We start from the raw sequence: 234,591 nt of genomic DNA, 5'->3' as shown, positions 1-234,591 counted from the left end.
TACCAGTGTGTGATATGTAGAGACCTGTGTGGAAAGCCCAACTCATGCCACTGCTGACTGTGTGGGATACCGCACAAAGCAGTTGTCTGAATCGGCTGCCTGCCAGCATCTGGAATCTTAGGAGCAGGGAGGGTGGGAATTCGACTGAGGCTAGAACTGTATTCTTGATAAACATGCACGGAGGTGCCATTAATCACCTTTCAAGCTGCCCAGACAGCTTGTTGCATGTTGGCAAGCACATGAGCACCTTCAAGCCAACCAAGCATGGTATGATGTGGTTTAAACTCATTCCAATTACTGTCTAATATTTGCAAAATACATTTTTCACACCTTGTGAGTGTAATGTAAGAGAACTAATCTTCCTTGATGAAATACCTGCCTCAGCCACAGCAAAGAACAACAACTGCTCAGCTGCGTGGTGGCTTTGTTGAGGCGAGGATACCTTGGGGAATAGGCAGCTACAGGCAGCACTGGAAGAAGAAGAGGCCTCGGCACCTTCAGATCTCTGCAGAGGCACTGCTTCTTGCTTCACGGAGCGTGAATGCTCTGTATGGTCACTACATGGGGTGTGCTTGGTAAGCCTGTGGTGGTTAATGTTCTGCCAAGGGGTGGGAACCCCTCTGGGTCAGTCCAAGAATCTGTCTGTCCCTGTTTCTAACGCAGCCACCCCTTGGGAGCCACAAGCAGGAGGGCATGAAAGATGCTGAGCTCTAGCGCCTCTGAACACGTGTCCTGCTCTGGCTGGATCAGGCTTGGCGTTAGGCTAACCTAAGGGGCCACCCGAAAGCAAGTCAATGAACAGGCAATGGTCAAAGCACAGTTTCGCCAGGCAAGAGGGGGAGTTCCAGGAGAGAGGCCTGAGGAGCAGCCAAGGTCCAAACACAGGTAAGCAGTCAGATACAATACAAGGTCCAAGAGGCAGAGTCAAACAGTCCAAGGTCACTAGCATGAAGGTTCAGTCACACAGCAAGGTCAGAGATATAAGGCACTAGAGCTGGTAGAAGACATTGTCTCCAGCAAATACTGAAGCCTTATATTGCCAGAACTTCCTGAGCCCCACCCAGGGCTCAGCTGCAGTTTGTTACAGGCCCTCTGGTAAAAGTCCTACTCACAAGCAGGCCGTGCTCCTGAGGATGCCTTTATTCTTGAGGAGTCCTTTTTTGCAAGCGGGCACCTGCAGTCACTGGCATTCTCAGGAGGCTGGGCAATGGCTCAGAACCCCCTCTGACTCGGAAGCAAAGTGCTCCCCCTTTTGAGGGGGAAGATCTGCAGCCACCTCTCCCGAGGGCCCGGGAGCATCTTGGTCAGCCCCAGGGCCCCCTGAAGCATCTTGTGCCCCGGGGATGTGGGTTGTCATGTCATGTGAACTGGCCCACTTAGGGCGCAACCCTATGCAGGTAGGCGGCCACCTCCGAACTCACCTATCCAACGTAGGGCAGGAGAAGCATGGAGGGGATTGTTCCCTCTACGCTTCTCCTGCCCTGCATTTTCAGCTAGACATTGGATGTGTCGTGCAGGCATTTCTGCCCTCCCCGCCCCAGAAGACCCCCCGGGAACGCCCCCATTTTGGCCGCTCCGCGCTCCTCTTGCGAGCGCGGAGCACAGGGCTGTTCTGCACTGCTTGCAAGGCAGCGTGGAAGTGGCGGAAGGTTGGTTCTCTGGGAACCGACCTTGGAGCGCAGGCTCTGAGGTTGGTTCCCAGAAAAGCAGATATCCTATGGCTGTCTAGCTGCTGACTAGTGGCCATAGGATTGCTCCCTCCATTGCTTTGATAATGTACAGGAGAGTAAATACAAAACAGAACCTATTATTTTGAGAAAGAGAAAGAGAAGGTGGTGAAAGTAGAATAAAGTCCTTGTTCATTTTCAGGTGAATATGACAGATGGAGCCACACCAACAAAACAGCTGCTGCCCAAAGAAATGACATGAGATTGATGTGTGTTCAACAGCGCAGATGGCCCAAATGTTTAAAAGGGCAGAAGTGCTTGATGAGAGTATCCCACTGGATCATTTTCTAATTGGAAGGCTTATAAAATTATGGATGGTTTTGAGACAAAATATAATCTCAGGACCACCCAGTTAAGCTGATTAGCAGAATGTTCAGGACTAGCAGAAAAACAGTAGTTCTTCACACAAAGCATAATTAATTGCTGGACTTCACTGCCACCAGAGACAGCCATGACTTTTCACTTAGGCAGCTTTCAGAAAGCACTGGAGGATAGCTAACTGGGCCCTCCATGTACAGAGGCAGTAAACAGGTCATAGGAACCTTCCCCTCAATAGAGCCCAGCCCAATACATCCGAGTCCCCTACACTACATTGTTTCCAAACTCCACTCCTCCCAGGCACACCCACCAGTTTTGATACTGCTCTTTAGAATGGGCCCCAACTAGTCACTGGGTGATCATTTAGCTAAACAGCTGCTCTTATTCCCAGCCTTGCTTTGAATTCCACCTAATAAACAACAAAGCAACAACAGTACCTGAATAAATTAATCGCAAGTTAAGACAGCTGCATAACCCCAAATGTGAACATTGCCAAAGCCTGGGCATAAAATTTCAAAACAATACTTGGCCCTGATCTGGTACCTTGCAAGCATCAATTAATTAATCCTTTAATATACACCCTTCTGAAGCAGGTGTGCAAATACTGTGCTTGTTTCATGGGTGCTGCAAATTGAAAAAGATGTTGAAGTGTCTTGCTCCCAGCCACTCTGATTCCACGGAAGAGGAGTAATCAAGATCCGTCATCAAGATAGATAGTCTTTTCCTATCTCATAGGAACTGTCAAGTATACAATAAACAAGACGCTGGCCAAATGCAGTGGCTGCAAGGGGGGGGGGGTTGCTTCTTACATGCTTATGCCATAGGCCAATTCACGCAAGCTGTTCTTAATCTGATGAGGAACAGGGAACTGGGGGGATGTTAATGCTTTGAGCCCCGTCTCATGCTCAGCCTCTATAAATGTGTAAATAAACCTGACATCATAGAAACGTCACATGTCTCCAGTGACCCTCATCTAAGGAAACTGAATCCTGGGTAGGCGCCAGAGCCCAGGAAACGTCTCGCTGCTCAGAAGGGGGGCGGGGGGCGCAAGAATAGTTTAGCCAGCGGTGAGCCCTAACGAAGAGTGAGGAAGTGGGTCCACGTAAGCCGCACGGGCAAGGAGCGGAGCTGCGTCCACGTCACAGGCTTGCCACTGGCTCCTCCGCACCTGCACTGTGGCTGCCTCTGCCTTACCTCCGTGGAGCAGGCACCGCCAGGCCAGGAGTGGCCGAGGGGGCTGCAAGGTGCTCCGTGGCTGCCAGTGCTCAGCTCCGCTCTACCTCTTTGAAGTGGGGTGGTGGTGGTGGGGCTCTCTGCACCTCCTCCTCCCTGCCTCCCACTGTTGCATGGCCAGGCATTCCACAGCCGGCACACAGATGAGCAGGCAGCTGTCTTTCTCTTTCGCTCCTCACCCTGCACAATGGTTGTGTGAGCATCCCCTTGAGAATCTTCTGTGAGGGGTAGAGACTCCTAAGATGCCACCGCTATTCTGTAAACCAAATATTTGATTGAAAAATACCATCAAATGAGATACAATGTATGTTTTTTTGCCTTTGTTTACAAGAACAGTATTGAAGGATTTCAAGTTGCTGGCCTGACGAGGGAGATCACACCACAGGGAGAATGAAGTGCCCTTTCTGGACAAGCACAGGAAGCTTCTCCTCCACAGGAAGTGGGCCCATTGTCGCTTGAACAAGTGGTGAAACTTACATTAAAAACAGCAAAAGGCAGGAACAACAGAAACCAGAAAATGCTTGCATTAATGCACCCCAAAGTATATTGATTAAAGATGTTAATATCTTGCTTTTATGGCCTACGTCCACACCGGCTTATACTAGAGAAAAAATAATTAAACATACAGACAGAATGCACAAAAATCGCCACCCAGGATTAAATTACCAGTACAAGCTTATGTCTGTTCTCTCAGAAGTAAGTCCCAGTGAGTTAAATGGGGCTCACTCCCAGCTAAGTGTGCCTAAGTCTGCAATCCTAGGCATACCGTGGGACTTACTTCCAAGTAGACATGCATAGGCTTGTACTACACAGGGATGAAGGACACCGGCAACAGAAACTCAACTCTCCAGACTGGCATTGCAAAGTAGAAGCTCCCAGTTCTCACTTGTGTGGGTGCTGGATCAAATAGACTTGCTGTTTCCTGCCATTGACTAATGCATGGCATATTGCAAAAGCACAAATTAACACTCGAATAACACCTGCCTTGTATTTCCTAATCTCCTTGAGGAGGACATGATCCCACAACATTTGAAGCTGCTGCAGCTGAGATGTTAGCAGAAGTAAAATAGCCGATTTCCCTTGAAAGTCTACCGTAGGGTTTTTAAGGAACATATCGCTTTGAGCTGCTGGAGAGGGCCTTCCATTTGGGAAACTGAAACAATGGCATCATTTTTCATGGTATTTATTGAATAAAGTAAGACAAAAATTAACATAATATGAACATTTTAATATAGTATAAAAATAAACTAAAGAAAACCTGTAATATATGTACATATTAATTAATTAAATTAAAAGCTTAACAAAAGAGATAATATAAGAATGGGATCATTCATAACACAGAGGAAAAATATGGTTCTATGCTGTCTTTAAATCTATTGTTCCAGAAATTAACAAAAACTAACTTTCTGTAAACCTATCTGTATGAAATCCAAAATAGCTTCTTATAAACAGGTTAATTTTGTTAGTAAGGCTGCTTCCTAAATCTTCTTAAGACAATCTGAGATTGGTGGAATAAGTGTTGTTTTCCAACACAACACATATTCTTTCAGCTACAAATAAACTAAGGATTAATGATAAATCTCCTAGTTCTACTTCTTCTTTTAGATAACCCAAATATAATTATTTTAGTCGATAGCTGATATCCCATAATGTAGTATATTACAGACAGGATATCTTTCCAATATTCATTAATTTTGGAAGAAAGCCAAAGGATGTGTAAAAAAAAAAATGGCATGAGAAGATTGACAGATGTCAATCTGTCAATCACAGATGTCTGGTACATGTATCAGTTTTGGGAGAGTTAAATATTACTGATAAATTGTTGATATTTACTTCCACACCCATTATCTTACTGATTACAGTTCAGGGCCTGATCCCATTTTTTTTTTAAGAGAAGGGTTTTTGATCAAAATTTAATAATAAATTATAAACTTTCCTAATGATACTACACAAAGGAGATCCTGTTATCCATTTTTCAGATTTTAACTTTACACGTGTTAGAGGGGAACTCTTTGGTTTCTAGTCAGTGTCTGAGGGGCCATATGATACTGGGGACTTTCTCCTCTGAGACCATAGACCTTCCTCCATGGCGGCTCTCCTCCCGAAGTCTGAGCTCCAACCTCAGAATGAGGATGGAGAGGGAGGCGGTGTGCCAGTGGGCAGGGCAGGGCAGGGCAGGGCAAGGAGGGGAGAAGACATGACTCCACTGGATTCAAAGGGCTTGTAGTCTCAGTCACTGCCCTGGCGCTCCTCCTGCCCTGTCAGCAGCAGCCTGGCAGGGCACTGGATTCTTAGAACGGCCTTCTGTCATTTGGGCAGCAATCTTGTAGGACCATGCCCTTAGTATATTTGACTAGGAGTTGCATTATAATGTGTCTGACTTGAACAAACTGAAATATGGGTGGCCTGAAGCCTTCCAGGTTAAACCTCAAATTCTTCGTATGAAATAACATGGTCATCAACCACTAGATCGTGCTGTAGCTAAGGATGCAATCCTCTTTGGATTGCAGAAGGTCAGTGGTAAACCCCATTGAGCTTCTGAGCAGACAGACATATGATTATAAGGCAAATGTTTGTGTTTTCATGTAATAAGAGCACCCAAATTAATCAGTAAACCTTTCCTTTGCTCATTATGAAATACTGATGTCAATGGGGATAAACCTGGACTGAAGTATCATTTATATGTTGAGCAAATAATTAAAGTCGTTCAGCAAGGCAATCCTTCAGATGGCGTCAGAGTGCTCCAAGGTCAGAGGACCTGATGCACCCAACACCCTGATGGTCTCCTACTGGCAGAGTAGAGCAGGAGGAGCAGAATTTGCCACTCTTCCTCCTGTGTATTTATTTTCAAAATGAGGCATGAATTTAAGCCAGCTCCAGGCTCAGTCTAAGTTTTTGATCCAGTTGGGAGCGTGATTGCGGGTTGGGGGGGCTTTCAATCCTGCTGATCCAGAGCCTCCCTGCTCCACCCACAACACACCCCCGATCGTCCGCCTTTCCCCCTCTCCAACACTGGAGATGCGAGGCGTGTGGATCTTTCTGTAGTGGAGGCAGATCCAAGATCTGAACTCCTCCTCTGAGATTGGAGCTCTGTTTCTGGTATCAGAAGCTGATTTCCAGCCTGTCCTATGGCCCCTGAGATGCTGTCTCAAGGACCTAGGATTGCAGCCTTAATTAATGTCAGGATCTTTGAGACTTTCTTTAGAACTCATTTTTTAAAAACCATAATATATCAATTAAAATCATATCGACATGTTATTGTACTGGTTTCATTATTTTATCTGGTTGATACCACTCATACAAATAGGTCAATTTAACCATATCATAATATTGAGAAATATTTAGGAATCCAATACTTCCTCTTTTACTTCCTTGACAGAGCAATCTAGCAGTGACTCATGTGGGCTTGTTTAAAGTTCAAAATCATCTTTTCCCATTTATTAATAATAAAGGAATCCACTATTAATGAGATATTAAGAAATAATGGGATATTAAGAAACAGAATGTTCAGCAGAAATAGAATTTTAACCATTACTATTCTACTATTCAAGAGAGACCAAAGTTTGACCAGACTACTACGTCTTCTCTGCTGAGTTGTATGATTTTATAAGATCATATTCTGTAAGTGATTTTAAATTTTGTTGGATTCAAACACCCACATTAGTATGTCTTTCCATGGAATTACACTCAAATTTGCTGGGTGGTTCTTAAGATCATCACTCATATTAAAAGCAATCCGTTCCAATTCACTAAGATTCACCTTACATCCTATCAGACTAAGAGCACAATCCTACACATGTTTAGAGAGAAAAGCCTGTATGGCTGGCTGGGGAATGTTGGGAGTTGTAGAACTTTTTATGTCTAAACATGCATAGGATTGAGCCCTAAATTGATCTAGAAAAGTTTATCGGTTCAGAAAAAGATTGTTCCAGCGAGTAAAAGTCAAAGCAATATCTTCTATATATAACACAGTTTTGAATACTGCAGATTCAATCCTAACACCTGACATTACCTCATTTGGTCTAATAACAACAGCCAGTGGCTCTCAGAAAAGAGTAACAAGGGTGACGTAGAGTGTAGTGGGCTACACCAGGAGAAAGAGTATAGTGAGTTTTCACGGTCATGTTCTGCACAGTGTATTGAGCGCATAGAGACCTGTGTTAATCTAGAACAGAGAGCAGCTTTTAGATGATGACGTAGGCTGCCTCACGTGGGAAAGCTGATACCAGGCAAGGCCAGTTTTGCAGATGGAGCTGTTTGATTCTTGCCAGGTCGCTCTGGTCCCTCTCAGATAAGAGTGTTACGTCTCCATGAAGAGCTGGGAAGCTTCTGAGCCCAGATTGGAATGTCGGGGCCTCTTTCCCTTGAAGGAGGTAATTTATTGCCTTGGCTGTGATGCTGTATGCATCCACTAAGACATGGAAGAAAAGGTATATCAGCATTATACCCTAAGGTATATCAGCATTTATAAAAGGTATATCAGGTATACCTTTATATCAGGTATACCTTTTATATATCCACTAAGTCATGGAAGAAAGGGTATATCAGCATTGTTTAAGGCATGCCAAGTTGGCCTCACTTCAGGGGGCAATATGCACTGCCAGCCTGAAGAATCCTGTGGCTCAAGGGACAGCTTTTGTCCATTGTCCCCCCCCCCCCCCCAATAAATGCCCAGTTATGGCAGTTTGCTTAGCGGCAAAGAGCTATGCGCTTTCTTTGCATATTTATTCTGTATCCATTTTCTATCAATAAACTGTCATCCTTTTGCACAAGGGGCTTCATTTCATCTTAGTATTCAGAAGAATCAGTGATTTTGGCTAGGACCTGGCAGTATCAGGCCCCCGATCAATACATAGACAACCCTGCCTTGTACCGCTCTGTAATGAGAACCGAGATGATAAAGAATTACCTACAAAGACCCATACTGATGGATTACTGTACATCAAAAAAACTCATTATTTAAACTGCCCTCCCAAGTTACATTTTTCAAGCACTTAATGTAACCCCATTCAACAAGTTCAAAGGTTTTTCTGCATCTAAAAATATCATTGAACGCTGTTGCTGTTTTAAAATTACTTCCATTCAATCAATCATTTGATATCTGATAAGATTTTCCTATTTTTGATAAAGACAGTTTGATCTGATATAAGGTTGTTTAGGTGTCATACAATTGATTACAAAAATTTTAAGGTTTTGATTAAGTAATTATATAGGACAGCTAGAACCAGGCAATGAATGATACTCAATTCCTGGTGGTGCTCAATTCCTACTTTGGCTCAGTCTTCTCCTGAAAGAGGGTCTATGACCCCCCTGGCAAAGGCGAGGTACAGGCTGAAGGGGCAGGATTGCAGCTTGAGAGCGATAGGCATATGGTCGAGGAACACCTAATTACTTTGAATGAGTTCAAATCTCCAGGGCCAGATGAACTGCATCCTAGAGTAATAAAGGAACTGGCAGAGGAGCTCACAGAACCGCTGTCTGTTCTCTTTGAGAAATCATGGAGGACGGGGGAAGTGCCAGATGACTGGAGGAGGGCTAATGTTGTCCCTATCTTCACCTTTTCTTTTTAATCTCTATGCTGAAATGATCATGAAGAAGTTAGAGCTCGAAGAAACAGAAATCGGGGTAAAGGTTGGCAGAAGGATTATAAATAATCTTTGTTATGCTGATGACACAACTCTCCTCTCAGAAACCAAAGAAGGTCTGGAATATATGATCAAGAAAATCAAAGAAGAGAGTGAGAAGTTTGGCCTCTCCTTCAACATCAGAAAGATCAAGCTCATGTCCACTGCGAAGAATGGAAATATCAGCATCGTAGTTGATGGTGAAGAGTTTGAATGTGTAGAAGAATTTATTTTCTTAGGATCACAGATCAATCATAGCGGTGAATGCAGCCCAGAAATAAAATGTCAAATTGCACTGGGTCGCACCACAATGATGAGCATGAACTGAATATGGAAAAACAAGGACATCAGCTTGACAACTAAATGCAGATTAGTTTGTACCACCGTGTTTCCCATAGTTACTTATGTATGCGAAAGTTGGACAACGAAGAAACAAGACAGAAAGAGAATTGATGTATTCAAGCTGTGGTGTTGGAGAAGGCTCCTGTGCATTTCTTGGACAGCTAAGATAACAAATAAGCAAGTACTGGAATGTATAAACCCAGATATGTCACTGGATGGAAAAATCATGAAACTGTGACTGACTTATTTTGGCCATGTTATGCGGAGGAACTCACTAGAAAAGGCAATTATGCTCGGATTGGTTAGCGGCAAAAGGAAACCTGGCCGCCAAAGAACAAGATGGCTAGATACCATCAAAATTGATACCAACCAGAGCATGGAACAGCTCAAAGAAATAGTACAAGATTGGGATACATGGAGACAGATGATCCATAGAATTGCCAAAAGTCAGACACGACTGAATGGATAATATCATCATCATCTTCAAAAAGGGCAAAGAGGAGGAACCTGGGAACTACAGACCAGTCAGTCTGACCTCTATCCCTGGGACAATTCTGGAGCAGATGATAAAGTACCTTGAAAACAATGCCGTGATTACTCGAAGCCAACATGGATTTGTCAAGAACAAATCCTGCCAGACGAATCTGATCTCATTTTTTGATCAGGTCACCTCCCTTGTGGACTGTGGGAATGCTGTGGGCATCATATACCTCGACTTCAGCAAAGCTTTCGACAAAGTGCCCCACGATATCCCGATTAGCAAACTAGCTCAAAGTGGGCAAGATGAAACAGCTATCAGGTGGATCCACAGTTGGCTACAGAATCGGACTCAAAGAGTGCTTATCAATGGGATCTTCTCAAACTGGGGAGAGGTAACGAGCGGGGTACCGCATGGCTCAGTCCTGGGCCCGGTGCTCTTCAACATTTTTATTAATGACTTGGAGGAGGATGTGCAGGGAATGCTTATCAGATTTGCAGATGACACAAAATCAGGCGGGATAGCTAATACCCTGGAAGATGGAAACAGAATTCAAAGTGATCGTGATAGGCTGGAGTGCTGGGCAGAAAACAACAGAATGACATTTAATAGGGATAAATGCCAAGTTCTGCACCTAGGAAAAAGAAACCAAATGCACAGTTACAGGATGGGTGATGTCAGGGGTGTTTCTGAGCGCAGGGAGTGGGAGAGTAGTTCAGATTCTGAAGCAGAACCGCCAGACATGGGGGAAGTATTTTCCCAGGCTAGTCCAGACATGGCTAGGCAGGCTCCTCAGGTTTCAAAGGTCCAGCTGCAGGAGGAGGGTCCCTCTTCACACGCACCCCATGAGAGATAGCCAACAGGGAGAAGCAGGGTTTGGGGAATCTGAATTAATATATGGCAAAGACGCAGAGCAAAGAGGGAGAAGGCCAGGGCAGAACTTAGACGGTCTGCCCGATTGGCCTTGCATGAACAGCTGCGCCTAAAGAGAGAGAGAGAGATTTCCCCCCACTCCTTAAGTTAAGCTAGTGAGACTGCTTTCCTTTCAAATGGCCAGCAACTTTTGCAGATATCTTTTGAACCCCTGAAGGCATTTCCTTGTAGACTGAGAGTCACTGAGAATTTGCATCTGTATGACCCTTTGAAGAAATGGATTAAAAGCCATAGATTGAAGCCTCTTGTCTGTGTTTGATTTGGTGTTTGAAGTTCAGCGGGGGCAAAAGGAATCCTGACAGGTGATACTTGGCTCAACAATATTACAAGCGAGAAGGATCTTGGAATTGTTGTAGATCACAAGCTGAATATGAGCCAAAAATGCGATTTTGCTGCAAAAAGGCAAATGCTATTTTGGGCTGCATTAATAGAAGCATAGCTTCCAAAAAACATGAAGCACTAGTTCCCCTCTACTCAGCACTGGTTAGGCCTCATCTGGAGTACTGTGTCCACTTCTGACACTTTAGACTGGAGAGGATTCGGAGGAGGGCAACGAAGACGATCAGGAGACTGGAAACAAAGCCCTATGAGGAGAGACTGAAAGAACTGGGCCTGTTTAGCCTTGAGAAGACTGAGGGGAGATAGGATAGCGCTCTTCAAGTACTTGAAAGGTTGTCACAGAGAGGAAGGCCAGGATCTCTTCTCGATCATCCCAGAGTGCAGGACACGGAATAATGGGCTCAAATCACAGGAAGCCAGATTCCGGCTGAACATCAGGAGGAACTTCCTGACTGTGAGAGCAATATGACAATGGAACCAATGACCTAGGGAGGCGGTGGGCTCTCCCACACTGGAGGCATTCAAGATGAGGCTGGACAGCCATCTGTCGGGGATGCTCTGACTTGGATTCCTGCATTGAGCAAGGGGTTGGACTTGATGGTCTTATAGGCCCCTTCCAACCCTACTATTCTATGATTCTATGACTTTGCTTCTGTCCAAGGTTTAGGCAGACTTTTAATTGCAATTGAATATTTGATGGTGTGGGTTTAACAACATAATAAGAATTTGTTCTAAATAAAATTCAGGTGGAAAACCCATCAACCTCTAGGGACTAATTCCTTTCTAAACTGTTAATAGTCGATAATATATCCAAATCTGCTTGCTTAAATTTCAACACTTCAAACCCAGATTTTAAAATGTTTATAGAATAGGTATGATTTGAGAGGAAATTGCTTGTATTATCTTAGCTTCATTGCATATAACAGGAGGAATTTTTTTCCTGCTGAAAATTAGCTTAGAAGTCTTGTTTATAAATTCAAACCCTTTTTGTTTTAAAAAAGTAGTAGCCTTCTCCAATGTGTATGCTTGTTTCATTTCCAATTGTCCTTAAGCAAAATAGTTTTGTTCATAGATCCCCTTCTCCTGAACTTGCTTATGAATATGCTCCAAATCTGATATCTGGTTGATTAACTATAATTCCCCGTTTAAATGTTTTGTAGTGTTCTGAGGCCTTTTTCATAATAAAAATACCTCTCAGATGTGCTTTTGCTGTATGCCACATAAGCCAAACTGAAGTGTTATTGTCTAATGGCAGTGCCTTAACTCTTGTTATGAATGTGATTTTTTAGAAGCAATATGTCAGTAATACAACTATGTATTGAACTTAAACCCTTTTGAGATTATAATACTTGTCTTCCTATATTGCTGTATGTTTTGTTATATATATATATATATATATATATATATATATAAAAAAATAGTGTTCTACCATAACTTTTTATATGCATGCTTTCTGATTTATTTCTATTTGGAGGGCGGGGGTGTCAATTTTTTGGTGTCATTGGCCTTGTTGCCCTCATGACATTTTGTTATCCTAAGTGGCTGCACTGCAAAAGCCGAGATGCCCTCAGAGACCGCCTTTGTGATTCCACCAACAGTTGCTGTACACACACTCTGAACTGTAAGGTGAGGGAGCCATCCAGAAGAAGGGCCTGAGGGTGGTCCAGGGTGAAGCAGAAGGTGCCAAGGAGAGGAGCACGGGGCCATTGTGGGCCCAGAGTAGGGCGAATGCATAGCATGGGCAGGAATTACAAGTGAGAACAAGACAGGAGGAGGATGGGTACAGAACATACGGGAGAAGCCAAGCAAGGGCAGAAGGAGGAATTATAGAAAGACAACATAGAAAGAGGAAGGGGAAAGAGCTAGAGAGTGCAGTGGGTCTCCAGTCCTGGTGCTGGAGTAGGGAAGCCAAGACTAGCTGAGCCCAGGGAAGTATCCAAAGGGTGCAGGAACAGAAGTTGGAAGCCCAGCTAAAGCAAAATGATGCTGAATGGCAAACAGGGCAACAGTGCAGTGTAAGGGCAGGGTTCTTCTGAGCCTTAAGCAGCAGGAGGGGCAACGGGGACAAGGGTTAATATGAACCTGGCATGTGTTAAACCACAATAAACCCAGTTTTTATTTGAAGTACATGTCCTTCAGTGTTATACTGACTGAGGTCTCTCCCTAATATAGAACCTTTTGATGTGGAGTTGCCACCAGCTAGTCTGGAGGCAGCACAAACCCAGATGTTCAGTCCAGGGAGTTTTACTTTGCACATCTTTTATTGCAAAGAATTGGCCTTCCCGGATCAGAGCAATTGCATAGAAGCACAGTGAGAAAGGCAAACCCAGATGCTGTCTGAGGTGGGGAGGGGGAATATTTCCAAAAGTAATTAGCTTCTTTGTTTTAGATTTAGAGTGTTAGAAAGGTAACCAAGTTCCCTGAAGCTATTAAACCCAAACCTTCAGACTCTGGGGGTCTGGCATTGCTCTTTCTGGGCAAACCTGTTTTTAATCACTTCAAAGTGCTTTTCATGCATTTGGGGCAGCTCATAACATATGAGGTGCTAGATGAACACATGAAGCACTGGTAAAGCACACCAGGTTGTAATCTATTAGCCATTACACAAAGCAGCCTTTGGGTTTTATTAACTATTGAAATATACTGAAAACTGCTAAATATTACCATGTAAATCTCAAAGATTAATTTTACTATGGGGTAATGTTTAGCAAAGCTGGGTAGGAGCGGTTGACTGGTTATATATATAGGAAGTCTTGGATTAATTGAAAACAGTCTAAAGAGGTTTTTGGACACCCAGTTGGTTGGAGACAGAGGTCATTAGATTTATGTATGGTGCTCCATTACGTATTTCTAATCATCATTGTTTTTTCCACTTTTACTATCCATGTCACATAAAGCCAGAACACAGAAATATATAAATCAGCAAAATTACAGACCAATAAAGAAAACTGTCCACATCAATAAAAAATCAAGTTCCAAAGTGTAGTTCTTGCCTCCCTTTCTGTTTCCTCCTAGGATCTGTCCCACTGCTTCAGAAACTGAGGTGCAGGCAGGAGGTGGAAGGATACAAGGAGCTGGATGTCCCATGTGCACATCAGGCAAATGTGAATGGATGATTTTTGAGCTCGGATAACTAGATGCGCTCAAGGGGCAGGAATTGGCGCAGGCGGCTTCATTTTGATTTCTCCCCCAGAAGATACAGTCACTTAACTGCCAACAATATAGGTGCTGAGAAGGATGTTGAGCCCAACATACATTATTTTTTAAGGCTCATAGAGTTCAACAAGAGTCACAGAACTGGCATGTGGAAGTTTGAGAGCCCAGGGTGTTGTTCTGAAGATGCAAGTGGTCTTTTCAGGAAGATTAAAGTGGGAAACCAAGATTCAGAAGAACATTTTGGTTCTTGGGGAAAACAACTCACCTCCTATTTCTATGGAACCAAAAGATGCGTTGTTTCCTTTCATTTTTTTGCAGTGAGGGCCAACGTTTCTCCTTTTCTTTGAAGAGTGCAGTTTTTCATCTCAGCATTTGGATGTCCACCCACAGTGTTTTCGAACCTCTGAATTCTGGAGAAGCAAATCCCAAACAGGCTTTCATCTGGGTCATACAGAGCCCAGCTGCATTTCGCTCCTAGAACTGAGTGTTCTTCATAAGACGGTGAAGTCCCCCCATGCAAATTTCTAAAAAGCTATTTCTACGCAACATCCGCATAGCCTAATTCATTTCAATCTCCGCAGTGTTAAGCACTCTGTCACCTAGCGTTGACGACTTTCGAGAACGTGGTCCGGCTGGTTTACTGACTGTGGATCTTCCCTCGGGGGCCCGGCCTGTCGCGGCTTGGGGATTAGAACCACGCGGCTCGCTGCCCCCAAGAACGGCACTTCCCGGCCATTCCGCGTCAGCCCCAAAGCGGCCTCCCGGCCCGATGGCCCGGCCAAGCGGCGCGCGGGGCCTCCGCTCGGCTGCAGCGCAGGGCTGTCCCTGCGCGGAGGGCCCCGTGCACGCAGTGGGCTCCAGGTGCGCTCGTGGCCGCACGGCCCCTTCGGCAGAGGCGCCGGGCGGGTCCGCCGAGAGGCGCGCGAGGTCCGCCGCGCAGCCCCCGCGCCTGCTTGCGCCGCCCTGCGCGCCCGCCCGCCCAGCCGCCCGCTCTCTCCGCCGCCCGCGCCGGCCGCCCTGACCTGCGCGAGGAGCTGCGCGGCCTGCGGCGGAGAAGGCCCCGCGGGCCCTCTGGACGGGCTCTTCGCGGAAACTCTGGGCATTGCGCGGAGCAGCCCGCGCAGGCGCGCGCCATCGGAGGCCCCGTCCGGTGCTTGAGCGGTCTCATGACTCCTTTCCTCCGGCAGACTGACACCCCCCCCCCTTCGGAGAAGGAGACGCCGCCGTGACGGGTCCGAAAGCGAGCCCGCTTGTGTGGGGGCAGCCGGGCATCACTCTGCTGGACAGCCCTCGCAGAGCAGCAAGGGGCTGCCCGCTCCGGTTGCAGCACTCCGCCCGAAGCACGCGGGAGCCCCTTCGCTGCGGTCCTCCTTTGGTTCAGCTCTCGATGGCCCCGGGCTGCTCTTCACATGCCTGCCTGGACGTGCGGCCTTACTTCTCTGAGGATCAGGGAGCTGACCTTGGGCTGCATTGGCTGACACCCCCAAACGCGGTGGGGACCAAGAAGGCATGTTTCCTCCCTGCTCACCTGGCGCGCCTGCCACGCTCCCAGCATCACTGGGCGGCCCCCTGGGAATGTAACATCCGAAGGTGCATAAAATCCATTAAATCTGCGTCAAGACCATGTAATGGATTCCTGGAGGTTATCTGTATTATCAGCAACACAGTCCCAGCGTTGTTCACAACATACATTGGATTTTGTATGCATGAAGGGCTACGCAGACATCGCACCCGGCCCCGAGGGGACGTCTGGTGAGTTGGAGGCAAGGCAGCTATACCTGTTGGCTGCAGACAGAAAGGCTGTCATTCCCCACCATACATGCAGGGAAGATCCAGGGACAGGTATCATCCAGTCTGGCCCTTTACAGGTTAAGACTATTGTGGAACACTACAGGCACCCATAATTTAGCTGGGGTGGGGCTACGGGACAATGGGGGAGGTGGAGTTTAGGACTGAATTAGCTGTTCCGCTTACATTCTGGTATGGTGCTAATTGCATACAAATGAGTGGGTGCAGGCAAACGTAACGGTACATGCTCCCCCTCCCCCCCCATTTCAGGTAATGCCAGTAGGCCCCCACCCTGAGAGTATAATTTTCCTACTTAGTTTGAGGGCACCAAGAGCCACTTTTACACATTTTTATAATCCTGAAGCAGAGGCGGCGTTACTCTTTCTTAAACCAAGAAATAGAAACATGCTTCATGCCGCCAGTCATTTATCATAATTTGCCATTCATTTGATGGTGTGTCATTTTCTCTTTGGCTCGCCAGCTGTGGAGGTTCCCTTCTAAACACTTTCCCTTTAAAACAGGCCCACACCTGTTGAACTGCACCTAGGCAGAGACACTGTGGGATGAATGGCAGGACTTGCATTAGAATGGCGAAGAGGTTGACTGCTGGCTACCAAATCAGTGAGCCCAGTGCTAGTCCGTTTTGACTCCTGAATCAAAGCTCTGCTGAACCAGCTGGTTACTCCTAGTTGGTGTTCTGCCTGGGTGGGAGGAGAACAGGGCTCTGCCCGCTGTAGCAAGGCACTGGCCTCCTTGTGGAATACTACCAGGCTCTCATTCCCTCTTGGCTGTTGACAAAGGCTTCCATTGACACATTGTCATAAGGCTATAGGGTGCTGCTGTGCACCAAGTTCATTAGTTTATCTCGCTGAGTATTGCCAAGTCTGTCCTTGGGCTGCGGAAAGAGGATTTTGAGATGACCTGTTTGGGATAAAAAAAGCATGTCCTATTGAAGGGTGTGGACAACTGGAGGAATTTTTGGTTATCACCGCAAGAATCGCAGGATCTCACCTTGGCAACCTCAATCAGAGCTGAACAAAAAGTGTTTTCCCCAAGGTCTTTGAATTTCTTCAGACAGTAACTTGATAAAGACTCAACACAGTCAAAACAGAATTTTGCCAGTACTTCATAGTTATTGGTGTCTGAGACATGAGTTTCTGTTACGTATTTTCACCTATGTATTGACATATTGATACAGTATTTGTAATGTGTATTTCACTTTCATATTACATATGTTTCGATATATTGAGTGGAGAAAGCAAACATATTGTATATGTATACTGGGTCTTTGTTTTGGAGGGATTGTTTCTGAGAAGACCAATGTTGTGTTTTGGAACTGGACTGCAACTTCCAGCATTTCCAGCCACGACGGCCAATAACCAACAGCTGGCTGGGGGATGCTGGGAGTTGTAGTCCCAACACATCCAGATGGCACTCTACACTACAGGGAAGGCTGCTCTGCACTTACTGGCAGGAGCTCTCTGAGGTTTCAGGAAGGCGTCTTTCCAGGGATTGAACGTGGGACCTTTTGAATGGAAAGCAGGGGCTCTGCTCCTGAGTCACAATGGTGTTGTTCATTGCTCGGCTCCTGAATAGGGATGGATGGACTCGCTTGTGCCTGGCTCGCAGGGGCCCTGGAGGGCTCGGCTAGCAGTCCGAGAGCCCCGCAGCTCCTGCTCCTTGAGGCAAGCCACCATTTTCACACAAGGTGGTAGCTCACATCGAGGAGCGGGTGGCTGTGGGGGTGCCCATCACCGCTGCTGCCACTGTAGCAAGGGGCGGGGAGGAGTGGAGCTTCCTTCTGCCCCTCTCGTCCCTGCTACAGCGGCAGCGAGAGGCTGGTAGCTTTATGCAAGTCTGTTACAGTTAAAGTGATTGGCCTGTCCGCACTGTGGCTGCCACTGTAGCTGGGGGGGGGAGATGAGAGGAGCTCCCTTTTGCCCCTCTCCCCCTGCTACAGTGGCTCACTGAGGGAGGGGGTGCCCGTGCACTTCCCTGGCGCAGCACACGCCGAGTCGATCAAGCGCTGGGGGCCATGGACTGGTGTCCAGGGGGCCAAGCTGGCGATTTCTCGCTAGGCTTCAAGCCCCAACCAGATCCCCGTGCCATCCCTAGTACTGAAGGCCTACAGGGCCAGCTTCATGGCTTGGAGTCCCAGCCAGATTATGCTCCACTAAGACTCTTCCCAAAGCGAACTCGTGTGTGCCAGCTGATCTCTAAGGTGAGCTCCCCAGCCAAGCAAACCATGATGGATCTGGAACACTGGCTGGCTGGCTGGCTCTGCGAAGCTCTTTCCCTTCACCAGTCTGAGTGGAGTTAGTCAGCAGGCCAACAATCAATGAACACAAGAGGAGACTCTCCATATATTTGAGAAGGTATCTTATTTGTTGTAAAAACAGAAGTACCTTCTGCAGTGGTCAAGCATGGCAACGTGGCCAGTGAACCAAAGTCCTGACACGATACTAGGGCCAACAAAGATCAGCTAATGTGATCTCTTGACTACTGGTGGTGTCTTGGCTTGCCTCAGCCGCTTTCTGGGGTCTGTTCAGGCCCATCTATCATCACACTGTTTACATGTTTCTTGCCACCTTTCCAGGCCTGAAATCCATGCGCAGAGAACCGCAAATGCTTCAAGGAAATCAGGCCCTCTTCAGAGGGCCAATAAAAGGCACCTCCATGATAAACACACACTATCGCAGGGGCGGGGAACTTCTTTCAGCCCGTGTGCCAAACTCAAATTCAGAGAGGTTCTTGGGGGGGGGCACCTTTCAGTGGTGGGTGGGGTCAGAGGCCAAAGGGGCAGGGTCAAAATACAAAAAATACCAAGAGTATTGTAGCTTCAAGCCCTTCCTGACAGTAATTAAGCTTTGGGACAGGCACAGCAGCCTTTTAGGATGGGGAAAAACCGTGCAAAAACTGTAATCTGTGGCTGGGGTAAAGGGGAAATGGCCATCTGGGGAACCTGAGAGGGCCGGTATTGGGACCCCAGGAGGACCAGATTTGATCTCCTTTCCTGCAGCTCCCCACCCTTGACCTACTGAATCGGTTCAGGAAGAAAACATTGGCCTTTGCACCAGCTGTATTCACATTAATACATACCAGGCAGGTGGCTTTCGCATTTGGTTGCGTGTGCTACTAAAGTCAGCCAGGAAATTAGTCAAGGGCAAGGTGACAAGAAAACCACCCTGCATGCTCTACAACTGGGTTGGCTGGCCAGTTTGTTCTGTAACATAGGTGGCAATCACTGATTTGGGCTGCAATCCTATACAAGCTTACCTGGGAGGGAATCCCATCAAACACAATGGAACCTACCTCTAACTAGACAGATAGATAAGGATGACACTGCATGTGTTCAAAAGATCTTGATGACTCCTGAAACTAGGAACAAGTGGACTGCAGGCCACAAAACATATCCCGTAATAAATGTGCTGGTCTTGTAAGATTTTTGTGAACTGCCCAGAGAGCTTCGACTATTGGGTGGTATAGAAATGTAATAAATTAAAAATGCCCCTGTGATGAATCTGCAATTCATGACTGAATCAGTTAATTATACTGCTCAATAGATTTATTCTTTGTTTTTTGAAACAGAATCCACACTTGTTTAACAGATTGCACAGTAAAAATAAGTACAAGAGAGTCAAGCAAAGAATCACACATCAAGTATCATCTTACTGGTAATACTTATAAAGATACAAATTTATGATATTCCATCGATTCATCCATCCTCTCAGCGCTGGAGAGGTTGACAAATACAGATTTTTATTAAAGTCCACTCATTTTAGATTCCCTTCATTTTCTAGCAACTGCTGCTTAAGGCCCAGAATGTCTAGGTTACTGCCACATCTTCCTGGATGAGAAATGTGTGAATAGAAGACCCCCGTAGATCATGCTGGGGATACATCATCTTTGATAATTCTTCAGGTGTGGAGACCGAGTGTCAGGGTGGGGGGTGGACAGAGAATGCCTTCAAGGTCCTTCTCTGTCTGAAAGCATGACTGCTTCTGGAAGTGAAAAGCCGGGAGGGGACCCTACTGTGGCTGCCTTCACAGCTGGGGGGCACATGAGGAGGAATTCAGAAGTCAAGCAACAAATGAACAGGGGGCCTCGCGACTTAAGGAGATATTCAAGGAGGGGTTGAGACCAAGTTGAAGAAGAAGTACCGTGATACGAGAGAAGGCTGAGGTCTTGTGGGTGAGGATCTGCAGGCTGGATTGTCAGAGGGATTACAGAGAATGGATTCACGGGGGAGCAAGACACGCGTGCGGATGACATGCCCTAGCTGTGTGTGCTAGGGCATTGCCTCTAAAGCGAGGAGCTTCCCTCATCCAATGCATCATTGCCTGGATGACCGTGAGGCCAGGCACTGCAGCAGATGGGCACAAAGCCCGGGTGTTGATATCAAGGGCTTCATTAAAGAAATACCATTTTAGAGAACTGAGAGCACCAGACAGCGAATTGCCACAGGTCACCCAATATTTCCAAGGCTGAACAAGGAGCCGACCCTGATCTTGTGATCCCAGCTCCAGCTACGCTTTCTACAGGGCTACGCTAACGTCATGCTTCAGTTCTGCTACCTCCTTCCTCGGAACCGGACAGAATTGAGCTCGAGGGGATTTACCGCGAAGTAGGTCTGCATACTGTTGTGGTCTTAAAACCCTCCCTTTAAGATCCCTATTCGAAGCGCACAGTCAGCTGATTACTTGGCAGTCAGAAAATTTTAAGTTTTGGGTGATGAACGAATTTCTGAGGGGATTGCAATAACCCAAGTATTTATCTGAACGCCTCCTTTCTCTAGGCAACAACTTCCAGAGGGGGCAGCATGTTTACTCAGAAGCAAGCCCCACTGACTTCAGCAGGCCTTGCTGCCCACGTGGACCGGTGCAGCTTCCCGGCTGAGGCAGCTGCGATGCCATGCGCGCTTTCCCGGGGGCGAGCCGCGCTGAGTTCTGCCAGGCAGCGCGATCGCGGGCACACCTGCTCAGAGGCAATAAATGAACACACGTCCAACGGGGCTCGCTCACTGGCGTAACCGGGGCAGGCTTCCAGCCGAAGTCTTTTGCTTCGGGGGAGGAAGGCGGGCAGGCGGCGGCTCCCCCCCGGGGCCCGCAACTGGGCTCTGGCGGGCATCACTCGGTCGAGAGAGGCGGGGCAGCGCCGCCCACAGGTCGCAGCCGCTCGCCGGCCCCTGGCCCTCCAGCCCGGGGTCGCCTCGCCGCCGGGGACTGCGGCGGCGGCGGCGGGCGGGCGGGCGCCGCGGACCAGGCCGCCCCCCGCGGCTCCCGGGCGGCCAGTGGCGAGGCAGCCCCCGGCGGGACAGGCGCTCCGGGCAGAGCTGCGGCCGCTCCGGGGCTCCCGAGCGCGGCGGGGCGCGCGAGTCCGCTCCTCCCGCTCCAGGCGAGCGGCCGCCGGGACGCGAGTCGCGCCGGCGCCCCCCGCCGCACGGCCGCGGCAGGCTGCTCGAGCGGGAGGAGCCCCGCGCGCTCGCGACGCCGCCGGCCGCGCAGGCGGAGAGCCGCGCCCGCCTCGCCAGCGCGCGGCTGCGGCGCCCGCGTGGCTTTGACGGACAGCGCCCGAGCCGGAGCGGCAGCCGGCGGCCGCGCGGGCCAATGGGCGGCGAGGAGGGGAGCCGCTCTCTCCCGATTGGCCGAGGCCCGGCCCCCGCGCGTGCGGCCGCCTCGCCCGGCCGGGCCCCACGTGGGGCAGGAGGCGCGGGGCGCGGCCTCTTCTCGTGACGTCGGCGAGGGGAGCCATTTTGTGCCCGATGGGCGCCTCCGCCCGAGCTCGCGGCTGCGCTCTGGTCGCGGGGCGGAGGCCGCGTCCGCGGGGCCGCAACCGCGGGCCGCTGCCTCGCGCGCCCCTTGGCTCGGCCCGCTCCGCGGCCAGGCTCCCGCGGAAGCCCGCTGCGCGCCTCAGGCCGCAAGCCGAGGCGCCTTGGCGGCGGAGGGGCTTCGCGAGCCGAGGGCCGCCGGGGCCCAGCCGCGGGAGGCCGCGTTGCTTGGCCTGCGGGTCCCGCCCCGGGGCCCAAGCCGCGCGCCGCCGTCGCCAGAAGCACGCCTGCCTTGGCCGCGGCAGGCGCGCGGGGGGCGGCCCGGGAGGCCCTCCCGCGTCACGGCATCGTGAGCCGCTGAGGGGCTCCTTCTGTTCAGCGGCACGCGCGTGTCGCCAGTAAACGGAGTCGCCCGATCCAGGGCCGCGGCGCGGCTAGGCCCGTTTCGAGGGCGGGCTGTCGCTGGCTCGCCCGAGAAGTAACGCTCGGGCCGCAGCTGAGCCGGCAGGCGGTGCGCGCCGCCTTAGGATGGCATCTGCGCCGTGGCCCGCTCGTGGCGCCGCGCTGGGGAGGCGGCGCTCGCCTCTGCTCCGGGGGACGCGCGGATCCCTCGCTGACGGGCCCCGGCCTGGCGCGCCGCCCGCAGGGTTGCCACGTCTCGCCCTGAAATCCCCCTCCTTCGGCACCCCCTCCCCAAGCTCCTCCCCCGGGGGCCAACCGCGCTGGCTCCCTCCTGTCGGGGGATGGCGCAAAGCTGCGCGTGATCCGGCGTTGCGCCCGAGCCAGGGTGTAGCGCGGCCGCCTCCCGGGGGGCTCTGGGCAGCCCGCGGCCCGCCTCAGCCCGGAGGAAGGCGGCGCCTCGCTCTTCGGCCCCGCCTCGCTGGTGCCGAGGCCTGCCGGAGGGCACTTTGCGCGGCGGGGGAGCGCAATGAGATGCAAATCGGTGCAGCCGGGTGTGCCGCTTTAATGAAATTACCCTTGTTCTCCCGCAAAGCTGCTCAGCCTCAGGCGCTTCGCAGCAAATGGAGAGCGGGGGCCGGCCGGGGCCGTTGGCGTGAAACCGCGGGGCGCACCTCCCCACCCCCCGTCGCGCTGCTGGAGACATCAAAGGCAGGGGAGGGGCGAGGCGCCCCCCCGGAATCCCCCCACCGCCTGCGCGGGCGGGGCCCGGCCCTTCTCTCGGGTTCGTTCTCTTCGGCCCCTGCCAACCATTTTATCGGCCCTAAATCTTCCGAAGTGAAAACATTAAAGTGACAAAAGCGATTGTTTGTTTTATAGCTTCTAATTGGGCTGCTTTGCAGATCTAATGAGATTAGGAGGAACGACTCGTTCACACGGGCTGCAGAAACGACCTGAGCGCTTGTCGCCGGCCCCGCCGGGCACAGCCGCCTTGGAGCCAAGCGCGGGCGCAAGCCCCGCCGCGGCCTCTCCGCGGACGTCGCCGCCCCCGTCTGGACACCCGGAACCCGGCGAGGCCACAGACGCCCCAAGCAGGCTTCCCGGGAGCGGGCCCGCTGCCAGGCGAGGCCTGACCTCCCAGGCAACGGGTTTGGGGGCGCTGCGGCGGCCTGCCCGTGCGCGCGCTAATGCTAGGGGGCCGGGCCTCGCACGCGGCACGCCCGCCCAAGCAAGCCCGCGTAGGGGCGGCTGCCAGAGGCTGAGCGCGGGGGCCGCCTGGCAAGGCCGCAGAGGCCAGTCGCCCTTCTCGGGCCACTCCGTGGGCAGCCCTGGGACCGCCCCGAGAACGCTGCGGAGGCCGCGCCACCCGGGCGCGCGCGCAGCCCCCGTCGCGCTACGCGCAATGCATCTGCACCGCGCGCGCGCCCTCCGGGGCTTCAGCGCCTCTTCCGCTTTCGAGGCGCCTCGACGGCTCCCGCCCCGCCGGCCCCGGGAAGCGGGCCAAGCGCTGTCGCAACGTCCACCCATGTGGCTGAAACGGGGCCCGCCCCGCCAGGAGGCGCGTGACCCGCGGAGGACGGGCGCCCGGGTGCCGAGGGCGGCGCGCCGGCGGGGAAGTCCGCTCCCTCCCGCACGTGGCGAGGGGCTTGCGCTCGCCCGCCTCCCCCGGGCCGCCGCCACGCGCTCGGCGGCCGCGGCCGCCGCCCCCCCGGAAGACGCGGCCCCGCCGGCGCGGCGCAACGCAACGGCACGCCAGCGCCCGGGCCATCGCGGCGCCCCCTCCTGCCCGGGCCGAGGGCGCGCGCTGCGCCGGGGCTTCCTGCGGCGCGCCCCGCGCGCCCCGGCCCCGCTCGGACGCCAGGCAGCGGCGCGACGCTCCCTCCCCTCCCCTCGGCCCGGCCTCCAATCAGCACGCCGACGGCTCGGGCCCCCACGTGGGCGCCCGCGCCGCGATTGGCGCAGAGCCGCGACGACGCGCCGCCCCGCCCCGCCCCGCTCTCCCTCTCGCCGCTCTTTCCTTTTCCTCCGCCGCCTGCGCTGCTCGGCCCTGCCCGGTCGGAGCGCGGCGCGGCGCGGCGCGGCGCTCCCGTGTGGCGGCGGCTTCGCCTTCTGCGGGCGGCGGCGCAGGGCCGGGCCGGAGCACAGGGCGGCGGCCTCGGCCTGTGCCGGCGCCGTCCAGGATTTCGCCTCGCGCGGAGGAGCGGCGCCCGGAGCGGGGCGGCGGCGGGGCCGGCCTCGGCGACCCCGTCTGGACCCGGCGCGCCTCTTGCGGCGGCGAGGGCCGTGGGCAGGCTCCTTGGCTCGCCCCGGCGCGGGGGAGCGGATGCCCGCCTGCTGCGGGAGCGGCCGCCGCCTCGGTGGAGTTACTGCGGAGGAGGGGAGCCGGCCGCCCGCCCGCCCCGGCTTTGTTTTTCCGGCTTTTCCGGCTCGCTCGGAGAAGGGCGAGGAGAGCAGCAGCCCGCCGCGTCGGACGCGCTGCGGCCGCCGGGGAGGGGCGAGGGCAGGAGGGCCCCTCGGGGAGGCCCCCGCCCAGCTGCCCTCCTGGATCTGCACAGCCGCCGCCTGCGGAGACGATCCGGGTCGAGAGGACGCGGCGCGTGCGGGCGCGTAACGTCTCTTCGGCGTTCCTGGCCGGCGGGGGGCCGCGCCCGGGCCTGGGCAGCCCCTTCCGGAGCCCGCGGGGGTAGGATGCCCGGGAGCGGCGGCTCCATCTTGCCCGCCGCCCGCCGCCCGGGAGAAGCCCGGCCGCTGCTGCCGCTGCGCCCGAAGGAGGCGCGCCAGGCTCCTGGCGGCGGCGGCGGCGGCGGCGCTTGCTGAAGCGCCTCGGCTCGCCTCCTTTGTCCCGGCCGCGGAGGACGCCTCCCCGCCTCGCTCCGGCCGCCGCGGGGCTGGCCATGTATCCCCAAGGGCGGCACCCGGTGAGTGGGCCTCGCGGGCGGCGCGTGGTGGCGCGGGAACTCCTCGGCCTCTCCCGGCCGTCGGTGCGGCCGGTCGGCCGCGCGTGAACGGGGCCGCGCCGCTCGGTGCGCGCGGAGGGCTTTGCTCCCGGGGCCCTTGGGGCAAGGGGCTCGTCGTGGCCCCGTCTCCCCCCGAAGACCCTCCAGTGTCCTCGCAGCTGCCCCCTTCCCGGTCCTGCGCCCCAGTCAGCTAAACTGCGTCAGGGGTGGGGGTAGGTGTCCGCCCCCCCGTCGCCGATTCAGGTCGTTGGTTGGTTTTGCGAAGGCGTTTGTGCCTTTGCAGAAACTTTACGGCGGGGGGGGGGTTGATTGCGTCTTATGTGTGCTTGTTAATTGCGCACTCCCCCTTCACCCTTTTAATGAGCGGCGTCTGGAGGGCAATAGGGGTCAGAGGATCTGGATCTCAACCGCCCCCCCCATACATTTTTCATTGAAAGCTATTTGGGGGGAGGCTGTTAGAGAGCTAAAGCTGCGGTGAAGTTCATGATATGTGTTGCCCTTTCTGTGGTGTCCAGAGCCTCAGTTTCTCTGAGGAGGCTGGGATTTGGGGAAGGTGAACATTTCTTTTGTGCAAGTCCTGTGTTTCTGTGGGAGGCATTTTCAAGGGCCTGCCATGGGAGTGTCGGGGAGGGCTTGGAGGGCTTCTGGCGGCCTGCCCAGAGGCTTATCAATAACCATATTTTCTTTGGGGCTTTTACAGGCACCCCACCAGCCTGGCCAGCCAGGCTTCAAATTCACAGTTGCAGAGTCCTGTGACAGGATTAAGGACGAGTTCCAGTTTCTGCAGGCTCAGTACCACAGGTAAGCCTCTCTGGCTCCTTCCCTTCCCCAGACCCATGAAGGTGAGCCACTTAAGGGCAACAGAATCTGAAGTGTAAATGAAACAAAGCAGTCCAGAGCCTTTAGAAGTCATTCTGAGGGGCTCCTCTGTTTTATTTCTTCCCTATTGTCAATTTGGAGGGCTCCCACTCCAAAGCTGGGCTCTCCAGAAGGGACTTTTGCAGTGCCTTCTGCTTGGAGCTCCATTATTTTCTTTCAAACTGTTTCTTCCTAGTAGCTCATCCATTAGGGGAAAAGGCACCCTCCCTCACACATACTTGTTTGCTGACCTGTCTAGATTGCAAGCAGAATTCTAAGGGCACTGTTAAACGTGTTCAGGTTTCTTACAGGGCAGTCCTATCCATGTTTTCTTGGCAGCAAGTCCCATTTATTTTAATGAGATTTACTTCTGGGTAAAAGTGCTTGGGATTGAACCTTCAGTAGATGTGCCAAATGCTGCATGCTCATGCACAAAATTGTCATGTTGCCTCTGGATTATAATCTGTATGCTTTCCAGGCATTTTATTAGGGTTTGCTAAAATCCAAAGGGAAGGGATTCTCTCTCACCCCAGCCACCAGGGCAACTCTCTTGCTTTTACCTTGCTAACGTAAAAAGAAGAGTGTCTAGGCAGGTAGCATTTGGAGGTTCTTTAAAGGAACCTCCGAGAGTTTGTTTTTACTGCACTACAGGAAAAACCCAAGCATATTGTTTCAAGTACTCACTTCATATGTGAATCATATGTCAGCAGGGGCTGCCTCTTAATGGAGGATAGATCTGTTTTTTAAAAAAACAAGTGTTCCAAATCTTAAGTGAATGAACAAATCCCACTGTTTGGCTATATTGGTAGGTTGTGATTCAGAAGCTACAGAAATTTGGATGACTCTTCGAATGTTTTTGAAAATCTAGCAAATGTCTCTTCTTTCCTAACAAAGTTTTAGTCTGAGCTGTGGTTCATTAGGCACACTTTCAGGCACACTTAGCCTCTGAACCCATTTTGAATCCCAGGGCTCATCTGTGTGAAGGATTAAGTGCCTTTGAGCATGTACAGAATGCCTTCCCCTTTTCCTTAGCGCAACTAGTTTATGTGCATGTGGAACTGAGGGGGAAGAAAAAGCTTCCAGGTCAAAACGTTCGACTTTCAGACACACTTTTCTCCCTCCCTAATCACTAATGAGCAATGTCTGTGCTTCTGGGATGTGTGAAATATTACGTATTCATCGATAACTTTCTTTTTTAGTCTTAAAGTGGAGTACGATAAGCTTGCAAATGAAAAGACAGAAATGCAGCGCCACTACGTTATGGTAAGAGATTCCTTCCTCCATCTTCATGGAGCTTGCCTGTAGCGTTAAGATGTAATGGAGCCTCAAAGGGGGCCAGAATTTGCTCTGGAGGAGGGGGAGGGCTCCAGGCGTGGAGGCACTGCCTGCCTGTAATGGGTGAGCTTGTTCAGCCAGTATGGAAACATCTTGTGAATTTTGAAAGCCTACAGCGAATTTCCATGTTTTATGTGCCCAATTTGCATGAATGTGGTGGGGTGCCTGCCAGCAGCTGCCGTTCTGCTCTGATCTTTGTAGCTTTGTCATTTGGGTGCTCTCATTCTTAGGGAATAAAGTTAGCAGGCTTGGGTGGTTCTGAAAATTCCCCTCTCGCCAACTTAGTCCTTGAGGCCGGTTTGGGTGACCCTTGAGCTTTGGTTATTGCTAACCAAGGTCCAAAATCCTGACACCCTGGAGGAAACTTTAGTGAGTTTGTGATTCAAAACTTGTTGCAAGATGGTAGTATGTGAACCTGGTGCTTTCAGAGTTGATACAGCCAGTCAGGGCCAGATTAAAGGACTGGCTGGGGGGAGCTATATGAAATTGTGTTTTAAGGCTTTCAGCCCGAACCACTTGGCAACCCACTTCTCTCAATTTCTGTGTGCTCAGGTGGGTGCAGGTAAATGCCTTCCTGCATCTGTTTAGATCCCCCCTTACCCATCCATTCCACCATGTCCTTTGGTTTTTCTGAAGTTCAGAGCCCTTTCTGTTCTCCACCTGGACAAGCTGCCAATATGTCAGATTTTTCTACGTTTGGAAAAATGTCCACTGCTTCCATGTGTACATAAGTGAACAACTGCTGTGTTTATAACCTTTTTTTTTATATGTATACTTTGTTTTTACAAAGCCCTTGGTGGGTGCACGCTTGGGTTGCGCTTCTCTTTCTTGGGAGTCTCCCAGAAAAATTACAGCACAAGAAATGGTCCTGGTTTGGCTGGCAGCCCTGCTGTAGACAGTTTAGCGTCACCAGTGGGAATTAAGTCCCAGCGGTTGTGTAAATGCTTAATCACTGTGGTATGTGGTCAGTTGCCTTTGCTCGGGGAAGGCCTTTCCCCCTACATCACCACAGCAGTCATTGCTGTTGCTAATAATCCTTGTGGTTGTGGCAGTTTGGTAACTGCTCTGGGCAGAGGTTAATAGCTCTGGTGGTCCTGGCTGTGAGAGAACTGCTTCAGAAAATGGTCAGGTGCATGAAGCCTAAATGGATTTAAACACTTCTTTATGCAGGAAAAGTGGTGATATGTTGGCTTCTCATGGCTACAGCAGGGTATAATCATCCCCCTTTGCACTTGTGCCTCCTAAATATTTGAGTTGGGCCTGAGGGTAGCTAAGATGGGCCGCCTTATCCTGCCAGAGGAGTTTGGGGGCTGTTGCCTGTGGAGAATGCACTGTGCCGTTTTGCCCCCCAATTTTTGTAGACCTCTTGGAACTCCAAGGGGTCTACAAAAATTGGGGGCAAAAACTGCTGGTGGCTAGAGTTGGCTCAGGTAGGATGCCCCTCACTGGTGTTCCTGAATTACTCTTAAGGTCACCCTCTTCTTGGGTTTGCCACCCAGGGCTGCAGGAGTATCCTTAGTGTGGATCCAGGCACATCTCTTTTTCTTAGCTCAGTTCTCCCAGAGGTGGTTCTCCTAGATTGCACACACGTGTGTGTGTGGGACTGGAAAACGTGTGATAGCATGCATGCTCCTTCATGAAAAAAAATTCCTTCCACATAGAAAAAGAGCATGACAGAGAGCAGGTTCTAGCTTAGTCTTGTGCTTGACATGCCGGTTTTCTATGTGGAGGGATTTGTGTGTTTTTTGTATGGAGGAGCATACCATCCACTGCCCCCCCCATCTGCACTGTAAAGTGGTCTAGCCCAGACACAGGTTTATTTCCTCAAGTGAGGATGAGGCCTCTGAGTGTTCCTTTTCCTGTCTTGTGCATGTCATATTATAGATTGAACTGCCCCTAATAAATTGGCCCTCAGCTTGCTTGTATATGAAAGGGATGCTCTGTGCATTAGTTGTAGCCAGTCTGACCCCCCCTTGCGCACATGACCTGAGTAGCACACACACTGCAAACGTACTTGCCACAGCAGCAATAATGCAGCGTGGCATGTATGTGGCGGTTTTCCTGGGTGTTGTAATCCTCATAGTAACCTGGGAAGGCAGGTCAGTCGTATTCTCCCTGTATTGCAGATGGTGGGGGCTGTGGCTCAGAGAGAGGAGCTTGTCCACAGCCACACTGTGAATTTCTGGCTGAGGTGCCTGGTGCCACCCTCTGGCTCCCAGGGCATGTTTTTGGCCACCACGTGATGCGAATCATGTTCTGTCTTGTCCATCCGTCTAGCGCATTCAGTGCTGTGTCTGCTTAGCATTTTACCCCCCTGAGCAATGGTGTTGAGCGTGGTGCATAAAAGAGCTGCTTGAGATGTTTCCACGAGTCTATGTGGGTGCTTCCACTTGCAGAAGCCAGAATAGAGTATCAGAGTATTGTCATGTTGCTAAAGGTCTGTGAAGCAGGGCAAACACTTGGTGGCTTCAGTGACTGACAGCCGTTTCTTTGGCTAATACGAAGCTATAATAAACCCAAGTTTGTTCTGCACGAACTTCAAGTTCAGACATCATGGTGGGCGTGCTTGCTTGCTTCCAAATGTTCCTAGCTTGATTAATGAAGAGATTTTCCCTGCTTTTTTTTCCAGTACTATGAAATGTCTTACGGTTTAAACATCGAAATGCACAAGCAGGTGAGTGACTTTAAGTAGAATATGTGCCTCTCTGTCTCATTCCTCTCTGGCTACTCTAAAATGAGGCTTAAAGAATTGGCTGTAATAGATAGAATGAAGCAGTTGCCAGGGAGAATTTTGTGAGGATGTGGGACGCACCGGATATTTTGTCCCCTTGGACTGAATTCAGCATGACTTACGGATGCTAAAAGACGCACAGGGCGGCGGAGTTTGTTTGGCAATGTAAATAACCTCATTTCATTTTTTTATTTTGTTTTACTCTCACTCTGCCGGCACTTGGCTTTTGAGGCACTGGATGTTTGGCTTTTGATTGACGGCTTGAGTTTTGTGGTCACTACTTTTCACCAGAATGGTATTATTCTCTCTGTCTACTCTGCTGTCCTACATCTTACATGGCCAGGGATCCTTCCCCTTCTCTAGCCAGGTTGTGCTTTTCTCTTCTGCTGCACCGCATGTGGCTCATGACTTGGTTTTTATGACTGGAAAAATCCCAGGTACGTGGAAGTTATATGCTGGCATCTAGAAACATGCCATGGGTAAAGCAGCTGGGTTTGGTTAGGCATGGAGGACCCAAGTAAGGCCATCCGTGCTTGGGATAGGGTTGGCCTGCCAGTCAGTTGACTGGTTTGATGTTGTCACTTGACTGCCAGTTATTTGATCACAGTCAAATATGCTGGGAAGATTGGCCCATTGCCTCCCGAGGGCAAAAGGCTTTAAAGATTTTTTTTTTAAATTTCATTTAAAATAAACACATCAAATGGTAACTGTTGAGTGGCCCTGGTGTACTAAGGTAAAAGCCAAAGAGAAGAACAGTTAAATGAATCAGTCACCTTTATACAAACCTTATTGAACATTGCTTAATATTATAATAATTCAGTACAGTTTTTTAGAGTTAATGTCATTTTTCACAATAACAGTTAAGTAATTAGCAGAAGTATCAAGCCTTTGATGTTTAAAGTCTCTTTTGCTCTAATGAAGTTAATGGAATGCTCTAAAAATATTTGACTGGTCAAGTGCCCTATGCTAGCACTGCCAACATTCTTTAGAAGTGAGGGGGGCAGGACTTGTGTTCTCAGTATGTGATGGAGGGAGGTGAGTGTGATCCTTACTTTCTAAAAAGTGAAGTGCCAGAGGCCACTTTTGCTTGTCTTCATTCCCCGCCCCTGCCCCCTGCTCAATTTTTATTCATGGAAGGACACAGTTTATTAGTGGTGATTGAAAAGCACTCTGTAGGTACTCAGTGGTGCATCTTCGTTATGTAATACTACCTATCTTGTTTTGTTAAGAGAAGGGGTGGCTGAAAGAAGACAGGTAGGCAACCAAGAGTGGGCAGCACCTCTCCACGATTGTATATTTACTGGTGTGCCTGGACATTTGGAGCACTCTTTCAGCCCCCTGCAGGGAAGCGTGTCAGATATGTCTTCCATCTCTGCGAGATTCTGTCCTCTTCAGGATCCAAAGCATGCCATCCTAATGAGATGCCTCTCCTTTCCCAAGAGGAGCTTGTGAAGAGTTAACTCTCTCCCCTGCTCTTCCAGGTTGATAGCATCTAATGACTGTTGCAACACCATCTGTTTGTCTGGTGAAGAGGCAACTTCTGTCTTACTCTAATAGACCCCCCCCCCCCCAAGGGCAAAACAAGCAGAGCTGTTTTGAGAGTGGGATTTGCTTCCTTGATAAGCTTAAGGCCTAAGGAGCCTAGTGCTTAGGCACATGATGGTAAAACTTCAGGGAATGAAGTTATTGAGATCAGGCCTGATGAGCTGTGTTGTTTTCTTTTTTAAAAAGTGGTTCTCCACATGGCCTTTTGCAAAAACTTACCTTTAAGATGGAAATTGTAGCATTGCAAGGGGAGAGCCTCCCCCCCCCCACACACACTCTTGAGTTGTTGTCACATGAGCAAATCTTGTTAGACAGAAGGGAAAGTGTGAAGATGCCCCCAGAAGGCGTGTAGATGCATTTATCACGGAGCATAATTTCCCTTCAGTTTTTACTGACTTGACCATAGTCTCCATAAATAATCCTCCAAGCAGTCGCACCTTGCATAAGAATTAAGTCTCTTGGTCATGTGAAATGCCCCCTCTTTCATGCCCCAGTGCTGGGCCTTTGTTGCTGTCCTCCTCCAGAACAAAGCTGTATCCTCACAGCCAAATGGGCTCTATAATTTGATTTAATGGCCTGTTTTCATTTGCTGGTTTATATCTGAGTTGTAAATTAACTGCCACATTTTAGCGCCTTGGGTAGGTGGAAGGGCCTGTTGTGGCGAAGACACAAAAAAGAGACTCTTCAAACTCTGCAATTTGGTTAGGGGGAACAGGGTGGTGGTGGATTTTCTCCCCCGCCACCGCCCCTTCTGATTTAAGCAAACCTCTCTGCTTGGGTTTCTTTGGGAGACAGGCTCCCTTTGATGTGATCCCTTGCGGACAATTACAGGAATGGTAGATCTGTATCTGGGAGCCGGGTAGACAGTTTCATAGGTTGCTTGAGTGTGTTGGTTTTCTATTTTTGATAAGAGATAGCATTTTTGAGGCTTATTAAATGAAATAAAACGAGCTGCCTTGATTTCAGGAGAGTAAAGCCTGAACCTATAATTTGTCTTTGTTTTGTCTTGCCTCCTCCTGAGGACTGCATTGGGATTTGTTGAGCGAGCAAATGCGCACAGCCTAGAGCGCTTCTCTCTCTTGCCTGCAGGCCTGCCCATTCGTCTGATATGACTGCCTGGTGCCTTTGGCTTTGGGGGATTGGACTGGATTTGAAGGCAGCTGTCTGGGGTGACAGCAGAAAGGGGAGTGAGGCAGGCAGTGACTGGCTTGCTTGGCCTGGGGTGGGGCTTCTTGGAGCCCAGTTCAGAGGGTGTTTGGATGCAGTGGGGGAGAGGGTAAAGGGAAGACCATTTGGTTATCTTGAGAGGTTCAGAGAGGGTTAAAAACAGAGCTTCATCCAGTCTTCTTTTCTTTTTAAATGTGGTTTGTCTTGAATATAAGAAACATATAGTTCTTGGAACGCATTAGAAATATTTAACAGTTCTGAAATCTCCCAAAGTTCACAAATGTATTTGTACTAATAGAAAGACAATCCAACCTTGCAGCACCACGATATGCATGTTTACTTGGGAGTAAGCCTACTGTATTAGCCCGTGTGTTTAGGGCTGCACTCTCAGGAGAGCTGAGTGCTGGTCACCCCACCCCCTTCCTGTCCTGTTTGTTGCTTCCCCTTGTACAGATTACAGCCAGTGAAATGGGGGCACATTAGTCTGGAGCATATTTACTTACCACTGCCAGCTTTAGTTGAACTTATGCTGTGAGTAGTTACCAGCAGGAGAGCACTTTTAATTGAATGCCTGGTTCCAAGGTCATGATGGTTTTGATCTTTGAAGACCCAACCTGTTTGTGGCCAGTGGATCCTTTGGGGAGGGGAGTTCCCCCTGGTATTAACATATTTGGGGGGAGCCCTGCTACAAGTCCCCTTCTGGGCAGGCTGGCACCCACCAGGCATGGGTCCTTCAAAAGTTTACGTCCCCTCTTGTGTGGAATGCTCTTCCCCTCGAAGCCTAGGGGAAGACTCTTTGCTGACTCTTTTGAAAGCAGCCATTTGTTTCAGGGGACTTTGGGGGAATGATTTTAGCACTGCTTGCTGTATGTTTTAAAGACTTTAATGTGGCTTGGTGTTCTGTTTTTTTGTTATTTGGAAACTACTTCGGGGGTCCATGTTAGAGTGGGAAGGCCCAGTCGTCAGTCACTGATTCAAAAATCTAATTGAACAGCTGTGAATGTTTTCAGGCATCCCATTAAAGCTATCAGTGTGCGGCTACACTTGTCTCCCTAATCTCATCCCTTCCTAGTATGTAGTGGTGGCTCAGGATGTTCTTTTAATGGGACGATAATGCAAGGGTTTGCTCATCACCAAAGGATTCTTGCCCGTGGTTCATTGAGTGCCTTGGCCATTCCCTCAGGATTACAGCTGAGAGAGAGCAGAAGCAGCTTGACAATCTGAAGCACACCTCAGAACTCTTTGGACGATCTGAACTAGGCATCCATAAACTATTTGTATGCATGGAGACATGCGAGTGCGTGTGTGTTTCCTACTGTGCCAAAACCTGACATTATTATATACAGTTTGAAGGGCTGCAGATAGCTGGGAGTCTTGTGTCATTAAATTGGGTGTATCTGACAGCAGCCTTGGGTGCAGTTTGTCTGAGCAAAGCCAGTGGAGTGCCATTGATGAAGACTTACTACTATGTTTTCTTTTACAAAAAGGAAAGAACGCATAATCCATATGAGGAAGGCTGGATGTGTTCGTCCCGCCATCGTAGACGCACAAATAAGTGCCACTTTGCACCTGACGTTCTTAAGCAAGTTCAGGGAGGAAATGGCTACTGCCCGTATAGGTTTGTTTGTTTGTTTATTCATTAGATTTCTTAATAGTCCATCTGGCCGGTCACCTGGCCACTCTGGGCAATGTATAACAGCGTAATTTAAAACAGCAAAATTACAAATTAAAACATCATTTAAAAATACCCTAACCCACCCCAAATGCCTGCCTGAGCAACCAAGTTTTCAGTGCGTGGCAGAAGCTCATTAAAGAAGAGGCATGGCGGAGTTCTCTAAGGAGGAAATCCCACAGAGTGAGGGCCACCACAGAGAAGGCACTGTCCCTCGTCCTCACCAGCCTAGCTGTTCTGGCTGATAAGACAGAGAGCAGGCCATCCGAGGCTGATCTTGTTGAATGTAACTTCCACTTTCAGGGGCAATACATGCTGCTGAGCATCAGCTGCTCAGGGGGCAAACCATGGAGGAAGACTGTTGCTGCCATGGCCTGCTTCTGGGCTTCCAGGAAGCAGCATCCGAGTAGCCGCTGTGGGAAACAGGAGGCAGGGCTCAATGGAGCCACTTTGGTCTGGTCCAGCAGGAGTCTTTTTAATGCCCTTCTGTGTCCCTTCTGAGCTGTCCCCCTAAGATGTTTCAGCCGTATGTCCAGTTGGTGTAAAGTGTCAGTGTGAGCAGCAGCCATCTGCATCCTACAGAATCCTTTGTCAAATATCCGCTATTGGCTGCCACACACGCCTGTGCGTGCTCTGTGCGCTCAGCAGCACACCCTTCTTTGCCTCGGTGTATTGTGTGCCCTGGGCTGGGGAAGGGCAGCGTCCTCTGTCCCCATCTAGCTGTCAAGGACTAAGGGCTGCTGGGCTGTGTGGCTTTGTGATGTGTGTTGTAAGTCGCTTTGAGGATCATTCTGTCAGAGGCAGGATATACACAGTGGCAGCTCCAGGTTTTGGAGGGCCCTTGAGCAAGACACTCTGAGGGGCCCCTCGGAGAGTCTGCCTTTTCACCGGCTCCTCTCACACCTCCTCCTCCTCCTCACGGCTCCCGCTTGCTTGCTTGGCAGGCAGAGAGCCAGGCACCAAGATGGCAGAGCATCTGCTGCCCTCCCCCCGCCGCCACCATTACGGTCTGGGCCAGAGTGAGCGAGAGGTGAACAAGCAGGCTGCAGCGGAAGAGGAGGAGCGGAAGAGGAGGAGCGGCTCTCGCAGCGGGGCCCTCCCAGGGTGTCGCCTCATGGGACTCCACCCATTTTATGGGACTCCACCCAGTGTGACAGCAGCGTGAAAATGAGGACAACAAAAACGGGGGCAGGTGCTGCTGTTGCGGCTGAGTTGCCTCAGTTTAAGAGTTAGTTGACTGCCTTTCACTACTTGTGAATTGTGGGAGGGAGAAAAGAGAGGGCTTTTCCTTTTCTTTTTTCCTTATTTAGCAGCTGGGTGGGAATAACTGTTCAGACAAGCTGCCTATTTAAATTTGGGAGCTGGTTGAAGAAACCCAGCCAAGTAGAGCTAAATTGAAGCTAAACGGCAAGGCAGTCTGGATGAAAAGTCCTCACCCCATTCCTTCTCTCCCCCTTGCCAAGATTTTCAACAAGTAAATCCCAGCCACTAATTGTGGTGTGAATCCTGCGAGCCTTTGAGTGAGGTTCTGAACAAACAAACTTCTCAGGTGACCGCTTTAGCTTTATCTGCACACAATCGAGGAGGAGACGAGCGCTTGAATAATTCATGCTGTTTCGTGCCCTCCAGACTAGCTTGCGGGAGCCAAGCAGCCGCAGCCGCCTTCGTTGATGGATGTTGGTCTTTGAGTGTAAAAAACAAAGAGTCGATGTCTTAGGGGGAGGGCTGGCCTGTCTTTGGGCCTTCTGGGGCCTTCGATTTCTGGCAAATAGTTAGACATTAGATGAAACACATGTTTTTCCTTAGGGCGTGGCCAGACAGTTGAAGGATGTCCTTAAAGAACATACCAAAAAACAAAGTTAGCTGTGCTGGCCATAAGAAAAATTCCAGAATCCATACTAGTATGATAGCTTTGTTGGGCCACCCAGAACGTCACCAAAAAGGTGCAAGCTTTCGAGATTTCCAGATCTTTTCACCAGGCAAGATGTTACAAAAACTGGGGTGGGTGTGGGTGGGCTGATGATGTTGAAGTCTACGCTCTATGTGGGGCTGCCTTTGAAGATGGTTTGGAAGCTGCAGCTTGTGCAAAATGTGGCAGCCAGACTGATAATGGGGACCAGAACGTCCAGACATATAAGACCCACTTTCACTGGCTGCTTGTATGCTTCTAAGCCCAATTCCAAGTGCTGGTTTTGACCTATAAAGCCCTACACGGCTCGGGACCACAGTACCTGTTGGGACACCACTCCAGCATGAACCGACCCATACACTACGCTCTGCATCTAAGGCTCTCCTTTGAGAGCCTCCACCGAGGGAGGCTCGCAGGGTGGCAACAAGGGAGAGGGCTTTCTCAGTGGTGGCTCCCCATTTGTGGAATAATCTCTGTGACAAGGCCTGCCTGGTGCCGACATTGTCATCTTTTCGGTGCGAGGTTAAAACTGCCCTCTTCTCTCAGGCATTTGTCAGCGTATAACGAGTCTCTCGATTGTCTCTGGCCGATTGTTTTAGATACATGTTGTTGTGTGTGTGTTATTTGTTCTGTGTCTTTACGTGAATGGTTTCATATTTTATATAATATATTTTAATGATTTTTAATTTTTGTGAACCACCCAGAGGGCTTCAGCTATGGGGAGGTATAGAAATATAAGGAATGAGTGAAGTCATGGTGTCTGTTTGATCAGTCTTGAGATGGAAGGCGGGAGGAGGAGTCTGGGCATTCAAGTAAGGCTCTGGTTTCAGGTTTCACCTAGATGGTGGTGGGTGGCTTTAGTTTTCTCCTGAAGAGTGCTGGGACGTAGAAAGGAAGGAAGGTTCGCTTTTAGGAAATACAACATCTTAGGGCTGTTTCCATCCTGGACGAAGCGCACAGACTCCTGTATTGGTGGGAAACAGAGCAACTTGGCAAGCTTTATATTAACAAAACTGATGGTTGGAGATGCTGTGCTAGGTTTAAAAAGCCAATAGGAGCCAAGTTGGGTAGCTTTACCTAGTAGAAGTCCCAGCTTCAGGTAGTATAAAATCCTCTTCATCTAGTGTAGCTTTCTGCTGTAGAACTGCTAAATTTCATATTCTCCCACTCACCAAAAGCAGCAGCAGCAGCCTTGTTGGCCATAAAAAACAATCTGAAATCCATATTAGTGTAATAGTAGTAGTACTTTTTTAAGTGTCTGTGTTTTAAAATCGCACTTTTCCATGTTTTACTGCTTGGATATTTATCTTAAAGGCAGCCTAAAAATCATTTAAAAGAAACATCACTCTTTTAAAAACTATTTTAAATGATTGTTGCTGCTTTTAAATTATTTTAAGGTGTTTCATCATTGGTTTTATCGTACTTATTTTTTATTATGTGTGTCAACCTGAAAGCTTTGGCTATAGGGCGACTCATAAATTGAGTGAATGAATAAATCATACCTTTATTGGCCCACCAGATGTTCACAAAAATGTGCAAGCTTTTGAAATCTTGGGAGATCTTCATCAGGGAGGATGTTACAAAAAGCAAGGGGGTGGGGTTTCCAAAAAGACTTAAAGTACAATTAAATTAAAGCACAACGTAAAGACTTAAAGCACAATTTCAAAAAATGGGTTATGCTGTCGATGAGTAACCCTAGTGTAGTTCCATGGGCGTGTGTGCACATTGCAAACACGGCTCAGCATAAGCCTACCAGTCAAGGGTGCTCTTATGGGCGCTTCCTGGGCCTCCTTGGCTGTATTACTGCTTGTTCCAGAGAATTTTGGCTCTTGGATCCCAGGGCTTTTAAGAACATAAGAGCCCTGCTGAACCAGACAAAGGGTCCATCTAGTCCAGAATTCTGTTCACACAGCAGTCAACTAGCTGCCTGTGGGAGACCCGCAAGTAGGACATGAGTGCAATAGTGCTCTTTGATTCGTGTTCCCCAGCAACTAGTATGTGGAGGCATATTGCCTCTGATACTGAAGGCAGCATATAACTATTGTGACTGGTAGCTACTGATAGCTTTCTCTTCCATGAATTTGTCTTATCCTTTTTTATTTATGAAGGCCAGGTTGATGGCCATCACCATATCTTGTGGTAGCATTCATTCATTTTATTCATTTATGTCATTTATATTCTCCCTAATAGCCAAAGCTCTCTGGGTTGTTTACAAAAATACTTAATAAAAACATAATATAAAATCTTTAACATACACACATTTAGTAACAATTTAAGCCAGGTAAAACAGTTAAAATAAAAAAGAGGGACCTGATAACAACTGACATTGAAAGCCCCATCAGATATGTCGTCAATGCCTGGGAGTAGAGGACACTCTTAACCTGGCACTGAAAAGATGACAATGTTGATGCCAGGTGGAGCTCAGCAGGGAGAGCATTCTACAATTGGGAGGCCACCCCAAGCTTCCCTTGGAAGCGGCACTTGGAGGAAGACATTGTGCCACTGAGGCCACATGAGCGTCAAGTGACAATGATTATTCCAAGAGAACCCCCAAGCTACGAATCCGCTGCTTTAGAGGGAGTGCAACCTCATCCGGAACAGGATGAACACCCATCTGTCCAATCAGAAAAAACACCCACTAACAGAATCTCAGTCTTGTCTGGATTTGACTTCGGTTTATTGGCCCTCATCCATTCCGTTGTCGCAGACAGGCACTGATCTACCACAGCCTCACCTGATGAGGATGAAAAGGAGTAGAGCTGCATGTCATCAGTGTCCTGATGGCAGTGCAGTCAAAACTCTGGATGACCCCGCTCAGCCGTTTCATGTAGATGCTAAATAGCATGGGGGACAGAACTGACCCCTGCAGAACCCATACTGGAGAATCCACAAAGCTGAACTATATCCCACAAGCACCATCTTCTGGAGACAGTCATCCAAACAGGAGTGAAATCACTGCAGAGCAGAGCCCCCCACTCCCAGCTCAGACAGCCACCCTAGAAGGATATCGTGGCTGATAGTTTTGAAAGCTGTCGAGAGATCAAGGAGTATCAACAGGGTCACATTTCCCCTGTCTTTCTCTTGACATAGGTCAGCATAAAGGGGCAGCCAAGGCCTTTTCCGTGCCGACACCCAGCCAGTACCCTGATTGAAATGGATCCAGATAATCCATAGTTTCACTACGCATTGCATGAAGAAGTCCTTCCTTTTACCTGTCCTGAATCTCCCACATTTAGCTTCCTTGGATGACCCCATTGGGTTCCAGTATTATGAGAGAGGGAGAAAAATGTCTCATCCAATTTCTTCACACCATGCATAATTTTGCACACCTCTATCATGTTTCCCCTTACTTGCCTTTTTTTCTAGGCTAAACAGCCCCAGACCTTGTGTACTGTTTAGTACTTCTCTCTTTAAGTTGGAGATAATTGTGAAATTGGACTAATAAACATCTTTATAATATATGTCTATAATATCATATGGGAAGAAAGATACGATTGGCCTGGTTTTGTCTGAGCCCAAAGAAATGTAAATTGTCATAGACCACTATCATTCCTTACTGGATTGAAGGTATCTGAGTGAAAGCGATATGAGAAGAGGACATCAGCTAGGAGTTTCATGCTAAGATGGCATCTTAAGTTTTTGACCACAAAATAGAATATTGCAAGCTTCCATAATCTTCAATATTGTTATTTTTAATGGTATTTTAGGATCGCATTTGATGTACTCAGAGCAGCTTTTATACAAATACAACTGTAGAAGAGCAGGATATGATGTGGTCATTTGAGTAGCCTGCCTTAAAGTTTTTGAACGGATGGGGAGTTTTCTTAGTGACTGCATGTACGTGGAGCATGATAGTCGGCATAGTGGTGAATGTGGACAATTGGATACCTGGGGCTCAATGGTTGGTTGTTGCAAGCTACGTTGTGGTCATTAAAATATCTCATGAAGCTTCTTAGTTAAAAAGCAGCTGTATATGACTGTAGGATTATGCCTGCGGCCAGATTAAGGGCAAAACACAGGGATGGGAGAGTGCATCTTAGATCTGGATCCCTTCATGATAGTAACCTGTTCTGCCTTGAGGTTCCAAGAATGCTGTTGGTGGGTGGGTTGGGGCATGGTCATATACGCCCAGGCTAGCGTGCCTCTTGAGAAATATGGCAGGAATCTGCCAAGTACTGGAGATACCCAAGTTGTGGAAGGCCAGCTGAACTCCGTGGCTGGGGGTAGAACTCCTGCACTTGCACCCCTCCCCGCCCCATATCCGTGGAAGCTCCTGGCTTGATGGTCTTATTTGTGTCTCATAAATCAACCTTATTTGCCTTGTCCTGTTGGTAAATCCATAATAACCAGTTGTGCCCACACACCCCTCCCTGAATTTAATTCTCATCATCAGCGCTCTCCGTTCTTGCTAATAACGATTTGCAGCCGCAAATAGCTTTCAACATGCCATGGAGAGTCTGGCTGAAGAGAGCACTTGAGCAAGTGCTAGACAGCTGGAAGTGCCCCTAATTGCCTCCCCGAGTGAGAACTGCCGATGCTCAAGGACCTTATTTTCATCTGCTTAGAGAGACAATATTCTGCTTTCAACAGCGGCTGGGATTGTCGATGGCCTTGCTCCCCCGCCCCCAGACCTGTTGGGAAAGGAGGTGGCATGCCACAGGAGCAGCAGCAGCACCGAGATCTTTCCTGGATAAGAATATTCAAGTCTCCAAATTAACGTCAACAGTCTTCCAAGGGGAGTGGCGGATGGGTGTTCTGCTTCTCCTCTGGCAGGCCTGCACCACTGCTGGCCCACCAAGCAGAGCGGCCTACGGGTGGCTCAGTGCACCCAGAGGGAGGGAGTGATGGCTGGGGCTGGGACTGGTGGGGCAGCATTTGGCGGAGTGGCCTGCATGTCCGTACAGGCCAAGATCGGAGCAGTGGGCTTGGGTGGCAGGGACGTGGATGTACGCTTCAGACACGGGGATGGGGACGATCCGTGGAACTGACTGCTCGGGGAAGGGCCATGGGATCCCTCTCCTTGGAGTACTTCAAGGCAGGGTTGGATAAGCACTGCTCTGAGGTTGGTATCCTGAACGGTGGCCACGCTGGCTGAGGCTGATGGAGTTGTAGTCCACCCATCACATCTGGAGGGCACCAGGCTGGGGAAGGCTGCTGTACTTCACGGGTAGCATGTGCAGTATCTGTTTTTCTTTAAACTTAGAGGATGCCAGAGTGAGCTTGGAAAGATCCTTCCTTAAGAGTTTGCTTTTACCGTGGGTATCTTGGTCTCAAAACTCAGATAAAGTTCTAAGCCTGCAAATGCTGCTGGGCTCTCCTGTAAGCCTGGCCGTGACAGTGTTGGGGACCCCGGCAGACCGGATGGCTTGAGATTCCTGGCCCTTCAGAGCAAAGCAGTCCCAATGGCTGGAAACACGCAGGCCTGCTTAGTTGCTCTGTGCATTTTGGAGCAGCAGCTGTTGGCTAACTTCCTCTGTTGGTGTGTTGTGTCTCTCTACATGATGTCCGTTCCCTATTTCCTTGCAGTGAATTAAAGTGCTTGGGGGAAGCATGCTGCCCAATTATTTCCGGCCAGGAGCGCAAGAACAGTCACAGTCTCTTAGGCGGCCTGCTGGCTCCAACATCTCTGGAGCTGAGAGCAGGGGAAGATGATGGGGCCCCAGAGCAGCATCTCCTCCCTCCAGGTTCCTTCTTTGAGGGGGCACAGGCCGCTGCCCTCCCTGCCCCCTCCCAGGCTCAAGTCTCTCTGCGGGTTTTAATTCCGACACCCCCTGGGAGAAAACACAGCTTCAGAAAGAAGCCTGCCTGCTGATATGGTTGGCGCAGAACTGCCGGTATGGACATACCACTTTCTGGGTCGGCTCCACTTGATGCCCCACTGGAGCATCTCTGGCTGTCCTGTGCTGCCTCCGCCGCCCCTTCCTCTCCCTCCTCCTTCCCAGCCTTGTATCTCATGTGTGGCTTTTATCCAGTGTTAATTTGTGGAGCTGATCTGATTGGCGGCCCCAGCATTCAGCCTAATGACCCGGCTTGGCACCGGTAATATGATTTTTGCAGTTAGTTGCAGTCAGGCAAAGGAGCCATTTGCATAATGTTCTAATGGGGATTAGGTGGTTGGGGTTGCTGTGGAAACTGGAGGTTGATGAATTGAGTTCGGTTGGTGGCTCTTGGGGTGGGAGGTGTTGCGGGGGGGGGCCGTTGCTGTGATGAATGGGGTAATGTTACTGGGAAGGTGCTTTGCCTGAGACCCCCCTCTGCTCCTTTTGAGACAGACAGACCTTCATTAAAGCTTAACCAAAGACAAGTGAGAATTCTTAATTTTTCCTTTCCCAAACCTATTAAAGCAAACAAATATTTTTAAGTGGGTGATTGAATTGGGTGCAAAAAGAAGCAGACCTTTGGTGCAGCTCAGTGTTTTGTAAGGCAAAACTTTAGTTTGATTTTTTTCCTCTTCCTCCTCCCCACAAAAAAGAAAGAGAGCACCATGAAAGTTGCCTCTGAAATTCTTGCCAAAAATAGTGCTCAGGTCTTTGTAGGAGATGGGGTGTTTGTGCTGGGTGCTGCTTGTGCAGGACCACTGCTTTCTGTTCTTAGGCTGCCTCTGAAGTTAACTTTTGCATTGTGAGTTTTAATGCTGTTTTGTTGATTTGTTATCGATCATGGGCTGCTGGGGGGGGGGGGCACTGAATGCTGGGGCAGGACTGCCTGGGAAAGGATTCCGTCCTAGGGACAGAGGCCCAGCCCAGGCAGTTGCCCATAGGTGCCTTGCTTCTCTTGCCCCTCCAAACAGCTTTGGTGCCTCACCCCAGAGCAGGGTTTTTCCCCCCTGGAAGGGGGTGGGCATGGTAGACTACCACTGGGGCAAACTCTTCTTCTACTTGCCTGCTTGCTTTTTTAGTACTTGTTTCTGAAATCCAGTTGGGATCCTAAAGCATTTGAAAAAAGCAGTATAGACACAATGTCAGGTTCCCTACTGAAAGCAGACATCAATAAAACAAGCTTTTGGAAAGTTTTCTTGAGACAAGTCCACAGATGCAAAACTGCTTCATAGCTGAACTTACTGGGGTCAGAAGGGGATTGCATATCAAATTTCATGGAATCCCTGTCATTTTCTCTCCATCCCCATTTGCTGTAAAGGTTCCCATGCACCCCATAGTTACCCCTTTGCTGTAATTCCAGTAGAAGGCAGGGGATTCTTTGGCTGAAGGGGCCAGCTGGCCTCCTCCTCCAACCCAGTTTTGAGCCTGGGGTAGCAGGCATTCACCACTGGCCTAGCTCACCACGCTGCAGCGATAGGCTTTTCTGCAGCCAGTGCTGTTTCTCTGCAAAAGGAAGCCCACTGGAGGAAGGAACAGCCATTTCTGGTACATGCCTTGTGCTCCCTGTGTCTTTTCTTGTCCAAAGGAGAAGAGACAGACCGTTTGAGTTTTTTATTGGAAGAGCAACTGTTTGCAAGAATGGGGGAGCTTGTGGCTGTGGGGAGAAAAGCTTCTTGGGCTGTGGGGAGAAAAGCTTCTTGGGCTGTTTGAGCTTCTTTTATTTTTTGCTTTATTGATAACAAGCCACTCTGAATTATCAAAAGGAATTTTGGAGCGTTTGATCCCATTCCAGTGTTCACATTTCACCAGCCTTCATTGTTAGCCTTGTTTCTGGATTCCTTGCCTGATGATCAGACCTTGTTTAAGTTGGAACTCAAACTGTTTTAACAGCTGCCCTGGCCCAAGAGAGGCTGTGTATTAACCCCTCGAACACAGAGACTCCCTCTGCTCTGTGGCTCAGGATTCTGCATTAGGAAAACCCAGATTCTGTGTCTGTGTCTTGCATGCGTTTACCCATGAGGGGCTGGGTGAAGCACTGGAGTCTCAGCACCCAGGGTGCTGGAATTCCAAGCCCTGTGGTTTCACCAGGCATTAGCCACACGCTTCCAAGGTTATCTGTGGGTCCAGAAGGATTAGAAATTTGTGGGCAGGGAGGTTGTCTTTTACACGAAGTGGCCATTTTCAGGATACTGAATTTGAATTTGTGTGCGTGTTCCCTGCACAATGGCATCAAACATAAACATACATGATGAGTATTGCAGTGTGAACATGCTCTAGCCTCGTACGGTCTCCTCTTGACAGGCAGTGACTCCCCACTGCTCCTTGAGGGCCTCTAACTGGAAATCCTGAGGATTGTGCACTACCATTGAGCTCTGGACCTTCCACAGAGTTTTTTGCAAGCTACCACAGTGACCTAGTTCGGATGATCCGACAGCCTACTACTGTGGGTTAATTACCCCTCTCATAATCCTAAAACAGACACTGGGTCATGTGAGGGTTGTTTAACCCTCAAATAACCCCTGCTGGCTGGGTTCAGATGACAGGACATGACACGGCAGCCCCTGGCCAGGGTTGCATGTTTGTAATGGTGGCCCACACATGCCGCCGCTCCTCATGGGTAGAATGGCCCATGATGGGCTGTCATGTTGTGCAAACTGGCCCAATCTCTTCCCATTTTCTGTGGGGCTTGTGTAGGGTAGACGGCCATATTCCACCCATTTAAAAAGAGGGCCATGGAGAACTGCCTGCTGGCCCTGAACTGTTGCATTGCTGTTTCCGTTTCAGCACCAGAGACTGTCCTGCCCATGCATTGATGCTGCTAGCAAAAGTGCACACAAGGGCCCCCAGCGGCTTCCATACCATCATTGACCTTTTGCTGGTGGCATCTGCAGTTGCTGACAGGCAACCAGGTTCCTGGGCCAGGGAAGACTGCCCATTTTGTTCCGTTCTGGGTCACTGGAACCTTTCCTAATTACTTAGTAGCAGCGAGAAGGATGGCTGCATTCTGTTACAGTGGCTGCAGAGCCTCCACCAAAGCTGCTTCCAAAGTTTGGTTTTTTACCATATATTAGGATACCCGAGTGTCAATAAATGGACACGCTTCTCTCTCCCTTCTAGACGGAGATCGCTAAAAGACTGAACACGATTTTAGCCCAGATCATGCCTTTTCTGTCACAAGAGGTAAGAAACTGTTTGGATGCGGAGTGACTGTTTGCAGCAGCAGAAGCGTAAGCCAGATGTGGAATTGCCTCCGAAGAACGTAAAGGCCCTGCAGCAGAGCCAGGCCAAAGGTCCACCCAGTCCAGCCTCCTGTCTCCCAGAGTGGCCCACCTGGGACGCCCACGTGCAGGACACAGAGGCAGCCGCCTTCTGCTATGGCAGCTCCCTGGGGGCTGGGGACTCTGGCCTTCTGCCTCTGGCCCAGGAGGCCCTGGAGCCATTGGCAGACATCTTCTCCGGCATGCGCACGCCCAGCTCCCTTTCAAAGCCATCCAGACTGGTGGGCCATCGCTACATCCTGTGGTAGCGAATTCCATTCTTTGACTGTGCACTGTACTTGCCTTTATCTCCTGCCCTGTTTTATATGCCTCTGCCATGCCCCCTGCCTTAGTTACCTTTCCCCTAAACTAAGTGGCCCCAGACGTGGTGGCCTCTCCTCATGGGGGAGCGGCTCTAGCCCCCTGAGCATTTCGGTTGCCCCTTCCATTCAGCGATTTTTCCCTTTGAAGTGGCGTGGCCAGACCCGCACAGTGTTCCACGTGTGGCTGCACCGTAGGTTCGTATAAGGGCATTGCAGCATTGCCTGGTGGTATGTCTACCTGCTGCAGTTCAAATGGCAGTGTAGCTCCAGTGTACATTCAGTCTCCACAGCCTGGTTCAATTGGATGTTTTATGCCTGCTGTGTTTAAAAACCTAGAGGTTGCACCCATCCTCCCGTAAAATCCGTGGGCACGCTCACTTGGCGTTAATTGCCTTCGCTGCTCACCAGCTGCCTCATCTGCCTAGTCTCCGTCAGGGCTCATGTTGGGGAGTTTTCCCAAGAGCTACTTGTTCGTCCAGGTATGTTTGTAGATAACTTTCATTCTTCCTCTCTCAAAGGCTGTCCTCTCTTTCATTTTAAAGACCTGGTTGCAGGGGAGAACTGGCTTGAGGCAGTGATGGTGTCAGAGTTATTTTTCTTCCTTGCTAAGTGGTGGATCATTTATGCCTCATTGTTTTGCTTCGGTGCTATCCTTGTCTGCTCCTATTGGAGCCAGCAAATGCTTCCCACAGGTTCCCTAGGAGCTGAGCATACACCCTGAGGGCTTGTTCATGCAATATTGTAGTGAAATCCTTTGGGGACCCATGGGTGCTCTGCTTTCTATGGGATTTCAGAGTAATGCTTCTCCAATGTTTGTCCCTGTACTGTTTTCCCCCCTTAGGGACTTGTGTTCACCTGAGACCTGCCCGTTGTATGCCAATATCCTTGCAGCAGCTGCTTGGGTGATTGAATAGCCCTGGTTACTTTTTCTAAGCTACCTTGGTGACATCAGAGAATGGCCTGTTGGGTTCCCCTCCTGCCCCTGGGGCAAATGGAAAAATACATTGTGTCCATCAATAGAAGAACATAAGAGATCTTCTAAGGGAAAGATACCAAGAGACAAGAAAGAACTTAAATGTCTAAGCAAGTTCTTAAGATGCAATTGCTGATCTGTCAAGCACTGTTAATTTCTCTCTGCCTTGGTGGGCCCCTAGGGACACACATTGGCCACAAACTTCATCTGGCTTTAAACGGGCCTAATGATCGTGGCTTCCCAGCAAGAGGCTCTGGGAATTGCCATATTGGGAGTGTGCTGAGAATGTATTATTCGAATTATCTAGGGTTCCCTGCGGGGTTGCAGTTCCCCACATTCTTTTGGGCAGGAGCCATGGCAGCGGAATTGTTGGCCTGCCCGTGGAAGACAGAAGCTGTACCTCGCTCTTTGTGTCTCTCTCCGCAGCACCAGCAGCAAGTGGCGCAGGCGGTGGAGCGCGCCAAGCAAGTCACGATGACAGAGCTGAACGCCATCATCGGGGTACGTGGAGTTCCCAGTCTGCCTCTCGCCGTGTGTATACCCCTTTATTCCTATCATTTACCATAAGCAGAGACAGCCCTGCCCTGCACTGGCTTCTGAGAAGGGCAGCGCTTGCAAACCCACCACGAATGAAAACTGGCATTTTCTCTCGTCACGTGCTGCTGCGTCTCGAGAGAGAGCTGGGGACCAAATGCCTCGTTTGCATTTCCCAGAGCGCTGTGGCGGAGCGCTTCTGTCCTTCATTCATGATTTCGAGCAGCCTTCCTCAACCCGGTGCCCTCCAGATGTTTTGGACTGCGACTCCCAGTGTTCTTAACCATTGGCCATGCTGGCCATGGCTGATGGGCGCGAAGTCCAAAACATCTGGAAGTCACTAGCTGGAGGAAGGCTGGCTTAGATTCCGGTTTTGGGGGGGCCTCCATGAATGTTGATCCCTGACTAGCATAAAAAGAGATACTGTTCAGCTCCTCTTTGACACCCAAACTTTTAAAAAACCAGACTTCTAAAATTTATTTACAAAATTTATAAACTGATCTACATCTAAAACAGTTTCCTGAGTGGTCAGCAGTAAAAGTGGGGGAAACCAAAATACCAAAAAAAATCATACCCAGTTACAGAAATGAAACTGGCTGCTCATTCAGGAAAAGCTTGCTAAAAATGGCTTTAGCAGATGCCAGAAACAACTACTATTGGTGCCTGCCTGACGGCATCACCTGGCAGGGAGTTCCACAGACAGGGAGCCAGGAGACCAAAGGCTGTGCTCTGAGCAGAATCTGAATGGGCTGCAGATCCATCCGGAAGCACCAGGAGCGCCTCAAGTGATGCCCTCAGTGACCTGGCAGGTTGCTAAGGGAGAGGGCGCGCTCTCGGGTATCCTGGTCGCGAGTTGTTTAGGGCTTTATACACCAATAACAAAGGGTTAAACCTGGCCCAGTAGCAAAGAGGCAGCCTGTGCAGTTCCCTCAGTAGAGGAGTTACATGCTGAAAGGGAGCAGCTCCTGACAACAGCTGGGCTTGTGCACTGTGCGCAAGCTGCAGCTTCCAGACCAGCCCCACGTAGAGCACATTGCAGCAATCCAGGCTTGAGGGTACCAGCACCTGTTCCACCATGGCCAGGCGATCCCTCTCCAGGAGAGCCCGTAGCTGGCAGATGAGTTGAAGCTGGCAGAAGGCTCTCTGAGCCGCTGCGGCCACTGGGCCTCCAGCAGCAGAGGCGGATCCAAGAGTAACCCCATACGTTGGGCCTGCTCTTTCTGAGGGGGTGCAGGCAATGAGCCTGTCTCTCAGACTCAGAACTGCTCACTCCCAGGGCCTCCATCTTGCCAGGATTCAGCTTCAGTTTGTTGGAAGCTGGAAGGGCGCTCATGGGCATTCGGTCCTGCCTTCCCCAAGCTGATGCCCTGCAGATGTTTTGGACTTCAGCCCCAGTCAGCGTGGCCAATGGTCAGGAAAGCTGGGGCTTGGTGGGCGCCAGGTTGGGGAGGCTGATCTGGTCCAGCCCCATGCTGCTAATGTGGGCAGCCCCCTGTGCCAGCATTTCCAGGAGGTGGCCAGGCAGCCTCTCAGGAAGGCGAGTGCAGCCCCTTTGGAGGCAGCCTTGTGTGATGGCCTGCGCAGGGCTGCATCTCCCTGTTTCCAAGACAGGCATCAGGCTCCAGCTCGTCAGGCGAATCCCTTCAGTGGGATCACATCAGCCTTTTTTCCATAGTGGAACTCAAGGCAGCATACATAGAATTCCCTGGTGGCCTCCCATCCAGGCACAGAGCGGACCTATTCTACTCAGCTTCAGCAAGATGGTTGTTAGCGTGTACCTTCAGGCCATGGCTCTTTTGAGCTCTTTCTCTGAGTCACCATTAACTTCGCTACCAGGAACTGTCCCCTCTTGTGTTGACCGGCGGTTCTAAACCCTTATCCGGACTAGCAGCAGCTCTCTAGAGTTTCAGGAAGAAAGGGGCTTCTGCAACAGCACTGGCAAAAGAACTGGAGGCAGCATAGAGCCCTAATTGAAAACTGCCCATGAGTTGGTTTTCCAGGCAGCTGCCTTGTGGGCTTGGTTGCCACTGGACTGGACTGTGAGCCATTTTGGAAGTGTTGTTTGTCAGATTCATAGAAGCTGTGTGTTGGGAGACAAGAGGAAACCTCTCTCTCTCTTTCCAGCTGATGGTATTGATGCTGCACCCAAATTGAGGTGGGGGAGATGTTACATGACCTAGCAAGGCAAGGGTTGTTCCTTAGCTACCAGCTCTCAAGTCATTTAGCCATGACTTGCTGGCTGGCCTAGCATAAGTTGCTTTCTCTGCCTCTGTTCCCTGTCTGTCTAACCGAGATCTGCCCACAAAGCATTGTTGTGGGGATTAATGGAACATACTCAAAGCACGTTTGAAGTCTGAATTTTAATTAATCATTTGCTTGCTTAGGTTAAGCCTCCAGCATTTGCTCCTTAGCAGGGATGCAGCTTGAGAAGTTTTGTTTAACATTCTTGATAGACGTGAGCATCTTGGTATACTGCTCTCCTTCTCTCCCTAATTAAAAATTGGTCTTCGATCGCCAGCCCTCCTTCCGGCCTTGCTGAGGTCGGGTCTGTCTCTGTTTAACAGTAGTAGTGAAACGTACTGTAGAATGGGGTGATTTGGTGTTCCCTTGAACTGGCGCGCTCCAGTGGATGTTGCAGAGCTCAGGGGTCCTAACTAGACTTCATTGCCTGCTGGAGATGAGTCAGATCAGCCAGCTCAATTTTAGCTATTTGCCACTTCTGAACTGATCAGGATGCTCCCAACCAAATGCTTGGCTATTTGATAAACGCCATCCCAATCACGTTTATGCCGAGTGGTAAGGACAGTGAGGGTCCTGTTGGTTAAGCAATAGCCTTTCCTGGCTATTAGTTTTAACTCCACATATATTAGCTTGAATCAGTGCATCAATAATAAAAGTTCTTGCTGCTTGAGGTCTTCTGTTGTTACTTGGTAATGTTATTTTTGCAATATCCTTTCTGGAATGATCTTGTGCTTCTATGGCAGCTTTTGTTTGTTTAAAAGACTGTAATGCTGTTTTTTGGTTGTGCTTGTAGTATTTGGAGTTCTCCATGCATGTTTTCTAACATGCTTGCTTGTAAAAATGAAGATATGTTATTCCTTAAGTCAAAAAGCAGCCTTGCGATGACGGCCCATTTTCTTTTCTTTGTCTGTGCGTGCACACACACAGCACAGCTTTTGACAGGGATGGGCACCGCCTCTTAATAATGTCTTTGTCACCCAGGCGTTGTCAGTCTCTCTCTCCAGCTGGTTTGGGTACCCCATGTAAATAAGGGTTTACAACCGTGCCACACAAGATTTTGCTCTTCATACGGCTCTTTCTGGGACTGGGTTTTGGAGCTGGGTAACTTTAATGTGCAGATCAAAGCTTTTGTGCCTTGCCATTACTACAGACGAAGGAATGTAGCAACATATGGAAACACTTTGACTGTGCCTGGTTTTTTGGGGGGGCGGCAGTCCCCCAGCCCTCATTATGCTTTGCAGTTAGCATGACTGAACTGGCCTCCTGACACCTCACACCCTATTCATGTGGAGAGGTCCTTCAGTTTAATGTAGGCTTGATGTGCACTGCCCATCCACTATAGAGAAGAGGGAGCTTCTTAAAGTGGAGCTTCTTCTCTTGATGTCAAAAGGTTACCTGAGTGGGGCCAACACCGCCTGTAGAGCCCTGCTCCCTTTCCATAAAGAAAGCCTAGGAGAACCAAGAGGAGACTGGAGGCCCGAGGCCGTCTGTGCCAGGTCCCGTTTGGGGAGCAGGACAGCAGTAGGGGGAGAAGTGCTCCCCCAGACTGCTCTGGACAAGGCTTCATTTCCCTGGCACTGAGTGCAAGAGCGACTGTTTGGAGACTGGGGGCCCTTTGGGAGCATTGCCTTCAGCTCTGTGCCAGAGTGTACAGCCAGGAGCGTGGGAAGCCTCCCCTGAGAAGCAGGTGCCTTTTCCTCACAGGGCACGCCTGTGGTCGCTGCAGGAAGTCAGCAGTGTGGAGGGTGCCCGCTGCACTGTCCAGCTGCTTGGCCAGAGAGGAGAGCAGCATGGTTCGCAACAAGCTTCCTCCGCACCTTGCATGGTCCATGTGCAGGTGACCACTGGACCTCTGCTCTGTAGCATGCCAGGCGAGTCACTGGCTGCTTCTCATCTTGTCATTGACTTCTGTTCTGAAGCATTCTTGGCTGGTGAGCTTTTGCGGCCTAAAGGGCTTCCGCTGCAAGTGGATCATGTGTGAGACAGAGGGGGGAGATGTTCTGCCTTGATGGGCTCATTTTTCAGTACCACATCAAAGGTCTAATACTGGCATTCCATGAAGGTAAATGAGAGCCAGCCTGCGGCCCCAGTTGCTTCCTGGATGAGATGGCGTACAGCCCCACCCCACCCCTCCCGGCTTAATATCATGGCCCACCTGGCAAATTTTCACAAAGCGGCCATGATGGGGCTCCTGTGGATGGGCTCTGGCACAGGAAAAGCTTCTATGGACGGAAAGGAAATCCAGTCTCAGTTGACTCTGTTTTTGAATTTACCAAGGAGGAAACCAAGAAATGTATGTTGCTGAAGTGTTAGCAGGAAATCCCATGGAGAGGAGAGAAAGCCTGCCTGCCCCTCTCTGGACATTCTCTGCATGAACCTGAATCCTAAATGTGTCTGTAGCTTGAATAAATTCTGCGAATCACACACACTTGATTGTTTTGTGTAATATCTAAGAACTCCACAGAGCAACCATGCTTCTGAAATTTCACCAATCATATTGCCTAGACATTTTCATACTAGTCTTTGCAGCCATGAGGACCAGCAGCTTGCTTTGTAAAAAGAATCTGATAAGTCTCAGCATACCAAATTTTGATTGTGAGCCTACAGCAGCAGAAAGCAGCATACAACCCCTCTGATGTTACCCATCTTAGATCCAGGTCCCATTCTCTCTCTCCCTCCCTGTTGGCCATTCAGGCTATTATCATAGCAGAGTGGTGGGGGAAATTTTATTTTCTCTCCATAGAGATGAAACAGTGTAGCTGGGGGTGACCCCCCCCCCCCCCGTCCGTTGTGCAATCATTATTCTGCTTCACCTGGTGCTGTCTCAATGGTGTTGACTTCCTGGTCACAGTTGGCTCCCCCCCACCCCTCTCCACAATGTGGTGTACATGCAGTTCTTTTTTTTTTTTTTTTTGTCAGGGCATTGCATGGGGGACGGGGACGGGACAGTGCCTATGTTTACGAAGGAATTGCGTTTCTTGTTCTCAGTTGTTTTGAGAAATAGAACTCCAGTTGAAAGAATGGGGTTTGCCAGGCAGCGGAGCTGCTCAAACCTGCTCCACAAAAGCCCCCTTTGGGAGGGAGCTGTTGATCCAGTGTGCTGTGTTTGTCAGATTACACATATTCCCTGCTTAAAATGGGAAAACGCGACTCTAAAATGCATCCTCCATGTTCTGGTTTTATGATGTGTCAGTTGTGAAGGTGGTGGGAGAGGGTGGAGAGGCAGAAAGCAAGAGAGAGAAATCCCAAGTATTCCTTTCAAAAATAAGATGCCCTTGGGGAGAAAAGAGCTGTGAAGTTTGAAGTGCAGTGGGCCACTTTTGAGAATCAAAACCTCTTGGAAGATTTTCTTCACCTGTGGGTGACTTTTGCGCTGCTGTATTTCTCCCTTTATTCCCCTCCTGCAACATCTAGGAAAGGATGCCTTCCCCACGCTGTGTATTGAAAGGAAAAAGCCAGTGAAGAGCAATCCAGGCAGTAGAATCATCGCTTCCAAATCCCGGGAAGTACTAGTCCCCCTCTACTCAGCACTGGTCAGGCCTCATCTGGAGTACTGTGTCCAGTTCTGGGCACCGCACTTTAAGAAGGATGCAGACAAGCTGGAGAGGGTTCAGGGGAGGGCAACAAAGATGATCAGGGGACTGGAAACAAAGCCCTATGAAGAGAGTCTGAAATAACTGGGCCTGTTTAGCCTTGACAAGAGAAGACTGAGGGGAGATAGGATAGTGCTCTTCCAGTACTTGAAAGGTTGTCCCAGCGAGGAAGGCCAGCATCTCTTCTTGATCATCCCAGAGTGCAGGACATGGAATAATGGGCTCCAGTTACAGGAAGCCAGGAATAATGGGCTCCAGTTACAGGAAGCCAGGTTCCGGCTGAACATCAGGAAAAACTTCCTGACTGTTAGAGCAATATGACAATGGAACCAATTACCCAGGGAGGTGGTGGGCTCTCTCACACTGCAGTCATTCAAGACGAGGCTGGACAGCCATCTGTCGGGGATGCTCTGACCTGGATTCCTGCACTGAGCAGGGGGTTGGACTCGATGGCCTTGTAGGCCCCTTCCAACCCTAGTATTCTATGGTTCTATGAACCCTGGAGGCAAAATATCCCAGCCGTGAACTAGATTACCTTCTGGTGCCCCATCCCATCCCTGAGGTTCAGCGTCATTAGGGTCATGCAGCCAGGGCACGTCTCCCCCACCGCCATACACCCGTCTTGCTCCAAGCCTTTGTGAAACTGAGCCCTGGATGCAGTTTGTAGCTCTGGAAATGATTGGAAGACTTGCCTAAATTTAATGCAAGTGGTGAACCATTAAGTCAGTTAACAAAGCCATGAATGAAACAGGATGTACATAATCCAATTAAACCCGCTCTACATACCAAGATATTCCTCTGCCAGGCTTCCTGTATGTCCTTGTCACCTCCTCTCTTAACAGTATCTGTGGCATCTCAATTGCCTCACCTTTATCCTGGGAAAAGTGTTTCCCTCACAGTGACTACTAAATTTCGAACAGGTTGCTGTGAGACAGCAGTCCCCCCAGGTGGAGGCAGTGGGGTAGGGCTCTGCAAGATGTCCATTTGTGGGGCGCGCCATTTATTGTCTCTCTAACTGAGCATCCTTGTTCTGCTCAAAGCTGCATCTGGGCTGCTGTGGCCAGGTTTGAGTGTGACGTTTTAAGGAGAACATTGACAAACAGGAGCATGCCCTGAGGATGGTGAGGGGGTTCCACCATTCCATGAGGAGCAATATAAAGAGCTGGGCATCTTTCGTCTGGAGAAAGGAAGGTTAAAGGGAGACATGATAGTGGTCTTGGAATACCTGAAGGGCTGTCACCCAGAAGATGGAGTGGACGTGTTCTCTGCTGCTCCAGAGGGTAGGATTGGAACCATTGGGTGGAAATTGCAAAGACATTGATTTCAGCTAAACATTGAACAGAAACATCTTAATTTTTGACAGTTGTTTGAAAAGCGCCTGATTTCTGACAGCCGTTTGACAGTGGCACGGCTGGCCTGGAGGGCTGGGCTCTCCTTGGCAGAAGGTACTTAAGCAGAGGGTGGGCTGCTATAGCTGCACCCCGTGGGTCAGGGCCTGCTGCCTGGACTAGATTGTCGGGTGGGCAGCTTTTGGGGGTCCCCACCATCACTGAATTTGCTGCTGAAATGTGGTGGTGCAGTGCCAAACAAGGAGCAATTTGCTTTAAAGCACAGTGTGTGGGGAGTGCGCGCCTTTTGGGGAGCAGAGTTGTGCCTCTGGGGGACTTCTGGGACCGTGATCCTGCTTCCAAACTAGGCCTTGCTCCCCGCGCAACTTGTTTGAAAGCCAAGTTGCTGTTTTGTTTTTGTTTGCTCTCCCGCAGCAGCAGCAAATGCAGTGGGTCAGGTGGGGGGGGCACCCAAAAGGCCGGGGGGGGGTGCTCTTCAGCCCCCACCTTTCTTCCTTGTCGAGTCTGTGAGCCTGTGGTATTCTGTGCAAGGTAACTGATCCCTTTTAAGTGATCTTGCGTAATCTGCTGAGATGAACTTGGGAGCAAAGGGATGCCAAAGGTCTCTATTTCACGCAGCCGCCATGGTATCCGTTGCATATTTACTCCATGTTTCTGAAAAGTGTGTGCTCGTTTTAATTTAGCGTGTACACTACGGGCTACTGATGGGCATGGGCAAATGCACAAGATCACACCTGTCTGCATCATTATACGCTGAAGTGGATTCAAACCATGTACACACAAACTCCCCCCCCCCCTTCTGCAAAACATGCACCGAAAACGGAGGCATGTCCCGTGTCACCACCCTGCTTGAGAGTCCCAGAGAGCGGCCAGGGGAGCGAGGGGACAAATGGGCCTTAAGTACATTCCCTCCATGGCTAGTCAGCGGCCATTTCCTTTGCGAGGACTGACCAGGCCTCAGGCCTTTCAGGTCATGGTTGAACTGCAGGAACTGATCAGTGCTGAGTATATTAATGCCGAGCGTGCTTGCAGGCCTTTAGCTGGTGTGCTAATAGCTTCTCTGCTTTTGCAGGTCTGGAAGAAGGAGACCTCCACTGCCACCCTCCCCTCCCCTGATGTAGCTAGCAGCAAATGAAGGCTACTCTGCATGCAGCTCTGGAAAGCTGGGAGCTGCCCTTTTTCTCTGCTGGGCATTGGCCAAGCTGCAGTGGTGATGACGTCTGGCCTCTTGGCAGCCCTTCCATACTGACCCACCATGCCTCCTCTTTGGAGTCGTCCTTTGCGCTTGGCCAAGGCCCAGAGGCAAAACTGCATCAGAGTCGTGTTGGGTGACCTTTGCTCTCTGCGCTTTGAAGAAAGAGACTCTGGACAAGTGCAGAGGCACAAGCCTGGCTTTTTAATTATTTCAGGCATATCACAGCTAAGCCCAGGCTGCTCCTGGCTAAAATCTAGCTCCTGGGTGTGTAGAGGTGTTAAACCCCCCCCCCCTTCTTCCGCCCAGTTCGAATTATGATGTTACGTTAACTTAGCTGGGAGAGCTGCCCTACACACCGCAGAGGGAAGTATGCAAGAAAATAAATTTAAAATGAACAGATTATTGTTATTCTTCATTAACAATGATCACCACTTTTAAAGCACTCTGGCAAAGGGTGAATGCTGTCAGAAGAGCCGCCTTAAATTTTGCCCTTGTTTTAGACAGGAAGGTTTGTAAATAGCCTCCATTCTATTTATTACATCCTGTCTCTTGGGACACAGATCCTTCCAAGCTGGCTCAAAACAGAACAGCAATAAATACAGTTAAAACAAACTTGAATCCTCCAGCAGTAAAATATGCCAAGACTGAGGAATATTTGCTACAGTAATCCTTTGAGAAGCCATTGTGTAGTTAGCGGAGGGTGTGCAGTAGCGTTCAGGCATTCTCCTCCACAGGTACAGGAATGTGTTGGGGGAGGCCTGGCTGTGCTTGCCGATTCCTTCCCTGACGTCATGCATGCTGCTGGCCTCGGCCCCTCGCACCTGCCTGTTCAGCATGATGTCTCCCTATGTGCCGTTGCACCTGTGTGGGCTTCCATGCATTTGGGAACTGCCTGATTCCTGACGCCTGCGTGGGTTCAGCTGTACACTCACAGGCTCCCCTTTGCGGATGGCAGGGCCAGGGCTGGTGGGAGCAGCAGGCATGGCCCCGCTCCCTCCTTGTGTGTACGTGCATGTGTAGAGGCTGAGAAAGAGGAGAATGTGTGAAATGATGTCCAGGTGGCAAAGGGATGCAGACATTCCTGACTGGGTGGCAGGGCATGTTTTCTGTGGAACAAGCCACAAATCGAAACCTTTATCCTTGTGCTTTAAAATGAGGCTAGGAAAAAACCCAGGAGTGTTGGGAATCCCCTCCGCTTAAACTACCCGGTTGAGAGAAAAATTAAGGTAGTGAGAAGGATGGGAGGAAGTTCACAATTGTTTTCAGTTAGCACAAAGAGATAAGGAGAACTGGGTGGATTTCATATAATCCCTGCACATGCAGAATGAAAATACATGTGGATGTGTTCAACTTGTGGTACTTACACTGGTTGCAAGCTTCCATCCTACAGATTTTTCAGCTGTTCTTCAGTACGAGTTCTGAGTAATTCTGGGGAAAGCCTGTTTTGCATGTTGCCGCCTTTATGACTGACCTACTTTGGGCACCCCACGCTTGAAGAGCAGACATACTGGCTGAATAGCTTCTATTTTATCCTTCATATACATGATAACTCCTCCCCCAGGCTGAAAGCCTTTCTCCCCCACTCCTACACATCTGCTTGCCTTAGCCTAACGATTCATTTTAGGTGGAAGACAGTGGATTCCCTGTGCCTGAAGGCGGATTTCACTAAAGCTGAAACAAACTCTTGTCCAAAGTCTTAAATTCAGCTCAGTTTCAGAACTTGAAATCTCACATTCCAAATTTGAGAACATTGACATTTTTGAAGTACTGTTGGCAAAGCTTAAGGCAATAATGTTAGTTCTTAACTTATCAAGGTTAATACCGTCGCACAATTTTTCTTTTAGCCCCCTCTAAATGTAATTGTACTCGGAATTGTGGGTGTTAGTTAAGTTACTTCTTACAAATGTGTATTTTTGACGCAAACGAGTTATTACTTTGAATTGTCTCTTGTTCCTGCAGCCCAGTCTCCTTTCATCTCCAGATTTCCTTCCCCCGCTTCCTCCTAGTGTAATTTGACCGTATGAGTTTTTGTGCAATGCTCCCAGTCTCCCTGTAGCCACTCACCCTTGGCTCTATTGCAGCAGCAGCAGCTCCAGGCCCAGCACCTCTCCCATGCCTCTCATGGGCCCCCGGTCCAGCTGCCGCCTCACCCATCCGGGCTGCCGCCACCTGGGATCCCGCCAGTCACGGGAAGCAGCTCTGGGCTCTTGGCCCTTGGGGCCCTTGGCAGCCAAGCCCACTTGACTGTGAAAGACGAGAAGAACCACCACGACTTGGACCACCGGGGTGAGGAAATGCCAGCAAATCTTTCAACTCCCATTTCTTACCTCATTGGCATCTAAGACCTTCTGTATGTGTGTGTGGTGTGTGATTTTATTTTAGAAATATTCCAGAAAACTCTTAGAAGGGGGAGCATTGGTTTAGATGTGTGATTCCCCACATTTTCTCATCTTAATATGTTCCCAGACTGGTGGAATTCCACCCACCTGTGGATCTCAGCCCCTAAGGAAAGTGGCTTTTGTGCCATATTCCGCTGATAGAAAATAGTACATTATGTGGCCTGAGGAGTTCTCTGGCGGTCTCTGTTAAGACCAACAAGAAGGAGAAGCTGGTCTCTCTCTTCTCTTAGATTTGGACAGAAATGTGTAAACAGTTTTGCATTTCTGCTCTTTTTCCTCTTTGTGTTTCTGTTCATTTTTCCTTGTGGTGCAGCTTGCTTTGCTGTGCAGTTGTTTGGCAAAAACAGAGAGCTGCTGTCTGTGCCAAGATTCCTTCCGGAGAACAAAAGATGAAAAGGGCAACGGGGCTTTTGTCAAGCCAAGCCAGAAATCCCCTACGTGCAGAGAAACAGCTAGATTGATGCTCTATCTTAAGATTTTCTCTCTCTTGTTTACTCCCCCGTCCCCACCCATTTCCGTTTTGTCTTCCCCCCTAACGTGGGTGCCACCTCCTCTGCGACTTGGGCTTCGTTCCTGAAAGATCGCGACTCCAGCGCAGTAAGTCATGTTTTTGTTCCCTTTGACTCCGCTGTGCTCATTTTTCATGTTTGATTGTTTGACTCTTCTTTGTCTTGCAAAGCCAACTCCTGCGTTCCAACTCTCCTTTACCAGACAAAGTCATGTTTCCAAACTTAGAAACAAAAACCAGCGCACGTTTTGCTTGGATCCAGTTTGGTTTAGGGTGACCGACCCCTCTGCTCCTTTTCGCCAATTGGCTGGTTTTGGAAATCTGACTCTATTGCTCAGGCTTTGTGAATGAGAGTGGCTGAGTCTGAACAAATAACTGGGAGTAAGGAGAGAAATCCTCCAGCAATTAGGAAAGCTATTTCATTCCCGGTAGCTGGCCTATTATCTTGGGTCAACTAATCTTTTGGGATGACTTGGTTTATTGCATTGTGTGGAGCAGGGCTGGAAGGCTGGCCGTTTGCTCGCTGTGTCCCGCATGGCGGGTGTGGGGCCCCAGTGGCTCTCCCCTCCCCTGCCCGACACCCTTCTGTGTGCTGATGAGCGCTGTGCGTTCCTGCCTGGGCTTGGCTGCCTTTGAGAGCGCTCAGGCTTTCAGCAGTGAGAGCAGGAACAACAGGTGTGATCGCCCTCTTTAAAACGAGGGAGGGGTTGACCGTGTGTGTGTGTGGTGGTCCCTGCCTCGGCCATTGTTAACAACCCTGTCTCGCAGGAGCTTGCTTCGGCGCTGGCTGTGTTTGAAGGAGGAAACGATACAAAGCCACCGTGGGACCTCCTTTTTCTGCCTGTCTCCTGTCACCCAGGCACTGCACAAAGCAAGGCAACTGGGCTTTTTGAGAGCCAGATGCAGCGCAGGACTGTGCCATCTTGGCAGATGTGGGGGGAGGCTTCGCCATCCCTCTCCTTGAGTGCACTCACGAGGGGGGCTAGTGGAGAGCGAGAAATGCTGCAGGCGCCTGGAGGATGCTTCCTTTTTGCGAAGGTGGGGGCGGGGGGAGCCGCCGCTGCCTCCTATCATCACCCAGCCTCTCTCTGGATGGCTTCTTTCACATTTCCTAACTCAGCTGCAGCAGCACATTTATTTATTTATTTTAGAAGTAGAGGCGTTTATTGGAGGCCTGCCTGAATCAGTGCCTCAAAAGGCCTGACGTGGTTCTTTGGGAGCCGCAAACCATCTTAGCATGACTGACTGAGAAGAAAGGGGGGTGGGGATAGCCGGAGTGGCTTATTGGGAATGCAGGGGAAACATGAACTGCCAGACATCTCCTATTCAGACAAGAAAGAAAGGGAGGCCAAAGGGGGCTTAGAATAGCTTTTCCCTAGCAGAGGGATTTGGGAGGCGTTGGTGGACAGAGGGGCTGACGGGGGATGAGGGTTCCATTCTGTGGAGAAACAAAGTACCAGCAATTTTGGCTGGAGCAAGCAGAAGCGAATAGACTGGCAGCTACATGAGAGCCCCTCTCTGGGTAACATGTAACTGGGGTAGAGTTGAATCCTGGTACTCTTCCATCCCACAGTGGCACGCTGAGTTTCCTTTATTTGGCTTTGCACTGGGAAGTCCTAGATCTGGAAAGGGGGACTTATAAATCAAAGCAGCGGGCGTGTTCCTTGCTTTGGGGCTCGCGTGCGCAGCTGTCATACTCGTGTGTGCAAAATGTGCCCCCAAGTTAGCTGAGTACTTGTGCGGTCAGCAGCTGGACTTGGGAGCCCTGCACAGCCTTGGGTGGGACGTCTCTTTCTCCCCCTCCCCAACCCCATCTGTGTGAGCAGAACAGTAGATCTTAGAGGCATGTAAAATATGAATCCTTCATCAGGTGCTTTATGGTTGCTGAAAGCGTGTTCCTCAGTTTTTCCTCTGCCATTGACCCGTGGTCTATCGAGACTCCTTTCGATTGGCTTGTTGTGATAATACATTGGATTGACTGCCCTTCCACATTTTGCTGTATTTCTGCTCAAGGGCTACATTTGTTTGGCATCTGTCCCGGTGTTTAAAAGCAAACAGTAAATTGCAATCACCCCCTGCTAGAACCATAGATTGCAGAGTGTGGGAGGAAAGGGGGATCCCAGCCCCCTGGCCTGGAGTAGGACACCCACTGTCCTACAACACCCCAAAGAGATGTTTGTTTCACATTGCACAGAAGCCCTGCAAGAAGTAGTCCATAATGGCTACAGGCAGCCATTATGGACTACTGACGTTTTCCCCAAATCTGTGTCCTTGCATTGTAAGCTCAGGACTGCTCTTTGTCCTGCTCAAAGGGGAAGACTTTTTTCCTTTCCTTCCTCTGACACCCATTCCTATATTTGTAGCATATTACTTTGTCCCTCTTCTCCCCACTCCAGCATCATCTCTTAAAGATCCAACCATTACCGTTGCTGAATTGCCTCTAGCGCTGCTTAGAGGAAGATGTAAACCACTTACTTTTACACGTAGCTATAATTGCAGCCCCAGCATGCTTGCTTGTAGATTAGATCAGAGCACAGTTTCCATAAACCATAAATGTAACACAGTGACAATCCAGACGAAACCGGCATCAAACTGTAACCCTCACATGGCAGCCCAGACTATCCAGCCAGTGTAAAAACTGCAGTGAGCACAACAATTTCCACTTCGCAGAAAATAAATGCTTTATTTTCTGGCGGCTCCAATCGACTCCCATAGGAAATGGTTTGGGGACAGAGATGTAAAGGCCGCATCTGCCTTTCAGTAGATTACCCGAGGAGCAAAGTCTTGTCCAAAGCCTGTGGGTGACAGGAGAGCGAGGTCGCTTTGCTCAGAACTAATGGCCTTTGCTCCGGCGGCACAGAGTTGCCCTGCAGGAAACCACTTCCGCTCTGTCGTTCCTGAATCATTTTTTTAATCATGTTTAACGTGAAAAGCACAATAAAGGCCTCCCTTCCTTTGTTCTTGTTGCCCCCCTGCAACAGAGGCCCTTGTTGCGTTTACAGCAGGGATGGGGAACCTGTGTGAAGATCGGCTGGGCACTGAGCTGCCCCTCGCCTTTCCCGGTCTGGGGGAGGAGTGTGGGTGAAGGAAAAGGCTGTCAATGGCTACTAGTCACAACGACTGCATGTGACCTCCAGTACGGAGGCAGCATGCCTCTCCATGCCAGCTGCAGGGAGCACGAGTGGGAGCGTGCTCTTGCGCTCACGCTTGTGGGCTTTCTGTTGGGGCAGCTGGTTGGCCACTGTGGGAAAAGAATGCTGGACTCGAGTGGCCACCGGTCTGGCCCAGCGTGACTGGTGATCTTACGCGTGGAACGTGTGAATACGCGTGCGTGTTGTGACTGGGTCTGGGTCTGGGCAAGCCCATGGGGCGTGCAGGCCAGCAGGAAGTGGGGCTGCTCACAGCTAGCATGTGGCCCCTGGCGTGCCTGCCCAGAGCCTATTCAGCCCTTGGGCTGAAATGGTTCCCCACTCCTGGCTTACGGTGTCCCATTTACAGCAAGAGAATGTGCCCATGGGAGTCCAGGGCTAAGCAGACTCTGAACCCAGGCCCTGTGAGATGCAGGTTGTGACGCTCCTGCCCTGGGTTCAACCTTCTGCAGCTTCCCCCTGACGAAACGGAGAAGAAAGACCTCCCCCTCGGGACATCTGCCAGTCATCCTCACTGACACACATGGCTCCGACCCCTTTTACTCTCCAGGTTAAAGAGACACCCAATATGTCTAATTTGTTCCTTCCGCCCAATACAGGAAAAGTAACAAGGAAATATGTTTCTCTAATGGTAGTGTATTAAGACAAACGGTGGGATTTTGTAGTTAAAAACAAACAAAAATGTATTTAATACAAGAAGAGTTATATGTTTTTATTATTCAATCTGTGCTTGGTCCTAGCCTACCTCTTCTACCCCTCCTAAATCCTGTTCCCAAACCCCACTCAAGTAGATGTAGCTTCCTCGATCCCTAAGGCCCTATCTGACTTCTAGGGGTCAGTTCATTCCTTTTATACCCTCAGAATTCTCCCACACACACCAGCCCCTCCCTCCCTCCCTCCGGCTCCGTTAACCCCATCTTACCTGGTCACATTTAATAATGCAAATACATACAGTACAGGCATATATTACAAAGGCCATCCCTTATTTTTCCTTCCCACCCTGCCCATTTTTCTTTAGTTGCATTGGCAGTTTGCAAACACAGCACTTTCCCCCCAAACACCCCCCTTTTTGCTGTTCCAGAATAATTCCATCTCCCCATCAGAGAGTTTGAGAGCCACTGAGAAGCACAGGAGCGCCACAGACTATAGCATCGACTCCAAGAAACGGAAGGCAGAGGAGAAAGACAGCATGAGCCGATATGTAAGTCTGCGGGCACCAAGCGCGCTTAGCCTGACCTGGCTGGAGTGTTTTGACAACCGAGCTGAGGGAAATGGGCAAGAATGCGCTCAGATTCCTAGTTACAGCTTACAGCTCAGTTTTAAAAGGTTGAATCAGAGTTCCAGCCCACAGCTCTGGTTTTGGCAGCAGATGGGAAGTGAGTCTTGCAACTTGCTAGAAGTTTCAAATTAAGCCTTGATGGTTTTAAATTTGGGTAATCAGATACCAGCTGTAGGCAAAACTTTGTTTCATCACAGCTGGAAAAGAGGCATACAGCTGGCCTGTAGATTGAGGGAATGACCTTAGGGTGCAGCCAAAGCCCTAGGGAGAATTATCCTTGCCCTTGTGGGGTTGTGCGAGGTCGTGCTTTCTCTTTCGCAGAGTAATGGCTTCTTTTTTCAGGACAGTGATGGTGACAAGAGCGACGACCTGGTGGTGGATGTCTCCAATGAGGTAGGCTTGGCTGTTGCTTTGGCCCTCTGTCACACCTGGTCATTTCACCAATTCCCCCCTGCCCAATCCAAAAGACCCACATTTGATAGCTTTGTTACATTTGCCGTACATAAAGCAGATTTGCCTGGTTTCCTTCATTTGCACAGTCTGCAACATGTGAGATTTTCTCTTAGAGCGTTTGGCTTCCCTTTATGCTGAAGTTGTATTCTTTGGGTGGAAGTCATGACCTTGCCTTGTCTGCGTTTGGGTAGTGGTTTGCAATCCCCTCCTCTCCCATTTGGTGGAGATCCTGGAGTGACACTTCCTTCTGTTCCCAAGGATCCTGCTACTCCTCGGGTGAGCCCTGCTCATTCACCTCCTGAGAACGGGCTAGACAAAGCCCGGGGCCTGAAGAAGGATGGTCCAAACAGCCCTGCCTCCGTCGCCTCGTCCAGCAGCACTCCCTCATCCAAGACTAAAGACCTTGTGCATGTAAGTGTTGGCTGTCTGGACTGCCACATGATGGCAGAAGCTGCCCTCCTACTTTGGGAACACTTGCTGGAGGCAAGCAATCTTGGGGGTTGTTTTGGAAGGTGACCCCCTGGCAGAACAGGAGGCAGCCTCCTGAGGAAATGTGGGTGATCACAGCTAATGTGGGTGATGCCTTAGACCTATCCCAGTGGTGGTGAAGGGGCTGGCTGCTTTCGCCTGGCACACCATTGGCCCAGAAAGACCTCTTTGCCCAGAGCCAGCTCTAAGTTGCCACTCTGGGTCTTCCTTCCCGGTCTGTGTATTCCGAAGAGGGGGACTCTCTAGCTTTGGGGTCATGGGTGGAGGTGTTGAGCACAGAACCCACATCCAAAGGGAGAAGCTTTGCTGATTGGAATTAGCTTTGTATTTGGCAATTCTTTGGCATTTGAGAGAGCCAAAACAAACATGTTCACATTTTCCTCAATCCTCATTTTAAATATGGGTTATTTGACATTTGTGATTTGTTCACGTGACTCATAGAATCTCCTTTTAGTGGTGCTAAATATGGAAAGAATCCTTGTCAGCAAAAATTTAAAACTTTTAGTAGTTTTTGAACCTTCTAAAATGTTACGCAGAGGCAGATCTCATAACTTTATTCCTGTGATGGGAAGCTCCCAGTTGATTTTGTTCCTAATATACCCCCAGTGTAATGGCACTTGAGAACTGCCAAACCATCTCCCAAATCTTGTTTTGCACCAGAACGATAAATCCTCCACCCCAGGGCTAAAATCCAACACACCCACACCACGGAACGATGCACCCACACCTGGGACAAGTACGACCCCAGGCCTTCGGCCAATGCCTGGCAAGCCATCGGGAATGGATCCCTTGGGTATGTTGCTCCCTTTGCAGAGATGCTCTGCTTCCGGCTTCTGCATTTGCCATTTCCGGGGAACTAAGCCAAGTTGTGCCTGCTGCTCACATCAGAGGCTCGGCCAAGGGAGAAATTCCTTTGTGTGCATCGTGCTCTCGGAGCCTGGGTAGAGTGTGGGAGCAGCCCAGCTTCTCCAACCCACCTTGCGCCCCCTCCTTGTGAGAGTCTGTCGCAGTCAGTTGTCTTGCGCAACGCGATGTCATCTCTCCCATTTTGTTTTCTTCCTTCCTTCATCTTCTCTCCCAGCATCTGCACTGAGGACCCCAATCTCAATAGCTGGCTCTTATGCCACCCCCTTTGCTATGATGGGGCACCACGAAATGAATGGCTCCCTCACCAGCCCTGGGGGCTACCCGAGTCTGCACAACATCCCGCCACAGATGACTGCTGCCGCCGCCGCCGCTGCCGCTGCCGCCTACGGCCGGTCTCCCATGGTGAGCTTTGGAGCTGTACGTAGACCTTTTAGCTCCTCTTGTGGTGGTGGTGGTGGGGGGGGGGAATGGGGTGTGTGCACAGGTCCGATCCCTTCGTATTCTGGAGGCATCTGTGTGGTGGGTGTGGGAGGAAGAATGAATGTTTTGACAACCTGGAGTACCTCCCCGATGGAGCTGCTCTTGAAAAGAGAGCTTTCTGGGCTCCCGTGACTATTTGGGAAGGCTGACGTGGAACCTCTCTAGTCCCTGAGCAGGCTGTTTGCAGGCTGATCCTTCGGGACTGGTCTCGAGGGGCAGCTTGGTTCAGGCATGCCTCCCGTCCTGCTCAGAGGGCAGCTTGGAGCTCATGAGGATAAAGTCCCCCCTATATGCTGGCATGGCAGGAGAGGGGCAGTCATTCCATTGCCTGCAGCCCCTCCAGATGTAGGAGCCACTGCACAGATCTCTCCCCATCTCTCCGCAGCTCTGCTGCAGAACTGGGGGACGTCCCCACGAACTCACCCATGCTACATCCTGCTCCTGCAGTGGTGGACACACCTCGCCCGCCAGCCCTACCCATTCACCCCCACGTAAGAGGCCGGAAGACAAAACCTCTGAACAAGGGAACAGCGTGTCTAGTGTGTCACTAGTCTTGTACATCACTAGTAAGATGTAAAAAGTTAAGAACTACCTCCCCAGATGCTTCTAATTCAGGCCTGTTTCCAGGGGAGCAGGAGGGGGTGGAGGTCAAAAGATCTGGCAACCCAGCGTAGGGAACCACAAGCCTCTCAGACAATGTCTTTAGCACCCGTAGATGCAGAGCATCCTCCCAGACAGGGTGCAATGACCAGGTAGGGGAGATGGTAAGCATGTCAGAGCTGGCCCACCATGACAGCTTCCCAAAGCCTCCATGGCTACACAAGAAGGAGATGGGCCCCATCTAAGCTCCCAAGAAGCAGCCTCCAGTGCAGCATGTGTGTGGCTCAGTGCTGGCAGAGAAACAAGGGCCCGCTTTGGGCAAGTCCCGCAAAGAGCCCTTCAGGATGCTCTGTCTAGCAGCCTGAAGCCGAACACTGTGCATCAGGGGTGGGGACCCTGTGGTCCTCCAGATGTTGCTGGCCTCCTGACCATTGGCCATGCTAGCTGAGGCTGATGGGAGTTGTAGTCCAACAACATCTGGAGGGCCACAGGGTCCCCGCCCCTACGTGGACAGGTTTCAGCCATAGCTAAAATAAAGTAAGTGATCCAAGGTCTCCCTCTCTGGGTAGCCATCCACAGGTTTCTGAGAGAACGGCTTTCTCCGTCTTGGAAATGGTGCTTCTGAAAGCCCTTGCCTGGCCTCTGTTTGAGTGAGCCACGGGCCGCTGTGTTGCTGAGGGTTCTAGTCCTGAAGGGCCACGTTCCTTGTGACGGCTCTGTTGGCTCAGTGTTGCAACCTGGGGCTCTGCCTGAACATCACGAGTTGGGCGTCTTTCCCCAGGGTGCGGCTGCTCTGTGGCTGGGGCCACCCTTTCTTCCAAACCTCATCTCTGTGTTTCGAGAGCTCAGGAGTGCCTGCTTTGGTCCTTGCTCCCGCTTGGTGCTGGGCAAAGAGTGCCACAGCAGCCCACTTCTGGGCAAGAGCTCCACCGGAGATGGGCAGGCTGCTTAGTGCATCCCTTCACCAGACGATATAAATTGACTCCTTTGGAAGATGCAGCCTCAAAGTGGCCTTGCCCCCTGCAGAGGGAGCTGGCCGCAGGGGACAGTTTGCCCTGAGCTTCTGCCCTGGGACGTCCTGCTCTTGATGTCCCTGTGCCAGCCGCCCTCCTCCCTCGAGGGGAGAAACAGACACCCTCTACTTTGCTGTGAACTACTCAAGGCAAGGAGGGTAGCTGTTCTTCTCTCTGCCAGCTCCTTGTGAGGGCGCTGATCCATCCTTCCTAACCACGAGTAAGGAGACTTGTTTCAGGGAACTGAAGGGGGAGGTGACCTCTCTCCCTCCTGTCCTCCCTTCATCTTAACACATGCTGAACTCTGTGTGTGGGCTGCTTCCTCATGCCAGGGGATGGGAGACGTCAAGCCAGTTCTTCACCTTAATGGTGGCATGCAAGTTCTGTTTCTGTTACCTGCCAGCTGGTTTAGCCTCCTGGTTTAGCCTCTGCTCGTAGTTCTGGCTAGTTCTTCCACATTGCTTTGTGCTACATTGGACTGAAGTGTGTTGGGGCTGAAGGGAAAGGCTCCCTTCTCCAGAGTTAATAACTGGAGACTGCCTTCTCAACCATGAAGGGGGGCTCTTTCCCCTTGCTAGGTTTTCCATCAAGGAAAAACAGACATTCATAGGTAAATACAGAATTGCCATTTCAATCGACAAACATGTTGTGGGCTAGGTTTTGCTAGAGCACGTGAATTGTCTTTGTTTCTGCTTAGCTGCTGGTGCCTGAAGGTTTTGCTTGCATCTGGTTTCCAGGTTGGTTTTGACCCCCATCCACCGATGAGGGCCCCTGTCCTGCCCAGCAGTCTGGCGTCCATTCCCGGTGGCAAGCCGTAAGTCACACCCTTGACCTTCTCCCACAAAGCTTTCAGTTCACACTTCTAAGAGCCTCCCAATCTTAAATGATGTGCAGCAGAAAGAGGAGGTGGTAGAATCTGTGGTGTCATACTGGTCTAAAAACGGTTGCAAGTGCAGCAAAGTTTCCCAGTTGCAGAGAATTCATTGGAAGACGTGCTCGTGGTTTCCAAGATCAGAATAAACCTTGCCACTCAAAATGTGACATGCCATCTCCTGCACATCCTGTGGCTGAGAATCCGTCCTGTGCCAGAAGATGGTCAGGATGGTACTCCAGATGGAACTGAAGGGTTGTGGCAGAGTAATGTGCATTGTGTGATGTCCTGGGTTTTTCAATTCCTGGCAGCAATTGAAGGCTTTGGCAAGAAAGACTTCTGCCACGAGGGGCAGACTGCACCAGCCGAGGAGATGCTTGGGTTTTGTTTTGGGGTCAAGCGGTTCCTTTTGTCCTTGCATTCTGTGCCCACCAATCCTCGTGCCCTTCTCTGTCCTAGAGCATACTCGTTTCATGTCAGCGCTGATGGGCAGATGCAGCCAGTCCCATTTCCTCACGATGCCCTTGCTGGTCCCGGCATTCCCCGGCATGCCCGTCAGATCAACACCTTGAGCCATGGTGAAGTGGTGTGTGCTGTGACCATTAGCAACCCAACCAGGCATGTGTACACTGGGGGCAAAGGATGTGTGAAAATCTGGGATATCAGCCAACCAGGCACTAAGAGTCCCATCTCACAGCTGGATTGCTTGGTAAGCAAGAGAACGGTGGGTTATCTTACCCCTCTTCTGAAATCCAGGGAACGTCTTGCTTTTTGTGGCTTTGTCCATGCCAGAGAATGACATCCACAGTTGACCATTCCTTACTATGAACAGTTATTTCTGTTTAACAGCCAGCCGTTTTGAGCTTAACTTGGATTCACTGCTCACTTTTAACTCTTCTCCAAAAGGCACATTATTACCCTTTCTCAGCCATCTTGCAGTGTAGGTTAAGCTGAGAAACGGTATTCTTGTTAATCTAGGATTTGAACTAGGGGGTCCCATCCAAATCACAATCCCCTTGCCACTGCTTTCTATAGAACCTGACAACAAGACACTCCAAAGGTATGCCCATGCAAGGGTGCGGTGAGGGGTAAGCCCGCTGTACTTCTGCTCATCCAGAGCTTTCTACTCTGGACAACTTTTGCAAGCAGAAATTATCCACGTCCGCTTGGAATTGTTAGGTGTTCAGTGTCCCAGGGCTGGATGCTGTGGGCTTGATTGGTTGGAATGAGGGGTGTGGCTGACTTGCTCATGCTGGGCTTTCCTGCCTCCAGAACAGGGACAACTATATCCGCTCCTGCAAGCTCCTCCCCGACGGGCGCACGCTGATCGTGGGCGGGGAGGCGAGCACGCTCACCATCTGGGACCTAGCCTCCCCCACCCCAAGGATCAAGGCCGAGCTGACTTCCTCCGCCCCTGCCTGCTATGCCCTGGCCATTAGCCCAGATGCCAAGGTCTGCTTCTCCTGTTGCAGTGATGGCAACATTGCCGTCTGGGATCTCCACAACCAAACACTGGTCAGGTGAGCTCGGCCAGAGTTGGAATCCGGGGGCAGGAAGGTTTTTCTGACAGTGTTCAGATATTTTAAGACAATCGTGGGTGGAAGGAGATTGTTCACTAATGACAGTGGAAGAAGCACCAACCAAGTGACAGGGAGGCTTCACGTCCATCAGGCAAAAAGGTGTGAGAACAGAAGTGTTCTCATGCTGAGGAACAGGTGTGCCACTCCTGCTCCCTGTTCCTCAGTTATCCTCTGCTTATCTTTGTCTGAATGAGGACACAGAGCCGTTGTTCTCAGACTTCCTTAGTAGCATTGCCAGGGCGTTTGGCTTGCCATTGGCCCTCACGCACTCAGCTCAGAGTTCCTTTTCTGCAGCGTTCTTGGATGGAGATCTCCTTAGCAGCAGCATTCCTGTTATTAAGCTCCTCGTAATTAACTGGAAGCAAGAGAAAAGGATCCAGACAGGAGATGGTTAAATCCCCCTCCCTCTGCTTCGGTCTCTCTTTCAGGCAATTCCAGGGCCACACAGATGGCGCCAGCTGCATAGATATATCCCACGACGGCACCAAACTCTGGACTGGTGGCTTGGACAACACGGTGCGCTCCTGGGACCTCCGGGAAGGAAGGCAGCTCCAGCAGCACGACTTCACCTCCCAGGTAAGTCCTGGCCCTGCCTTGGCATTGGCCCCCACGCAGCCCTCTCTCTGCCCCTGCTCAGCCAAGCCTCCCTCACCAGCTGACCCCAAGGGCCTCCTTGAGAAGTGCCTCTGGGCGGAGGAGAAGCACGCAGAACCAGCCAGAAGCATCTGATGTCCGCTAGCAACAGGGCCAGAGCCCTCCCTGATGCTTTGGGAACAGCCTCCAGTGATGCAGGTGTCAGGCTGAGCAGTCGACGCAGCCGGAATCGTGGAAGCGATGGAGTCTCTCTGCGCCAACGGAGGCCAGGAGGTGCTTTGGTCCAGCCACATAAACGGTCCAGGGAGCTGGAAGATGCTCCCCCTTCGGCTGTGCTTCATTCTGTAGCTGAGGAACAGGAGCAGCCGCATCCCCATTCTTGTGCCTTCTCGTCTGATTGGGCTCCGAGCACCAGTTACCTGGTGAGGGTTGGCTTGGAGCACAGCGCAGCAAACCCAGCAGGACACGGAGGTTTTGAGCGGCTGGTTCTGTACCCAGCGCTGCCGGGATTTACACTGGCCAAACCCTGAAGGTGTCTGAGATGTGCCTTGGGGGACTCTACTGGAATGTGGAAATCTGTCTCAGGCAGCCTTCCCTAACTTGCTGCCCTTCACGTGTGTTGGGGAGGCTGGTCCAAGACAGAGGCAATAGTTTGGTCCTGAGGAAACAGCAAGCTGGAGTCCGGCTGTCTCCCCCCTGTGCCCCAGAGGAGCGGCCCGCTTGCAGCTGGGCTGTGTTGGAAGCCTCCACAACAGAACTGGGCGGAGGAAAGTCAGCTGCACTGCTTGCCAGTGGTGTGGCAGACCCCTTGCTGGTGGTGTGGAGCTTGCTTCCTCCAGTCGCCCATCTCCTGCAGTGGCTGCTGCTGCTCACTCGTGGTGCAATGGAGCTTTAAGGCTGCGCGTGCGCGTTTGCTTCCGAGCAGAGCTGGGCATGGGGAGCCGCCTGGCTGCCTCCTGGACACACATCGCATGCGCATCTGCTCTCCTTTCTTCTTCATAGATCTTCTCGCTGGGCTACTGCCCGACAGGCGAATGGCTGGCAGTGGGCATGGAGAGCAGCAATGTGGAGGTGTTGCACCACACCAAGACGGATAAGTACCAGCTGCACCTTCACGAGAGCTGTGTCCTGTCCCTGAAGTTTGCCTACTGTGGTGAGTCACTCAGGCCATATAGCCTCTTTCTTGGGAAGGGTCCCTCATCCCAGGCCTGGCCAGCTGGAGGTCCTGGATTCCGTCTGTGGCATCACCGGTTCAAAGGGTCTTGGGGAGCAGGGTTGGGAAAAGTCTCCTTGCTACCTGAGATCCTGGAGACCTTCTCCCACTTTAAGCAGACAGTAGTGGGCTAGAAGGACCAGTGAGGGGGCTGCTGAATTGAATAATCCTGCCTGCTCAATGTCAAAGGCGATGCTCATTGCCACACTGCATCTACGAAGTCTCCTCTGCCCGCTTCCCCAGTGGGGAAGAATCCTGGCTGGGAATAGGGAAATATCTCCCCCGCCCCCCCAGTAGGAGTTCTTGATCTGATGGAGTTGGTTGTTGCCGTTGCAAGTTTGATCGCATTTAGGGCTAGATTTTCTGGTTAACCCTTTAAAAAGCCCCTTAGGTTCATTGCTGGATTCTGCCGCACTGTTGGCCTGGCCTTGCTCCTGATTTGGGGAAACTCAGCTTCTGCTTTGTGCCTGCAGGGAAGTGGTTTGTGAGCACCGGGAAAGACAACCTCCTCAACGCCTGGAGGACCCCTTATGGAGCAAGCATATTCCAGGTACAAATTGAAGCAGAGGGTGGGGCGTCATTGGTGGAGGGAATGGACTCCACAGCGCCACGTGGTGAGAAGCTCTGAGCAGCCCATAATTTGCACAGCTGTCACAGGCCCATGCGCAAAAGAAACCCCAGCCATGGCAGTGTTTTCAAAGCCTAGGCTGAGCAAAGCATGAACAAAGTGCCTTTCCCTCACTAATGAGTAGCCAGATCAGGGCTGTGTGACCATCCACGGCAGACTGGAGGAGGAAAAGGTCAGCCAGAGGGAGTCTGCAGGGGGAGATAAAGGGCTGCTGCAGAGGCCAGCGGTCGTTGGGAAAGGGGCTGGAAGGCACCATTGCCTGGCTTTTTGACCGTGGCGCTGGCTGTCCTGGTGAGCCTTGCAGGTTGCAGGGGGAGGATTGAGAGAACAGAGGCTACTGCTGGGATCCACTGCAGCATCAACAGGGTGCTTGTTGTTGTTGTTCAGTTGTTCAGTCGTGTCCGACTCTTTGTGACCCCATGGACCATAGCACGCCAGACCTTCCTGTCCTCCGCTCACTCCCAGAGCATGCTCAAGTTCATATTCATTGCTTCGGTGATGCTATCTGGCCATCTCATCTTCTGCCGTCCCCTTCTCCTTTTGCTTTCAATCTTTCCCAGCATCAGGGTCTTTTCCAGGGAGTTTTCTCTTTGCATTAGGTGGCCAAAATATTTGAGCTTCAGCTTCAGTATCTGTCCTTCCAATGAGCAGTCAGGGTTGATTTCCTTTAGGATTGACTGATTTGACCTCCTTGCAGTCCAGGGGACTCATAAGAGTCATATCCAGCACCACAGTTCGTAAGCATTCAGCCTTCCTTATAGTCCAGCTCTCACAGCCATACATTACTACTGGGAAAACCATAGCTTTGATTATACGGACCTTTGTCGGTAAGGTGATGTCTCTGCTTCTTACTATGCTGTCTAGGTTTGCCACAGCTTTCCTCCCAAGGAGGAAGCGTCTTTTAATTTCATGGCTACAGTCACCGTCTGCGGTGATCTTGGAGCCCAAGGAAATAAAATCTGTCACTGCTTCCATTTCTTCCCCTTCTATATGCCCGGAAGTGATGGGGCCAGATGCCATGATCTTCGTTTTTCTGATGTTGAGTTTCAAACCAGCTTTTGCACTCTCCTCTTTCACCCTCAACAAGAGGCTCTTTAGATCCTCTCCACTTTCTGCCATTAGGGTGGTATCATCTGCATATCTGAGGTTGTTGATAATTCTCCCGGCATTCTTAATTCCGACCTGTGATTCATCCAACCCGGCGTTTCTCATGTTGTACTCTGCATATAAGTTACATAAGCAGGGCGACAATATGCAGCCTTGTCGTACTCCTTTCCCAATATGAACCACTCGGTTGTTCCATGTCCGGTTCTTACTGTTGCTTCTTGACCCTCGTACAGGTTTCTCAGGAGACAGGTAAGGTGGTCTGGTACTCCCATCTCTTTAAGAATTTGCCAAAGTTTGTTGTGATCCACATGATCAAAGGCTTTAGCATAGTCAATGAAGCAGAAATAGACACTTTTCTGGAATTCTCTTGCTTTCTCCATGATGCAGCGAACGTTGGCGATTTGATCTCGAGTTCCTCTGCCTCTTCGAAACCCAGCTTGTATTTCCGGTAGTTCTCGGTTCACATACTTCTGAAGCCTAGCTTGTAGGATTGTGAGCATAACCTTGCTGGCATGTGAAATGAGCACAGTTGTACGGTAGTTTGAACACTCTTTGGCGTTGCCCTTCTTTGGAATTGGAATGTAAACTGACCTTTTCCAGTCTTGTGGCCACTGTTGAGTGTTCCAAATTTGCTGGCATATTGAGTGCAGCACTTTAACAGCATCATCTTTTAGGATTTTAAATAGCTCAGCTGGAATACTGTAATCTCTGCTAGCTTTGTTGTTAGTAATGCTTCCTAAGGCCCACTTGACTTCACTCTCTAGGATGTCCGGCTCAAGTTCAGTGACCGCACTATCATGGCTTTCAGGGACATTAAGATCTTTCCTGTATAGTTCTTCTATGTCTTCTTTCCACCTCTTCTTAATCTCATCTGCTTCTGTTAGGTCCCTGCCTTCTTTGTCCTTTATCACGCCCGTCTTTGCACAAAATGTTCCCTTGAGATCTCCGATTTTCTTGAAGAGATCTCTAGTCTTTCCCATTCTGTTGTTTTCCTCGATTGCTTTGCATTGTTCATTTAAGAAGGCCTTCTTGTCTCTCCTTGCTATTCTCTGGAACTCTGCATTCAGTTGGATATATCTTCCCCTTTCTCCCTTGCTTTTCGCTTCCCTTCTTTCCTCAGCTACTTGTAAAGCCTCCTCAGACAGCCACTTAGCTTTCTTGCATTTCTTTTTCTTTGGGATGGATTGAGTTGCTGCCTCCTGAACAATGTTACGGACCTGCGTCCATAGTTCCTCAGGCACTCTGTCTATCAGGTCTAATCCCTGAAATCTATTCCTCACCTCCACTGTATATTCATAAGGGATATGATTTAGGTCATACCTGAATGGTTTAGTGGTTTTCCCTACGTTCTTCAATTTAAGCCGAAATTTTGCAAGAAGCAGCTCATGATCTGAGCCACAGTCAGCTCCAGGTCTTGTTTTTACTGACCGTATAGAGCTTCTCCATCTTTGGCTGCAAAGGACATAATCAATCTGATTTCGATATTGACCATCTGGTGATGTCCATGTTCGCCTCTTGTGCTGTTGGAAAAGAGTGTTTGCTGTGATCAGCGTGTTCTCTTGGCAAAACTCTATTAGCCTTTGTCCTGCTTCATTTTGTACACCAAGGCTATACTTGCCTGTTATCCCAGCTATTCCTTGACTTCTTACTGTAGCATTCCAATCCCCTATGATGAAAAGGACATCTTTTTTTGGTGTTAATTCTAGAGGGTGTTGTTCTTCATAGAACCGATCAACCTCAGCTTCTTCAGCCTCAGCGGTTGGGGCATAGACTTGAATTACTGTGATGTTGAATGGTTTGCCTTGGATTCGTACTGAGATCATTCTGTCATTTTTGAGATTGTACCCCAGTGCTGCTTTTCCCACCCTTTTGTTGACTATGAGTGCTCCTCCATTTCTTCTAAGGGATTCTTGCCCACAGTAGTAGATATAATGGTCACCGGAATTAAATTTGCCCATGCTTGTCCATCGTAGTTCGCTGATTCCCAAGATATCGATGTTCAATCTTGCCATCTTATGTTTGACCACCTCCAGCTTACCTTGATTCATTGATCTGACATTCCAGGTTCCTAAACAATATTGTTCTTTACAGCATTGGACTTTCTTTTCACCACCAGACACATCCACAGCTGAGTGTCCTTTCGGCTTTGGCCCAGCCACTTCACTCTTTCTGGCGCTACTTGGAAATTCCCTCTGCTCTTCCCCAATAGTATATTGGACACCTTCCGACCTGAGGGGCTCATCTTCCGGTGTCATCTCTTTTAGCCTTGTGATACGTTCCATGGGGTTTTCTTGGCAAGAATACTGGAGTGGGTTGCCATTTCCTTCTCCAGTGGACCACATTTTGTCAGAACTCTCCACCATGACCTGTCCGTCTTGGGTGGCCCTGCACGGCGTTTTTTATGGCTTCAGTGAGTTATGCAAGCCCCTTCACCACAACAAGGCAGTGGTCCATGAAGGGGCAACAGGGTGCAGTTGTTGCTTAATTGATTAGCATTGTCTTTGTATGTGGCACTTCCCAGAGTGACGTAGCACCTTTCCTCTCCCTTATGTTCAGGAAAACCTATTCCATTGGAAGCGCGTGCGCGTGCATGTTTTGCCATGTTTCTGGTATATGCTCACTATGTACCTGTATTCCCTTTTAGCACAGATACCTTGGTAGAAAAAGAAAAGAAAGAAAGATTGTTGCTGAAATGGATAAAAGTAAAACTGCATTTTCCTTTTCCCCCCTGCCCAGTCAAAAGAATCTTCCTCCGTCTTAAGCTGCGACATCTCTGCAGACGACAAATACATTGTGACAGGCTCTGGTGACAAGAAGGCCACTGTCTATGAGGTGATCTATTGAGCCAGGGGCTCCTGCAGGGCCACTGCGCGCCAAAGAGGCCGTGGCCTGCCAAGTCGATCGATGCCAAGACTCCGGCACGTGGACACGAAATGGAGATTAGCTGAGTATTCCTGTCATGCTCTCTGTGGATTTACGCAGCCTGTATGGATCTTCCATCATGATCTTGGAATAACTCTGGTGGAGTGAGACCTTAGAACTGGGTCCAGCTGTGAGGGTTTTTTAAGGGTCTTCTGAGGCCTAGCCGGCTTGCGTTTTTCCTGGATTTTCACTTCTTGGTTCTCATGCCTGTGACTGGGAGGCTAACGTCACAGATTTTCTTTCAGCAGAGACGTGTGGTTCTTGTCTCTCCATAAGACTTGTGGGAAATGTAAATAGTGGATGAGTCTAATACGGTGGGGGACCCCTTCTGGTACCCTGTGCCAGCTGTGTATTTTTCTTCTTCTTTGGCCTGCTGTAACTGTATTCCACTTGGGTTTGGGCTTTGTTCTGGTGGTGGCCGTCATTCCCCCCCTCAACCCCTCCACACATTCATTTGGAGATACTCTACGGACCCACAACATGTGTCTAGCTGGGGCAAAGCTGTCCTCTGTGGAACCATTTCTACTGTTGTACATGTGAATCATCCGTTGTGTTGTTCTGAGACTTGAGCACTGTATGGACTGGATTTTGGATTGTGGTTGGACATCCAGCTGCTGATGGCAGCATCAACAGAACAGTTGCGCTCTCCTGTGGGTTTTTTAAGCACTGGTGCATTTGGAGCAAGCGCAGCGTCTGCCTCCAAGTGGGCTTTGATCTCGCCCGTCACAACCTCCAGGCCTAAATGCTGAGGAGGGGTTTTCAAGAAAGCAACGTTTAAACAATATGCTCAGGGAGCCAAGAAAAAGATAATAGCAACTTGTGTGGGATTTTTTTTTATTCCAATGAAAGTAAAGTAATAGAGAGGATAACGTTTAAATACAGGTGTGTGTTTTTTAAAGTTTTACTAACTAACATGTTTTCTGTATGGTGGGGGCTGGGGCGGTGTACAGTGGGGGGTTTGTGGCTTTGGCAATCTTCTCTCTTTCAGCCTGTTGGCTCAAGCAAAAGTTGAGGGGGGAGGGGAGGGTGTCCCATCTTCTGGCATTTTTGTACTAAAGGGGAAAATAAAATTTAAACACGGGAAATCTACATATTTGTGTAGTAGAAGATCTTACCCTGTAATGTAGCATATGGAAGAGAATTTTTATACCACATTTTTATGGATTATTTTTTAATTTTTGATTTTGATCTGGTAAAAAAAAAAAAGTAACTATGGCTTAAAGGTGAAAACCTACCTGTTTTTATTAAAGGCCATGTCAGTGCATAAAGGGAGATGGAGTGAAGAACTTCTTTTCCTGTCTGTGTGTTTTGGTTTTGGAGTTACTGAGTTCCAGTTAGGAATTGGGATGGAGCAGAAAGGAAACTCTTTGAGCTGATGGTGGGGCAGAAATCGATGGAGTGTGTTTTGAGTGTAAATGGAACCCTCGGGTATGTCCAAGGGGGCTGCTTCGACATAGACGCTCATTTTGCTGCCCCTTCCCAGTTGGTGCTGTACATGCGGAGAGCAGTTACTCTCCGCATGTACAGTTAGCAGTCCCTGGATTCCTCTCCACTGTTCCCTGCTCCATGGAAGCGAATGGAGACTTTGCTCCATTAATTTACTGGCTGAAATTGGAGAAACAGTAGTGTGTGTGTATGGGGGTCTTCCTTCCCTACCCTGAAGGTCCTGGGGTGAGCAGGGGGGTTGTGTGTTGAGCCCTTGAAATTCCACCGCCTCAGGCATCCCCTGGACTGCCAGTTGGGTTAAGCTCTGTGGGAACTTCCTGTCTCAGAAGCCAAGCTCCAAGTGTGTCTTGTCTTGTCTGCCCAGTGGGTGTCACCCACCAGGGAACTTAACTCAGTCTAGAGGTTTGTGCAGAGGGCCACATTTCCGGAAGCCCCCAAACACCTGGAGTTGCCACCAGTTGCGTGAGCCTGTCTGCTAGTTTCAGTGGGGAGACAGGATCCCCTGGTGTGGGTGGACTCCCCTCCTCATTAAAGTGAGTAGGTGGCCTGAATGCCCTGTAGCCCCCATGATGGGGCTTCACAGCGGTGCACAGATGTCCACAGCATTGTCCTGTAAGCGAAGAGACGTGACACAGGTGTGGGTGTGTTCACAAGTGCAGCTGTGGCTCACCTACAAAAATAAAAGAGGACCCATGGAAATGGTGACCCCCATTCATGTGTTTTGAAACCAAGAACCGCACTTCCATATTTGTCCAGTTTTATAGATGCTGCAATCTGCAGCATTACAATAGTGTGTGTGTTGTTGGGGACAGAACTTCTCTTTTCATCCCAGCAACCAAACGTGGATCACTAAACTATGTTCTAGTTGCAGAATCTTCATTGGCCTTTTTAATGGATATAATCCAGAAAAGGAGCAACTTTTTGTCTTAGACTGAGCTTGCATTTTTTAAAAATTGTTGCCATGCAAAGAAGCCTCTTAATGGAGAATTTGGAAATGGGGCAGTTTGAGAGACGTACTCCACCAGTTCAGGATTCCATACCACTCCCCTGCACGCGCACTGCCATGGATTCAATGGATGTGTGTGGCGAATGGCCATCCACATCTACGCAGGTGGTAACTCTGGGCTAATCAGAGCCCTTGATGGTGTGGCACGGCGCACATCTTCCCTTACACAGCGATAGGTGCATAGGCCCTTTTACTCTCATGTCAAACCCGTGGGTGCGGGTGCATGCCCCTGTTGTGAATTGAGCCCTAGCCCTTCTGCCTGGCTTGTGATACGTTTGCCACCAGCCTCCCTGGCACATTGCCTCCGCTTCCCAAGCCAGCTTCCCATAGGAGAGGGAGAGCAGGCAGCAGGGAGGGCTCTCTAGCAAGGGGAGAGACCTTGTTGGGCTCGTCCTGCTCAGGAGTGCCATTTGCTGCTGGAGTGCCTAGAAATTGCATCTCCGGATGTCTCTCATAGCAACTCTTGCACTTCTGGGAATAGCCTCGCCTCCCTCCGCAGAATTTTCCCTGCTGCTGGTTCCCCTGACTCGGGAGTTCACAGGGCTGGGCGAAACATTTCGACCCCACCGCAGTCCTCAGTCTGCCTTAGGGAGGGTGATGGGCTCCAGATCTTGAGGGTGGGCATCAGGGAACAAGCTCTTCTCTTTTTTGGGTGAGGGGATTGAAAAATGAAAATGAACTGCCGAGCTCAGTTCCTAATCGAAGGGAGCAGAGTTTGTCCATCGGTGGTTCCCGCTTGATGACGCTGCAGCGGCGTGGCTCTTTTGCTTGGTGTTTTCTCTGTGCCGTTTTTCTTCTTGTCCGTAGACAGGCGGGCATTGGGGTGGGGTCTTTAGCCATGTCACATGGCTGGTGAGTGGCACAGCACTAGCACGTGTGCCAAGAATCCCCACAAATCCCACACCAGCCGTCTAGGGTAGGAAAACTGAGCTACGCACTCCTCATGCCTTCTTGGCACCTGCCACTGCCTCCACCGCAGAGCTCACCTCGTGTAGGGTCCATGTGGAATCTCCCCACTCGCTGGCATCTGCCTGGGAGTTGTCTGCTGGCTGTGGCCAGCCCTCTCTTGCCAGCCCCAAGCCCATCTCCCCTCCTTCCTTCAGCCTTGCAGCTCAAGTGATGGAGGCAGCGAGGGATCCCCAACTCTCCCTGCCCCCCGGAAAGTGCAAAGCAGGAATGCAACCCAGAAATTAGGCAAATCCATTAAAGCAAAGGGCAAGGATAGGTTAGGGGATGAGAAAGTAGTGGGAATGCCCAATAAAACCAAGACATAAATTCTATACAGAAATCCTGGTCTGTCTAAGGTCATGCTGAGGAAGCAAGTAACTTAGATCAGGGTCCCTCCTGGTACTTAAGAGCATCATGGTGGATGGAGAGGATCAAAGAGAGGACAACAATAAATGTAATAAACATACTGAAAATGGGTGCTGAGCCATGGTTTATGCCGTTTGGTGAGCAGGGACTTTGAAACCTGTCATTAAGTAGCCAGTGACTGTCATGGCACATACTGTGGTGAAAAAAAGTTTATGAACCCCTTACAATCGTCACATATCTCCAGCCTCATCCTTTTCCAACATTTATTTATCCACAACTGATTCAACATTCAATATCCATGTGTGAAAAAAAATTGTGAACCTTTACATTCAGCACCTGGTGGCCCCTCCTTGAGCAGCAATGAGTTCAAGTAAGCGTCTCCTGTAATGGTTGGTCAGTCTCATCGGTTTTGAGGAATTTGGGCCCATTCCTCCTCACAGAACTGCTTCAACTCGGTGACATTTGAGGGCTTCCTTGCACGAACAGCTCGCTTTACGTCCTGCTACAACATTTTGATGGGGTTTAGGTCCAGACTTTGACTAGGCCATTCTAAAATACGGGATTTCTTCTTTGCAGCCATTCTTTTGCAGATCTGCCTGTATGTTTAGGATCATTGTCTTGTTGTATGACCCACTTTTGGTTCAGCTTCAGCTCTTGGATGGATGGCCTGACATTCTCCTCTAGAATCTTCTGATACACTGCAGAATTCATGGCAAGCCATCCAGGTCCTGAGGCAGCAAAGCAGACCCAAACCATCACATTCCCACCAACATGCTTGACAGTTGGGATGAAGTTCTTCTGTTCGACCTCAGTGTTTGTTTTTTGCCAAACAATATTTCTCACTGTGGCCAAAAAGTTCTACCTTTGACTTGACTGTCCAGAGAACATTGTTCTGGAAGTCTTGGGGATCATCTATGTGATCTTTAGCGCACTTCACTTGGGCAACAGTAATCTTTTTAGACCACACTGGTTTCCTCCTGGCTATCCTCCCATGAACACCATTCTTTTTTTTATCGTTGAGTCATGAACACCCACATTAGCCAAGGCGAGAGTGGCCTATGGGATGTTATTTGGGGGTTCTTTTTGACTTCCTGGATGATGTGCCAGTTTGTTCTTGGACAGATTTTTGTAGGAAGGTCACTCCTGGGTAGAGTGACTGTGGACTTGAACCATCTCCATTTGCAGACTATCTGTCTGACAGTGGATTGGTGGAGCCCCAAATCCTTAGAAATGGGTTTGTAATCCTTTCTAGACTGATGAGCAGCAATATCTGGTTTTCTGAGGTCCTCAGAGATGTCTTTTGATCGTGGCACGATCTGTTTCCACACAACTGTATGGTGAAGACCAAACGCACAAAGTTTCTGATCCTTTTATAGGGTGGAGCCTCCCAAACTCACCCCTGAAGATCTGCCTAATTACTTAAACTCCTGATTCTAATTATTACCTGTAGCTAAGCTGATGCAACTAGGGGTTCACTTTTTCACATACCCCGACTCTTAAGTACTCGTTGTTTGCCTAATTTATGCAATGTTTTATTTCATAAGATATGGAACTGGTTAATATAAACCCTATTGGATATTTAGAAAAGGGCTCGTTTTGATTCACGAAGGCCATCATGGTAAAACTATGAATTTTCTGTAATTATCATTGGGGTTCACACTTTTTTCCTTGCCTCTGCAGCTGGGATGCAAGTCATGTACACAGGTTGCCCAAGAAAGTGGCAGTTAGTCTGGTGGAGGGGAGCACGCCAAGGCCTGGAGGACAGCTGCTGACAAGCCACCCAATGTACGGCTCAAGGGGCCTGGCGGCTGCCCCATAGCACCTCCTCCCCACGGTTACCCCTTTGCACATTTGTGCTCTTCCTCCCTCCTCCGCCGCCTCAACGCCGTCCTCTCTTCAACTGTGCGCCACAATAAGTAGCAGAATATGTACAGCTGTTAAAATAGTAACTGCTGGATGGTGTAAATAAAAAGTGTGGGGGGGAGAAATTAAAAATGTAAGCTTATTGCGGCATGTTCAGTTGATCTCAAAATGGCAGACCCTTGTCAGCCACAGAGCACTTTCCTTTTAGTGGGGACATGTGTGCCGTCCTACAGGGGGTTTGCCAGTGATATATTGAGCATGACAGAGCCTGCTGTGAGGGAGAAAGAAAAGAGCTGGAGCAGCAGTCTGAATTTGCAGTAGACGTACTGCAGTAGATGGTTAAGGACCCATTTCAGCCAGCTTTTAAGTGGAGCGGAGCCAGGTGTGGGCACAGGGGGCCATCCTAAGGTGGACATCCCCACTCATAAAGCACCAAAGAGTCTTACCATCAAGGAACAGAGATGGATTTGCATTAGATCTAGTGGACTGGGAATGGCGGACTTCTCGTTTGTCGTTTGCCAGCTACCTGCAATTCTTGCCCTTTATGGGTTGATTCATCTGAGCTATAACCTTTCCAAAAGGTGCTGAGCAGGCAGCAGAGTGCTGAATTTATGGCTCATCTAAATCCATCTTCCATTTGCTGCTGTTTCAAAGGCCTCGCAGCCCATGTCCCTTGTGCCCTATTACAGCTTTTGAGAACTCAGACTCTCTCCTTTTATTTGAGTACTTTGAAGGATCATCAGGGATGCTTTTAGCTCCTTTAGATGCACTATGTGTGTGTGGCTGGGGTGGGGGGTGATGCAACTCTAAAATAATATGGGATGGGACAAAGTGTGGTTGTACTTGCTAGTTAGAGAATGGCTGGTTTGCGAGTGCGTGGGCACAGGATGAACGGGTCTCGGGCGTTTCAGCACTTCTCTTGGAAGCAATTCACAAGATCATCTCTTTTTTTTAACGAACTGAATCAGAGGTAAGAAAGAATCAGGGTTTCTAAACAACATTTTCTTATCGTAAGCCATCTTCCTCATTAGGACTAGAAGGTTGCCAGCCTGGTTTAAACTGGAAGAGCTAGTGATTTGCTGCCAATAAACGAACGCTGCTCTTCAGCCACCGTGAAGAGCAATATATCCCTGTTGGTCAGGAAGCTGTCATCAGAGGGATTCCGGCACTCTGCGAATCTACCTGCTTAGCTTGGCTGCCTTCTGCTAGCCAAGGGCAGCAGCTCAGGGGCCCCTCGGCCCTCCGTGCTGCTGCTGCCTTCCTGCTAGGACCTCTGCCTGTTCACTCCCAAAGATGTCCCCCAGCTTTGCTCAGCTTTTCAGTTTTATTCTCCAGCCCTATGGGCTAGAAACTTATTTTGAAAAAAAGAGAAACAACAGTCCCACTCTATGCAGGCAGGGGAGATGGCTGAGTTTCTGCTGCATTACATCCAAATCTAAAATGAGGGCTCTCTTGGTCCATTCGGGTTCTGGAGAGATGAGCCAAGAGCAATTCCAATGGCGCCCTCATCGAGGGAGCTTGGCCAGTATAGAAATGGAATGAATACATGAAGACTGGGATGTAATGCAGCAGAAACCCAGCCTTCTCCCCTGCCTGCTTGGATATTTGGCTGGTTGCCTATCATGAGAGAATTACCATGCAGAGAAGCTCCACGTGCCCTTTAATGCCCCCCTTTTACCCACCATGTGCTGACTTGCAACAGCAGCAGCACCAGGCTGCCGCCTCTCCCTCCGCCGCAGCTCCTCGAACAGATGGCAGGAGGCAGCTTGGAGAATGCCATCAGCTGCGGTTATCTCTAGCTGATGACATGGAGTGTAAAATTTTGTTGGCCTCCCCCCTCCCTTCATCTGTTCCGCTGCTGTATCCCACCAGTTTTAATTACTATAATTGAGTTATAATGAACGATTGTGCGTTGCCATTGTAGCAATGGCAGGGGAAATGTCTCTGTGTTGCACACGCCATCTAACAAACTTCCAGTTGAAGGTTGCCAGCACTTCGCCATGACGGTGCTCAAAGGGCGCTTGTGGCGGGGGTCTGGGTGAGGTGCCTGTCCCTCCCAGGGAGGAGAAGCACTTTGTTCTCCCAGGGAGGAGAAGCACTTTGTTGAATTCCTGGGATGGGAAACGGTGGAAAGGAGCATGTATCGTTGCTAACTTGGCACAATCTCTGACTCACTTATGTGTCTTTTTGACCCAGGTCTGAGCGCACCAGTGGGGCCAGGGGTCAGTTTTCGCTGGTTCAAAACCTTTCACAACCTGCTGCATATGAACTTTATCCGTCTTGACCCTGGGAGCAATTCCATGTGTGGCTAGTTCCCCCCGCCCTTCAGTCCTAGAAGCACTATGGCAGCCTTTCCCAGCCTAGTGCCCTCCAGATGTTCTGGACTGCAGGTCCCAGCATTCTTGGCCATGCTGGCTGGGGCTGATGGGAGTTGTAGTCAAAACATCTGGGGGGTGCCAGGTTGGGGAAGGCAGCACTATGGCTGACTTGCATGACCCTGGGATAGTGAGGGCTGCTTTTTTTTGGCTAGGTCCTGCATCACTCTGAAGCATCTTCTGTAGGAGAGAAATGCACAGGAAATAAGACTCCCCTGCCCACAGTCAGAACCATGTGGTACGGATTTTCCTGGACTGCACCTCTGTGGGATACAAGTGCGTAGGAGTTGCCTGTATGAACAAACCATTAAAAAAAAATCCCATTAACAATTCAGAGATAAAGATCCACCCTGACTTTACCTTGACATGCTCTTTCTAAAAGTTCAGGGAGGTCCTCTGTTGAAATGAAGCATGCAGCACTCTCACAGCCTGAAATGGTGCAGTCCAGGAAAATGGTACCACTTGATTCGGAAGAATGTATTTTACTTTACTTTGAAATGCTCTTCAGTTATACCACACCTAGGTCAGCTAGCAAATCAAAACCCATTGCAATATAAAATCAGTTAACAGCCACCATAAAATAGGGCAGTAAAAGCAGAAGCATGAAGTTACAGTCACAGATGAGAACCATTTCAACCAAGATTCAGAAAGGCCTGGGGAAACTAGAGCGCCCTTGTCTTGTGCCAAAAAGACATCAGAGTTGGCACCAGGTGAGCCTCTCTAAGGAAAGCATTCTAGAGGTGGGGCACCACAGCTGGGAGAGGAGGCCCTCTCCCTGGAAGCTGCCCATCTCATGTCAGCTGGCAGGGGTACCTGGAGGACGCTCCCCAGTAGAGACCTCAGTTCGGGCTCTCGAACATGGTGCCCGTGGGCACTATTGTGCCTGCTGTGAACCCCTTTCCACCTGTCAGGCCCCCTGCCCCTCCTCTGATTGTCATTTAAAAAGATCTTTGCATTGTTTTCTCCCTGGGAGCTGCAAAGTGAAGTGCTGGCATCCAGCGCCATACTTTATTTCCAAGAATGTCTATGGCAAACGGGGAGGGGGGTGTCTGGGGGAGGGGGAGACGTAAGGGCTGTGCTGTGTATTTTACCCGTGTGTGTGTGTTAACTGGCTTTGTTTTGGCATGGTGTGTGTGATGCCTGGGGGTGGGGGGGGGGAGAGTTTGTCTCTCTCTGAGCATCAGTTTGTGGTCTGTGAAATGGACATTTCGTTGTGCGTTGTGGGAGCAAATAGGTGATTTGGCTTTTGGAGCTCAGTCCCCACTCTGCCTTGTACTCAGTTTCGTGAGTGAACAGACATGACTTTAAATCTGTGTCTAGGAGCTACATCTTTTTTTCATTTTTACTGTAGCTGCAAGGAGCCCAGTCCAGCTCGGAAAGGCGGCCCCCTCCCATGCTAGAGTCCTGATCTGAATTGGGGTCCCTGAGCCTACTCTAGAGTAAAAATTAAAAAAAGATATAGCTGCTAGACACAGTTTTAAAGGCATGTCTGTTTTGACTCTTGGTGAGTTTACTTGTCTCTGAGTCACGGTTTGCCTTCTGTAAAATGGGTGTTGATGTAGAAAACCGGGTCCAAAAGTGTGGTTTTGTGTTGTGGATCCCAGACCCCACCTCTGCCTTGTACTTTGGTTCTTGGTCATATTACTTTTCTTTTACCAATTTGCCTTCTGGGTGTCTCACCCACCATGGCAGTCATTTTGTGAATGGGCAAGTTCTTCTATGGTAGCCGTTTTGTGAGAGTGCCTACAAAACACTAAACATTCCCAATGCACCCACCAACGTAAAAAAGGTTGGAGGCCCCTGCCTCAGCCAGTATATGGGCAGCTTCACGTACCACTTGGTGGTACTCACTTGGTACTCACTAGGTGGTGATTCTTCAGCTACCTGTGCCTGGTGCCATATAGGCCTTTCAAGGTAAGCATCAGCACTTTGAATAAGCTTGGAAATGGACCAGCAGCCTGAGAAGCGGTTCTAAAATCAGCAAGAAAGGGTCCTGTTGGCTGGTCCTGGTTAGAAGCCTTAGCTCTGCTATATTTTGGATTAATGGCAGTCTCTGAACAATAGGCAGCCGAGGGTGGCCAAGGTGTGGACGAGCGTGAGCCAGAGCAAAGGGAACTGCGGGCAGAGGGCAAGAAGCCTTGGTGGGGCCAGGCTAGTGGGGGCAACGAGGACACCAAAGGGCGAACCAAGAGGAAAGCGGATGGGGAAAGGGGCGATTCTGTGGTCCCAGGATATAGGGGAGAAGGTTGCAGGTGGTTAGGGGAGATGGAAGAGAAAGGTGGGGAAGGAAAAAGCAGCGTGGTTTAGGGAGAGCTAGGAAAGGAGAGAAATGGGGCCCCACCTGGGAATGGGATCTGAGGGGCACAGAGGCAGCCACATGCCGGGCTCAGGGGAGGAGCCAGAGGTGGCGGCAGAAGCCCCAACCAGGGTGGGGAGAGGCACTCCTGGACTGGAGAAGTCCGGCACCACCAAACCCGGGGTCCCTGGGACCATGCAGGAAAATGGGGAGCCAGCCTGGGGGGCGCAGGCGGCCACCGGGCCTGTTGCTGCCTCTCGGCCCAGTGAATCCAGTTCCTGCATTGAGCAGGGGGTTGGACTCGATGGCCTTGTAGGCCCCTTCCAGCCCTACTATTCTATGATTCTATGATTCTATGAATAGATGCCTGCATTGTAAGCCCTGACTCTGGCCTCTCTGTGAGAGATGGAACCTGTGAGACACTCAGATGCGGAGCTACCCCCAGCGAGCCCCCAGCTTTTTGTCTGTGGCTCTTGCTCCTTCCTGAAGTCTGAAGCAGCTGTGAGGCCGCAGAAAACCATAGGGACCACAAAAGCCACACAACACATCTCTGGGCGGCCGCTTCAGTTTTGAGAGCGCCAGTCGTGTGCCCTGGAAGGAATGCAAAACAGTGATGTTGGGGAAGAGCAATTTGCACCTTATTAGGGGAAAATAGGCTGGCCAGTTTATGCCCATTTTGACATCAAAAGTTTGAAAAGCATTCTGAGAGGGGAGAGAATTAATCTGTTAATTTTCCTCAAAAGAAAGTAAATGTTAGGAAAAATAAAATCTTTCCCACAACCCTGTTGTGTTAACATTTCCACACAAAAACGTCCCAGTATTCTTTTCTGCTTCTTACTGGTTAAAAAAAGAATTTTGTTTTTCAAATCTTTAATGGACAGCTTTCAGATGGGGGTAGGGGGAGGACATCCAGGCGAATCCACCCCCCTTAAAACAACTTTTAAAGAAGTGGATGAGGGCCCCTGCTTCAGCCCAGGCCAAAATACTGACTGACAGCTTGTTTCCAGAGGAGCAGCAAAAGGACGGACAAATACTTTGCAGTGGCACTTGGGATAAAAAGTAGAAGTCCAAGTCTGACCTAGGACAGTGGCTGGCCTTTTTAGCTCCTTGTACTGAAGAAATAATTCAATGTTCTGTGTTCTTTGGGGCTTTTAGAGTGGTCAAGAGAATTAATCTGAGAATTCTTCAGAGAGAATTAAGAATATGTCTTCTACCCTAAAAATGAAGTAGGCTAGAAACTGAAATAAAATAACTATCTCCACCACTGGCTCATCAGAAATAAATACGTTTCCAAACAAAAAGTGGATTCTTGATTAGAGCCCAAGGATGGTGAAGTGTACGTGTGTGTGTGTGTGTGTGTGTGTGTGTATCCAACACACCTCCTGCAGCTGAAATGACATGTTGTATACATTGAACATTTGACCACATTTTCAAAATTGGACTCTAAAACCCCAGATTTCAAAGTTTTGAGTTTTTAAAATTGGATTTTATGATTCCTGGGAACTTGTCTTCCTGCTGATAAACCTTACATCAATATGGTTGTATTGTATTAGTAGCTTGTCAAACTCAGTATTTGCACCATTTTCCTAAAAAGTCAACTCCGAGTCCTGCAGCATTCTTAATTATGCAGGTTACAAAGTTTGAACTAGAAGTATACAAACTGAATGTTTTGCAAGCAACTTCCATGAAGTTGTTTCTGTTCTAGTGCTTGCCAGTACATCATGGACACTGCAAAAGCAAGTCTCTTAAGTTACTGCCACCCTTGCTGGATCAGTGAGCCTGGCTGTGCTTGGATTATTTATAACCTCCTCCTGATTATGGAGAAGGCACTGACTTGCTTTCAACTTGGTCTCTGGCAGGATGAGGAATTTAAAAAGTCAATATGTTTCTAAAAACACAGGGCTTCAAAGAAAGATAAAGATCAAAGCCGGAGAAGGTCAAAGCAGAAAATGTAATATCTCGAGCAAGATAAAAGCAGAAGAGAAATACAGGCCTCCTCCTGAGACTGTCTGCAAAAGGTAAAGCAACAGGCAACTGGCCAGTCCTTGGGGGTGGGTGTTTGGTGCTGCAGGAGGATGAGGAAGGGGTCAGGCTGGCAAAGGACTGGGAGCTGGAAGGAAGATGACACACTGCTGAAGGCAAGGCTAAGTAAACTGGGCTTCCTTGAGCCTGGCCTTGGGAAAGTTTAGTCCAGAATGCTTGAATCATCAACAGATATATGTTGATGCCAGTTCCGAAAATTCTGTGACATGCTCATCACACTGGAACATGACTGAGAAATGTTACTGCACTGCACTGCACTGGTTGGAGGGAGGACACGGCGGTGGGCGGGAAGTGATGAGTGGGGACGTCTGCAGCTCTGCTCTCCATTCCCCCTCTTTCCTTCCCTTCCCCCAGGAGAATGCCTTTCTATGAGTAGGGCAATTCTATAATGTTTCCCAGGATGACTATGTGGCAAAGGCTTTTGCTTCTGAACTGGGAGCCTGCGTTGGTGGACTGAGCCCTCTCATGGCCCTGCAGGTCTAGACTTACCAGTGGTTCTGGTGCCCAGGAGCTCTTCATCTGCCAAGTATCCTGGATAAATGTTTCATCTCCCCGAGAGATGGCTGGGAAGCCCCAAGTGCACCTAAGTGAATGGGGAAGAGATTGGAGTTACCAGTGGACAAGCACATTCCTGGTTAGACTATATTTTGCTTCCTGAATTAGCAGATGACTCCTACCTACCCCTCGCCCCGCTCCTGGAACTCACCGTCCTTCCCCTTTGGACATAGTTTTGGCAAATTGCTCAACCCAAGGGTGGCAACACCGGAACATATTTTCAGCTTATAGAGGGGTCCCCCAACCCAACTGGTTTTCCTCTAAGCATTTTTGTCAATTTTGAATGGCATCATGGAAGAACAGGAGCAAATTTTGCATACCTTTAAAATCATAGAATCATAGAATAGTAGGGTTGGAAGGGGCCTATAAGACCATTGAGTCCAACCCCCTGCTCAGTGCAAGAATCCATGTCAGAGCATCCCTGACAAGTGGCTGTCCAGCTTCATCTTGAATGCCTCCAATGTGGGAGAGCACATGTGAAAACAATTCACACGTGGATAATTTTATATCAAGGGTTTTCCACGACAGCATTCTGAGCAGATGAGGATGTGTTGGCCAAGGAAGGTCATGTGTTGAAAGATCAGTGCTATGGTTTAACCAAAGGAAAATGGATCTGAGTGGGGCAATCCTATTGTTGTGTTGGAGTGTTCCAGGGTTGGAGCACTCCAACATTTCCTAAGCCCTCCTGGGCTTGCCAGCAGGCCCAGATGGAAGTGAGGGAGGAGCAGTGTTCAGCACTCTCCTGCCGCCTTTCACCATTTCCCTTCCAAGCAAAAGGAGGGAGATTATTACACCAGCCCTGGGAAACCGTTCCTTGTGTTGGGGGCATGATGAGAGACTGGGAGGGCTCTGGATCCTTCACATCCAGAGCCTGCCCCACTCCACCTACACCACACACCCCCATCCTCCTCCTCTGATGTTGGAGCAGGAATGGCTGTTAAAAGATCCATGGGAACTGGGGCAGGGGATATGAGATTGGATCTCTTCCTCTGAAGTCTGAACTCTGTCTCCAGTCTCAAAGGGGGAAATCCAGTCTCTCTTATGGCCCTTGGGAATACTCCTTCCTGTCCTAGACTATGGCTTTGTTCTTATGGATGGGGTTTAAATCTGTGTTTGGACTGCACCACTTTAGACTTCAAGAGGAGAGGATGGGGATAGAGAACCCTATTTCTCTAATCTCTCACTTTCTGTATGCAGGGATTGTTTGAATGAAGAACTTGAAAGCTTGCACACTCCTTTGTGTCATTTTGGTTGGTCATAATAAAGGCATTACCCAACTGTGGATTTTGGATTTTTTTCCCCTTCGTGGACTTATGTGGCTATCTTGGTTTTTTTATGTGCCTTGGAGAATATTGTATTTAGCTGTTCAGAAGGAGAAATCTAGCACCAGAGGAAGGTAATTTTCTACCACCTGAAGAAGGACTTAACCCTCTGAGGGTTGGAGTTGATACTACTACACAATTTGGCTTCAAATGACTTTTTAAATATAGTACACCATCTGAAATTAATCTCTGGCTTTGCTAACAAAAAGACTGTCTTGCTGCTTTCTCTGCTTCTCCTCTCTGCCTAACCAGGAACCCAGGTGTTCACTTAAGGCGACAGACAGATCTGGGTACCAGCCTCATCAGAACCAAATTTTACTTTATCCCTCTGGTCCCGATGGTGCTATGTTTTGAGTTGAGTTTATACTGCAGCACAGCCTACCTTGAGATGCGGAAGGGCAAAGGCCCTGTGAAAAGTGCCTCTCATCTCTACAGTTCCATTTTGTCCATTTCCAGGACACCTAAGGCCATTAATTTTGCAGCTTGATACTCATTGTTAGGGATGCTCCTTCACAGCTCTGTTTGCTTAGGTTTTCGTGCTACTGTGACACCATAAATCCTCTCACCCATCCAGGGGAAATGATGTGCATTTGGTACTTAACATTGCTACCAGTTCCCCTTTAATAACTAGGCAATTCTCCAAAGCAGTAATCCGTGTGTGCCACCCATGCAGGCATTCCTGGCAACGCTGCAGCCCGTGTGCCCTTCAGCTGATGTGTGAAAAGACCTTGCAGGTGGCAGGCACCCTTTTACCCCGGCCCTTTACTTCTTTGTGGTCTCTGTGGCTCACACATATGAGTTATGTGCCTGTGCAGAACAGTCATTCAGAACATTCTAGAGCTGAACAGAGTTTAGGTGGGGGTCCTGTCCACCCCCCTCCACACACGTCTGGGAGCAGTTCTCGCCTGCCTCTCAGTTCATTTTTTTCTGTCACAGTGACTGGTAGCATTTGGAACGTTCTCATGCCTTACAGCTTCCTGTGAAAATTTGTCTACATCCCCTCCTGGGACACTGGACCGAGTTCTATTTCTTCCTCCTCTTTTCCTTTCTCTCCTGTCTTCTCTGAGTCTTCATCCTTTCTTTCTTCCCCTTTCTGCCCCCTTTCTTTAAGGGGGCATGGCCTCCAGGGCCCTCTTTAAAAAGTGCACCCGCTGTGGCAGGAAAATACTGTTCACCAACGGACACTCCAATTGCCTCCTCTGCGTTGGAGAGGCATAATGAATGGATTCTTGCACCCACTGCCAGGCTTCCACTAAACAGGCCGGGAGGAATAGCATGGCTTGCCTCCATGCCCTCTGGTGGGAGCAGGCCCTCAAAGCAATGGATTTGGCAGTGCAAAACTGGTCTCTTCACACGGCATTGTCCTCCATCTGCAAAAAGCCCACACCAACTATATCTCAGCACACTACAGCACCCCCCATGATGGAAGGGGCTGTAGAGCATTCCTTCCTCGTGTCAAGTGTATCAGCCCTCTCTCTGGCCTTGGCCTTGGCCATGTCTACAGAGCAACAGTCAGCCTTGACACAGCAAATTGGGCCTGAGACCGACAGTCAAGACCAAAAAGGTCAAATCGACCAAGTCCTGAAACAAGTGCCCTGCAAATCCTTGGGGGCCAGGACCAAAGAACAAAAAGAAAAAGACAGCAGGCAGAATCAAATCCGACAATGAGCCGATCGTTATTTGTGCTGTTAAGCAGAACCACCACTTCACAGCTTCCTCAGCTCGAATCACTGACACTGATAAGCAAACTATGCAAAAACGGCCCTACAGGACCATAACTCCTTGGATGACATAGAATGCATCAGCTCTGTTTCAGAAGGCAATTCAGTGGGGTGGTTCTCCCTGGAACCTTTTCAACCCACCCCAAGAAGCCACTCTCCGATGCCTTCTCCCCATCAATCTCATTCTCACAGAGAGAGATCACCAAGATAGCGGAAGTTGTCCCTGGCATTCTCTGCCTCCTCCGGCAGTTACCCTCAGCACCATCATAACATACTATGGAATGACTGGAGACACCACTACTATGCCAGGTTACCCCCTATTATTACAACAACCGATCACCACCACACTGGCATACTCTTCTAGGTGGCACCATAATTATAGAAACAGGGACACACACTGTTACTATCTCAGCAATTGATACTCTCGCTTCCCCTACAGCAACAAGTCAGAAGTGGCCATTAAATCTCACACAGTACCAAAGCCTCCTGAATCCCGTGTGCCACCCAAAACCACTGTACCCTAGCCTGACAAGTCTATCCCTAGCACGGTGCCCCACCACCCCCACCCAGTTTCTCTCAGGATTTGATCCTTCTGAAACTTCTGGAAACCTCTTCTGATACTTGGGCACAGCCACTTGAACCCGCTCCACCTCAACCACCAACAGCAACTCCACAAGTTACTCAGCAGTTACCTATTAGCAAGCTATGTCCCCATGATTGCTTCTCAAAGCAGGACGATTTGCTTCGGTTTGTAATCCTCTTTATCCACAGTACCTTCCACATCCTCAAAAACCCCTCTCACCATCTGATGATGACACCCAGCCTTATGTGGAGCAAATACTACAAATGGCAAAAACATTGAACTTACATTAAAGCATTTCCAGCCTGGTCATGGACCTAATGTTTCAGCGGGTACAGCCACATCTGGCTCCTCCGGTCACTATTCCCATGCTCCCCACGCTCCCACTCGTCATAAAACAGTAATGGACTAAGCCCTCTACCATGCCTCCTACATCAGGGAAGATAGAGATTCTATATAGAGTACAGGAAGATGATTACCCCTCATTTTCAAACATCCCACACTGAATGCCATAATCATGGAAGCATCCCAAATCTAAACAAAAGCCACACTCTGCACCTGTCGACTTGGAGGGGAGAAAGTTGGATTCAGTGGGATGTAGAATATATTCTACAGCAACTCTAGCACTTTGCATAGCCAACGTCAAGACCTGCATGGCAGCCTACCAACAATTCCTATGGGAAAAAGCAGTGACCTGCTTTGACCACCTCCCAGAGGATGTAAAATACTTGGCCATGATTTTTCAAGCCAAAGCTCACAGGCTTGTCAACCAGTAAATAAATACAGCCCACCATATGCCTGACTGTGGCTCCAAGGCCATGGCAGCTGCAATATTCCTAAAATGTCATGCCTGGCTTAGAAGAGTGGGACTTAACCAGGAGGTGAGATCCAGAGTGGAGAATCTTCCATTGGACAGAAAAGGGCTTTTCAGCTCATCTACAACAAGACCTTGGACCACATCCATAAAATGAAAACATCTGCCTGAAAAATGGGAATGGGATCTCAGTCCTCCTCGACTTCCACCAAGCGCCCCAGACCTTACTGGCAGCATCAAGGCCTGACTGACCAGGCTAAGTGTTGTCTTTGATTCTGGTGGGTGAGCCCGACTATCGTCTCAGCCCCTTTCTGACAGGCTCGGACCATTCTCCCCACATGAGAAGCCGTTACAATGGACACCTGGGTACTTTCCATTATAGCCCAGGGTTATTCTACGGAGTTCAAAGAACCTCCCCCACAGGGATGTTCCTCTCCAGCCCGCCCACGCAAGTACTCCAAGAAGAAATCGCTATGCTTTTGGAAAAGGGGGCCATAGAGAAAATCACTCCCAACCTCACTGGTTTCTTCTCAAGATACTTCACAGTTTTCAAAAAGGATGGCAGTATTTGGCCTATCCTTGATCTCCAAGACTTGAAGAGTTATATCTATCCAAAGAAGTTCAAGATGACTATACTCCTCCATCCTTCCCCCTCTCCATCATGGCGACTGGTTTGCCACACTAGACCTACACGACACTTACTTTCTTATTTTCATCCACCCGGTGTTCCTCAGGTTTGTCCTAGGCAACAAGCTCTTCCAACTCGAAGTCTTCCCTTTTGGGCTGGCTACAGTACCAAATGTTTTCACGAAGTGCATGAGACTAGTAGCAGTACAGCTTTGTCTACAGGGGATAGTCATCTTCCGTTACATAGACGACTGGCTCTTCGTTGCTTCTTCATTTCATCATCTCCAGACTAATGTCACCATAGCCTTGGGTGTTCTCAAGTCTGTGGGGTTGCAAGTCAATGCAAAAAAGTCCTGCCTTGTCCCCTGTCAAATACGACTATTCATAACGGCACTCCTGGGCACTACACATGCCCACACCTACTTCCCCATGGACAGAATAGACATGTTGAGATGCCTTGCAAGAGTTGTCAGAATCCACCCTCGATCCCAAGCGGTGATCATACAACATCTTCTGGGACTCATGGCTGCAATCATAGCCATCACCCCATTGGCGCGCCTCCGGATGAGGCCACTACAGTCATGGTTTCTCTAGAATTTCTAGAGAAACCATGCTCCTTAACCTGGCAGACCATCCCAGCAAATCTCTCTGTGGGGCTCAGCTTCCAACACCCCCGCCTTTCACTAACTTCATCACAGATGCTTCTTTCTCTGACTGGGGGCCCCACTGCGGTTCCCTCAAGGTTTGGGGCCACTGGTCATGCAAAGAACAAACTCTCCATATAAACCATCTAGAGGTCCTTGCAGTTGCAAAGGCCTTCAGCCAATCATCACTGGGCATTCAAACCAGGTCTCTACAGACAACACTATCGTTGTGTTTTATGTCAACAAACAATGGGGAACAAAGTCTGTACCGCTCTTATGGTCCATCCTGGACTTCTGTGATTGGTGTGTAGCTCGCCACATCACTCCTCTTGTTATCCTCCTGGCAGGCACATCAAACACATAGGCAGACTCACTCAGCAGATCAGGGACTACCCCTCATGAATGGGGCCTTTCCCCAATGGTCACATAGCACCTCTTCAAAATGTGGGGCAAGCCAACCATAGTACTTTTCACTACAAGCCCAAACTCTACATGCAACACTTTCTGCAGCAAGGCAGGTCATGATCTGGACTCTCTGGGTGATGCCTTTCTCCTCAGCTGGAGGCACACACACCCTTTCCTCTAATCACTCAAGTCATAAACAAAATAGAGGAAGACACTGTCCACTGCATCCTGATAACCCCATGGTGGCCACAACAGCCGTGGTTTGCAACACTGCTTCTGCTATCCAACTGTAAATTCATCTGCCTTCCCCAGAGACGAGATCTCCTCACCATAAACTCAGGCACCCCAGCCTTGAGATCCTCCATCTCACAGCCTGGAAGTTGGGAATCCCCATTAATTCTCAGATATTGGAGGTAATGACTGTTTCTCATAAGCCCTCCATTTGATCCTCATACACTGCAAAATGGAAGACCTTGTTGGCCTTTATCACATCAACAGGCCAGAACCTGAAATCTTGCGACCTTTCTCACATCCCCTAATTCCTTCTCTCTTGCAAAGCTAGAGGTCTAGCAATGTAGTTTCTCAAGGTCTACCGCACAACAGTATCAGCCAATCACGACAGTATCAAGACAAATCAAAGGCCCCTCCCTCTACTCACACGTCACTCCCAGAGGTAGAGCGTTTCCTCAAGGGACTCTCTAATCTCAATCCACCAGTCACCCTGCCAGTCTTGACGTGGAGCCTATCGGCGGTGCTGGAGCAATTGACAACAAAACCTTCTGAACTATGACATATGCCTATGACATATCTACAGCTCCTGACTATGAAAGTTGCCTTCCTCGTGGCCATGGCTCGTAGAGCGAGTGAACCGTGCTATCTCTGCCACGATCATCCAATTCTAATTAGTACACCCAGTAGTTTTACACCTGGACTGCTCCTTTCTCCCTAAAGTGGTATCACAGTTTCACTTGGTGCAGGACATTATATTGCTTATGTTTCTTCCCACCTGGAGGTCAGACTTCACTCTCCACACGCAAGAAGGGCACTTCTGTTCCACTGACAGCAAACTGCCCCATTTCAAGCCTCCTCACCTATTCATCTGTAATTTGAGACTGAGGAAAGGACACCATCTCCTTGCAGCACTTCACCAAATCAGTGGTGTCGTCCATGTCTGTAGCCATTTCCCTAGAGTTGCAGCTTCGGATGAGATGATGAGCCTCCCTGCCCCCAATAATAAGTCAGAAAGTGGGTCCAGTGACAAAAGCCCACAATTAGAGGTGACACTTTTGCTGGTATTGTGTTACTCCCTTGTTGGCTTCTTGCTTTATAATGTTGCTCATGCATGTGAGACAGCTTCAGCAACTTGGTTAGCAAGGCGGCATTAGGCGTGCTATAAATCAGCTGTTCAGGACCATGACGGCAATGGGTGCACTGGCTGAATTTCAGCCTGGTGGCTGGCCATTAAAGGCAAAGCATCCCTGCCAGGGGGAAAGGGGGCAGTCTGGCCCCTGCATGCCAAGCATGCATCTCAGATGCCATCACGCCTTCGCAAGTTTGTTTACAGCATCCTAACACTGCTCTTCACTGACCTGCCCCAGCCCCAGACTTTGGAAAACCACTAGTGAGCAAATAGAACCAACGGGGAAGGGAAGGCTTGAGAAACTGGTCAAAGAGATGTAGGCTCTGGATCAGTCATGTGGCTTGTGGGGTCTGTATTTGGCTGGCAGAACACCTGTTGCATGTTAATTTATGGCTGTTTCACCTAAGGTATTTGAAGGGGTGGGGGAGATAAGGCTAAATTGCCTCTGTCTCTGAGATGTGCCCTTCCCAAAGGGAGCAGCAGGTTGACATTTAGCCAGGGACACTCGGAGTTTAGCCAGGAACACCATTTCCATCTGGCATGGGCTAAAGGATGCACAGCGAAGTCTGGGGGCTTGCATTTTGGAACTGTTCAAGTTTAAATTGTATGGGAAAGTAGTGCACTTTCTAAGTACGACAACTTCTTTTTTTGTACTCATTACCCACCAAAAGGGTTGAGGATTATGGAAGATGCAGAAATGAAATGTTTTCTCCTTTTGTAATACTAGAACTTGCAGTCACCCTGTGAAATTGATTGGCAATAGGTTCAAGGAAGGCAAAAAGAAGAGAGTACTGTTTCACACAAAACATAATTAACTTACTGAATTTGTTGCCAGGAGAGAGGCAGTAGCTCAGTGGGGGAGCCCCTGCTTTGCATGCAGAAGGCCCCAGGTTTGATCCCTGGCCGCATCTCCAGGTAGGGCTAGGAAAACTCCTGCCTGAAATCCTAGAGAGCCACTGCTGCTAGTCAGTGCCAACAATACTAGATGGACCAAGGGTCTGACTCGGTATAAGGCAGCTTCCTGTGTTCAAATGCGGTGATGGGTAGTACCTTAGATAGCTTTTTTTTTTTTAAGACAAGTTTACACAAGTTCATGGAGGTTAAGTTTGTCAAGAACTATTAGCCCTGATAGTTAATGTTCAGAGGCAGTCATATGTACCTGAGTAGGAGATCCTGGTGTGGAGACCAGCAACAGGAGATGACCAGTCTCTGGAGGACTGCTCCAAGGAGCATCCCCTGGCTTCAGTTGAAAAATCAATGGTTGGCCCAGGGCAGGGCCCTAAGGTGTGTTGTGCAGCAGTCTTGCTGAAGGTCTGGTCAGTGTGTCCATAGAACTACCTTGAGCATCCTAGAAGAATAAAAATAGATGGGCCTGGGTCTGAATTGTCTGATCCAGCTAGGGATGGTGGAGAATTCCGCCATGGACTCCAGTGAGGCTGGATTCTTTAGAATCCGGCCCCCCAGAGCCCGTGGCAGAACAGACTGCTCCCCCCCGCCACCCTGCAAAGTCCCCACGGACCGGATCCTACCTGCCTCCAGCGGGTCCGGATCCAGCTGCTGCAGTCTCCTGCTCCGGTGTGCAGCTGCGAATGGCGTCCTGCGTAGGGGACGCCATTTGCATCCCCCCTGTAGCCATGATAGGCTACGTAAATATTTATGTAGCCTATCACGGCAAAGAGCAGGGACGCAAATGGAGTAGCGGACGCCATTTGCGTCCCTGGTCTTTGCCATGATAGGCTACGTAAGTATTTGTCAAGGGCTCCTTGGAGGCCTCTCTCAGTCTAATCCAGTAGCCAAGTCCAGACACAGACAAAGGGATTCCTTTCAAAGCTTTATTCTTCTTTTACAACTTAACAATTATACCGTTTGCAACTAGATCTGAGCAGCACAGTACCTATGCCCTACGTTGGAACAGTTGGTCCCCGTTTGAAAGGGAATTACTGGCAGACCCCTGAACTTAAGGACTAGGGAGAGTCCCTCCCCTTTTCCCTTGGATCCTCTGGGCGCAGCCGTTGTTTGCGCGCCAACCGGGCACTGCGCCTCCTTTCCGCGCCCTCCATCTGGTGCCGCTCTCTGCGTCTGCGTCGCGCGTCCACCAAGTCTGCTATCCGCGCTCTGTCACTCCCTGGACTGCTATCTAAGCTAGGAATGCTGGTGGGAGGAATCTCCGACAGCTGTTGGCCCTGGGAAAGAGGAGCGCGCTCCCCTCCCAGGAGCAACTGCTCTTCCTCAGAATCCTACTCTGGGATTCCATGGGCTCAGTGTCCACCCTGACAGTATTTACGTAGCCTATCACGGCCACAGGGGGGATGCAAATGGCGTCCCCTACGCAGGACACCATTTGCTGCCGCAGCAGCCCAGCAGCGAACAGAGGTCTGGTTGCGGATGGGCCCGGCCGGTGGCTCCGTGGAGTTGCTGCGGAGTCGCCGCAGAGTGGCGCCGGCCAGGGAGGATTCCGGGGGGGAGGAACGGATCACCTCCCCCCCGGCGGACCCCCCACGGACACAGGTAAGTGGGGTTTCGTACACCCCTAGATTCAGCAAAGCAATTTGTATGATCTCCCTAGCCATGATAGCTAAATGGAACCCCCATGTTCAGAGACAGTGTATCTTTGAAGACCAGATGCTAGAGTAATTGTGTGACAAGCTGTGAGGGAAAGGGTAAGGGATAAACAGAGTTCCTCACAGCGTTCACAGAAAAGCCCAAGTTGCATTCATTCTCTGCTTCTTGGCCTAATCAAAACTGTTCTGGGAGGGAGTGCCATGGCAGAGTGAACACTGTGCCTGGGTGTGTTGGCCCATTAGGAGAAGGCCAAAGGAGCACTAGGGCAAGACTTGGGGTGGGGCGGGCCTCAGGCGAAAGGTCATGAGGCAGTGAGCAAGCTTTCAAGCTCTCAGCGCTTCATCAGGCTGGATGTTAAGCAAAATAAGAAAGGAAAAATGAGGAGGAGCAGATGCCTCCCCTAGCAGCAGCCTCTTGCTACCTCCAGACTGACTTATGGTCAAGCCCACTCCGGTGGTACCTAGCGAGGTGTGCCTTAACTGTAACCCTAACCTCAAGTTGAGGATGGAGGGACAGGGTGAAAGCTTCACCTTGAAGCAAAAGCCGAGTGTACTCAAACGCGTACCCTGGATTTTAGGAAAGCTGATTTTAATAAACTCAGAACAATGATCAGTAAGGTCCCATGGCAAGCAATGCTAGCGAGAAAAGGAGTCCAAGATGGGTGGGAACTTTTAAAAAAGGAAATTCTCAAGGCACAATCACAAACAATTCCAACAAGAAGAAAAGGTGGAAGACAACAGAAGAAGCCAATGTGGCTTCACAAAAAGCTTAGGGATGACCTGAAAACAAAAAAGGACACATATAGGAAGTGGAAAGAAGGCCAAGTAACAAAGGAAGAGTACAGGCAGGTAGCACAGAATTGCAGGGATGGCGTCAGGAAGGCTAAAGCGGAGAACGAGGTGAGGTTAGCGAGGGATGCTAAAAACAACAAAAAGGCTTTCTTCAGCTACGTGCATAGTAAAAGGCAGAGGAAAGAAATGGTTGTTCAGCTATTAAATAAGGATGGCAAAATGATAACAGAGGACAAAGAAAAGGCAGAGGTGCTCAATTCCTACTTTGGCTCAGTCTTCTCCCAAAAGAGGGTCTATGACCCCCCTGGCAAAGGCGAAGTACAGGCTGAAGGGGCAGGATTGCAGCTTGAGATCGACAGGCATATGGTCAAGGAACACCTCATTACTTTGAATGAGTTCAAATCTCCAGGGCCAGATGAACTGCATCCTAGAGTCATAAAGGAACTGGCAGAAGAACTCTCAGAACCGCTGTCTATTCTCTTTGAGAAATCATGGAGGACCGGGGAAGTGCCAGATGACTGGAGGAGGGCTAACGTTGTCCCTATCTTCAAAAAGGGTAAAAAGGAGGAACCTGGGAACTACAGACCAGTCAGTCTGACATCAATCCCTGGGAAAATTCTGGAGCAGATCATAAAGCAATCCATCTGTAAGCACTTTGACAACAATGCCGTGATTACTCGAAGCCAACATGGATTTGTCAAAAACAAGTCCTGCCAGACAAATCTGATCTCATTTTTTGATCAAGTCACCTCCCTTGTAGACCGTGGGAATGCTGTAGACATCATATACCTTGACTTCAGCAAAGCTTTCGACAAAGTGCCCCATGATATCCTGATGAGCAAACTTGCTCGAAGTGGGCTAGATGAAACAACGATCCGGTGGATCCACAGTTGGCTACAGAATCGGACTCAAAGAGTACTTATCAATGGGACCTTCTCAAGCTGGGGAGAGGTAACGAGTGGGGTACCGCAGGGCTCAGTCCTGGGCCCAGTGCTCTTCAACATTTTTATTAATGACTTGGAGGAGGAGGTGCAGGGAATGCTGATCAAATTTGCAGATGACACAAAATTGGGAGGGATAGCTAATACTTTGGAAGACAGAAACAAAATTCAAAGTGATCTGGATAGACTGGAGTGCTAGGCAGAAAACAACAGAATGACATTTAATAGGGACAAATGCCAAGTTCTGCACCTAGGAAAAAGAAACCAAATGCACAGTTAGAAGATGGGGGATACGTGGCTCAACCACACTACGAGCGAGAAGGATCTTGGAATTGTTGTCGATCACAAGCTGAATATGAGCCAACAATGTGATGTGGCTGCAAAAAAGGCAAATGCTATTTTGGGCTGCATTCATAGAAGCATCGCTTCCAAATCCCGGGAAGTACTAGTTCCCCTCTACTCAGCACTGGTTAGGCCTCATCTGGAGTACTGTGTCCAGTTCTGGGCACCACACTTTAAGAAGGATGCAGACAAGCTGGAGAGGGTTCAAAGGAGGGCAACAAAGATGATCAGGGGACTGGAAACAAAGCCCTATGAAGAGAGACTGAAAGAACTGGGCATGTTTAGCCTTGAGAAGAGAAGACTGAGGGGAGATATGATAGCACTCTTCAAGTACTTGAAAGGTTGTCACAGAGAAGAAGGCCAGGATCTCTTCTTGATCATCCCAGAGTGCAGGACACGGAATAATGGGCTCAAGTTACAGGAAGCCAGATTCCGACTGAACATCAGGAAAAACTTCCTGAGTGTCAGAGCAATACGGCAATGGAACCAATTACCTGGGGAGGTGGTGGGCTCTCCCACACTGGAGGCCTTTAAGACGAGGCTGGACAGCCATTTGTCAGGGATGCTCTGACTTGGATTCCTGCATTGAGCAGGGGGTTGGACTCGATGGCCTTGTAGGCCCCTTCCAACCCTACTATTCTATGATTCTATGTCTGTTGAAAAACCGGTGGCCCCCCCCCCCCCAAGAGGAGGAGGGTGTGTGTTTAATTCCTAAGAGTTTTCACAAACTCTCCTTCAGCAAATGGTGTCAGGGAGAGATGGCAAATTCAAACCACAAAATATTTGTGGGTGCCGCCTAATCAGTCAAAGAAGGCCCTTATTCCAGGCTTTCTGGAGGTGTTTTGTTTTGGCCTCCTGTTCAAGTAGGGAAGTGGCTCATGGATTCTCACAGGGTTTGCCCCAAGCAGCTTGGGGAAGGGAGAGAATGGGTCCTCCTTGGGCCTCGGGCCTCGAAGCACACCATTTCCTCGTGAGATGCAGCGTGTATTTGATGAACTGCTCTGCATGCGCGAATTGGGCCTGAGAAAAGGGGAGGCAGCCATTGTGGCTGGCTGGCTGCCTCCCTCCTTCACCGGTCCCACACAGGCTTCTTGAGGAGAATTGCCCGCTTCTCATCCAGCAAGCTACCTGCATTGCTGGCCAATGGAGGAAGGGTGGCTGGCTGGATTGAAGCTCTTAGCTGAGCCCTTCATTGTCAGCCCCTGAAATGGTTAGGAATCAGCCATTTAATGGGAACAAAAGAAATTAATTGGTGGTTTAGGCCTAATGAAACTGCTGTGCAAATTAACAGGCCTCATCAGCAGAAACAAACAGACTCCTTACATGAATTGCTAGGGCGCATTGAACTGACTAAAGCTTTTGCCAGAATGATAAATAGCAGGTCAGAAGAGACCATCTGTGCTTTTTTTCCCCTGGGGAGAGGTGGTGAGGAATGAGGCTTAGTGTCGAGGGGGGGAAAGAGATTGCAATAAAAGCATAAATTCTCTGTTTTATTCATCGTGGCTCTGCTTGACACCACGATCTTACCACGGAGATAAAGGAGGAACCCTCTTCCATTTGCATCTGAAAAGACCTGGGCCGTGGTCTGTACACTTGAGAAGCCAGAAGAGTTCTGATTTCAGGGGATGTTTAGCCCCTATTCAGGCTCTCACAAAGCCAAGGCCCCTGAAAGCCAGCGGTTGGCCTGCCAGCTTATAGAGCAGACAGAAGCAGCCTAGAGCTGCCATGGGGCTCATTTGTTCCCTCTGTTTACTTAAGATGCTCTCCAATTCCCACTGTGGATTCTGATTTCAAGGCTTGCTTTGCTTATGCTCATGTGCGGGGGTGGGCGGTGGGGAGAGAAGAAAGAACCCGTCTGATCTTTTAATAATCAAAGTAATTAGAATAATCCTTTCAGGGCTGAATGGGGGATTATTTCTTCATGTCACTGGAGTTTCATCCTCAGTTTGGCCTCATAAAATGTGGAAAAAGCACTTCAAAAGCAACCATTGCACTTGCCCAGCCTTTTAATACCCTCAGATATTTTCCACCACATGACTTGCCACAGGCAAGGCTTTTGCGGCATGTCTCTCTGCGCGTGTGCTGGGCTTCTCGGGGAGACTTCTCAGCTCTCCCGACCTTTTGCCGCTCGTCTGAGGGTGGTGGTCAAAGAAACAGGGAGGCTGGAAGGTAGTTGGCTGCTGTGGGTTTGGCTGTATTGGCCAAATGAGGAGGCCTTTGGTGAAGGCCAGGGCCTTCGTGGGGCTAATTGTAGGTGATGATTGGCATCAGCCGGGCGATTGTAAAACACTCCACTCTCTGTAGGGAGCAGTCATTACAATGAAGGATTAAGAGGTCCTAAACTTTGCTTGTATTTTGCCTTGTGTGAGTGTGAGTGTGTGTGTGTGTGTGTGTGTGTGGGGGACTAGTGAAGGGCAAAGGATTCTTAGCCTTGCCAGAGGAAAAGGATTGCTGACACTGCTTATGATAGTAACGTAAATAAGCGAAACTCACTGAGGTCTGCGCGGACCTTTCATCTGGGGTTTAGTCAAAGCGCTAAACAGATCCTTCTCCTTTTAAAAAGTGACACACACAGGACCTGGTTTCGTTAGCTGCTCTCTTTGAGCTGAGGCGCCTGTCTGATGAGGCTGTAGTGGAGGCTGTGTGAAGGGTGGGGGGGTGGAGATGGAAAAGAAGGTCTCTTTCCAGCAAGATTTTAAAAAGAATGGACACACTGTGTGGTTTGCGCACTACCTTTAATTGCACCAACCGGCCATTAACGGGATAGCTTTAAAGGTAGTCTTAGGCTTCATCCAAAATCCAGGGGGAGAAATCCAAGGACTGCCTTGCATCTTTCTTGATGTAATTACAAACAAGGTGGCCAGATAACTCCCTGTATGGTTTCAGGACTTGCTTATGGGTGAAATAGGGCTGCTGAGCCATCTTCATAGTTGCAGTGGCATTTTAGTTTGGATTCCAATTTCTGCTAATTCATGGGGCTTACGCCATGAGGTGGCCTGGGATTAAACACGGTACCTCAGTGTGCGGAGGCGCATTCTTCTGCATGCAGAAAGTCCTGGCTCAGTTTCTGGCATCTCCGGGTAGGGCTGGGAAAGACTCCTGTCAGAGACCCTGGAGACCTACGGCCACTCAGCATAGACCAGAAGTGGTCTAATTATGGCCTGCAGCCTAATTTCAAAAGCCCTCTGTAAGCTATAAGTTCAAAGAGTAATCTGCCCATCCCCTGGGGGTGGGGGCAGAGAGAGAGAAGGGGCAGCCCCACCCACTTGCAGCCCCCAACAACTCTCCCCTGAGGGAACACGGCCCTCAGCAGAAAAAAGGTTCCCCGTCTCTGTTGTAGACAATACTGAACTAGATGGGCTGACTCAGGCTCCATGTGTTCCCCATCTTTCAGCCTATTTCACAGGGTGATTGTGAGGCCAAAATGCTGCTCTGAGTTCCATAGAGAGAGGACAGGGTACATGTTGAGCTTGGCAGTTATTCCAGAAGAATGTGGAGTAACATTCACTCTTGTGTGTAAGAGAAAAAAGGGAAAAGAAAGCCTAGAGTTCATTTCCTCCCTCTTAGTTAAAGCGAGTGGTTTTGCAGTCTGTTGTGAGAGTCGCTGTCTCCTATCAGTGGGAAAATGATAAGACAGAAAATGAACAAAGCGTGTAATATGTTGTGCCAAATGACTAACGGGAACACAATCCCTGCTAAATGCCGTCTAGTGGTTTGTTGATGGTGTCTCTGTTCCTCATTAGCCAAAGCCCTTGTCCTTGACTCTGGCTGGCCTGTCACTGGGAGACAGAATCCCATAGCAATCCATTTGGCCAACATATTGGCCCAGTAATCCATAAATATTGATTTGTTGTTTGCAGAGTAATTTAAATGTCAGTTATAAACCCAGAGCAGATCTGTATCAACAATAAAACTGCAGAGAAGGAATAGCTCCCAAGAGATGGTGGTGGGGATTTAAGTTTAAAAAGGGAAACATGAGGAGTGGTGGGCGGGGGGGAATCCTTCAAGTAATTGTTGTAGGGCGGAGGAGCCTTCAGTTTAAAACCAATAGGTTTTGTGGAGCTCTCCAAACCCAGCAAGTATTCTTGGTTTGGGGAATCTGACCTGTATGCAAAGCATTTACCCAGTTCAGAACACTCTTGGGACAGGATGGCTGGGTCTCTCTTTCCCACTCACAGAAACATGAGGGGGGCAGACAGGTGGCGTGGAGGCACATGGTCGGGCACAGAAGGAATTCTAGGTAAGAGCAGCCATTTCCCAAGACTCCTGCTGCAGGGAGGAAATGGTAGCAGGCTCATCTGAGGTGTGCAATCCCCCCCCCCCCTGTGTCTTAGACTACTATTACATCATCCTCATTGCTTTATACCTAGGCAGGCCACGACTCCGCCTAGCTCAGTACTGTCTATGCTGGCGCAGTGGCTCTCACGCTTTTGGGTAGGAGGCCTTTTTCAGCCCTGCCTGGAGCAAAGCCACGGCTCAGCGGTGGAGCAGATGCTTTGCAGGCAGGACATCCCTGATTCAATCCCAGGCTGCTCTAGGCTGGGAGAGGCAGCTTTCTGGAACCCTGAGGAGCTGCTGCCAGTTAGCTGCTAACTAGTGCCTCCTATTAGGACCCCTCATAGGCTTCTTCTCTAAGTGTGAATCTCAAACCCTTGTTCCAAGGAGGACTTTATTTCTTTTCTGCAGCTGTCCTCCCAAGAGAGCTGTCTGTTTGGATGGTGCAAAAACAAGGCCCTCCTTCCAAGAGGCCAAAGTGGCTTATGTGTGGGGCTCTCATCCAGGCACTGATCAGGCCCCCACTGCCTTGGCTTCATCATCATCACTGTAGGATCAGGCGCTCCCAGGCTGGGGCATCGTAGCTGCTGGCATTTTCATCTTTGTTGGCCTAGAAAGAGATGGGGAGCAGAGAGTGGTTTCAGATCATAAGGAATGTGAGTGGGGGGAGAGGTGGGCCAGAGCTGACATCAGCACGTGGCATGGATCAGGCACTCTTTTCATGTCTTTAGGGCATGGGGCTGAGAGGAGAAGTGCTGGGTCAGGTGGCTGCACTACTGTCTTCATTCACTCGCACCCCACCCCCCGGTTTCTGGGCGCACCTCCCCCCCATGCAGCATCCCTCTATCCAGCACAGCACCTCGTCTTCTCAGCCCTGGCAGCAGGTGGCACTGGGAGGGGCACTGCCCCCTGGGCTGGAAGAGCGGTCCCTTGCTGCTGCCACATGCGATTGCAGGGTCAGCACAGAGGCATGAAGGCATCTTGTGCATCTCATCACAGAGGCAGCCTGTCTGAGACGCATGGGAAACAAGATGTGAGAGGCGTTTCATTCTTCCCACGTCCTTTGCACTCTGTGCTGCCTGTAACCCTCCTCGGCCATTTTCTACCTGTAGGAGGCAGCAGTAGGACTGTGCTGCCACTCCCGGCGCATGACGCTGGCTGGCCCCACCCTCTGGATTCTGTATCATAAGCAGGTGCTTATGGATAGGCTTCCAAGCAACTGGACCTCCACGCCATCTGGATTGCTCGCACATTGGCCTTCCCAGTGCAGACATCTCCGCCAACAGGTGGATGTCCATGGGGCTGGGTAGCACATTGCATAGCAGCATTATTCATGTAATTTCATTATTAAAGATTTAATTTGTTCATTATTCATTTGTCAGAATTACATTTGTTTCATTACTGATTTGGAACTAGTTCATCTAGATCCTCATTTGTTTTTGTTTGCCACTGATTCCAATAAATTCAGCTAGTCTTCTGCTGCCTTTAACATAGGCACTTTCCATCCATTTAGAACAATATTCTGTGCTATTCCTTCAAGGCATCAAACCTGCCAAATTTTAGACAGAGTGGGGAAAGGGTCCCTCTTTTAGAAGCAATTTAAAATCGCACATCCCATAAGCATCCCATTGCTTTAAATGGTGGATGCAATTCGTCTTTTCCCACTTGTCCTGTGTTTTCCATCCAACTTGCATGACATTTTCAGGTATTTACTACCCCCTCCAAAAGGATCAGATCTGGCAAATTTCAAATTGACAGGACAAAGAGTCCCCATTTTATAGGTAATGTCACACAGCCACAAGATAGAACTATAGAGTGGCACAACAGAGACGTGATCAGGTGGGCAGATGGATGCTTGTGTGGCAGAATGGAGGAACTGGGCAGAAGACTAGATGTAGGTGACAGACCGATCTGCTGGGGCGCACACAATAAATAGCAAAGAAAACACACATTTATGGACTTCCTCTCCTTGTTTGCCATTACTACTGTGATTGAAGGGCTTCAGGTGTGGTGATGTGGACATCACTGTCTCTCCCTGCCACCCACCCCCCTAACCTTCCTATAGCCTGTACAGCCTGTTCCAGGGCCTCAGTTCTAATGAATGAGTCATTCGTTTGAATTGCCGTATGTTTTTACCATTACAATTAATGACACAAATGAGGATCATTTGTTTTGTTGTCCATTCTTTTCTAAAATGAATGTATACCTCTATCCAAAGTTATGGGCTAGGAACACTGAAGTACGTGACCTCTGTGAGTTTTGCATGTTAAGCAGATTTCCATAAATCTGCATATGTCACCTTCTGCCTGTCATGGATGTTCTTTCACTCCATTTTGGAACAGGAGTACCCCTCAAGAGGAGAAATTATCGAGGTACTGCTCTCTGGAAGAAGTGGGGTGCGCCCACCATTCTCCCACAATGCCTTTGAGCTTCCCTGCCAAAATGAGGAGGGAGGTGCTCTTGAGGGCACTGGTGGGGGGGGGGGGTTGGCCAGCTTGGAGGTTTGAAAATGCTCCACTCGGCTACCCTTTAGCAATGGCCATGATTCAAGTTCATGCACAGGTGGCCCCACCACCACATTTGCTGCCCTGGTTCCTAGATTTAAGCAGTGCGAAAAGACGTGATGATAAATGCATAGGGTGAAAGCTAAGACATGCCCCTGAATATAGACGGCATCACCCACAAACTCTGAATGTGATTAACTTGCGTGCTTAATGCAGCTTGCATTTTAAAAAAGCAAACGGACCCCAAGCAAACCGAAGCTCAGCCACAGGCAGGCCAGCGGCCAGCCAGGCCCCTTGCCTCCCGCTCCTTTGTTGTGAGGGCACCCAGAGGTCGGGCTGCCCTGGCCAGCACGCTTTGCTTTGATCAGCTGCTGCTGCTGCTGCTGCTGCAGCAGCCTTTGGCTCAAGGCAAGCAAAACAATGGGAGCGGAGCTGGAAATGCTGGAAGGGCAGCCGGGCCGGGCAGCGGGAGCCAAGTTCCCAACACGGCAGCTCTGCAACACGTGGAAACCAAAGTTAATGGCTGGGCCAATGGCCCAGATTCTGGCATGCAATGCATAGGTTTGCAGCACGTGTCTGGTTTGCTGGGCCAGGGCCATGAGTGCCGCCTAGGCGTAGGAGGTCCGGGGTGAGGAGAGGCTTTAGCTTGCAGGGAGAGGCTTGCTTTGCACGCACAGGATCCTCAGCTCAACCACTGACCTCGCCAGTGGAAACAAAAGGTTTAGGTGGGGGGGCTCTTTCTACCCAAGACCTTCAGAGCTGCTGCCAGTCAGAGGATGCAATACTGGGCAACAACAGTAGAATGACTGAGTTGGAAGGTACTTTGGAGGCCATCTAGTCCAGCTCCCTGCTCAAAGTAGCATGCCGAGAGGTGGCCAGCCAGCCTCTGCTTGGACCAGTGTCCGGCCTGCTGTAAGGCAGCTTCCTGTGTTCCAAGCAGGTTAAATTGGAATAATTGGAGTGGTCTGTTTGTATTTTCAAAAAGTGTGGGGTACTTTGCCAAAGACTAGAATCATGGAGGGCAAGGAAGGCATGAGCTGGCGGCCGAGGCAGTGCTGGCTCCAGCTTTTGGTGGGCCCCTGGGCAGTCTACCGGCTCCCCAGCATTGCTGTCAGCTGTTGCGCCTCCACCCTCCATGTTACCACCTGCTTGCTTGCCAGGCAGAGAGGCAACGAGGAAGGGTGTCTACTGCCCCCTTGTCTGGGCCAGGGCAAGAGCAGGTGAGCAAGTAGTTCTCAGGGCTCTTGTCAGGGGGCCTCCTGTTGCGGGTGGACCCTCAGCAGGGGCCCAACTGTACCAACCCTTGGCATCAGCCCTAGGTGGAAACAAGGCAGAACCAGGAGCTGTGGCCACTCCAGCAGCTCTATGGGCTCCCCTCTGTCCCTGGTTCTCTGCCAAAGTCCCATTGCAAAGTCAGCCTTCGATATACATGGAAAGGTGCGCTGCCTGCCTACGTATTTCCAAGCTTTTCTCATGCTCATGAAGGCTAGGAATTGTCATCTTATGGTGACGTTTCCCTGCAGCTACTGCATAATTCTGATTGTAAGCCAAGGGCATTTTGTTTGAAGGCAAACCAACAAGATCTCTTGGTATATATCCCTGCTGCGTAATAATCTTTCCATGAAGAGTGTATGCTGGGAACAATAAGAAATACGCGCTCACGCACACACACACACACACACACCCTGCTAGGCTTATCCACCCCTCCCAGGCTGTTGAGTAAAGAACAAGCTTCCCAGGCAGGAGCTGGCAAAGCCCTTTGGAGTGATTACAGGGGTGATGCTGGTGGTATTGTGTTCATTAATTTATTGCAGTCAGAGGACCTGTTCTATGAATGAAGGATTATGAATAATCTTCTGATTTTTTTAATATATACATATAGATTTACAGGAGGGCAAAGCTGGACCAAAAAAAATAATCCCTTAAAATTAAATATAATAAAATCTTTGGCTGCCTTGCAAAGTTATCCACCTGAGTTTTGGATCTTGGCAACATCATGCCACCAAGGGCTGGTTTTTAAAAATGATGATCCTCATGAAAAGCCTCTTTGTAAATTTCACCACAGAGAGCTTGGGGGAAGGGAGGGGAAAGGATAGGGGCTGAATAGTAACAATCCTGATTTACAGCGCAAAAGGTAGTTCCAAACAGCGTCTAGTTTTCCAGAGAGCCAGAAGAATATACAGCAAAAGGGTTGGATTGAGGGAACTACACTGCCTTTTTCACAGCAGCCGCACACGGGGTTGACATGTTCATCGAGCTGTCCGCCACAGCCCCAAGATCAGTCAGTCACTGCTAGCTTAGATCCCATCAGTTTATATCTGAAGTTGAGATTTTTTTGCCCCAGCATGCATCACTTTACACTTGCTTACAGTGAACTACATTTGCCATTAAGATGCCCATTCTCCCAGTTTGGAGAGATCTATGGATGTACGGAAGTTCCGCCACGGATCTCGGGGGGGCCGAATGCCAGCGCATTCAGCCCCCCGAAATCGGTGGCGGAATGGCCTGCCCCCCGCCCCCCCGGGACGAGACTTACCTTGGGTGGATTTTCCTGGCGGTGGCGGCTCCGGTGGCAGTTCGGCAGCGGCAGCCAGTCTTCTGACCGGCTGCCGCCGCCGCCATTTCCAGTTAAAAACAAAACAAAACGTGATAAGCTATGTAAAGACTTATGTAGCCTATCACGGCTAGGTTTTTTAAAAAAATGTGATAGGCTACGTAAATGTTTACGTAGCCTATCACAGCTGACTTAAAAAAACACAAAAAACGCGCGTATGCAAATGGCGGCGGCCATGGCCGCCGCCATTTGCGTTCCTTATTTTGCCACGTCTTAGTCTACGTAAACATTTACGTAGACTAAGACGGCGAAAATAAGGGGAACGCAAATAGCGTAGACGCTATGCTATTTGCGTTCCCCTTATTTTCGCCGTCTTAGTCTACGTAAATGTTTACGTAGACTAAGACATGCCAAAATAAGGAACGCAAATGGCGGCGCCCATGGCCGCAGCCATTTGCGTACGCGCGTTTTTTGTGTTTTTTTTTAAGTCAGCCGTGATAGGCTACGTAAACAGTTACGTAGCCTATCACGGCTGACTGCAGGGACGCAAACGGCGGCGGCTATGGCCGCCGCCATTTGGGTCCCTGCTAGCCAGCGGACGGATGTCCGGCTGCTGGCAGAGCTGGCCGGCGGCTCCACAGAATCACTGCGGAACACAGCCCCGGCCAGGATTCGGGGGGGGGGGACGGAGCGCCTCCCCCCCGTCCAGGATTCCGGGGGGAGGGACAGAGCGCCTCCCCCCCCCACCATCAGCATAATCCGCGAAAGGTAAGTGATTTTCGTACATCCCTACAGAGATCCTTTTGGAGCTCTTCACAATTCCTTTTTGTTTTAACCACCCTAAATAATTTGGTGTCATCCGCAAACTTGGATCACTTCATAAATGATCTGGAATTAGGAGTGAGCAGTGAACAGGTTGAAAAGCATTGGTCCCAATACAGATCCCTGTGGGACCCCACTATTCCCTCCATTGGGAGAATTTACCATTTATTCCTACTCTCTGCTTTCTGTTCTTTAACGAGTTACTGATCCATAAGAGGACCTCTCACTCCATGACTACTAAATTTGCTCAGGAGTCTTTGGTGAGGGACTTTGTTAAAGCCTTTTGGAAGTCCAAGTAAACAATGTCTACTGGATCACCCCTGTCTATATGTCTATTGATACTCTCAAAGAACTCTAAAAGGTTAGTGAGACAGAACTTACCTTTGTGGAAGCCATGTTGATTCTTTTTCAGCAGGGCTTGTCCTTCTGTATGCTTACTAATTTTATCTTAAATAATTCTTTCAATCAATTTACCCAGAACAGACATTAAGCTAATTGGCCTGTAATTTCCCGGATCCTCCCTGGATCCCTATTCAAAAATTGGTGTTACATTGCCCACTCTCCAGTTCTCTCTTACAGAGGCTGATCTTAGGGACATGTTACGTATTTGTTGTTAGATGATCAGCAATTTGATATTTGAGTTCTTTAAAAATCCTTCCTTTTTGTTGCCTGGTTGCAGCATCTTGGATGTAGCCACCAGGAGACTAAGGGGTCAACATTCCATTGGAAGTGGACCCACAGCAGGCTGGTTCTTTCATTAAAGACACAGGATGACTCAACCTTGGGAAAGATGTCCAAACATCATACCAAGAGGTGCAGTACAAGTGCCTGGACTCAGCCAGAGCCACCCATTTCAAAACTCACTTTGGCCAACTAAGTGTTGGCAGAAAGTCAGGTATACCTCTTGCCAGTTCCAGTGAGATATCTGGGCTTCCCCACACCCCCACCTGCACAAGACCCACAATTTATCCTATGTGTTTGAACAGTAACCTGAAAAGCGGCCCTCCTCTTCCTTGCAATTGCTGCCTCCAAAAATGACACACTGGTCTGGCGAACGAACCCTCGTCCTCTTGGGCTGTGGCTGAGGCCCAAGGAGCTCCTGTCCCTCTTGCCTCCACTAGCATTCTCCTTCCGTTTCCCCTCTCCCAGCTCAGAACCCTCAGGGTCACCTCGAAGCAGCCAAGACTTCCTGCTGCTCAGCCTGAACATAGTGAGGCTCATGCTAGAGCTCACTCACGCTTTCCTGCCCATGTCATCCATTTGGCCTCCATGACCTGGAAATCACTTTAGCAGGGGTGCTTCCAGATGGAGCTGTTTTGCATTTTCTTAATGGATTTTCTGCGGTAAGAAAGAAGACGGAAGAAGTGGTGGAAATAGGAAGGTGGTAGGAGACAGGAAGGTCTGCACCCGCCCCCAGTAATGTTCTGTGAATGTGGGAGGGTGGTACCATGATAAAAGCCTTTTCTGGAGCTGCCCCAAGACAAACGTGTCATGAAATATGGCACACCTACTGCAACAGCACCTGTGCTCACTACACTTCATTGCTGCAGGAAAAGGAGTACTTCTGCATAGCGTGCATAGTCAAACTGTGGAATTTGCTACCACAAGAGGTGGTCAGGGCTACCAACTCCAATAGCTTTAGAAGGCGATTAGGCAAATTCATGGCAGATAAAGCTTCCAAATGCTACTAGTCCTGATGGTGATACGCTGCCTCCAGGATCAGAGGCAGGATGTGTCTCAGTGTCAGCAGGAGGGTGCTATTGTGCTCAGGCCCTGTTTGTGGGCTTCCAGTAGGTAGCTGACCACTGTGGGGACAGAATGCTGGTGTGATCCAGTGCACCTCCCTTTATGTTCTTATCTGCTGGTCTAATTGATTTGTTACAGAACTCCTTTTAGCTATAGCAATTTATCTGGAAAACATTTGTATTGATAATGAATCCACCATGAATTCTATTTACTTTGTTACAGAAGGGCAGACTTAAGGTGAAGGTTCCCCCATCCCCTCTATGTGCTGGAAGAATGAATGTCTCGCCTACAAGCAAGTGCAGTGCTCTTTGGGGGTGGTACCAAATTCTTTCCAAGTTCAGAGCAAGAACATTGCGTCACAGGAACTGATCCCTAGTTAATTTTCACATTTAATGCAGCACACCTAAAATGAGATCTGTTTGTGGTGGATTAGAAAACTTGGAGAGGCATGAGCTGCTAATACTTCTAGTTCTCAGAGCTATCATTCACTGCCCCAAAATAGAGCACAAGGTTGTTGTTGTTTTTAATTTGAAAAAGAGACAAAAAGAAAGTGAAGACAGAACACCTCAAGATCCTTAGACGCAGCAGAGTTCATGACAGCAGTTTCAGAGCTCCTCCTTGCTCTCTCTTGCGCCAATTTTCTCTGGTCTCCAGCACCATGTCTGTGAAGCGGCCAGTTGTCGAAGGCCCTAATTTGTTAAAAGCATGAATGTGGGGTGTTGATCTAGAGCCCAGATGTAATTAAAGTTTTTGAGCAGTTGCTTGCGTAACACTGAGTGCAAACGGACATCCACTGACTTCTCGCTGCTGGTTGCAATTTTCTCCCCCATAAGCTTCAGCATGTCAGCCAATTTGGTAGGAAAACAGAAAAGCACACACATTAACAATAAAAAGTGGGGGGTTCTTTTTTTCTTTTTTAAAAGAAAGTGTTGTGTGACTGCATTTGGAAACTGTATCCTCCAGAACAAGATGAAGAAACAAAATTTTCCACTCCCAACCCCCGCTTGCCCCTCTAATCTCTGCTGGAAAATCTGATTTAGGATGTAATTTGCATAGCATGTCTCATGATTTCATTTAATCTGCACAATCCTCTTACACAGCACAACAGCAGAAGTTATAACAGGGAATGTGGCTGTTCAGGACCTCCAAATCCATCCGCCAGTCTATCTAGTTAGACCAATAACTGCAGACTCCTTTTATATAACTCTTCACAATTGTCAATAGATTTCACTACCTTCATCTCATATCGCAGCACTTAGAGTAATAGTAAGATGTCCCAGCTGAAGAGTAGTTCAGGTGAGAAAGAATATTGTTGAATTCTGGTAATTAAAACATTTTTTGTAGATTGTATCTAAAATCAACCTACAGTCTGAACAGAACACTTGTTTGTTTTTTCTCTTGATGGTAGTGAGCTAGAAACTTGGTTAGTTTCACTAGCGTTTCCTGTTGTACAGTGGTAGGGGCTACATTTTAAAAGGGCATCGAGTTGTTTGGTCTCCTGTTCTGAGTAGAGTTGCCCAGTTTTCTTACTGTGTAATCCCATAAATTTACTAAGGTAAGTCATAGAATCATAAAATAGTAGGGTTGGAAGGGGCCTACAAGATCATCGAGTCCAACCCCCTGCTTAATGCAGGAATCCAAGTCAGAGCATCCCTGACAGGTGGCTGTCCAGCCTCGTCTTCAACGCCTCCAGTGTGGGAGAGCCCACCACCTCCCTAGAGAATTGGTTCCATTGTCGTATTGCTCTGACAGTCAGGAAGTTTTTCCTGATGTTCAGCTGGAATCTGGCTTCCTGTCACTTGAGCCCATTATTCCGTGTCCTGCACTCTGGGATGATGGAGAAGAGATCCAGGCCTTCCTCTCTGGGACAACCTTTCAGGTACTGGAAGATCGCTACCCTATCTCCCCTCAGTCTTCTCAAGGCTAAAAATGCCCAGTTCTTTCAGTCTCTCTTCATAGGGCTTTGTTTCCAGTCCCCTGATCATCTTCACTGCCCTCCTCTGAACCCTCTCCAGCTTGTCTGCATCCTTCTTAAAGTGCGGTGTCCAGAACTGGACACAGTACTCCAGATGAGGCCTGACCAGTGCTGAGTAGAGGGGAACTAGTACTTCCCGGGATTTGGAAGCTATGCTTCTATTAATGCAGGCCAAAAGAGCATTTGCCTTTTTTGCAGCCACATCACATAGTTGGCTCATATTCAGCTTGTAATCTACAACAATTCCACGTTGAGCCACGTATCCCCCATCTTGTAACTGTGCGTTCTTTTTCCTAGGTGCAGAACTTGGCATTTCTCCCTATTAAATGTCATTCTGTTGTTTTCTGCCCAGCTCTCCAGTCTATCAAGATCACTCTGAATTTTGTTTCTGTCTTCCAGGGTATTAGCTATCCTGCCCAATTTTGTATCATCTGCAAATTTGATCAGCATTCCCTGAACCTCCTCCTCCAAGTCATTAATACAAATGTTGAAGAACATTTGGCCCAGGACTGAGCCCTGCGGTACCCCGCTTGTTACCTCCCCCCCCCCGTTTGAAAAGGTCCCATTGATAAGGACTCTTTGAGTCCAATTCTGTAGCCAACTGTGGATCCACTGGATCGTTGTTTCATCTAGCCCACTTTGAACTAGTTTGCTCATCAGGATATCATGGGGCACTTTGTCCAAAGCTTTGCTGAAGTCGAGGTATATGATGTCCACAGCATTCCCACAGTCCACAAGGGAGGTGACTTGATAAAAAAATGAGATCAGATTCGTCTGTCAGGATTTGTTCTTGACAAATCCATGTTGGCTTTGCGTAATCACGGCATTGTTTTCAAGGTGCTTACAGATGGATTGCTTTCTCATCTGCTCCAGAATTTTCCCAGGGATTGATGTCAGACTGACTGGTCTGTAGTTCCCAGGTTCCTCCTTTTTACCCTTTTTGAAGATAGGGACAACATTAGCCCTCCTCCAGTCATCTGGCACTTCACCCGTCCTCCATGATTTCTCAAAGACAATAGACAGCAGTTCTGAGAGTTCTTCTGCCAGTTTCTTCATTACTCTAGAATGCATTTCATCTGGCCCTGGAGATTTGAACTCATTCAAAGTCATTAGGTGTTCCTTGACCATATGCCTATCGATCTCAAGCTGCAATCCTGCCCCTTCAGCCTGTACTTCGCCTTTGCCAGGGGGGTGATAGACCCTCTTTTGGGAGAAGACTGAGCCAAAGTAGGGATTGAGCACCTCTGCCTTTTCTTTGTCCTCTGTTATCATTTTGCCATCCTTATTTAATAGCTGAACCACCGTTTCTTTCTTCTGTCTTTTACTTTGCACGTAGCTGAAGAAAGCCTCTTTGTTGCTTTTAGCCTCCCTCGCTAACTTCAGCTCATTCTCAGCTGTAGCCTTCCTGACGCCATCCCTGCAATTCTGTGCTACCTGCCTGTACTCTTCCTTTGTTGCTTGGCCTTCCTTCCACTTCCTATATGTATGAGGTTGCAGCCTTAGTTAACATTTGACTTGAAAATCAGAATTTCAGTGGCTCCCTAAAAATCGTATTTTAAATTTGGGATTTTCATCATTTCAAATGTTGACATTTCAGATTCCAAATGCTGCAAATTTGCCAAGCTTATGCTGGTCCCACCAAGGGTTCTTGAGTTTGCTATGACAGACCTTGGCATTTTTAGTCAGATCTACTTGCAAATGGCAAGAACCTTTCTGAGGTTGGTGGTAGTTTAAACATTTTCTCTACTGCTACAAGTGAAAGGATCAGGTCAGGCATCTGCATTACTTTAGGTGAGAGGCCTCCAACTTTTGGGGGCTTATTTGGAAATTTGAGAAAGTGTCGTGGGCACCACTACAATATGGCTGCTATGGAGAGACTGCCTAGTCACAGTGGAAAAGTAACTTGCACAAAAAACTGAGTATAAGGCAGAGGGATGGGTTTGACCCAAATACCAAACCACATATTTCCCTGACAAAAGCACAAGGAAATGCCCATTTTACAGAAGGGAAACTGTGCTCATAGAAATGCCCCCCCCCAAACACACACACACACCCTGCAGCCCCCGCCCCTGTTTCAAAGTAGGTGGAATCACGCCACAGATTCAAACAGACTCTGCTTCCAAAGAAACAAGTTTTGTTTGAAGAAAGACTCCTCTACAGAGCTCTCCCTGGCTGCAGCCTCTCTCTCCTCAGGCCCGAAGCAGTGGGGGTTGCCCTCAACTGCTTCATGGCATCCACTAGGAAGCACAGCCCATCCAGGACAAATCCATCCGACCTTTCACGTTGTGACACCCCCACAAAAACCCAGGCAACGCTCACGCCAACCCCCAGCGCACCCCAGCGCACCCGTCTGTCCTTGCTGCCTCTTGAGCTCACCATGCAGCGGCGGGGGCCCTTTTCTCCTCCCCCATCAATGGGGGCTTTGGCTGGCTGGGCGTGCCAAGGAAGCAAGCACCTGCCTCTGCCGGCCCGCCGTTTCCCTCTCCCGCGCTGGGAATGCCTTGGGCCTAGAGGCCCTCTGCGGAAAAGCAGGGAAGGGGGTGCAGTGGCTGGAGGCCAGTGCTTTGCTTTCCAGCACCAACCAAAGTAAGTATATATTTTAAAAAACAGAAATGTGGGAGGAGCCAGGGACCTTGGCAGGAGGGTGGCCAGGTGTCCTACTTTACAGAGGGCACTCCTCTGTTTTGGAGAGCTGGCAGAGAACTGTCCTCTATTGGAAATTGTCCTCTGTTTGATGGGCTGCCCAGGCAAAGTGAGATGTCTTGTATTTCTATTTAAATAATAGCTAATGTTTCTAAATTTGTTCATATAGAGTTATACATTTGCAGATGTCACGCAAATTGGTGTTCTCTTTTTTGGTGAGGCATCAGTGGCCACCTCTGCTTGGCAGGTGCCCAGGGGGGTGCCCAGGGCGCCACATAGGGTACCCCAAGTTTAGGTGGACCTTCTGTGAGGTAGGAAGAGTAACTGCCTGAAGAGTCTCTGATGGCTGACTCCAGCCCAATATCCTGTCCATGTCCCTTGGGGAGGAAAGTAGCCAGGCCTATTTTCCTGTTTCAGCAGAGTCTTCAGATAGGATTTCTCTTGGCTGTAGGGAGTGGGACCCAAAGGAACCTCCTGGTAGCCCTCCAAGGCACTTACAAGTGGGGGTAGCCATGGTGATCCGTAAGAGAAAACTAGAAAATCTAGTTGGGCAACACATTTTTTTTTTAAGGAAAGCCCCTTTCATTTGGTGTCCCATTGTCCATCTTGAGACTGGGTCTAAATGCAGACTTCATGCCTACAATATCTAACCTAATTTTTGTACTTTTCTTGTTTCCCCTCTTACCCCTGCTCCCTGCTTTTTGTACCATCCAGCCTGGTGAAGAATTCTGGAGAAGTTGAAAGCTTGCTCGCTATGTTGTATTGCTTTGGTTGGTCCTAATAAGGTATTGCCCCTTTATGTATTCTGGAGTTTTTTGTAGCCCTGCTAAACATCTTCTGTAGTTACAAAGGAACACTGTTACTCTTGGGAGCCCATCTCCAGACTGATAAACTGCCCGGTGCCTCATGGAGAGTGGATTTTTCCCTATTAATTCTTAATGGTCAATGGGCTTCCCTGCTTTTATTTAAAGAAGTAAAGAAAAGCAAGCAAGCAAAATACTTTCTAAATGATTGTTGTGATCAAATAATTCTTCCAAATACTACAAAATATTCACATCCCTACTTCAGTATCCTTTATCCTTTAAGGTTCTTTATAATTCTATAAACAGGATTTCTAAATCCTCACCAAAGCAGAGTGGGCTCTGCTGTTCTGGGCTTCTTTTCTAATGTACACTTCTATTAAGCTGTGGTAGTTTACAGCTCTTTAATCTTTTTGAACACATGTTGAGAAGAATAAAAGCAATTTTGTTTAGGAAACTGAAGGCCATGTTCAGCTAGAAAGAAGCTTTTTCTATAATCTCGCCATTCCCCTGGTACCCCAGTTGCTTTCTGGAACCAGCTATGCAAAGGCTAAACTGGAAAGCAAGACATCACCAGGATGGCTCTCCTCTGTTCCTCTTTTTTCCTTCTCTCTGGTAGGGACAAATGAGAAAAACAACCTAATTTTGTCTTCTCTGCCCTTAATCTGCACACTTCTGCACTTTCTGTCTTCTTTGAAAATAATCTCAGATCTCATCTTCTTTGAGATCAAAGCTAATCTGGATGCAATTCCCCTACCTCACCTTCTGCCCATGCCAACCTATAAATGCAGATTAAAGTGTTATATAAATGTAATTTACTAATTAATCATGGTTAGATCCAGCTGCTGCATTTTTGTAGCAAGGCAAATGTGCTTAAAGATAAGGCATTAACGCGTAGTGGGCAGGGATCTGACAGAAGAGCCATGCTTGCATTTTAATTCTCTGTGCTGTCCCTTTAGTTCAACTAAAGGGATGGTACACTAATTTCACATAGTGAATTCATCCTTGGAATGGGTCCCCAGTCATACAGCTCAAGTACCCAGAGGAACAAAGATGGGAGCAGGAGAAGGGAACTGTTGCAGACAGACAGACCGGGGCAAAAGCAAATCTTCTCAGGCAACCATCCAGCTAGAGGCTGGACAGGGACATTGCTGCTGCTCCCTGAGCAGAGATGCTCTTTGCAACCAGGAGCCAGTCTTCACAGAAACGCACAGAGAAGCGTTTTCAGCTTTTTCCGCTTTTTACTGAAACTGGCTTTGGTCCGTCAATGGCACATGAAGCAAGAAAAGCCGAGTATGCACTGCCTAAAACTCAGCCTTTTTTGCTTTGTGTGCCGATCACGGGCCAAAGCCAATTTCATCATGAAAAACATCATCAACCCCATGGGAGCCACTCAGCGAAAGAGAGAGGCTTGTTCCTGTCGCTCCTTTGTGCTCAGGGAAGTTTACCGGAAGTGCTGAATTAAGCCCCTGCAGTTAAGCCCCACACCTCTCCCTTCTCATCCAACATTGGGGTGAATCCCCATCCTGTATCCTCGAGAAAAAGCAAACCCTGGTTCATCCTTCCCAGTCCCAATTCCAAATACGATAGTTACCTGGGAGTAAGTCCCACTGCCCCCTGTGACATTTGCTTCCAAGTCAACATCCACTCGGAAAGACGGGATCCAGCCAAATTTTATAAATCCCCTGCTTGAGACTACACGGGAGCAAGATTTACATCTTACTGGGGGGGAGTGAAACTTACTCCTGAGTAAATATGCACAGAAAGGGGGAGTGGCTTCACAGAGACTTCTTACTGGGGGTGCAAAAGTTACTTCCGAGTAAACATGCCCAGGGCGCTTTTGGACACAGGCTTCCTTTCCCACTTTTTTCTCCCCTTCATCAGGCCGCATTAGTTAGTCTTTTCCATTCATACATACTAGCCTCTGATTAAGCCATTCACAATCACATCCCTGGTTCCGTCATTTGCAACCCCGCAATGGCGGTGTTTCACCCCTTTAACAGACGGCATTAACCTTCTTCAGGCAGAAATACTAGCATCCCAGGTTCCTTCACAACCACAGTGTTTCGCCCCTTCGACAGAGCGCACTAACCTTCTTCAGGCAGAAATACTGGCCAGTTTCCCCTGTTGTGTGTGTGGTTTTCATGCTTCGGGGGTGGGGGGAGGAGGCAGCTTTGCTGCAGAAACAAGAGTTTGGGGCAGGGGAAGCAGAGCTGGTGGCAGCTGCGGCAGTCCTGCCAATGATGATGATAACAGGCACCGCTGTGGCAGCGCCCCGAAGCCCTGGTGAAGTACAGCTCAGTTCGCCTCTCCCTACTTGTGAGTAAGCACAATTGCCCAGCGCTCAGTGAATGACTATTTAGAGGGCGAGGCAGCGACTGAGCAGTTCTAAGAAAAAGGGCTGGCAAAGGAATTCTCCCGCCCCCTCTGCTCCTGTAGGCGAAGCACATTTGAGGGAAATGGGTTACTTCTGGGTAGACCTTCTGCCCTCTGCTCTCCCCACACCCTCACCCCACGCGACTTTCCCTTCCACCAGCCTGCAGTGAAGCCAGCTGAGGTCACACAGACTGCATTGAAGCCAATCTGATGGGGAAAAAAGTCACAAAATTCGTATGACACCCCCCCCCCCAATTTAGGGCAAGAAATGCTGCGCTAGCTACGATTGTCTCATCTGACACAATCGACTTGGATGCGGAGTACAGCCAGAGTAAAAGCCTCATGTAGCTACTTGCCTGGCCTTGGAGAAACCTTAGTTCACACACCGAGAGGGCAGTTTGCTAGTTTAGGCGATGCCACTGTCTTTCAGATGCTGAACCAGTGGTTCTGTGGGCAAGCAAGGCTCCAAACTGCTGCATGGAATGGACCCTTCCTAGCCACAGGTCTGCATCCAGCGAAGGCTGTCCGGAGAGGACTGGCTGGGAGGGCTCAGTTCCAACTTCCAAGGGTCTCATCCTGCTTGTGGGTGATGCAGGTGGACAGGCAGAAAGCCTCTCCCGGCCAACAGATCCAGTGTTCCTGCAATGAGGGATTAGTTCCAGTCCCTAGGCCAGCACGAAGCAGAAGCTACCTCCCTGCCCCCTGTTCTTTGGGCCTTTCCAGACGAGACCAGAATCTTGTTTTTCTTCCAGCCCACTGGGCAAATACTTAGACGGTCTCTTTAAAAGTAAAGAACAAGGCTTTGCCAGTTGGCCTATTTTTCTTTCAGGTATCTTCTAATTGTGCTAATTAACTCCAAGGTAGATTTTTGCACTCCAGCCTCCTTTTTCTGCCTTCAAATGCCAAAACAAATCTTGCCATAATTACCAGCAATCCTTTTCATTACTGGCTGCCTAATTATCCTATTAATAGCTCATCCTCAGAGACTGTATTGCTTGGCAGGCAAATATTTGTTTTTAAATTAGCAAACACAAAAGACAAACCGTTTTGTTTGCTGAAGGATTTTTGAAATGCAAAATGGTTCATATTTACTGAGGGTGAAGAATATAATCCAAGAAATACCAAATACTTTAATCCATGGAAGTGTTTGTCTCCTTGGAAGGAAGCACAGAGAGCCAGAAGTGGTGGACTTGGGGGATCTCTTTAAGTGCTTTTATAATATAGCATGTCTGTGTATGTCAGGAGTCACATGACTCAGTTTACTCCTGGAGGGAAAGATGCAAAACACAAGAAACACATTTTAAACATTAACTTTTGTGGGCAAATTAAAAGCCTCTGTACAGCCTCATGATGATAAATAATGAAAAGAAAGGTTTAAGTGCTCTGCCGGACCAGTTAAATGTACTGCTAAAACCAGAAACTCTCAATCGTCACACAGAATTTATTGTAGATTAGCCAGATGCAAAAGAGGACATGACTCCTGCATCTTTGATGCAATGAAGATGGGCTTGAGCACGCTCCGGGAGAGAGCACAGGACAGGAAGGCTGGCGTGCTGTGGTCCACAGGGTCACGAAGAGTCGGACACGACTGAACAACAACAACAACAACAAAAGATTAGAAGATCTTCTAATCTATCCAGCTATTAAAGGTGCAGAAGCCTTGTCCTCTTTAGCATTTGGCCACCCAAGCTTATTTTGATGATGTAAAGATTAGGAGACACAGAAAAGTTACCCTAAGGAGGTATTTTGCTATATATTTAACCTCTGTTTTGTAATGTGCTAGTTCTCTCCAGACCAGCCACTTCGAGTGCCTCAGTAGGTAGGCAGACTATAAATTGGGGAAATTAGTTAAATAACAATTAGTTTGTGAAGGGTACCAAAACGATTTAACCAACATACATGATTTATATTTTTTTACATTTTAGATTTTAGTATTCCAGTTTTTTAGCTCTGTTGTTTTAAATCTGCTATTGCATTTTAAATCTGTGCATTGCTGCTAGGTTGTGCTTTCACGCTGTAGTTTTAAGCTATTGTATTTTAATATTGTATTTTATGCTGTATTTTGTGGTTTTAATTCTTGTGAACCACCCAGAGAGCTTCAGCTATTGGGCGGCATAGAAATGTAGTAAATAAATAAAAATGTGAAAATGAAAAGAAATCTAAATGGAGGGGCTGGAGATTTGTTTCACAAACAAATGAAACAAATCTGGTGAAGAGCTATAGCTCAGTGGTAGAGCAGCTACTTTGCATACAAAATGTCTCTGGTTCAATTCCTAAAATTTCCCGCTAGGGCTGGAAAGTGTTGGGAAGTCTGGTGTGACTTACAGCAGAGCTGCTTTATATACAGAGATAACGTAGCAACACAGCATTTGGTGTTTGAGGCAATAAATGCAGGGTAGAGCCAGTTTAAAAAGACGTTCAGCTTAACGTACTTTATTAGTGCTTTTACACACTTCATCTGAACAGAAGGTCTGAACATATAAGAGCGACTCTGGCCTGCTTGCACTGGGTGCCTGTATGCTTCTGAGCACAATTCATGGTGCTGGTTTTAATCTATAAAGCCTTACACAGCTTGGGACCACAATTCCTGATGGAGCACCTCTCCTTACAGGGACCTACCCATACACTATGCTCAACACCTAAGGCCCTCCTCCAGCTGCCTACTCCAAGGGAAGCTTGGGAGGGGCCGTAGCTCAGTGGAAGAGCCCCTGCTTTGCATGCAGAAGGTCCCAGGTTCAATCCCTGGCATCTCCAGGTAGGGCTGGGCAAACTCCTGTCTGAAACCCTGGACAGCCATTGCTGCCAGTCAGTGTTGACAATATTGGGCTAGATGAACCAAGTATAAGGCAGCTTCCTATGTTCCTAAACAACAAGGGAGAGGGCCTTCTCAGTGGTGGCCCCCCAATTGTGGAATGATCTCCCTGATGAGGCCCTCCTGGCACCAACATTGTTATCTTTTCGGGGCCAGGTCAAGACCTTTCTCTTCTCCCAGGCATTTGGCAGCATATGATGAGTTTTAATCGATCCTGGATTTGTCTTATGGTTATGATTGATTGCTTGAAGTTGTTTTTAGATATATGTTGCCTTGTCCGTTAGTGTGTTTTTTATGTAAATGGCTTTTAACCTCTGTATACTGTATTTTTAAAAATGTTTTTAACCTTTGTAAATCACCCAGAGAGTTTTGGCTATGGGGTGGTATAGAAATTTAGATGAAGATGATAATTCATCAGGGAAGCACATGGTCCATGTGTTTGTTGTTGCAAAGGGATGAAGGAGAAGGAAGAGGAAACTACAGGACAAGGGGATCATCTAGATAAGCCATTGTTGGCCATGCAACACATTCTCTATTGCCCCCTAGTGACTGGAAAGCATGGGGAGTTGTTCCTATTATCCAACAGAAAGGACCTCTGTTTGAAGCCCTGGAGACGTGCTGCCAGTTGGTGTAGAGTAGACAATATTGAGCTAGATGGACCAACAGTCTGATTCAGTATAAGGCAGCTTCTAAGGTCCTAAACCCAGAAGCCAAATTTCGCTTCTGGCATTTAAAATAGTTAGTTAACCAGTGGACATCATTGTTATGTAATAAACTTGAAACCCAAGAGGGCATGCTTTCAAAAGGAATGAGACCAATTCAGTGGGGAACAGCGCATCTACAAATACAAGGGAAAGCCCCAACTGACAACGTATCTCAGCCCCAGGGACAAAGCATCAAGGTAACAAGAAGTTAAGCAGGTAGGTGTGTTAAGCACCCATGTGAGTTTAGCAACGGGACAAGGAGGCCAAGGCCATTGACCCTTTCCCCCTTCTGACAGTAAACAATTTAGCTTTCCAGGTAAACAAACTCAATGAGGAAAAACAACTAGGAAGGTAGAAAGCCAGCAGGGCTGTGTGGACTAACCAATATATTGCACAGGGTGTCAGATGTGTGGCTCTTTGTCTGCTGGACAGAACCAGTGTGGGGTAGTGATTAGGGTGTCAGACTAGGACCAGGGAGACTGGTTCAAAACCCCACTCATTTCTGAAGCTCTTTGGATGATTACACTCTTCCAGCCTAACCTACCTTACAGGGTTGTTGTAAGCATTAAATTGGGGTGGAACCATGTATGTCACCTTGAGCTCCTTGGAGAAAGGATGATAGAAATATAATGATAAGTAAAAATGTCATGGGTATGAACTTGGAGCACTGAGCTCCTGGCTATCGGGGAACAAATCTGTTCCCTTGAGGTCAAGGTTGCTGACCTGGAGAAGCCAAGGGAGGCAGAGGGGTTGATGGATGAGGCATTCAGGGATGTGATAGAGGTGTTCCACTCCCAGAATAACAGCTCCTCTGCTGTCATGGAGAAGGAGGGTCTTCGGGAAGGAGGACATCACTCTGAGGAAGAGGGAAATGGTCCCTTAGAAGGAACCCATTCCTTGGGGGATGCATCTCACAGCAAGGATATGCCTCCAGAGGGCATGCACTGGTGGCTTTGGGAGATTCAGTTATTAGAGAAACAGACAGCTGGGTTTGTGGCAGGTGTGTAGACCACATGATGAATTGCCTTAATGGTGAGAATGTTGTAGGTATCACACATCATCTAGATAGCTTTGTAGAAGGTGCTGGGGTGGAGTCAGTGCATGTCAGCATCAAAGGTGTGGTCGTCGTTGTGTTGTGTCCAGACCAAACTCTGCTCTGCCAAAATGTAGCCACTGCCACACCGCCGAGCTGCGGTTCGATCAGGTGGTAGAAGGATTAGCCGGTGCAATGCACCGTTACCAGGGTACGCCCGGTTGTACAACAATCTTCGAGGAGGCTCCTTCCGTGTACCCCAAAGGTGTGGTGAAATGTAGTCACAAAGTCCCGGACGCCAAATTTAGGTTGCCAGGTAGGAGGTTGAAAGCCAGGACCTCCAGTGTAGTTTTCTTTGAAATGCTACCTATTCCATGTGCAGGGTTAGCTAGACAGGTGAAAGTGAGGGGTCTCAATGCATGGATGAGGTGATGGTGTAGGGAGGAAGGGTTTAGATTTGTTAGACATGGGGGAATATTCTGGGGCAAGCTGGGGCTGTACAAAAAGGATGGGCTCCACTTGAACCAGAATGGACCCAGACTGCTGGTGTTTGACTTCAAACAGGTGGCAGAGCAGCTTTTGAACTGACCCCAGGGGGGAAGCTGACAGGAGCTGGGGAACATCCAGTTCAGGGCAAATGAGGATAAAAATGTTTTTGATCACCGAAATGGGGATAAGGTGGAAATAGGCAGAACATGACAGCCAAAGAGACCAAAGGGCTAGGGGGACATGCATAGACCAGAGACATTTGGACATGGACACCATGCATGGGAGTTTCTGTGCTAATGCTAGAAGCCCCTGAGCCAAGATGGGAGTTTGGGGTTCTAAGGGAGAACTTAGATAAAGTGGGCATAATGGTGGAATGGAGAGAACCAGTGGGATATGGGCATCTCTGGATACAAACTCTATAATACTGTAGTACTGTGGACATAGTGACCTGGTTTGCATGTCATGCCAGGCTCATTGGGGGTTGTATAATCCATGATGAGCTGTGCTGAGTGCCATTTTGAATATGCAGCCCCTGCTCAGGGGTTGCCGTATTGTGCAACCCAGCCACTGAGGGTTATTTGAGCATTAAAGAACCCTTGCGTAATCCTTGGGTTGTTGTAGGGTTAAACAAGGGGTGTTCAACCCTCAAATAACCCTTGGTGGCCAGGTTCACATGACATAGCCACCCCCAAGCGGGGGTTGCATATTCAAAATGGAACCTGGCATGTGCCATGGCTCACAGTGGGTAAAACGACCCCTGATGAGCCGGCATGTTATGTGAACTGGCCCATTGTCACCCTAACTAAAATGCTCCTGGTGATTGTGAGATGGAGAATGAAATCAGGAAGGCCTCCAAAGGAGAAAGCGTTGTAGTAATGGGTAACTTCAGTTGCATGTTCCAGTCACAAGAAAGAGGTAAAATTTCAAGTTACAATAAGCAACTGCACTAGAACAGCTGGTCATAGAACCGATCAGAGGGGAGGCATTTCTTCAAGTCAGGACACTAAATAGAACATTTTTGATGGATGGAATCTGTTATGTGTTCAGGCCAGAAGCTTGGATCTTTGGGGAAAAAACAACAGGAATCAGATAGTATAGTAGCACTACGCTAAGCGTGACATTACCTGACTATCTTTTGAAAGCATTAGGTTGGCGTTAGAAGCTGTATCTGGCAGCTTATCTTCATCACCATTTGCCACAGATACAGCGTATTGAAATCGTTTTCATCTTACTTTTGTCCATCCACTTCCCTAGTGAGTGCATTGCCTGAGCCAGGCTGGAGAAAGGCCTCGCCTGTTTTGAAAATCGATGGGTGTCCTTTAGCTTCCGCTAGTTTCCTTTGTTTAATCTCCTTTCTTTTCCAGCTGCCATACTTGTATTTAGAGCCAGACGTGGGTAGTGTGGTGGGTGGGTGTACTCGACATTCACACACACAGGTTTTCAGCCTGCAAATCCTGCCAGCAGCAGGGGCTTCCTACTGTCCCCGGGATCAATGCCTCTGACTATTGGAGTGCTTTGCCCCTCCCTGCTGCTGCTGCACAGGGAACTCTGGGACTGGCGGTTCTTGGGAGTAGCCGCACAGGGAAGCCCAGATCTGATCTCTCCGTCTCTCGAAATGCAAGTCTGCTGAACTGCACCCGCGCTGTCCAGGAGAAGGGCCTGGGCCCGCAGCAGCGCCCTTTCCGGAACGTTGCTTGTTCTGCTGTAGCACTGCTTCTGACTGGCTGCAGCGAATCTCCCAAACCTGGACAACAGGTACATGGATCCCGGGGCATACGTTTCCATAAAGATCCTCACGCATGAGCTACAATGGAGCCTCGGTGTTTTCCCACACTGTCATGGGCTGCAGGCTGGGCCTCCTCCCTCCCCTGCCTCTCTGAGTCCTGGTAAGGAGTGCTCCCCCCCACCCCACGCCCCATGCTTGGGGCCTGGCTGAAAAAGGGAGGGATTGGGCCAAGGGCACCCAGTACATTTAATGCATAGCTCAGCAAATGATCTGAAACCAAATTTCCACCGCTTGAGAGGAGCACTCTCGCCCTGACCCCAAGCTGGATCTCCATGGTGTTTGTTCTCCCAGCAAACCACCCTCTCTGTTAGGAAGCCACCGACCCTTCCCTGTAATCCCATCTCCAGTCCATGCCGGCATCGAAGAGCTGTTACCAGAAGCAGCAGCGTGTAGGATAACAGGCAGGATAACCTCACCTTTCAGTCGAGGTTTGAATGGACAGTAACGAACTCATCGTGAAATATTGACCAAGAGTACAAAATCCCCACCCCCACCCGGGGAAGGCTTGTTTCCATACTGGTGTTTTTGGCATACACCGCCACCCAGGAAACGTTGTCAGGGGCAGTAGTTCAAAATAAATAAAGTTCTCTAGAGGTTTCAGCAATGGGGGAATTCCACAGGCAGGTCAGGAGGCTGTTTTAGAGGACATGCATTATTCATGGACTTGCAGCCCTTTTTTCACCCTTTGGTTTTAAACGCTTCACCCTTTTCAGATACAATTACAGGAAGCTCATGCCAGAAAACCAATTCTATTTCTATGTACAAGTTCCCTGGGTTGTGAAAAGAAGAGAAGGCAAAGAAACGTAACGAGTCACTGGAAGGGAAGTGAGAGCCAGGTGGCACGGGGAGCCAGGTGAAAAATACCTGCATGGCACAGAGAAGCTACCAAAGTGACAGGGAGCCCCCTGTTTACATAGCAAATGGCCAAGCAGGATCCCTTGAACTGGATGGTTAATCTGAAAGCATTTAGAGGGGTGGCCATCTCCTCTTGACCCCTGTTCAATGGAACTCTAGGTATGTAGGTGTGTCAGTTGATATTCTGCCCCTTCTCTAGGACTTGGGCTGCATAAGAGAAATTTAAAGTCACAATCCAATACCATCAGAAAGATAAAATGTCAAGTTTAAAAGGATATCTTATATAATCCCTGATCCCAAACTCCACAAATCTGTCTGCCAGTCTTCCACTACCGAACTAGAGATTTTGAAGCCAGTGGGGAAGTGTTTTTTCCAGGGTTTGTGGGGCGGGGGTGGGGGGCAGATATTTTGGGAAAACTTGAAATATGTGTAATATTTACTTATATAACCTATACTTCATTTATTACTTCAAGAGCCAAAATGTACAGCGTATAATCTGCACCAACATTGTACAGTTTGTGGATTATTTATAAAAGGTATGACAGCATACCACTATCCATGAGTTACGCTGGCTGTACAAGGATAGGATTGTGCTAAATCCATGTGCCCTGACAGAATTCAAATATACGATGGTGTTGGGGTCCTACACCTGGACAGGGGCCAAGGGTCAGGTGGCATCAGGGATGTGGCACGGGAGGAAGCAGAGTGCACTTGGTCAGGCAGCCAAAAGGTGAGTTTTGCCCTGTGGTGATCAGTTCAGTGGCACTTTCTCCAGAGCAGCACTTCAATCCTGCTTGTGTCCCCCAGTTCAGTGCTGTTTCCCACTGAGCTACCCGGGGGCACGGGCAAGTCCTGGTGTGAGCTTTCATGAGCTGCCTTTCAGGGTTCATGCGCTCCCTCGTGCAATGTCAGGAGCTGCCAGGACTTGAACTGCCAGTCCTGGGATTCGTGTGGTGAGCCACCAAACCACAGGGTGTAGCATCTACCTACGGAGTGAAGTATCTTCAGGCCCTGGATTGATTCTGCACACCTGGTCTGGTCACCGGATCCTCCTGGACATGAAGAAGTCTGAGGGCTTCACGTTCCAGCATTCTGCACCAACTGCAGCTTCTGCACCAACCTTAAGGGCAACCCTGCATAAAGTGCATTGCACTAATCCAGTGTTGAGGTTACTAATGCATGGGACATGGCAGTCAAGTGATCCTTGTCCAGGAATGGCCATAACTGTCTTGCAGCCTAGAGCTCATAAACATTGAAGAGCCTAGAGCTCATAAACATCCTGGACATTGAAGAGACCTGTCGTGACAGAGCTGGATCAATGAGCATTCCCCAGACTTCGCATCTGCTTCTTCAGGGGAGTGTAACCCCACCCGGTTCCCAGACACAAACACCCCTTGCCCACAGTGCTCCCATCTTGCCAGGATCCAGACTCAGGTTATTGGTCTTCATTCAGCCCACCACTACATCCAGGCACCAATCCAAGGCTTGCACAGCCTCTGTGATTCAGACATTAGGGACAAATACAATTGGGTGTCATCAGTGTACTGATGGCACCTCACTCCACGCCCCCTAATGGCCACTCACAACAGCTTCATAAAGATGTTAAATATCATTTGGGATAAAACAGTGCCCTGTGGCACCCCACAGCTTAAATGCCAGGGGGCCAATGAGCACTCCTCTAAAACTACTCACCAAGACCAACTACTCACCAAGACCAACCTTGCAGATAGGACTGGAACCACTGAAGAATAGTGCTTCTAATACACGTCTCACAAAGTTGGTCCAGGAGGATACCATGGTCAATAGAATCAAAAGCCACTGAGAGATTCAGTAAGAGCAACAGGGCAGCATTCTCCCTGTCCCTCTCCAAGTAAAGGTCATCCATCAGGGTGACTAAGGCTGATTCAGTCATCAAAGGAGACCTGAACCCAGACAAGAATGGGTCAAGATAATAAGTATCCTCCAAGACTGTCTGCAGTTGCCCTTTCTCTCAAGAACCTTCCCCAAATAGGGGGCATTTGTGACTGGGCAGTAATTGTCAAGTATCATAGGGTCAAAGGTGGACTTCTTTCAAGGCAGCTAGTATTTCCCCGTCTCACAGGGGTGCATTTGCTAAACCCAGGAGCCACCCTTTCAAACCTCCTCAGCTAGCTTTAATCAGCCAAGAAGGGCAAAGATTGAGAGAGCGCATGGTCAAGCATGCAGGTCCAGCCATCTTGCTCATGTCCTCAGGCTGTGAAAACTGACACTGATCCCACAATATCTGGCTAGACACAGCTTTGGACACCTCAGTTGGGATGGCAGCAAGTGCAGGGTCAAGACTGCTATGAAGACAGGTGATTTTGTGCCTAGCAAAGGAATCACAGTGGGCTTCCAAAGGGGCAATGTTTACTGTGTACTGGAACCAATGTTAGCAGCCCTCAAACCACCTTAAAAAGCTCCACTGGACGGCTACTCAAGGCTGTGATGAGGCAGTGAAATAAACCTTTCTTTGCTACCTTCTCTTCTGTGCAGTGTGTAATTTTACTCATGTTTGGTCAGCTTCACAACCAGATGTCTGCCCCCTGTGCGCTAGCCATCGTCCAGCCTGTTTCATGGCCCCTGGGGTACCATGGAGCTGATCAGGCTCCACAGAACTGGAGAATAGGGCTGTGCACCACCTCGGTATGAAGCCCAAATAACGAGGTGAAGTGAGCTGTTCCTCAGCGTGATACAAAGCGGAGCAGCCCAGCACCAAGGCACCACAAAGCGAAGCGCCCTCTCCACGAGGCACCTCATCTGCCTCTGAGAATCGTAGCTCTCATGCCTTCTGAGCAGCCGAGACAGGCTGTCTCTAAAATGTATCAACTTCTCAAAGATCAGGTGGACGGGTGGGAGGAGGAGGGAGGGGGAAGGCGAGTGGACATGGGAGGCGGGGGGCGAGCGCAGGAGTAGGAGGGAGTGTGCTTTGGCGAATAGGAGCTCTCGGCCAGAACCGACACCAGCAGTCTCCAAACAGAGAGAGTGGTGGAGGAGGGGGGTATATATACTTTGGCAAAAGGCTGTGTTTGTTCATTGCGCGAGGTGGTTGGTTGGGAGAGGGCTGTGTTTGTCTGGTTAGATCTGGGGGGGGTGCACTCCTTGCAGTTCATCTTCTCCACTGAATGCTGTCTTGCCTTCATTGTTACAAACAGTTAGTAGTAATTATTATTAGCTGGCTCGCTTGTTCTTCACTCCCCTCCCTGCCATCCCATTACTCGCGTTGGTCAGTGTGGACTCGGGAGAGGGTTGCGTGCATCTGTGTTCTAAGTTTGGCAGTTGCTGCAGCTGCCGTGTTCTATTCCAATTTGCTCGTTCTGCATCTATATCGATCTAACTCTGTCTTTCCTTGATTGTTAAAAACAGTTCGTAATTATTATTAGCTCACTTGTTTTTTCCTTTTTCCTTTGCTCCACCCCTGCCCCCGCCCCACCATTCCATTGGCATCGGTTGGGGATGCTGGAGAGGGCTGTGTTCGCTTTTAAAAATCTAGATAGGACTGTATTTTTAGAAATCTAGGAAAGAAAGGGTAGAGGAGGAAGGAATAATAGAACAAGCTGCAATCAGGGCAAAACTTACAAAACAAACATTTACCTCTGGGCTTGTTCCTCCGTTCCCCACCCCACTTTAATTATTATTCAACCATTTAGTTTTTCCTTTCTTTCTAAATTCTAAAATAAGGAAATATAGCACAGCCTGCCTGTGCCTTGCCTTATTTTTTGACCCCTCGCCCCCAGTTCAGAAGTAAACTGTCTGTGTCTTTTCTGGCTTGATCCTCCAAAAACAGAAAGGAAGTTTTTTTTCTATTCTTTGGTTGTTCTGGGCTCTTACTGTCTCTCCTACTCTGCTATCCTGTATTTCTTGAACTTGTTTTCCTTAACAGAAAATTAAATATAAAATATAAAATAAAAAATCCTTTTTCTTTGCTTGGGTAGTTCTGTATTTGCTTTTCTTTTGCTCCTGTGTGACTGTGTCTGTGTGCTTGTGCTATGGTTAAGCAAGCAATACATCCAAAATTCAAGACAGTGGGCAAAGCACCACACACATACTATTTTATATCAATTATTAGCTAATTATTCCAGTAATGCTCCACTGTGTGGCAAAACAAGCCAGGCCCATGAGGCATCTTCTTCGGGGTCTCGGCAGGGGCAGAGGTGGGTGAGGTGCTGCGGTCATTAGCAGCGCCGTTGGGCAAGCCGGCTCTCCCCCAGTCCGGAGAGCGCGTCCCGGCGCAGCAGGGCAGCAGAGTGCAGAGGCCAGCTGCGGTGCCCAGAGGTCCCTGTTTGAGGAGGCTGGCGGAGGCAGCAGCAGCACTCTTGGCAAAGGAGGAGCAGCAGCATCTCCTTCTGTGGTGGAAGAGGGAGCCCATGGCTGGATGTTCAGTTGGAGGCATCCGATGTCCTCAGTGTGGTGGAGGGCGAAGAGGAGGAGATGCTCCAGGGTGTGTTGGAGGAGGAGCAGGAGGCAGAAGCTCCGGCACCCAAGCCCTCTTCCATTCCCCCCCTGCTCGTGCGTTGCCCCCCTAGACTCAAGGCAGGAAGTCTGCGTCTCCTCCACGGAAACGTCAGGGCAGCATCACGTGGGGCCACTTTGAGGTGGGAGTGGATCCCACCACTGCTGTCTGCCACCGCTGCAAGGTGGGCAAGGCAGTGTCTACTTTCCAGAATCAACTTGCCCTTCAGGGCTAGGCACTGTCTGCTTTTGAGGCACTGTTGTCCTTTTCCTGCCTCTGGCTGCTTGCCTGTAACCCTCTTGAGAGAGCCTTCTGCTCTCCAGACTAAGGGTGGGGGGTCTCACACTCAGGCTTCTCTTTGGGCCAAAGTGCATCCCAGTTACCCGCTGTCATCTCTGCATTACGTTCAGTATTCAGAGTACAAACTTTTCAACTGCAGGACTATAATATACGCTTTGGGAGCAGAAAAAAAAAAAGAAAGAACAATAAATATTACCACCCCCCACTGCCTCCCTGGCACCAGAATTTCCCACCCATGAACGTTCATTAAAGGATTTACCATGTACTCATCTCATTACTGTATTTTACTCTCCTCCATTCCATTCCCTCCCTTTTAGTTGTGGCCAATCATGGAGTCCGTGATTGTTTTGTTTCCCCCCACGTCCTCCTTGGTGCCAGAATTGTCCTCCCTGGGATGTTCCTTTAAGGGAAGTATAGTCATTCCTTCCAATTACTGGGCCTCGAAAGAGTCCTGTATTGTTATTCATTGTCTCTTCCCTGGGTCACGGGCTGGGCTATCCCACCCTCCAGCCCTCAAGCAAATGGGTGGCGCAGTCACTCACCCTGCTGTTTCTCTTTATTTTGGTTAGTTTTTGTCGTTCTTCGAATCCGGAAGGGCATCACATTTTCATTACCACAATCTGATATAAACCTTGGCCCATCTGCCTGCCCGCCCCGCCCCGCCCCACCCCACCCCACCCAAAGGTACGGTAACGGATTTAATGAGCCTTCCCCAGTTTCACTGTAACGCCCATGTGTATGCATGGCTTATCTTTCAGACAAGCCTTGCAGGATCACCTGGTCGCCCGCCCGCCCTGTGCCCCATCCCTGGGTGGAATAGCTGGGCTTGGTGGCTTTGGCGCCACAGGGCTATAGCTTATTTGCACCATCCAGCACCCACAGGTGGCTCTTTTCCAGCCTCCGCTTGCCTGCTTCCCTCTGCCCACCTCTGCCCAGCTCCAAGCTTTCACTTACATGCAGGCTCAGTGGAGCCTGGTTGTCCAAATGTTTATTCTTCTCCAGAAAGGATTTGTCCTCTGGCTTTTACTCGTGCTTGTCCCATCATTCCTCCAAGTTTTAACTCACCTTGGAGGTGGTGGAGCCATCTTATAAGCAGAAATCTCTGAGACAACGATGGGGCCCCCTTCCCCGCAGTCTTTCCCGCCCCTAGTTTTTGTGGAAACAATCAAATGGTAGCTTTGCCCAGAGCAGCAACCTGCTCTGCCCGAAGTAAAACTGCCCGAAGTTGGGCAGGAGAGTTGCCCTCGGGGGTGGGGTGGAGTGATTCCAGATGATTCCAGACACTTGCGTGAAACCGGGGACGAGTTACAGCTCTTCGCTTTGAGAGTTTTTGTGGAGAAAATCAAATCTTAGCTGTGCCCAGCGCAACAACTACTGGGCAAAACTGCCTGAAGTTGGGCAGGAGGGATGCCCTCCAAGGGGGCAGGGAGTTTCCCAAATGTCATGTATATATCCTAAAAACTGAAAAAGTTATGGCCGTTTGTGTTTTCCCATGCAAGTCAATGGGAAAACATAAAAAATGAGTGATCTGGATGTCCGAATCTCGCTTCGGATCCGGATTCGGATCTGAGTCAGAGCAGAGTGGGTCTGAATCACCCTGAAGCAGAGTGGGGCCGCTTCAGACAATCTGAAGCGGCATCCAAGGCAGAGCGGGGGGTCCATGCACAGCCCTACTGGAGAGGACACTTGGGAACAATTGTATCAATGGCCTCTTTTATCGAATTGTTCCAAAATGAAACAAGGGCCTTGGCAGGATCACAAGCCCTATCCACTGGAAAATCCCCCAGAGCATTCCATATCCATTGCATTCCATTAGCCTCCAGGGATGGGCCACCCTAATTGGTTCCCCACCCCTGCAGGGTGAAATTGGAGTCATAAATCCAAACTTCATCAGTGAGCCGAAGCTGGGCAAAGCCTTCTCAAATGGTGTGTGTGATTCTTCCGAGGGAGTCATATCTCATCTCTAACAGGATGAACATTCCTTTCTGGGCTGGCTTTCCTACTGATCAAAAGTGCCTCTAGTATGTCTAGATCAAACCTTAGTTTGATAGCCCACATCACAGCTCTCAAGCACTGGTTAAGGCTTTCCACCACCTCTCTGATGTCCAATAGAAAAGAGAGAGAAGGTTGGGTGATGATGCCACGTTTCAAATCCCCAAATGACTTATCATAGGAGATTCATGGAGTTGTTAAACAGCATGGAGAACAAGATGGAACTCTGGGCTAATGGCTGTGGGGATGAACAGGAGTTCCCCAGCACCGTTCATCAGAGACGGATAGCAGCTTGCTGGCAGAGCCCATGTGTTGCATACAGAGGGTCCCATTTCCAAGCCAGTTAAAAAAGGTTAAGGTAGCAAAGGACGTGAAAGTCTGTTTCAGAGTCTGGAGTAGGGGTAGGCAACGTGGTGCCCACAGGAATCAATGTGTCCCAGACACCTTGCTTGGCATCCACCAAGATTCCATACCCTTTCCACTTTTTTTTTTTTTAAATTAACACATTTTCTTACCAACAGCAGGGATGACTGTGAAATAGGTTTCTGTTGGTGCTGAAATCTGTGGGTCCAAAGAGTTGTGTAGTGTGTTCGGGCTTAGACCTACCTCTGCCTTGTACTCAATCTTATGAGCAGGTTACTTGTCCTTTGTCACACCTCCCAAGGCAGTCATTTTGTGGTAAATTGCCCAGGACAGTTTATCAAATTGCCAAATGTGCCCATGGCTCAAAAAGGTTGCCTACCCCTGCTCTGGAGAGCTGCTGCCAGTCAGATATACACTTCTGGAGTACATGGGCAAGTAATCTGAGCTGGTATAAAGCCACAGAGAAGTCCAGCAGCAGCAGGGACAGATGCCCCAGTCCATTCCTGGTGCAGGTTGCTAACCAAGGCCAGGATGGAAAGTACCAGACTGGATCAGATCAAGATCATCTGTATCATCGAAATTCATGTGGAGCTGGGCAGCCACCACTCCTTTGAGTGCTTGTTGGAGGTATTCTGGGATGTACTTTCCCCTTATCCATTTGCCCTAAACCTGGCTACCTGATCCATTGTCCACAGCAACAACTCCAAATCAAAGGTATTGACTGTGAAAGAAGTAGGAAGCCCACACTAGAGAGCCATGAAAATAAGCACTTTTCCCACAATGCACCAAGATTTGTTTTCACCTGCCAGATGGCCTGTCTAGGGAAAGGCTGTGCCTGTGGATACCAGTCATTTTTGGTTTTGATGAACTGAGCACATGTGAAACCATAACATCTGGAACTGCCATGTGGCGTCTACAGTAGGCCAGGCCATTGCTACCCATACAGTGCCCGTTGCAGCCAAGGCCTCTGAACAGCAGAGGATAAATTATTCATGGTGGAGATACTGGCGGTGCAAAGGGGACTGTCAGCAGCTTTGATTAAAAATTCAGGGCATTATGAATATTCAGTGTCAAATTTCCCAAACTTCATCCAGATTAAGGAAGAGAGAGAACCTTCATAAATAATCCCAAATGGAGAAAGTAAACTATCATACTGCAATATTAGTTCATTAGCACCTTCCCTTTTCCAAGTAGAGAGAGAGAGAGACTGTGTATTTGATAGATGGCTGGCTGGCTGGATAGATCTCTCTCTCTCTCATGCGCACACACACACAGAGTCACCAACTGGAACACAGAAATGTTTGCACTTAAAATCTGAATCAAGGATGGGGTATGTGAAAAAGGCGAATGTAATTTCCATTTTGCATTGTGACTTGGCAGCCATTTAATTATTTTAATTAGGCTTAATTAGTGGCAAATTTACAATGATATGCTTGATACCTGGCATTAAATCTTTCATGCATAAATGTTTTGTTAAAATGAGGGTAGAAAAAAAGAGACAAATGGCTCCTTGCCAGCAATTAGAGCTGAATGTTCTAATGAAGGATTACTGCTCAGCTATGATTCATTATGATAGGCTTTGCAGAGACACACACAAAAGTTGACAGCTTTTTAAAAAACTGGGCGGGGGGGGGACTAAATTGACAATAGCTTTTCATTTTTTGCATTTTACCTACATCCTTGTTCATGGTTTTATTTTAAACAAAGTGGCACTAACTGTTGGCACATACTTGAGTGCTTGAGTGCTTTGTGGTCCCAAAGATTACCATTAGGAGGTAGCCAACCAACTTACAGGTGCGCGCATATACACACGCACACGCACACCTGTTATCCCCCAGCTTTCCCCCAATTCCTTCTCTACTTGGTTAAGCAGACCAACTGAAGGCATGTAATGGCCATCACTAAGTCTGCTGATGTGGGAGAGAGGACACTGTGAGAGGACACTTCAGTAGTTGTTTCAAACAACCACATAGAGAATCCAGGAGGCTGCAACCTTCCAGAGAGACAGGTGTGGAGGAGGAGACATTGCTTCCAGAAAGCAGGATGAACAGCTAGCTAGCCCAGAGAGGAGCAAATTAAGCCAGGGATCATAAAGCTTAGCATGCCCCACGCTGCACTGCCTCCAAGAACAACCCCGGTCTTATTATTCATTGAATTTGTATCTCACTGTTCCAGTAGTATACTCAAGGTGGCTAATAAAATCAACGCTGCATGAAGGAATGATTAAAGCAACAGCAAATTGAAAGTGGAAGGCTGGCCCCTCCCTTGGCTGTTGGCAATGGATTAAGCCGAGTGCGACATCAGGGACGGAAAAGAGGAGACCGTCCCAAGCCTCTCCCTGCTGCGCTTCTGCCACTAGCAGCAGGGACGACAGACCTGGACGGGCCCTGGCATGGTGACCTGGGAGCGTGGGGGCTGCTTAAGTAGAGCTGAATACACGCTTTATGCAGAGCTGAGATATTTAGCAGGTAAACTCCACTCAAATGTCAAATTTGCACTTGAAAATTCTCACTGAGATTTTCAATGTCCCAAGACCTTTGAAATTTGAATTTGGTGTTCAAATTTTAATTCTTAATCGATAGTGGGTTTTAGTTTTGGCAAATGCCATACGAGCATCAGCCATCAAATTCTGGAGAGAGATTCAATCAGATTCTGGTGACAGTTTAGAAATACCAATATTAAATTTCTCTAACCTCAGTACTAGTTTGAAGCCTGAATGCTTTCTGATGTGGGCAAGATACATGCCAGTGATCATAGTGTGCAATTTACTGAAGACTCAAAGTTTCTACATTTGTGCTGAGATTAATTTCTGAAACATCTTTCCTACTCAACATCTAAGATTTAAGTGGTTAATCTGGATTTGATCTGGATTTACCCAGTTTACATCTTCTGGAGTGAACACAGACTTGGACACAATCTGTGGTAGAAGTCTGTAGATTTCTGAGCTTGCAATGTGATTCGCAGACCCCAAGAAAACGTGTTCGACAGCATGCATACATTTGAAAAATGTGTATTAAAAATGTGTACTTTTTAAAAATGCACACAAATATGCTTTAATCAATAGGAGAAGAATGTGTACATTTCAAAGATGTGCACAATTGATGTGTATATTTGGAAAAATATGCCCCCTCAAATGCACAGATTATGTGAAAAAAACCCATAAAGCTCACAATCTGAGATGGACTCGAGTTGCAACAAGCTTCGAGAAGGAATTTGGAAAACCTTGGCAAGCTCGAGTTCAGTGGATTCATGCATCCCTAGTTAATAAACTTTGCACATCCCTAGTTAATAAACTTGCAAACATATGAAATTTTGTTTCCCTCTCATTTTCTCTCCCAGAACATCACAATTCCTTCTCCTGCTTACTTGCAACACTGGAGAGTGGAAATGCCTTTAGGCTTTAGCCCTCTGGTCACTAGGATCTAGTCCATTGTCATGCTAATCTGGTGGTGGCTGGAGTTGAACCCAGGGATCATAATTCTGGTCCATGAGGCCAGAACTTTCTCCACTAGGCCTAGGAAGTTCCTGATGAACTCCACCATTCCACGTCTCCATCCATGAGGCTTGACACTTCCCATAAGCTTCCTCCCACCGTCTTTCCAGTGAACAGGAAGTACACTTTCCTATTGACCTGTGGGGTCATAGAATAGTAGGGTTGGAAGGGGCCTACAAGGCCATCGAGTCCAACTCCCTGCTCAATGCAGGAATCCAAGTGACAGCATCCCAGACAGATGGCTGTCCAGCCTCGTCTTGAATGCCTCCAGTGTGGGAGAGCCCACCACCTCCCTAGGTAACTGGTTCCACTGTCGTATTGCTCTAACAACAGTCAGGAAGTTTTTCCTGATGTTCAGCCGGAATCTGGCTTCCTGTCACTTGAGCCCATTCTTCCGTGTCCTGCACTCAGGGATGATCGAGAAGAGATCCTGGCCTTCCTCTCTGGGACAACTTTTCAAGGACTAGAAGAGTGCTATCATATCTCCCCTCAGTCTTCTCTTCTCAAGGCTAAACATGCCCAGTTCTTTCAGTCTCTCCTCATAGGCTTTGTTTCCAGTCCCCTGATCATCTTCATTGCCCTCCTCCGAACCCTCTCCAGCTTGTCTGCATCCTTCTTAAAGTGCGGTGCCCAGAACTGGACACAGTACTCCAGATGAGGGCTAACCAGTGCTGAGTAGAGGGGAACAAGTACTTCCCGAGATCTGGAAGCTATGCTTCTATGAATGCAGCCCAAAAGAGCATTTGCCTTCTTTGCAGCCACATCACATTGTTGGCTCATATTCAGCTTGTAATCTACAACAATTCCAAGATCCTTCTTGATTGTAGTGTTGTTGAGCCATGTATCCCCCATCTTGTAACTGTGCATTTGCTTTCTTTTTCCTAGGTGCAGAACTTGGCATTTATCCCTATGAAATTTCATTCTGTCGTTTTCTGCCCAGCGCTCCAGTCTATCCAGATCACTTTGAATTTTGTTTCTGTCTTCCAAAGTATTAGCTATCCCACCCAATTTTGTGCCATCTGCAAATTTGATCAGCGTTCCCTGCACCTCCTCCTCCAAGTCATTAATACAAATGTTGAAGAGCACTGGGTCCAGGACTGAGCCCTGCAGTACCCCACTCATTACCTCTCCCCAGGGTCCTCTGTTGTCTTGTTCCAACTTGTTTTTTCTACCAACCTCTCTGGACCTGTCTTGGCTCCTGTGAACCCTTGAGTTGGTACCTGGCTCTACCTTATCCTCTAATAGCATCCAGGTCCTTAACATTCCTGGCAGGAGTAACACTCCTACAACCAACTGCTACCTCCTGTCCTATTCTGTGGTTCTGAGGCCCACACAGGAAGCCAATGGCATCTGACAGGGACAGATTTGAGAAAGGAGAGCCCAGTCTAGGTACAACAGTCAGGTCTAGGGAAGTGAGATTGTGTCAGGTAGATAGAAACTGATCAAGGTAAGTACAGCAGGCACAGCAAGCTAAGTAAACCACCCAGAGAGCTCTGGCTATTGGGTGGTATAGAAATGTAATAAATACATAAAAGCAGAAGACCCCTTATGTAAAAGGCAGCTACAACTGGACCATGAATAGCTCAGAGTGAGCTTTGCTGGTTGGAGCTCTGTCGTACTTGAAACATAGGAGGAGGTTGTCTCAGCAGCAAGCTAAAGGCAACTGATGCCTTATGTAGGCAGTCATGATCTATGGTTAGTTCCACCCCCTCTGGAGCTGCTGGGTGGACTGTTAGGGGGCCCTCACCTGATTTTGACGTCTCAGACTTCTGCAAGGCTGAAGAGGGAGGTTCTGCCAGGGGCTCATCCTCTGACCATGTCTTCTGGCCAGGGGTAGTAGTGCTCATATGGGACTGAGTGTCCTTGCCTTGGAAGGGCAGCCTGACCCTCATCTTCATCAGAGTCTTCTCCTGTACCCTGAAAAAGCTGAGGGTTGGGAGACATTAAACCTTCTGTTCATGTCATGCAGGGGGAATGGGCGAGCATCTATTCAAGACATCCTGCAGGTCAATTCAGTGCCCATGTGTGTGATTACGTGTGCACATGAGCATATACCAGGGATTTATTAGCACAGTCTGATCGTGTAATTTTAACAACACAACCAAAGGAACTGGGTGCATGGCTGACCAATCCTTTGCCTTTCACTCAGAATAATGACTGAAAATAATGCCACCAATTAAAGATCACAAGATGAAGGTTTCAAGAAGGTTTTGGGCTACATCACAGGAGAAATTCCAGCACTAAGTGCCATGTCCATCAAAATATCTAATGCGGTGTTGAACTCTCAACCTGGGGGCTGAATGTGCATTTTTATTTTCCACTGGTCCCTTGGAGAAACTGGCAATCAGCCTGTGGAGAAAACTTGCAGTAGCTCATCTTTACCTACCCGCAGTTGCCTAGCAGTGCAGTTGAAATCTATCAAGAAGGAAGTCTTTGCTTAGCACCCGAAGTGCCCTCTGCTTCCTCGTTAGTGGATAGTAATAGGATACTGTGAACTGAAATGCACCTGACCAGCTGATCCAGGGGAAAATGAAACTCAGTCCTGATTTGCATATCTACTCCTAGAATAAGGAAGTTGGAATTAGGGCTGTGCACCGCTTCGGCCCGAGGCCCGAACCCCAAGTCGAAGCAGGCTGCTTCGGGCCACTTTGTGCCCCCTCCGAGGTGAAGCGGAGGGGGCCCAAAGCTGGTTGGGGGCTCGGTGTACTTTGGCCCCTGGCCCAGCCCACCTGGCACCCCACGCCCCCCAGCTCCTTACTTGAGCTGCCTTCTCCTCGCCGCTGCCTCTGCTGCCGTGCCGCCTCCTGAGGCCTGGATGTGCTGTGACTCTTCTTCCAGCAAGTCGCCATTTTTAAAATGGCAACCTCCTGGAAGTTTTTCCAGGAGGAGTTGGCAGAGGCAGCGAAGACAGCAGCAGCGAGCAGCAGCGAAGGCAGAGCAATGGAGAAGGCGGTGCAACGGGGAAGGCGGCAGAGGCGGCGGCAGCCCAGGTAAGGAGCTAGGGGTGTGTGGGTGCCCCCCGAATCTGCCCGAGGCGGATTGGGCCCACCTTGGAAGCTGCAAAGCGGCTTCAGAGTCAGATTGGGGGGTCCCTGCACAGCCCTAGTTGGAATGTCCAAAACATAAGAAAAACTTGAAATACAGGTTTGAGAAAAGACACAGCGAAAGAAACAGTTAATGGTCAGTGTGAGAAACCACAGCTATTCAAGCTGAAAAGAGAAATAAACTCCTTAAAAGTTCAGCCATATCAGAAGTATGGGAGGGTTTCAATTAGAAACCCTCCAAACTTCACAGAAAGATTATTTTTATGTCGCTGACCATAGTCAATAGTGCAAGGAGGTTCTCAATGGTCTACATGGCATATTAATCTTCTATCTTCCAGAACTGCTGAAAACAACTAGAGGTCTAAAAACAGCATGAGACAAAACGTACAACTGGCCAACAAAACCTTCAGATGAGTTTCCTTCTTACTCCACCACAGTGGAGCTGACAGGATTGAGGGCTGCCAAGATGTCATCTAGGGGACCCCCTGCACACTCCTTGGAAGTCCACAAGTAGGACGTGGAGTGTGATAGCACTCGCTCATATTCCCAGTAACTCTTATATGCCTCTGATCCTGGAGGCAGCACATAGCCATCAGGACTAGTAGCCATGGATAGCCTTCTCCTCCATGAATTGATCTAATCCCCCTTTTAAGCCATCAATGCTGGTAGCCATCAGTGGACCTTATGGTAGTTAATTCCATAGTTTAAGTATGCACTGTGTGAAGAAAGATTCCCTTTTTTCTGTCCTGAATCTCCCATGATTCCGCTTCATTGGATGTCCCTGTGTTCTGGTATTATCATCCACTTTCTCCACGCCATGCATAATTGTATACTTCTCTGTTATGTCCCCCCTCCCTTATTCATTATTTTTCTAAGCTTAAAAGCCCCAAACATTCTAACCTTTCCTCATAGGGGACTTGCTCCTGCTCCTTGATCATTTTGGTTCCCATTTTCTGCACCTTTTGCAGCTCTACAATATCCTTTTTGAGGTGTGGCAATCAGAACTGTACACAGTGTTTCAAGTGTGGTCACACCATGGATTTATATTATGGAATTATGGTATTGGCAGTTTTATTTTTGATTCCTTTCCTAATGATCCCCAGCATGGAATTTGCCTTTTTCACAGCTGCTGCACACTGTTCAACATTTTCATCAAGCTGTCCACCATGGCCCCAAGATCTCTTTGTTGGTCCGTCACCACCAGCTCAGTCCTGCTGGATCAGACCCCAAAGGCCTTCCCAGTCCAACACCCCATTTCCCATGATGGCCATCCAGATGCCTGTGGGAAGCCCACAAGCAGGACATGAAGGCGATAGCCTCCTTGCGCTGTGGTTTCCTAGGAACTGGTCTATGGAGGCATGCTCTGATCCCGGAGGTAGTGACTAGGTTTGCACAGCGTGACAACCCACCATGGGCAGCCAGCCATGGAGGGTTGTTGTGTCGTCTGAACCTGGCATGGTCTCTGCAGGGTGGCTTATTTTTCATGAACAAACTACCCTGAGAACCCATGGCTTGCTATAGGGTTGTTCATACCCGTGGTGGGTTGTCGTGTCATCCAAACCTGGGAGAGCAATTTTATTGTGGGTTGCCAGGATTGGCTACAGAGCTGCTCAGCAAGAGTGGCAAAAAAGCCTGTGCTGCTCTTCGCAAACTCACCAGTGCTGCCTCCAGCCTCCCTCGCCAGTGACTGCCCCTCCACCAATGCCCAAATGGGACTTCTGAGTGCTCACTTCACTTGTTCGCCACCTTAAAAAAAAAGATCAGGGCTTTGGAAATATTCAGATGGGGGCTTCAATTAAAAATTCCCCATTCTTTCGCAAGTGTGCAGATTCACCTGTCTGGTATGTGTGGCCTTGCCTTGTCACTTTCCTTGTATGTTTCAACTGTCCAAGGGAGGCAGGAAGTGAGACAAGCAAGTGCGCCAAAGGCGGGGAGACAGCCAATGGCTACGACACAGTATCTCCCACTTAGCAATGTGATCCTCACACTTTTAAGTGTTGAACTGGCACTTGTCAGTGTCCTCCTCCCATTCAGCACTTTCCTGAGTCTCCAACAAGTCCAGAACAGGGAGATATTGGCTCCCCACCCTCCGAAGCACAGTAACAACAGCAGTAATTGCTCCAAGAAGGAGCCACAAAAAGCTAAGCGGGAGATATTGTTCCACCACCACCACCACCCCTTTTGGTGCACCTACTTCTCTCACTTTGGCACTCCCTTTGACAGCTGAAACATACAAGGCAATCGACAAGACAAGGCTACACATACTGGCTAGGCAAAAGTGCGCTCTTGTGCACTCATGAAGGAACAGGAATAATAATAAAAATATGACCTCATTTGCATACATCTGAAGCACTCAGAAAGAAGTGGCAAACCTAAAGGAGTTGCAAGCAGAGCAGGGAGGTGGTTGGGATGAGGAGACAGAATGGGTTATGCCACAAAGGCGCCTGGGATATATGCTGGAGCTAGCTGTAGGCCTGAGGGGGAGAACAAGCCAAGGCAAGCCCTGTCATCTGACAGGCGTGCCGTGGTTGTTCTGCGAACAACCCACCCACCGTGGCTTATTCACAGGGTGGCTTGGCCTGACATGCGAACCCAACCAATATGTAGCCATTGATACATGGTACCTTATCCTCCATGAATTCGTCTCCTCCTATTTTAGTAAGAACATTGCTGCAGCATTTTAACACAACGTTCTTAAATCTTTATTTATGGAAGTCAATGGTTTATTCTGTCCCCACAGTTTTTGAAGTTAACACATACTGATAATAGTGGTTTTTGCATTGGTTTCCAAATACATATATACAGTTTTCAAAACCATATTACTGGCTATTTTTAATAGATAAGCCAACCACATAGGAAATGTGGGGAAGCCTTACCACTTGGTAACTACCTCCCACCGTTATCACATATAAGAACTTGCGGCGGCGGGGGGGAAACATTTCTGTGGTAATACACATTAGCTCTGGTAGAAAGCCCTACTGTATGGTTAAGCTGGTTGCCTGTTCTGGCGCTGTGTCCTACAACAGTGCTGTTTATGAACAGTACTGTGTCCAGTTCTGGGTACCACACTTTAAGAAGGATGCAGACAAGCTGGAGAGGGTTCAGAGGAGGACAACAAAGATGATCAGGGGACTGGAAACAAGGCCCTGTGAGGAGAGGCTGAAAGAACTGGGCCTGTTTAGCTTTGAGAAGAGAAGACCGAGGGGAGGTAGGATAGTGCTCTTCAAGTCCTTGAAAAGTTGTCCCAGAGAGGAAGGCCAGGATCTCTTCTCGATCATCCCTGAGTGCAGGACACGGAATAATGTGCTCAAGTGACAGGAAGCCAGATTCCAGCTGAACATCATGAGAAACCTCCTGACTGTTAGAGCAATATGACAATGGAACCAATGGTCCAGGGAGGCGGTGGGCTCTCCCACACTGGAGGCATTCAAGAGGAATATGGACAGCCATCTGTCAGGGATGCTCTGACTTGGATTCCTGCACTGAGCAGGGGGTTGGACTCGATGGTCTTATAAGCCCCCTCCACCCCTACTGTTCTATTAACCCCAGATGCAACCTGCTCTTCATGTGTAGTTAGAACCAAATGGGTGGCCCGACATGGGGCAAACCAGATTGAAACGTACCTGAACTGGATATTAAAACTCTTAATTTTGAAAAGGGATTGACACAGACAGTGCAGCAAAATTGTGTCCTGAAAAATTGCATTTCCTGGATATTTATTCAGTTAGATGGGACACCTACATACATATATTTGCATATCTACATTGCAATTTAAAACTAGTTTGAATCTATTCTAACTGGCAACTGCCCTGAGATCTATTGTTTTGTGAGGGGGCTGGGAGACCTCTGTCACCAAGTTCTTAGCAAAATCTGCAAATTATCATTTCTGCAGTTCTTTGCAGAAAGCTGCACCAGTAAATGGTTTCAATCTGGTTTCAGTTCATATTCTAGGGGCCCGTTGCCCTGCTTTGGCTGTAGCAACTCTAAATGCAGCGGAGTCAGCAAACACTCCAGCCTACCAGTGGTTAGCCAGTGGAGTTCAGGCCACAAGAGAGGTGGTCCAACTCCAGGTGGAAGTCAGAACTCAGTCAGTTAGTGAGTGGGGGTCAGGCAACTGCGGGAGTAGTCATGGAAACAAGCAAGAGGTGAAGCCCAGTGAACCTGTCGGGTGCATTACACAGCCGCAAAGCAGGGGTGTTAGGCGGCCCAAAGGGTCAGTGAACAGAGCCTCACTCACAGGGCACACCCAGACCAGAGGTGGGGCAGACAAAATTGTTCCACCCCTGGCTGGGTTTCTAGTGAAGGCTTTTAAGCCCAAAGCCTGCTGGGCCCCACCCAGAGCTCAGCTGCAGCAATCAGCCCTCCTGTCCAGAGCCTTGCTCCTGAGGAGGCACTTTCTCCCATGGAGACCTTTCTGGAGGCGAGCCCTCTTTCACACAGGAGCCCTACTAGCCTGTCACCTGAGGCGACAACGCTCCCAGGGGTCAGGGGGTGGCTCAGCCTAGGAGGCAGGGTCCCCTTCTCCTGACAGGGATGGGCCTGCAGCCATCACCCCCGAAGGCTCCGGATTCCTGTGGCTCTGGGGGCAGCCCTTGGTCTGGGGTGTCCTGGGCTCTCCCTCTGGGGAGGGCTCCTCCAGTGGGGGCATGACACCTGTTTCTCCAGTGCTGCTGTGGCTTAAAGTCATTAGGGACACATGGCATCATAGCCAATCCACGGCCAACCAGCCGCGTCCTTCTTGAAAAGCTGCATTTTCTGAAAGTCCTTTTACTCTGTATTTTTTACTTAAAGTGGCTCCCTGGAGGTTCCCCTGCAGTATGCCCTGTCCCTCCGCATTAAATCCTGGGCATGCCTCTGTGCTGTGGCAGTGAGGTGGTCAAGGGGTGGGGCTGCTCCTACCCCCCATTCCCTCTTTTCCCCCATTTGCAGTAGGGCTGCTTTCACCCTGTTTCATTCACAATAGTGGAGTAGCTGGTTTATATACAGTGCACAATAAAAAATACGCAGAGCTGAAGGAGGAAGGGCAGCCAGTAGCAGGAGCCTGTAGCTGCAGTATTTTGCAGTGGCATTACTGCAATACTCCTACAACTAAGGAATGCCCAGAAGGGAAGGAGAAAGGGGGCCACTACAGCAAGGGGGCATGGACAGGGCTGGGAACCAGCCTCTCCAGTCATGGAATCGCACTGGGTCACCGTAACTCAGCAGTTTGCTTTTTCCATTCATGGAATCGCACTGGTTCGGCGTAACTCAGCAGTTTGCTTTTTCCATTCACAAATAGCAGCCTCTGATTCATTCATGTCTCCTCCCCTTCAGAATAGTCCCCTGCATGTGTGATTGTCCTGCGTGTTTGTGGGGAGGAGGAGGAGGCTTAGTTTTGGTTGGGGAAGGGGAGGCAGCAGCAGCAGCAGCCCCCACTGCTGACTCCAAAGCACTAGGAGAGGGAAGCAATTCCAGCCCTTTCCCTCCGTGTCGGCCCTAGGCGCCTCCTGTCGGCCCACCTGCCCCTCTGCCCCTGGGCTTCAGCATTCCTGGTTCACAGTTGGTGGATGTGAGGGGGAGAGATGTGGGGTAAACTTAGGGATGTACGAAAGTCACTTAACCTTTCGCAGATTATGTTGATGGTGGGGGGGGAGGTGCTCTGTCCCTCCCCCCGGAATCCTGGACGGGGGGGGGGGAGGCGCTCCATTCCTCCCCCCCCCCCCCGGAATCCTGGCTGGCCGGCTGTGCTCCACAGGGATTCTGAGGAGCCGCCAGCTGGCTAGCAGGGATGCAAATGGCAGCAGCCGTAGCTGCCGCCGTTTGCGTCCCTGCAGGCAGCCGTGATAGGCTACGTAAATGTTTACGTAGCCTATCACAGCTGACTTAAAACAACAACAACAACAACACGCGTACGCAAATGGCGGCGGCCATGGCCGCCGCCATTTGCGTATGCGCGTTGTTGTTGGGGGTTTTTTTAAACCTAGCCGTGATAGGCTACGTAAATCTTTATGGAGCCTATCACATCTTTTTTTTTTTTTAAACTGGAAATGGCGGCAGCCAGTCGGAAGACCGGCCGCCGTGGCTGCAGCTGCCGAACCGCTGCCGGAGCTGCCACCGCCAGGAAGATCCGCCCCAGGTAAGTCTCGTCCCGGGGGGGGGGCAGACTGTTCCGCCACCGATTTCAGGGGGCCGAATGCGCTGGCATTCAGCCTCCCCGAGATCCGTGGCAGAATTCTCTGACATCCCTAGGTAAACTATCCAAATTCCTCATCTCTCCTATTAAACTTCCCTGAGCAGTGGGGCATGGAGAGGGGCGGGAGCAGGCCTCTCTCACTGGCTGAGCAGCATCTATGGGGTTGATGACATTCACTTCTACTAGCGGGACTCTGCCCATCCAACCGCAAAGTAAAGCGGATTAAAGTGCAGTTTGGCCTGTGAAAAGTGGCTCTTAAGGTTCTGTTTACTCCGCTTTTCTGGCTATGTGTGTCCCTGATGGACCAAAGCCAATTTCATGAAATTAAACATGATTAAACATGAAAGTGCTTCACATTCGTTGCCATGTAGATCTGGCCCACGTGTTGCATTTAAGTTTCTTACAGCCCAAGGCAAAGCATGTTTACACAGAAGTAAGTCCACTGAATTTAATTAGGCGTACTGTCACATAGCTATGCAATGTCCCTGTTTTCATCTGTGAAATGATGGAGGTTATATGAGGTATGTGATGGTCTCCATGATAGCCAGGCAACTGCAGTCACTGGCAGAGGGGGGTGTATCATCCAGACATGATGGGGATTCTCCAGGACAGTATTAGACCAGATGCAAAGAAAAGTGGGTCCTCCCAGCCAACAGTGGGTCCTCCCAGCCAGCCCTGGCTCCATAGGGCAGCTTTGCCCAGAGGGCAGAAAGGAAGCTGCCTTTGGGCAGAGAATGAGGTGAGAAGGATGAAGGCTACTGCTCTCCTCTTGCTGGAGAAATGACAAAGAAAGCAGTATTTATTATCTCCACAAAACAAGATTCTCCCATTATATTTGCAATCTGATCAAGATGTTAAAAATACATGTTAAGATAAAAATAGCAAAAAGTCTGGATTCCATTTCCAAGTCCCCCCCCCGGGGGGGGGGCAACATTGTGTTCTCGATTTTAGAAAAATTATAATAATCTGGAATTGAAAACCCCTCAGTCTCCCAACTTGCTTTATCAACAGGTATGGAGCCTGCCTATGTTCTGTACCATATTTGTAGGAAGAAAATTGCCTACCACACATTGAGAATGAGAATATTGCTTTAGGAAGGGCTGAACTGGGTTTGCTGGTCCAGTGCCTCCCCCAGTCACTACACCCATCATCTCTCCTCTCAGCGCTGTCTCTATCTCTCCCCCACACAGGCACAGACAGACGGACAGAGAGTGTGTGTGTGTGTGTGTGTGTGTGAGAGAGAGAGAGAGAGAGAGAGAGAGAGAGAGAGAACTGCTTCCTCCTTCCTTTTATAATTCAAGCCACTACAAAATATTTTTATTCTAGGCTGGCAAAGCAATTTCTTAACAGAAATCTTTAACTGTGATCTATAGAAGCATTAATGGACTGTGAGCGTCTCGTACATCATCCACTGCTTTATTGTTAAGGGGCTTTTGGAAAGCAAAATAAATGGAAAACCAAGAACACTACAGCTTTTACCTGAAGGCTCTTTTTGTTGTTGTTGCTAAGCAGAACAAGATGAAAGCGCAGACAAGCATGTGCACACATGAGCATGCATGCACGCTGTTCTTATCAGACTGCTTTGCAGTACTTCAGTATTATTTCAGTATGCCGCAATTCTGGTTTTGGTTTTAAAACCATGTAGCATGTTAGAGAAAGGAGAGATAACAATGTGGTGGGAGCCAGCTGTTAGAGCCCAGCTGAGCCCATGTTCAGCTTTTGCTTTGCGATATCTCTGAATGTAATTTCCTTACCTATGTAATGGTAGCATTTGTGGCCTACCTTGCAGGAGCACCCAGTAAAAATAGCAATGCAGATTGGTTTATATATAACCAGCTGCCCCGAGGGCTTATTAAGACCAGGTAGCCAGATACCCATTATAGAAGTAAAATAAACAAATATTAGTGGCCACCATGGCAAAAAAGACAGCTCAACCACCGTATTGTCAATGAGCTAATCTCCATTGCATTACAATATTGGCCTGTCTAAATAAATCCCTTTGGATCTTTGGAAAGGCAATGATTTGAATTGTGTGACTTTAATTAGGATTCCATTTAGATGTAAGGAGATAAACATTTGCATGTATACTAATTGCTGATTAGTTATTTAAAACATATTTGTTGGGGCCTATGAACAACAAATAGATACAGATCAGGCCATTGTCAAAGCTCAACAAATACATGTTTGACAAACAATTAGGCTTTAATATATTGCAACTAACCTGCTCCCTTGAAATTAAATAATTAAGCTGGTCTGTGGGAACAATGGGAAGTGTTCAGTGAATGCCTTGGGAAGATCAAGGTCTTTGTTTTCTAAAACAACATAATTAATGATCAAATCTATCCTTTAAAAAATCTGAAATAACATTTCTGTTTTTTTAAACTACCTGTTTTAATCTGTCTGTTTTGGTGACTGAAAATAGCAAAGCCCAGCAGACTCCTAAATTGGTGTTTCTAGGAGACAGATTTCTTGGGTCAATAATCCCAGGCAGTGATGGCGAGGAATGAGCAGAAGGAGGCAGGGGCTCTGGCTGCCTTGGGCATCCCTCCTCCTGGGCTCAGAGTTGATGTCAGGGGCTTGAACCAGAGACTGCCTGGCCTCAGCGAACTCCCTGTGACTGGGTGTGTTTGGACCTCAGAGCCCTCTTCCTGTGCACAAAGGAGTTGGAGTGTGCACACAGGAAGCCTCTGGACTGACCAGATCTCTGACAAACTCCAGGAGCCTTGCCTGGACAACAGAGCAGTGCTGCAGCCATGTACTCCAACCCTCCAGAGCCAGCAACTCACTTGATAGATCATGGGTTGGCAAATACTTATTATCCCAGGTCTGGATTCTGGTACAGCCACCCACAGCCCTGACCAGGTCTTGACAATCTCAAGAAGAAGGAAGGACAAGCCAAGCAAACCATCTTCCTTCTCTGCCTTCCACCTTCCTTTGATCCCTGATTTCTTCCAAACCAGGGTGATAAAGTTTGGGTCAGAAACAACTATATGTATAGGAATTGAGCAAAGCACATAATTTTGTTTTCTCTCTAAATAGGATTGGAAGGATCCCTGAGCTGGTGAAATCCAGAGACCCAGCTCAGCTGGCCAGACTGCCACTTCCCTTGATTGGTCCTAATAATCCATTCCTTGGGTGGTTCGAGTTGCTCAGGGCATATCTTGGCCAGAGAGCATTTTATGTGTGCTGTAAGTCTGGCCATTCTTTGCCTCCACTGGAGGATGCAGTGCGGCATCAGCGGTTAGAATGGAAGCCAGGTTGCTGTTAACAATGGCTTCCTTCATCCCTTTTGGATTTCCCTCCCATGGCATGAAGGTCAGGCAGGCGAAAGCAGATTTATTAAGGCATAAACAAACCCATGCAGAATGCTTATGGTAATTCCACTTCCGTTCAAAATATCCGCTGTTTTTAAAAGCTACTTTAAATGGCCTCCCTTCTAATGAAAACTCACATGTAATCTGTTAGCAAGGGATGTCTGCTGAGCCATGAATTATTCAGCAGAGTCTCTGTTCTGTTATCTAGAGTCTCTGGAGATTACTCCCTCTATTGTCCACCATGATGGGTCATTATGCACTCTGTGAATTTAATCTTTTAGGCTATCCAGCAGCACAGGGGGAGAAAAAATGTATGAATAACAATTTTCCTGTAATAACCTTCAACTAACCTTTCAACTAGAGTGAGTAATTCCAATCCTATTTTCACATCAATGGCAGAGTCAAAGCCAAGCAATTATCTCTTATCTGTTCCACCACAACCCTCCCCTTTTAATTTTGAAAAAAAGGATGTTAAAGTACTTACTGAAGCCAAGAAGAAGAAAAGAGGCCAGAACAAAGTGGGGGCAGAAGTTTCGATGAACAGTGATCAGCCTGGATTTGAGGTGATTATTTACCCGCTGGTGCCGCTCTCCTTGGCTGCGTTGCATGCCACCTGTTGCCCATCCCATCCCTTGCCTGTCACATGCTTGACGGGCCTTGTGACTAGGGATGTACGAAAGTCACTTACCTTTTCGAAGGGTGACATTCGCGGTGGCGGGGAGGCACTCCGTCCCTCCCCCCGAAATTCTCTCCAGCCAGCTCTGCTCTGTGGAGAATCTGCAGAGCCGCTGGCCGGGGCCGCCTGCAGCCGGACATCCGGCCGCTGGGCAGCCTGCAGGGATGCAAATGGTGGTGGCCATAGCTGCCACCATTTGCGTCCCTGTATTTTGCCTAGGCTACGTAAATATTTATGTAGCCTATCACGGCAAAACAAAAACAAAAAACAGCAGACACAAATGGCGGTGGCTACGGCAGCCGCCATTTGTGTTCCCTTTTTTTTGCCATTTTAGCTTACATAAATATTTACGTAGGCTATTATGGCAAAAAAAAAGGGGGGGTGAACGCAAATGGCGTACTGGCATCCCCTTTTTCTTTTGCCATAATAGCCTACATAAATATTTATGTAGGCTAAAACGGGGGGGGGGGAAAAGGGAATGCAAATGGCGGCCGCCGTAGCTGCCGCCATTTGCGTTCCCTTAGTTAAGCCGTGATAGGCTACGTAAATACTTACGCAGCCTATCACAGCTTCTGCAGGGACGCAAATGGCATCCCTGCATTAGCTGTGATAGGCTACATAAGTATTTATGTAGCCTATCACAGCTACATGGAAGAAGTGAATGGCGGCCACAGACGCGGCTGCCATTTGCAAGTCAGCGCGGACGGCAGCAGGTAGGTGCTCCGTTCCGGGCCCATTTTGCGGGGTGGGGGGCTTTGTTCCACCATGGATTTTGGGGGGCCGAATGCACTGGCATTCGGCCTCACCGAGATCCGTGGCGGAATTCTCTGACATCCCTACTTGTGACTGGAGGCTGGGCACAACCCATCAGCAGCTTGACCTTAGGATACCCACTGAAATAAGAATTGCATTGTTGGATCAGACCAGAAGGGTGCAGCCAGTCTAGCATTCTTCTGCCTCTTTCTAGCCAACCAGATGCCACTGGAAATGGGTCTGCAAGCAGCATCAGGGCTCCCCGTTGTTCGGGCCAGGCCCAAGCTCCCAGGGTCTTTGGGCCATTCATGGGAATCTCTGGGCTGTCTGCCAGCCTGGACCAGGCATGCATATTTCTCTGAAGCCATCTGCACTACACGTTTGCCTGGCTGGCGGCAGCCTGGAAGCTCTAGGAAGCATGTGCAAAAGGAGGAGGTGCGGTAGTTAACACCTCCCCCCCACCAGCGCCAGGCTCCCAATCTGGACCAATCCCATCTCTACACTGGCTCTGGGGAGGGACTGCAGCTCGGTGACAGAGCCCCTGCTTTGCATGCGGAAGGGCCCAGGTTCAATCCTAGCATCTCCAGGTAGGGCAGGAAAAAAACCTGCCTGAAACCTGGGAGAGCTGCTGCTGCCAGTCCGTGTCAACGAGACTGGGCTGGATGAGCCAAGGGTCTGACTCAGTGGGCAGCTTCTGAAGTGCCTGTGTTCCTAGGCATTCCTGTTTTTTCACACACGTGTAGAGAAACAAGGGTTCTCATTGATCCCCATCTCATCTAAACGCTCTTAAGATGTCGCCCTGCACGCACAGCACTAAATGCCGGGTCACAGCTCCTCCTGCCAAGTGGTGGGTGGAAAGTGCTGTTTGTGTGTCTGAGTAAATGTCACCTGGTGGATTTTCCCTGACAAAGACAACACTGGCATGTGTTGGGGACTACCTTGTAACATTAGGAACTGCTTAACTGTATTAAAACACAGTTTGTGCATCCACTGGCTTGGCTTTCTGTGTTCTATTTCTTCATATTGGATGTTGCCCTCTTTTTTCCCCCCTATCCCCATTTGTGAAATGTAATCTAGTAGCACTACCATTACTACTTTGAATCTTGGATCTAGGCGGCAGTGCAATTGGATGCATCATTATTATTTTAAAACAGTGCTCTAGAAGTATTTATTTCACAATTTTGGGAAAAGAAGAGGAAGAAAATATTGCAGAAGGGGTTTTTCATCTCCTTTTCCGAATTTCTAACTTTTTCACTGGGAACTTTGGAAGAAATTTGTAACAAACATAGGGTTGTTAGAGAATTCTGCCACGGACTCCAGTGAGGCTGGATTCTTTAGAATCTGGCCCCCTGGAGTCCGTGGCGGAATGGAGAAATCCCCCCGCCACCCCGCGAAATTGTCCCGGGATGGATCCTACCTGGTGTCAGCCGTCCGGTCCATCCGCTGGCCCCGGTCTGCGGCCGCCATTTGCGTCCCTGCGTTAGCCGTGATAGGCTACGTAAGTATTTACGTAGCCTATCACAGCTAACGCAGGGATGCAAATGGCGGCCACTACGGCAGACGCCATTTGTGGCCACAGCCCGGCAGCGGACAGAAGTCCGGCTGCGGGTGGGCCCGGCTAGTGGCTCTGTAGACTTGCCGCAGAGTGGAGCCGGCCAGGGAGAATTCTGGGGGGAGGGATGGATCGCCTCCCCCGCCCCACGGATGCCCCAGACTGGAATGGGGTAAGTAATTCGTACACCCCTAATTACAAACAAATTATGGGGGAGGTTTTTTCCTGATCCCCCCCCTCGCCTTCCATTTTTCTGGACCCTCACATCTTTGGCCCAACCTGTCTACTGCTGGGCCATGCCATGGTACGAGACTTCTGTCTTTCAAGCGCTGGCAACCATGTGTCATCACCAGGCTCTACCTTGTGAGGTCACCAAGCTCTGCCTTTGAGTGTCATTCCTTTGGATGCTGGAGATCTGGCCATCCTCATGAGCTGGACATGGAGATGATGGCCAAGCTCTGCTGTTTGTCCCCAGTGGGATCTGGAAACCTAGGCATCTTCTGCCTCTGAACATGGAGTTTCCCTTTATCCACTCCTGTGATTATGAACCAAGAAACCTGCCTGTGCAGACGAGCCCAAGGTTGGTAAAGAGCATGCTTCCCCAACCTGGCGCCCTCCAGATGTGTTGGACTACAGTGCTCATCACCCACAACACCATACCCTTTGACCAGGCTGGCTGGGGATTGTGGAAGTTGTAGTCTGACACATCTGGAGGGCACAAGGTTGGGGAAGGCTGGGCTAGAGAAAGCCACTGCACCAGCCTTGCACTATGGACCAGTCTGGAAGGCACGTCCTTGAGTTACTTGCAAGTAGCTGCCATCATGCCCACATTTTTATCAATGCCAGAGATGAGTGAGACAGACTTCCCAAGTTGTGTTCCCTCCAATCAGGAATGCCAGGGAATGCTTGGAAATAACCTGCAAATAGCCAGGATTGAGGGAGAGGCGAGAAATCTCATCAAGGGAAGGAATCCACAGGATTTGGGTAAATATGGAGCGTTACATAACAGGACAGCTTCTCTGCCATGAAGACATTAGTCAAGCCAGGCTAGAGATAGGAGATAATCAAAGGAACAGGTCCTGTACCAGAACAGATCACAAAGCCGTTAAGAAATAAGATAATACCAAACACAAGCAATAATAAGACCTTACTATTAAAACTACCAAATCCAACCAGCGGTGAGATAAAACATAACAAAGACCGTTCAACAAACAGATGACTCAGAGAACCAAAGATCTGGGGCCCATCTACATGGGGCTTTTACTCTGGTTCTACCCCACCCCCAAGTTGATCATGTTAGATGACATATGCTGCTCTCCATAGCTAGCCCAGCGTTTCTTGCCCTAAATCCAGGTTTTTTCCAAACGCATTTTGTGTCGGATTTTCCTGTCACAGCGGCTTCGGTGCTGTTCGGGAGTCCGTGAGATCTCAGTTGGCTTCGGTGTGGGCTGGTGGAAGCAACGCTGATTGGCAGAAGGGAAATTTGTGTGGGGCGGGGGCGTGGGGAGAGCAGAGGGGTAAACATATCTACCCAGAAGTAACTAATTGCCTTCAGTTCCACTTTGCTGAGCACAGGAGCAGCCCTGCCGCTTTGAAACTAGGCTGTTGAAAACATGGGCTTGGTTGCTGCATCTCATTTTACATATTGATTGAGCACAGGAGTAGGGAGGGGAGCCAGCCCTGCTGTGTTGAAGCTGTGCAGCTTTGAAGGAGCACAGCTAAGAAATGGCGGACGCCTGTTGGTTCGAAGCTGCACAGCTAAGGAAGGGTGGATGCCAGGGTGGATGCTTTTCATGAACGCATACTCAGAAGCACTTCATTGAGCCTGTTGGGGGAGGTGGGGAGCCTGTTGATTGGGAAGTCAATATGCACCAAAGACAACGTGCTCGTTGCTCTCCCTCCTTGCCAGCTCTGCACTCTCTGCTCTCAGCACCTCTTGCACTCCCACTCACGCTGCTTAGTCTCCAGGCGGCAGCCTCATAAATGTGTGTGTAGGTGGGGTGTGCGGAGTTTGTCATGACCATCTACTCATAAGCAAGTCCTCCACTGCACTTCATTGAACATGCCAGAGAGGAAGGGAGGGGGAGCAAGCCTCTGCTCATTGGCTGGTCTGCACCTACACAATTGATGACGTTTGTTTCTATTCGCCTACCCCAACTAGTGCAGCTTCAGTTCCTGTTTGCTCTGCAAAAGGGGAGGAATACAGTGCTTCATGTACTGTGGGAAGAGCTAATTCATTTCTCTGAAGTGCAGATTTTAACCAAGTCGCTTCACAAGGTGTTTCCATTTAGATTGGCCCCTGGGGGACAAGATGCATCTTAAGGAACCGACAGAACTGAGTTAGGCTTTCTTCACATTTGACTCCTTTATCTAGAAGAAAAGGGGAGCTCAAATGGCAAAACATAGAATGATTGGGGGGAAAAGTGGAATCCCAACTATGTAGGAAACATCATGCCATGCACAGGTTGGGAGCTGGGGAAATTCTGTTTAAGAATTCTAGAAGGCGAAGAGACCAGGATCAACCCTTTTCCCAGTGTGCTGCTTTCCTGATCAAAGTTGCCCCTCAGGGAGTTGTTTGCCCGATGGGAGGAAAAACCGGGTTCCTGTATTCCCCCCACAGGACAACTGCAGCTTTGGAGCATGTGCTGGTGTGCACACCTGTGTGTGATTATCAGGGAGATGGCAAGGGGGGAGCCATTCACTGCCCTCGCCCTGCTCTGAAGTAATTGGCAGCCTTTGTGGATGCATTTTAGGGGGGGAAGGCCAGGAAATCCACTCTTGGTTGTCCTGCGTAATGTGCAGCTTGGACCTTAGACAGGAGAGGCACCTGTTGCCTTGCCAGCTGGCGCAGACTGTATAAGCGAACTGTTGCTCAGACACTTTTACAAGGCCATAAAGAAAAGGAGAAAGGGGACTGGAGCTCAGAAAGGAACCCAACGTGAGCCCCATGGAAATAAGCATGTGTGAGCCTTACTTGGCAGTCAAGTGAACTTCCTCTTATGTCTCATCCAAAGCAGGCTTCCAAGGAGTTGAATTTCAGATTAGCTGTCCCCTCAAAGACTTAGTTTTTACACTTCTCAAATGTTTGAAGAATGATTTTCTGAGCCAGCTCACATGCAACTTCTAACTACTTGCTTAAAAGAGCAACCCATGAGTGTGTGCAGAAAGGTGAGAGCAGGAAGACCATGGATTCCAGCCAGGGCAACTTCTGTAGCCTACAAGATGTGTATATTTTGCATCAGATTGTGAACGTCGCTGTGCTTGAAATCTGAGAGCTCCCAGTTCAGAGAACACTAGCGCTGTGAGATGGCCAACTCTAATGCGTCAAGAAGGCAGCTGAGAGAGTCACGTGTGAAGTACAGGGGTGTGTGTGTGCACATGCATATGTGCATGCATGTGCACCAACATTTGCACACTTAATGCATTCACAAAAGAGAAATATTAAAATTACACAGAATGGCATCCTAGTAGAGCTGTGCATCTTTTGAAAACCACCAAAACATTGATAAAAGTGGTATTGAGATATGAATAGTGCTTTTTGGCATGGAAGGAGGTAAACCAAAACCACTAAGAGAAGTTCGGATACAGTTCTAGTGTGCAGTTTAGTCCACTGCATTTATTGAAAACCAAAGATCACTATAAGGTTCTAATTTTTAAATCCTCCTGGGGTGTAGCAAAATATAGCTTTTTCCAAGGAAAATACACATTTTCTTTTCCAAGACACAGGAGGGTAAAGAGGAGAGGGCAGGCACGAGGAATCAAATCCCTCAGGCTCCTTTGTTCTCCTTTCTAAACAGAAATCATAGTCTCAATGTTTAAATTACTGGAAGGAAACAAAGGATGCATGTGTGTGTAACTGACTCTCCTTTGCCTATTCTTCCAGATGCCCAACAAACACACTCTCAACACAACTACAGATGTGGATTAGGGTTCAACCGTTCTGTCCAAGGCAATCCCCACCCCCACCCCCACCCCGGTGTGAGGATTCTGGCCAAGTGGCAAGGGCTAGTTCTGGCACAGTGTGGCAATGTAGGACAGAGCCTAGGGGGAGGGGGTGATTCAGGACTCGGAGAGCACCCTGGACAGCTCCACATGGAATTCAGGCTGAAGACTGCATAAGAGCAGAACCCAAATGTTGCTTCAGCACCAGGCGACCCCAGACGGAGCTGAAACAGAACTCCAGCTGGGTGTCTGGCTTCACCTTTGATGAGAGGGGTCTCTTCTGTTAGAGAGGCCTTGCCTGCTTTAACAGCCATTGGCTCCAATGGGACAGGGGAGAGCATGTGTCCTGTCTAGCTCAGCTCAAAGTTCCCAGGGGAGCCGATTTGAAGCAGTTGCACTTTCTAGAAGGGCAGGACATAGTCGAGTCCAATGAAGCAGAGTCAAGTGTGGCTATGCAGAATGGCGATGGCAAGACCAGGCAGGGTCTGTCATAACCCTGGACAGATCTATGCTGGCTGGAACTCACTCAGGAAGAGCTGTTGTCTCAGCAACATGCAGAGGTCTTCTGAGGCTTTATGAGGGCTGACTGATCTGAGCCTGCTGTTAACCCCACCCCCTCTGAAGAGCTGCCTCTCCTAAATGGCCATTGCCTGATTCTGCAGCTGCTGTCTCTTCTGGCATCACAGGGGGGTGGGGTGCTCTGAGTCTGAGGAGTCTGGTACAGCCATGTTCTCTGGCCTGGAGCATCCTGGAGTAGCAGATGATGGCTCACTGGACTTTATCTACTCCATCCTGGAGTCCTCCTCTGAGCCAGAGTGGGGATCAAGGCCAGAGAATGTGACAACGTGGTTGCCCTGGGGTTTCTGTTCTGGAGTTAGATAGAGGAGGGCAATGCAACCTCCTTGGACAAGAGAAGTGCTGACACACAGCCATGTCCTCGTGCCTTGAGGATGGGGAGTCAGATCCCAAGATCATGACATCAGCATTTGCATTCCTGTCAGACTGTGGACTCCTCCCTAGTGGGGAACAATATACAATATACAATATTGTGCATTTTCAGGGCTGCTTTTGGCGCTGAATTCCAAGAATGGAAGAGGTCTGTGACCAGACACTCCTATTTCCTTTTCTTCATAAGTGCAGTTATATGTCTGGCAGCCTTGATGGCCTTTCCTGAAGTCTCTCACAGGCACAGGGGAGGCCTGGGCACAGACATGGCACGGCTGGGTCCTTCCGCAGCCCTGGGCTTCCCGCAACAGTGAGTGAGACCAGGGCCCATTTAGCCTTGCCTTTCTGTGTGCTGGGTGCCCGTTTTGCTCTTTCTGCCTCCTATATTCTGCAATTTCCTTCAGAGAAGAGTTTGGCTCCCACCAGGCATGAAGGATGAAAGAGGGAGATGCCATTTGTCTGTCCTGACAAAAGAGAGCCCTGATTAAAAGGAAGACAATTAAATGAACTGGGGCAGCTCCCCACACTGGCCTTGTGAGGAAAGAACAAGGGCTGTGGGAAGCGGCCGTGCTGATCTGCCACTGAAAGGGGGCCACAAGGGGCCCATTCCCACGGCCTGGAGCCCGTTCCAAGTGCCTCTCCAGCAGCCTGTCCCCACGGGCTCATTGAGCAGCTCTGGGTCACGTTGTCCTTCCCCCCAGCAGCTTGCTATTGGGCCAACCATTCATCCATGCAAACCGTGTAAGACAGATGGAGGCCAGACATGGAAAAGGATGCCTCAGCTTCCACTCAAGCTTTCCTGCATGCAGAAGGCAGTGGGGAAGGGTTGTACAAAGAGATCTGTGTCATTTGCCTTGGGCAGAAAATGGGCAAGACATCGCAAAAGCCCCCAGGTGCTTTTGATGCAGGTGACTGTGAGCTCATCCCGCTCTTCGTATTTCCCTTCGTGTGGAGTCTCTCATCGCCCTCCACAAGCAGAGCCACTGGAGACACGGTGGCCCCACACAGGCTCCCTACCCGTGGCAGGATGACAAGGCCTGCTGTGGTTTTCCACCAGTTGCAACGGAGCCAGACCTTGGAGGCGTGGAGGCAGCCTTGGCAAGTCGGAGAATGCCTTGCGAGGAGGCTGAGAAGCAGAAGGGGCTGACTGAAGGCACAGAGGGAGGGGAAAACAATGACAGGAAGCGACTGGAGGACAGAGCCTGCATGAGAAGCGGAGTGAAGCCTCACCCTCTTGAGCTGGCCAGCTCCTGTGGCTCGCTGAGCAGCAGAGGGGCCTGGAGATGCCGGCGTCTAATCTGCATTTGGCAGGAGTGAGCAGTGCTTTGGAAGTGAGGTCTCTGCTCCTCAGGGCTTGTACATTCAGCCCACTTTCACCTCTGGCCAAAAACCTGTTTAACCAGTGGCAACCGTGGGACAAAAGCAGCCTGTGTGCATACTCTGGGAAGTGAAGCCTTTCTCAGACCCTTTCAAATGCCAGCCTCCAAAATGCTCATCACAGTAGCGCAGCACTCGTAATGATGTTTGCACCAGGAACATTGCCGCTAATTTGCTGTGTCATTCCATCAAATCAGTTGCAAATTAATTGAATTTAGTAGAACAGGCATCCACGGACCCTTCTTGGTCCACCAGCTGCGACCCCAGGCCAGGAAGCCACCTTATGCCGAGCCAGACCGTCGGTCCCTCTGGCGCAGCCTCCTCGACACTGCCAGGGTTTGGGGAAAGCGAATGTGGGTCACATGAGCAGCAGGTGGGTTTTAGGAAAGGCAGCCCGTGGTCTGGCCCAGAGTGTCCACCCCGGCGTTCCCTCGTTCTTCGCCATGGGCACAAGATACCTCCATGCAGGGAAAAAGCTTCATTGTGGAATCTCCAGCCGCCACGCAGAGGCAAGGGTGACGCTGGGCAGACCGCCCCTGCTTTTCAGCGGGCCTGTGCAGGAGAACTTCCTGCTGGATTGCACCCTGCATTGCCACTGCATCGGAAAGGTGGCCCCCATCAGTTTTAAGCTGTCTGAGATCTGAATAGACGGCATCCCTCCTGGCAGGGATTCCTGCTCAGAGGACCAATTGCATAAATGCATTTAACAACAGAACAGGGCAGATGCTGGTGAGGAATTCTCCACAAAAGCTCTGGGACTTGGAGTCTTGTTTGTATTAAGGAACATGCTATGCAAATCCAGCTGCAATCTGGAGCCAGACACAGCTGCAGAGATGGATGTGATATCTGTGTGTGGCACTAGCACTGACAATGATCAAATGCAGTCTAGACAAAATCACTGGAGCATCTTCCACTGGTGGTTCCTCAGCACCACAAAATGAGTGTGTAGTCTTTATTGCCCTTCATTTATTTTATGTATTTATTATTTGTATTTATTATTCAAATGTATATAGTGCTTTCTACGAAAGTATCAAGGCAGCGAATATAAAACACAGTGGCATAAAAACAACAATAAATAGAACAATAAAAACAACATAATTAATCAGCAGTAAAACCAGACAGTCTACGGCGTGCTACAAACCGTGGCTGGCTGGGTCACGCTTCAGGGCAAGCCTCTGCAAAGAGATGAGTTTTAAGGAGGCCTCTGAGCATCAGAACAGTGGGGGCCTCTCCAATGGCAACTCATAAAGTGCTCCAGAGGGCAGGTGCTGCAACACAAAGTGCTCTATGGCAAGTGCTCCGGAGGCAGACCTCCAGAGCATGTGGCACCCTCAGAAGGGCTCCCTTTAACCAGGGGCATTGCTAGCTTCTTAAGAGATCCGGAGCACAGGCCCATAACATACATTTGCATCCGAGTCTAATTGCACCTCTAACATACTGTGTGTGTGTGTGCATGTGGTGTGCCTGCGTGTGTGTATAGATTACATACATACGTAAGAAGTATGCACTGACCCCCCCCACCCCACTTCAACTCAGACCCCAATTCAGCTCAGCACCAAACCTGAGTCAAGGTTTAGAAGAATGAGTCTTTATGCTTCCTATTGACTACCATGGGAAATTAGAAAAAAAAAACTGTAACTTTTTCTCTTGGTCAGAACTGGATGATAATTTCAGGCATAGTAGCCCCCTAGAAGGGGATTACACCTGCTCGATGTCAGAAAAATAGGTGCAGGGTTTATATTTTGATTTTCTTTTAAAGGGAACTGCCAATAACATTTTAATTCCTTGGAAGAATTGGATAAAAATTTCAGGATTCATTGCCCCATCAGAGGAGATCATGTCTCCAAATTTCAGAATGATAGCCACAAGGGTTTTTGTGCAAGGGTGGCCTTGACATTTTGAGGTCTCCAAAAGAGGACATACTTCTCTTCTTATTTTCCTTGGGGACCATTGTTCTGAAAATTACAGAGAGCCTAGAGGTGTCCTTAAGTAACAAACCAGCAAAATTTCAGAAGGCTAGGTGCAGCAGTTCATGTGGAAGGGGAGTTCCCCAACTTGGGGGAGGGAGGGATTTGCTTTCCCTTCACCCCTTCACCAATAGTTTTTGGGTAAATTTGTATGAGGCCACCTAATGTGAAGAGAAAAGTCTCTGGAAAAGACCCTGATGCTGGGAAAGACTGAAGGCAAAAGGAGAAGGGGACATCAGAGGATGAGATGGCTAGATAGCATCACCAATGCAATGAATATGAACTCGAGCACACTCTGGGAGAGAGTGGAGGACAGGAAGGCCTGGTGTGCTATGGTCCATGGGGTCACGAAGAGTCAGACACGACTTAACGACTGAACAACAGCAAAATTTGTATGAAAACGCACAGGTCATTAGAAGTATCTCCCAGGCAAGAAACCTGCATAGTTTCTGAAGGATATGCATGCATGCAAATTTAGAATGACAAGAATTTATTTACAGTTCACCAATATAAGCAGCAGGGGAACATGGGTGGGAAGGTGCTATTTCACTCATGTCCTGCTTGTGGGTTTTCCGTGGGCATCTGGTTGGCCACTGTGTGAACAGAATGCTAGACTAGATGGACCTTGGTCTGATGCAGCATGGCTCTTTTTATGTTCTTAAATAGAGAGTGCGTCTCAGTATATGCAGAATGCTTTTCTTTCAACAGTGAGCACTTTCATTCTCCCCCTACCAATTCTATTCCCCTCCATGCAACCATCCCTCCTCATCCTACCATCCTCCAGCAACTCTTCATAAAAAGAGTTGTCTTGTTTTGTGCAACTCTCCTCTACCTCCTCCTTGTTATGCACAAGCTCTCAATGTATCTTCCTCTCCATAACTTCATTTGTGCCAAGACTTCACCTGGTTTCAGCCAATGAGTCTGTTTTCAAAACTAGGGCTCATTTATGGAGAAACTCTGAGCATGTACTAAGTGCCTTTCCCTCACCACTGAAGCTAGAGTTCATGCAAAATGAAAAAAACACAAATGACAAAACATACATAGGACTGAGCTGAAAGGGTAGTCAATTCAATCGATGGAATTGGGTAGGCACTGTATTAAGCCTGCAATACCTTGCTCACAGCTCAGGACTTATTTCTGAGTAAACACGCAGAACATCAAGGTGCAAACCTCCCTGCAAAAGTAACTTGTGCCAGAATCCTATGCACACTTTCCTGAGGGTAAGCCTCATTAAACATAATGGGGGTTCTGAGTAGGCATACATAGGATTGTATAAATGAGCAGAATTTATCTTCCCTCCACTTAAAAAAACAAACCAAACCCCCTATTTTTATTAAAGCTTTCTGTGCATAGGAACATCGGAAGCTGCCTTGTACTGAGTCAGACCCTGGGTGCATCTAGCCCCATATTGTCCACACTGACTGGCAGCAGCAGCTCTCCGGGGTTTCAGGCAGGATTCTTTCCTAGCCCTACCTGGGGTTGAACCTGGGACCTCCTGCAGGCCAAGCGTGTGCCCTGCCACTGAGCTACAGCCCTTCCTATTGCTGGATAATGGCAACTGACAAACAAAACAGCCCCAGTTTTGTTTCTCTGCAACCATGTGAACCCCCTTTTCTCAAAGGCTTGAGTGAGAAGGAGAAAACCCAACCCTCTTGTCTATTTGTATAAAGTCAAATACAGTTCAGAACCTCTCTTGTCCACCGAAGAAAATTCTCTTTAAGAATTCCTCAAGCTATGCTCTGGGTGGAATAAAGAAAGAAATGAAAGAATAGGATAGGATAGGATAGGATAGGATAGGGGAAGGAAGAAGAAAAGAAGAATGGTGATTGGAAATGTGGGGGAGGGGTAGAGAGAATTCCCTAAGCCAAGTGGCTCCTTTCAGAGAGGCAGTACTTCAGAGGAATTTTGGAGGCTGGGGGGGGGGGGTTGTAAGGAGTGCACATACTTAAATGAACTTTATGAGGTGTTCTCCTCCTACAGCTGTTTCGGAGAAATTAAAGTGTTAGGGGAGAAAGAAGTCTGTGGAGGCTGATTGGATCCTTTGCTGTACTGAAGCTACTAAACTTCTGCAGAAGCCAAAGATTCCACTCTGGGGCAGTAAAATCAGGCACCGTGTGAAATACAGTCTTTCACATGAGGCTCTTTCTTCTCTTCCTTCTTCCTCTTCAAAATTTCATTGCAAGCAAACTCCCAACAGTGGGCATGTAAGAGCAGAAAAGTAGGGGGAGAGGGGGTTTTTGCACCTCAAAAAATACCTACACCAGAGATTAGGGATAGCGACCTCCTAATAGTCACCTTAAACACCTTCTGATTAGGATCTCTAATCCCCTGTGTAGCTTGGCAATTTTTACTTTTTGTTTTAGACTTTGAGAAAAGGAAACTTTACGCATGGCTAGCACAAAAGCCACTGGACCTAACTATCTGAAATTTGGCAGGTTCAGTCAGCTCCATAGGGGCTGCCAGGTTACCAAATTCCATGCATGTATGTGGAAGCACAAAAAAATATATAGCTCTTTGATTTGACAGATTTTCTTGAAAATAGCAAATTTTACCCGTGACTTGCATAAAAGCCACTGGACTTAACTGCCTGACATTGGGCAGGTTCAATAAGCTCCATGGGGGCTACCAGTTCTCCAAATTCCACGAATTTATCATACAAAATAAAAAAGTTATGTCCGTTTCTGTTTTCCAATGCAAGTCAATGGGAAAATGTAAAAAAAAAAAAGGCAATTGGGACAGCTCACAAAGATCCGGGGCCTGTGCCCAGGTGAGCCTTCTGTAACGATGCCCCCGCCTCTAAGGATCGCAGAGATCAGGCAGGGACAGAGGGGGTGAGGTGCTCCCTAAGGTAGCCCAGTCCCAAGTTCATGAAAAACTTGCCGGCGAGATCACATCACTCCAGTGCTGAAGGAGTTGCACTGGTTACCAGTTGTTTTCCGGGCCAAATTCAAGGTGTTGGTTTTGACCTTTAAAACCCTATATGGTTCCGGCCCGGCCTATCTTAAGGAGCGCCTCCAGCAACACCAGACAGGCCGCTTAACAAGATCAGCCTCGGATGGCCTTCTCTCTGTCCCATCAGCCAGGACAGCTAGACTGGTGGGGACGAGGGAGAGGGCCTTTTCTGTGGTGGCCCCCACTCTGTGGAACTCCCTCCCTAGGGAACTCCGTCATGCCCCCTCTTTAATGAGCTTCCGTCGTGCATTAAAAACGTGGTTGTTCAGGCAGGCATTTGGGGTGGGTTAGGGTATTTTAAAAAAAAAATTATGGTAGAATTTTATTGTTTTAAATTGTTTTGTGGTATGTTGTGCATCGCCCAGAGTGGCTGAGTGACCAGCCAGATGGGCGATTAATAAATTTAATAATAATAATAATGAAAAATCAGATGTATTAATGATGATTGCAAAATGGGATTCAACTTGGACATTCGTTTGCAGATCCTCAAAGAGAGACAGACAGACAGACAGACATGAGCAGCAGGGGATGGGGAGGGCAGTTGTGGGGGATGATAGAATTGCTCCTGGAGAAATATATAAAAGAGGAAGGATACCATTCATTAGCAAAGGCTATTTACTGAAATCCAATCAATCAATGTCCTTACCATTTATTTTAATGATGGGTACTTAGAAGATGTCCCCCTGGTTTTTTTTTTGCCTGGTTCATTCCAATGCCACTTATAGCCAGCTCATATGTTAGCCCCCTCCTGTGAGAGCATCATTCAAAACCTGGTGACGCTCCAGGCAGAAGAGACACTGCTGTTTCTCACCCCCTGTCCTCTCAAAGACATGGGTGTGAGCCCCCACCACACCCCAAATGTACTATGAAAGTGTATAGCTTTAAAGGAGCCAAAGGGGGAATGATCCAGTCCTCTTCCAAGGAGGCTGCATGTTAATTAGGATTTCAAATGAGTCCCCTCGACAACCCTGTGAAGCAGTTTAGGTGGAGAGATATTGACAGCCCTGATCCACTATGCCAGGCTGGTTTCCATGCACTCATTTGGCACTGTGCCTCATTTTATCCTCACAACAAGCCTGTGAGGTAGATTAGCTGGAGATGGTACTTGCCCAGGACTGTGCACAGCTGAGTCGGGATTTGAACCCAGCACTCCCAGGCTAGCCCCTCTGGGGCAAACTGAATGTGATGGTGGGAGACCCGCCTGTCACCCTCAGCTTGCCACCAATTGCCTGGAAAGGGGGGGGACTTAAAATGTCATGGGGTAGGCAGGTGGATGATGTTCCCTCTGCCCCCCCCCCCAACCCAGCCCTGGCCATTGTCCTTCTGGGAGAAATGTGAGACTGGGAGCAACCCTCCCCAGAGAAAAGGGCCAGCTGCACGTCAGGGAGGGAGGCACAAGCACTGTGCCACTTTTCCTGGAAGGAGTCGCACCTCTGTGAGCATTTAAATGGGAGGCTGTGGGGGGGGGAACCTCCCCAAGGGCTCACGGAGCAGCCACTGCTACCCCCCCATTATCCAAGAGCCAGAAACATACCTGGGGCCGGGCAGCAGATGGAGTGAGCACAGCACTTTGCCTGCTGGTCTGGGACACCCACGCCATCTCTGCTGGGAAAGGACACTAGGCCACGGGACCCTCTTCTGCCTTTCCCTGCTGTGCCCCACCCCAGTTGAGCCACGGGGTGGGTGGGGCGGGCAAGCAAGCAACAGCGGCAAACACAAGCCCCGCTGCTTGAATGTGCATGACACCGCTGTGGCCACGGTGGGCTGCCACAGGCCAAGGCCAAGCCTGCTCTGCTAGTCTGAGCATCATCTGCTAATGCAGAGCATTATCCCAGCACCCTCTGCAGCTGCCCAGCATGCCCCACTCCATATCTCCCCGTCCCAAGCAATGGCCTGGGAGGCTTGTGCCATCCTGGAGACGTTCAGGAAAGGGCACCAAGCTGTGAGAGTCGTTTGGGAGAAGAGTCGGACAAAGTGCTTCCTACGGTCTGATACATCTTTAACGGTCTGATACATCTTTAACGTACCGAAAGCAATTACAATGAGGGGGTCGACTCCTCATCACGCAGCCTGGTCTGGAGCACAGCGAGACTCTCCTATCGGCATGCACGGCCAGCCTGATGCAGAGATCTGCTGTAAAACCTGCATTCAGAACTAGTTGGGGCCATTAGGACATCGCAGCAGATCAGATGGCGGGCTGCGGAAGTGTGGGAGAAGCCTCATTTGATTGCACGGGACTGTCTCAGGCCTGAGCTGGTATTTTCATTAAGCACACTCCACAAAGCATTACGGCCCTATTGTCACTTCCTTCTGCATGGACAGTCTTTTACACTTGGGCTGTGCGGTTCCCTTCTTGCCTTTCTGTGCAAAGCGCTCCTTTTATCAATGGCCGCCATATTAATGGCCTTCCCCGCCAAAGCTCTCCTTCCTCTTGGCCTTGTGCTTCTACTCTTGAATAGGACAAGACAGGACAGGACAGATACTACATTAGGGTTATTCAGTTCCTCAGGGTGGATTCCGATAAGCCACTGAAATGATGGCTGAGCTGGTGAAGTGGTTTGTGTGAATGCTCTGACGTGATAAAGGCATGGTGAGATCACAGCCAATGCCCCGGCTCTGGGAACAGCAAGACCTTCTTCAGAGGATTCTTGTCAGCAAGAAGCCGGAGTGCGCTGGGTGGGCCCCATCTACACGAACCTTTTACTCCATGGCGGCTGCGAGTCGAGGTCCCTCAGGTCAGATGACCCAGTTGCCACTTCACAGCCATCTGTGGTTTTTCCCCGGAGAACGCAGATTTCCAAGGAGGTGTTTTGCTGTGATGTTTTTGGTTTGCTGCGGGTTTCCCTGTGGTTGGCAGCCATCTGTCCCTTCTCCAAACCGACTTTGCATTTTGCAGTGGGTGTGTTGTAGGCATGCGTAGTGCTTGCGTCACTCTGTGATGCCCCTTTACTCCCCAGTCCCTTCACAGCTGTGCAGTTACAGAGGCACAGAGAGGCGTTTTCATTTATTTAATCTCACTTTCACACATTTTTGCAGCTTCATACCTTTGCAATGGTTGCTTTTAGACTCAGTGCCCAAGGGCTGGGGGGTTCTTGATGGGGGGTTCTTGACCAGCTTTGCTCCAGCCACCATTTCGGAGCAATACCTGGGCATGTACTGCTCACGCCTTGTAAGTGCGAACCATCGCCAGATTCTCAGGCTGGGGAACTGCCAAACAGTTGGTGTGGAAATGCAGGAGCACAGAATACCCACATTTTACCTAAGGAGGGATGGACAGACACGACAGAACCCCTAAAATACAAAACAGCCATTGAAGTGCCGCACCCCTATGCTCATGGGCCTGCCCAGCTGCACATTAAAATATAATGGCAAAAAAAGGGCACGCTGGAGTCTATTGGGGAAGCCTGCAGTAAATTGTGAGTGTATCACAGCAGAGGCTAATTGAAGCTGCAATGCTGCGCAGTTGTGATGAAGTGAAGGGTGAAAGTGGTGCCATGTAGACGGGGCCTTGGTCATGGACAGTAATGTCTATGAGGCACTTTAAATGGACTCTGGCCATCTGTGTTATAATTTAAAATGTGTTATCTGAACCCAGTAGTCTAGTAAAAGGAGAAAAGCCGACAAACACTGCTGAGAACAATTCAAGATGATCACATTTGTCGCAACAAGTCCCAAGACAGAATGACTGGGAATGCAATCCCGTTTGGGGCCAAAGCTGAAGCAACCCTTTGGGTCACTCTTAAGAGGCTCTGGTGGACTGATAAGTGAAGCAAGGGCACAGAGCGGCAAAATCTGTATTACAGCCCAAGATAATATCACACGAGGGGAATAAACAGGACCAAGAGTTTCAGAATATTTTTATTTATTTTCTCATTTTCTCTCTGCTGCCAAAATAAACAACTTAAATTATATTGGAGGGGGATTATATAGATGGAAGTCTTGCACTGTCACTATTTTTACAAGTACCCTAGCAGAAAGAAAAAGGTTTTATAATGCCACAAGGTGAAATCTAATAACAACAACTCCATGGGGAATTATTTGTGGTGTGTTGCCTGGCAAATCTACTGGAAATGTTCATTGTTTTTGTCTGGAATTAGTGTCTCCAAGCCAGTAATTTAGGTGGCCTCTGCAGAAGAAATCAGACTCTTTTGCACACTGTCACAAACCTGAATGTGTACATGCGCTTGGTTTGGGGTGTGGGGATCCTTTCGCGTGGCCAGGTCTTTGCAGACCCGAGAGCTGCAATGAATGTGCTCAGATCGTAAGTAGGTAGGAGTCTGGGGCTTGAACTGGGGACTGATGGATTGAGGCTGGACAGAGGATGCCTACTGAGCCGGGGCCAGCTCTGCATCCGGTGTAAGCCCTTCCACTCCAGTTCCACCAGCCTGGCCCTAGATTCAGAGATGGTTACCCACTGGTAACCATCTCTGGTAACCATTTCCAGGTACTTGCAGATGAGACTGGAGGACAGCCTGCAGAGGAAGAATCACAGGGGAACCTGCATGAGAGTGAGCAAGAGGCTAAAGGTCAGTCAAACAGAGGCGATGAAACCCAGGCCTACAAGAAGAAGAAGAGAAGAGTGGTAGTAGTGGGAGACTCCTTGCTGCGTGGGATCGAGACCCAAGTATGTCGCGAAGACCCGTGGACTCGCCAGGTATGTTGTCTCCCGGGAGGACAGATTAGAGACGTGACTGAAAGGTTGCCTGCACTCATAAAGCCCACTGACAGGTATCCCTTTCTTCTCATCCATGTGGGAACAAATGATACCGCCAAGCGGAGCTACGAAGAGATCACGTCAGACTTTGAAGCTTTGGGAAGGAAACTCAAGAACTTTGGGGCCCAGATAGTTTTCTCATCCATCCTTCCAGTAGTTAGAAGAGGGATAGAAAGGGAACGAAAAATACTCCGGGTGAATGACTGGCTACGAAGGTGGTGCCGACGAGAGAGATTTGGATTCTGGGACCACGGGCTATACTTCCTGGAAGATGGGCTGTTGGCTAGGGATGGGTTGCACCTCACAAAGGCTGGGAAGAATGTGTTTGGACACAGCATGAAGAACTTCATCAGGAGGGCTTTAAACTGAATCCTACGGGGAAGGGAGATGTAATGTTGGGGGTAACAATGGACGTAGGCGCATGCACTGCAATGGAGAGAACAGCGCTGATAGCGCCCAATAATAGTCTTCAGACACAGGTAGGAAGAAAGCCAGACTATGAAGCACATGGTCTTCGATGTCTATATACTAATGCCCAGAGTATGGGAAACAAACAGAATGAACTTGAACTCTTAATACAGGAGGGAAATTATGACTTGATAGGTATAACTGAGACTTGGTGGGATGACTCTCATGACTGGAATACAGCAGTTGAAGGATATAACTTGTTCAAAAAGAACAGGAGGAACAGAAAGGGAGGCGGGGTTGCACTGTATGTGAAAAATACATATCTCTGCACAGAAATACAGGAGGAGGAGCTTGGTAGCCCCATCGAGAGCATCTGGGTTGAAATAAATGGAGCAAAGAATAAAAGGAACCTGGTGGTCGGAGTCTACTACCGGCCACCCAATCAAGGAGAAGCCAAGGATGAAACTTTTGAAAAGCAAATAGCCAATGTTTTAAGGAAGCATGATGTAGTAGTAATGGGGGACTTCAATTTCCCCGATATTTGTTGGGAGACAAATTCTGCAAAACATGGCCCCTCCAGGAAATTCCTGACTTGTGTGGCGGATAACTTCCTCCTACAGAAAGTAGAGGAAGGAACTAGAGGATCGGCTATCCTTGACTTGATCCTAACCAACAGAGATGACTTAGTGGATAAAGTAGCAGTTACAGGAACTCTGGGGGAAAGCGACCATGTTGTACTTGAGTTCTTGGTTCTAAGGGAAGCAAAAGCCGAGTGTACTCAAACGCGTACCCTGGATTTTAGGAAAGCTGATTTTAATAAACTCAGAACAATGATCAGTAAGGTCCCATGGCAAACAATGCTAGCGAGAAAAGGAGTCCAAGATGGGTGGGAACTTTTAAAAAAGGAAATTCTCAAGGCACAATCACAAACAATTCCAACAAGAAGAAAAGGTGGAAGACAACAGAAGAAGCCAATGTGGCTTCACAAAAAGCTTAGGGATGACCTGAAAACAAAAAAGGACACATATAAGAAGTGGAAAGAAGGCCAAGTAACAAAGGAAGAGTACAGGCAGGTAGCACAGAATTGCAGGGATGGCGTCAGGAAGGCTAAAGCGGAGAACGAGGTGAGGTTAGCGAGGGATGCTAAAAACAACAAAAAGGCTTTCTTCAGCTACGTGCATAGTAAAAGGCAGAGGAAAGAAATGGTTGTTCAGCTATTAAATAAGGATGGCAAAATGATAACAGATGACAAAGAAAAGGCAGAGGTGCTCAATTCCTACTTTGGCTCAGTCTTCTCCCAAAAGAGGGTCTATGACCCCCCTGGCAAAGGCGAAGTACAGGCTGAAGGGGCAGGATTGCAGCTTGAGATCGACAGGCATATGGTCAAGGAACACCTCATTACTTTGAATGAGTTCAAATCTCCAGGGCCAGATGAACTGCATCCTAGAGTAATAAAGGAACTGGCAGAAGAACTCTCAGAACCGCTGTCTATTCTCTTTGAGAAATCATGGAGGACCGGGGAAGTGCCAGATGACTGGAGGAGGGCTAACGTTGTCCCTATCTTCAAAAAGGGTAAAAAGGAGGAACCTGGGAACTACAGACCAGTCAGTCTGACATCAATCCCTGGGAAAATTCTGGAGCAGATCATAAAGCAATCCATCTGGAAGCACCTTGACAACAATGCCGTGATTACTCGAAGCCAACATGGATTTGTCAAAAACAAGTCCTGCCAGACAAATCTGATCTCATTTTTTTGATCAAGTCACCTCCCTTGTAGACCGTGGGAATGCTGTAGACATCATATACCTCGACTTCAGCAAAGCTTTCGACAAAGTGCCCCATGATATCCTGATGAGCAAACTTGCTCGAAGTGGGCTAGATGAAACAACGATCATGTGGATCCACAGTTGGCTACAGAATCGGACTCAAAGAGTGCTTCTCAATGGGACCTTCTCAAGCTGGGGAGAGGTAACGAGCGGGGTACCGCAGGGCTCAGTCCTGGGCCCAGTGCTCTTCAACATTTTTATTAATGACTTGGAGGAGGAGGTGCAGGGAATGCTGATCAAATTTGCAGATGACACAAAATTGGGAGGGATAGCTAATACTTTGGAAGACAGAAACAAAATTCAAAGTGATCTGGATAGACTGGAGTGCTGGGCAGAAAACAACAGAATGGCATTTAATAGGGACAAATGCCAAGTTCTGCACCTAGGAAAAAGAAACCAAATGCACAGTTAGAAGATGGGGGATACGTGGCTCAACCACACTACGAGCGAGAAGGATCTTGGAATTGTCGTCGATCACAAGCTGAATATGAGCCAACAATGTGATGTGGCTGCAAAAAAGGCAAATGCTATTTTGGGCTGCATTAATAGAAGCATCGCTTCCAAATCCCGGGAAGTACTAGTTCCCCTCTACTCAGCACTGGTTAGGCCTCATCTGGAGTACTGTGTCCAGTTCTGGGCACCACACTTTAAGAAGGATGCAGACAAGCTGGAGAGGGTTCAAAGGAGGGCAACAAAGATGATCAGGGGACTGGAAACAAAGCCCTATGAAGAGAGACTGAAAGAACTGGGCATGTTTAGCCTTGAGAAGAGAAGACTGAGGGGAGATATGATAGCACTCTTCAAGTACTTGAAAGGTTGTCACAGAGAAGAAGGCCAGGATCTCTTCTTGATCATCCCAGAGTGCAGGACACGGAATAATGGGCTCAAGTTACAGGAAGCCAGATTCCGGCTGAACATCAGGAAAAACTTCCTGAGTGTCAGAGCAATACGGCAATGGAACCAATTACCTGGGGAGGTGGTGGGCTCTCCCACACTGGAGGCCTTTAAGACGAGGCTGGACAGCCATTTGTCAGGGATGCTCTGACTTGGATTCCTGCATTGAGCAGGGGGTTGGACTCGATGGCCTTGTAGGCCCCTTCCAACCCTACTATTCTATGATTCTATGGTCCTAGTTCAGCGGGGGGCACTTATGAATCATGAATAAAGGCAATGCACCACCAAAAGGGGACAACATAGGAAGTTAGCCTGCATAAAATTTGCATATGTTGTTTTATAGATTCAAATTTTGAAATGTTTATTCTAATTTAATTAGAAATGCAGTCTGTTGCAGCAAAGTGTGGAAGCCCCATGTGCCTGGCTCAGTCTTCAAGGCCCTTTAGCTCCTCCTTCGGAGGGTTCTTCATCCGTCAGCTGGACGCTTCCTCAAACAGAAGGCCCCTCAAGACACAGCAGAGGCCTCTGGCAGCCTTGCAAGTAGAGGCCTGTCCTCTGGCCACCGTCCGGCAGGTGATTTGGCCCTGAATCAGCCTCGGATTGGCCTTCAAGCCCACTCTGCCACTGATCCATTGTGTGGCCCGTGGCCGTTCATTTTCTTTCCCCATGGCTTGACACCCTGCTTGCTGGCTGCCGGGGCTTCAGCTAGGATCGTGTCTGACTCTTGCCAAGGCCCTGCTGTTGCTTTGGGCACTGCTTTTCCTCAACTCAGTTTATTGCCTGCCCTTCCCACAAGAGCCCAGGGCCAAGTAGCCCTTCCTAAGGACACTGTCAGGATGAGAAATACCACCAATTAATCACAAGACGGACGTCTCCAGGGAGCCCAGCCCCACTGTCATGTCTCCTGCTGACATGACTGCGCAGCTTCTGAGTGCAGGCCTGAGCAGCGCTCCTGCCACCAGATTAATACCGCAGAGCACGGCCGGGCTGGTCTCGTGCAGAAGGGAAGCAGCCAGACTCTGAATCTGCTGGCCATCTCCGAACTAAGTCATCCCCGCCCCCACAGTCATGGAAACACTCTGCAGCAACGGAAGAGCTGTTGATCAGACACCCTGGGAACGGATGCCGTGGTGCCCCTCTCCCCCTGTGGATCCGCAGTTTCGCTGCATCCAGGGGACCCCCCACCCCACCCCTCCAATGACTTCCTTGTCTCCCCCCCCCCCGGTTTATCCCTCTTGCTGTTTGCTGTTGCGCATCTGCCCCTGGACAAAGGGAGGTCTAATTAGCTACAAACCGTGGGCTGTCATTTATCTTCCGGAATTACCCTCTGCTGCAAAAGGCTGGCTGGATCTTTTTCCCTTTTAAAAAAATAATCCGAAAGGATTCCCTTCATCTGCCAACAGCATTAACAATCTGCGAAGTAATGAGGTGCCACGGGAGATCTGTGACAGACCCAGGCAGGGCTGTAATTGTACCTCTCTGCTGCTCTCGCTCATCACCCCAGGCCTGTGGGGCCCAGCCAGCCTCTGCTACCGGGGGGGGGGGGGGGGAGGCATCTAAGGCATGGCCAGCCTGTTGCAAAGCAACAGGAGGCACAGGAAGACCTGCGGCCCTCTGTGGTGAGCTGGGGAAGGCTTGATCGGGGCCTTCTGTGGCTTCAGAGTAACAGCCGACACACGCCATTCCGGGCAGCCCAGGAGCTGCTGCGGAAACCAGGCCAGGTGGGGGCGAAGAGCCGGCACTTGAGCTGCAGCAGGACTCGGCCTTATTGGCAGTGCTCAAATGGGGGGGATGCAGGCTGGCCCCCTCGCCTTTTGGGACGCTCTCCTTTAACTCCTGTTTCTAAAAGTCTAAAAGGGGGCATAATTCGGATAAATGTGGGAGGAGGGGGTGCCTTGTGGATTTCATAAAGGATCCTCCTACTCTCCCCCCCCCCCCCCAGTTCGAGCACTGCTTGCTGGCATAGAAATGCACAGGAATTTTCTTTCAAAATTAATCCCCCCCCCCCCAGCATGCAGACACACAGATGCAGCTTGACTCCTGCCCAGAAAGCTTTAACCCCTAAAGAGGGCAGCCGGCGGGGAAACGCTGGGTCAGCGAAAGGGATGCAGGTGGCAGGGGGAGGCCCAGAGGAGCTCTGGGGTGGAGGGAGGAGGAGCCGCTCTCCCAGGAGGTGAAGGTTTGCCCTGATCTGTACTGCCCGTTGCAAACCGATATGAAGCTGGTCTGAGTGTCACGGCTGCCCCCGCGGCCCGAGGAAGTGCGGGGGTGGAGGCTGTACGGCAGGGATGGGGAACCCCTGGCCTGCAGGCCAGACCCCCCCGCCCGGGTCCTTTTCCACAGCGACAGGGCAACGCGGGAGGAGATGGGCGCCTTCCCGCCCCGCCCGCCGAGGCAGGGCTGCGTCTTGCTCGGCGCAGGGCGCGGGCAGCGCAGCAGCCTGACGGCGCGGGCGCTCTTCCGGCGTCGCCGCGCGGCTCGCCCTCCTCCCTGCGCTCTGAGGGCAGGGCAGGGCAGGGCAGGGCAGGGCAGGGCAGGGCAGGGCGCGAGGGGACAGGCCGCCTTCCCCAGCCTGCCTCTGTGGGCCAGCGCCTCCGGGGAAGGCGCGGGCAGAGGAGGCGCGGCGCCTCCAGCAGCTCCTGCTCTGGCCGCGGCCTCGCCCGCCGCCCCTGGAGGGCTGCCTTGAAGCGGGCGAGGCTGCTGGGCTGGGGGTCCGCCCTGGCGTGGGCCGGGGACGCCCTGCGCACGCCCACGTCCCGGCCGCAGGTGGCCCGCGCTTCAGGGGCCTCCCTGGGTGAGGCGCCGTCTCTCTTCCGACCCCCACGCGCCCTTTGGCGGGAGATGCTGGGCGCCTTTCCCAAATGGGGCTGGTCCGCGCGCGCGCATGGCCGGCCCGCTCCCCGGCTCCGGGCGGAGCCCCGCGGCGGCGCGCCTCGACGTGCGCTCAAAGCCCCGGGGCCCTCCGTCCCCCGCCCGCCCCCTCTGCCGAAGGCGGCGGAGAATGCGCCGTCCTCCGCGGGGAAGCGCTGCCGCCCCCGGCCGAGTCGCAGCTCCCGCAGCACGAGCGCGCCGGCGCATCCTGAGGGGGCGTCGCCGCCCCCGGCCGCCGGCTGAGCTCTTGGCTGCTGCTCTCCGAAGGGCGCTGCGGCCAACGTCCAGGCGCGCGCAGGCGCGCCCCCCCCCCGCTCCAGAAGCCGGGGCGGGGGTCGCGGTGCCGCTTCGTGCAGAGTACGGCGGGGGGGGCCTCGCTGCGACGGCGGCTGCGGCCGCGCGCGCAGGCTGCCCCAGGCGTTCCGCGGCCTGCGGCGAAGCGCGAGAGGGGGCCGCCTTCCCTGCCGTGCACAGCAGCCAAGGGGCTGGCGGCCGAGCCTCCCTTGCACGCCGACGGCGGGACAGCGCTCTCCGCCGCACCCGAAGGCAGGAGGCGAAGTGGGCGGGAGCAGGTCGGGCTGCGCGGCGCAGTCTCCCCACGCCTCGTTGCCACCGCCCAGCGCCTGCTGCCCGCAGCCGCCGCCTCAGTCCGCCTAACGGTAGGGCCGCCCTGTGTGCGCGTGCGTGTGTGCGAGGGAGGGAGGGAGAGAAGCATTGATCTTTGGGGTGAGAATGGAGGGTATTCTGTAAGCGCCCAGGCGCGTCCCGTTTTCACCGCGATAACGTTGGAAGGCAGGAGTCCGTGACGGGTTGCAGGCGAGCTCAGAGTGCAGCGTAGACCTGCGCAGCTCACCCCTGCTGCCCCAGGGCTGAGCGCGAGAGTGGCGCATCTGCGTAGGGCCGCGCGGCCCCGTTCCCCCTTCTTGGAGAACTGGAGATGGCTGAGGCTTCTCGGTGGCCCGCCTCTGCAGCAAGTTCATGGCTGGTTAACTCAGCGCCACGCCTGACACAGCCCGGCCCGCGGTTCCCCCTTGCTCCGAGGGGATTTGCCTGGGCCAGCTTGGGACCAGCAGTTAATCGCAGCTTCGAAATGGGGGAGCGGGAAGGAGCTCTGAAAGCGGCCCAGCCCCCCGTGGCAATCTGGGCTGATTATTAACGCAGCCCGAGTGGCTGCTCATGGAAAAAAAGAGGGAAACTAATGAAGAAATTTCCATATAATTAGCTCAGACTGGAGTTTTAATCAGGCAGCCGTTTGCTCAGTGAAACCTGTTTACATGTTTGCTGTCATTCAAGAAATGTGTTAATTAGGCAAACAGTATTAATGATGAGCTGCTTGTCAGATAATTTAAACACGCTGGGAGGGAGGGGGAGGAGATGGCAGTTTATTTGGTTCTGGCTCTTCAGTTCCACAGCGATGGAACTTCCCTTCTGCTTTTAGCAACGTGGCGCCATACGGAGAGATTAGACTCGGAGAACAGAGGTGCATCCAGAGGCCATCTAGCCCAACCCAGCAGAAGTTCCGCACCAAGCAACCACTGGCCAAGTGTGAACCTGCAGCAGAAGGAGCACATCCAGCAGTGAAACCCACCACAGTAGATTAGCAGTAAAAAACACAAACACAGTCAGGTTCCGTGACACAATTTCACTTTTAGTACTAAAGACTCAAGTGGATGTACACCAGACGTCCCCAACTTGATGTCCTCCAGATATGTTTTGGACTTCAACCTCCATCAGCCAGCTAGCATAACTGTTGGCCATGCTAGCTGGGACTGATGGGAGTTGAAGCCCAAAACATCTGGAGGACATCTGATTTAGACAGATAGTTATGGAATGCATGGACTGCAATCAATGCTCATTGCCTGTGGACAGAGAACTAGTGTAAGACACTAATAGTTTGTTTTTGTTATTTTAAAATCTGTTACTGTATTTTTTAGATGTTTACACTGCTATTGGTTTTTAGACTGTAGTTTTAAACTTTTGAAAGCTTAGAGCAAAGTTTTAGAAGGAAGACCCTGGTCTCAGAGGGCTGCTGCCGGCAGAGCGGGAGGAGCCGCGGAGGTGACTTTTGCCTCTCTGTCCTCCTTTTGAATGCTTTCCCTCCAGGCAGGCCTTTGAGCCCGTCTAGAGATGGCAGGGTGGCAGGAGCTGAGCTGGGGCTGGAGAGGCCGTAGGATTTCTCATATCTTGGCCTCTCCCCCCCTCCCCCAGAACTCCCCCTTTCCCCTCGCTCCAAGGCCACATTGGTGCCCTCTAGAAACAGGCAGTGTGGTTCTTTCAGCCGTGAAGGGGCAGGGGGGATCAAACCTCAGAGTCCCCCTCCCAAGGTTTTAGCAACAACTATGGCCATGGGAGGGGGACTCCAAACAATCACAGGGACCACAGGATTGCTCTTTCTGATTATGTTTTATCATGTTGTTGTATTTTACGGTTTATTACATTCCTATACAATTCCAGTCCCCTTCATGGATCACTGCCTTGTTGTGGTGAAGGGGCTTGCGTAACTCAGTGAAGCCATAAGCTATGCCGTGCAGGGTCACCCAAGACAGACAGGTCATGGTGGAGAGTTCTGACAAAATGTGGCCCACTGGAGAAGGAAATGGCAACCCACTCCAGTATTCTTGCCATGGAATGTATCACAAGGCTAAAAGATATGACGCCGGAAGATGAGCCCCTCAGGTCGGAAGGTGGCCAATATACTACTGGGGAAGAGCAGAGGGAAGTTCCAAGTAGCGCCAGAAAGAGTGAAGTGGCTGGGCCAAAGCCGAAAGGACACTCAGCTGTGGATGTGTCTGGTGGTGAAAAGAAAGTCCGATGCTGTAAAGAACAATATTGTTTAGGAACCTGGAATGTAAGATCAATGAATCAAGGTAAGCTGGAGGTGGTCAAACGTGAGATGGCAAGATTGAACATCGACATCTTGGGAATCAGCGAACTACAATGGACAAGCATGGGCGAATTTAATTCAGGTGTCCATCATATCTACTACTATGGGCAAGAATCCCTTAGAAGAAATGGAGTAGCACTCATAGTCAACAAAAGGGTGGGAAAAGCAGTACTGGGGTACAATCCCAAAAACAATAGAATGATCTCAGTACGAATCCAAGGCAAACCATTCAACGTCACAGTAATTCAAGTCTATGCCCCAACCACTGATGCCGAAGAAGCTGAGGTTGATCAGTTCTATGAAGACCTACAACACCTTCTAGAACTAACACCAAAAAAAGATGTCCTCTTCATCATAGGGGATTGGAATGCTAAAGTGGGAAGTCAAGAAATCACCGGGATAACAGGCAGACATGGCCTTGGTGTACAAAATGAAGCAGGACAAAGGCTCCTAGAGTTTTGCCAAGAGAACACGCTGATCATAGCAAACACTCTTTTCCAACAGCACAAGATGTCCTCTACACATGGACATCACCAGATGGTCAATATCGAAATCAGATTGATTATGTCCTTTGCAGCCAAAGATGGAGCAGCTCCATACAGTCAGTAAAAACAAGACCTGGAGCTGACTGTGGCTCAGATCATGAGCTTCTTGTTGTAAAATTTCAGCTTAAATTGAAGAACGTAGGGAAAACCACTAAACCATTCAGGTATGACCTACATCATGTCCCTTATGAATATACAGTGGAGGTGAGGAATAGATTTCAGGGATTAGACCTGATAGACAGAGTGCCTGAGGAACTATGGACGCAGGTCCGTAACATTGTTCAGGAGGCAGCAACTCAATCCATCCCAAAGAGAAAGAACTGCAAGAAAGCCAAGTGGCTGTCTGATGAGGCTTTACAAGTAGCTGAGGAAAGAAGGGAAGCAAAAAGCAAGGGAGAAGGGGGAAGATATATCCAACTGAATGCAGAGTTCTAGAGAATAGCAAGGAGAGACTAGAAGGCCTTCTTAAATGCACAGTGCAAAGAAATCGAGGATAGAATGGGAAAGACTAGAGATCTTTTCAAGAAAATCGGAGATCTCAAGGGATCGTTTTGTGCAAAGACGGGCATGATAAAGGACAAAGAAGGCAGGGACCTAACAGAAGCAGATGAGATTCAGAAGAGGTGGAAAGAAGACACAGAAGAACTATACAGGAAAGATCTGAATGTCCCTGATAGTGTGGTCACTGAACTTGAGCCGGACATCCTAGAGAGTGAAGTCAAGTGGGCCTTAGGAAGCATTAGTAACAACAAAGCTAGCAGAGATGACAGTATTCCAGCTGAGCTATTTAAAATCCTAAAAGGTGATGCTATTAAAGTGCTGCACTCAATATGCCAGCAAATTTGGAACACTCAACAGTGGCCACAAGACTGGAAAAGGTCAGTTTACATTCCAATTCCAAAGAAGGGCAACGCCAAAGAGTGTTCAAACTACCGCACAATTGCGCTCATTTCACATGCCAGCAAGGTGATGCTCAAAATCCAACAAGCTAGGCTTCAGCGGTATGTGAACCAAGAACTACCGGAAGTACAAGCTGGGTTTCGAAGAGGCAGAGGAACTCGAGATCAAATCGCCAACATTCGCTGGATCATGGAGAAAGCAAGAGAATTCCAGAAAAACGTCTATTTCTGCTTCATTGACTACGCTAAAGCCTTTGATTGTGTGGATCACAACAAACTGTGGCAAATTCTTAAAGTGATGGGAGTACCAGACCACCTTACCTATTTCCTGAGAAACCTGTACGAGGGACAAGAAGTAACAGTAAGAACCAGACATGGAGCAACCGATTGGTTCAAAATTGGGAAAGGAGTACGACAAGGCTGTATATTGTCACCCTGCTTATTTAATTTATATGCAGAGTACATCATGAGAAACGCCGGGTTGGATGAATCACAGGTCGGAATTAAGATTGCCGAGAGAATTATCAACAGCCTCAGATACACAGACGATACCACCCTAATGGCAGAAAGCGAAGTGGATTTAAAGAGCCTCTTGTTGAGGGTGAAAGTGGAGAGTGCAAAACCTGGTTTGAAACTCAACATTAAAAAAACAAAGATCATGGCATCTGGCCCCATCACTTCCTGGCATATAGAAGGGGAAGAAATGGAAGCAGTGACAGATTTTATTTTCTTGGGCTCCAAGATCACCGCAGACGGTGACTGTAGCCATGAAATTAAAAGACGCTTGCTCCTTGGGAGGAAAGCTATGGCAAACCTAGACAGCATAGTAAGAAGCAGAGACATCACCTTGCCAACAAAGATTCGTATAATCAAAGCTATGGTTTTCCCAGTAGCAACGTATGGCTGTGAGAGCTGGACTATAAGGAAGGCTGAGCGCCGAAGAATTGATGCCTTCAAACTGTGGTGCTGGAGAAGACTCTTACGAGTCCCCTGGACTGCAAGGCGGTCCAATCAGTCAGTCCTAAAGGAAATCAACCCTGAGTGCTCATTGGAAGGACAGATCCTGAAGCTGAAGCTCAAATATTTTGGCCACCTAATGCGAAGAGAAAACTCCCTGGAAAAGACCCTGATGCTGGGAAAGATTGAAGGCAAAAGGAGAAGGGGACGGCAGAGGATGAGATGGCTAGACAGCATCACCGATGCATGAATATGGACTTGAGCACACTCTGGGAGAGAGCGCAGGACAGGAAGGCCTGACGTGCTGTGGTCCATGGGGTCACGAAGAGTCGGACACGACTGAACAACAACAACATATAATTCCAGTAGGGAAGCACCAGACATGCCCGCAGCACCCCTGAAAATCCAACTGAAGCCCGCCGGGGTGGTATGCCAGCACTCATGCCTCAGCCTCCCCCCACACCACATGTGGAGGAGAGAAGGCGGCTGCCACGACTGTAGGGATCCGCCCCCCCGGGGTTGTGGTGAAACTGCGTGTGCAGTGGCTGTTTGTCCTGCTCCATCAATGCTTCCAGATGGGGAGGTCCAGAATGCATTGTATTTTGTGGTTTTGACTGTTGTGAACTACTCAGAGAGCTTCAGCTATTGGGCAATATAGAAATGTAATAAAAAAAAATTGGCCTCTGTCATTAACTCATGAAGTGGCTAAGAGAATCTGCTCTGCTCTCAGCCTCAGACTCCCCACATACTAACTTAGTACGGTTAACTTAGTATATATTAAACCTATATACATTTGCCTGGGAGTAAGTCCCATTGAACTCAGTGGAGTTTACTTCTGAGTAGACACACATAGGACTGCACATTGCCTTACTAAGTTACAGGGCTGTCATAAGGATTACTGAGATGTGCAACTCTGTACACTCTAGAGCGCTGTGTATAACTGCCAGGTATTATTATCATCATCATTCGTTTCCCTTGAGGTGATCTAAGGGCACACAATTCCCAGTGCCTGGCAACTGCAAACTGCGGCACCAGAGCCATCTCTCCCTGCTCCCCACCCAGCACAGGTGCTGGGCCACTGTGTCCTTAACAGGCTTGACAGCGCTCCTGCTCACCAGCGCAGGTGACAGCTTCCCTGTTTTCTCCGTGCCTTTGTTCCATGTAAATGGGCCTTGCGCCTCTCCATCATTATCTGCACATTCTAATTAGGTTTTATAGCACCGTACTCTGGATATGAGCCTTGCAAGGCTATTTGTTATTTCTTAACGATATTCTCGCTTCCACAATTACTGCTATGAGGGACGGCTGTGTACAGACATAAAGGGCAACTCATTTTGTTAAATGCAACCCTTGATCTTCCTCTCCTTTCACAGAGATGAAGAAATCGGAGCTTCGCCTCACACACAGGAATCATTCTTCCTGTGCTCTGTTTGTCACCAACAAACTACTTAACAAGGAATTTAATCACTTTGTATATGACTCACTGGAAAATTGGCAGGCTCTTTCAATTAAAAAAAAAGTCCCACCAACTTGTCAAATAGACAGCATGGGTATCTCTGATCTCTGCGGTAGGAAAAAAAATAAACACTTTTAAACTATTAAATATGCAATATGTATTCTTTGGCATGAAGCCTATGCATGATGTATATTTACAGAGCGATTCTATACCTACAGCATGCTGGGACCAGAGAGATATGCCACTGCTAGCAGAACACCCGCCTTATCCAAGGCGAGCTCAGCACAGGAACGGAGGGGGAAAGACACGAGGAGGAAAATAAAGAACGGAGGGAAAACGACAGACGTGCCCACAGCACCCCTGAACACCTCACTGAAGCCTGCCAGGGTGGTGTGCCAGCACTCGTGCCTCAGCCTCCTCCCGCACCCCATGGGGAGGAGAGAAGGACCCTGCCACGACTGTGGGGATCCGGCCCCCCACCCCCTTGGGGGGTTGTGGTGAAACTCTGTGTGTGCGATGGCTGTTTGTCCTGCTCCATCGATGCTTCCAGATGGAGAGGTCCAGGATGCATTGTGCAACAAGCTGCTGACCTCACATTTTTGCCTGCCCAGGTCCTTCCGCCATTGGGGGGGTCACAGTCTGGGCGAATGACTTAGCTTGCCGCTCCTCCTCCCAATCGGGAAGGGAGAAGCGCACTAAGGAAAGGCATCTCCTTGTAACGCCGGGATCCCCCTGTGTGGCGCTTGTCCTCGCGTCTCACTCCTTTCCTCCATTGGGGATGACACAGGGCCAGCAAAGCCTGTTGCACACTGCTAAGTAGGGGGCTCCATTTGTTATTTCTGATCTGTGATCCCCCTCCGTTGCAGATGGGAGCTAATAAAGGGACTCCTCTCCCCACCTCCTCTCCATACACCTGGTGGCCCCCAGGCCAGCGTGTGGGGGTTGGAGAGGGGAGTGGGCGGGGCCCATAGAGGGAACCAAAGTCTCCTCAGGCTGGATGGGCAACCTCTGCAGACCAGATTAGGTCCACAGACTGGAGGTTACCCACTCCTGCTCTAAATGTATTCTGGTCTTCAGGGTCTGATGAACTGCATCCTAGATACCACAGGAACTTGCTGATGTAATCTCAGTGCCAGGGCCCAGCGTTAGCACTGCAGTGGGCCTTGTAGGTTATAGCCAGGATTTGATTGGAAGTAGCCTGGAAGGGCTGGGGACTATTCAGTGTCTGGAATGTCAGAATCTGTGTGAGCTTATTGCTGTCAGTGTTCCCAGAGCAGAGCCAGGGGGAGTCAACCCACTCCCTGTCCACCTGCTGGTCTGGCCTTGGCAGGCAGGGAGGCCGGAAGCTGTCCGTGAGAACCTGACAGGGGTGGGGTGGGGTTTGCAGAAGGGTCGCCCAGGTCGAAGTTTCACTGCTGGAGGGCTGAGCAGTGATGCCCTGTTTAGACAGAGGCCTTGCTGAAAGGCTACAGGCCCTTGTCGGTCAAGGGATCTGGAGGGGGTGTCCTACAGTCACGCCTTCCCTTTTAAACTGATGCAAAGGTGAAGAGCCTTTGCTAGGAACATCTCGTCTTCATTGCCTGAAGTCTTCTCTGTTTGGATCCATAATCATCTGGGCTTTTGGAGGCACTCTGCACATGAAGTCTCCCTTAACTGGAACTTTGGATTGCTAAAGACTTGCCATGAAAAGTACTGTGAGGCTTTTCATAGACTTCAACTCTCGTTTGCTGTGGATTGTGTGTCTTTGTTGTCAGCTCAGCGTACCAGCAGGCTGGGTTTGATCTACAACTTTTGGACTTTCCTGTGCCTGGACTCATAGAATCATAGAATAGTAGGGTTGGAAGGGGCCTACAAGGCCATCGAGTCCAACCCCCTGCTCAGTGCAGGAATCCAAGTGACAGCATCCCAGACAGATGGCTGTCCAGCCTCGTCTTGAATGCCTCCAGTGTGGGAGAGCCCACCGCCTCCCTAGGTAATTGGTTCCATTGTCGTATTGCTCTAACAGGAGGTTTTTCCTGATGTTCAGCTGGAATCTGGCTTCCTGTCACTTGAGCCCATTCTTCCGTGTCCTGCACTCTGGGATGATCAAGAAGAGATCCTGGCCTTCCTGTCTGGGACAACCTTTCAAGGAGTAGAAGAGCATTATCCTATCTCCCCTCAGTCTTCTCTTCTCAAGGCTAAACATGCCCAGTTCTTTCAGTCTCTCTTCATAGGGCTTTGTTTCCAGTCCCCTGATCGTCTTCATTGCCCTTCTCTGAACCCTCTCCAGCTTGTCTGCATCCTTCTTAAAGTGTGGTGCCCAGAACTGGACACAGTACTCCAGATGAGGCCTAACCAGTGCTGAGTAGAGGGGAACTAGTACTTCCCGGGATTTGGAAACTATGCTTCTATTAATGCAGCCCAAAAGAGCATTGGCCTTTTTTGCAGCCACATCACATTGTTGGCTCATATTCAGCTTGTGATCGACAACAATTCCAAGATCTTTCTCGCTTGTAGTGTTGTTGAGCCACATATCCCCCATCTTGTAACTGTGCATTTGCTTTCTTTTTCCTAGGTGCAGAACTTGGCATTTATCCCTATTAAATATCATTCTGCTGTTTTCTGCCCATCGCTCCAGTCTATCAAGATCACTCTGAATTTTGTTTCTGTCTTCCAAAGTATTAGCTGTCCCGCCCAATTTTGTGCCATCTGCAAATTTGATCAGCATTCCCTGCACCTCCTCCTCCAAGTCATTAATACAAATGTTGAAGAGCACTGGGCCCAGGACTGAGCCCTGCGGTACCCCGCTCATTACCTCTCCCCAGTTTGAGAAGTTCCCATTGATAAGCACTCTTTGAGTCCGATTCTGTAGCCAACTGTGGATCCACCAGATCGTTGTTTCATCTAGCCCACTTTGAACTAGTTTGCTCATCAGGATAGAGACATGGGGCACTTTGTCCAAAGCTTTGCTGAAGTCGAGATATATTATGTCTATGGCATTCCCATGGTCCACAAGGGAGTTGACTTGATCAAAAAATGAGATCAGATTCGTCTGGCAGGATTTGTTCTTGACAAATCCATGTTGGCTTCGATTAATCACTGTATTGTACAGATGGATTGCTTTGTCATCTGCTCCAGATTTTTCCCAGGGATTGATGTCAGACTGACTGGTCTGTAGTTCCCAGATTCCTCCTTTTTACACTTTTTGAAGATAGGGACAACATTAGCCCTCCTCTAGTCATCTGACACTTCACCTGTCCTCCATGATTGCTCAGGGATAACAGACAGCAGTTCTGAGAGTTCTTCTGCCAGTTCCTTTATTACTCTAGGATGCAGTTCATCTGGCCCTGGAGATTTGAACTCATACAAAGTAATGAGGTGTTCCTTGACCATATGCCTATTGATCTCAAACTGCAATCCTGCCCCTTCAGCCTGTAACTCATGTGGCATGGAGTTACTAATGTGAAAGTGGTGGCACGGAACTCCTTGTGTGTGTGGGTTTACCCTTCCCTTGGCCTTGCCTATGTAGCCTGGAGTTATCGACAAAAGATTCAAAGTTGGACTAACTCTCTGTGGGTGTGGTTTTGTTTAGGCCTTTCAAGAATTTACCCTTAGATTGCCTGAGGGATCATTCCAGGAATCATTCCCATTCCTTGTCTGGGGTTTGGAACCCTGTGTATGGATTGCCTGGCTTAGATAATGCCAGGAATCCCGAGTCCCTTCCCTTGTGTTCAGAGCTGTGGAGATGGCAGTGGGAAACCACGTTGATGAGGATCTGTCACGGTGGTAGCGTTTAGCTTTGGACTGTTCTGGAATTACATACAGCCTATAGCTATTGACCCTCAGCTATATGATTTCTGAAGAGTGTAATGAAGATGGTGAGGGGCCTGAAGACTGACTCCTATGAGGAAAGGTTGAAAGATGTGGGTACGTTTAGCCTGGAGAAGAAATTATTAAGAGGCAATAGGGTAGCATCTTCAGATATCTGAAGGGTTGTCACATAGAAGATGGAGCAAATGTGTTTTCTGCTGCTCCAGAGGGCAGGACACAAACTAATGGGTTCAAATTACAAGAAAAACAATTTTGACTAAACATTTAGAAGCATTTCTTGGTGGTATGAGCTACTTGACAGTGGAACAGACCGCCTTGAAAGGTGGTGGATTCTCCTTGGTTAGACCTTTAAGGAGAGGCTGGATGGCTCCCTATCGGGAATGCTGTAGTAGTGGATTTCCTGCATTTGTAGTGGGTTGGACTAGATGATCTCTGAGGTGCCTGGAGTGTAATTCCAATATAGGGTTGCACCGTGAGGCATTTAAAAAGTAAAGTTGATTCAACATGTGCAGTGGTTGTAGGTAAGTAATTTTAGACCCTGGACTTAATGGCGGTGGTGGAGGGGTGGCGGTGGACCTGCTTCTGAGTCTGAGCGACCCCTGAGTCCCAGAGGGCATCGTCACCTTAAAAGGCAGATCCTTGAAGAAATACCTGACTCCAAGGAAGGACTTCTCAAGAGGAGGGAACTCCTCAAGAGTAAAGCTTGTAATGTACTACAACTGAGCCTCACTTGGGACTCAGGAGGCTCTGGTAATATGAGCCTGCATTATCAGTCTAGTGTTTGCTGAAAACAGTGCTGTTTCTTCAGCTCCAGTATCTGGTAACTTGACTTGTGTTTGGACCTCTGTGTTATTGACTTCTGCCTGATGCTGCCTTTTAGACTCTGACTCTCCTCCCTGACTAATATCCTGTATGTTTGACTTTGGCTATGCTTCTGACCTCTCTCTGGAAAATCCATGTTTGCCCAATAAAACTATGCTTGACTTTTGGGCTTGCTAAATTGACTTCTTTGTTACAGTTAACTTGGTGTTTGCTTAGCAAAGAAGCTGAACCTATATGAGCAGGACAGCATGGCTACTTATTTTATTGGGGCTGAGCTGGTGCTGGATACACTGACGAAGAATAGCTCCTGTTTTTCTTTTCTGATGGTGACCTACTGGGTGGAGGGGAGATTGGAAAGGGTAATTCCTTCCATAGGAGTCTCGGGTTTTCTCTACACTTCCTCTAGGTAGCTCCACAACTATAGTCAGTAGGTTGAATACTTTGGATCTCTGGTCTCTCTCTCCCTCTCCCTCCCTCCCTCTCTCTCTCCCCCCTGCCCCCAATCCCCTGAGAAGATTTAGAAAATGGGTTTTGGTCATTCCCAGGGTCTTGCATATTTATATGTAGGGAAAATCAGATTGACACCAAAATATGGGCGGGGGGGGGGGCAGTAGAGAGACCATTGAGCTCTGATCCAGAAAGATTTTGGTAGACCTAGATTTTGTCAGTGAGAGTAATAGGAAAAATGAATCAAATCTCAAATAGCTCAGATATGAAAAGGCAAGGCTGAGTTCAAAATGTGTATAGTGGGTCCCACAGAATCATAGAGTAGTAGGGTTGGAAGGGGCCTATAAGACCACCGAGAGCAACACCCTGCTCAGTGCAGGGAATCTAAGTCAAAGCATCCCTGACAGATGGCTGTCCAGCTTCATCTTGAATGCCTCCAGTGTGGGAGAGCCCACCACCTCCCCAGGTCATTGGTTCCATTGTTATATTGTTCTCACAGTCAGGAAGTTTCTCCTGATGTTCAGCCAGAATCTGGCTTCCTGTAACTTGAGCCCATTCTTCCGTGTCCTGCACTCTGGGATGATCGAGAAGAGATCCTGGCCTTCCTCTCTGTGACAACCTTTCAAGTAGTTGAAGAGTGCTATCATATCTCCCCTCAGTCTTCTCTTCTCAAGGCTAAACAGGCCAAGTTCTTTCAGTCTCTCTTCATACGGCTTTGTTTCCATTCCCCTGATCGAGTAATCACGGCATTGTTTTCAAGGTGCTTACAGATGGATTGCTTTATCATCTGCTCCAGAATTTTCCCAGGGATTGATGTCAGACTGACTGGTCTGTAGTTCCCAGGTTCCTCCTTTTTACCCTTTTTGAAGATAGGGACAACATTAGCCCTCCTCCAGTCATCTGGCACTTCCCCCATCCTCCATGATTTCTCAAAGAGAATAGACAGCGGTTCTGAGAGTTCTTTTGCCAGTTCCTTTATTACTCTAGGGTGCAGTTCATCTGGCCCTGGAGATTTGAACTCATTCCAAGTAATTAGGTGTTCCTTGACCATATGCCTATCGATCTCAAGCTGCAATCCTGCCCCTTCAGCCTGTACTTCGCCTTTGCCAGGGGGAGGGGGGTCATAGACCCTCTTTGGGGAGAAGACTGAGCCAAAGTAGGAATTGAGCACTTCTGCCTTTTCTTTGTCATCTGTTATCATTTTGCTATCTTTATTTAATAGCTGAACCAGCATTTCTTTCCTCTGTCTTTTACTTTGCACGTAGCTGAAGAAAGCTTTTTTGTTGCTTTTGATGTATGATGCATGACGTAGTAATGCATCATAGTAATGGGGGACTTCAGTTTCCCCAATATTTGTTGGGACACAAATTTTGCAAAACATGGCCCCTCCAGGAAATTCCTGACTTGTGTTGCGGACAAATTCCTCCTACAGAAACTAGAGGTAGGAACTAGAGGATTGGCATCCTTGACATGATCCTAACCAACAGAGATGACTTAGTGGATAAAGTAGCAGTTATAGAACTCTGTGGGAAAGGCGACCATGTTATACTTGAGTTCTTGGTTCAAAAGGAAGCAAAAGCCGAGTGTAGCCAAACCCATACCGTGGATTTTAGGAAAGCTGATTTTAATAAACTCAGGACAATGATCAGTAAGGTCCCATGGCAAGTGACTCTAACGAGAAAAGGAGTCCAAGATGGATGGGAGCTTTTAAAAAAGGAAATTCTCAAGGCACAATTACAAACAATTCCAACAAGAAAAAAAAGGTAGATGACAACAGAAGAAGCCAATGTGGCTTCACAAAAAGCTTAGAGATGAGCTAAAAACAAAAAAGTACACAAATAGGAAGTGGAAAGAAGGCCAAGAAACAAAGGAAGAGTACAGGCAGGTAACACAGAATTGCAGGGATGGCATCAGGAAGGCTAAAGCTGAGAACGAGCTGAGGTTAGCAAGGGATGCTAAAAGCAGCAAAAAAGCTTCATCTACATGCATAGTAAAAGGCAGAGGAAAGAAATGGTGGTTCAGCTATTAAATAAGGATGGCAAAATGATAACAGATGACAAAGAAAAGGCAGAGGTGCTCAGTTCCTACTTTGGCTCAGTCTTCTCCCCAAAGAGGGTCTGCGACCCCCCTGGCAAAGGTGAAGTACAGGCTGAAGGGGAAGGATTGCAGCTTGAGATGGATAGGCATATGGTCAAGGAACACCTAATTACTTGGAATGAGTTCAAATCTCCAGGGCCAGATGAACTGCATCCTAGAGTAATGAAGGAGCTGGCAGAAGAACTCTCAGAACCACTGTCTGTTATCCTTGAGCAATTATGGAGGACGGGTGAAGTGTCAGATGACTGGAGGAGGGCTAATGTCCCTATCTTCAAAAAGCGTAAAAAGGAGGAATCTGGGAACTACAGACCAGTCAGTCTGACATCAATCCCTGGGAAAATTCTGGAGCAGATGATAAAGCAATCCATCTGTACAATGCAGTGATTGCTCGAAGCCAACATGGATTTGTCAAGAACAAATCCTGCCAGACAAATCTGATCTCATTTTTTGATCAAGTATCCTCCCTTGTGGACTGTGGGAATGCTGTAGACATAATATACCTTGACTTCAGCAAAGCTTCCGACAAAGTGCCCCATGATCAAACTAGCTCAAAGTGGGCTAGATGAAACAACGATCCGGTGGATCCACAGTTGGCTACAGAATCGGACTCAAAGAGTGCTTATCAATGGGATTTTCGCAAACTGGGGAGAGGTAACAAGTGGGGTACTGCAGGGCTCAGTCCTGGGCCCAGTGCTCTTCAACATTTGTATTAATGACTTGGAGGAGGAGGTGCAGGGAATGCTGATCATATTTGCAGATGACACAGAATTGGGCAGGATAGCTAATAGTTTGGAAGACAGGAACAAAATTCAAAATGATCTGGATAGACTGGAGCGCTGGGCAGAAAACAACAGAATGATATTTAATAGGGATAAATGCCGAGTTCTGCACCTAGGAAAAAGAAACCAAATGCACAGTTACAAGATGGGGGATACGTGGCTCAACAACACTACAAGTGAGAAGGATCTTGGAATTGTTGTTGATCACAAGCTGAATATGAGCCAACAATGTGATGTGGCTGCAAAAAAAGCCAATGCTCTTTTGGGCTGCATTAATAGAAGCATAGCTTCCAAATCCCGGAAAGTATTGGTTCCCCTCTACTCAGCACTGGTTAGGCCTCATCTGGAGTACTGTGTCCAATTCTGGGCACTGCACTTTAAGAAGGATGCAGACAAGCTGGAGAGGGTTCAGAGGAGGGCAACAAAGGTGATCAGGGGACTGGAAACAAAGCCCTTTGAAGAGAGACTGAAAGAACTGGGCCTGTTTAGCCTTGAGAAGAGAAGACTGAGGGGAGATAGGATAGTGCTCTTCAAGTCCTTGAAAGGTTGTCCCAGAGAGGAAGGCCAGGATCTCTTCTCGATCATCCCAGAGTGCAGGACACAGAATAATGGGCTCAAGTGACAGGAAGCCAGATTCCAGCTGAACATCAGGAGAAACTCCTGACTGTTAGAGCAATATGACAATGGAGCCAATGACCTGGGGAGGTGGTGGGCTCTCCCACACCGGAGGCATTCAAGACAAGGCTGGACAGCCATCTGTCTGGGATGCTGTCACTTGGATTCCTGCACTGAGCAGGGGGTTGGACTTGATGGCCTTGTAGGCCCATTCCAACCCTACTATTCTATGATTCTATGAAAATATGCAACTTTCTGCTGAGACTGGAAAAGATACATGGAGAAAGTTGAATGTAATGGGGGACAATATGCTAAATGTTATGTACTAATGCAAATTACATAAATTGCTGTGAACCTTTTTACAGAATTAGTTGCATATTTTTCTGCATAATGAAAAAAAAATCGGATTTGTCTGTTAATGGATGCCAGAATGAATGACACCACACAATCCACAAAACACACATGGGATGGATTTCACAAAATCTGGACATCCCTAGCTGTGATCAGCATGATGGGTCACAAATTGTGCAGCCATGAAGTAGAGAATGACATTTTTCTTACTTTACAAGGAATAGCTTGATATTGTGTGTGTGTGTTTTACAGTCAGGTAGGAAAATGTTTGAGGAACTAGTGAAAGGTAAGGTAGTGGGAGGAAGCCTGCTTTTGATCCTATGCAGACAGCTAGAGAGTGAAATGGGACTTCTTTTGCGGTACCTACCAAGGACATTTGTAGGAGCTGAACACTTGCAAGGAATCTGGATGGATGCTGTCCATGGTACCATCCCATCAGGAGGTTGGCTCTTTGGCTCCAGGACTGCATTGCAATGGTGGTGGTGGTGGTGGTGGTGGTGGTGATGACGATGACGACGATGTCATTAGCAATGTGGGTACAATTGCAGAGCGCTATTTTGAGTGTTGGGGTGGGGCAGGACACATGCATCTGCCCGTTAAGAGCTGCCTTTGGCCCGTTAGGGTCTGGGAGAGAGTTCAGCATGAGATCCTGCTAAATAAAGGCTGGTTTGGTCATAGGAGAAGGGGAAGCTAAATGCCCAAAGGCAACCTTACGATCTTCTGAGTGAGGCTCGGTCTTCTCTAGCTGCTCCTGGATCTCAGTCTTTTCTCCTAAAATGTTCTGGTTCTTCCAGGAAATGCCACGTACTCTGATGGCAGGAGTGTACGCTTCTCACAAGTGTGCGTGCGTGCTTGCACCTGTACATGCCAATGAAATGGAAGTGTGCATGCCCAGCCTCCAAATGACCCCCATGAAGCTGACTCAGCCAAGCGACAGCGCACGAGCATGTGCAGGGACTGCGGAGGTGGAGATGGTGTGTGGGTTGGGGGCGGCGGCAGCGAAGGCTTGGTCTGCTCGCACGCTCCTCTGTTGAGCCAGCATCATCTGCCTGAGGCAGCATAACCCTAAGGCAAAGCTTGGAAGCATTAGAACTCTCGAGTTTGGGCCAAATGTCGCAAAAGCACACCATGCCTTCTCTCTGCATAATGCTGGTGTGCAAGAGGACCGGCTTGAGCAGTGCTTGGGGTTGGCTCTTTTCAGGGAATGTAAACACAGGCCTTTAACTGACTGGTTCTTGGAGTGGTTCACAGCAAGAAAAATAGCAATGAAAACAATACAGGCTCAAAATAGAAACAGACAATCAAAAAACAGTACGACTGGGATGCAGACCTGTGCAGTTACAGCCTCCTCCTTGCCATACAGAGCCTACAGCTGTGCTCTATCGCAGAGGTATGGAGGTAGTCATGGCTATCCAAGAACATATTAATGCTGGGTTAATTCTCTAGCCCAGGAGTGCTCAACCCCCAAGGGGTTTTATGTGCTCCGCTTGACCCTGCCAAATGTACTGCCGATGCTGCCACCAACTCCTCTAGTGCAGTGGACGACGAATGCAGCTCTTGGAGCCAAAAAGGCTGTGCCCTTCTGCACTTGGTTTCAGCTGTTAGTCAGCCAGATGCCCCCAGGGGGCTCCCAAGCTTGGCATGATGGTGGTAGCCCTCCCATGCTGTAATTAGAGATGGACTGCCACTTAAGATGGAGGTTCCATTCCTATCTTGTATGGCAAATAGCCAGGGATAGACTTACCCCCTATAAAATAACCCTTTAAAAAGCCACTTATGACTGACAAGCAATCAAAAGAACCATCTGTGATACTTTTGTATTTATCTCCATGAGATTGGGGGCGGGGGTGTCAGCCCAGGTAGGCAACATTCCAGTTATCCAGAGCATCTGGGAAATGCAGGTTGTTGGATGTAAAAGCACAAAAAGTGTCTCCAAGACTCCTAAATTAACAAGGCATCCAGATGTTTTTCTCTTGCTCTGATTCATTTACAACTTCATCAGCTTGTTGGAACTCTGGCTGGGTTTCTCTCTGAAACATTTCAAAACTGGTGACCCCAGAGATGACAAGAAGGGGTCTGTTTCCAAAAAAGACAGCAAGTGCACAAAGTCCTCATTCTGCTTTTCCAAAGCCATACACCCTCCGGCACAGGCACAGAGATGGCAGATTCTAATAATGCAGCCCGTTTAAAAACGTACTAAAAACAGAAAATTTATGTAGCATGACCAAACTTGAATTATACATTACAGCACTATAATTGATTTTTTAGAAGAGAGATTAAATTTATTTTATGCCTCACTAACGAACAGCTAGATTTACCTAATTGCTTGGAGTGCAGCGTTAGTATGATTCATTAAACCCCACACTTGCTTGGGTACGTTACACAGTGACTAACTCTGCCTGCTTGGAGCAATTAAACCGGAGAAAGCAGCAGAGGCCTCGGAAGTAATTGTCTGCAGCAGTGTGGCTGAGGGCGTCTCATTTCAATGAAAAAAATGGCACCCTCCCCCCAAACAAGTTCTCCTCCTTGTCTCTTGATCTCAGACCATTCCAAGAATATTTTCTGAGAGCTATTTGCTGGGGGCTGCTGCTTTGGTTATTGTGCCCCCCCCCCCGGAAAAGAACAGAATGCAGGTTTTGCTTGCCACCTTAATTTTGCTCAAGCATGACGTGTGTGTGTGTGTGTGTGTGTGTGTGTGTGAAAACTCTTTTGAATCAAATCAAAATGCTGACAGTAACTGAGTGGAAATCAGTGCTGTGAAAAGCAGAGGGTTGCTGGGTATGATTCTACAAACAGTGAATAATTATATACACATTGCAAAAATAAAGGTAGCAATTTAGTAAAGCAAGGGGTGGGAGAAATAATCATATCGCTTGGCATTAGTGAGCAAAAAAAAAAAATCCTGCTGAGTTTGTGTTTCCTACAAGGAAAGTAGCTCTGATCTATTCCAAGTTCCGGTGCTCTTCCCAGAAGAATGAGGGAGAACCAGCCACTGAGACTCCCAGTGTCTTGCTGCCCGTTCTGGTGCTCTCTCCCTTTTACCTGTGCCTGTGGCTTGGAGATTTGGGATGCCAACAGCACGGACAGGGTGCAACGGGCTTGACAGTCACAGCAGTTCCCAGTGACTTTAACTAGGATTGTCTGGGTGTTGTTTGGCAAGCTTGTGCCAGGGAAGTTGGCGATTAGGGTCCTCCAGGCTCCAGTGGACTGTTCTGATGGAAGGAAGAAGTTGCAAAGACCAGGGTGTGGCCCAAAGCACCTATCTCCTGTTGGAATGGCAGCCCTGACCGGGGCTCTGGACCGCCTTTGCGTAGGAATGCGCTACGGGGAATCTCGTGCCTTCATGTTTATATCATTTATGTATACACTTGTAATCTGCTCTTCAATGCTAAATAGTTCCATGACAGCTGCCAGCACCAAAAGCAATGAAATCATTAAACATGAACCAGTGTTCCATCAGCCCCTCCTAGCAACTCGTCTTCTGACCAGTAGTCAGGGTAACCCTGTCGCTCGGCATAATCCAGGGTTTAACATTTCCTGTACCGCAATACGTGCAACGCATTTTGTGACAGCAAATGAGGGTGGTTGAACCTCTCTCCACCTGGGGGCCAAATATAATTTGGAGGAGCTCTCGGGGGCTGCGTCCCAGGGGTGGGCAAAGGGTCCGAAGGCAAAGGGAGCAGGGCCAAAACACTAGCATCTTGGAGCTGGAAGCTCCGGCTGCCTTTGGAGAGGCATCTCCACCTTCCAGGAGGCCACCAGTAGTAGCTCCTGGCTAGATCTTTCATTGCTGCTCTTCCCTGGTGCTGCTCATGTAGCTCTGTGGGGAGCCGACCTTGGGAGCGCTTTGTGATTCTCACCTGCAGCCTCCAGAGGACCCACCCACTGCCCAATTCTTTCTTTTTAAAGACGGAATGGAGTGGAACTGCGCATCTGTCACATGATGTGGCCACCATGCGAGGGTGCTTTGGTCAAAATGGGACCCCTTTGTGTTTCCACAGCCAATTGTTAGCTGCACCTGGTAGCTAAGGGCTCCTTGAACAAGGGATGCCCATACGGGGACATGGCATCTGCATTGGGAAGCTTCTCTGGAGGTTTATGCTTATGTCACAAGCAGCCAACCTGCAGCCTTCAGCTTTGTTCAGTGCAGCCCTCAATGCACCCTGGGCATCTCCTGAACCTCTCTTTAAGCTGCCCAGGTCTCTTCCTGCTCTCACAGCTTGCTTTCCTTCCCTGCTAGGCTGCAAGGAAGAGAAGCCTCTTTTTCTCCACCCATCAGGGATTGAAAGCAAGCTGCCAGTGGAGGAGTAGATTGCTCTGTGCCTGCCCTACCATTTTGCTTCTTCCTCACCCACCATGGAAGGAAAGCTGTATGGAAGGTACGAAAGTGTGTGAGTGGGAAAAGTGTGTAAATGGTGAGGGAGGGATGTTGATGGAAGAAAAATGTGTGGCGAGGGTATAGATGGATGTGTGTGTATGTGGGTGTGAATGGATGTGAAAAAGAGAGAAGGGGTAAGAGGAGAGGGGGGAGAGAGAAGGAGTGTTCCTTTTTGTCTATGTTTGTGTGTTTCAAGCCATGTAGCTCTCCCTCCCTAAGATGGTGAACGAAATGTGTGTGTGTGTGCATGAGAGAGAGAGAACAACATAACAGAAAATAAATGGATGATGGATCGGGGTGGGGGGGAGAAAAAAGGTGTCCCACTCACTTTTGGCTTTAGCTCTACTTGCTGCCAGTATGTGCCCCCTGACCACTTTCTGTCAAGGGGATGTGGCCCTTGACCCCCAAAAGATTATTCACCCCTGCCTTATGTCATACTGGTACACCACCAAAATCAAGGCCTATCTTTGCACCCTAATTGCTGCTGGAGGGGTAATTCCTATCTTAAGCCAAAGGATTTTCACAACTGGCTTATCTGTAACAATGGTAAATCTCCTTCCAAATAAATATTCACAACAACCCCGCAGATAATACCCAGTGCTTTCTTCTCAATTTGGGAGTAGTTTCTTTTTTCTTGTGAGAGTGTCCTGGAAGCAAAGGTGCTACCTGGACATGTTCATGGGATGACTGCTCCTACTCCTACAGGTGAGGCATCACATGCGAAAGCCAAAGGATGTTTTGGATCAAAATGGATCCACTAATCTGAAGTGCAAAATGACCTTTTTGCTTCTAAGATAGCTGGCTTTTCTTTCTTTATCCAGGCCCATTTTACATATTTGCATAGTATCAGGGGATTGATTAAGGTTGTCCATCATAATTTAGTGCAGCTAAGTATGACTTGCATGAAGAAACATTATAGCATACTGGGGCACAATCGCTGTTTTTTTCTGCATCTATAAAATACCTCAAGTACGAAACCTCATTCTGAGACAATGCACATGTCTCTGCCTTTACCTTAAGCCTGTATTTCAAAACTTGCTCATACCTTTTCAAGATCTCCTATATGTTCTTCCATATGTTTACCAGTTATGAGAGTGTCATCCAAGTAGCTTATTACTCCATTCAAGTTAGTGGTTCCCAGATGTTTTTGGACTACACCTCCCATAACACACAAGTGACCATGATGGCTGGGGGGTGATGGGAGTTGTAGTCCAACAGCATCTTGGGTAATTTCTTGGAGCAAAGCAGGAGCACTAGCCATTCCATATGGTAGTCTTCCATACAGAAATTGCCCCTTCACTGTAAAATACATTTTTTACTCTGAGTTCAGCATTTCCTGCTGGCAACAGGGCCAGCCCTACCATTAGGCAGAGTGAGGCAGTCGCCTCAGGCAACAGATCTTGGGAGGTCGGCAGCAAGTTGTTGGAGGAAAAGCCTGTGTGCCATGCAGCCTGTTTTGTGCCCTCTAAGTTAGCCTGCTACCTTCAGGTGCCATGGAAGATGCTGTGCCATCGTCAGTGTTGAAGACAGATTCATCTGGCAGGCCAGTTGGCTTTCATACATGGAATGGGAGGGGGTGCCATCTTGTTCTTCGCTCCAGGCAGCAAAATGCCTTGGGCCAGCCCTGGCAAGCAATATATAGCTCTGATAAACTACAGCAGGTTCACATAGAATCTTACCTGCAAATAATGCAAATATCTCATCTACAGAAGGAACATCATCATGTGCCTGACCAGAAAAACACAGAAGATGAATCAGTGGTCATCCTGAAAGTGATTAAAAACCACAAAACTGGGCCCAGGTAGCTTTTCTAGTGAATTTTACAAACAATTTAAGGTTTTGTTCCTTCCTGATTTGGAGTCCTTGTTCAACAACATTCTACAAGGAGCGTATTTATTTATTTAGGGTGCAATCTCATTGGGATAGTTGGAGGCAGCCAACTATCCTACGCAAGGCAGGGGGAACATAGAGGGGATCCTCTCCTCCACGCTCCACCCACCTTAGTTCTGGGGCTAGATGGCCGATTTTGGCTGTGTAGCCGGGACGTGTTGGAGGGGAAGCAGGGGAGGCTACATGGTGCATAGGAAGCTGCATAAGTGGCTTCCACAGTCTCCTCTCCTCCCTGCCCCCAGGAACACCCCCCTAGTCACCCGCTCCATGCTCTGTTTCTGAGCACGGAGACTGTCGGGAACCATACCACCTACAAGGGGGTGGGGGAGGGGGCAGGGAGCACAGTTCCTGGTAACCACAGTTGGAGCATTGGCTCCAACTTCGGTTCCCAGGAACCAAGAAATCCTATAGTCCTCTAGACACTGTCTAGTGGGCATAGGATCACTCTCTCATTTATTTATTTATTTATTTGATTTATACCTGTATTGGCCCCAGGAGCATAATCAAGTCACCCGTAGTGTTAGAGGGGCCTAGAGATCCATAATGCTTGCATAAGTTCATTATTGGTGCAATTCCCTTGCTAGTAAGCCTCTGAGCATGTGAAGATGAGTCAAAGGCTGATACATTCCACACTAATGAGCCAGAAGGCCTTATCAGGATGTGCCTGAGAAGCAGAGGTTGTTTACCTTAAAGCTGCAGGCGGCTGTGCTGAGAACCAGATGCTGTTAGTCCATGCTGGGAATGAACACTAGGGGGCACTTGCTGCTGTTTTGCTCCCTTATTGCTACCGTGTATGGTATAAGACCCATTGTACCCCATGGCTGTTGGTTCAGAGAAGCTCTCTGATCCAACCATTGGGTACGCCTGTGTGCTGTAACTTACCCAATAGAGTCTCCTTGTAAGTAAACCTTTGAATCTGATTTGTCACTATCTTGGCACCTCTAACCTAAGAGTTCAACGCCCACGGCCCGGCCAACACAATACCTTGCCTTCCTACCAAAAAATGGCACTCAAGGTGGCTACATCCCAGAAACATCATATCAATCCAAATTAATACTCATACATAAACCAGACAAAGAGCCATGTCTCTGGGATTGTACAGGCTAGACTTTTCTGCAGCCCTTGCAAATTGATTAAGGTCTGTTATTCATTAATATGTTGTGGGAGTTCAAATATGGCTCATCTTGGATTGACAGTTGTCAGCCTCAGTTAAGAAAGTGGTGCATTTCAGCAACCACACCGAAACTCCAGTGGCTATAATGTTGCTTGACACACTCAAAGCTTTTGATGGAGTTGAGCAGTCTTACTTATTCACTGTGCTGAAACTGATGGTCAGTTGGAAAAGGCTTCCTTAGACCAGTCTGTCAGATATTCAGACCTCCTTGGCAACTATTTGCACTAATCAACCTAACTCTCAAAACATAAAGACCACTAAAGGCACGAGGCCCAAGGGGGCCTGCTGTCACCTCTGCTTTTTGTGTTATTAATTGAACCATTGGATAGACTTTGCAATGAGAACCCCATTGTGAAGAGGAGTGATTCTCGACAGGCAGGTGCCATAGCTCAGTGGCAGAGCACTTGCTTTGCATGTAGAAGGTTCTCCAGGCAGGTCTAGGAAGAATCCTGTCTGAAATGCTGGGGAGCTGCTGCCAGTCAGTGACAGCAGTACTGGTCTGGGTGGACCCTGCTCTGGCTCAGCATAAGGCAGCTTCCAATGTTGATGGTAAACCTATCAACTTGTTCACAGTTTACATGGCACTGACCAACCAAAGAGAGGCAATGCCTGAGTTCCCCAAGTTGAGAAAAGAGTATGAAAGGATTTCAGGCTTGCATATTAATGCTGACAAATCAGAAGTTCTCTGTTAAAATATATCTCAACAAGAAGCTATATGAGAGCATAGGACAATATCCCTCAGAAAATCCCATATTACTCAGCTAGGTGTAACAATACCTGTAAAATATACTCAACGGAATATTTTTAATTTTAAAAATGTGTTAAAACTTAAAACAGGTTAAATCTGAGCCACACAATGGGGTTCCCTCTCTCTAACCTGGCTAGGCAGGATTGCCACAATAAAAATGGCCACCCCCACCCCCCCCCCGCCATTTAACTTTCTATTCCAAGAATTCTCCATTAAATCTCTGCATCTATATTTATATGCTGGAAAGATGAATGAATTCAAATTCATTCATAAAGGGAGACTGCCATGATTATCCAGGAGCTGGCAACCTCTGCCTAATTTCAAAAGTCCTCTGCATGTGACCAGTTCAGACCTCTGGCAAGAGTAGTCTGTTCCTTCTCTGGCAGCCCGCTAGAGGGGAAAGAAGAGAGAGAGAGAAAAGGTGATGACAGAGAAGGAAAAGTGGTGACCCACCCATTTTGACTCTGGCCCTGCCCACTGCCAGTGCAGTCCCTGAGAGAAACAAGGTTGCTCACCCTTGGTTTACAAGAGCCCTGATGGGGAAGTCTAGGGTCAACTACTTTAAATGTGTATTATGATGCTTTCCAGCTCCACCAGCTTTATATTTATATTGCATGGAATGGACTGAGACTGGTCTCTCAACAGAGTGCCTCTCTGCTTCCAGACCCTCTTTGGGAACCGCCCCCCCCAGGCACTGCAGGAGGGGTGTCCCTGGAGTTCGCCTGTACCATGAATCCGCAGAGCCAGAGGGCAGGTTGTGGCTGCTCTGGAGAGCCCTGCTGGCCGCTCTCCCGCTGTGGCCAAAGTGGAAGAGTGGGGCTAGCAGGCTCTCTGAAGCACCTGCTGTAGTGCTGCTGGGTGGCAGCTATGGAAAGCCCCGATGGCTCTGCTGCCATGCTGTGGCAAATGCCACAGTGGGAGAGTGGCTGGCAGAGTTCTCTGGATCACCCACCCACCCAGCAGCACTTTCCATATAGGCACTCTCCCCTGCCTGGCAGCAACCCCCCTCCCCAATAGCACTCATGAAGAGCCCAACTGCACATGAAAGATCCCAGTTGCCCACAGTTCATCCAGTATAACCTATGAAGGGCCCTCCTGGTCCTGACAGGGGTGGAGCACACAATTTGCTGCTCCTCCTACTCCACTGCCTGAGGTGAATCTGAGCGGGGCCTTCCTCAGAACCAGGCATTGCAGGAGGGGTGTCCCTGGAGATCACTTGTGCCATGAATCCTCAGAGTGAGCCAGAGGGCAGGCGGTGGCCCACCTGCCTCGTTGGAGGGCTGGTCCTGCTGCAATATCTCCAATAATACCTATTTTGGGTCATCTGCAACTTTCCGATGTGGATAATATGGTTGCTTTAAGCCTTAAGTTTAAGGAATGGGAATTGCAGGGGATATTCAGGCCCTTTGTTGAGCTCTAAGCCCCTAACCTGTGAACAACTTAATGAGAAATTTGCTGACATACAAAATAGTTGGTAATGGTATCAGCTGTTCCAAATTAGTCATGTTCCTTCAAATTCTGTTTTGCAACAGGCAATACAGGCTCTTACAAGCTTTGAGTGCTTAATTGTGAATTAATCCCATACATCCAAATTGTTACTCAAAATCTGTGTAATTTTTACATTTCATCTGAATGATATTGCATGAAATGTGGGCAACAGGGATCTTTCATGTGTGGTTGGGCTGTTGGTTGGTAAAAGAGTTTTGGGGAAACATTTTTTAAAAGATCAGCAGAATTATACACATGAACAGTTACCAAATTCTGTTAGCCTTTCTTAGTACATGCGATGACTCTGGACAGATACTGCTGCATATAGATCTGGTTCTGCCTTGCTGACTGCAGCTCCTGTGGAGAGCTGCTCATCCGAAGTCTCCAGACTCTCTGCACTCATCACATTGGCTCAGCAGAGCATCACGCCTCGTGGCTGTGGGCAAGCTGGCACGCCGAATCCACCTGACAAATGGCCGGTCGCAGCCAGAGGCGTTTGAGATGGAAGGCCCTCCATTTATTGCATTCCTCTTCAAAGAGATGCTTTGGAAAACGTATGGCCTTCTGGACCAAGTTTCTCTCCACATGACCCATCAGCTGCAGGAGCCAGTCTGGTTATGCCATGTCTGATTATTACCCATGTGCTGGTTTCACTTTGTTAGTAATGACTCAGTGTACGCTTCTGTGGCTTTTTTGCACTACTGGGCTCCATTTTGATAGGTTGTGCATGATTAAAATGCTTCTCAATAAAGACAAAGCATCCCCCAAAATTGCATGGGGGACAAGATAAAACTGTGCAGGACCCTCCTGAGACTGACCATCCAGCTAGGGGTGGAAAACTGACACACAGCACCCCTGATCCCCAGGCCAAACGGCCTATCCAGAAGGATGATAAGGATGATGTTATCAAAAGCCACAGAGAGGTCCAGGAGCATTAACAGGGTCACACTCCTCTTTTTCTTCTCCCAGAGAGATCAAAGTTCATCCATCAGGAAGATCAAGGCAATTTCCATGCCTGAACCAGGCCTGAAGCTGGATGCAGGTAATCAGTCCCATGCACAAGTTCCAAGAGTTTCATGGCCACTTCTCACAAGAACACCTTGTCCTGGAAGGCAAGATCCTATGGCACTTGTCCTTTCTTAAAGGGCCAGCACACATGCTATGTATACCGATAGGCAATGATGCTCTGGAAGTCTTCAGGTGAAAACTGGCATGACGTATAAAGGGAGGAAGAGATCTTATTTTAATTTTATTTTTAAAATGCATAAATCTCAAAAAGGATTTTAGGACGGTGTACATAAAATGACCTAAAAACAAAACAATATGACACAGTACAATAAAACAACCTAAAATCTTCTTGATCTAAACATTGAAAAGTAAAATCAGGAGGGATGAAACTATTTTAAAAAAATACATACTTGAATCTAAAAATGTATGTGTTTTGAAAGTTTGTTTTAAAATGCCTATGCAAATAAAAAGGTACAATGTTGGTACCAAGCACATCTCCTGTGGGAGAGTCAGGGAGCCACCACAGAGAAGGCCTCACTTGGGCAAATGTTAAATATCCTTCTCTTATGGAAGGAGAACAGAGAAGGGACTCCTCTGATGATCTTCATGCATCATCAGGTTGATATGGGGGGAGGTGTTCTTTCAGGGATGCTTTGATACGAGTGAAATGACTAACCAGTAAAAGATCTGTCAATTGCTACTGGTGTCCAATTTGGGAATCTGCACCCATTTGTCCACAGCAGAAGCAAAATGTTGTTTTGCCTTTTGATGTCATATAAAGGCTAACTTTGTTGAATTTCCAGGAGTGTGGATGGCATGCCCCTTACCACCCTCCTGCCAACTGGCAAGATCTAGTGGGAAAACACCAAGTACATTCTTGACCAGGAATAAGGCCAGGGTGCCTGTTGAATAAGGCATAAGTTTACAGCATCACCCCAGGAAAACCCCCCACTTACAATCCCTGTCAGGCAGATTAGCTGATGGTGCAAACAAGCCTTATGCTAGACATAAATTCTGGATCACTTCTCAGGCCCTTTAAAAATTCTCTGACAGGAATGTAAATAAGCAATGCACTTTCTTTAAGTCTCAGGATAGCTGTGTTTCTGGTGTTTCCAGGAGAATTTAGACAGTCAAGATTTCTCCCCCACCCCATTTCTCCCATTTCTATCTTTCTATAGATGACATATTTTTCTATTCTGCAGAGCTTCAGATAAAGTGACTCAAGGCAGAAGTGAATGGCTGTTCATGAATCCATGCAGAAAATCAGGGCAGCAGTGCTGACAGGCCACACAAGAACACGCACCATCAAAGCACGGACTTTCCTCCTTAAAAATATTGAACACCTACTAATGAATGCATTTAGCACAGAAATACAGTGGGCTGTCAATACAAGGCAATCGTAGGTTCATCTGTTTGAACAGAATTTCCTGGCTTGATATCTACAAAGGGATCACTACACAGATGTAACAAGAGTTACTCACCACACATAGTAATTCAGTGTCTGCTCCGAAATGCAAAGAGAGATGAATTGCGACGTGGGAAGAAAATGCCCTGGCAGCTGGAGGAAAGCCGCCAAGCATCGCCAGCCCCGCCTGTTCACAGTTGCGGGGACGGTGGGCCATGGGACCAGGCTAGCGGTAGCATTGGGTGTGGCTGAGCTCACGCCGGGAGCCCCTGGGAGTCGGGCACTTGCTGCCCCATCTTGCTGCTCCACAGGCGATCCACTCCGAGCCGGCTGCGTGTGGAGGCCATCAGGGATGCATGGCGTCATGGCCGTCCAGCAGCCACCCCGGAGCTTCTCAGGGGAAAACCGGACTTCCGGGGACAGCTCAAAGTCCAGTTCTTTTCCTCAAGTCAGGTTCTCCCCAGTATAGCTGCTGTGTGCCCCAAGCCCCGCATTGACCTTGGGGATGCCAGCCCAGCTCAGGGGTGTGCCTTTCACTGTGACCCCGGTCAAGGGGTGTTCCCCGTCCCTGTATTTCCCAGCACAAACCAATTAGCGTCTCCTCAGAAGTAACTCTCATCGAGCTCAATGAGTCTTGAGCACATCAGAATTCACAGAGATCCCCCTGAATTGAATACAGAGTTTAAAGTGCTGATTCCCTGAAGCCTGTAAAGCTCTTCACCAGACCTGCAATTCTCCATGGCTTGGTTTATTGCCTTTGGAAGTAACTACTTCACACCTCCATTACAGTGATCCTGTGGCTGCAAAGGGGGCTGGTTTCCCATCCCTCTGTCCCTTCCCAGCACAAGCATATGTGTGTCTACTCAGAAGTAACTCGCATTGTGCTCAATGAGGCTTCTGAAATGCAGGTGCATCAGGAGCTTCAGGGGAAAGGAGAAGGGGGGGGGAGAGCAGGGGGAGAGCCTCTCTTACTGGTTGAGCAGCCCCTGCCAGTCAGATGACGTTCACTCCAACCCTCAACCCCACCTAGAAGTATGTTCTGTGAAGCAATTTTTACTGGTGCGAAGCTCTCACTCATGGAGCCCTGCATGGACCAAAGTGCAGCAAAGCTGATTCCTTTTTAAAAAATCCGGTATTCCTCCACTCACTTCTTCTGTTGTCGTGGAGACATGGTCCAGGTCAGCTGCTCGGAGGGGGGAGTGGCAGGATCTTTAAGCCAGCAGACAGAAACCTCTTGCAAGAGAGCCAGGAGGAACCAACCAGCTCAGTCTATATGACAGAATGTGCTATGGCTGAAGCAATGTCAGCAAGGGAAGCGACTTGCTTGCTCTTTAGGGCCGGCCACTTGCTTCTCTGTGGCTTGATCCAGCCCTCTTGAATGCTCTGTGTTTCCCTCCCCAGCCCTTCCTTGCAGGACCCTACAAAGCCTCTGGCCCAAGATACACTTGGCACCCAACAGGTGAGTGCCCAGGTACGAAGGGACATCATTAGGTTTCCTTTGGATTAAGCACTAGCAGAGTAACAAAACAGCTGCAGTTTCTTCTTTCTGGGGAACATTTGAGGAGCAAACACAAGTCTGGAGTCCCCAGCTGGGGGGAAAGCAACTGATGGGAGCTTTGTAGGGGGGAAACGGTTCTCCCCTGCAGATCTCCCCCACCCAATGCCACTTTGTGGAGGAGAAGCAGCAACCGGAGTTTCAGGGCACAAAGTAGCAATGACAGCAGGGCATGTCATTCCACCCTACGACAGACATAGACAGAGCTTGCAAGGTGGCCACTGGAGCTGAGCATCAAAAGAGGGGAATGGTTTCAATACTCCATGTCCCCCAGCTGGGTCTCCCATGGCGCGAGACACCTGGATGCCTCCATCCTTGCCCAGTGGCCTGTTTATCTGCAGCTGTGCTCTCACAAGGCAGGGGCAGGGAGGGGGGGATTCGCTGTCCCATCTTTACAGGCAGCTAACCTCAGGATGAAGACAGATGTAACACAAAACAGCCGGGCAGGCAAGCTAGGCTTGCTGCCAGTGCCAGCCTCGCCACTGAAGTAGCAGGCAAGCACACCAGCTCAGCTGTCCGCCTTGCCCCTTCCTGTCACTACAGGTGGGTTGTCTGCCTTTTTCATCACTTCATTTCTTTAATGCCTTTCTACCCCACCTTTCACATTGTTCTCACCAGGCAGCTTGCAAAAAAGAAAATAGAAAATTAAGACATAAAAGAGCAAAACACAACAAAGACTCTATAACGTCATTCAGAGTTGAAGCCCAGCAGCAGTTGAAACTTCCAGCACATTTTGCTGCCTGTCTATGCTGCTTTTGGGGCAACGGGACCAGCAGTTCCCCCATCTGCTGCAATGACACGGCTCCAGCGCCTGCACCCTTTCGAACATGTTCACCTTTCGAAGCCACCCCAAAAGGTGGCTCTTTTTGCCTCTGCTGAAAGTGTTCAGCTTAACCCTAAAATGAAATTAATAATAATCAAGTATCGAGTGTAAAGTTAATTTCCAAACTAGAACATCTCATCCATATATTCGCAGTCCTTTCTGGATGAGCTTCACAAATGCTAAGGGAATTTTTTATGTTGTTGTTATATTTATACCCCACCTTTCTCCCACAAGTCAGCTTACAAATAGAAAATGTTTCTTTAAAAAAAAATATTCTCGACATGGAGAACACAGAATATTACATGATGTCTAATTTGATTCATAAGATAAGCATTACTTACAACCCTTCAGCCGACTACAGGTTTTCTTCGGCGTGATCTCCAACTGCAAAAGCAAAATAACCAGAACTGTGGTAAGCAATCCCAGTTTGTGTCTTTCCTCCTGGTCATTTCTCACTTTCCCCAGATCTCAGTGGGAGCCACTCGGGGCTGAGCTAGACCCTGTCTGTACAGCCCCACCCACTCAGCTGCACAGCACCAGAATGATCCACATTCTCTTTGTGGATCATTCCAGAATGTAACAAAAGGCTGGCAGCCAGCTTTCACATCTGTCAAAACGAGCCCACTAACTCATTGTGGGAATGTCCCACTGCTACACAGGGCTATTGTGTCAGTTTGTTCCAGGAAATAAGAATTCTGTGCACCTCACAAGCTTGCTAACCAACTTGGCCTGCTCAAAGGCATCACCTGAAATAGTTTGGATACTGTCTTCTTTTCTGCACCATCTGTTCTAGCTTTCCCCCAGCCTGGTGCCCTGCTGTTGTTTTGGACTTCATCTCCCAGCATTCCTTATCATTGGCCATGCTGGCTGGGCTGATGGGAGTCAAAATATAAAGCATCTGGGGGGCACCAAGTTGGGGAAACTCCTCTGCTCTGTCCCCGGGTTTAGGAGGTTTCACTCCATGCAAATCAATCATGGCAGGTTGCAAACCAGCCAAAGGATTACCAGGGGGTTGGAAGGCTTCTGGCTTCCTCGTTGTCACGAGTGGGAAGCAAAAGCCATTCCCCCACCCCTGCCAAGTTCTCCATCCATTTCCCTCCACAGTGATGTGTATGCAGGCAAAACGCAAGTGTGGAGCCCCAAAGCAGTTGTGCCTGCGGACAGGGCCAGGAAAAGACCCGCACATCGCCACTGCTGCCCCTTGTGACCAGCTGTTTCTTCCCGGCCTGGGTCTCCTTCCCCGTTGTGGCTGGCGCTGGGAGACACCTGGCTCACTGCCCCGTTCGTGCCGTGTCTGGCCAAGTCCAGCGAGGAAGGAGGGGGGCAAGACCTCATCAGAGGGTGGGCAGCTGTCATGACCCAGGAGCCCAGCAGTGATGCGGACTCCCAGGCCAAAGAAGCAGTGGGCCAGCAGAGGAAACGCCACGTCTGAGCACCACTGCAGAGCAACCAGAGGCCCCCGCATCTGAGACCCTCGAGCCGAGCTCCACACTGGACCAGCACCCCCTTCGACAAGAGTCCACGTTCCGTGGAACTGATGTGCCAGTGCTGGCAGCGCACCAGGCACGAGCTCTCGGAAAGACGGAGGAGTGCGAGGCTCCAGGTCAGCAGCTTAACCCTCTAAGGCTTCCATTCTGTAGGAAAGGGCGGAGTCTGGGACTGTAGCATAGAAGGCTTCCATTTGGTCTCGGCCTCCTGGAGCAAGTTGCTGTCCTGGGTGCTCCAATGTCTGGCCTGCCTCGTTGCTGTGCTACCTTGTGCTGAGCCCTGTGAGCTTCTGCTCAGTCCAGGACAGGACGGCGGCATGGGGAAGCTGCTCCATGCTGGTGTGTGAGTCCTATGCCATGGAGGCATTGGTTTACCTTCGGACTAGAAACTCTCTAGTGTTCCCCATCTGTAAAATGGGCTAATATTTCTACGTATCTGTGTACTATACACATGGCTCCATCTACTCGAAATGCAATTTTGTTCTTGCTTTATGCTGGCGACACAGTTGGATGATGGTTTGTGTTAGGTTGATCTTCACTGACTTGGTATCAAGTGTGGATGGTATTGCTTGGTGGCAGGGGACCTGTAAGCATATCCAGTGCCTGTAGCCCTAAGACACATGAAGGGATATTTTCTGTAGGCTCTGCTCCTTACTTGCTGGGCAACTCACACAAGGTTTTAAAGATCCCTGTAAAAAATACAGTATGATCCTTAAAATAGCTGCAAACACCCAAATAGCTGCAAACAAGCAAATATGCAGACTTGAAGTGTGTTACAATTTTGATTTCTTTTCCCTGTTCTCTCCTGCATTAACATCCACATGAGCACAAACACCATGCCAGGAGCTCAAAGGTGCTTCTTAACTCTCTGTGTGTGTGTGTGTGTGTGTGTGTGTGTGTCTTTAAAGCTTAGTTTTGCCAGCTCTTCACAGCAGGGCCTTCTAGAAGCAAAGAAAGAGACATGACCATTATTAGAATGCTGCTATGTACAGCCATTTTTATTTTATTTTTATTTTTATTAAATCTGGTGACTGCTTATTTTTCTAACAGGCTGGGATTGCTGAATATTAGCTTTCAAAAGAAACCCACAATGCTCTCCAGTAGCTCATGCTACATGCAGATTAAAATGCTGATGAGAGCTTTTAATCACAACACATGGATGGATTAGCAGCAAATTAAGAGAAAAGAACCATTTGCCTAAAGCTCGGACAGACCTTTCTCCACCCTTTGACAAGGTGCACCAAGTCCCTCGCCCCTTGGCAGGGGACTCCATGAGCGACTGAGAGACAGTGAGTGGCCAACCTGCTCTCTCAGGCCTCCAACAGATCCTTGGCTGAGCCATGCGCTGCATGGCCTGGGAAGGTGTTTCCACGCTACTAGTGAACATGACCTTTATGGTTGTCTGGCAGCTGCTCATGGTTTTGATGGATGCAGCACATTTCTGGGAAGTTCTGGTGCTCATTCAGCTGCCTTAGATCATCAACCGGCAGTTCCTGGAGTGTTCAGACTGGCTCAGGTAAATCCCATTTGCTGCGTTCCCAGAGAATAGGTTTACAGCCGCAAGGCGTTAATGTCTGTTGATACCAGTGATCTAAATCTGCCAGCCCATGACTTGCGTCAGCATTAAAGCAGGCCATGTTTGTGCAAAACAGCAATTAGTGGAGCGCTCGAAGCTGTGCTGAGGTTCACAAATAAATTGGGCATCCTCCAAGTAGTCTCTATTTTAATTTGTCAGAATGTCACAGCTCTGGGTGTGCTGGTCATTCCTTAGGATTGCTGGGCTTCTTACTGCTGGTGCTTCACATAACATGCTCCGGTTCAGAGTGCCCAGAGCCAAGGAAACGGAACCACAGGCTCGCTTGGGCAGGGTGGGACGGAACCTCACGCTCGCAAGGCAGGGAATCTGAACGCAGCTGGCCGTGCGAGCTGGGGAAGGAGAATCCGCAGTTGGTCGCGCATGATGTGTAGTGCGGGACCACCCTCTCTGGGGAGCACTCAGCTGGCAGACTGGATGCCACAAACCAGAGGTGAGGAACTTCTTTCTGTCCGAAGGCTGAATTCAATTTCAGATAAGCTGGGGGGGGGGTCGCAAGGGAGGGGGCAAAAAATACAAGAACATGAGCATATTGTAGCTCCAACCTCTTACTGCTGTGGCAACGTCACCTCAGGAGCGGCATCTCAGTCCTTTAGAATGGGGGGGAACCTGCACAAAATCTGGAAAGCCACCAAGCGAGGGGGGAAAGGGGGTGGGGCAAGGGGAAGTGGGTGGGGCTATCTGGGGAACCTTAGAAGGCTGGGCGGAGACCACAAGAGGGTCAGAATTGGCCCCCTGGCCTGAGAGCTCCCGCCCCTGCCATAAGCAGACCCCAGAGAGCCTATGAGGCAGGCTGGTGTAGTATTACATCAGCTTCCTCTACTTGGCAATAGAGCAGCATTCCCAATGTCCACGTGGCATGCCTGGCTGAGACGCCCTGCCTGCAGCCACGTGGAGGTGAAAGAGTGGACTGTGGCATCCCTGCACCAATTCCTTTGGGCTGCCCTTGGTCATGACAGGTGCCCCAGGCACATTCTTAGGACAGACAGGACTTCCTGAACTCCCCTTGACAAGCTGCCGGCCAACTTAACGCAGTAAGCATCTGAGATTTCCTCTGAGCTTTCTGGCATACCACCAGTGGCCTCTTATCTCAAGCTTCTCACTAATCAGCTGGAGCTGAGCAGTTAATGGATGCCGGGTGAAGCGGGCTGGCCACGGCCTCCAAGTGCTCACCCCGACCACTTTCGCAGAGCCTGTGGTTATGCTCACTTTCCAGAGAGGGAACTGAGCCCAAAAGAAACGTTTGTCAACAAGGACACCCAACAAGGCCAAGAAAATGAAAAAAGGAGAGGAGTCTTCATTTCAGTTCCCACATTTAATCCAGCCCACTAGAGCATAAGTCAGGAGTGGGCAACTTGTGGCCCTCCAGATGTTGTTGGGCTGCCACAGGCCATGGTGGCAGCCACTAATTCAGTTTTAAGGGAACAAGGCGAAGGCTCTCAATGGCTACGAGTCCTGGTGGCTTCCTGGAATGTCCAGGCCCATGGGCCATCTGCGACTGGATGCCAGAGCACAAGGACAGAAGCCGAGGAAGGCTTCTGGCCTTCAGCTCAGCTGGTGGGCTTCCCACAGGCATCTGGATCTGGCTGGCCACTGGGCGTAGCAGGACACGATGGATGTTTGGCCTGATCCAGCTCCAGGGCTCTTTCGCTTTTCTATTTTGACAGGGAAGCTGTCCGCTCCCACAAGATTTGCAGAGGGCATCTCGTGTCCCTCTGTTTATCATTGGCACCTGGCAGCCCAAGCCGTAACGTCAGAGGATCCAGTTATCTGACTTGTGTCTTGGCAGAGAAATGTGAAAAAGTGCTTAAAACCTTTGGCTCAGCTGGAACTCCACAGCTGCTACCAGGGTGAGTAAAGAACCCTGCGGGAGCAATTAAAAGCAAAGACTCTCTTTGGTGGAAAATGCAATTTGCTCATGGTAAGATGGAAAGAGATTTAGTACGTGTGCTTTATACACAAACGTGCACACGCACACACCGAGTAGGCACCATGCCTGAGGAAAGGAGATTGGAAAGAAAGCTGGGGCAAAGATCCTCTAGCAGATGCTCTACCTCCGGCCTACCCAACTAAGCTGCAGCCTGCATTGTAGCCAGTCAGGAGCTTGACCCCCCCCCCTTTTCTGCAGCGGAGAGAGGCAGCGAAGCCAGGAGGTTCACTGAGCCCCTGGTGGGCCAGTCATGTGGTGTGTGATGGGTCACAAGGTGTACAGGTCGGCTGTTCTCTACTTTTGAGTCTGAACGTTGGCCAGTTATGTTCTCCTAATGCAAATCCCTCCTGTTCAGCATTTTAGGAGGAAGTGACTTCTGCTGTCCTCATGCGTGCCTGGCTGTGCCTGACTGCCCCTCTCCATGTCTCCTGCGCCCGTCCACACGCATCACCATGTGTTCAGCCCTGCACCTCACTGCTTTGTCCCCATATTTCCTTGCCAGAACAAAAGTCAAACTCTGACCAAACGCTAAACTCAGACTTACAATGAAGCTTGCAAATCACATGACTGTGCAAAATAGCTACCTTTGCATAAAGGCGCTTTGTGCTATTGTTCTGAATTCCCTCTCGAAACTGCTTGGACTGGAGCGTGTGTGTGTCCCAAGAGTGTGTCTCCTTTCTTCTGGTTTACAGTTCTCTTACAAGCACTTTTGCCAGCCTTGGCTGGGCCTCCCCCAAAACAAGAAGAGGAGGGAGAGAAGCAAGGAAGAGGCTGACAACAAAGCTCTTGGTCTTATCTGTGGGAGGCCTGAAATTCGTTTTAGCGAATCTGCAATCCAAAGGCATCCCAGGGGGAAGATGAAGCCATGACCCGCGCGTCATCCGCCAGGTGTGCCTCGTGACCGAAGTGTGTGCCTGTTTCACTCTTAGCACCACCATGACTGGAGCAGCTGCCTCATGCCAACATGCTACAAAGATGGGAGAAACATCTGCCTTTACTCATTGCCTCTGCTCCGGTGCAGGGGGAATTCGCTGCTGCTGCTGCTGTTGTCTTGGCTTCAGCTGGCCAATAAAGCTCAGGGAGTGTCTGGAAATTGTCAGCATCTGTGGCAGCCTCCCAGGCCATGTCATTCCCAGCAAGGCAAAGAATTTCAGTGTGTGCGTGGATCAGTCTCATGTCCTGTCTGTGTGTTAAGACTCGAGGAGATGAAGACAAGACAAGAACATCATATTTCAGCTTCAAAACTGACAGGTGTACAAGGCAAAAAATATTGGTATGGAAAGGTGGAAAACCCCTCTGTTGGTGCGCAGAACTCAAGGAACCTTTGAGCCCCAGTGGAGGACAAGAACACTTCCAGCACTTCAGCCCTGCCAGCCATAGCCAGAGACATAGCACCCATCCCATGTTTCAGTAGCCCTGTGGCTGGCTTCTCACTACCCGCTCACCACAGGAGTTGAGGCCATCACACTGTGCCTTTCCCTGCCTGCCATACACTTCAGTGGCATTTGCCAGGGCAGGGGGAGTGGAAACCCACCATGAGGATGGCAAATTCCCATGGTGGCAAATGCAAAGTCCAGACCAAGGCTTTCTTCACACGGAGCTTTTATCCTGTGATTGATGGCTCCTTTGCGGAATTTTGCGGGCTCTCTACATGACGCTGTGACCCTCCAAGGCGTCTCCTGCATTAAATGCCCTTTGTTCTGTTTTTAAATAGATCGCAGATAAGGAGCTATCAGATTACCCTGTTGTGTTCCACTCGAGTTCCCTTCATGAAAAGAGGGAAAGCGGCAAGACGAGGAGCAAGATCAATGAAAGAGAATGGAAGACTCCAATAAGGGGAGAAGGAGGGGGAAAGGGGAGGGCGGAAAGGAAGCTGGTAAAAAAGGGAGTAGTAGTGATCCTGCTTTTTAAACGGAAGCAGGAAGCCCTGTTTTAAATGCAGGATTTTAGGCTGGTGTAGAGATGCCCCAAGCCTCGCAGTGGGGAGGGGCGGGAGGACGGAACAATGGGCCCAACAGTGAGCGGGAGCTGCCACACAAACATTTGGAGAAGTTATGATACCCAATGCTCAAAAATGTCTCCTCTCTTGTCGTTTTAACAACACTTCCAATCTGAGTACTGTTGAATTTAAAGAAGTGTGTGTGTGTGGGGGGGGGGGGTTTAAAAGAAAGAATGTACAGTATTGAATTTGGCAAGTTGATCTCTTTATATTATTGCCTTAATGTTTTTTATGAGAAAGACTTATATTTTGTACAAATGCACCTCAAATTAAATGTGAAAAACTAAATTTTACATTTGAAATTTCAAATTTTGAAAATCCAGTGACTTTGATTTATAGGAAATTCTAAGGAAAAGCAAAGAAGAAGCAGTGAACATATTTATTAGCTGATTTGAAAGGCCAAAAGTAGAGCCAAGATCTGGAGACTTATCACAGCCACCCTCCGAATTGGTTAACATCCAAAACAAACCAAAAATAGATTTATGGATATTGTCCCCAACACACACACACACACACACACACACACATTGCCCCTTGAGTCCAGTCCAGGGATTACACAACAGTCACTCATCTTTATAAAATTTATGCCTTTTTGGCCAGGATGTCTGGGCTCCAGGGAAATACTCCAGGAGCATCTGAATCTTTGCTCACCAAAAGTCAAGGCTTATAGCACTTTAATTAGCAGCATCTTTCTACCACATCTGAGTTGCTATTAGTGCAAATCAATAAACACCTCATATTTCCAGTAAGTCTGCCTTGGTTCCTCTCCAAAACACGTGTTTGCCTAATTGTCACTTTGCTTCTGCATTTCCTATCTTAAAGCAAACAATTCCAGCCAAGTAACTGATGAATCACTCAAATTAAACAGGAACTATTGAGCACAGATTGAACATATTTAGAGAATGCTCATATTGAATGATAGCAGGTTAGATCATCTTTCTCAGAAATTGATGCTCTGCTGCAGGAAAAGCATTTGATTGATGACTGAAGAAAGGGTTTGTACAGGAGCATCAGTTTAGCCCCTCATTTCATCACCTTGGAAGACAGCAGCTTCTTAGTCCAGTGGAGATTTCAACACAAGATCCTGTCAGCCAGGTGCTGCCACCAGATTCCTTTAACCGATAATCCCAGAGGTTATTGAAAATGACTAGATCACTAGTATGTGGTTCCTGCATTTACAAACACAACTTCTAACTGAAGGTGTAGAATTCAAGATGTTGGGATTCCATTGGAAGTGTCAACATGTGAATCTCAGATGTTGGCAGTGAAACTCAGATTTTGGTGATGGGAGCTGTGTTTGAGCTTACTCTCCTCCTTGTTTAAAAGTGCTTTGAGGTCCCCCTCACTCACTACTAGATTCCTGCCATGACCTTGTCATGCAGCCCACAGTGGGATGTCTGCAATAAGGCACTGGGAGAATAAAGAGCCAGGAAATTGCAAAAGAATGGAGGAGAAGCACCCATCAGTCTTAGGCAATTACGTTTCTCAGGTATGCAGACTTGCAGGTCCTAACATACTACTTTCACCACAAAGGAGTGGGCAGTTGCCTAAATATTTTGTGTTATCTGAGGGGTGCATCTCCCTCAGTGCTGAGCAACCTGTAATTACAGGCTCTGGTTGTGCATAGTGAGAAGCAGTGATGCTTCATGTTCTTTTTCTCCCTTGATGATGCATAAATGCTTCTTATGTACTGTCGGAATGTCTAAGTACTTGGCTGGAACACCATGTCCTACCCTAAGCAAGTGGAGAACCCTTGTGACACCTGAACATGACCGCATGTCTCCGGCCCTAATCTTTACGAAGGAGAGGTGCCAGGGAGCTGACCGCTTCTGCAGAACCTCTTGCTCCCAATTACAGAAGTTACCTGGTAGGAACCTAGGAACCTTGCTGCTTTCAGAGAATCATGCTGCTCCCTGGGATTTGTCAGTGGCTTAGGTTCACCAATGTCTTTCGCCCGCCGGCTGCATTCTGCAATACAGATTCACCCCCACCCCCTGCAACAAGGAGAGGTGGCTAGTGCTGCTGACTGAAAAATATGATTGTCGGCCTCCAGAATTTTCCAGTGACAGCTCGAAAAAGAAAACAAAAAAGAAACAGCTGAGCCAGGGACTGCCAGCTCAGCACACCATCCCTTCAGGCTGTCAGCTCCAAAGAGATCTTAATTATGTCTCTTGATGCTCATTCCTTCCTACTGCTGTAACGGGGAGATGACCGCAGCCATAAGTGAGGGATCGATCCGGTTCTCTGCTGGGTGGTGGCGAGGGGAAGAGACACACCCAGCCTTCTTCCCAAGTCACGCCTTGCCATGCAGTCAAACCCTTACACAACTGCCTTGCGTTTACTCATAGCCACACGTTGCAGGATAGGTGTGCGTGCAGCGTGTCCTGCGCCGTTCTCTTCCTCAGAAGGGGCAGGCGGCGGGGGAGGACGTAATTGGCTCCAGAGCTTTCCGCAGGGGAGGGTCCGTTTTGCATCACCCTTCAAACGCACGGCCTGGTGTTCCGCCTTGGCCTTCCTCGCAAGAGCTTTGGGTCTGTTGCTGTCCCTTTCATCAACCCTGCTGAAGTTCCGCCAGCAGCTGTGGGAACCCATCAGTGAGGCTTGCTTACTGCACTGAGATCTGAAGGGGGGCCGTGAAGGGGCTGGGCCGGGCTCGGGCCCCTTCCTAGCCAAAGATACCAGCCACACAGAGAAAATTCAGACCGGGAATGCAGGCCACGGAGGAGATAGTACTTAAGGGCCCCCACCGAATAGTGCTGGGGGGGTGGTATGGCTCAAAGGCTAATTGAAAGGGGGGTCCACCTTTACCAGCACCTCAGTTTTTCTGGAAGGAAATGGAGGCCCAAGGTAGGGGAGGAGACATTTTACGGCAAAGCTGGACAGCGACTCCCTGGGATCTTAGGCCAACAGGAAGTGGGGGAAAGTCTCTGGAAAGGACATGGAGATGTGGAGTGGCAAAGACAAGTCTATGAATAGTTATTTTATGATGGGTGGTCCAAGGAACATGTCAGTCAATGTGAAACAGCAAAAAACTAACCACAGCTAGGCTGTTATCATCACTTACTATTTATTTAATCAATTTACATGCCACTTACCATACCTAAAAAACATCCCAGTGCCTTTGCCTTCGTGGGGGACGGGGGCCTGGACTGGGTCCTCCAGCAAGCATCCTGTGGAGCCTCCTCACCAGCATGGGCAGCACAGCCAGCTGCCCGAGGCTCTGTGGGGCAGGGTCCCCTCTAGGCTACAGTGCGGGGCCTGCTGGCTGTCAGCAAAGCGAGCCCTGCAGCCCGGAGAGGGTTGGCCAGCCCCCACCCCCATGCAGAGGCCCTGGGTCTCATCTAGCCCATCTGCCTGGCTAGCCCAGCAGTCCGAGCAGTTCACTCCACAAGTGGCTGCTCCCCAGTATTGCACCTCCAGCCCACCTGACGTGAGGACCCCGCGCGCCTCTGGCTGCTGGCTCCCGTGTGCCTGATCTGGTGCCTCCAGCCCATCCGCAGCCCCACCTCCGGCCCTGTCTCGGCCCCGGACTCTGTGGCAGCCTGGCACAAGCCGTGCCCCAGGCCAGGGCCCCAGAGAAGGAAGGGGCTCCTGAGCAACGGGTGTCCTGCCTGCAGGTTGGGTGCTTCCAGACAGGGGGCTCCTCGCCCTGCTCCCCACAGGCACTGCACAATTATCCCACCTCTGCCTCTTGAATGGACTTTCTCTGGTAAGGAAAAAAGATGGGAGAAGCCATGGGAAAACACGGGAGGGTTACAAGTGGGAGACGATGCTCTCTGGACCCCTGGAAAATTCGGTGAATGAGGCAAGGCGATGACCGTGCCACAAAAACCTCATCTGGAAGCCCCCTTTGTTTCTCCCTTTGACTATTCCTGGGTGAGGGGCAGCCCCCTGCTGTAGCTGCAGTCCTGAGGTGGGGGGGGCACACTTTCATTGACAATGCTCCTTTCACTTCTTTCCCATCAGTATCAGGTAGCGCAGATGAGCTCCATCCATTCTCCCCAATCAATCCATGATGGATACTAGCCCTAGTAATACAAAGACCATCTGATCCATTCATATGACTCCCTCTCCCTCATCCATCAGAACCAGGACTTAATTTTTAAAAGGGAAGATCCCAGTGCTTTCTCCTGCCTGTAAGCCACCCCATCTGCTCTGTAAGCTCGCCACCTGAGTCCCAGATGTGTGGGGTTGGTGGTGGATGCTCAGTGGTGAGTGAATGGTACTCTGCATGTGCTCTGAGAAACCCGCCTCTTTATTATCACATCATAAATTAAGGGCTGAACAGAAAACAGGTTCCAGGTTTCAGTGCTGGCATAAGAACATAAGAATAGCCATATTGGATCAGACCAAGGCTCCGTCTAGCCCAGCATTCTGTTCACACAGTAGCCAACCAGCTGCTCACAGGAAACCCACAGGCAGTACACGAGTGCAATCGAGGACTGCTTGTGCAATATAAATGGCCTAGACAAGCATTTCCAGAATTCTAATTGCAGTTTTTGGATCTTGTGTGGGCTGATAAAGCACAGGTGCATATAATAATTAACATTAATGAGAATTAATGCTACCCTACCCCATGCATTCTCCCATAGAAGGTCTTGCTAAGCCTATAATCTCTCCTCCCCACGTACTAATGTTGTTTCCCCTGTACTGCCATTTTAAACCAATGAGCTATGGGTATTCTGTAATGAGCTGGGCAAGTCAGTGTAATTGATCCGAGAGGCGGAAGAGGTAGGCGGGAAATGGGCCATTAGGGTCCCCTAATATAGCTGCATTTTAACCTCACCATTCCTTGTTCTCTGGTGAGGGCCCCTGGAAGACTGAACTGTAATTGTTGGAAGCCACCATGGGAACCCATATTGACTGAAAAACTGGGTTATGTGAATAAATATAATAAATCTACAATAATCATAAAATAATAATAATCGCCAGCGGGTGAGCTGCGAGGAGGCGGCCAAGCTCTTGCTGGACACCTTCGAGTACCAAGCTTTGGTGAAACACACAGGGGGATGCCACTGTGGAGCCGTCCGTTTCGAGGTCTGGGCATCGGGCGACCTCCACGTCTTTGACTGCAATTGCAGCATCTGTGTTAAGAAGCAAAACAGGCATTTCATTGTTCCCGCCTCTCGCTTCAAGTTGCTGAAGGGAATGGAGAAGCAGTTGTAAGGGATGGGATGGCTGTGAAGGTTGTTCTGAAGACCATCTTTAGAGACATGTAAGCCAGCTTCCACTGGAGAAGGAAATGGCAACCCACTCCAGTATTCTTGCCAAGAAAACCCCATGGAACGTATCACAAGGCTAAAAGAGATGACGTCGGAAGATGAGCCCCTCAGGTCGGAAGGTGTCCAATATGCTACTGGGGAAGAGCAGAGGGTATTTCCAAGTAGCGCCAGAAAGAGTGAAGCGGCTGGGCCAAACCCGAAAGGACACTCAGCTGTGGATGTGTCTGGTGGTGAAAAGAAAATCCGATGCTGTAAAGAACAATATTGTTTAGGAACCTGGAATGTCAGATCAATGAATCAAGGTAAGCTGGAGGTGGTCAAACATGAGATGGCAAGATTGAACATCGACATCTTGGGAATCAGCGAACTCAAATGGACAGGCATGGGCGAATTTAATTCAGGTGACTATCATATCTACTATTGTGGGCAAGAATCCCTTAGAAGAAATGGAGTAGCACTCATAGTCAACAAAAGGGTGGGAAAAGCAGTACTGGGGTACAATCTTAAAAATGATAGAATGATCTCAGTACGAATCCAAGGCAAACCATTCAACATCACAGTAATTCAAGTCTATGCCCCAACCACTGAGGCCGAAGAAGCTGAGGTTGATCGGTTCTATGAAGACCTACAACACCTTCTAGAACTAACACCAAAAAAAGATGTCCTCTTCATCATAGGGGATTGGAATGCTAAAGTAGGAAGTCAAGAAATCACCGGGATAACAGGCAGGCATGGCCTTGGTGTACAAAATGAAGCAGGACAAAAGCTAATAGAGTTTTGCCAAGAGAACATGCTGATCATAGCAAACACTCTTTTCCAACAGCACAAGAGGCGACTCTACACATGGACATCACCAGATGGTCAATATCGAAATCAGATTGATTATGTCCTTTGCAGCCAAAGATGGAGAAGCTCCATACAGTCAGTAAAAACAAGACCTGGAGCTGACTGTGGCTCAGATCATGAGCTGCTTCTTGCAAAATTTCGGCTTAAATTGAAGAACGTCGGGAAAACCACTAAACCGTTCAGGTATGACCTAAATCATATCCCTGATGAATATACAGTGGAGGTGAGGAATAGATTTCAGGGATTAGACCTGATAGACAGAGTGCCTGAGGAACTATGGACGCAGGTCCGTAACATTGTTCAGGAGGCAGCAACTCAATCCATCCCAAAGAAAAAGAAATGCAAGAAAGCCAAGTGGCTGTCTGATGAGGCTTTACAAGTAGCTCACGAAAGAAGGGAAGCGAAAAGCAAGGGAGAAAGGGGAAGATATACCCAACTGAATGCAGAGTTCCAGAGAATAGCAAGGAGAGACAAGAAGGCCTTCTTAAATGAACAATGCAAAGAAATCGAGGAAAACAACAGAATGGGAAAGACTAGAGATCTCTTCAAGAAAATTGGAGATCTCAAGGGAACGTTTTGTGCAAAGACGGGCATGATCAAGGACAAAGAAGGCAGGGACCTAACAGAAGCAGATGAGATTAAGAAGAGGTGGCAAGAATACACAGAAGAACTATACAGGAAAGATCTGAATGTCCCTGATAGCCATGATAGTGCGGTCACTGAACTTGAGCCGGACATCCTAGAGAGTGAAGTCAAGTGGGCCTTAGGAAGCATTAGTAACAACAAAGCTAGCGGAGATGACAGTAGTCCAGCCGAGCTATTTAAAATCCTAAAAGATGATGCTGTTAAAGTGCTGCATTCAATATGCCAACAAATCTGGAACACTCAACAGTGGCCACAAGACTGGAAAAGGTCAGTTTACATTCCAATTCCAAAGAAGGGCAACGCCAAAGAGTGTTCAAACTACCGCACAATTGCGCTCATTTCACATGCCAGCAAGGTGATGCTCAAAATCCTACAAGCTAGGCTTCAGCATTATGCGAACCGAGAACTACCAGAAGTACAAGCTGGGTTTCGAAGAGGCAGTGGAACTAGAGATCAAATCGCCAACATTCGCTGGATCATGGAGAAAGCAAGAGAATTCCAGAAAAACGTCTATTTCTGCTTCATTGACTACGCTAAAGCCTTTGATTGTGTGGATCACAACAAACTGTGGCAAATTCTTAAAGTGATGGGAGTACCAGACCACCTTACCTGTCTCCTGAGAAACCTGTACGAGGGTCAAGAAGCAACAGTAAGAACCAGACATGGAACAACCGATTGGTTCAAAATTGGGAAAGGAGTACGACAAGGCTGCATATTGTCACCCTGCTTATTTAACTTATATGCAGAGTACATCATGAGAAATGCCGGGTTGGATGAATCACAGGTCGGATTTAAGATTGCCGGGAGAATTATCAACAACCTCAGATACGCAGACGATACCACCCTAATGGCAGAAAGCAAAGAGGATCTAAAGAGCCTCTTGTTGAGGGTGAAAGAGGAGAGTGCAAAAGCTGGTTTGAAACTCAACATTAAAAAAACAAAGATCATGGCATCTGGCCCCATCACTTCCTGGCATATAGAAGGGGAAGAAATGGAAGCAGTGACAGATTTTACTTTCTTGGGCTCCAAGATCACCGCAGACGGTGACTGTAGCCATGAAATTAAAAGACGCTTGCTCCTTGGGAGGAAAGCTATGGCCAACCTAGACAGCATAGTAAGAAGCAGAGACATCACCTTGCCAACAAAGATTCGTATAATCAAAGCTATGGTTTTCCCAGTAGCAACGTATGGCTGTGAGAGCTGGACTATAAGGAAGGCTGAGCGCCGAAGAATTGATGCTTTCGAACTGTGGTGCTGGAGAAGACTCTTACGAGTCCCCTGGACTGCAAAGAGGTCAAATCAGTCCATCCTAAAGGAAATCAACCCTGAGTGCTCATTGGAAGGACAGATACTGAAGCTGAAGCTCCAATATTTTGGCCACCTAATGCGAAGAGAAAACTCCCTGGAAAAGACCCTGATGCTGGGAAAGACTGAAGGCAAAAGGAGAAGGGGACGGCAGAGGATGAGATGGCTAGATAGCATCACAGATGCAATGAATATGAACTTGAGCACGTTCCGGGAGAGAGCGCAGGACAGGAAGGCCTGGCGTGCTATGGTCCATGGGGTCACGAAGAGTCGGACACGACTGAACGACTGAACAACAACAACAACAAATCATAAAAGGGTGTCTGTAGACCCTTACATACAATCGTATATTGTACGATACAGTTGTATCATAAAAGGAAACCTAGACTCCTGAAACTTGGTATTCATACTAAGGGGGCCTTAGGGGTGTGCACCTCAGAGGTATTTTGTTTTTAAAACGCATTGATTAATTTTAATTAATTTAAATGTGTCCGTGAGGTTGAAGCCTGCAGTATCACCTTCAGCCACTAGGGGCACCCTTCCCTAACCAGCTCATAGCTCTGTAGTCCACCCATTCTGAAGCCAGGGGAGGTTCATAGGCCAAGGGACACAGTTATGTGCCTGCCCCCTGCCCCACTGCTGTGGGGCAGCCCCCCTCAGGGGAATGGAGCAGACCGGCCCCTCTCTTAAGGGGCTACAGGGGTGCACCATGGCAAGGGATGCTCTGACTTGGATTCCTGCATCGAGCAGGAGGTTGGACTCGATGGCCTTGTAGGCCCCTTCCAACCCTACTATTTTATGATTCTAGGGGCCATGCCTAGGGGTGCCAGTGAGGATGGCTTCACTCAGATGGGGTGGGTACAATGTGTCCTCTGTGGCAACTCTGCAGGTTTGCTTGAAGGCTTTGCTTACCAAACTAAGGGCTATTTAAGAGCCAAGGGACAGAATTATATACCAGTTCTCTCTCCCCTGCTGTGGGGCAGCCCCCCTCAGGGGAATGGAGTCAGGGACTGGCCCAAAGTCACCCAGTGAGCTTCATGGCTGTGTGGGGCCTAGAACCCGGACCTCCTGAGTCCCAGCACAGCACTAACCACGGAGCCACATGGGCTCTCTTGGCGCGGTTGTCCCTGCTGGTGCATACTTGCTTGCTTTGACCTTTTGCCAGGTGCAGTGGAGAACGTGCAAGTGTGTGGATGCCACGTGGTTGTGTGTGCCTGGTCCGGGGGCATGTGAGCTGGGCAGCGGGGGGGGCGGGGGGGGTGTTAGGGCCCTGTGTGGGTTCAAACTAGGACCTCCTGAAAACTCTGTGTGCTGTGCCCCACAGGACCTCCTGGCTCGTCAGCTCCGTCCCGGCCCCTTTGTCTACTTGTGGGGTGATCTGTCTGTTTCTGTGTGTGTGTGTGTGTGTGTGTGTGTGTGTGAGAGAGAGAGAGAGAGAGAGAGCGCATGTATGTGGTGATACAGAGAGGTGTGTGTGACACAGGCTCATTGGCTGCCTCCCACTAGCAGTCAAACTGGGGAGAAAGAAATTTCTCTAAACCAAGAACATACAGAAGACAAACTTGTATATACTGCACAGAAACACATCAGACTCGGTGCATGAGAGTTCTTCCTGCAGCACAGCCACCCTGCCTGCTCCAAGCATCATTTGCTAATTCCAAAAGCCGTTCAAAAGGACTGGTTGATTTCCTCTTCTGTGCTGGCAAGTATTTCTTTCGGAAAAGCCTGGCTTGTCATCAGAACGCTTCTAAGGAACCCCCCTCCCCCTGAACTCCACACAACATTTCCAGCAGTGTCTGCAAGCAATTGAGCGCCTCTTTTGCGATCTCTAGCAAATGTGATCCTTGGCAGGGGGCCAAGTGACTGCCTCTTCTTGGACTGCAAAGGCAGAAGACGATTAACTCAGTAGCAGAAACGTTAGAGTCCCTTCCCTGCTCTCTCATATCACTACTTGGGGACCCGTTTCCTGCTGCTGTCAGCATCTGTGGCTGATGAAGACGACCTTATTCCCACCTTTCAGCCTTGCTGACTGCTCCGCTCCGGCCCTCTGCTGCCCTGTGCTTTGGCACGGAGGCTGGGGCAGTGGGGGCGGGGCGGGCACGCCCTCCAGGCCCGGGACTGGAGAGCACGTCCTTCGCCCAGCCAAGCTGGTGGCTGGCCTTGGGTGGGCTGCCTGAGCACCGCTCCCCCATCCGCAAGAGGGACCCGTCGGTGGGTGTTTCTCGGTGGACCCATGACGTGCAGCCGGTGCATGCTCTTCAGGCTGGAACCGTCCGCAGGGCACAGCGGCAGCGCCTTCTTGCTCCTGGCAGTGGGGATGGAGAGAAGCTGTGGGGGAAATCCCTGTCCTGGGCCTCAGGCGTGCCCTGGTGCAAGGGCAGAAGGGCGGAAGCATCCGCCGAGGCTGAGGGGACGTTGCTGGGGCCCATGCACCCGCCCTGGTGGCAGCTGCATCCCCAATACCTGCATAGAAGTACAGGTGGAGAACCAGGGGCGTCCCCAAACCAAGAGGGCCTTGGGTGGCAGAGGGCTCTGCCAGACTAGATGGGCCTTGGTCGGATCCAGCAAGGCAAATCTTGGATCTCCTTTGGGCAATACACAAAGACTTGCCACATCTTCCTCTTGAGCGGCTGGCTGACTTACCTCCCTTTCAACTAGGGATCAGCTGAGTGGCCCACTCCAGGTTTCCGAAGCTGTTTCCAAGCTGCGGCCCCTCCCTCACAGACACGACATGGGGAAGCATCCAGCACTGGCAGAAGAACACGGTGAGGACCCAGCTGAAAGCCTGATGCAGTGGCAACGAGCCTCCTTCTCCTGCCGCCTCCAAAGATCGGCCAGAAAAACCTCCTCGGCTTCCATTAAACTGAGGAGGATGAGTAACAAAGCGCGGATGCTTTCCGGAGCTGGTCACAGCTGACTGCCACAATTCCACAGTTGAGAAGAGAGTCTGGAAGACTCCTGGGTCAGCTGCAGCTTGCTGAATGGTTTGCAGCTCACCAATCCTATTTATGCTCGGAGGCCCCCGCTGAGTTATGGCTTTGCTGTTCTGCATGGCTGCTGGGGGCTGGAAGTTGCCCAGCACGTCTGCCTGTGATGCTCGGGAATGTAGCGCTGTTGGTTCAAATGCTTACAGGGGCACAAGAGCGGCTGCAGTGGCCGCTTTGGGGGCAAGCACATGAGCTGACCCCAGCCCAGGCAACTTGGCAATGAGGGCTCGCTTCTGCTGGCTTCTGCGTGCTTCCTCGCCACACTGGCTCCCCGTTGCCTTGCGTGCTGCCATGGCCCCGTCCCCTTTCGTTCAGGCTTCCCCAGGCCGGTGCCCTCCAGATGTGTTAGACTACAGCTCCCACCAGCTCCCAGATGATGGGGTTGTAGTCCAGCACATCTGGAGGGCAGCAGGCAGCTTGAGGGAGGCCGCCCTCGGTTGTTTTGTTGGCTCCTTGAGAGGGAGGGGGAAGGCTGAGCCAAAAGTGGTGGGGAGTTTGTCAGATGTGAAAAGGCCTCCACGCTATCCGTGACCACCCCCCCAGGGCCACTGCAGAAGGAGGCGGAAATGACTGCAGCGTGCCATCTCTGCCCCGCTCTAGTCAATCTGCAAGACCTTTGCTGAGAGGGAGAGGTCACGCTACAGACAAGGCTGCAGACACCTCCTTCGAATGGACTATTTGTAATGCCTTGCTGGTTTTAAGGACGTGATCCCCAGTGCAAGGCACAGCAGGATCCCCCCGCCCTTATCTGTTTGCACATGCCTTTCCCGCCGAGAGAAGACGCCACAGGTCCCTGACGCGTTTGGGTCCCCCATGCGACCAGCGCAGGAAGCACGGCTTCCACCCAAGCGCGGCTACGGTTGCCCTCCGCCACGGCCCTGCAGTCACTCTGTGGTCACAGACTGGCAGGCCTCACTAGGAAGGAGAGATCGGGGGGGGGGGGATGGCGTCAAAGCAGCAGGGAAAACTGGCTGCGAACAGCATAACGTTCACCCACAAAAGGTTCCCCCTAAAAATATCTGTTGGTGGACTGAAGGAAGACTAGTTGTGGTTGCATAGCAACTGCACAGAATGCTTCCAGCCTCTTCTGAGATGTTCCAGGGGCTGAGGCAGACATCCATTTACACAGCGACAGCTTCCTGAGGCCAGCATGCAGCCACACGGGGAGCTGTTTGTCTGCAGTCTCTGCCCACATAGCAAGGAGAATTTCCCTAAGCCTCCACATCCACAATCAATCAGGAAGTCAGGGAAGCAAAGCCCAGCACTCTGTTCCCAACTGTAGGCAGCAGCTGGCCCCAGGGGTGGGGCAGGGCGGGGGGCAGCCCTCCATCTGTTGTGCTTATTCATTCATTTATTTTTATTGAGCTCTTTAAATATACATACATAGATTGCATATATCCCTAGCAATTAATACATATGAAATGCATATATATATATATATATATATATATATATATATATGAAAATACAACTTACTAGCAATTACACATAGGCTTCAACAAAAGTGGACCAGATACCCACGTAAGTATCTAGTTGAAGGTGGTATCTATATGCTACCTGTTCAAACGTTGACAGCATTGTTAGGTACTCAGTCTATCAGTCTTTTAGAAGCATTAGTGTGTGTTTGTTTGATTGATTACACCCCACCTTTCCATCAAGCCAAAAATAGTGCTCATGGTTAACCAAGATTAAAATAAACTTTATTAAAACAACCATAAAAACAAATAGACTAAAATACAATTACAAACACAAGAATAAAAGAAACATCAGGGCCCGCTCCAGCTGGACTGCCCCTCCTTTGGGAGACGAGAGGGGGGAAGAGGGCCATCCCAGCAGCCCTGCTGACGGTCTACCTACTTCTTTTTTCTCCCCTCCCCATTGCCTTTTCCTTGTGTGTTGTGTCTTTTTCAGATTGTAAGCCTGCGAGCAGGGACTGTCTTCTTTGCTCATTGATCGTAAGCCGCTCCAGGAGCCTTTTTTGGTTCGGAATAAAAATACAATACATACATACATACATACAGCACCTAACCCAATAGAACCCCCTTCAGCAACAGACTAGCTTCCATGCCGAAGGCCTGCTTGAATAGAAATGTATTGCCTGCCGGCAGAAAGACAGCAGAGGGTGGGGGGCAATCAAAGCTCCATTGGCAGGGAGTTCCAGAGCCTGGGAGCTGCCACCAAGAAGTCCCTCTATTGTGTCCCCGCCAAATGTTCCTCCAGTGGTGGCAGGATGGAGAGGAGGCTCTCCCTGGAAGATGTCGGAACCAGGGCAGGCTACTAGGGGAGAATGCATCCTTTCAGGTAGCCTGGTCCCAAGGCACATATTGGACTACAACCCCCATCCTCTCCAGGCAGCTTGATGGAAGTTGTAGCCCAAGACATCTGGAGCACGCCAGGCTGAGGAAGGCTGTCCAAAGAAGCGCAGCGCACAAGTGGGGCAAAACAGAGTTCGCCATCTCTGGCGGTTCGCCACCAACCTCTGGCCATGAGAGGGATGCTGGCTGCTTCTGGCCGGGGCGGCTCTGCGCTGAGCGTTCCGGGCGAGTAACAACGACCACCGGCAGGTCCGCTGCCCACTTGCCTGCTCCTTCCCCAGGATCACCCCCGCCGCCAGGGCGTCCGCGCGCCTCTCCCCGGGAGCCCCTGCAAGCGCCGAACTCAACCGGGAGACGCGCCGACTCGGCTGAGGAGGCCGCCGCGCTCCCGAGGCGGGCCTGGTGCCGCTCGTGGCCGGGGAGCCGCCGGAGAGCCTGCCGCGCACGTGGCTCCCTCCCCGGGCCCTTCCCGGGCCGCGCGCGGCTTCCTTCCCGCCCGCTCCGCCCCCAGCGGAGCTCTGCCGAGCTTCGTGCGCCTGCTCCGCCGGCCGCCGTCTCTCCAGGCGCTCGGCAGAGAGGGGCCATCCCCAGTGAGACATGTCCAACTTCCAGAAACGTTGAGGCCATGGGGGGAAAAACGTGTTGTCCCCCCCCCCCCGGGTGTGTGTGGAAATTTTGGGAAAAAGGAGAAATAAGCAATAGTTATTTTTTAGCGCTCTTTACAGACCTCAAGTCACTTGGTTGCTTTAAGACAGCCTTCCCCAACCTGGTGCCTTCCAGATATTTTGGACTTCCATCAGGCTCAGGCAGCATGGCCAATGGTCCGGAATGCTGGGCATTGTAGTCCAAAACATCCAGAGGGCATCAGGTTGGGGAGGGCTGCTTTAGGAACATAAAGCAGCCGCTCTGTTCCTAAGGTTATTTTATGTATAACTTAGTTTGCTCATAACGTTATCATTACATTTTAAACTTTTAAAAGTAAACTCATTTGGTAAATTTGTAATTATTCTCTGAATAGAGTAGAACTACATTAAATAACTGCTACAGAATCAGAAACACAGGACTCTATAGAACAAAACCCAAGCTGTCAAGACTGCACACTTACTGTCAAGGATGCACAATGGTGACTCTACTCACATGTTGGGAAACGGAGCATAAATGTCTATCAGTAAAATATACTTTAGATCAATAATGTTAATAAGGAATGAAAGAACTAACTATGCTGGGAATCTTACAGACAGGATTTAAAAAATATTTTCCCCCATGGCTTCATTATTTGCAGACATTTTACAGCTTTAGGATGCAATCCTATGGGGACAGGCGGCCGCCTCCGAACTCAGAGGTGACTGCCTATCCAATGCAGGGCAGGAGAAGCGCAGAGGGGATTGTTCCCTCTGCACTTCAGCTGCCTTGCATTCATGGCTAGACAGCCAATTTTGGCTGCCTAGCCACGGGAAGTTGGAGTGGGGGGCAGACACTGGATGACGCACAGGAAGTGTTGGAACAGCACTTCCGCCCTCCCTGCCCCGGCATGCCCCCAGGAACGCCCTGTTTTCACCGCTCCGCACTCCCCTTACGAGCCTGCGAGGCAGCGCAGGAAGGGGTGGAGGTCGGTTCTCAGGGAACGAACCTCAGAGCACGGGCTCCGAGGTCGGTTCCCAGGAACTGACCTATCCTATGGCCGTCTAGCTGCTGACTAGCGGCCATAGGATTGCACCTTTAGTCTTTCTATAAAAGTGTTCTTATTACATAGTTTTAGAAATCATTTTGGGAGCAATAAAGGCTGGGTAACAACATATAAATACTTTGTCTTCACTTCTAAAAGAAAATATTTCATAACCCAAAGCTGTTCAATTTTTCCAGTTTTTCAGAAAAAAACAGAAATGGCCCTTGGGAAAAACCAGGGAAACCCTGTTTTCCCCCTAATTTTTTCTCCAGTCCTTCACATCTCTATTCCCAGCCCAAGAAGAACCCTGGAGGCTGGAGATGCTGCCAGGCTGACCTTGGGGGCTTCTGTGGGCACAGCATGTCCTCTGCCCCTGAGTTGTGGGCTTTCTAAGGCATTCACCTCACTTCCCCCTAAGCAGGAAGGGCTTTCCAGGACGGGCAGACTGGAACATAAACAGAGCCAACGCTGCTTTCCCCTCTGTACAATGGAGGCATTCTGCACATATAATGGCTCATTGTCAGTTCTCCGGAGTGCGTGTGGAAACGGAATGCAGCAGGGCGGGCGGCTGGCAACAATGGCAGCCTTGAACTGCATCTCTCTGCTATGAGCTGGGACGGCCACTGCCATTCCAGGTGACCTGTGGCCATTCCTTTTCCACTCCATGGTGTTTCCTAGACTCCGTTCAGAGGATGTTAGGCAGTGGGTATCATTTACTACTATTTATCATTGTTTCTATATAATTTCAAATTCCAACTTTTTGTAAGCTTGCTCCCCACCCCCGCTTTTTGGTGCAAAGTTGTGGGATAGGGCTATTGAAAAGCAATGAATGAGAATTTCCAGGCCAGGTCTGCTCACTGAATATTTGACTTCCCCTGTGCCCTGTGCATCTCAGTAGAAGAGGGTACGGAGCCCTTGCGATTTATACCCACACCAGCCTCATCCTTGCGCTGGTCAGCTGGCGCACACCCAGGCCAACTTAATTTGCCTCACTGCTTTCTGTAACCCTTTGATCCTTATAATGAAAAAATGTGTTGGCTTTCCCCATTCATGGAACACGCACAAGATTTCCTGTTCTTCAGCCAGCTGAAAAGTTCAAACAGTGGATCAAAACCATGCCTGGAGACCATGTGTGAGCACTCAAATGCCAATTAATATCCAAGGAGGGGGCCACCTATCGTCAAATTGGGCAGGAAGACGTATGCCGACATTTCCGGTGCAAGAACTGAAGCTTACTGCTATATGTCATCAAGAAGCCTTTAAACGGACCTGATCAAAGACCCTTTTGTCAGCTTCTAATGAATTAATGGAGGACAGATTTTTTTTTTTCGTAATGAGAGCCTGTGTTTTTGAGCAGGGTTGTGGGGGGCGGGGGGAATTGGCTGTACATTCGGAGAAAGAGAATTGGGTTGCATGTTTGCAAACTGATGGCAAAAGATTAGCTCCCTGCAACCTCTGAGCTTATGTTCCATATAGGTGTAAACGGAAAAGGAGGAACTCCAGCAGTTTGTATGTTTTTATTTTTAGAGGGATAAAGATGCATTTACACAATGCGCTTTTACACAACAGGCTTTTGGGGGGTTGCCCTCATGATCACCCAAAACCACAAGAAGGAAAGAGACTGATCTTTCAACTGAGCTAAAATCCACTAGGAACAATATATGCAGGGAGTTAAAACTGAGAGGCGAGAGAACCTTGTGCACAGGAAGTGTGTGTGTGTGTGTGTGTGTAAGCCCTTTCTTGCTTTTCTTCCCAGCAAATTATCTATCACTGGAAAATGCTGCAGGAAGAACCAGTACAGGCACCCAGGAGGTTACCAAGTCACTGGCTTCCTCAATATGGTGAGATGACTGTATTTCTATTTAAATCATGGTAATTCTTTCTAAATGTGCAAATTTTATGCAAATCTATGCCTTCTTTGCTCTCTTTTTTGGGCAACGCATTGCCTCTTTGGGGGAAGAGGTGTCAGTGGCCCCCCTTATATGCATACATGCGTGCATGTGCACACACACACACAGCTGATTATTGGGAGTAATGTCTGACTTTTTGCATGGGATTTTGATGTGATGAAATGGCCCTGTGTACACACTCCAGCACATGCTGAAGATGCAGTTCATTTTATCCTAGGAAAATGTAATGTATGGGGACTTGCCCAGGACAAGGTGAGGTGCTTTTGAGGATCGATAAGAGGATCGATAAGACGAGCAAATTCAAAACCCACCTGGGTTGCCACATTTTTATAGAGGAAGGAAGTGTTACTTGATAGGTAGAGAAAGAAAAATTGTTCTCCAAAATATAGTCTTATTAAAACTGGATACAGCACAGCTTATAACCGCATTTCTATTTCTATTTTCCTTGTGAATGATTGCTAGTGTGCATCAACTTGCTTGAAGTCACTTTGTATTAGAGAGAAAGAGGTGGGGGGAGTAACCACAAAACTATCTTAGCTCCAAACTTTACCTGATGTCAAATGCAACTTTGCATCTAACATTCAGGGTTTTTTCTTTCTAAAAAGCAAATTAACCCTTTCTTCCACCTCTGTGATCCTAGGAAAATCTTCCTTCTGAAGCTAGAATTCTTCTCTTCTGAAGCTAGAATTTGCTTCGGGGGGTTCCTCCACAACAACGGAAGGAGAAGCGAATGGAGGATTACACGGATTTTTTCAAGGAATCGGCTTTGGTGCACTTGTGTCCATGCAGGGCTCCATGAGCGAGTGCACCGCACCAGTATAGGTCGCTTCACAGAAGGTACTTCCGGGTGGGGCAGGTTGGAGTGAACGTCATCTGACTGGCAGGGGCTGCTCAGCCAATAAGAAAGGCTTCCCCCCTCCAGGCTCCCCCCCCTTTCTCCTTTGATACAATCCTGGGAGGTTTCCTCCAGTATCTTGCCAAAAATCACTCTCCTTCTCTTTCTCCCCGCCCCCATTAAATACTTCCTTAAACCTACAATCATCACAGGAACACAGTGTTCCCCCTGCCTTGAAGCTGCTGATGCTGTGAACACTCTCCTTCTCTCTCCCCACCCCGGCAGTACTTACTTACTTAAATAAACAATCATGATAGGAACACAGTGTTCTTGCTGCACTACTGCGATCAATCGAAGCTTTGAAGCTTTGACATTAAGGCTCTCTAAATGCGTTATTTCGATTCATGAGAATCTCAGTAACTTTGGGAGTGTGCTTTTTGGGAACAAGCCTCATTGACCACAGTGGGAGTTACTTCTGAGTAGACACACATATGTTTATGCTGGGAAAGACAGGGATGGGAAACCAGCCCTTTCTAACCCAATGCTGCACAGGAACAAAGGTGTGAATTAGTTACTTCCAAAGGGAATAAAAATTGAGAATAGCAGCTTCAGGAAAGTGCTTTAGAGCTTTTAGGGAATCAGTGCTTTAAAATCTGTATTTCAGTTCAGGGAATCTCTGTAAATTCTGATGTGCACAAGCCTCACTGAGCACAATGGGAGGTACTTCGGAGTAGACACTAATTGATTTGCGCTGGGAAACACAGGGACAGGACACACCCCTGAGCTGGGCTAGCATCCCCCAGGTCAATGTGGGGGTTGGGGCACACAACAGCTATACTGTGGAGAGCCCGACTTAAGGATAAGAACTGGACTTTAAGCCATCTCCGGAAATCTGGTTTTTCCCTGATAAGCCTTGGGGTGGCTGCTGGATGGCCACGACGCCATGTATCCCTAATGACCTCAACACGCAGCCAGCTCAGAGTAAATTGCTGGTGGAGACACCCCCTTGGAGTGAAATCTCCCCCCCCCCCATTGGTGCCAATGGGGATTTTCCCTCAAAAGCAAAGGCTAGCTTCAGATGAGGGACTTTCCTCAGGACTACAGCGGGAGAGGAAAGAGTTAATTTCCCCATCCAAGTCTGCTCTGATCCCATTAATTAGCCCCCACCCCACCCCACCCCAGCTCATGCAATTTGCATTTTTTAAAACCTGCGGTGCCAGATGCAAAGACCCACGGAGTGAAGCGGGGCTTGGCCTTTATATTCAATGTTAAGTAAAGCAATTTGGAGGCTGCCTTTTGGCGGCTCCAGTACGCCATCTGACCTGAAAGAAGGGGGGAGCCTTCCTCCGCTTCCCCTACCCCGCCCATCAGCCCTCCCCCACAGCGGTCTGTGAAAAAACTCCAAGGTCAGGATCTGGCAGCCCCGCCCCGGCCTGATTAGAAATCACCAAGATCCCTTTGAGGCTAACAACACAGGAAAATGTCTAAGTTTTCAGATGAATGTCTGAGGCTTGTTTGCTTCCCCATCTGGTAGCCAGCCTGTTCTGTGGAAATTAAAGATATACATATGCGAATGAGCACTGCCTGCCTCCCTCCAAGAGCGCGCGCGTGCGTGCGTGTGTGTGTTTATACAAGGCAGCCACCAAAGTGCTGGACCGTTGAGGCTGACAACAGGCAGCAAAGCAGAGAGCCCCCGATCTGCACATGGCAACGTAACTGAGGAAATGTAGCTGCTGCAGGATAATGGACTGCAGGATGGGCTGCTTCCGTTTGGCTTGCAATATCTTTCGGAAAAGACATTGCATTAAATGAATGGTGAGTCTAATAAGATAGGGTGTCACTCCAATCATACTGGTTCACCACAGGGCCTGCTAAACCACTACTTTCCAAACCTCATCAAGAGTTGATGTGCAAGTTCCTGGAACGAACCGCATCACGCCCCGTGTACATCCCACAGCCCATGGTTTGGGGTTATTCTGTGTACACACAAACACCCACCGCAGTGAGGACCAGGGCAGTAGGGCAGACAGAAGTGCACTGCTCTTATTGCCCTGCCAGGTGCACACCCTGAGTGGGTAAGCTATTGCAGGCAGTGCGGTGGGAAAACTGCTGTGCAGTGTCCTGGCTTCTTCCTGATTTGCACGTAGAGGAAGTATCAATTTCCCCACCATACACCTGGCAGCAGCAATATGTAACAAGAGCCCCCCAAATAGATAATTATTTGCATTTCCAACAAATGCGGGGCAGCCTCAGTGACACAATAAGATGGTCACGATGGTATTTGGGTGTGAGCAATCACTTGGCAAAATGTTGGAGGGACAACTTATCTCATATACCCATAAGAAAAAAATTACTCATATTCTGAGATTGCAGCAAGCTCTTCCTCAAGGGCAAGATTTGCCATCAGATATTTTGATATCTGATCATTTTCTGATGAATACAAAAAATGCAAAAAGTATTAGTGGCTGTTGCTGAGGCCTCCCCATCAAGAGGCAGGACACAGAACTGGTTCATAAGGCATCTACCATGTTAAACACAGCTATTTAATTTGAATCCCCAATCACACACAATTTTAATTCTTATGCAGTAGTGAAAATTATCGGTTGGCAAGTGCCAGTTCATTACCATAGAGAAACACAGCATCTCAGCTTCAGAGGACCTGCCCACATCCATCACTTGGAAATGATGTTTCACAACATGAAGATATTCACCTCTCAGAATACATCCTGCATGCTGTTTTGGCACAGCCAATCATGCCGCTCACACACTTAAGCCTTGGTATACTTCTCAACAATCTGCCTTTGCCAGACTGCTGCCTTTAGATAGGGCAGGTGAATAGAGCATCCTGAGAGCCAGTGGTGTGAGTTAATGGAAAGATGATGCATTGTGAAAGGCCAAGGAAATTGGGAATTGAATCAAGGTCTGTGAAGAGATATGCTCATGGACATTCTGTAAAAGGAGAAAGTCACTGGGGCTCACACCTGCTCTGCCCTCAGAGTCCAGATGTGTGGTGGATGACTATGATGAGTTAAATGCAGTCTGCATATGCTTAGGTGCACTCTGTTACTGTTTCACATAATCTAGGACACAGGAAATAGCTTCTATACGTGAGCCCTGGGCAAAATCCAGCTCTTTTCCTGCCATGACACAGGGCCATCCTCACAGCAGCAAGCTTGTCTTCCCACCCATGCCATGACTAATCCACACCACAATCTCCTTTGAACATGTAGCAAATCACCATGTGCCAAGAGATGCCTCTTGAGCAGAGAGCTCCAAGTGATGGAGAGAAGAAACCCAAGCCCAGAACTGATGGCAGGAGACTTTGTTTATAACATTGCTGGTGGCCACTCACACTTCCTTCAATATCAAAAGGGGCTCTAATATTGTGGGTTTGGCAATATACTCTTGGCATCTCTACACCAGCCTACAATCCTGCATTTAAAATGGGGCTTCCTGCTTCCGTTTTAAATGTAGGATCACGACTCCCTTTTTCTCCCACTTCCTTTCCCCCCTCCCCTTTCCCCCTCCTTCTCCCCATATCAGAGTCTTCCATTGTCTTTCATTGATCTCACTCCTGTTCTTGTTGCTTTTCCTCTTT

General features: G+C 49.2%; 2 protein-coding genes across 15 annotated transcripts; both read left to right on the top strand.

Moving 5' to 3' along the window:
• The first annotated feature begins 24,168 nt into the window (after nucleotides 1-24,168).
• On the top strand, nucleotides 24,169-124,520 carry TLE3 (TLE family member 3, transcriptional corepressor). 13 transcript variants are annotated; one of them, XR_014785433.1, is made up of 21 exons: nucleotides 24,889-25,022; nucleotides 25,762-25,862; nucleotides 27,119-27,182; nucleotides 29,884-29,928; nucleotides 45,215-45,277; nucleotides 47,077-47,181; nucleotides 57,644-57,848; nucleotides 58,542-58,558; nucleotides 62,700-62,819; nucleotides 63,240-63,290; nucleotides 63,609-63,761; nucleotides 64,500-64,632; nucleotides 64,921-65,123; nucleotides 67,537-67,613; nucleotides 68,130-68,379; nucleotides 68,943-69,190; nucleotides 69,679-69,826; nucleotides 70,847-70,997; nucleotides 71,531-71,607; nucleotides 87,915-88,032; nucleotides 117,955-124,520. XR_014785433.1 is itself a non-coding variant. In XM_084817601.1 (20 exons), the coding sequence occupies exons 1-20, from the start codon at nucleotides 24,999-25,001 to the stop codon at nucleotides 75,634-75,636; spliced, it is 2,310 nt and encodes a 769-aa protein (XP_084673727.1). In that variant the 5' UTR covers nucleotides 24,533-24,998; the 3' UTR covers nucleotides 75,637-76,950. The 13 variants fall into 13 exon arrangements, 12 of the variants coding, with proteins under 12 accessions (XP_084673733.1, XP_084673727.1, XP_084673728.1 ...); XM_084817601.1 differs by lacking the exons at nucleotides 87,915-88,032; nucleotides 117,955-124,520 and adding an exon at nucleotides 75,529-76,950 and having other exon boundaries at nucleotides 24,533-25,022; nucleotides 47,077-47,151; nucleotides 57,647-57,848; XM_084817602.1 differs by lacking the exons at nucleotides 87,915-88,032; nucleotides 117,955-124,520 and adding an exon at nucleotides 75,529-76,950 and having other exon boundaries at nucleotides 24,533-25,022; nucleotides 47,077-47,151; nucleotides 64,921-65,108.
• A 51,653-nt stretch (nucleotides 124,521-176,173) lies between these two features.
• LOC146337324 (uncharacterized) lies at nucleotides 176,174-203,875 on the top strand. 2 transcript variants are annotated; one of them, XM_084817609.1, is made up of 5 exons: nucleotides 176,174-176,780; nucleotides 196,024-196,162; nucleotides 197,871-197,962; nucleotides 202,431-202,503; nucleotides 203,672-203,859. In XM_084817609.1, exons 1-2 carry the CDS (start codon nucleotides 176,252-176,254, stop codon nucleotides 196,092-196,094), a joined length of 600 nt encoding a protein of 199 aa, XP_084673735.1. In that variant the 5' UTR covers nucleotides 176,174-176,251; the 3' UTR covers nucleotides 196,095-196,162; nucleotides 197,871-197,962; nucleotides 202,431-202,503; nucleotides 203,672-203,859. The 2 variants fall into 2 exon arrangements, 1 of the variants encoding a protein (XP_084673735.1); XR_014785434.1 differs by lacking the exon at nucleotides 196,024-196,162 and having other exon boundaries at nucleotides 176,259-176,780; nucleotides 203,672-203,875.
• Nucleotides 203,876-234,591: the final 30,716 nt, after the last annotated feature.

This window comes from Heloderma suspectum, chromosome 11 (genome assembly GCF_057233095.1).
Source record: "Heloderma suspectum isolate Gila_16-S chromosome 11, 16-S_ref, whole genome shotgun sequence".
Taxonomy (NCBI): Eukaryota; Metazoa; Chordata; class Lepidosauria; order Squamata; family Helodermatidae; genus Heloderma; species Heloderma suspectum.
The sequence above is the reverse complement of the archived record's forward strand: the minus strand, read 5'-3'. Positions and strand labels throughout refer to the sequence as shown.

Excerpts from the sequence above, each read along its gene's own strand:
- TLE3 (XM_084817596.1), top strand. The coding sequence starts at position 24,999 with ATGTATCCCCAAGGGCGGCACCCG. Across the intron at positions 47,182-57,643 it reads TTCCCAGTCTGCCTCTCGCC|CAGCAGCAGCTCCAGGCCCA; the intron begins GTGTGTATACCC and ends GCTCTATTGCAG. Across the intron at positions 65,124-67,536 it reads CCATGGTGAGCTTTGGAGCT|GTTGGTTTTGACCCCCATCC; the intron begins GTACGTAGACCT and ends TCTGGTTTCCAG.
- LOC146337324 (XM_084817609.1), top strand. The coding sequence starts at position 176,252 with ATGCGCCGTCCTCCGCGGGGAAGCGCTGCCGCCCCCGGCCGAGTCGCA. Across the intron at positions 176,781-196,023 it reads CCGCCTCAGTCCGCCTAACG|GCTGCAAGGAAGAGAAGCCT; the intron begins GTAGGGCCGCCC and ends CTTCCCTGCTAG.